The sequence below is a fragment of the Lissotriton vulgaris genome, chromosome 4_1 (genome assembly GCF_964263255.1).
Source record: "Lissotriton vulgaris chromosome 4_1, aLisVul1.2, whole genome shotgun sequence".
Classification (NCBI taxonomy): Eukaryota; Metazoa; Chordata; class Amphibia; order Caudata; family Salamandridae; genus Lissotriton; species Lissotriton vulgaris.
The window spans coordinates 1,182,094,921-1,182,383,278 of record NC_141691.1 but is presented as its reverse complement, the minus strand read 5'-3'; positions in this window follow the sequence as shown (position 1 = coordinate 1,182,383,278).

Sequence of the window (288,358 nt, the reverse complement as noted above, 5' to 3'; positions counted from 1 at the left end):
CCTCAGCAAGAAGTTGTACAGTTTCAGTCTGAAGATGTTGTCGCATCGAGAAATCGGAGCTTACGAATGTTCTGATCGATTGTCTTCAGCAAGTCTCTATGCCAAATCCAGGAGTCTCGTTTGGGCGAGTCTTGGTCTTGCTGCAACGCGAAATCGAGTTCTAAAACCTGTTCGGGAAATTGAGTATTTGGCAGAAAAGGAACCAAACAGTACCGACATTTTGAAGACCAACATGTTGGATACATATTATCCAAATCGAAGCAGTCACCTTGAGAATGTTTGTCTATATGAGGTTCTCCAAAATTATATATTCAAGAGGAACATCAAAGAAGATATTGAGAAAGGAGTGTATGCTGTAATTGGAAGTGAGGGATGCCTGGTCAAGCAAAGAAAATGCCAATTAGTAAACCATCGAAAATTAAGTGGCGAATCTCCAGAAAAAAAGGAGTTTTTCTATTTAGCACTTTTGCAACTTTTCAAGCCTTGGCGTGCAGAAGAGGAACTGCTTGGAGATTTCCTCTGTTACGAAGACTCTTTCAATGCAGCCAAGGAGTCCATAGAATGTCCTGCTTTTTCTAAATATCAAGAAATGCTAACTTTGGAAATTGAGCAGGAAGCAACGATTGCAGCCGAGATTGCCAGAGACAGTTCTCAGGACAGTCAGAGTTCTGTTTCATTGAGTCAAGATCCACTTGGAGGACCTATTATCGAAAATGAAGCTGCCACTGCTATGAATGAAGTAGAAAGAGCCATGGCACATGCTCAGGAGGATTCAGTTAACTTACAAGACTTGGAAAAACAACTCAACGTTGAGCAGAGGAAAATATATGATGAAGTTACCAAGGAAATTGAGCACGGATTAAGTCATGAGAAGAAAGAGTGCTCGTGTACGTCGTTGAAGCCTGTCCGACTGTACGTGAGTGGAGAAGCGGGAACTGGAAAAAGTTTCCTCATTAAAGCAATCTCTTGTTATTTGCAGGAAAGGACTGAGTCATCGCTGTCTTGTGTTGTCACCGCTCCTACTGGACTGGCAGCACATAATATTAAAGGTATTACTTTGCATCGTCTACTGATGCTGCCGGTGGAGCATGACAACAAATTACAATACAACAAGTTATCTGGAGATGCTTGCTGTGAAGTTTCAAGAGTTTTGAGGAAAATGAAACTACTTATCATTGACGAAGTAAGCATGGTTTCCAATGTCATGCTTGCCTTTGTGCATTTGAGAATGCAAGAAGTACTTAAAACTGAATATGATGTCTTATTTGGTGGGAAACACATTATTGTTTTCGGAGATCTTCTACAGCTGACACCAGTAAAAGGTCAACCTGTGTTCAAAATACTCACGCATGAAGATACCAGGAAGTGCCTAGGGAGCATTGGCAACGTCAATATATGGTTAAACTTCAATTATGCAGAACTGCATCAAAATATGCGTCAGGCAAAGGATGAAGATTACAAGAATATTCTACAAGATATTAGAATTGGAAAAGTGACCGAGCATGGGAAAGAAGCTTTAAATGCACGGTTACTGTCAAATTTGTATCCCAAACAAGAGATTGTGCCTGAGAATATTTTTCAGAAAATTACTGAGAAGAAATCCGGGATATGTCTCATGCCAACTCTTGCAGAATGTGCCATCTTCAACAACAAAATGTTGAATTTAGAAAAGGAAGACATTGTGAAACTGGAAGCTATCGACAAATTAGAGCATATGGGATCAACAATTATTTTGTCAGATAATTTGAAATCAAAATTGGATTCATTAGAGAAGACTATATCTAAGACAGCGGGTTTTGAAAAGACTCTGAATGTGTGTTTAAATTGCCGAATCATTTTGAGACGGAATTTACATGTAGAAAGAGGTCTGGTAAATGGATCAATGGGTAATGTTGTTGATTTTGAGAAATACAGAAATAGAGATGGAATAGAATTTTTAAGAATTAAATTTGATGGCATTGAGGAAGTACAGCAAATTGGTCGTTGTTCTGCTAGGTTTTTGCTTGTTAAAGATTTATATGTTCGCCGTAAACAGTTTCCTGTTTGCTTGGCATATGCGGTGACAATCCATAAATCGCAAGGTTTAAGTGTAGACTGTGCATTGGTGAATATTGGCAGTTCTGTGTTCAAGGAGGGTATGGCATATGTGGCATTGTCACGAGTTAGAACTTTATCGGGATTGTACTTGATTGACTGTGATGTCACAAACATTTGTGCGGATCTAGATTGTGTTAAGGAATACAATAGGTTAAGAAGAGAGTATGCGCCACATTTGCCTCAATATCCTTTGTTTGAGAAACGTGTGGTAGGCCGGAAACGTAGAAATAGCAGTAATAGTAGGGAGGTTGTTGCAAAAAGACTAAAAGTCAATGAACCGAAAGTTGTTAGCAGAAAGAAAGTGGATACTGTTGAAGAAATTGTTGGTTTTCAATTTGAAAACAGTTCTGGTGTCAACTGCTATGCAAATGTCGTTGTTAATGTTCTCTTTTCACTAGAGAGTTTAAAACAACAGATTGTGTTCAATTCAGAACAAATTTTATGCTGCTTGTTGAATTCTGTGTTAGAGAAATGTAGCACTGATCGAACAAAAGTAGAAAGTGTGTCTGAAGTTCGTTATCTGTTAGATGAATGTTCAGGTCAAACAGACTTCTCTGAAAATAATCAGCAAGATTGTCAGGAGTTTTTAATGTATATGCTTGATATATTGCAAGATGAGGGTGTAGATGTAGATCACCTGTTTGGGCTTTCTTATCAATGGCAGCATGACTGCGAGAACTGTATGGTATCAAGTACTACTAGTGTAGACTCAGAAAGATTTATATATTTAACTTTGCCAGACAGTAAATCAGTGTCCTTTAATAAGCTAGTAAATGCAGCGGATCACAACATGGAGTGTAGCCAATGTAAATGTGATATGATGTCAACATTATTTATACGTAGATATGGCCAGTATGTCATTTTAATGATGCAACGATGTAGGCCTGATGGATCAAAATTGTCAACTTTAATAAAAAATTTTGTGGCTTCTCAGCTGTCAATATCAGGGAGGACTTTTGTTACTGTAGCAATTATCTATCACGATGGTCCATCAACAACATCAGGACATTATACAGCTTACTTAAAGTCTGGAAACGGCTGGTCATTCTGTAATGATTCTGTTGTAACTTTCAAAAAAAAATTGCCGTTTGACCTTAAAAATTCTTACCTGGTGTTTTTAAAACCAAAATTTTAAGTAGAGGGAATGTAAGTCTGCAATGCTGTCTCGATTAAAAATCCAACTATATAAACCTGATGCAAGTAAGTCTGCTTCATAGTAAGCAGTATCAGTGTCATAGGAAAAGGAGAACATAAGTGACAAAGAAGAGTAAGATATTAGTAGTCCAGGATTGTGAAAATAATCTCAAATATTTTATTTTTGAAAGTTGCGAAAATAGAAAATGTCGGGATTTGATTGGAAGAATTACAAGACTTGCGAATCGCGGCAACATGATTTGGCCTAGTGGAAACATGTGATATAATGAGAGAAGTTTTTTTTCTATGTAACATATTTCACGTATCGATGGAGGTTTTCTTTCAGAAAGTGGCGGGCTGAAAATATTTAAAGCACAACAGAGTGGATGCTGTTTATAGGAGATCGTTTGACGTCATTGAAAGTAAGTTAATTTTAAGAAGTTTTGAAATCAGATTTCTTAGGTTGTATGGGTTTTTTAAACACAGTCATTTTGATTGTGTTTTTTTTCCCCGCTGTTACATGATGAATACCTTCAAGTCACTCATTTAAGTGAAATTTGATACATTCTGAGAACAGCAAAAATAAACCATTTAACATGTATAATTAATGTTATGCTTTTTGTCCTTATGATATACATTTAGAAATGTGTGGTACATATGGGTAAGCTGAGTTCTGTAAATATCAATTTTAATGCTTAGAGTGCTGTACTTCTGGGTAGTGTTTTTTTTTTTAAAAAAAAAGAGGCCTCACCTCAAAGAAAGCTCTTGAAAGCACACATCTTATTTGCATCCTAAAACAATCATTTACAATGTTAGACACAATTTTATTATGGCTTTACATCTTTTTTGCGCTGCTATTGCATCACTATTGTGAGACATTAGCAGTGCAAGAAAAACATCATGTTTCAAAATAGGCCTCAGTTCAGCAATATCAAGATACAGTTTCTTTCGAATATATATCTTTAGGATTGTGTAGGGAATGTAGAGAAGCAGAGACTTCTGTAAATGTCAAAGTTGTTGAAAAACTGTTTTTTTTTTAACCTTTTCCCTTGTCTTTTCTAATTTTTAAATACATGTTTTAATATTTTTTGAAATGTTTGTTCTTTGTTTTACAGATTGAAAGTATGAAAAAATATTTAAAAAAGGTAACAAGAATTATAAGGTAAATGTTTTCCACTCTTTTTACCCGCAATGCACTGCTGATGATGTCATTGACACTATCTCTCATTTACTCTCTCTAGCTGTCTTTCTTTTTACATTATTCTCTGTTTACTTCCCTTATACTAACTCTTCTTTTTTTTAAAAAAATATTTTTTTAGTTCGCTTAAAGTTCGCGAACCGGTCAGCGAACTTGAAGCGAACCAAAAGAAATAGAGCTTGCCAGAGTGATAAACATTCTAGCAATTTTGTTTGAAAGGGGAGGTAGTTCTGAAAAGAACTGTTTTTTTTTGTTTTTGTTGTTTTATATTTTTTTTTATTTTTTGAACATTTTTTTATTTTTTTGTATTTTTAGAACTGTTTTATGTTTTTTTTGTGTTTTTTACGGAGGGGAGACAACAAAAAACAGGCTTTCAAAACGGCTCAACTGGAGCAAAAAAAAAAAATTACTTTTTGGGTGCATTAGGGCATTTATGATTTTCAAATGCAATGTTCATGAGGTTGACACTCATGTTGCCATATGACAGCATAGCACCACAGTAAATACAAGATAACTTCATGTGCTGGAAGTTAGGTTGGATGTTTGGCACAGTCTCTTGTGCCTCTCTTCCCGTCAAAGACAATGTGGATGTAGATCTTGCCACAGGAGTTGCTGTCGGATTGTCTTCAAGATCCCTTAATTCAGCCCGGCTGTAGTTCATGGGATGCCACCTGCTCATGTGACGGTGCATTGTATAGTTCCCCATACTGTACTTCTTTTCTGTGCCTCTCGACAATCTGTAGTCACAGATGAGGCAGGTGGCATATTTTGCATTCACTTTTTTTGTTCCAGGAGGGATGGAGAAAAACTGCCAGATGAAACTGGTTTTTCGTTTAGAAACCCTGGGCAACTCATCAACAAATTGATGTTCCTCTCTCTCCTCTTCTTCTTCTTCCTCATCTTCCTCCTCTCTGTTAGTCATAATTTGACTAGGTGGTCCTCTCTTCTTATGAGGAGGTGGAGGTGGTGGTGGGGGTGCACCAGGTGCAGCAACAATGGAAGCCATTGTGGATCTTCAGATAAATGGTCTTTCTCTCACCAAGATGAAAGTCAGAGTGAGGAAATAAGGAGGGGTTTACATGATTTGGGAAAAACAAAAGTTCTGAGCCAATGAAAAGTGTTATTTTTAGGTCACATGACCTAGTTATACATCATTTGGAAACCAAAAGTGAAATGAACCAATGAGAAGTTTGATAAACAAGTCACATGACCTGTTCCGCTTACGTTACGCGGCGCGCGCCGCGTCCCAGATCGCTTCCGGTTCGCGGTCCGGAGCACTTCCGGGAGCGCTAACGCGGCGCGTCATTAGACGCATTACGCGATAACGTGATACGTCGCGCTTCCGCGACGCGTCACTGTTCCGCTAACGTAACGTTGACCGGTTCGCGGACTAGATCGCGGCATCAAGATGAGCTAACGGAAAGCTTCCCGGTTCGCGAACTAGAAGCGAAGAAAAAAAATATTAAAAAAAAATTATCAATAAATATCTAAATATATTTTGGGATTTAAAGAATAATACATTTCACAGCTACAGATGTTAGCTTTTAAAAAACCAATGAAATTCACTGAAAAAACCATAGGTTATAGACCATATATAGTTAGAAATTTGCATTTAAAAAACCATTAAAATTCAATGAAAAAACCATAGGTTATAGACCATATATAGTTAGGAATTCGCATTTACAAAACCTTATTTTACTCGCACAAAACCATTGAAATTCCATATATAGTTAGTTGCACTAACTATATATCGCGCACCCGCAATCCACTGCTGATGATGTCACATATTACATCATTCATGACATGGTCAGTGACATCACTGATGACATCACTGATGACATCTCAAATGACATCACTGATGACATCTCAAATGACATCACTGATGACATCTCATTTGACATTACTGATCACATCACTGATGATATCATTCATGTGATAATACGATGAACCTCTTCAGACTCTAATATAACCTTAGATACAATCAGTGTAAACAGACACTCACAGACTGTCACTCATCCACGGAGTTACTCACACACCTAGTCAGTCATGCAAAGAATCAATCACACCTCCATTTCCTCAACTATACAGTTATACAAACTTTACTTATTCAAACATATACTAACACATATTTTCTCTCTTATACAATCCCTGATACAAGTTCACAATGATCCATACAGCCACTCACACATTCACTGGCTCTTATACACAGTTATTTATATATGTCAACTCTCACATGTACTGTGTTTTACATATGTACTTACTTTGACATGTAGCACTGAGATATCCATTCACTCACCAATACACTCATGCACACAGTCAACCGCCCATACAGCTGTTTCCACATGCACTTTTGAAACCATACATCTAGTGAATCAACTGCTCACACATCTATGCACAGAGTCATACACCTCCCAGCCACCCACACACACACTCAGTCTCCCATACAAATACTTGGGCAACCAATCAATAACCCATATAGTTACTCATATAGCTACTTATCAACACATGCAGCAGTTTACAGAACAACAGACATAATAATGCACAAATTAAGACAGTTTAGTCACTAACCCATGCACTCAGTGAGACATATTTAATCACTCACTCATACAGTCAGTCATGCACCTACTAAATCCTTCATCCAAACACTTATACATCCACTCATTCTTCAATATGTAAGACATATTTACACTTTACAGAAACATACAGTCACTGGATGTTGTCATCAGTGATGTCATCAGTGATGTCACTGACCATGTCATGAATGATGTAATATGTGACATCATCAGCAGTGGATTGCGGGTGCGCGATATATAGTTAGTGCAACTAACTATATATGGAATTTCAATGGTTTTGTGCGAGTAAAATAAGGTTTTGTAAATGCGAATTCCTAACTATATATGGTCTATAACCTATGGTTTTTTCATTGAATTTCAATGGTTTTTTAAATGCAAATTTCTAACTATATATGGTCTATAACCTATGGTTTTTTCAGTGAATATATATATATATATATATATATATATATATATATATATATATATATATATATATATATATATATATATATATATATATATATATATATATATATATATATTACCTACTGGCGATAGCCAGTAGGTATATATAGTTAGGATTTTTTCCCTATGGGATTTCTGAAAATTCTATGTCTAATAACTTTGGCGTTTGTGGACGGAATTGGCTGAAATTTTCAGGAAAATGGCACATTTTGTTTCTGAGCAGCCCCTGAAAATTTGGGGGGGGTTCTTCAAGGGGGGGCCGAGAAAAAAGGGGGGTCCCAAAACACGTTTTTCCCATTCATTTTTCCATAGGGCGGTTGGACTCACTTTTAGCCCGAACGGCTGAATGGATTTGCACGAAACTTGGCAAAATTGTAGGGACTGTTAGCCCGATGTGCCTTTGCTAGGTCTCAATATATGTGCTTCAGTGAATTTTGAGAAATTAACGTTTTAAACAAGATATATATCTGTAACAGCGCTCCGGGCAGCGCTCCGGTTCGCGTACTTTTCGCGTATCGGAACTTTGCGATGCGAAGCTGATTGGCTCTCTGGTGTCTGTCAACATTCTAAACAGTCCGGAGCGGCCGCCATCTTGTCTCTCGGTAGGATCGAGAGACAAGAGGAGGCCAAAACAAAGGGGGAAATAAAGGAAAGGGGGCAAGGTAGACCCCTTCTGACCCCCTAGGATTGATGAGGGGGATATTATAGAGCCACGCGGGGCAAAATTTTTTTTTTTTTAAAATTCCGATTTTTTCGCCGTAGAGACGCGTCCCGGTACGCGAACCGGGCAGCTAACCGGGCAGCTAACCGGACAGCTAACCGGCAGCGTAACGGGAGTCTGAGGAGTAGCTGATTGGCTGTCAACATTGTAAACAGTCCGGAGCGGCCGCCATCTTGTCTCTCGGTAGGATCGAGAGACAAGAGGAGGCCAAAACAAAGGGGGAAATAAAGGAAAGGGGGCAAGGTAGACCCCTTCTGACCCCCTAGGATTGATGAGGGGGATATTATAGAGCCACGCGGGGCAAAAATTTTTTTTTAAAAAAATTCCGATTTTTTCGCCGTAGAGACGCGTCCCGGTACGCGAACCGGGCAGCTAACCGGGCAGCTAACCGGGCAGCTAACCGGCAGCGTAACGGGAGTCTGAGGAGTAGCTGATTGGCTGTCAACATTGTAAACAGTCCGGAGCGGCCGCCATCTTGTCTCTCGGTAGGATCGAGAGACAAGAGGAGGCCAAAACAAAGGGGGAAATGAAGGAAAGGGGGCAAGGTAGACCCCTTCTGACCCCCTAGGATTGATGAGGGGGATATTATAGAGCCACGCGGGGCAAAAAATTTTTTTTTAAAAAATTCCGATTTTTTCGCCGTAGAGACGCGTCCCGGTACGCGAACCGGGCAGCTAACCGGGCAGCTAACCGGGCAGCTAACCGGCAGCGTAACGGGAGTCTGAGGAGTAGCTGATTGGCTGTCAACATTGTAAACAGTCCGGAGCGGCCGCCATCTTGTCTCTCGGTAGGATCGAGATACAAGAGGAGGCCAAAACAAAGGGGGAAATGAAGGAAAGGGGGCAAGGTAGACCCCTTCTGACCCCCTAGGATTGATGAGGGGGATATTATAGAGCCACGCGGGGCAAAAAAAAAATTTAAAAAAAATTCAGATTTTTTCGCCGTAGAGACGCGTCCCGGTACGCGAACCGGGCAGCTAACCGGGCAGCTAACCGGGCAGCTAACCGGCAGCGTAACGGGAGTCTGAGGAGTAGCTGATTGGCTGTTAACATTGTAAACAGTCTGGAGATCGAGAGACAAGAGGTGGAAAAAAAAAAGGTGTAAATGAAGGAAAGGGGTAAGGTGAACCCCTAGGATTGATGAGGGGGCTATTAAAGTTGCCCGCGGGGCAAAAGAAAAAAATATTGCGATTTTTCGCGGTAGAGGTGCTTTCCGGTACGTTAACCGGGCAGCTAACTGGCAGCGTAATGGGAGTCCGACATATTGTGTTTTTGGAACGTTTGTGATATGTGCACGTGTGGATTTTGTCTAATTAAGGTAAAAAAAATATATATATATCTTTAAGCGTGCTCTGGCGCGCTTACGTTACGGGTTTGGTTTGCGCTGCAGAGATGATACGTCACGGTTATGCGATGCATCATGAGGCGTCTCACGGGCTACGTGATACGTCACGTAATAAAGAATATATTTTACAGCTATAGATATTAGCTTTTAAAAAACCAATGAAATTCACTGAAAAAACCATAGGTTATAGACCATATATAGTTAGGAATTTGCATTTACAAAACCTTGAAAATTCACTGAAAAAACCATAGGTTATAGACCATATATAGTTAGGGATTAGCATTTACAAAACCTTATTTTACTCGCACAAAACCATTGAAATTCCATATATAGTTAGTTGCACTAACTATATATCGCGCACCCGCAATCCATTGCTAATGATGTCACATATTACATCATTCATGACATGGTCAGTGACATCACTGATGACATCACTGATGACATCTCAAATGACATCACTGATGACATCACTGATGACATCTCAAATGACTTCACTGATGACATCACTGATGACAACACCCAGTGACTGTATGTTTCTGTAAAGTTAAAATATGTCTTACATATTGAAGAATGAGTGGATGTATAAGTGTCTGGATGAAGGATTTAGTAGGTGCATGACTGACTGTATGAGTGAGTGATTAAATGTGTCTCACTGAGTGCATGGGTTAGTGACTAAACTGTCTTAATTTGGCAATCATTATATATGTTGTTCTGTAAACTGCTGCATGTTTAAATCAGTAGCTATATGAGTAACTATATGGGTTATTGAATGGTTGCCCAAGTATTTGTATGGGAGACTGAGTATGTGTGTGGGTGGCTGGGAGGTGTATGACTCTGTGCATAGATGTGTGAGCAGTTGATTAACTAAATGTATGGGTTCAAAAGTGCATGTGGAAACAGCTGTTTGGGCGGTCGACTGACTGCATGAGTGTATTGGTGAGTGAATGGATATCTCAGTGCTACATGTCAAAGTAAGTACATATGTAAAACACAGTCCATGTGAGAGTTGACATATATAAATAACTGAACATAAGAGCTAGTGAATGTGAGAGTGGCTGTATCGATCATTGTGAACTTGTATCAGGGATTGTATAAGAGAGTAAATATGTGTTAGTATATGTTTGAATAAGTAAGGTGTGTATAACTGTATAGTTGAGGAAATGGAGGTGTGATTAATCTTTTGCATGACTGAGTAGGTGTGTGAGTAACTCCATGGATAAGTGACAGTCTGTGAGTGTCTGTTTATACTGATTGTATCTAAGGTTATATTAGAGTCTGAAGATGTTCATTGTATTATCACATAAATGATATCATCAGTGATGTGATCAGTAATGTCAAATGAGATGTCAGTGATGTCATCAGTGATGTCATTTGAGATGTCATCAGTGATGTCATCAGTGATGTCACTGACCATGTCATGAATGATGTAATATGTGACATCATTAGCAATGGATTGCGGGTGCGCGATATATAGTTAGTGCAACTAACTATATATGGAATTTCAATGGTTTTGTGCGAGTAAAATAAGGTTTTGTAAATGCTAATCCCTAACTATATATGGTCTATAACCTATGGTTTTTTCAGTGAATATATATATATATATATATATATATATATATATATATATATATATATATATATATATATATATATATATATATATATATATATATATGTATTACCTACTGGCGGTCGCCAGTAGGTATATATAGTTAGGATTTTTTCCCTATGGCATTTCTGAAAATTCTATGTCTAATAACTTTGGCGTTTGTGGACGGAATCGGCTGAAATTTTCAGGAAAATGGCACATTTTGTTTCTGAGCAGCTCCTGGAAATTTGGGGGGGGTCGTCAAGGGGGGGCTGAGAAAAAAGGGGGGTCCCAAAACGCGTTTTTCCCATGTTAATTTCCATAGGGCGGTTGGACTCACTTTTAGCCCGAACGGCTGAATGGATTTTCACGAAACTTGGCAAAATTGTAGGGACTGTTAGCCCGATGTGCCTTTGCTAGGTCTCAATATATGTGCTCCAGTAGTTTTTGAGAAATTAACGTTCAAAACAAGATATATATCTGTAACAGCGCTCCGGGCAGCGATCCGGTCCGCTTACTTTTCGCGAAACGGAACTTTGCGCGCAGAAAGCTGATTGGCTCTCCGGTGTCTGTCAACATTCTAAACAGTCTGGAGCGGCCGCCATCTTGTCTCTCGGTAGGATCGAGAGAGAAGAAGAGGTGAAAAACGAAGGGGGAATTTAATGAAAGGGGGCAAGGTATACCCCTCTTGACCCCCTAGGATTGTTGTTGGGGTTATTAAAGGGTCCCGTGGGGAAAATAAAAAAAAAAAGATTTTTCACGGTAGAAGCGCTTCACGGGCCGCGAACTGGGCCGCAAACTGGTAGCGAAACGGGAATTCGCCATTTTGTGCTTCGTTTTAATTGTTTAGAGACAAAAATTATCGCCGCACATTGGCCACAATGCATGAATATCGCTGAAAAGTCAGCGATATTCATGCATTATCCAGCAAATGCTCTTAGCCATGTTATCCACCTTCCATTGGATAACAGAAAGCTGATTGGCTCTCCGGTGTCTGTCAACATTCTAAACAGTCCGGAGCGGCCGCCATCTTATCTCTCGGTAGGATCGAGGGAGAAGAAGAGGTGAAAAACGAAGGGGGAATTTATTGAAAGGGGGCAAGGTATACCCCTCTTGACCCCCTAGGAATGTTGTTGGGGTTATTAAAGGGTCCCGTGGGGAAAATAAAAAAAAAATGATTTTTCACGGTAGAAGCGCTTCACGGGCCGCGAACTGGGCCGCAAACTGGTGGCGAAACGGGAATTCGCCATTTTGTGCTTCGTTTTAATTGTTTAGAGACAAAAATTATCGCCGCACATCGGCCACAATGCATGAATATCGCTGAAAAGTCAGCGATATTCATGCATTATCCAGCAAATGCTCTTAGCCATGTTATCCACCTTCCATTGGATAACATGGCTAAAAACTGCTCTGTGCGTGAGCTTTTTTTTTTTTTTTTGCTGCGTCACGTTTGTTAACGTTCGATTCGATGGAAATCAGGAAGTGTTGACCACCATTTTGTCACTGCGAGTAAATATTTTGTTATAAATGAATCCTTATTGATAAACATTGTCTGCGCCATCTTGCGTTTTTGTCCAATGCCACAATTTTGTCGTGCACGGCAGCCATTTTAGATGCCTTGACCAGGGCCACTCTCTGCACGCCGCCGATCCTCAGCATGGCTCCCCACCCTCGCAAGCATCTCCCCCACGCACTGGTCACCCCCGCTCTTTCTCTCATGCATGGGCCATATACTTCCCCCCATCTGCGCTGCTCTTCTCTGAGAATCACACCCTGTGGCCGCCCGACACCTCCCTTTCACCCTATTCACTACCGCACCCTCTGACACTCCTCTTCCTCTGTGTCCGATTGTCCAGGCCGGACCTAGGCTATCACCTAGCCCTGCGGATGTAGTTTATGGCCCCAGCTGTAGAGTATCCAGACATGCCAACCCTCCCGATTCAGGCGTGAGACTACTGATTTCAGTGCTAGTCTTTCGCTTCCCGATTCCTGCAAGCAAAAACCCGGGGGCATATTACCAAAGACTAGCGATAATTTTTGTCTCTAACTTGTTTAGAGACAAAAATTATCGCCGCACATCGGCGAATTTTATCGCACATAAACCTCGCTATTAGCAAGGTTTATCGCAAATACGATAAAAAACGGCCGCAATGCATGAATATCGTTGAAAAGTCAGCGATATTCATGCATTATCCAGCAAATGCTCTTAGCCATGTTATCCACTTCCCATTGGATAACATGGCTAAAACTGCTCAGGGCAGGTGTTAGGTTTTGGAGATATTCGCGCTTAGCGCGAATATCTCCAAAAGTTGGTAATAGGAGATAGCGATGGTTAGGGACTGTTTCCAGTCGCTAAAATCTTGGCACGCCCACTTTGCATGTCATTAGTGATAAATATCACTGATATGCAAAGCGGGGCCCAAGATGGTCGCTATCTCCTTTTAGCTGTCACTAACTGGTGTTAGCGACAGCTTGGTAATAGGGAGATAATTTTATCTCTTTTTTTTTTGGCTTTTAAAGCCAAAAAAGCGGAAATAACCCCCCTTGATAATATGCCCCATGATTTCTCGGGGGTTTCAGCTGACAGGGTTTGGTATTGTGTTACGTGCTAATTCTTCCAGGAAACGTCAGAGGGTCGATGCAGGGGTTCTAGAAGGGGTGATAAACCATTTAAGCCTCATGAACAAGCGCATGGTCTTTTAAAGATTTATGAAGTACTCGGGGCGGCGGTGTGTGTGTGTGCCCTCTTTCAGGAGCGGGCGGGGGGGGCACTGCCAGCAACTTGCCAGGCCAGGCAGTGTTCAACACGTGCATCACCCTTTCTCTGCCTGCTATTGCGCTCCATGCTTCGGAAAGGTAAGAAAAAGAACGTGCATTTGAGTTTGAAATGTCCGATCTTGTAGCAGTACACTTGCAAAGCCCACACATGACAATAATCCGATTCAAGGCCCCATTCACCCGATTTTTTAAACATATATAGCACTCCAACAAAGTTAGATTTTAAAACTTTATTAACATTTAACTATAATGAACGGAACAAAAACTGTAAAAACATTTAAACATTTTTCAACCAAAAAAGCAACAATGGTCAGAAGCTGTCTTTTGTGCGAATAGTCCCAAGGCAGCACAACGTGCAGAGTTCTGGACGGCACCCAGGTCATGTCGCCTGGGTGCCGCACTGGTTTTGGTATCCTACAATGCTGCTCCGAAAATTGGCGTGGGGCGTCCCGGGTGGTGCGGGGGGAGGCCTCGTCAGTAGCGGTCTGTTGTGCGAATAGTCCCAAGGCAGCAGAACGCGCTGAGATGTTGATGGCACCCAGGTGATGTCCAGTAAACTGCCGCACTGGTTTTGGTATCCTACAATGCTGCTCCGAAAATTTGCGTGCGGCGGCCCGGGGGGGGGGGGGGGCGCGTGGGGGAGGCGGCGTGAACGGGCCTCCCCAGGTGGCGGCCATCCAGCTGAGTTGCGCCCGCTCTTGCGGCTACAGCGTCTCGCTCACCATGTTGTTGAGTTGCTCCCACTCTTGCAGTGCAGCGATAGGCGCCTGCCACATGACTCTTAAAATGGCGGACGGCTCTTCGGTTTTGGGCCTGGTCCACTGAAATGGCCCTGGGACACCTTGGAACTCGGACGCTTGCCTGCTAGGGCTTGGGCTCCATTCTCGAAAAGCGTCCCCTCAGCCGTGAAGATTCTACAAAAGTCTTGGGGGCCCCCGACTCCCGCAGGCTTTCGGTGGGGAGCGGATGCCATGATTGCTCGCGGAATGACCACGACGGAGCCACGAGATGGTGGTGCTCTCATGCTGACGCCAGCTTCAGTCTGAATGATCCAGAAACAAGGTGGGGCTTTCATCGTTTGGGAAAAAAAAATGTTCTAAACCAATGAAAAGTGTTATTTTTAGGTCATATGACCAAGCCTTCCATCTTTAGGAAACCAAAAGTAAAATGATCCAATGAAAAGTTTTATAAACAAGTCACATGACCTGTTATGCGGCATAGGGCTACAAAAAGCGTAGAAAATCCGTTGGCACGTGAGGCGGCGTCAGTAGCGGACCGATGTGCGAATAGGCCGAAGGCAGCACAACGCGCTGAGATCCGGATGGCACCGAGGTGGTGTCAAGCAAATTGCCGCACTGGTGTGGCCATCCTACAATGCTGCGCCGAAAGACGGCGTGTCCAGCTGAGTTCCGGTCAGTCTTGCGGTACAGTGAGTCGAACGTGCCGAGATCCGGATGGCATTGAGGTGGTGTCCAGCAAATTGCCGCACTGGTGTGGCCATCCTACAATGCTGCGCGAAAGACGGCGGGTTCAGCTGAGTTCCGGTCACTCTTCCGGCACAGTGACTCGAACGCGCCGAGATCCGGATGGCACCGAGGTGGTGTCCAGCAAGTTGCCGCACTGGTGTGGCCATCCTACAATGCTGTGCCGAAAGTCGGCGTGGGGTGCCCCGTTGGCTTATGAGGTGATGTCAGTAGTGGACCGATGTGTGAATAGGTCGGAACCAGCACAAGGCGCCAAGATCCGAATGGCAAGTCCTGGATGTTGAGTGCCTCAGTTGAGATTTCTGAGCAGTGTTTGTAAGACTGTCTGAAGCTTATGTGCACCTGCTGCAGCTTCACTATTGCCCTGGTGTGGCCAAAGGTCGCACATGACATAGGCGGCCGGCTCCCGAGGTCCGGCGGAACTTTTTTCCTTTTCCTTTCTGCTTCTTTTCCTACAATCCGTTTCATCTGAAGACACGACCAGGTCCCTGAATGTGTGCAGGGGGACGCTATTGATTGAATGAAAATGGCGGCTTGACACAAAGCTGACTCAAGCGTTGCTGTTGATGCTATACAGACAAAAATTGGTTTTCAGTTTGTACATTCTTCAGGATTTTTTTTTCTATCCAAGTCTGATTGACAGTTTGTAGAAAAATGGCTTCAGATTTTCCACATACTACTCTTCAACATTCTTCCTAAATGTAACAATGTGAAACTCACTAGGCTGTTTCTGTTTCCTTTCAAAATGCTGCCAACAATATTTTCTGAATGGAAGACACCATCTTGTAGCATAAAGGGCCGAAAGGGGTTCTGGTCTGGCCGATGGTTGGTGGAGACATTTTGACTATATCTTGGACCTGCCCGGCCTCGCACAAAATGGCGCCGGTATAAATGGGACTCGTAACTCCTTGCCCGCAAATGTATATCTAGAAAATGTTATTGTAAGTGGCCCTGTCGTATTTTAATTACAAAATGTACGTCCACCGATTCCGCAACTGTTAGACACCTTTGTTCTTGCAACCTAATGGCCCGCTCGTTACGTTCCTCTACAGTGTAAATGTCTCCTCATCATATACGATTTCAGTTTGCTCCGTGGCCGGGCCACGTGGTTATAGGCCCGTATTTGTATACTGATATTTTCACAATAAAGGTTTTTAAAACAAAACACGGTAGTAGTATTTACATTGGTAAAGTTTTTACTTTAAGTCACTGTTTTCGAATCAGTAAAAGGCAAGTGAAATAAAGCAGTCCAATTACATGACGGATAAAAGGTATAATATGTAGGAACGCAGTAAAGATAAATGGTCAAGGGCAGTTGTGTTTTTCATTTCTGCAACATAAAGTGATCGATAAGAATCTGATAATCAGGCGTATCGGCGACTAAGACAGCAGGCCGAGTCTCTTTTACTCAACGGCTCCGTCATGGAACGAAGAAACGCCCTTTTTCTCGAAAAAGGAATATATTTTACTTGCAGGACAGTTGTAAATTTTCCGGGAAAGTACATTAGCCTGGAATATTATAACATATATGTTTTAAAAAAAATAATGTTCGAAAACAATAAAAAGCGTAATTTTTAGGTCATATGACCAAGCTTTTCATCATTAAAATAACAAAAGCAAAATGAACCAATGAAAAGTTTTATTAACAAGTCACATGACCTGTTATGCTTACGTTACGCGCTGCGCGCCGCGCCTCGGATCACTTCCGGGTGTGCTAACGCGGCGTGTCATATAACGCATTACGCGACAACGTAGGTCAAGAATATAGTCAAAATGTCTCCACCAACCAGCGTTCGGAACACAACCCCTTTCAGCAGTCCAAAAAGTTCTGTTAAATGACAACAGAGGGGACAGGCAAGAAGAACCATCAGTCAAAGAGGGGAGGGCAAGTTCTTCTCTTCCGGGTCATGTTGGGGCGCTACCGGAACTGATCGAATTGGTAGTCTAAAGTGTTTCTGGATGTTTCAGACTAAAGCTGGCGTCAGCATGAGAGCACTACCATCTCGTAGCTCCGTCGTGGCCATTCCACGAGCAATCATGGCAGCCGCTCCCCACCAGAAGCCTGCTGGAGTCGGAGGCCCCCAAGACTTTTGTAGAATCTTCACGGCTGAGGGGACGCTTTCGAGAATGGGACCCAAGCCCTATCAGGGAAGCGTCCGAGTTCAAAGGTGTCCCAGGGCCATTTTAGTGGACCAGGTCCAAAACCGAAGAGCCGGCCGCCATTTTGAGAGTCCTGTGGCAGCCGCCTATCGCTGCACCGCAAGAGCGGGAGCAACTCAACTACATGATGAGCGAGACGCTGTAGTCGCAAGAGCGGGCGGTAAACAGCAGAATGGCGGAAGAGGCACAGTGTAGCAAAAGCGGGCGGAATGGCAACTGAAACGGTAAAGGGGCGCCCCACTACAGCGTGTCTTCAGGTCAAACGGATTGTGGGACAAGGTCCAGAATTGAAGAGTCATCAAAAGGCAAAAAGTTCCGCCGGACCCCGGGAGCCGGCCGCTTATGTCGGGGGCGATCTCAGGCTACACCAGTGCTATAAGACTTGGGGAGGGTGTCGGAGCCAAGCGTCTTCTCCGAGTCCATGGCCATCACACCGCCCCTCAGGGGCCTCCGTCAAGCTGTTTAGGAAGGTAACATATCACATTGTTTTCTAATGCAGTCAGGTCCACAAACGACACTCACTTACTTTGAGAATAGTGAAGCTGCAGTAGGTGGAAATAAGCTTCAGACAGTGTTACAAGCACTGCTCAGAACTCTTAACTATGGCACCCAACATCCAGAACTTATGCCATTTGAGAATGGCAGTGACATTGAAGCAATTCAGGGACCAAAACCATTAACGTACTTTCACGTATGAAAAACTTACTTGGGGAGGGGGCAGGAGCGAAGCGCCCCCTCCCAGTCCGCGCCACCACACCGTATGTTGAAAATCTGAAGCCATCGTTCTACAAAGTCAACCAACCTTGGATTGAAAAATCTAGAAAAATGTACAAACTGAAAACCAGTTTTGGTCTGCATAGCATCAGTAGCAACGCTTGCTATCAGAGTGCATGAGTTTCATGCTCGATCGATTGAGCTAGCCGGATCGGGCAATAAAAAGTATAAAATAGTTATGTAAATAGTTATTTAATAAAATGTTTTACCCTGTTTCTTTGCTGGTGTGTTGTCCATATTTTTAATATTTGCATAGGGTTTGTCGTTATTTTGGGCGGGGTGGGTGACGGAGTCGAGCTGTCTTGCAGCCCTCATGGTGTGGAGCTCAGTTCATCTCACTATTTTCGTATTTCTCATGAAGGGTTGTTCCTAATATTTCTATTTTAGCGAGGTCAAAAAGAGATCCAATTAGTGGCCTACTGATTTTGCTCGATTACTTTTATTTTTTTACACGATTTTTCACTATCTGCAAAGACTAAACAGAGTATTGCGACTTTGTGCTTGTTTGTAAATAGAGAATGATCGAAAGAGAACCAATTCTAAAACAGTAAATGCTTGGATAACAATCAATCAAATGGAGGGACAAGCAGGCACGACGGATTACAACGGGGGCAAAGGCCTGCGTTAACTACCGTTCACTATCTGCAAAGAGAGAGTACTACTAAGAGAAAAGAGGGGAGGGGGGGGGCAGCGTTCAAAGCACATCAGCGTGCATAAATACGAAAATGTTTTTATCTATCACGTACTTGACATTTTAAAGCTTTTCATATTTGCTATTAAAAAACCAATGAAATTCACAGAAAAAACCATAGGTTATAGTGGATATATAGTTAGGAATTTGCATTTACAAAACCTTGAAAATTCAATGAAAAAACCATTGGTTTTAGGCCATATATAGTTAGGGATTTGCATTTACAAAACCTTTTTTTACTCGCATAAAACCATTGAAATTCCATATATAGTTATAAGCGCTAACTATATATCGCGCACCCGCAATCCACTGCTGATGATGTCACATATTACATCATTCATGACATGGTTAGTGACATCACTGATGACATCACTGATGACATCTCAAATGACATCTCTGATGACATCACTGAAAACATCTCATTTGACATGACTGATAACATCACTGATGATATCATTCATGTGATAATACCATGAACCTCTTCAGACTCTAATATAACCTTAGATACAATCAGTGTAAACAGACAGTCACAGACTGTCACTCATCCATGGAGTTACTCACACACCTAGTCAGTTATGCCAAAAATCAATCACACCTCCATTTTCTCAACTATACAGTTATACACACCTTACTTATTCAAACATATACTAACACATATTTACTTTACTCTCTTATACAATCCCTGATACAAGTTCACAATGATCCATACAGCCACTCACACATTCACTGGCTCTTATGCACAGTTATTTATATATGTCAACTCTCACATGTACTGTGTTTTACATATGTACTTACTTTGACATGTAGCACTGAGATATCCATTCATTCACCAATACACTCATGCACACAGTCAACCGCCCATACAGCTGTTTCCACATGCACTTTTGAACACATACATCTAGTGAATCAACTGCTCACACATCTATGCACAGAGTCATACACCTCCCAGCCACCCACACACACACTCAGTCTCCCATACAAATACTTGGGCAACCAATCAATAACCCATATAGTTACTCATATAGCTACTGATCAACACATGCAGCAGTTTACAGAACAACAGACATAATGATGCACAAATTAAGACAGTTTAGTCACTAACCCATGCACTCAGTAAGACACATTTAATCACTCACTCATACAGTCAGACATGCACCTACTAAATCCTTCATCCAGACACTTATACATCCACTCATTCTTCAATATGTAAGACATATTTTTACTTTACAGAAACATACAGTCACTGGATGTTGTCATCAGTGATGTCATCAGTGATGTCACTAACCATGTCATGAATGATGTAATATGTGACATCATCAGCAGTGGATTGCGGGTGCGCGATATATAGTTAGCGCTTATAACTATATATGGAATTTCAATGGTTTTATGCGAGTAAAAAAAGGTTTTGTAAATGCAAATCCCTAACTATATATGGCCTAAAACCAATGGTTTTTTCATTGAATTTTCAAGGTTTTGTAAATGCAAATTCCTAACTATATATCCACTATAACCTATGGTTTTTTCTGTGAATATATATATATATATATTCACTGAAAAAACCATAGGTTATAGACCATATATAGTTAGGAATTCGCATTTACAAAACCTTATTTTACTCACACAAAACCATTGAAATTCCATATATAGTTAGTTGCACTAACTATATATCGCGCACCCGCAATCCACTGCTGATGATGTCACATATTACATCATTCATGACATGGTCAGTGACATCACTGATGACATCACTGATGACATCTCAAATGACATCACTGATGACATCTCAAATGACATCACTGATGACATCACTGATGACATCTCATTTGACATTACTGATCACATCACTGATGATATCATTCATGTGATAATACGATGAACCTCTTCAGACTCTAATATAACCTTAGATACAATCAGTGTAAACAGACACTCACAGACTGTCACTCATCCATGGGGTTACTCACACACCTAGTCAGTCATGCAAAGAATCAATCACACCTCCATTTCCTCAACTATACAGTTATACAAACTTTACTTATTCAAACATATACTAACACATATTTACTCTCTTATACAATCCCTGATACAAGTTCACAATGATCCATACAGCCACTCACACATTCACTGGCTCTTATGCACAGTTATTTATATATGTCAACTCTCACATGTACTGTGTTTTACATATGTACTTACTTTGACATGTAGCACAGAGATATCCATTCACTCACCAATACACTCATGCACACAGTCAACCGCCCATACAGCTGTTTCCACATGCACTTTTGAAACCATACATCTAGTGAATCAACTGCTCACACATCTATGCACAGAGTCATACACCTCCCAGCCACCCACACACACACTCAGTCTCCCATACAAATACTTGGGCAACCAATCAATAACCCATATAGTTACTCATATAGCTACTTATCAACACATGCAACAGTTTACAGAACAACAGACATAATGATGCACAAATTAAGACAGTTTAGTCACTAACCCATGCACTCAGTGAGACACATTTAATCACTCACTCATACAGTCAGTCATGCACCTACTAAATCCTTCATCCAGACACTTATACATCCACTCATTCTTCAATATGTAAGACATATTTTAACTTTACAGAAACATACAGTCACTGGATGTTGTCATCAGTGATGTCATCAGTGATGTCATTTGAGATGTCATCAGTGATGTCACTGACCATGTCATGAATGATGTAATATGTGACATCATCAGCAGTGGATTGCGGGTGCGCGATATATAGTTAGTGCAACTAACTATATATGGAATTTCAATGGTTTTGTGTGAGTAAAATAAGGTTTTGTAAATGCGAATTCCTAACTATATATGGTCTATAACCTATGGTTTTTTCAGTGAATTTTCAAGGTTTTGTAAATGCTAATTCCTAACTATATATGGTCTATAACCTATGGTTTTTTCAGTGAATTTTCAAGGTTTTGTAAATGCTAATTCCTAACTATATATGGTCTATAACCTATGGTTTTTTCAGTGAATATATATATATATATACATACATATATAAACATATATCATCTGTATATCTATATAAATACAAACATAAATGCATGCATACATATACTTATATGCATACAGATGCATGTTATTTACATGAAAGTTGAAAAAACACTAATAAAAGCAAAGCTAAAAAGCCACCTCATTACAAACAGAATGGCTTTAACTTAAACAAGGGCAAGATCTATTGCATTTTCAATGCTTGTTTACTTTGGTTCCATCAAGAAGGCATTCAGATGTGTCACACATTTGCCATAAATTCTGAATGTTAGCACTCTAGTTGCACATTAGATCACTGTAGTAAAGCTACTGCTCACCAGGTACGTCTGCTGCTAGTATTCAAAGTGCATGTTTCAGTCTGCATGTCAGAATTTTTTTAATGAAATAGAAGAGGATTTGAGAAGTCACTCAAAATGATCCCTAATTTTTCTTTCTGAAGCACTAATCATACTTTCTATGGCAAAATTAACCCCCTCATGTTGTTCCTTTTTAAATTGAGTGTTTTCAGACTTACCACTTCATTCCAATCAAGATGGCTTCTGGTGTGCCATACTTTTGTCATAAGTAAGACTGTTAGCGCTCTAGTTGTTCTTTATAACACTCTGGGACATTCTGTCATTGGGCTATACTTGGGGTACATCTGGGTGATATTTGGGCTACATTTAGGCTCTTTTGTCTCTGGTGGCCATCTTGGGAGACTGTATGTCAGAATTTTTTAATGAAATTGAAGAGGGTTTGAGAAGTCACTCAAAATGTGCCCTAATTATTCTTTCTGCAGCACTAATCATAATTCATATGGCAAAATATACCCCCTCATTTTGTTCCTTTTTAAATTAAATGTTTTAAGAGTTACCACTTTATTCCAATCAAGATGGCTTCAGGTGTGCCATACCTTTGTAATAAGTAGGACTGTTAGCGCTGTAGTTGTTCTTTAGAACACTCTGGGACATTCTGTCATTGGGCTATACTTGGGCTACATCTGGGTGATATTTGGGCTTCATTTGGGCTCTTTTGTCTCTGGTGGTCATTTTGGGAGACTGCATGTCAGAATGTTTTAATGAAATAGAAGAGGATTTGAAAAGTCACTCAAAATGTGCCCTAATTTTTCTTTCTGCAGCACTAATAATACCTTCTATGGCAAAATATACCCCCTCATTTTGTTCCTTTTTAAATTAAATGTTTTAAGAGTTACCACTTTATTCCCATCACGATGGCTCCAGGTGTGCTATACCTTTGTAATAAGTAGGACTGTTAGCGCTCTAGTTGTTCTTTAGAACACTCTGGGACATTCTGTCATTGGGCTATACTTGGGCTACATCTGGGTGATATTTGGGCTACATTTGGGCTCTTTTGTCTCTGGTGGCCATTTTGGGAGACTGCATGTCAGAATGTTTTAATGAAATAGAAAAGGATTTGAGAAGTCACTCAAAATGTGCCCTAATTTTTCATTCTGCAGCACTAATCATACTTTCTATGGCAAAATATACCCCCTCATGTTGTTTCTTTTTAAATTAAATGTTTTAAGAGTTACCACTTTATTCCAATCAAGATGGCTTCAGGTGTGCCATACCTTTGTAATAAGTAGGACTGTTAGCGCTCTAGTTGTTCTTTAGAACACTCTGGGACATTCTGTCATTGGGCTATACTTGGGCTACATCTGGGTGATATTTGGGCTACATTTGGGCTCTTTTGTCTCTGGTGGCCATTTTGGGAGACTGCATGTCAGAATGTTTTAATGAAATAGAAAAGGATTTGAGAAGTCACTCAAAATGTGCCCTAATTTTTCATTCTGCAGCACTAATCATACTTTCTATGGCAAAATATACCCCCTCATGTTGTTTCTTTTTAAATTAAATGTTTTAAGAGTTACCACTTTATTCCAATCAAGATGGCTTCAGGTGTGCCATACCTTTGTAATAAGTAGGACTGTTAGCGCTCTAGTTGTTCTTTAGAACACTCTAGGAGGCTGCAGTAGAACACAAAGGAATCAACTGACAGTCTCTGTCCTTGTTGGATGTACATGTTTTACTGAGAATGTCAGACTTCATTTTCACATGACTGAGAAAGATAATGTGAATTGACAGAAAATATGCTTTCAGTTTAGCTTATAGATCCCCTTCCAAACCACTGTGGGAAAATCATGAGATATTAGTTTTCTTTCAAACAATATTCATGATATCACAGCAGAAGGTTTTTTCACATGGTAAAATCACCTTAGAACCCACCACAATTCCTAAAACGAGTATGGTACCATCAACAAATGATTTATAATGTAACTAAAGTCCTAAAACCCTCTATTAACTACAATGCTTTTTAATGAGGTGCTATCATGTATATTGGTCCCAAGATGGCTGCCAACACTTCTTGGATGAAGTGCTGACAGCCAATCAGATCAGATGTGTGGTTAGGCTCCGCCCAGATATATATCTTTTTTTGAACCTAAATTACTCAAAATCCACTGGAGCACATATATTAAGACCTAGCAAAGGCACATCGGGCTAACAGTCCCTACAATTTTGCCAAGTTTCGTGCAAATCCATTCAGCCGTTCGAGCTAAAAGTGAGGCTAACCGCACTATGGAAATTAACATGGGAAAAACGTGTTTTGGGACCCCCCTTTTTTCTCGGCCCCCCCTTGATGAAACCCCCCCAAATTGTCATGGGCTGCTCAGAAACAAAATGTTCCATTTTCCTGAAAATTTCAGCCAATTCCGTCCACAAACGCCAAAGTTATTAGACATAGAATTTTCAAAAATCCCATAGAGAAAAAATCCTAACTATATATACCTACTGGCGACCGCCAGTAGGTAATATATATATATATATATATATATATATATATATATATATATATATATATTACCTACTGGCGGTCGCCAGTAGGTAGTTATAGTTAGGATTTTTTTCAATGTAAATCTCAAAAATCTATTTGGAATAACTTTGGCACCGGTTGACGAATCTGCCTGAAAATTTCCTGAAAATGGCCTCGTCGAGCTCCGGGGGGATACGTCAAGCGGGGGCCGAGATAAAAGGGGGGTCCCAAAACGCGTTTTCCCCATGTTAATTTCCATAGGGCGGTCGATTTCACTTTTAGCTCGAACGGCTGAATGGATATACACCAAACTTGGCAAAATTGTAGGGACTGGTAGCCCGATGTGCCTTTGCTATGTCTCAAGATATGTGCTCCAGTGCATTTTGAGTAATTTAGGTTCCAAAAAATATATATATCTATAGGCGCTCTCCGGTGCGCGCACCGGAGAGCGCTCCAGGCGCGACACGCGACTTGCGCGCAGAAAGCTGATTGGCTCTTGGGTGTCTGTAAACATTCTAAACAGTCTGGAGCGGTCGCCATCTTGTGTCTCGGTAAAATCGAGACCAAGGGGTTTGAAAAAAAAAGGGGCAAATGACCATAAGGGGGAAGAGTAGACCCCCTCTGACCCCCTAGGTTTGATGTGGGGGCTAAAATAGGGTCCTGCGGGGCATTAAAAAAAATTTTTTTTTCGATTTGCGTGGGGGAAGCGCATAGTACGCGCACCGGGGAGCGAAGCACGGGGAAAATCCAGGACCATATTTATGAAGGCCTTGCCCTGCCAGTTTTGCGCCGCCTGTGCGTCACTTTTTGTGACGCACCAGCGGTGTAAAAAAATGCGCCTTGTTACGCTATATTTAAAAAGTGACGCATCTATCTAGATGCGTCACTTTTTAAATATAGTGCAACGAGGCACATTTTTTTACACTGCTGGTGCGATGCGTCACTTTTCTGTGCGCACTCCTTATGACATTCCAGATGTGTCATATTTAATGTATGACGAATCATGCTGCAAGGAGTTACAGATACGTCAGTATTTCTGACATATCTGTAAACATAAAAGTGACGCGAGGCAGGCGCAAGATTTTGACGCAACAGCATCCTAAAAGTGACGCAGTGAAATCTCATAGATTTCAGTACGTCGTTATTACCAAGCTTTTTGCGGGGGAATGCCCCCTCTGCATACATTATACCTGACGCAGATATAATGTGGCGCAGAGTTTTAAAAAGTGACCCATGTACCTAGATGCGTCACTTTTTAAAAATAGCGCAACGAGGTGCATTTTTTTACACCGCTGGTGCGATGCGTCACTTTTCTGTGCGCACTCCTTACGACATTCTAGATGTGACATATTTAATGTAAGACGAATCATGTCGCAAGGAGTTACAGATGCGTCAGTATTTTTGAACTAAAAGTAAACATAAAAGTGAGGCATTGCTGGAGTGCGTCACAAAAGTGACGCAACTCCAGTAATGCGTCCTTTCACAAGGGGAAAGCACCATCGCACCAGCGGTGAAAAAAAATGCGCCTCATTGCGCTATATTTAAAAAGTGACGCATCTAGGTAGATTATCTACGTCTATGAGATTTCACTGCGTCACTTTTAGGATGCTGTTGCGTCAAAATCTTGCGCCTGCTTCACAGCAGGTGTTAGATTGACGCAAGACCTTTCACATGGTGCTTTTTCCATGTGAAAGGACACATTACTGGAGTTGTGTCACTTTTGTGACGCACTCCAGCAATGCGTTACTTTTGTGTTTACAGATACATCAGAAATACTGACATATCTGTAACTCCTTGCGACATGATTCCTCATACATTAAATATGACATATCTGGAATGTCATAAGGAGTGCGCACAGAAAAGTGACGCATCGCACCAGTGGTGTAAAAAAATGTGCCTCGTTGCGCTATATTTAAAAAGTGACGCATCTAGGTAGATGGGTCACTTTTTAAAATCCTGCCCCACATTATATCTGCGTCAGGTATAATGCATGCAGAGGGGGTGTTCCCCCGCAAAAAGCTTTGTAATAGCGACGCAGTGAAATCTTTGAGATTTCACTGCGTCACTTTTAGGATGCTGTTGCGTCAAAATCTTGCGCCTGCTTCACAGCAGACCTTTCACATGGTGCTTTTTCCATGTGAAAGGACACATTACTGGAGTTGCGTCACTTTTGTGACGCACTCCAGCAATGCGTTACTTTTGTGTTTACAGATACGTCAGAAATACTGACATATCTGTAACTCCTTGCGACATGAATCCTCATACATTAAATATGACATATCTGGAATGTCATAAGGAGTGCGCACAGAAAAGTGACGCATCCCACCAGTGGTGTAAAAAAATGCGCCTCGTTGCGCTATATTTAAAAAGTGACGCATCTAGGTAGATGGGTCACTTTTTAAAATCCTGCGCCACATTATATCTGCATCAGGTATAATGCATGCAGAGGGGGTGTTCCCCCGCAAAAAGCTTTGTAATAGCGACGCAGTGAAATCTTTGAGATTTCACTGCGTCACTTTTAGGATGCTGTTGCGTCAAAATCTTGCGCCTGCTTCACAGCAGACCTTTCACATGGTGCTTTTTCCATGTGAAAGGACACATTACTGGAGTTGCGTCACTTTTGTGACGCACTCCAGCAATGCGTTACTTTTGTGTTTACAGATACGTCAGAAATACTGACATATCTGTAACTCCTTGCGAATTGATTAGTCATAAATTAAATATGACATATCTGGAATGTCATAAGGAGTGCGCCCAGAAAAGTGACGCATCGCTGTTTTCACGTAGCGATGCGTCACTTTTCAGAAATGAGGCCTCCAGTTTATTCACTGTGTCACCTCTACGACCCTTTCTTGCGTCAATACGTCCCTTTTGCATACATTACACCTGACATAGGAATAATGTGGCACAGGGGTTAACAAAGTGATGTATTTACTGCAAAAAGCTTTGTAATAGCGACGCAGTGAAATCTTTGAGATTTCACTGCGTCACTTTTAGGATGCTGTTGCGTCAAAATCTTGCGCCTGCTTCACAGCAGACCTTTCACATGGTGCTTTTTCCATGTGAAAGGACACATTACTGGAGTTGCGTCACTTTTGTGACGCACTCCAGCAATGCGTTACTTTTGTGTTTACAGATACGTCAGAAATACTGACATATCTGTAACTCCTTGCGAATTGATTAGTCATAAATTAAATATGACATATCTGGAATGTCATAAGGAGTGCGTCCAGAAAAGTGACGCATCGCTGTTTTCACGTAGCGATGCGTCACTTTTCAGAAATGAGGCCTCCAGTTTATTCACTGTGTCACCTCTACGACCCTTTCTTGCGTCAATACGTCCCTTTTGCATACATCACACCTGACGTAGGAATAATGTGGCACAGGGGTTTACAAAGTGATGTATTTACCAAGAAACACCACTTTGTAAATATGAATAAATAAGGTGCATTTTTTATTGGAATGTTGTGTCACAAAAAGTGATGCTTTGGTGGCGTTAAAGTGACGCATGGCTTCATAAATGAGGCCTTCTACCTTCAACTCCAGCAATGCATCTTTTCTTACCCTTCCACACCCCTCCTTTTCAACATTTTCTTTGAATATCAACATTCCCCATATTCACTCTTCTTCTCATAACTTTCTTTTCTAACACTCACCTTCTTTCAGTCCTCCTACTTCACTTCTTTTTTCCTCTCATACCTTTCTGTTCTTTCTTACTCATTCTCCTTTCAATTATCAATGCACTATATTTCACTTACTCTTCATTTTTTTAAGAATATAGCTCTTTGATGAGAATTGGAGGTAGTTCTGAAAAGAACTTTTGGTTTTCTTCTTTTAACTGAACAGGAACAAAAACAGGGAATGGAAACTGCTCAACAGGAGCAAAAAGAACAAAAAAAATTAGGGGTGGAAAGGGCAGCAATGGTTTTCTAATGCTCGAACCATGAGCTGGACACTTTGTTCTCCAAAGGTAAGCAGTTGATTGCAGTATCTGCATCTGAGGACACCATGGTTAAAAGCAGGTTGAATGTTTGGCACCTGCTCCTGCGATTGCCCTCTCCCAGAAGAAGTTGCTCCTCCGGTTGATGTAGAGGCCCTATCACTGGGAACCTCTTGTGCCAGAGCCCTGACACTTTCCCGGGAATAATTCTGGGGGTGCCTCCTCTCCACATGCCGGATCATCGTGAAGTTCCCAAATGAGTATTTTTTTTTGGGGTCACCCCGTGACAGGACCTGTTTGCAGATCCTGCACTCCACTTTTGGAGCATTCACCTTCTTCTGGTCAGCTGGAATCTTAAAAAATTTCCATATAAAATGTTCCTTCACCTTTGGGGTAGGAGGCTCCTCATTGATGAAATCAGGTTCATCCTCACTGCTGGATTCTCTGGCAGCCATGGTAAATCAAGAAAGATCCAGGAGCAAAAAACAGGTCTTTCAGTCACAAAAGTGAAAGAAGAAGTGAAGGAAATGGGTGGGGATTTCATTCTTTGTAAAAAAAACTGTTAGCAACCAATGAAAAGTGTTATTTTAGGGTCACATGACCCGACGCGTTTACGCTGCGCGCTCCGGAGCACTTCCGGGTGCATTTACGCAGCGCGATCGTAGGCGCTTCCGGGGCGCAAACGTGGCGCGATCGTAGGCGCTTCTGGGTGCTTTTACGCGGCGCGAACGTAGGCGCTTCCGAGGGCACTTACATTGCGCGCCGAAGTGACGTCATCAAACTTTTACAGAAATGCATAATCATTTTCCTTATAAAAAAAACTGATTTTATTTGTATGGTACAAAATGTTTTGCATTATTATTAACTTTTCATTCATATTTTTTTTCACGAACGACAGTAGCGCTTTGGGTGCGCTTTCAGGTGAGCTCACCGGAAAGCTTACTGGAGAGCTTAGCTGAAAGCTTCCTGGAGCGCGCACCCAGAGCGCAAAAGAAAAAAATTATATTAAAAAAAAAAAAAATGAATACTTACAAAAAAACAGCAAATTGTAAAAAAAAAAAGGTTAGAAACTCGATATAGAAAGGAATTAGCATTTAAAAAACCTATGAAATTCACTGAAAAAACCATAGGTTTCACACCAGTTATAGTTAGGAATTAGCATTTAAAAAACCTATCAAATTCACAGAAAAAACCATAGGTTTCACACCAGTTATAGTTAGCTGGAAATTTTACTGACATAAAACCATTGAAATTCCCACGTTATAGTTAGTTGGACTCACTATAACTTGCACGTGTAATGCACTGCTGATGACATCACATATTACATCACTCATGACATGGTCAGTGACATCACTCATGACATCACTGATGACAGAGAGACTAACCTACTTTCACTCGCTAATATATGTATTCACTAAGATACACTTAATAAGGCAGATATCCAATCATTTTTTTTAAAAAAAACATCCATTAAGACAATAATTTAAACAAATATTCTTCCATCGACCTTAACATACATATATAAAACATATTTATTTATCTGAAAGACACACATTCACTGGATGGTGTCATCAGTGCATTACACGTGCAAGTTATAGTGAGTCCAACTAACTATAACGTGGGAATTTCAATGGTTTTATGTCAGTAAAATTTCCAGCTAACTATAACTGGTGTGAAACCTATGGTTTTTTCAGTGAATTTGATAGGTTTTTTAAATGCTAATTCCTAACTATAACTGGTGTGAAACCTACGGTTTTTTCAGTGAATATATATATATATATATTTTTTTTTCACGGAAAACACCATGGGTTCCAGGGGCATTAGAGTTAGCTGGGAATTTCAAAAACCAAAACCATTGAAATTCCCCCGTTATAGTTAGCTCAGCTAACTATAACTCGCGCGCCCGCAATGCACTGCTGATGATGTCACATATTACATCACTCATGACATGGTCAGTGACATCACTCATGACATCACTGATGACATCTCAAATTACATCACTGATGACATCATCCAGTGAATGTGTGTTTTTCCAAAAATTAAATATGTTTTATGTATGAACATCTCAAGGTCGATGGAAGAATAAATGGGTATATAAGTGTCTAAATGGATGATTTTTTTGAAAAATTGATTGTATAACTGACTGATTAAGTGTATCTTAGTGAATACATGGGTTAGCAAGTACTGTTTAAAAATGTACATATCTGTATCAGTCTCTCACTTTGTGTATAATTGGCTGCATGGGTTGGTGAGTAGCTATGTGAATGTCTATATGGGTTATTAGTTGTTTTTTTGAGTATCAGTATAGTGTCTGAGCGTCTGTATGGTTCGGTGGGGGTATTACTTAGTGCATAGAAGCATGAATCAGTGACTCACTGTTTGTATGTGTGGAAGACAGCATGTGTGCAGGACTGTATGAGTGGATGAGTGTGTGTATGGGTGTGTTCGTGAGGAACGCTGAAACCTGATATCGGCTGCGCTCTGTGAGGAAGTTTTGACTGACCTTGTTCGTATCCCGTGAGGAGGAACATTAACCTAGTGTGCACGGGTAAGGCGAAGGCACAATCAGGGCTGCGAGCGTCACAGGGACTCCGTCTCCCAGGAGCCCCTGTCTGACCCACCATCACCAGCTGGTCCGCTCTCCCTGTCTGCCTGCCCCGCCCCCGACCACGAAGGATTAAAGCCTGCTTCTGTGTCTAATCATCCGAGGAATGCTGAAACCTGATATCAGCTGCGCTCTGTTAGGAAGTTTTGACTGACCTTGTTCGTATCCCGTGAGGAGGAACATTAACCTTGTTTGAAGTCCTAGTGTGCACGGGTAAGGCGAGGGCACAATCAGGGCTGCGAGTGTCACAGGGACTCCGTCTCCCAGGAGCCCCTGTCTGACCCACCATCACCAGCTGGTCCGCTCTCCCTGTCTGCCTGCCCCGCCCCCGACCACTCCTTCCCTTTCCCCTCCCATATAGTAAGCAGTCTATACCGCTGAGCGTCCCGGGAGAAACCCGGGACAAGGGCGGGACCGTCTACGGCCATCCGAGGCTGAAGTAGGCTGGGCTGGGCCCTGTCCCTTTGGGTTTTGTTTTTAGTTATTAGCCTCTGGTCTTTTTCTTTCCTTAGTTAGCGTTTAATATTTCTGTCTTGTACTATATTCGTCCTTTTTTGTCGGAATTTTGTTTGTTTTAATTATGACGGCAAAAAAACTTCGCTCAGGTCGAGTATTAGTGGGGAGGACAGGTTCCAAAACAAAATCTAACCCCCTGCAGAACAAAATTAACTCTACTTTGCAACTGAAAGGTCAATGTCAATTGTTTAATTTATGGGAAAGGGGAAAAGAGAAAATGACATTAGATGTTGTAAATCCCATCGATTTAAAGGGCGTAGATTCTGAGGTAGCAACTCCCTCTTCTAAAGACATTAATAATTTGTCTGATATCCCATTATCGCTACATCTTGGGAATACCTTACATGATGGGGCCTCTGGCGCTAATGATTTAAAATCCTCTAACAACTTGTTTATAAAATCACCTGAAGTAACAGAAAATAATTTATTTTTTCCAAATGTAGAGGAACTAAAAGTTTCCCCTGGCCTTTCTCTGTCTAAGTCCCCAATCTTGGAGGGTGACTTTACTTTACCTGATATTGACCTACGGGTGCAAAAGAGGTATTCAAAGTCAGTTCAAGCCAAAGCCATGGTTACGACAATCGATAATGAAGTCCACAATATCCCTAGGCTCCATCTCTACAGTAGTACCCCTTCCAATAAGTCAGATCTCTCTGTACCCCAACTAAACCTTTCTTCCAACCATGACACTAATTTGAATAACTTTTTTCCTAGTTCGCCGACTGGTAATGATAATTTATTTTCTGAAACCATGTCTTCTTTGGAATATTTGTTATCTTCCATTCTCAGTTTATTGGAGAAATTTGTTGGAGGCTCTCATTGTGTCTTAGATACGGTTACCCAAATCCTTAGGGTTCTATTACATAAAAAAGGGGGGTCCATTCTTGAGTCACACCCTGAGTCGGACAATTTATCATTGAATCGAAATAAAGACAATACGTCCCCCAAGGAAATGGAAAAATTAGATCCACCCCAAAAGGATATGAACCCCGCATCTGATGGGTGGATTGGAAATAATCTGGCAAGTATCCCGTATGATCGCTGCATCCCTAATGTAGCTTCTGCTGGAAGCAATTGTATTGCCATCCTGGATGATGTGATAGAACCCATGTTAGATTCTGTTATAACTCAAAATACAGATACGCCCCCTGTATTTCCTATATTCTCTTCACACTTAAAAATGAGAAAACAGACACCCATTGAACCCCCAACAAATGATGCCAAGGTAGCCCCTATAAAGCAAAAAAAAGAATAGAATAAAAAAAAGGAAACCTATTCGTAGATTCTATAAAAAAAGACAGAAGAAACTCTATTTTGAAATTAATCTAGAGTCTCCTTTAGAAAAATCTCGCCAGAAAGAGCCATCGTCTAATTCTTCTAATTCTTTAAATGACTTACCTGGGGTATCTCAAGGGGAGCAGGTGATTGCTACTATTCCCTCCAAAGGTCCCTTGAGAAATATTGATCCGGTTGAACAAATATTTCCCGAAAATGTTTCACCTTTAATTCTTAATCCTTTTGCTATGCCTTTTCAAGACCTTCGTGCAATTGAGCCCGTCCCTTGTTCATCCACCCAGGTGAAGGAAAGTGTTGAGACTGTCTTTTTGGATTTTGTTCCCCTTTTTGATTCCGATCTTATTTTAAATAGATCGGCACTTATTAAGTGTTCCCAAGGTATTGAAAGTCTAAAATTAACTCAAAACTCTGACTTGGACTTGGTAACACTTATGATCTCTGCTATGGGGACAACAGCCAGAGTCAAGTTTCACTCTAAATTGGTTTTAAATCACATCCTTAACTGGGCAGAGGAACTACAAATTAGAGGGATAGATGTTGCCCCCTTCTTTAATATGGAACAGAGTAATAAATTGTCCACTAACTTGTTTTCCATCCATGAAGTTAAGTCTTCTTCTTCAGACTGGTCCTCAACAAAGACTAAGGATTTAAAAATTCATGTAGCAAATAATGAACGCCAAGTATTGTATAAAAATCTTCCTCCTCCTTAACTAGTTTTAATTAATGATTTATTTAAATGGAGTTGGTTGCCAGGTGTCCTCTCAAGCAAATCCTCTTCCTCCCTTAAATCTGATTTACATTTTTATAATGATTTGAAGATTATTTCTTGGAACATTGCGGGTTTAAAGAATAATCCTGAGAAAATGTTATGTTTAAAATCTTTTTCAGCAGATATTATTTGCCTCCAAGAGACTTGGGTGGACAGTAAACTTTTGATGAAAAAAGACTACTTCGTTTTAGATGGTAGCACACTGCCCTCCAGGAGAGGCCATGCAAAGGGCGGATTAGCATGTTTACTCTCCAATAAAATTAATTGGAACTTCTCCCACTTCCTAGACCCGAATAAATTGTTCCAGGCAATAACTTTGAAAAATTTGGTTATAGATTGTTCTAATAAATCGTTGGTTTTGATAAATACCTATATTCCCCCTGATACCTGCTTCATTGTTGGCCTAATGTCGCTATTTTCTTTTATATCTAAACTTATGGATGATCCTTCTCCTCCGTATGTATTGTTACTAGATGATTTTAACCGTAAAATTTCTAATTGTGGTCTTGATTTATTTAGGAATAAGTTTAGGGAAGAATCTCTCCATATTCCTCAAGCGTTATTTCCGCTGAATATTAGGTCCAACAAAAGAGGGAAATTATTTTTGGATGGTCTTTCTAAAGTGGATTGTATAGTATTAAATGGTAGACTTCCATCTGACACCCCTGCCGCTTTTACTCATAAATCAAAAAATGGAGATTCGATTATTGATTATGTGGCGGCTGTTACTTCCTTTTTTCCATTTATGAAGGATATACTGGTTGTCGACTCTATATTGAGTGATCACAAAGTACTTTCTCTTACAGTCGATCTTAAACCTCCCCTGTCGGATCCTTGGCATATTGATTCTGACTTGGTGAGCTTTCGAGCTAAGTCAGGGAAATGCTATTGGAACTGTGGGGCTATTAAGAATTTACTGAGCTTTTTGGTATCTACTGTAGAGAATTTGTCCCAATGGGATGGGAGGGAACTTCTGGGGTTTTCAGAATTCCTGGCTCTAGTAACTTTAACTGCTAGGAAAGTTTATCCTATTAAAAAACCTTTAGTCTTCCCCAAACCTCTTCGACAAGTAAACGTTGAAATAAATAAATTGATAAGGGGGCAATACTTACAATTCAATAAAGATCGGTACCATAAATTGGTCTTATTAAAAAGAAGGAGATCGACGATGAGGGCTAGATTAAAAAGAGATAAGGAGGATTCTTTATGGATTAAACTCCGGGAATCCTCTTATAAGGGACATGCCAGGACATTTTGGTCTCTAATTGCCGAATGTTGTGGCTCTAGATCCCGCCCCACGTCTATCTATCCCTATCGAAGAGCAGACTTGGGTCCAATATATCAAGCAATTGTACAGTACTAACGGTTTGCTTCAGGGTATTGATCCCTTGTATGAGGACTTTCTCCCTTGTGATCCACCGTCCGAAAAGGACATCGAATTAGCGATTAGGGGCATGTGCTCTTCAGGCGCAATGGGTCCAGATGAGATTCCGATTTCCGCTCTAAAGCAGCATTGTGAACTCTGGAGTAAAATTCTTTATCCAGTGTTCAAGTTTTGTTTTTTTACCAGTACTGTTCCTACATCTTGGAAAGGAAGTATACTGGTTCCTCTGTTTAAAAAGGGAGCTAGAGATCTCCCTCAGAACTATCGCCAAATTGCACTCTTAGACGCCATTGGCAAGGTTTTTGCTACATGTCTCCTTAATTTAATTAATGATTGGGTATCTCTGACTAACATCTTGCCTTATGAACAAACCGGCTTCAGGAAGAGGCATGGCACCCTTGACAATTTGACTGCACTCCAAGTTTTAACAGAGAAATATGTGAAGGTCCGTGGAGGGTGTATTTATGGCGCCTTCATCGATTTCTCCACAGCCTTTGATAAAGTGGATAGATCGGTCCTGTGGAGAAAGTTATTCGACTTGGGGATGCCTCCTTCTCTCATCAGATTGGTCCGTGCTCTGCATACGGATACCTGGTGTAGAGTATTACTGGGGGGGGGGAAAGAGGTCTGTCTAAAATTATTGCCTGTTAGCTCCTTTGCTGTTCTCTTTATATGTCGTGGACCTACCCCAGGCTCTGTCTGCAAGTAGTGGTATTGCTCCGAATTTGGGGGGTTCGCCAATTATATGTCTTATGTATGCAGATGACATTTTAATTCTTGATTTAACACCTAAAGGTTTGAATAATCGACTGCATGCATTGCATACATATGCAGGAAACAATCACTTGATAATAAACATCGCAAAAAGTAAAGTGATGTGTCTATCGGGCAGGAAAAATCCCAAATATGTGAACTTTCTTTGGACTGTGGGGGGCCAAAAATTGGAAACAGTCAAATCTTATACTTTCCTTGGCAAAATTGTTATGAGCAATTTAAGTGAAAAAGCTCATATAGCTAATAACATCCGGAAAACTGTTGTCCAAGGAAAGAGCTTGGTGTCCTTATATAAGGCCACAGGCAGAAGACATCTTTCGATATTGTTGGAGGTATTCAGAGCAAAAATACCCGCCTCCCTATTATATGGAATGGAATTAATTGATATTAAATGTTGGAGTTTTTTAAACTCCACTGAAGGTAAAATTCTATGTAGCCTCCTTTCTGTCAATTCAGCTAGTTCTACTGCTGCTCTTAGACAGGAACTTGGTTAACGCAGCAGCTGGGTGCAAGGTTTAGCTGGGTGCGTCCGTTGGGCTTTTAGCCTGGCTAAGGGTGAACCAGGCTCGTTACGATATCTTATAAAACTAACGTCACATACTATATCACTCATGACATGGTCAGGGACATCACTCATGATATCACTAATGACATCTCAAATGACATAACTGATGACATCACTGATGACATCATCCTTGTGATAGACAGGCAGACCTCCTCTCACCCTAATATAACCTTTGATACACACACTCAAAAATAGAAACTAACATTTTCAAAACAATGGACACACCAATACCAGTTAAAACACACCTATTCAGTAATTCCAAGATCTACACACACATCCACTCATTCAGCAACAGTCCTATAATACAGTCACTCATACATGTACTCATTCATCATATGTAGTCATAAACCTATAAATCCTGCTACACACCGCCACTCATCCATGGAGTTACTCATACACATAGTCACACATGTAAATCAAGTATCAAACATCCATTTACCTGCATATACAGTTATACACACACCACCACACTTACTTCTACAGAAACTTACACATAATTACTCTCTTAAACAATCAATTATAGAAACACATATTTATTTATACAGAAACTCTTCCAATCCCTTACTCTCACATATTCTCACTTATATACACCAAAACCCACATATACTACTTTAAAACATATGTAGTTACTCATAAAGACACTATTGAGACTGTCATTCACTTAGGTACACACCCATACACACACTCATCCACTCATACAGTCCTGCACACATGCTGTCTTCCACACATACAAACAGCGAGTCACTGATTCATGCTACCATTCACTAAGTAATGCCCCCCACCGAACCATACAGACACTCAGACACTATACTGATACTCAAAAAACCAACTAATAACCCATATAGACACTCACATAGCTACTCACCAACCCATGCAGCCACGTATACACAAAGTGAGAGACTGATACAGATATGTACATTTTTAAACATTACTTGTTAACCCATGTATTCACTAAGATACACTTAATCAGTCAGTTATACAATCAATTTTACAAAACAAATCTCCATTTAGACACTTATATACCCATCTATTTTTACATCGACCTTCAATCAATCAATCAATCAAAGCATTTATTTAGCGCACTACTCACCCGGAGGGTCTCAAGGCGCTAGGGGAGGGGGGTTCGCTACTGCTCGAACAGCCAGGTCTCGAGCTGCTTGAGATATACATATATAAAACATATTTAATTTTCAGAAAAACACACATTCACTGGATGATGTCATCAGTGATGTTATCAGTGATGTCATTTGAGATATCATCAGTGATGTCATGAGTAATGTCACTGACCATGTCATGAGTGATGTAATATGTGACGTCATCAGCAGTTCATTGCGGGCACGCAAGTTATAGTTAGCTGAACTAACTATAATGGGGGAATTTCACTGGTTTTGTATGAGTGAAATGTCCAACTAACTATAACGCCCCTGAAACCTATGATTATCTCAGTGAATTTCTAAGGTTTTTTAAATGCTAATTTCTAACTATAATGTGACTGAAACCTATTGCTATTCAGTGAATATATATATATATATATATATATATATATATATATATATATATATATATATATATATATATATATATATATATATATATATATTACCTACTGGCGGTCGCCAGTAGGTATATATAGTTAGGATTTTTTCTCTATGGGATTTTTGAAAATTCTTTGTCTAATAACTTTGGCGTTTGTGGACGGAATTGGCTGAAATTTTCAGGAAAATGGAACATTTTGTTTCTGAGCAGCCCCTGACAATTTGGGGGGGTTTCATCAAGGGGGGGCAGAGAAAAAAGGGGGATCCCAAAACGCGTTTTTCCCATGTTAATTTCCATAGGGCGGTTGGCCTCACTTTTAGCTCGAACGGCTGAATGGATTTGCACGAAACTTGGCAAAATTGTAGGGACTGTTAGCCCGATGTGCCTTTGCTAGGTCTCAATATATGTGCTCCAGTGGATTTTGAGTAATTTAGGTTCAAAAAAAGATATATATCTGGGCGGAGCCTAACCACACATCTGATCTGATTGGCTGTCAGCACTTCATCCAAGAAGTGTTGGCAGCCATCTTGGGACCAATATACATGATAGCACCTCATTAAAAAGCATTGTAGTTAATAGAGGGTTTTATGACTTTAGTTACCTTATAAATCATTTGTTGATGGTACCATACTCGTTTTAGGAATTGTGGTGGGTTCTAAGGTGATTTTACCATGTGAAAAAACCTTCTGCTGTGATATCATGAATATTGTTTGAAAGAAAACTAATATCTCATGATTTTCCCACAGTGGTTTGGAAGGGGATCTATAAGCTAAACTGAAAGCATATTTTCTGTAAATTCACATTATCTTTCTCAGTCATGTGAAAATGAAGTCTGACATTCTCAGTAAAACATGTACATCCAACAAGGACAGAGACTGTCAGTTGATTCCTTTGTGTTCTACTGCAGCCTCCTAGAGTGTTCTAAAGAACAACTAGAGCACTAACAGTCCTACTTATTACAAAGGTATGGCACACCTGAAGCCATCTTGATTGGAATAAAGTGGTAACTCTTAAAACATTTAATTTAAAAAGAAACAACATGAGGGGGTGTATTTTGCCATAGAAAGTATGATTAGTGCTGCAGAATGAAAAATTAGGGCACATTTTGAGTGACTTCTCAAATCCTTTTCTATTTCATTAAAACATTCTGACATGCAGTCTCCCAAAATGGCCACCAGAGACAAAAGAGCCCAAATGTAGCCCAAATATCACCCAGATGTAGCCCAAGTATAGCCCAATGACAGAATGTCCCAGAGTGTTCTAAAGAACAACTAGAGCGCTAACAGTCCTACTTATTACAAAGGTATGGCACACCTGAAGCCATCTTGATTGGAATAAAGTGGTAACTCTTAAAACATTTAATTTAAAAAGAAAGAACATGAGGGGGTATATTTTGCCATAGAAAGTATGATTAGTGCTGCAGAATGAAAAATTAGGGCACATTTTGAGAGACTTCACAAATCCTTTTCTATTTCATTAAAACATTCTGACATGCAGTCTCCCAAAATGGCCACCAGAGACAAAAGAGCCCAAATGTAGCCCAAATATCACCCAGATGTAGCCCAAGTATAGCCCAATGACAGAATGTCCCAGAGTGTTCTAAAGAACAACTAGAGCGCTAACAGTCCTACTTATTACAAAGGTATAGCACACCTGGAGCCATCGTGATGGGAATAAAGTGGTAACTCTTAAAACATTTAATTTAAAAAGGAACAAAATGAGGGGGTATATTATGCAATAGAAGGTATTATTAGTGCTGCAGAAAGAAAAATTAGGGCACATTTTGAGTGACTTTTCAAATCCTCTTCTATTTCATAAAAAAATTCTGACATGCAGTCTCCCAAAATGGCCACCAGAGACAAAAAAGCCCAAATGTAGCCCAAATATCACCCAGATGTAGCCCAAGTATAGCCCAATGACAGAATGTCCCAGAGTGTTCTAAAGAACAACTAGAGCGCTAACAGTCCTACTTATTACAAAGGTATGGCACACCTGAAGCCATCTTGATTGGAATAAAGTGGTAACTCTTAAAACATTTAATTTAAAAAGGAACAAAATGAGGGGGTATATTTTGCCATATGATTTATGATTAGTGCTGCAGAAAGAAAAATTAGGGCACATTTTGAGTGACTTCTCAAACCCTCTTCAATTTCATTAAAAAATTCTGACATACAGTCTCCCAAGATGGCCACCAGAGACAAAAGAGCCTAAATGTAGCCCAAATATCACCCAGATGTACCCCAAGTATAGCCCAATGACAGAATGTCCCAGAGTGTTCTAAAGAACAACTAGAGCGCTAACAGTCTTACTTATGACAAAAGTATGGCACACCAGAAGTCATCTTGATTGGAATGAAGTGGTAAGTCTGAAAACACTCAATTTAAAAAGGAACAACATGAGGGGGTTAATTTTGCCATAGAAAGTATGATTAGTGCTTCAGAAAGAAAAATTAGGGATCATTTTGAGTGACTTCTCAAATCCTCTTCTATTTCATTAAAAAAATTCTGACATGCAGACTGAAACATGCACTTTGAATACCAGCAGCAGACGTCCCTGGTGAGCAGTAGCTTTACTACAGTGATCTAATGTGCAACTAGAGTGCTAACATTCAGAATTTATGGCAAATGTGTGACACATCTGAATGCCTTCTTGATGGAACCAAAGTAAACAAGCTTTGAAAATGCAATAGATCTCGCCCTCGTTTAAGTTAAAGCCATTCTGTTTGTAATGAGGTGGCTTTTTAGCTTTGCTTTTATAAGTGTTTTTTCAACTTTCATGTAAATAACATGCATCTGTATGCATATAAGTATATGTATGCATGCATTTATGTTTGTATTTATATAGATATACAGATGATATATGTTTATATATGTATGTATATATATATATTCACTGAAAAAACCATAGGCTATAGACCATATATAGTTAGGAATTAGCATTTACAAAACCTTGAAAATTCACTGAAAAAACCATAGGTTATAGACCATATATAGTTAGGAATTAGCATTTACAAAACCTTGAAAATTCACTGAAAAAACCATAGGTTATAGACCATATATAGTTAGGAATTCGCATTTACAAAACCTTATTTTACTCACACAAAACCATTGAAATTCCATATATAGTTAGTTGCACTAACTATATATCGCGCACCCGCAATCCACTGCTGATGATGTCACATATTACATCATTCATGACATGGTCAGTGACATCACTGATGACATCACTGATGACATCTCAAATGACATCACTGATGACATCACTGATGACAACATCCAGTGACTGTATGTTTCTGTAAAGTTAAAATATGTCTTACATATTGAAGAATGAGTGGATGTATAAGTGTCTGGATGAAGGATTTAGTAGGTGCATGACTGACTGTATGAGTGAGTGATTATGTGTCTCACTGAGTGCATGGGTTAGTGACTAAACTGTCTTAATTTGTGCATCATTATGTCTGTTGTTCTGTAAACTGTTGCATTTGTTGATAAGTAGCTATATGAGTAACTATATGGGTTATTGATTGGTTGCCCAAGTATTTGTATGGGAGACTGAGTGTGTGTGTGGGTGGCTGGGAGGTGTATGACTCTGTGCATAGATGTGTGAGCAGTTGATTCACTAGATGTATGGTTTCAAAAGTGCATGTGGAAACAGCTGTATGGGCGGTTGACTGTGTGCATGAGTGTATTGGTGAGTGAATGGATATCTCAGTGCTACATGTCAAAGTAAGTACATATGTAAAACACAGTACATGTGAGAGTTGACATATATAAATAACTGTGCATAAGAGCCAGTGAATGTGTGAGTGGCTGTATGGATCATTGTGAACTTGTATCAGGGATTGTATAAGAGAGTAAATATGTGTTAGTATATGTTTGAATAAGTAAAGTTTGTATAACTGTATAGTTGAGGAAATGGAGGTGTGATTGATTCTTTGCATGACTGACTAGGTGTGTGAGTAACTCCATGGATGAGTGACAGTCTGTGAGTGTCTGTTTACACTGATTGTATCTAAGGTTATATTAGAGTCTGAAGAGGTTCATCGTATTATCACATGAATGATATCATCAGTGATGTGATCAGTAATGTCAAATGAGATGTCATCAGTGCTGTCATCAGTGATGTCATCTGAGATGTCATCAGTGATGTCATTTGAGATGTCATCAGTGATGTCATCAGTGATGTCACTGACCATGTCATGAATGATGTAATATGTGACATCATCAGCAGTGGATTGCGGGTGCGCGATATATAGTTAGTGCAACTAACTATATATGGAATTTCAATGGTTTTGTGTGAGTAAAATAAGGTTTTGTAAATGCGAATTCCTAACTATATATGGTCTATAACCTATGGTTTTTTCAGTGAATATATATATATATATATATATATATATATATATATATATATATATATATATATATATATATATATATATATATATATTCACAGAAAAAACCATAGGTTATAGTCCATATATAGTTAGGAATTTGCATTTACAAAACCTTGAAAATTCAATGAAAAAACCATTGGTTATAGAACATATATAGTTAGGAATTTGCATTTACAAAACCTTATTTTACTCGCATAAAACCATTGAAATTCCATATATAGTTAGATGCGCTAACTATATATCGCGCACCCGCAATCCACTGCTGATGATGTCACATATTACATCATTCATGACATGGTCAGTGACATCACTGATGACATCACTGATAACAACTCAAATGACATCACTGATGACATCTCAAATGACATCACTGATGACATCACTGATGACAACTCAAATGACATCACTGACAACATCACAGATGACATCATTCATGTGTTAATACGATGAACCTCTACAGACTCTGATATATCCTTAGATACACTCAGTGAAAACAGACACTCACAGATTGTCACTCATCCATGGAGTTACTCATACACCTAGACAGTCATGCAAAGAATCAATCACACCTCCAATTCCTCAACTATACAGTTATACACACCTTACTTATTGAAACATATTCTAACACATATTTACTCTCTTATATAATCCCTAATAAAAGTTCACAATGATCCATACAGCCACTCACACATTCACTGGCTCTAATGCACAGTTATTTATATATGTTAACTCTCACATGTACTGTGTTTTACATATGTACTTACTTTGACATGTAGCACTGAGATATCCATTCACTCACCAATACACTCATGCACACAGTCAACCGCCCATACAGCTGTTTCCACATGCACTTTTGAAACCATACATCTAGTGAATCAACTGCTCACACATCTATGCACAGAGTCACACACCTCCCAGCCACTCACACATATACTCAGTCTCCCATACAAATACTTGAGCAACCAATCAATAACCCATATAGTTATTCATATAGCTACTGATCAACACATGCAGCAGTTTACAGAACAACAGATATAATGATGCACAAATTAATACAGTTTAATCACTAACCCATGCACTCAGTGAGACACATTTAATCACTCCCTCATACAATCAGTCATGCACCTACTAAATCCTTCATCCAGACATTTATACATCCACTCATTCTTCAATATGTAAGACATATTTTAACTTTACAGAAACATACAGTCACTGGATGTTGTGATCAGTGATGTCATCAGTGATGTCACTGACCATGTCATGAATGATGTAATATGTGACATCATCAGCAGTGGATTGCGGGTGCGCGATATATAGTTAGCGCATCTAACTATATATGGAATTTCAATGGTTTTATGCGAGTAAAATAAGGTTTTGTAAATGCAAATTCCTAACTATATATGTTCTATAACCAATGGTTTTTTCATTGAATTTTCAAGGTTTTGTAAATGCAAATTCCTAACTATATATGGACTATAACCTATGGTTTTTTCTGTGAATTTCAATGGTTTTTTAATAGCAAATATCAAAAGCTGTCAAATGTCAAGTACGTGATAGGTAAAAACGTTTTCGTGTTTATGCACGCTGATGTGCTTTGAACGCTGCCCCCCCCCTCCCCTCTTTTCTCTTAGTAGTACTCTCTCTTTGCAGATAGTGAACGGTAGTTAACGCAGACCTTTACCCCCGTTGTAATCCGTCGTACCTGCTTGTCTCTCCATTTGATTGATTGTTATCCAAGCATTTACTGTTTTAAAATTGGTTCTCTTTGGATCATTCTCTATTTACAAACAAGCACAAAGTCGCAATACTCTGTTTAGTCTTTGCAGATAGTGAAAAATCGTGTAAAAAAATAAAAGTAATCGAGCAAAATCAGTAGACCACTAATTCGATCTCTTTTTGACCTCGATAAAATACAAACATTAGGAACAACCCTTCATGAGAAATACGAAAATAGTGAAATGAACTGAGCTCCACACCATGAGGGCTGCAAGACAGCTCGACTCCGCCACCCACCCCGCCCAAAATAACGACAAACCCTATGCAAATATTATAAATATAGACAACACACCAGCAAAGAAACAGGGTAAAACATTTTATTAAATAACTATTTACATAACTATTTTATACTTTTTATTGCCCGATCCGGCTAGCTCAATCGATCGAGCATGAAACTCATGCACTGATAGCAAGCGTTGAGAGTTTGTAGAACGATGGCTTCAGATTTTCCACATACGGTGTAGTGGCGCGAACTGGGAGGGGGCGTTTGGATCCTGCCCCTTCCCCAAATAAGATTTTCATACGTGAATGTTCGTTCATGCTTTTTGTCCCTGAGTTGCTTCGATGTCACTGCCTTACACAAATGGCATAAGTCCTGGATGTTGAGTGCCATACTTCAGAGTTCTAAGCAGCGCTTGTAACACTGTTTAAACCTTATTTGAACCTGCTGCAGCTTCACTATTCAAAGTAAGTAGGGTCCGTTTGTGGACCTGACTGCATTGGAAAACAATGTGATACGGTGCCTCCCTAAACCGCTTGACGGAGGCCCCCGAGGGGCGGTGAGATGGCGCGGACTGAGAGGGGGCGCTTGGCTCCTGCCCCCTCCCCAAGTCGTGTTGCCCTGATGTGGCCTGAGATTGCCCCCGACATAGGCGGCCGGCTCCCGGGGTCCGGCGGAATTTTTTCCCTTTTGATGACTCTTCCATTCTGGACCTTGTCCCACAATCCGTTTGACCTGAAGACACGCTGTAGTGGGGCGCCCCTTTACCGTTTTAGTTGCCATTCCGCCCGCTTTTGGTACTCTGTGCCTCTTCCGCCATTCAGCTGTTTACCGCCCGCTCTTGCGACTACAGCGTCTCGCTCACCATGTAGTTGAGTTGCTCCCGCTCTTAAGATTTAACCAAACTTTTTGGACTGCTGAAAGCGGTTGTATTCCGACCGCTGGTTGGTGGAGACATTTTGACTATATTCTGGACCTGCGTTGTCGCGTAATGCGTCATATGACGCGCCGCGTTAGCGCACCCGGAAGTGCTCCGGTGCGCAAGGCGCAGCTTCCCGGAAACGATCCAGAGCGCGCCGCGCAGCGCGTAACGTAAGCATAACAGGTCATGTGACTTGTTAATAAAACTTTTCATTGGTTCATTTTACTTTTGTTTTCCTAATGATGTAAGACTAGGTCATGTGACCTAAAAATAACACTTTTCATTGGATTAAAACATTTTTTTTCCCAAACGATGAAAGCCCCACCTTGTTTCTGGATGTTTCAGACTGAAGCTGGTGTCACCATGAGAGCACCACCATCTCGTAGCTCCGTCGTGGCCATTCCGCAAGCAATCATGGCAGCCGCTCCCCACCGGAAGCCTGCGGGAGTCGAGGGCCCCCAAGACTTTTGTACAATCTTCAAGGCTGAGGGGACGCTTTCGAGAATGGAACCCAAGCCCTGGCAGACAAGCGTCCGAGTTCCAAGGTGTCCCAGGGCCATTTTACTGGACCAGGCCCAAATCCGAAGAGCCGGCCGCCATTTTAAGAGTCCTGTGGCAGCCGCCTATCGCTGCACCGCAAGAGTGGGAGCAACTCAACTACATGGTGAGCGAGACGCTGTAGCCGTAAGAGCGGGCGGTAAACAGCTGAATGGCGGAAAAGGCACAGTGTAGCAAAAGCGGGCGGAATGGCGACTGAAACGATAAGGGGCGCCCCACTACAGCAGACGAGCCTCCGCCATGTGCTTCAAAACTGCATACGTATCTCGTGATATCAAGGTTGGGCAACCAGTACACAACAAGCAGTTACGAGTCCCATTTACACCGGCGCCATTTTGGGCGCGGCCGGGCAGGTCCAGGATCTAGTCAAACATAACAAATGAGGCTGACGTCTCTGAAGCAGTTGACGAACAGCAGGACATAGCAAATAAACATGAAGTCTCTAAAGCTGTTAACTCACTGCAAGACAAAACAAGTGAACCTGAAACCTCTGGAATAATTGTCGCTCAAAAGAACAACACACAAAACTCTGTAGAGCCTGAAGAAAGAAAAACAGAAGGGCACTGTAGTTTCAGACACACTTAACACTAATGACTTAACAAAGATATCGTCTGTCTATGAAGCAGTTATCATGTTCACAGAATTGACAAAGAAGTGTGCAGACACCAATGCTATTAAGAAACACAAGGAAATCCCTAACGCATCAGCATTCTCGGAAGAGGTTGACACAGATAACATCTTAAGGAACAAAGAAAGACAAAATAAGGATGAGGAAGTTATCACTTTAGTTTTTTCATCAGCTAGCGACAGCAAGAAACATATTGTAATGGAGATTAGAGAGGCTACAGATGGATACATAAATTATCAAAAGAAATGGCTACTCCCCCCTTTAGCAGATTAGCTAAATCTTTGCGTAATTTGGGCATAAAAGTTATATTGTTGTTGTTGTTGTTGTTATCGTTATAGTTTCCGGAGAAGTATAATTCACCAATAGTTTTCTTTGTAGATGTTTTTCCATTAACAATCCCAGTTCCATCACCCGCCAAGGATATCACCACTGTTCCCCATGTCATAAAACCTTAGGATGTTCAATAAATGAAACAGCTAATATGGGTTTACTTACAGGGGACATCTTTTGTTCTGTTTTGTAAAGTAAAACTATTGTGAACGCAAGTATTATACATAGTAAGTGTTTAATATAGCATTTGTCAGTCATTGGTTAAGCAGCTAGGACCTGTTCACTCTTGACACCCCAGGTGCTGTGTATGTTGCACTATAGTGCTGCATCGGGAATACGGACAACCCTATTGATGTTGATTTTTCATTATTGATTATTGTAAAGAAATGGCGACTCCCCCCTTTAGCAGATTAGCTAAATGTTTGCGTAATTTAGGCATAAAAGTTATATTATTGTTGTTGTTGTTGTTATCGTTATAGTTCTGGTTAATTTCAAAAAATGTTTAAATATATTTACAGTTTTTGTTGCGTTCGTTATATTTAAAAGTTAATAAAGTTTTATAATCCTACTTTGTTGGAGTGCTATATATTTTTAAAAAATCGGGTGAATGGGGCCTTGAATCGGGTTATTGTCATGTGTGGGCTTTGCAAGTGTACTGCTACAGGATCGGACATTTCAAACTCAAATGCACGTTCTTTTTCTTACCTTTCCGAAGCATGGAGCGCAATAGCAGGCAGAGAAAGGGTGATGCACGTGTTGAACACTACCTGGCCTGGCAAGTTGCTGGCAGTGCCCCCCCGCCCGCTCCTGAAAGAGGGCACACACACACCGCCACCCCGAGTACTTCACAAATCTTTAAAAGACCATGCGCTTGTTCATGAGGCTTAAATGGTTTATCACCCCTTCTAGAACCCCTGCATCGACCCTCTGACGTTTCCTGGAAGAATTAGCACGTAACACAATACCAAGCCCTGTCAGCTGAAACCCCCGAGGAATCGTGGGGCCTATTATCAAGGGGGTTTATTTCCGCTTTTTTGGCTTTAAAAGCCAAAAAAAAGGAGATAAAATTATCTCCCTATTACCAAGCTGTCGCTAACACCAGTTAGTGACAGCTAAAGGAGATAGCGACCATCTTGGACCCCGCTTTGCATGTCAGTGATATTTATCACTAATGACATGCAAAGTGGGCGTGCCAAGATGTTAGCGACTGGAAACAGTCCCTAACCATCGTTATCTCCTATTACCAACTTTTGGAGATATTCGTGCTAAGCGCGAATATCTCCAAAAGCTAACACCTGCCCTGAGCAGTTTTTAGCCATGTTATCCAATGGAAGGTGGATAACATGGCTAAGAGCATTTGCTGGATAATGCATGAATATCGCTGACTTTTCAGCGATATTCATGCATTGCGGCCGTTTTTTATCGCATTTGCGATAAACCTTGCTAATAGCAAGGTTTATCTGCGATAAAATTCGCCGATGTGCGGCGATAATTTTTGTCTCTAAACAAGTTAGAGACAAAAATTATCGCTAGTTGTTGGTAATATGCCCCCGGATTTTTCCTTGCAGGAATCGGGAGGCGGAAGACTAGCACTGAAATCAGTAGTCTCACGCCTCAATCGGGAGGGTTGGCATGTCTGGATTCTCTACAGCTGGGGCCATAAACTACATCCGCAGGGCTAGGTGATAGCCTGGGTCCGGCCTGGACAATCGGACACAGAGGAAGAGGAGTGTCAGAGGGTGCGGTAGTGAATAGGGTGAAAGGGAGGTGTCGGGCGAGCACAGAGTGTGATTCTCAGGGAAGAGCAGCGCAGATGGGGGGAAGTATATGGCCGATGCATGAGAGAGAGAGCGGGGGTGACCAGTGCGTGGGGGAGATGCTTGCGAGGGTGGGGAGCCGTGCTGAGAATCGACGGCGTGCAGAGAGTGGGTCTGGTCAAGGCATCTAAAATGGCTGCCGTGCACGACAAAATTGTGGCATTGGACAAAAAGGCAAGATGGCGCAGACAATGTTTATCAATAAGGATTCATTTATAACAAAATATTTACTCGCAGTGACAAAATGGTGGTCAACACTTCCTGATTTCCATCGAATCGAACGTTAACAGACGTCACGCAGCAAAAAAAAAAAAAAAGCTCACGCACAGCCGCTGGAAGACATGTATCAACATATATGAGCCTCCTCAGCCACCCTCAGAAAACATAAGGGGTCAGGATACGTCTCCCGCACCCCCTTATACCTAGTATTTTAATTAAAACGAAACACAAAATGGCGAATTCCCGTTTTGCTACCAGTTTGCGGCCCAGTTCGCGGCCCGGGAAGCGCTTCTACCGTGAAAAATATATATTTTTTTATTTTCCCCACGAGACCCTTTAATAACCCCAACATCATTCCTAGGGGGTCAAGAGAGGTATACCTTGCCCCCTTTCATTAAATTCCCCCTTCGTTTTTCACCTCTTCTTCTCTCTCGATCCTACCGAGAGATAAGATGGCGGCCGCTCCGGACTGTTTAGAATGTTGACAGACACCGGAGAGCCAATCAGCTTTCTGCGCGCAAAGTTCCGTTTCGCGAAAAGTAAGCGAACCGGAGCGCAGCCCGGAGCGCAGTTACAGATATATATCTTGTTTTGAACGTTAATTTCTCAAAAACTACTGGAGCGCATATATTGAGACCTAGCAAAGGCACATCGGGCTAACAGTCCCTACAATTTTGCCAAGTTTCGTGCAAATCCATTCAGCCGTTCGAGCTAAAAGTGAGTCCAACCGCCCTATGGAAATTAACATGGGAAAAACGCGTTTTGGGACCCCCTTTTTTTCTCGGCCCCCCCTCGACAAAACCCCCCCAAATTTTCAAGGGCTGCTCAGAAACAAAATGTGCCATTTTCCTGAAAATTTCAGCCGATTCCGTCCACAAACGCCAAAGTTATTAGACATAGAATTTTCAAAAGTTCCATAGAGAATTAATCCTAACTATATATACCTACTGGCGATAGCCAGTAGGTAATATATATATATATATATATATATATATATATATATATATATATATATATATATATATATATATATATATATATATATATATATATATATATATATATATATATATATATATATATATATATATATATATATATATATATATATATATTTGATAGAAAAACAGACATTTGAGGTGAGCAGATCTAGAATGTTGCTGGTGTTGAGAGTGCTCTAACTGGATCTGCTTTCCACCTAAACTTGAAAACTACCCAGAGTTCTCTCCTTTTTTTGCATAATTTATGCGTCACTCTAAGCCTGAAAGGGTTTTGTTTTGACTTATACTGGGTCCTCCCTTGTGTCTGGACAAAGCTATACCTCTCTGAAGAGCTCTAATTAGAGCAAAACACTGTGTCAGGGGTTGCTTTTACTCATTTCAGGTTGGCTTGCGTTGGTATTTTACCAATTCAAAAGTGTAATACTGTTCCTGGAGTGATAAATGGCTTTTGTCATTTTACAGCGTGGCAAGGACAGCACTGTGCTAGTCCTATGCTTAAATACTTTGCTGTAGAAATGGGAAAAGACTGTGCCCTTTTCTATCTCGGTGTGGATGGCACTTTGCTAATCCTATGCTTAAAGAATTTGATAGAAAAACAGACATTTGAGGTGAGCAGTTCTAGAGTGTCACTGGTGTTGAGAGTGCTCTAACAGGAGCTGCTTTCCACCTAAACTTGATAACTACCCAGAGTTCTCTCCTTCTTTTTTTGCATATATATATATATATATATTCACTGAAAAAATCATAGGTTATAGACCATATATAGTTAGGAATTAGCATTTACAAAACCTTGAAAATTCACTGAAAAAACCATGGGTTATAGACCATATATAGTTAGGAATTAGCATTTACAAAACCTTATTTTACTCACACAAAACCATTGAAATTTCATATATAGTTAGTTGCACTAACTATATATCGCGCACCCGCAATGCACTGCTGATCGTGTCACATATTACATCATTCATGACATGATCAGTGACATCACTGATGACATCACTGATGACATCACTGATGACATCTCAAATGACATCACTGATGACATCACTGATGACAACATCCAGTGACTGTATGTTTCTGAAAAGTCAAAATATGTCTTACATATTGAAGAATGAGTGGATGTATAAGTGTCTGGATGAAGGATTTAGTAGGTGCATGACTGACTGTATGAGTGAGTGATTAAATGTGTCTCACTGAGTGCATGGGCTAGTGACTAAACTGTCTTAATTTGTGCATCATTATATCTGTTGTTCTGTAAACTGCTGCATGTGTTGATCAGTAGCTTTATGATTAAGTATATGGGTTATTGATTGGTTGCCCAAGTATTTGTATGGGAGACTGAGTGTGTGTGTGGGTGGCTGGGAGGTGTATGACTCTGTGCATAGATGTGTGAGCAGTTGATTCACTAGATGTATGGGTTCAAAAGTGCATGTGGAAACAGCTGTATGGGCGGTTGACTGTGTGCATGAGTGTATTGGTGAGTGAATGGATATCTCAGTGCTACATGTCAAAGTAAGTACATATGTAAAACACAGTACATGTGAGAGTTGACATATATAAATAACTGTGCATAAGAGCCAGTGAATTTGTGAGTGGCTGTATGGATCATTGTGAACTTGTATCAGGGATTGTATAAGAGAGTAAGTATGTGTTAGTATATGTTTGAATAAGTAAGGTGTGTATAACTGTATAGTTGAGGAAATGGAAGTGTGATTGATTCTTTGCATGACTGACTAGGTGTGTGAGTAACTCCATGGATGAGTGACAGTCTGTGAGTGTCTATTTACTCTGAGTGTATGTAAGATTATATTAGAGTCTGAAGAGGTTCACCGTATTATCAAATGAAAGATGTCATCAGTGATGTGATCAGTAATGTCAAATGAGATGTGATCAGTGATGTCATCAGTGATGTCATTTGAGATGTCATCAGTGATGTCATCAGTGATGTCATCAGTGATGTCACTGATCATGTCATGAATGATGTAATATGTGACATTATCAGCAGTGGATTGCGGGTGCGCGATATATAGTTAGTGCAACTAACTATATATGAAATTTCAATGGTTTTGTGTGAGTAAAATAAGGTTTTGTAAATGCTAATTCCTAACTATATATGGTCTATAACCCATGGTTTTTTCAGTGAATTTTCAAGGTTTTGTAAATGCTAATTCCTAACTATATATGGTCTATAACCTATGGTTTTTTCAGTGAATTTCAATGGTTTTTTATTAGCAAATATCAAAAGCTTTAAAATGTCAAGTACGTGGTAGGTCAAAACATTTTCGTGTTTTAAAGATGGCTCTGGGCAACCGTGGAACTCGGACGCTTGACTGCTAGGGCATGGGCCCCATTCCCAAAAGAGTCCCCTCAGCCTTGAAGATTCTACAACAGTCACCGGGACCCCCAACTCCCGTAGACTTCCGGTGGGGAGCGACTGCCATGATTTCTCGCGGAATGGCCACGACGTAGCCACGAGATGGTAGTGCTCTCATGCTGACGCCAGCTTCAGTCTGAAACATCCAGAAACACTGTAGACTACCAATTCGATCAGTTCCGGTGGAGCCCCAACGTGACCCAGTAGAGAAGAACTTGCCCTCCCCTCTTTGACTGATGGTTCTTGTTGCCTGTCCCTTCTGTTGTCATTTAACAAAACTTTTTGGACTGCTGAAAGGGGTTGTGTTCCGACCGCTGGTTGGTGGAGACATTTTGACTATATTCTGGACCTGTGTTGTCGCGTAATGCGTCATATGACGCGCCGCGTTAGCGCACCCGGAAGTGCTCTGGTGCGCGAGGCGCAGCTTCCTGGAAGCGATCCAGGGCGCGGCGCGCAGCGCGTAACGTAAGCATAACAGGTCATGTGACTTGTTAATAAAACTTTTCATTGGTTCATTTTACTTTTGTTTTTCTAATGATGGAAGGCTTGGTCATATGACCTAAAAATAACACTTTTCATTGCTTTCGAACATTTTTTTTTCCCAAATGATGAAAGCCCCACCTTTTTTTCTTCTCACTCTGACTTGTAAAGCAAAGGACCCAGATGCATTTACAGTTTATCACTAACAATGTTCCAGGCTAATGTATTTGCCCGGGAAATTTACAACTGTCTTGCAAGTAAAATATTCCTATTTCGAGAAAAAGGGCGTTTCTTCATCCCATGAGGGAGCCGTTGAACAAGCTCGGCCTGCTGTCTTACTCGCTGATAGGCCTGAATATCAGATTCTTATCGATCACTTTATGTTGCAGAAGTGGAAAACACAACAGCCCTTGACCATTTATCTTTACTGCGTTCCTGCGTATTATACCTTTTAACCGTCATGTAATCGGGCTGCTTTATTTCACTTGCCTTTTACTGATTCGAAAACAGTGGCTATTATTTAAAACTTTACCAATCTAGGTACCACTACCATGTTTTGTTTTAAAAACCTTTATTGTGAAAATGTCAGTATACAAATACGGGCCTATAACCACGTGGGCCGGCCACGGAGCAAACTGGAATCGTATATGATGAGGGGACATTTACACTGTAGAAGAACGTAACGGGCGGGCCATTAGGTTGCAAGAACTAAGGTGTCTAACAGTTGCGGAATCGGTGGACGTACATTTTATAATTAAAGTACGACAGAGCCAGTTACAATAAAATTATCTAGATATACATTTGCGGGCAAGAACCATGGGTGACGTTAATTCGAACTTTCAATAGTACAGTAATCAATAACACATCAGAACTTAATATCAATAGGGATGTCCAAATGTTCAATCAGTACTCGTCCCCGCCCGCCATGTGCTTCAAAACTGCATACGTATCTCGTGATATCATGGTTGGGCAACCAGTACACAACAAGGAGTTACGAGTCCCATTTATACCGGCGCCATTTTGGGCGAGGCCGGGCAGGTCCAGGATATAGTCAAAATGTCTCCACCAACCAGCGGTCGGACCAGAACCCCTTTCGGCAGTCCAAAAAGGTTCTGTTAAATGACAACAGAAGAGATAGGCAACAAGAACAATCAGTCAAAAGAGGGGACGCTTTCGGGAATGGGGCCCATGCCCTAGCAGGCAAGCGTCCGAGTTCCAAGGTGTCCCAGGGCCATTTTAGTGGACCAGGCCCAAATCCAATGAGCCGGCCGCCATTTTGAGAGTCCTGCTGCAGCCGCCTATCGCTGAACCGCAAGAGTGGGCGCAATTCAGCTGGATGGTGGGCGAGACGCTGTAGCCGCAAGAGCGGGCGCAACTCAGCTGGATGGCGGGTGAGGCACTGTGCCGCAAGAGCGGGCGGAACTCAGCTGGATGGCGGGTGAGGCACTGTGCCGCAAGAGCGGGCGGAACTCAGCTGGACGGCGAGTGAAACGCTAAGAGGTGCCCCACTGCAGATGAGGTGCCTCCACCTGGGGAGGCGGGAGAGGCCCGTTTGCGCCGCCTCCCCCCCACCCCCCCGGGCACCCCACGCCGTCTTTCGGCGCAGCAATGTAGGATGGCCACACCAGTGCAACTTGCTGGACACCACCTCGGTGCCATCCGGATCTCAGCGCGTTGTGTTGCCTTCGGCTGCACAACGCGGGCAGGCGGAACTCAACTGGAGGGCGAGTGAAACGGTAAGGGGCGCCGCACTGCAGATGAGGTGCCTCCACCTGGGGAGGCGGGAGAGGCCCGTTCGCGCCGCCTCCCCCCCCCCCCCCAGGCACCCCACGCCGTCTTTCGGCGCAGCATTGTAGGGTGGCCACACCAGTGCAACTTGCTGGACACCACCTCGGTGCCATCCGGATCTCGGCGCGTTGTGCTGCCTTCGGCCTATTCGCACATCGGTCCGCTACTGACGCCGCCTCACAGGCCAACGGATTTTGTAGGCTTTTTATAGCCCACAGCCGCATAACAGGTCATGTGACTTGTTTGTAAAACTTTTCATTGGTTCATTTTACTTTTGGTTTCCTAATGATGGAAGGCTTGGTCATATGACCTAAAAATTACACTTTTCATTGGATTGAAACCTTTTTTTTTCCCAAATGATGAAAGCCCCACCTTTTTTTTCTCACTCGGCAGTCCAAAAAGGTTCCGTTAGATGACAACAGAGGGGACAGGCAACAAGAACCATCAGTCAAAAGAGGGGAGGGCAAGTTCTTCCCTACCGGGTCACATTGGGGCTCCACCGGAAGTCATCGAATTGATAATCTACAGTGTTTCTGGATGTTTCCGACTGAAGCTGGCGTCAGCATGAGAGCACCACCATCTCGTAGCTCCATCGTGGCCATTCCGCAAGCAATCATGGCAGCCGCTCCCCACCGGAAGCCTGCGAGAGTCGGGGGCCCCGATGACTTTTGTAGAATCTTCAAGGCTGAGGGGACGCTTTCGAGAATGGGGCCCAAGCCCTAGCAGGCAAATGTCCGAGTTCAAATGTGTCCCAGGGCCATTTTAGTGGACCAGGCCCAAATCCGAAGAGCCGGCCGCCATTTTGAGAGTCCTGTGGCAGCCGCCTATCGCTGCACCGCAAGAGTGGGCGGAACTCAGCTGAACGGCGAGGGAAACGCTAAAGGGCGCCCCACTGCAGCAGAGGAGCCTCCACCTGGGGAGGCGGGGGAGGCCCGTTCGCGCCGCCTCCCCCCCCCGGGGCGCCCCACGCCGTTTTTCGGCGCAGCATTGTAGGATGGCCAGACCAGTGCGGCAACTTACTGGACACCACCTCGGTGCCGTCCGGATCTCGGCGCGTTGTGCTGCCTTCGGCCTATTCGCACAACGGACTGCTACTGACGCCACCTCACAGGCCGACGGATTTTGCCGACTAAAAGACAGACCAAAGCAGCCCATTGTTGCTTTGAGATGGATGTTGCAGCAGGCTGCCATGTAAATAGTTGTTTAAAATGTTTTTTTTAACGAGTTTACTTTGTTGGAGCGTTGTATATATTTATAAGTTATTAAAGTGTTATAATCCTACTACTTTGTTGGAGTGCTATATATTTTTAATGTGACACATAATTGTGAAGACTTTGATGTACAAAAAGGCATCCCTGGAATCTTCCGCTTCAGGCTCGGTCCCACACACCCTTACAGTGAGAATCCCCTCCCCAATCACAATACAGGATCGTTATCAGATAGTAGGAACGCGTGTGGTGTGACGGATCTCATGGGGTGGGGGCCTTGATCTACTGTAACTCCTTTGAAGAGGGGTGATTCTTTACAGTTGGGGCCATAAACTAACTACATCCGCAGGGCTAGGTGATAGCCTGGGACCAGCCTGGACAATCAGACACAGAGGAAGAGGAGTGTCAGAGGGTGCGGTACTGAATAGGGTGAAAGGGAGGTGTCGGGCGGGCACAGGGTGTGATTCTCAGGGAAGAGCAGCGCAGATGGGGGAGGTTTATGGCCCATGCATGAGAGAGAGAGCGGGGGTGACCAGTGCGTGGGGGAGATGCTTGCGAGGGTGGGGAGCCATGCTGAGGATCGGCGGCGTGCAGAGAGTGGGTCTGGTCAAGGCATCTAAAATAGCTGCCGTGCACGACAAAAGTGTGGCATTGGAAAAAAGGCAAGATGGCGCAGACAATGTGTATCAATACGGATTAATTTATAACAATTATTTTTAACAATATATTTACTCGCAGTGACAAAATGGCGGTCAACACTTCCTGATTTCCTTCAAATCGAACGTTAACAGATGTCACGCAGCAAAAAAAAAAAAAACGCTCACACGCAGCCGCTGGAAGACATGTATCAACATATATGAGCATCCTCAGCCACCCTCAGAAAACATAGGGGGTCAGGATACGTCTCCCGTACCCCCTTATACCCATTTCTCACATTGTTTTTCCTCCATCTTGTAATTTAATTAAAACGAAACACAAAATGGCGAATTCCTGTTTCGCGACCCGGTTCACGAACCGGGAAGCGCTTTTACCGCGAAAAATCAATTTTTTTTATTTACCCCACGGGACCCTTTAATAACCCCAACATAATTCCTAGGGGGTCAAGAGGGGTCGACCTTGCCCCCTTTCATTAAATTCCCCCTTCGTTTTTCTCCTCCTCTTGTCTCTCGATCCTACCGAGAGACAAGATGGCGGCCGTTCCGGACTGTTTAGAATGTTGACAGACACCGGAGAGCCAATCAGCTTTGCTTCGCAAAGTTCCGTAACGCGAAAAGTACGCGAACCGGAGCGCTACCCGGGACGCTGTCACAGATATATCTGTTTTTTAAAACGTTAATTTCTCAAAATCCACTGGAGCACATATATTGAGACCCAGCAAAGGCACATCGGGCTAACAGTCCCTACAATTTTGCCAAGTTTCGTTCAAATCCATTCAGCCGTTCGAGCTAAAAGTGAGGCCAAACGCCCTATGGAAAAATGAATGGGTAAAACGCGTTTTGGGACCCTACTTTTTTCTCGGCCCCCCTTGACGAAACCCCCCCAAATGTTCAGGGGCTGCTCAGAAACAAAATGTGCCATTTTCCAGAAAATTTCAGCCGATTCCGTCCACAAACGCCAAAGTTATTAGACATAGAATTTTCAAAAGTCCCATAGAGAAAAAATCCTTACTATATTTACCTACTGGCTATCGCCAGTAGGTAATATATATATATATTCACTGAAAAAACCATAGGTTTCACACCAGTTATAGTTAGGAATTTGAATTTAAAAAACCTATTAAATTCACATAAAAAACCATAGGTTTCACACCAGTTATAGTTAGCTGGAAATTTTACTGACATAAAACCATTGAAATTCCCATGTTATAGTTAGTTGGGCTCACTATAACTTGCGCGTGCAATCCACTGCTGATGACGTCACATATTACATCACTCATGACATGGTCAGTGACATCACTCATGACATCACTGATGATACCATTCTTGTGACTTAGTGACAGATCTCCTTTCACTGTAATTTTACCCATTTCAGTTACAACAACCAATTCAGTAATTCCACCATCTATATACACATCCACTTATTCACCAACATTTCTCTGTAGTCACTCATACATATACTCACCCATCATATGAAGTGATACACCTATACATCCTGTTACACACCGACAGTCATCCAAAAGTTACTCACACACATACTCACACATGCAAATAAACTATTGATCATCCATTTATTTGCATATAGAGCAATACACACACTACCACCTTACTTCTAATGAAAATTACAAATATTTATTCTATTAAACAATCACTTTTCGAAACACATACTTATTTAAACAGGAACTCTTACAATCTCTTACTCTCACATATACTCACTGATATGCATCAATATTCACATATTCTGTATTAAAACATATGTAGTTACTGTTAAAAACACTAGTGAGACAGTCATTTACTCACTAACATACACTTATCCACACTATTCAACCATGCAGTCATGCACATATGCAGTCTTTAAAATACATACAAAAAAAGAGTCAGTGTAGTAAGTAATTCCCACACTAAACAAAACAGTCACTCATACTGATACTAAAAAACATCTAATAACCCATACACACACACATGTAGTTACTCACCAACCCATGCAGCCACTTATACACAAAGTGAAACACTGATACATATTTTTTAATTTTTCAACATTACTCCCTAATATATGTATTCACTAAAATACACTTTATAAGCCAGTTAACCAATCATTTTTAAAAAAAAAAAAACATCCTTTAAGACACTTTTTTAAAAATGTATTGTTCCATCGACCTTTACAAATACATATGTAAAACATATTTATTTTTCATAAAGTCACACATTCACTGGATGGTGTCATCAGTGATGTCATGAGTGATGTCACTGACCATGTCATGAGTGATGTAATATGTGACGTCATCAGCAGTGCATTGCACGCGCAAGTTATAGTGAGTCCAACTAACTATAACATGGGAATTTCAATGGTTTTATGTCAGTAAAATTTCCAGCTAACTATAACTGGTGTGAAACCTATGGTTTTTTATGTGAATTTAATAGGTTTTTTAAATGCAAATTCCTAACTATAACTGGTGTGAAAACTATGGTTTTTTCAGTGAATTTCATAGGTTTTTTAAATGCTAATTCCTAACTATAACTGGTGTTAAACCTATGGTTTTTCCGTGAATTTCAAAGGTTTTTTAAATGCTAATTCCTAACTATAAATCTCAGTTTATAAGTAAGACTGTTAGTGCACTAGTTGTTCTCTGGGACATTCTGTTATTGAGCTATATTTTGACTTTTTTTGGCTGTTTTTTTGGCTACATTGTTTTTGTTTTTTGTCTCTGGTGGCCATCTTTGGGCTACATTGGGCTACATTGGACTACATTGGGCTACATTTTGGCTCTAATATATATATAGCCCAATGTAGCCCAATATATATTTTTCAAAGTTCATTTTCGTAAAAACGACGTGAGCATATATCTTGAGACATAGCAAAGACACATCGGGCTACCAGTCCCTACAATTTTGCCTATTTTTTAAAAAAATATATATAAATATATTATTATTATTATTTATTTTTTTGCCTTGGTGCGCTCCCGGAGCGCGCCCCGGGGTGCGCCCCAGAAAGCGTAATTAATTGAAGCGCCCCGGGGAGCGCACCGGGGAGCGTCCCGTAAGCGCCGTTATCGTTTTCCTAAACATGATAGTGACGTATCGCGTAGCCGCGTCTGCGTGAAACGCACGCGTAAGCGCACCCGGAAGCACTCGTGCGAATACGATCGCGCAATGTAAACTTCCGATGCGCTTACGCAACGCGACCCGGGGCGCTCCCCCGGGCACGCCCTGGGGCGCGTAGCGTAAGCACGTCGGGTCATGTGACCTGAAAATAACACTTTACATTGGTTCATAACAGTTTTGGTTTCATAATGATGAAGCCCCTGGTCATGTGACCTGAAAATAACACTTTTCATTGGATCTAACTTTTTTTTTTCCTTCTGATGAAAGACCCCACCTTTTTCCTTTCTTCTGACTTTGTCCTTTGACTGAGGAAGACCTGCTTGTATCTCTCTGTACAATTTTCATCTTCATAATGGCTTCAGTAGCAGCAGCAGCTGGTGCATCTGCACCACCACCACAACAACCAAAAGGACCACCACAAGTGTTCATTGGTGGTCAAGAAGAGGAGGAAGAGGAGGAGGAGGAGGAGGAGGAAGAAAGGAAAAGAACATTTCTCCAAGAACACAATACCCCATACCAGCCTAGACCACACATTATTTGGGAGTTTTTTTCTCTTCCACAGGGGATGAAAAAGGTAAATGCAGCCAAGGTGACTTGCCTAATCTGTGGCATGGAACTTTCCAGAGGGAACCCTCTTAAAAAATATTCCTTTGGAAATCACACAATGATCCGCCACATGCAGCGCAAGCATCCTATAAACTATTCTGCTGCAGAAATGAAGGAACTGGCCAGTAACCCTTCCCCATCAACAAGAACCAGCTCAAAAAGAAAGCAACCCACTCCCTCAACACCAGAAGAAAATGAAACGATGCGTTGCGTTCAGCCACGATTTGCAGATTTCAGAATCACATGCAAATATTGTGGGAAGACCATCTCCTACGGACAGAGCGTAAAGCTCATCGTCCTTGCTGGGGACAACCACAAATGCCCCAATCGACCCTAATTATTTCTTTTCTTTTTTTTCGCTCCAGTTGAGCCATTTCCAATTCCCTGTATTTTCGTTTCTCCCCATGAAAAATACAAAAAAAATATAAAAGTGTTCTGAAAAGCCAAAAAAAGTTCAAAATGTTCACAAAACATAAAAAAAAATATAAAACAACAAAAAGAAGAAAAAAACAGTTCTTTTCAGAACTACCTCCAATTTCTAATAAAAGGCTACTTCTTTTTAAAAACTGTCATTCTTTTTTCCCCATGGTAAGCTTTCCGGTACGCTCCCCGGTGCGCATACCGGGCGCTGCCCCCTCGCAAATCAAAAAAAAAAATATATAATCTTTTGCCCCGCAGGGCCCTTTTTTGGCACAAACATCAAACCTAGGGGGTCAGGGGGGGTCTATCCCTGCCCCCTTATTGTCATTTCCCCCTATGTTTTAGCCACCTCTTGTGTCTCGATTTTACCGAGACACAAGATGGCGGCCGCTCCGGACTGTTTCGAATGTTTACAGACACCCGAGAGCCAATCAGCTTTCCATGCGCAAGTCGCTTAGCACGCCCGCTGAGCTCCCCGGGGAGCGTACCGGAGCGCTGCCATAGATATATATAGTTTTTTTTAACCTAAATTACTCAAAATCAACTGGAGCACATATCTTGAGACATAGCAAAGGCACATCGGGCTACCAGTCCCTACAATTTTGCCAAATTTGTTCGAAATCCATTCAGCCGTTCGGGCTAAAAGTGAAATCGACCGCCCTATGGAAATTAACATGGGGAAAACGTGTTTTGTGACCCTCCATTTATCTCGGTCCCCGCTTGACGAATCCCCCCCAAACTTTCAGGGAAGGAGTGGGCCATTTTCTTGGAGAAATTCGCGAAGATTCGTCCACCGGCGCCAAAGTTATTCCCAATAGAATGTTCCGGATTTCCTATGGAAAGTATATCCTAACTAAAACTACCTACTGGCGACCACCAGTAGGTAATATATATATATATATATTCACTGAAAAAACCATGGGTTTCACACTCGTTATAGTTAAGAATTAGCATTTAAAAAACCTTTGAAATTCACTGAAAAAACCATAGGTTTCACACCAGTTATAGTTAGCTGAACATTTTACTCATACAAAACCATTGAAATTCCCACGTTATAGTTAGTTGGACTCACTATAACTCACACGCCCGCAATCCACTGCTGATGATGTCACATATTACATCATTCATGACATGGTCAGTGACATCACTGATGACATCTCAAATGACATCACTGATGACATCACTGATGACATCATCCATGTGATAATACGATGCACCACCTCACACTCTTTGATACACCCAGTGTTAAATACAAACTACCATTCCTGAAATTATTGACACACCAATACCAGTAACTACATACGCACTCACTGATTTCTAGGTCTACACACACATCCACTCATTTACCCATACAATCACTCATACATACGGTCACTCATCAATACATATACTAACATACTTACTCTCTTTTACAATCAGTGATACAGTGATACACGTACACATTGAACCATACAGTCACTTACGCAATCACAGGCTCTCATGTATAGTCATTTATATATGGCAACTCTCACGTGCACTGTGTTTTACATATGTTTTACATAAGTACCTACTTGGACATGGAGCACTGAGATAGCCATTCACTCACCAACACATCCATGCAGACAGTCAACCCCCATACAGCTCTTTCCACAAGCACTCTTGAACCCATATACCAAGTGAATCAACTGCTCACATATATATGCACAGAGTCACACACCTCCCAGCCACCCACACACACACTCACCCTCACATACAAATACATGAACAACCAATCAATAACCCATATAGCCACTCATATAGCTACTGATCAACACATGCAGCAGCTTACACAACAACAGACATACTGATGCACATATTCAGACAGTTTAGTCACTAACCAATGCATTCAGTAAGACACATTTAATCACTCACTCATACAGTCAGTCACGCACCTACTAAATCCTTCAGCCAGACACTCATACATCCACTCATTCTTCAATATGTAAATTATTAAATTTAACTTAATTGTATTTTAACTTTTCAGAAACAAACAGACACTGGATGATGTCATCAGTGATGTCATCAGTGATGTCATTTGAGATGTCATCAGTGATGTCATCAGTGATGTCACTGACCATATCATGAATGATGTAATATGTGACTTCATCAGCAGTGGATTGCGGGCACGCAAGTTATAGTGAGTTCAACTAACTCTAACGTGGGAATTTCAATGGTTTTGTATGAGTAAAATGTTCAGCTAACTATAACTGGTGTGAAACCTATGGTTTTTTCAGTGAATTTCAAAGGTTTTTTAAATTCTAATTCCTAACTATAACGAGTGTGAAACCTATGGTTTTTTCAGTGAATTTCAAAGGTTTTTTAAATGCTAATTCCTAACTATACCGATTGTGAAACCTATGGCTTTTTTAGTGAATTTCAAATGTTTTTTTTAAAAAATTCCTAACTATAACGTTTATGAATCTTATGGTTTTTTTCAGTGAATTTCATAGTTTTTTTAAAAGCTAATTCCTTTGTATATCGACTTTGTAACCTACGATGTATTTTTTATTAGCTGCTTTTTACAACAATTAATTTTATTTAAAAAAAAAATATTTGTGCAATGTATATATTTTTTTTTTACATTTTATCCTGGTGCACTCAGGGTGCGCGCACCGGTAAGCTCTCCCGAGAGCGCACCAAGAGCGCTATTTCTGCATTCGTAAACAAAAATATGTATGAAATGTAAATAATAATGTAAGACATTTAGTACCATACTTATTAAAGCAGTATTTTTGATTTACAAAATTAAAATGATTTTACATTTCTGTAAAGCTATCAAAACGTCACTCAAGCGCGCCGCGTAAGCGCCACCGGAAGCGCCTTTGTTCGCGCCGCGTAAGCGCCCCCGGAAGCGCTCCGAAGCGCGTAGCGTAAGCGCGTCAAGTCATGTGACCTTAAAATAACTCTTTTCATTGGTTGCTAACAGTTTTTTTTACAAAGAATGAAATCCGCACCCATTTCCTTCACTACTTCTTTCACTTTTGTGACTGCAAGACTTGTCTTTTTGCTCTTGGATCATTGTTGGATTACCATGGCTGCCAGAACATCCAGCAGCAAAGATGACACCGAGAGATTTATTGATGAAGAGGTTCCTCAGCCCCGGGTAAAAGAACACTTCATATGGAAGTTTTTTTCCATTCCAGATGATAAAAAAAGTAAATGCTCCAAAGGTGGAGTGCCGAATATGTCACACTGTCCTCTCACGGGGTGACCCCACCAAAAAAATTCATTTGGTAACTCCACCATGATTCGCCATGTCGAGAGGAGGCACCCCCAGAACTATGCCCGGGAGAGTGTCAGAGCTCTGGCACAAGAGGCTCCCAGGGATGGTGCCTCTACTTCAACCGGATGACCAACTACATCGGTAAGGGGGCGACCAGAAGATCTGATCCCCAATATTCAGCCTGCTTTTAATGAAGCCGTAATTAAATGCAGAAAATGTGATCAGCTACTTTGTTATGGGGAACAAAGTGTTATGCTCATGGTTCGAGCATATGACAACCACCGCTGTCAACCCCACTCCTAATTTTGATTATTTGTTTTTGCTCCTGTTGAGCAGTTTCCCATTCCCTGTTTTTGTTGAAAAAAAAGAAAAAAGAAGAAAAAAAAAGTTCTTTTCAGAACTACCTCCAATTCTCATCAAAGAGCTGTATTCTTAAAACAATGAAAAAGAGTAACTGAAGTGGAGTGCAGTGAGAGAAGAGAGGAAAATTAGTGAGAAAGCAAAGAAAGGGACAAGAGGGGAAGGGAAGTGAAGTAGGGGGACTAAAAGAAGGTGAGTGTGGGGAACGAGAGTTAGGAGAAGGAGAGTGAACATGGGGAATGTGGATAAGTGATGAAAATGTAGTAAAAGAACGGTGGTGTGGAAGGGTAAGAAAAGAGCAGTGATATTTAGGAAAGAGTGGAGATACAGACTGGATAAAGACAATTGAGTGTGAGACAAGGTGAGTAAGGCAGTGAAGAAACAGAGAAAGTTAAAGAAAAAGTAAGAGTAGAAGACTGGAGGCCTCATTTATGAGGCCATGCGTCACTTTTACGCTGCAGGTGCGTCACTTTTTGTGACACACCAGTGGTGTAAAAAATGCACCTTGTTGAGTCATATTTACAAAGTGACACATCTAGGTATATGCGTCACTTTGTAAAACCCTGCGCCACATTATACCTGCGCCCGGTGTAATGTATGCAAAGGGGGCATATTGACGCAAGAAAGGGTCGTAGAAGTGACGCAGTGAAATCTATGAGATTTCACTGCGTCACTTTTACGACACTGTTGCGTCAAAATCTTGTGCCTGCCTCACAGCAGGCGTAAGGCTGACGCATGCCCTTTCACATGGGGCTGGCCCCATGTGAAAGGATGCATTGCTAGAGTTGCGTCCCTTTTGTGACACACTCCAGCAATGCATCACTTTTGTGCTTACAGATACATCAGAAATACTGACGTATCTGTAGCTCCTTTGCGACATAATAATGCGTCATACATTAAATATGACGCATGACTAGAAGACTGAAGGCCTCATTTATGAGGCCATGCTTCACTTTTACACCACAGGTGCGTCACTTTTTGTGATGCACCAGTGGTGTAAAAAATGCACCTTGTTGAGTCATACTTACAAGGTGACGCATCTAGGTAAATGCGTCACTTTGTAAAGGCCTGCGCCACATTATACCTGCGACAGGTGTAATGTATGCAAACGGGGCGTATTGACGCAAGAAAGGGTCGTAGAAGTGACGCAGTGAAATCAATGAGATTTCACTGCATCATTTTTAGGACACCGTTGCGTCAAAATCTTGCGCCTGCCTCATAGCAGGCGTTACACTGACGCAAGCCCTTTCACATGGGGCTGGCCCCATGTGAAAGGATGCATTGCTGGAGTTGTGTCACTTTTGTGACACACTCCAGCAATGCGTCAATTTTGAGCTTACAGATTCGTCAGAAATACTGACGTATTTGTAACTCCTTGTGACATAATGCGTCATACATTAAATATGACGCATGAGTAGAAAACTGAAGGCCCCTTTTATGAGGCCATGCGTCACTTTTACGCCACCGGTGCGTCACTTTTTGTAATGCACCAGTGGTGTAAAAAATGCACCTTGTTGAGTCATATTTACAAAGTGACGCATCTAGGTAAATGCGTCACTTTGTAAACCCCTGCACCACATTATACCTGCGCCAGGTGTAATGTATGCAAAGGGGGCATATTAACGCAAGAAAGGGTCGTAGAAGTGACGCAGTGAAATCTATGAGATTTCACTGCGTCACTTTTACGGCGCTGTTGCGTCTTAATCTTGCGCCTGCCTCACAGCAGGCGTAAGACTGACGCAGGCCCTTTTACATGGGACTAGCCCCATGTGAAAGGATGCATTGCTGGAGTTGCATCATTTTTGTGACACACTCCAGCAATGCATCACTTTCCTCTAAACACTCTACTTTATTTTCTTACTCTATTTTTTTACACTGTTTTTCCCCATGGTGCGCGTACTGGGGAGCGTACCGGGGAGCGCCGCCAGCGCTTACCCCGCGAAAATTTTATAAAAAAAAAAAATTTTTTGTCCTTCAAGGTCCTTCTAGGCCCCCCTCAGAAAACCTAGGGGGTCAGGGGGTGTCTACCCTGCCCCCTTTTAATCATTTCCCACTTTTTATTTTCACCTCAGGTGTCTCGATTCTACCGAGACACAAGATGGCAGACTCTCCGGACTGTTTAGAATGTTGACAGACACCCGACAGCCAATCAGCTTTCCGCTGGCGCGTACCGGAGAGCGCACCCGGGGCGCTACGGGAGTGCACGAGTGGAAAGCTGATTGGCTGTCGGGTGTCTGTCAACATTCTTAACAGTCCGGAGAGTCCGCCATCTTGTGTCTCGGGAAAATCGGGACACCTGAGGTGAAAAAAAGGGGGAAATGTGTAAAAGGGGGCAGAGTAGACACCCTCTGACCCCCTAGGTTTTTTGTGGATGGCCGAGAAGGATCCTGAAGGGTAAAAAAACTATTTTGTTTTCGCTATTTTCGCGGGGTAAGCGCTGGGTGCGTTCCCAGGTGCGCTCTCCGGTATGCGCACCCTGAGCGTACCACAGGAAAAAACAGTGAACAAAAATAATTTAGAGTCCCTAGAGGTAAGTTAGCTCTGAAAAGAGTTGTTGTGTTATGTGGGTGTTTTTTGTACCTACAAGTAGGTACCAATGCAGAGTCTCAAACTCAAGAGGAAGTCTTTATTCCCCTCATCTGTAAAATGTACACCATCTCTCCTATAGATGCCTTGCATGTTGTAACGCAAGTTGTTGTGGTATATGGACCCCATACCATAGGCTCTGAGGAACGCAGAAACAGATTTATTCACATGTTTCCTTGCTTTCTCAATCTGTGGACAAAATTGGTTGGACCAGTTCCAATTTTGCCGTTGGCATATATTAGAAAATACCATGGTAGTTTTTGGAAAAAGTGACATCAATTGCTCAAATATGTCCTTTAAAAGCATTTCCAGACCTTCCCCGGTCAAAGTGCCTAGGTCATTTCCTCCACAGTGCACAATTATAAGGTCAGGGTGTGGAAGATGCTTAAAAGATTTTACCAATGGAATCAATTGGTGACTTCTTAATCCTCTCTGTCCAATCCAGACAATGTCCATATTTGGCAAATCAAGGTTGTAAATACCTCTGTTGCTTGCAACTTTTTCACTCCAGAAGACATAGCTATGACCCACAAACCAGACTTTTGTCATTTTGAAGGTAGATGTGCTTGTATTCAGATGAGTTGTGGAAATGAAATGGCAGTTTGAAAGTAGGAGTTATGAAAAAAAGTGGTTAAGATTTAGTGCACTTGAAAAATCAGAAATGATTGGTGGGTTCTTAAAAATCTCCACTGAAAATTAGGGTGCATGCTTTTAAAAAAAAAAAAAGTCATTTCAATGGTTGAGAAAAAGTAATTTAAAGAAACATTGCAGTTGATTAGCTAGTACATTGAGAGGTCAAACAACCTTGCTGGATTATTTTGCAACATAGTATGATGAACTTCTGAACTGTGTGCTGGATTAGGAGGGAGTTACCATGGTAACAGGGTGAATGAGCAGTTGGGGGATGGGTGAATGTTATGTGAGTTTCAAAGTGTTCAAATGTACAACCAATTAAAATGTGCAGTTTGGTTTCGAATTTGTGTGGGAAGAATCTTGATAGGTTATGTTCAAGTATATGGGTCTGTATTGAGAAAGAATCTCTGCCATTATTCTGAGGCTCCAGTGAATGAAGCATTATTCAGAGATTCAGCTTAAGAATATCTGTTGTGTGTGACTGACACTGTTCTACATTTTTCAAAGCATTTTTAAAGGTGAGTAAAGATTTTTTTAGAAAAGATAGAGTGCTGTATGCACTATGGGGAAGATTAGGAAGCATATTGTGCTTCTTTATTCTTGCATTTTGTGTCACGTATTTTTGTAATGTTGTCTAAAAATAGAATGGTGCATATTGTAAATGTATTTAGAAAATGAGTTAGGTTTCTGCTTTGTTTTTGTAGTGGTCATTTAAATAAGCTGCGCTTTGCATCAAAAACGATTTAGTATGGAAAATATTTTCTGGAAAAAAGTCTGCTTTTTAAATTTTGGTGAAGCATCATACTGACTTTCTGTTTGAGATAAGAGAAAACATTTTCACTTTTTTCAATAATATCACCTGTGCTTTGTAACAGTTTGCCTCAATTAGCTTAAAGAGTATTTTTTGCTTGTGTCTCACTTTATTATGTGCCTGTGTGTTATCTGATATATGATTCATTTATTGAAGATATACTGCTGTATGCAGTATAGGGAAGATAAAGAAGCATATTGTTGTTATTTATTCTTGCATTGTGTGTTATGTTTTTTTGTAATGCTGTTTACAAATTGTTTGGTGCATATTGGAAATCTATTTTGAAAATGAGTTAGGTTTCTGCTTTGCTTTGTAGTGGTCATTTAAAAGGGCTGTGCTTTGTGTGAAAAACAATTTACTATAGAAAATGCACGTACGCCGTGACTGCCCGTTCTATAATCACTGAGAGTGTTCCTTCATGAGCCTTTCATTTGGAGCTACATGCCGTAATGGAGGAGGTGAGAGTGAAACTCTGCTTAACCCGAAATTGATCCGCACCTTTATTAGCGTTTTGAGCTTTTTATTCCTTTTTGTGTAACGCTATCACAAACACACGCTTTAGAGAGAAGCTTTAGAAATCCTACGCACAGAATCGGTCCGCACTTTTGTTACTTAGTGATTCAAGTCTTTCATCCATTTTTGTGTAACGTGATCACCAACACACATTTTAAAGGGCAGCGTAAGCACTCCCTAGTTACATTTCTGGGTACAGATTCACTTTTTTAAGAGCGGTCCTGCCTGTTCTTTTGACATGCCGATACCGCCCACTTTTGCCGTTGAAGTGCTCATGCCGATTTTTACAACCTGCCGGTTTTATTCATGATCCTGCCGTATTCACTGGGGCGCCACGCATACATGCCTTGCGCTTATAACCCTCTGTTATAGCTAATTCAGAAGCACTATGCTATGTCGATTTTTTGGATTCATATCCCCGCCCCCAACACAGGATCAATGTGATAACAGCACGATAATGTATTTTAGCTTGAGCATGATAATGTATTTTAGCTTCAGCCCATCGCTCTGACCCGCCCAATATCCCTTTCTTTTTAGATTTCTTTGACTTGATTTATTCTTATGGACAACAGGAGATTCATACCCCTTTGGTCCTAACATTAGTGAGTATTTCACCACTTAGTTTGTCCCTATTCCGGGGAGAACACGCTTGGGCATGTATAACAATTACATGTCTCTCTTTTTTAGTAATCCAGGAGCCCCATGCGAGCCCTACCATGACCTGAAGGCACACCGTCTCTTCTTCTTTCACGTAGGTTTCAATTACAGCACCTACTAATTATGATCACCATTTAGATAAACTCCAGATACCCATTCTTGTTTGTCCTTTTACTAGGTGCTCTTTTTGTCCTGATGAAGACCCCGCTGTGAGGCCACCACTCACCCTCCTCATCACTGGGGTCGAAATGTAGACCGTCCCACTAATTTTCACATGCTCATAGTACTAAATGTCATAAGTTGTATGGTACCCATGAGTAATGTATATACATGAATATTTGACTGCTATTAGGCTGTGAAGGTCTATTTGTACATAGTGTGTATTGTATATTGTGTCACAAACACCTTTACCCAGTCCCCCACTAGCCAATTCACTTTCACTACTCCATTACCCCGTCCTTTTACTTACACCCATGAGCACTACCAATAGGTTCTTCATAACCCATTAACTAATGCTTTGAATATTAATTGCATATAGTGTTTTGAAGTACTAGGAAAGTAAATTCCCTTTCGAAAACACTTTCTCAAAATCTTTGGTGATCATTCTTCCTTTTTGTGTTTTAATTTGTATAAATGTTTTCAGAATGTTTAGCTACTCCGACCAACTAGTATAACGTACTGCTCTATTGACCCAGGCCGACTAATTTTTACTCAGGCATAACCCCGTAAAAACTCAATGCTCTCAGTGCAAGCAACCGCTTGCGAGTGTTCCTCTTGTGCATGTTTGTATCTTGGGTGCCCCATGATGAATACAGGGGACACTCTCTCTTACACTGAAGAATATATAAAGAGTCAAATTGTAAGGGACTCAGGGTCTGCATTCTTATCATCTAGTGTTCCTACAATTGATTTCTCACTAAATGAAAACATTAAAAAATTGTAGCGCCTTGAAAAGAAATTGATTCGCACCAGACTTCATGGACACCCGCTAACTAAATACCTCCAGGAAAACATCATACCAACTGGCCTTCAAGTGCGCAACGAACCGGTGATCTTCGATGACAATCCGAAATTCAAAGAAGGGTTCAGTTTTGTGGCTAATAATTGCTCATGCCACTGGATGGTGTTGGGTGTGGGGACAGCTTTGGAACAAGTTGAAAAACTAATTAAAGGAATAAGTGACCTCAGTCAAGAAATTAGCGGGCACTCCGCCATTGCCAACGCCAAGGAGACCTTGGAACACCTTGCAAAAATACTTAAGGATGTTGATGTAGAGACACAGGCCAAAAAATGTGACAAATTGGCTAAGGACATCCGCTATTATGATAAGAAGAAAACGTATCCCTACCTACAAGAAGACTATTATAAGCAGGATCAACAGGGATGTTTTTTCAACAGAGGAAGAACGGGGGAGGATCATGGAACAGACAACCACGTTGCGGGTCGAACCAACAGAATTGGGACACAGGACACCAACAACATCAGGGGCAGAACCCCAAGCAAGTCAGATTCCAGCCCGAGAACCACGGGGAGATCAACGCCAGGAGGAGAACATATCGATGGTAACCCAAAAAAACCCTATCATCAACTCATCATCCCACACACTCTCCCCTGAAGAAACCAGTATCCTAAAGAAAGGCCTTTATTTTGTGCCAACATCCAATGTGAACCGTTTCAACATAAAGGCAGAGCTCCATAGGTTTTTTTGAAAGATCCATTTAAGACATTTCTCCAACCATTCCCTACCGATATCTTCAACGTCATACACAGGGATGCGTCTGCCATCTACTTGTATGCCTCCAGCACACTCTGTATCCCTCAGGAGCCTGACATACGAAAGCGTCGTGCTATGTGACGTTATGAAAATGTGTGAAAAGAAGCCATATGTCAAATACAATATCACACAAGGCGAACTGCAAGCACTTCACAATTTGAAGATGAACAAATCAATTGTCTTCAAACGGACAAAGGGGGGGCGATTTTGATGCAGAACGTAGAAGACTATAAGACCGAGATCTACTTACAGCTGAGAGATGGGATCAGCTATACTCACATTAATGTGGACCCTACCAAAGATGTCCGCAAGACCATTAAAGATATCACTGAGGATGGTAAAGAATTGGGTTTCTTGTCGCAAAAAGAATATGACTTCCTTAACGTGAACCAACCCCTCACACCTACCATCCACACCCTACATAAGGTGCATAAGGACCCACTGAAACCACCAGGATGGCCCATTATATCAGGCTGTGGATCGCTTCTGGAACCGGTCTGTAAATATGTGGGTTTCTTTCTAAAGCCTTTAGCTGAATCAACCAGAACATATTAACGAGACACCATGTAAGTGGTCAATCTAATAGACAACATGAACTTTGAAGAGGCCAAACAACTACTGGTGACAATGGATATCGTCTCTCTCTATACGAGCATTCTGCAAAACCCAGCATTGGAATCCATGACTACAGCCGTTGATAGAAGACCCAAACCTACCAACGTCCCTACTGAATTTATAATTGATCTATTGGAAGTGGCCATGACCAAAAACTTTTTCATCTTTCAAAATGAATTCTTTATACAGAGCAAAGATGTAGCAATGGGAGCTGCATTTGCCCCAGATCTGGCGATCCTCTTTATGGACAATTTTGAAACAACTAATATACTATCCACAGATAACCCATTCAGGAAAAACATCACTGAATGGCGTAGATATATCGACGACGTCTTAATGATTTGGACTGGTGAAGAAACTGAACTCAAAGAGTTTTTCACTTGGCTTAACACCCGCTCGACGGATATCAAGTTTACCATGCAATACGACAAACACAAAATTGATTTTCTGGACATCAGCAACAAAACCAAGGACAATCACCTTTATACAACTCTTTACAGAAAGCCAGCCGAACGAAACACCCTATTATGATATACCAGCCACCACACAAGAGGACTTAGAGCCAATCTCCCATTCGGCCAGTTTCTCCGGATCAGGAGAAACTGCTCTCTAAAGGAAGATTTCTTTAAAGAATCAGACAACTTGATTAACCGCCTCATGGAAAGAGGATAAGCGAAGCGACTGGTAAAAAGGGCACGAAAGCGAGCATGGTATTACGATAGAGATGCCCTACTCACTCCCAAATAATGGACTGATCAATTGGACAGAATGATATGCGTCACATCGTATTGCACTAGGAGCAATGAGATCAAGCGTATAATAAATGGACACTGGGGGTTGATCTCGGACACCATAGAAATAAAAGATACATTAAGGAACAAGTGGTCCGCTCATTACTGGATGTACCACCCAACCAGACTATCCAAAGCATGTGAACTTACCCGAAATAGTAGGACACTACAGATGTACCAACTGTAAAGCCTGTCCTATGTGCATAGAGACCAAGACTTTTGAACACAACACACTTACAATGACCCTGAAAGATCACACGAACTGTAACAGTACAAATGTAATTTATGTCATCCAATGCCCGTGCAACAAACTATATGTGGGCCAAACCCGACAAAAGATCAAGACAAGAATACTACAACATTGCAGTAGGATTCGATGCAAGACAGCTGGAGCCCCACTGGTGGAACATTTTGGCACTGCCCTACATACTCCTGAATCTATGAAATGGTTGGTACTAGAAAAAGTATCTCTTGGCCAACGTGGAGGAGACCTTTGTCAAATTCCCAAAACAAGAGAATGCAAATGGATGCATAGACTTGATACTGTGGCTAATGGCTTAAATGAACAGGATGCGACATATGCACAGATGGCTGGCCTACATACAGAATAGACTACTAGATGCTTTTTTTCACTTGACTTATAACATATAGAGCAGATACACTGGCTCTCCTAACTCTTAGCTACCAATCCCACATGATATGACTTTATCCAACTGGTTGTCCCACAATATGTCATTAATCTTTTCCTACTTCCCCATGGTTAACATCATATTACATCCAGAATTGTTAGCAACAACATCCTTTAGCCATTTTTTCATGATGAAGTAAGATGTGTAAATGGTATCATCTCATGATGTGTCTTAACAACACTTCTGTCTCCATACTTTTATCTCGACTGTCCACAATTTTGCGTTTGCCTGCAGAATTTTTATTGTATTGTAATGTGCGAGGCCATTCACACACACCCGATTACGCATTACAACCAATGCGATGTTTTTTGCCAATGAATTTTGTTTTCTATGCACCGGATTGCGATACATCTTTGAAGTATTTTGTTTTAGAACTATGTTAACTGCTAACTTACACGGTGGAATATTCTGCAACTGTTTAATGATAATGCCCAATGCTGATGTATGTTGAGTGCCACTCCTATGCCACTTTAAGTCCTGAGCCATGCCTACTATTCACCCATTGGTGACTGTCACTGTGAGCCCCCTGGAAGCACTAAGCTGCTCCACCACCAGTGCACGTACGCCGTTACTGCCCGTTCTATAATCACCAAGAGTGTTCCTTCATGAGCCTTTCATTTGGAGCTACATGCCGTAAGGAAGGAGGTGAGAGTGAAACTCTGCTTAACCCGAAATCGGTCCACACCTTTATTAGCATTTTGAGCTTTTTATTCACTTTTGTGTAACGCGATCACAAACACGCGCTTTAGAGGGCAGCTTTAGTACTCCCTAGTTACATTTCCGGGTACAGATTCACTTTTTTAAGAGCGGTCCCGCCTGTTCTTTTGACATGCTGATACCGCCCACTTTTACCAATGAAGCGCTCATGCCGATTTTTACAACCTGCCAGTTTCATTAACAATCCTGTCGTATTCACTGGGGGACCACGCATACATGCCTCGCGCTTATAACCCTCTGTTATAGCTAATTCAGAAGCATTATGCTATATCGATTTTTTGGATTCATATCCCTGCCTCCCCCACCACATGATCACTGTGATAACTGCACGATAATGTATTTTAGCTTGAGCATGATAATGTATTTTTTAGCTTCAGCCCATCGCTCTGACCCGCCCGATATCCCTTTCTTTTTAGATTTCTTTGACTTGATTTATTCTTATGGACAACGGGAGATTAATTCCCCTTTGGTCCTAACATCAGTGAGTATTTCAGCACTTGGTTTGTCCCTATTCCGGGGAAAATGCGCTCGGCATGTATAACAATTACATGTCTCTCTTTTTTAGTAATCAGGAGCCCCATGAGAGCCCTACCATGACCTGAAAGCACACCGTCTCTTCTTCTTTCAAGTAGGTTTCAATTACAGCGCCTACTAATTATGATCACCATTTAGATTAGCTCCAGATACCCATTCCTGTTTGTCCTTTTACTAGGTGCTCTTTTTGCCCTGATGAAGACCCCACTGTGAGGCCACCAATCACCCTCCTCGTCACTGGAGTTGAAACGTAGACCGTCCTACTGATTTTCACATGCTCATAGTACTAAATGTCATAAGTTGTATGGTACCCATGAGTAACGTATATACATGAACTATTTGACCGCTATTAGGCTGTAAAGGTCTATTTGTACATAGTGGGTATTGGATATTGTGTCACAAACACCTTTACCCTGTCCCCCACTTGCCAATTCACTTTCACTACTCCATTACCTCGTCCTTTTTCTTACACCCATGAGCACTACCAATAAGTTCTTTATGACCCATGAACTAAAGCCTTGAATATTAATTGCATATAGTGTTTTGAAGTACTAGGAAATTAAATTCCCTTTCGAAAATGCTTTCTCGAAATCTTTGGTGATCATTCTTCCTTTTTGTGTTTTAATTTGTATAAATTTTTTCAGAATGTTTAGCTACTCCGACCAATTAGTATAACGTACTTCCCTAACTAGGTGAGCTAGGCTAAGCAATACTTGCTTTCAACAAACAACCCTGGAGTTTACAGTGACTAGATATGCGATGCCTGGTGCCATCCTGCAACAGCCTTGATCATTCAGCATTAAATAACTCCTATTCGAAAGTAACTTGGAAACTGGGTGAATCACTGCATATGGGGAGCCTTTCAAGTAATAAGATAAGTTCACTATTGAAGCATTACACGCTCCTTGAAGCGAGACCTCCTTACACACTAAAGATCCTCTTAAAGCCTTCTTACAGTCTGTTCCACTTGGGAAAACTTCAGTGCCCTTACTTCTATACCTATATCTGTATTGTAACTCCCAGGTTTCATGTATGTACCCTTCACCCTAGGCATCATACCTGCCTGTTTTGATGTATCCAAGGCAGTATTGGAACTGGAATCTCGTGCTCGGCAGTGTGATATATCCATTAATTAACCATTCTGTAGACGGTGACTCTGCTACTGTGAAAGGAAACTTCTAAAATTTTTCAATGAACTGCATGGTGTTTTGTGTATCCCTGCATGCCATGGTCAATTGTCTGTCGGTCAGAACATAATCCGAACAGAGATTTTACCGGTTAATGTACCACCATAGCACATGGACAGAATGCATTGATTGTGCCGTCAGGCTTAAAAGCATCATGGGAGAGCAATTGAGATTGCCTGTGTTATAAAATAGACAAATCTTTTTCCATTATGTCAATTGCTGAGGACGCAATGTTGCCAGTGAATAAATATGTGAGGAAAGTGTGGTCATTCCATCGTTTACCACATCTACTGCTTATTCTATCAATCTAAAGTAATCTCTCAACAGCATCTTGTTGGGAGACTTTCCATAGTTCATTGTAGATGGCAGATGGGAAACGTTTTTTATGCTGTTTCTTTGGACCTAAAAGAAATCCCTAAGATCCATGTTATCTGATAGAAGGGACAAGTGTCGCTACACCTGTAAAAGTGTTGATGTTTTTAGCCACAGTAGGCACAACGTCCCACCAATATGAGGATTAACTACCCCTGGGTTATCTTTGTGTACGAAGCATGGGTCGGGCCCATTGATACTAAACCCTCCGGTGGTACCTTTGAATCTTGACTGGCACCTATTTTTGTTGATAAGCCAAACCAACCAACCCTTCCAATTTGAAGCTGATGAATTGTAGGTAACATTCTGCATCATTTCACCCAGCATCGCTTCACTTATTAGTGTGTCATTTAATATACCTTCAATAGGTGTAGGCAAGGGAAAGCATGGTGTTTTATTCTTTTTTAAAAATTGTATTTATTATGTATATGGAATCATCCCCAGAGGGATCTCACGGCGCCCGGAAATGCAGACAACCATATACAACATCAATACACTAAAATAGCCATGTTTTTAGTATTTTCTTAAAAGCCATAAATGTAGGACAGATCCGCAGGTCTTCAGGTAATGCGTTCCAATATTTAGGAGCAACATGCGAGAAAGCCCGTCCACCCATCCTGACCTTTTTGATTCTAGGTATTTGGAGAAGCTTATGGCCACTGGATCTTAACTGACGGGATGGAGTGTGCCATATTAATTTTTTCCATAGATATTCTGGTCCTAGCCCAACCAAAGTTTTGAAAACCAGACACTGGACTTTAAAAACTGCTCTTTTCCTCATTGGTAGCCAGTGCAGCTCATTCAATAATGGGGCAGAGGGGGTGTGCGTGCAGGTTTATTGAGAGTTAGGCGGGCCACCGTGTTTTGCACGACTTGAAGTTTGGAAAATAGATCTTCCCTCTTCCCTACCAATAGGACATTTCCATAGTCAAGCCTGCTAACTAAAAGTGCCTGTAGCAGGACCTTTCTGGTGGAGAGAGGAATCCAGGGAAAGATCTTCTTTAGCATGCGGATTAGTCCAAAACATTTACCAAATAAAGTTTTCAACTGCTCCTCCATGGATAGTTTAGAGTCGATTAGCACACCCAAATTTTTTACCCAATTTTTGGGACGGGGAGCTTCTCAAAGTTCCTCCGGCCACCAATCCTTAGTGCATACCTGCTCGGCTTTGCTGAACAGTAGGATCTCAGTTTAATTTGAGTTCAATTGCAGGACGTTCTTTTTCATCCATACTGCAATTTTGGACATGCATGACTTGAATCTGTCTCTAGTTCCTCCTATGTCCTTCTCTATCGGGACAATAATCTGCGTGTCGTCTGCGTATGAGATGGTATGAAACCTGTAAGATCTAATAATGGAAGCCAAAGATGACACATAGATATTGAACAGTGTGGGACTTAACACAGAGCCCTGAGGAACTCCCTTATCCACAATTGTGGTCCCGGACACAAAGGTGTCCAGTTGAACACATTGAGATCTTTCCGAGAGAAAGCTCTGTACCCAATTTTCAGGTCTCTCGTTTTTGCAAACCTGTAGCAGGTAGCCTGTTGCACTGTTCTGATCAGGAACATTATCTGTAATGATTTGAGGCAAGCTCTAAATAAAGCCTCAGATCCCTGAACTTGCCATTATTTTGTCCCCTAGATGGACCCTGCATCTGTTGTGTCCCTCCAATAGTCAAAACCCTGTAGAGACAGTTGAGAGATAAAAGGTGCTGAATATATCAACTTGGTGTTTGTCAGCATCATTTTCTTTGCATTTGCATTACTTTATACCAATTTATAGTAGTGTGACATTGGGTCTGATGTATTGAACCCTGTAAAGTATACAAGTTTCTGTGTTAATGTGGCAGAACTATCTTTCTGTGGTGTTGGGCAATGTTCCCATTGATGGTAAGTGTTACTAGTGCGTGGGATACTCGTTTTGTGCAAAAAGTGATGACCATAATGATAGTAACAATACATACTGTCGAAGTCAGGTGTATCTTCATACAATATCTTGTAAGAAAATGCAGCAGATTGTTCTAGATCTGGGAGCATAGTGTTTACAATCTCAATGTGGAGTGGAGTGGTGTGGCTCACTGGTTAGAGGCGGCAGACCCGTAAGCAGAGGACGACCCGGGACCAGGGTTCGATTCCAGATGCGGCAGGGTCGTGGACCATGGTCAGCGGGCTCGATAATTCTCGCCTCGGTGCCTACTCCAGTCAGGGACCACACTCTGCAACTCGGGGCATTAGCTTGCCTCATCTTCACAACGGCCCCCCCAGACCGCCGGGGATGCTTGGTCTCACCTTAGGGATACCCATTAGGGACCATCTCTCAGGGTGAGCCAGGACGGGTTTCCCAGCGGTCGAAGTGCGGAGATACTCCTCCGGGTGTCGATTCCTAGCACTATATAAACCCACAATTAAATTAAATGTCCCAATCATCAGAGTGTGTACTGGGGTGATGAAATCATTTAATGAAATTTTAAATACATTTGGAATTTTCAAATGTTCAGTAGGACCATATACTTAATTTGAATCCTTATGCCAAACTATACAATCCGGTGCTGGAACTACTGTAATGTTCACTAGGGACAAGTCTCTTTGTTCACGGTGTGATGACTTATGTGGTTACAGGACCAAGTTCACAGATTGCATTGCAGAGCATTGTGGGAGGTAATGTCAATTCAGTAGAAGGAAAAAGACAATTACTATACCAATCCAAACTAACAGCAAAAGGATCCCTAATGCAAACTAAAGATGTAACCAAGGGTAGACTAAGTAGGTCTTTTTCAGCCAGAGATAGAATTGTCAAACTTTTCTTTTTTGGAAATGTGTGACTTTTGCTCAGGTTCACTTGGATCTGAAGAAAAGTAATCGAAGTTGATGAAGTAGCCAGACACAGTTTGATCTATATTTCGCAGCTCTGATGCCTAAATAGAACTGGCAGATGCTGCTTGTGACGGCATATCGATGTAAATTTCATGATTGGGCAGTATTACAATTTGTGTTTCAGTTGTATTTGGATGTTGTTCAGAATTAACAGGTGTAATTTGTACTCCGTTATTTGCTACCCTGGCATCCCGCACAGAGGTGTCTTGAAACGTTAATAATCTTTCCATCTGAACTTCCTGGATAGTATAGTAGTGAGAGGAAATCTGCAGCTACCCAGGATTCCAGGCAGCCTACTGTTGAGAAACGGCCACATAATGTGGTTTGATCAGATCAATAGACACAGATCTTTTTTGCTGGCAAGAGGCCGAAGAAGTATTGTTTTTGCCGGTAAGAGGCAGAAGAAGTATTGTTCTTGGTCTTTGAACCACCAGGACACAGGTACTGGTGTTCTGTAAGATGGCCCAAAATCCTTCTTGTCCATGATCTTTTCTATGACCAGATCTCCAATCTTCGGGATCCAGACAGGTCTTGCCAGTACTTGTTTCACTTCTACAGTGCCAGTGCATTTTACTTGGATGGTGCTTTGTAATGCCCGGAATTCGTTGAGTTCCTGTAAAACAGCCAACCGATCATTCAATTCAAATTACTTCCACTGTGCTGGCACAACCAAGATCAGGTACCCATATTCTTGTCAAAAACAGGATCTCATAGGGGGTATGTCCTCCCAAAGACTTTCTTGCCATATTGTTTAGTGCCCTCTGGACCCCATAAAGGTGATTGACCCAACTACTGCCCGTAACTAATACCCTTACTGTTAAGGATTGCTTTAGGTGCTGGATTTTCTTTTCCACCATCGACACCTAGCTGATCCTCTCCCTCACCAACGACCCCACCACCGCCAGAGCCAACCTACACGAAGGGATGAAAGAGGTAGCCGAATGGATGAAGAACAGCCGCCTGAAACTGAACTCTGATAAGATGGAAGTCCTAATGTTGGGATCCTCACCCTCCGCCTGGGACGACTCCTGGTGGCCCCCCGCCCTAGGCAGCGCACCCAAACCAACGGACCACGCACGCAACCTGGGCTTCATCCTGGACTCCTCCCTCTCCATGACCAGACAAATCAACGCCGTCTCCTCATCGTGCTTCAATACCCTACGCATGCTACGCAAGATTTTCCGGTGGATCCCCACCGAGACCAGGAAGACGGTCACCCAGGCACTCGTCACCAGCCGACTGGACTACGGCAACTCCCTCTACGACGGAACCACCGCCAAACTCCAGAAGAGACTCCAGCGGATCCAGAACGCCTCAGCTCGACTCATCCTGGACATCCCCCGCCACAGCCACATCTCCGGACACCTGAGAGACCTGCACTGGCTCCCGGTCAACAAGCGAATCACCTTCCGTCTCCTCACCCACGCACACAAAGCCCTGCACAACCAAGGCCCAGGATACCTCAACAGCCGCCTCAACTTCTACGCTCCCAAACGCCAGCTTCGATCGACCAGCCACGCCCTCGCCGCCGTCCCCCGCATCCGAAGAGCCACCACAGGGGGAAGGTCCTTCTCCTACCTCACCGCCAAGACCTGGAACTCCCTCCCGACCCACATCCCCCTGACCCAGGACCACCTCGCCTTCAGGAAGCAGCTCAAGACCTGGCTGTTCGAGCAGTAGCGGACCCCCTCTCCCCCAGCGCCTTGAGACCCTCCGGGTGAGTAGTGCGCTATACAAATGCTTTGATTGATTGATTGATTGATTTTCCCTCTGGATGGTAGGGAGAGGAGTACTGCAAGGTCACACCCATACTTTCCATGACTTCCTTGGAAGCCCAGGAGCTAAACGCAGGGCCATGGTCAGAATGTAATGTGACAATTTTGTATGTCCTGATGAAGACTTGAAAATCCTTTATAACAGTTTGAGCATCAGCCCAGCCCTGAGGCCAAACCTATAGAAATCTAAAACATGTATCTACTGCCACCAAGATGTATTTGTAAGCCCTAAATTTAAGGGACGGCAGTGATCCAAATAGACACATGGAAGAGGCCTGTCTGAAATTAGTAATGGTGTTTGTGGTGGATGTGCTACGGTGGAACCCTTCATCTGCTGACAGATGTCGCACTGTAAGACATAAGCCTTTGTTTGTTTAGAAAAATTTGGCCACCAGTATTGCCACTTCAGTAATGAAATGTTGGCAGTGACTTCTGCATGTGCTGAGCCAACACCCTTGTGTGCAGCTAGAATTAAACCTAATCAGTGATCCATATTTGGTATAACTCTATCCCCCACTCCTGTAATTTGGCATACAGTGTATTTTGCACATCTAATTTATAGCAATATTTGAGTGGAAAGCCAATTGGAATAGCAGAGACATTCTTTGAGGCATTGACAGCTATCAATATGTCTGCGTCTATCCTTGTGCTCTTTCTCTCACTACAGCAGTGTGTTCTGCGGTCAGTATTTTTTCTATGGCCACAAATCGCATTTCAGCATTTGTGTATAAATGTGACAAGTATGCAATTGGGACTGTCTCAACAAGTGATGTTTGTATACCCTGATAAACCCGGGACTACCCGGATGAACAAGTTAGTGGTATTCACACGTGTGTGCAAATGTTTTGATGCCATCATTTCAGCCTGAACTGAACGGAGAGTATCTGTATGTTGCTGCGTTCACTGATGTGCTGTAAAACTAGGTCTGATTAAGTCATAGAAAGGTTTAACTCTTTCTGCATAATCTAGAATGTATGTTCTGACAAAATTTTTAAATCCTAAAAAGGATTGGAAACCTTTGAGATTCTTTGGAGGTTGGAGCAGTGCACACGTTTCTAAAAAGTTGGCTGCCAGGCTATTGCCTTCACTTGACAGCTCATATCCCAAGAATAGGACACTGATTTAATTTGTAGCCAATATTAGCGAATCCCACAATTATTTTGTTCACCCTGCTCAAGTGTTCAAGAAATTCATCATCCATCAGATAGATGTCATCTACATAGGACACTGCCTCCTTGTTGCATTGTTGCAATAATTCTGACACTCTTGCCGAAAATAACCCTGGACTGTTTTAAACCCCTGCGGCAAATGAAGGAAGTGACACTGAGTGCTGAGGACAGAAAATGCTGTCAAATATCCGCTTTCTGGAGCTATATTTTGGCAGAAGAATCAATTTGAGATATCTAATGTTGTTTTGCATTTCTTCCACACAATCATATTATTTAATGTTGCACTATGGGCATTTTGGACTGCAAATGTTTGTATACATATGTTTAAATGCAGGTATTCTAAAACTAGACGATATGTGTTGTCAGGTTTCATTACTGGAAACAAAGGATTGTTCATCAGGGAGGTGAAAGTTTCAATCACACCTTGGTATTCAAGTTGTTCAAAGATTTCTTTTGCCTGTCCTTTTGCATACTTTATAATAGGGTACAGTCTCCCTGGATTTGGAGTAGATTTTAATGGGATTTTGTGGTGAGTAGACTCTACATCCCACCCTACATAGTTGCAGTTTAATGCAGGAGTCAGCGCTAGAGCCCACTCCTGTGCATTTGAATGTTTTATAAATTCTGAAATGAGGTCGGAGAAAGCAGGCAAAATCACGCTCTACCCCTTTGGGCATTCCATCACAAACTCAGGCAGCCAATTTTTTTCTGCCAGCAGTATGTCATATCCATATGTCAAGTTCTCCCAAAAGAGACCTTTAACCTTTCCAGAGATGTCCCCCTCTATTTAGAGTTTAATTTTGTGTATTAGATATAGTACACTATCTCTTGTATTCGGTGTTTTTCACTGTGATGTGTTCATTCAAAACTGCTGTCACCAGAAAATCCATCAGGTTCCGGCGAGCTATTGTTACTTCTGCCATGCTGTCGAGCATCACCAGAGCCCCTTCTCCGTTCAGAAACGTAGTCCTCAATAACCTGGGCTTGTCTCATTTTTAAGCCAGCTACTTCCTTCCTTTTGAATTGAGGTTTTGATTTAGGTTGATCTTCTTCTTTGATAATATAATCTGAATTTCAATGTGTTTCCCTTTTTGTCTTTGGTCGATCTTGCTTTTGTTCTGATCGCCAATCCCTCTCCGGGTTTTTTGATGAACTCTGAACGGAGCAAAAGGAACGTGTATCAGTGTCCTGATACCTGTCAGGTTTCCTAATGCTATCACAATTCCTTTTCAGAGGACTTCCGCTTGGGAGACCCACCCCTTGAATGTGAATTATTTTCTGTATTGTTGGTTTTAGATTGTTTGTTCTCCCATTTCTTTTTAGAAGGAGAGGATGCATGCTTCGAGTTGTCCGGGTCAGGACTATTCAACATTTGTGGCTTCTCTGCTTCGGTTTCCAATTTATCTCTACCTAATGCAGCCTAGGTTTCTTTGGTCATTTTTGGTAATTCTCACTCCTTATTTATATGTGCTATTTTCCTTAGGTGGCTGTATATGACCACTGCTGCTGCCTTCCCCTTTATGTTGCTCAACAAGATTGCAGAGACTTGGGCAAAATTACTCAACAGTTTCATTCCCAAATCCAGGGCAGGTTCTGCCCCGTACTCATTCTGTATTAGTTTCTATACCTCTGAAACGACTGCTATGGATGGGTTTCATGTATTCTGATGTATACAGCAGCAAAAATTGTTCCACAAGTGGTACACTCGGCAATCGACTGAACCATTCCCACGGGCAAGCAAATGGTTAGCATTCTATGTTTTTCCTGCGGAGGGGAATACGGCTTCCAGCTGTACATTTTTTTGTGTGATCCAGAAAGGAATTTGGTCCAGTTTGGAAGGAATTGTCCCTATTACTGATTTCAGTGTTTGTGGGTTAATTGTAATTGTGGTCTGATGTGGACCGGCTAGAGCATTTCCTGCAGGTTGCACTAGTAATGTTCACATGACAAACTGGACAATGTGTCTGTATAGCCGGACTATGTATTTATACATTGTATGGACTTTATACACTGATAGTGCATCTATATCTGGATGTGCAGTGTATGTCACTAAAACCGGCCAGGTAACTCCTTCTATGCTGAGCGGACCGAGTCTTACAACAAATGTTGTGTGTGGCAGGGCGTCTATAAAGCAGTTCCTGTGTTGCTGATAAGTTAACGGAACTTCAATGTTTTTTGTATCAAATGTATTCTTCCAGTGACACAACTACAATGTATGTTTGGAACAATTTAGTCTGTCGATATGCAGGTGGGAACTGAACCCAAGAATAGAATACCTCTGATGTGAACATCTTGTGTGCCTCAATCATGAAGGCAACACAGCCACCTGTTGCGTGTATGCAGCGCTCCAACAGATTTATAGTTATTGCATGTCTGAAGTCCTCTGTGATGTTAGGATCATTGCAAAATCGTCTTTCTCTAAGCCTGAACCACCACTCGATGACTTAGTCATTCTCAAGAGAAGAGAAGAAAAGATTTTAGTGACTAAGGGGCATATTAACAAGGGCTTTAGCTCCTCTTTTTTGGCTTTAAAAGCCAAAGAAGCAGAGATAAAAATATCACCCTATCAACTACAGGGTGCTAACATGCAAAATCGCATGTTAGCACCGTTTTTCACTACGCTTCCCTCTGCATCTCTAATGAGATGCAAAGTGGGCGTTCCAGAGCAAAATAATTGGAGAAATGATGCTAAGTGACGTTTCTCCTATTATCAAGCTTCACGCTAACCCTGTTAGAGACAAAAAAAGCAACGCTAACCACGGTTAACGCTGCTTTTTTACGTCTGCTAATTTTCAGACTTAGCCATGTAATCCAATGGGAGGTGGATTACATGGCTAAATCCACCATGGGCTATCAACAAGGATATCCCTATCCTTGTAGTTTTATCACTGCATTACCAGCGATAACCTCCCAAAATGCCGCTATCGCTGGATTTTGTATCGCCTAGGTGGTTAGCGTTGTTAATAACACGATAACCAGGCGATATTATCCAGCGATAACGGGCGTTAAAAAAATTTATGCTAAGCACCCTTAGCGTTAATTTTCCCTGTTTCTTGTTAATATGCCCCTAAGTGTTTTGAACAACGTGGGGAACCTTTTATCCTTACAAGCTTGTTAAACCTTCAGCCAATACACAGGATATGTTTACTCAGCTGAGGTGGATTTCCCTCTCCACTTCAGACATCTCTGAAAGGTGTGAGTGGGGCTTTCTGAGAAAGCACAACTGAACTACTCAGATTTTCATTGTTAATATAAGAACCAAACCAAAGTGGGCGGTGCCATGTTGTGTAGTTACTAGGAATCCCCAGGACATGTTTATTTTGGATGACCTAAACGAAGGTCTTGGTGTCCCAACCGCTTCTGGACACCCACACAGGATATGTCAGCCCCTGGACCAGCTAGCTCTACAGTGCCACTATCACCCCATGTATTTCACAGTGGTGTAGGTAGTTTCTGGCAGCCACTGAATATGATACCCCTGATTCCTTAGGGATAATGGAAAACAGTACAGTACTTTTCGCTCTGTCACTTATGCTCACTTATTCTCAGAAAATACACAGGATGGTGATTAGGACATTTCAAGAAGTATTTATTGGTCAAGAGTCAGTCTTGTGTAAAATATATTTGCTGTGACAATCAGGAGACAGAAGCATGTGAAAGAGTTTGCTAGTACCAATATAGTAAATAATAGATCCATTCGTTCCATAGTGCTAAAAAGGTGAACATAAACAGTTCAGATAAGAACAGTAGCACTTGCATAGTCCTTGCATAGTCCTAACATGCATGCCATAAGTAATTTGCCTAAATATACCTAGTCTAAATCTGTAGGTGTAGCATGTATCTGCATGTAGCTATATATAGATATGTGTGTAGCCAAGAAAGTCCTAGGGAAGAACCAGCTCCCTCACCTGATGGTTGAGAATGAAGGACCCCGTCTCGGCTTCGAAGATGACATCCCGCAAGGGATGTCAGAATACTGCGTGTCAAAGATTCAGCATGCAGGACCCTGTGTCACGTTGGAAGGAATTCTCCTCTGATTTGTAGGGGGAAACAATAGCCTTATATACTAAAGTGGCCACTCCAGGGTTATTTCTAGAATCAATATGTTTTTAAAACAATTATAAATGTTTGAAAAACAATCATACATTTTTCCCAAACAAATACGACCATGCACAGTGGGCTGTTGGCCAAGGAAGAAAAAAGTGGTGACCTTTGTACAGAATAATTATGCCATGCCTGAGGACATGTTTAGTTCAAGTTCAATTTCAAGTTCAATTTATTTATGATTTTGGAACTCGAATGAGATCCACATAAAAAGGACACAAAATAAGACATACATTTTCGAACAATAAAATATGAATTACTAAGACACGTAATCTTGTAAAACGTCAGATGAAATCACTTGATAATAGTCAAAAACACCCGAGTGGTATTTTAATACAAATCTAAAAAACATTTAAAAAAGTTAAAAATCCTGAGGCAGAACATTTCATTTGGTGGATTATAAATGGTGTCTATAAATGCGGTGGCTGACAAAATGGATAGTTGTAGGCAGATTGGCCTCATCCACTTACGTCGATACAATAAAAGACCCGGACAAATGAAGAGCACATGGGTAACATCCTGGATAGAATTATTGCACAGATTACAGATGGGGGAGGAACCATACCATTTGGACAATACATTATTCAGTGGAAGAGAACCCTGCCTCAATAAAAACCAAAAAGGGCGCACTCCGTGGGGGAGGTTCCAAGTAATATAAGATTGTACTTTATTTATCGGACAAGAGTCAATAGCTGGATGGATGCCTCTCTTTGAAATACGGGCCTCCCTGTCCATAGTAAAACTTAATTTCCAGGAGGCCTGTTTCAAAGTGGCCTTTAGCTGATATGATGATAAAGTAAAAAGTACAGATTTGTCCAATTGAAGGAAGTCAACCGCAGTTCTAAAGTTTTTTACAATTAATGATTGCTCATTTAAGGTTCCTAATAATTCTTTCCGAATAAAAGATCTTAATGTACCTGGTTCACCCTTTACAAGGCTTGTAACCCATCGTACTATCCCTGCAAGACCCTGTACCCAACTACTGCGCAGACGAAATTCCAACCTAAGAGCAGCAACAGAACAGGCAGAATTAACTGAGGCAAGATTCCGCAAGATTTTACCTTCTGCTATATTTAAAAAGCCCCATTTTCCTAAGTCGAGTAGTTCAATGGCATACAACAGGGAAGCTGGGATTTTTGCAAGGAAAACCTCTAGTAGAAATGCAAAGTGTCTTCTGCCTGTGGATCTGTAAAGGGAGATTAAGCTTTTACCTTGGGACATTGCTTTCTGAATATTGTTTCCTATGTGAGCCTTGTCACTCGAATTTCCACACACTGTTTTTCCTAGGAAGACATATGATTTTAGCACTTCCAATTTTTGTCCACCTACAGACCAAGAATAATTCCCATACTTTATCTTTTTTCCTCCCAACATGCACATTACTTTACTTTTAGACACATTTATCTTTAAGTGATGGGCCTCTGCATATTTATATAATACCTGCAGACGACTATTTAAGCCCCTCAGTGTTAAATCCAATATTAATATGTCGTCGGCATATAGCAAGCAGACTATCGATTTTCCACCCAATAAAGGGGCGATACCTTCACTTAAAGATTAGGCATAGGGGAGGTCAGAGATATATAAGGAAAATAATAGAGGGGCTAATAAACAACCTTGTTTTAAGCCGTTTGTTGTAGGAATAACTTGGGATAGACCTCTTTCCCCTCCCATCAAAACTCTACACCAAGAGTCAGTATGGAGAGCCCGAACTAACTCCAGAAGGGTGGCCGGCATGCCGAGGTCTGATAGTTTTCTCCACTGCAAAGGATGATCTACTTTGTCTAATGCTGTGGAGAAATCTATGAAGGCTGCATACACTTTCCCTCTTCTGACTTTAACATATTTTTCAGTTATTACTTGCAATGCCGTTAGATTATCCATGGTACCATCCCTTCGCCTAAATCTAGTCAGTTCGAAGAGGAGAATTTCACCCAAGTCCACCCAGTCATTGATTTGCGACAGAAGGCATTTGGCGAAGACTTTACCCACGGCATCCAAGAGTGCAATTTGTCTGTAGTTGTGTGGAGCATCGCGGTCTCCCTTCTTGAAGAGGGGGACTAATATACTCCCTTTCCAAGATGGGAGAACGGTTTTATTTGCAAAGCAAAATCTGAACACCGGGAAGAGGATTTTACTCCACATTGCACTGTTTTGTTTTAAAACTGAAATAGGGAGCTCATCAGGGCCCATCGCCCCAGAGGAGTGCAAACCCTTGATGGCCAATTCAATATCTTTTTCAGAAGGTGGTCCATATGGTGAGAGGTCTACATCAACTCCATTATAATCAATTACAGATCCGTTACTTGCATAAAGGTTCTGGATATAGCCAACCCATATATGCTCCTCAATGGACACTGGAAGTGGTCTTGATCTAACTCCACAGCCTTCCCCAATGAGAGACCAGAATGTTCTTATTTGACCTTTCAATGCAGCTTCCCTCAGTTTAATCCTTATACTATCCTCCCTCTCTTTTCTCATCTTAACCTTCACCCTAGTCCTCCTTCTCTTTAGTAGCAAAATTCTACGATATCTTTCGATGGAGTAGGTCAAATACAGTTCCCTAATTAATTTGTTTATTTCAATATTAAGTAGACGTAGAGATTTTGGAGTTACTTTAACATTACATTTTTGGTTCGTTTGTTTTGCAATTGCAATCATTGTAGTCATAAAGTCGGCAAACCATGATATTTCAAAGTCGTTCCAGTTAACCAAGTTGTCCACGGCGGCCTCTAAAATACTTTCCAAACCCCTAATAGCCCTGATAGCTCAGTGGCATCTTCCTGATTTCTTACCAAAGCCAACCGCTACACTGTTTAATGTCCAAGGATCAGTCAGAATTGGGTTTAAATTTACAGTGAGAGTTAGCACATTTCATGATCGCTATGGAGTGTATTAGAGACCTTACGATCTTTCAGAAGGAAGAAGGAGGTACTTCCCACTATCACATAGTCTAGGATGGATTCACTATTATTTGATTTACAGGTAATGTTCGCCGGTGTATCTGAGGGTAACCTTCCATTTGCTATAATGCCGTCAACTTTTGTCAATTCTTCAAGAAGCAATTTCCCTCTCGTATTTGTCCTAATGTTTTGTGGAAAAAGCGCTTGAGGAATCTGCAAGGATTCTTCTTTTTCCTTATTTCTAAATATATCTAAATAAAGGTTGGAGATTTTACAGTTAAGATCCCCTAACAAAATTATATGAGCGGAAGGTTCAGCTTCAGTGGATTTCTTTATGTATAAAAAGACTTTCTTTAAAAGTGCATTGTGGCAGGCGTCTGGGGGAATGTAAGCATTTATCAGGATCAGTGGTTTACATTCTTCAGCGTTGTCAAAGTTAAACAATGTTATTGCCTGAAAAAGGTTGCTAGGGTCTAAGTAATAAACATAATTCCATTTTATCTTATTAGACAACCGACAAGCCACCCCGCCCCTTGCATGTTCTCTCCTGGATGGTATAGCTCTGCCATCTAGCGTAAAATAATCTTTACCTCGTAATAATTTCTCTGTACACCAAGTCTCTTGGAGACAGATCACGTTTGCACCTAGTGTGTGTAGAAAATGCAGATTTTCCCTACTATTCTTTATTCCTGCAGCAATCCACGATACCATTTTTAGTTCATTGCTAAAAGAATGGGTGCGGGGGAGATTATTATTGGATCTGCTCGACAGGACGCCAGGTAACCAATTCCAATGTAGGCTCTCCTCTATGGGATTCCGTTGAGAGGAGAGAATGATAGGGTCTAAAATTTTCACTTGTCTTCCGTTTTTAGAGATACAGATTTTTAAGTCCTCGGTGTCAAGAGGACGGTCTCTACTGCCTGAGTCTGCCTGAATTATCGGGGGCTTATTACCGAGAACTCTATTTCGTGGTTTCTCCAAGAAAGGGATGACGTTGATCACCCTACTTTGTAGGCTTTCTGACTATTGAAGTATAAGATGTACAATAATTTTGCAATTGAACCTTACCCTCGTTATATACCCAACTTCTGTTTTGAAGATGGAGACTAAACTTATATCACTACTTTGGATAAGTTTCAAACTTTCGATCTCCAGAAGACATTTGAGGTGCGAAGACCTATTCAATATAAGATCCATATCAAACAGAGGCAAGAAGTCTAAATGGAATGTATCTATAATTTCCCTTTCACGGACATCATTATGGATCTTAAGTTCACTTTTGCTTTCTTCCGTTTCAGGAAACGGCATAGCCAAGGGATTGAGTGCTGAAGTAGCTATGCAAGCAGGCATCTGCTGTACCGCAATTTTAACACTTGGTAACCCCTCTGTTCCGAAATTATAGGGAGCTGACAGGGGGTGTGTAGTATTTGGAGGGTAGGCATTGCAAGTCAACAATGGCCCTATCACCTGCTCTTTGGGCTCTAGGATCACTTGGTCCACTTCTACATACTGGTTCATATCTTGTGATACATTGTATGATGGCCCCTGGGAAGAATCCTTTCCTATAGAGGTCTCTACATATTCTTTAAAACAAATTTTTCTTTGCCTCTTTTTTGCAAATCTTCGTATCTTTTTCCCTCTGTTCTTTTTAAGTTTCCCATTTTTTCCCTTTTTTCCCACACCTGATGAATCCAAAGACCCTCTTTCTCATCATTTGACTGGGTCTTAAAAATAGGAAATAGCTCCTTATCTACCCTTTTTCCTAAGTCCACCGCAATTTTTACTTCTTGAGCACACTCATGAACGCAATCAACTGCTATTGCGTTTGATGAGAAATCAAGGATCTTCTCGATCGTAACGACTGTATTCTTTTGCTCAAAGGATTGGGATTTGCCATCATGGTCAATTAGGATTAAATCACGTTAGCATTCTCAATCTGAGGACATGTTTATTTTCGTCAGGTACATGGATTATGATAGAATACCAAAAGCCTGGTGTTGAAGAGACAGGAGCAAGCTTGAAGGTAAAAGGTCACCAGTTAGGAATCATTATTGTTGTGTGGATGGAACAATGTAGGTAGAAAGGGGTCTACATCACAGGACAGGCCTAAGGGACATGGCAACACATATAACACAGTGCCTCAGACATTGCTCAAAACTTTTGGTTAAACCAAGTTTTCCTAAACAACCTACCATGGTATCCCTTCCTACATGCATTGACCCAGGGTAGTGCCTCACAATTGTTGCCAACAAACTATTGGGCATTACTGGTCTTCTATCTACTGAAACCCAAATGCCATCATCTTGTTTCAAACATCCAGCTCTAGTCCAACCCTGCTGCTACTCCTCAGTAACCTCCTCTTGTAATCTCTTCACTTAATCCCATGTAACAGGAATTGGCATCAAATGTTTGAACTTGGTTTCATCTGCTCCCTCATTTGTGTATTTGCCATTAAAAGTGCAGACATTCATAGTGCGAGTACAGTGTGACGTTATCTGCATAATGATTTTCAACAGTAACATAATTGTTTCCTTTACAGTACGCAGAACATTCTGACAATAGTGATCTGGTCAGGCATTTGTAAAGCCTATAACAGTTTCCACATATTTTCCCCATTATGGATAGGGGCCCTGATGAAGTCAAGAATCCCCTTTGTTGAGTAATTCTTTATTCAAATTTATAAACAAGTTCATAAAAGATGCATGACTACAAAGTGTGGCCCTGATTTTTTGAGTACTGGTCTAGTCCCATTGGTGCTCGTGGCTCTGGTTGTCTTGATTCTCCTAATTCTCAACAGTCAGGTCCTAATACCCCAGTGCCTAGCCTTCCTTCTCCACTTGGAAATTCAGTTCTTGGCCCCTTGGCTCTGACCTCTCTGGTCCTACTAGCTCTCATGCTGGTCCTGCCTATTCTAATCATTTAACTCCACCTAATCCTCCCTATCTGGCTCCTGGTCTTAATGGCCCTAGTCTGCCTACTCCTGATATGACAAGTTCTCTGGTCCCCACTGCATGTCTGATACTCTTGGCTGTGGGCCTCCTGCTTGTTGTCATCTTGGACTAGCTTGTCCACTTCATCCTCATCCTCATCCTCCTTGTTCAGACCCTCGTCTTATAGCCATTCTTAGCCACCCAGCGTGGTCCTCTTGCTCTCGTTATCTGGGCCTTCCTTGTCTTGATCCACCTTTTCCTCCTAATCCTTGTCCTGCTTGTCTCAGCGTGCCAGTTCCTGATACTGTGGACCTCTGTGAATTGAGCATCCTTTTCCCCTTGGTTGTGGTCCTACTAGACCTCATTGCACCTGGTCCTCTTAGCTCTGGTCCTGCTGCCTCTGGTTGCCTGGTCATTCCCCTCTTAATTCTGTAGGTCCTGTTCTCCTAGTCTTCCTCACTGTCAGTCGGGTTTGACAAGAAATGTTTTTTCTATTCTTGGTCCTCATATCCCACAATCTCTCTCTGGTTTTGTGCCAACTAAACTTGATCCTTTTGTTTATGGTCCTCCTTGTTTAGGTATTTGTATGCCTAATACTCTTGGTTCTGGTCTTTCTGGATATCCTGGTCTTTTCAGGCTCCCTTCCTTAGCTCTTCCTTTTCTTTCCTGATTCTCTTGACCCTCGTCCATTCTCATCCTTCTCTCCCTGCTTAACTGATTTCCAGTAGATTCATTTCTGTTCCTGCTTGTCCCCTCGGTCTTCCTGGCCTCTTGTGTCTTGGCCCTCTTAGGCCTTACAATATTATATCTTGTCTTCCAGCTTTGGACCATCCTTGTCCTCCTGGCCCTGTGCCCTGTTCTAATGGTTCTTCTGACAATGCACCCAATGGTCTAGGCCCTCTGGGTCCTGGTTCTCTTTGTGTCCTTCTGAACCTTGTCATGTTGGTGCTGGTTCTCCTAGACATCCAGGTCTTATTTATTTATTTATTTATTTATTTAGCTGTTTTATAGCGCGCTCAGATACTGCCAGAGTGTCCTGGCGCGGGAATAGAAAAACAAGCAGGTGACCAAAAGAAAGAAGGATGAAGTTCAAGTTTGTTTTTATTTCCAGAATTTTAAATAAGCTAATAAGCAGTTCTGAAGAGATATGTTTTTAGTGCCTTTTTAAATGATACAAAATTTTCAATCAATCTCAGGGAGTGGGGGAGAGTATTCCAAGTCTTCGCCGCGGTGACAGCAAGCGACTGGCCTCCCGAACGTACTCGCTGAAATCGGGGCACTCTTAAAAAGTTGCAGTCAGCTGAGCGTAACGCCCGAGTAGGGACATAACGGTTGAATCTTTTCCTCAGATAATTAAGAAGAAACCAAGTTTCAACAAGCACCCTCTATGGAGTCTGAAATTAGTTATGTTTCTGCATTACACATTGGTTATTTCACCACCTTTTCATCAGTTTTAGACACAAGTTCATGAGAAGTAAATGGGCTTCAAAGTATGGATCCAAAACTGTACGTAGTGTCTTCAAAAATCTTTATTTTAAACACATTAAAAAGTTCTCCAGCTCTGCACTGCCGACACGTGTTTCGCCCACACAGGGGCTTTTTCAAGGCAATTTCATTCAGGATGGACAGGTCAGATTGTCAAGAAGGTCAGACCGATGTGTCGTGGCATGAGTCGTACAAAAATGTTAGGAATCCTATTCATTTAAGGCGTTGGCGATTGCGACGTCCAAGATATAAGTTTAAACATGGAAAATTGATAGATAGGCGAAAGTTACTTAGTGGAGATCAGTTCTGATTTTCACGTAGTGTAGTAATTTTGAAGACCTTAGTAAGTCTGTTGGAAGGTATATACGGGAGCCCGATCTCCACTGCCCTAGGGACGTGCTGAGCAGTGGAGATCGGGCTCCCGTATATACCTTCCAACAGACTTACTAAGGTCTTCAAAATTACTACACTAAGTGAAAATCAGAACTGATCTCCACTAAGTAACTTTCGCCTATTTATCAATTTTCCATGTTTAAACTTATATCTTGGACGTCGCAATCGCCAACGCCTTAAATGAATAGGATTCCTAACATTTTTGTACGACTCATGCCACGACACATCGGTCTGACCTTCTTGACAATCTGACCTGTCCATCCTGAATGAAATTGCCTTGAAAAAGCCCCTGTGTGGGCGAAACACGTGTCGGCAGTGCAGAGCTGGAGAACTTTTTAATGTGTTTAAAATAAAGATTTTTGAAGACACTACGTACAGTTTTGGATCCATACTTTGAAGCCCATTTACTTCTCATGAACTTGTGTCTAAAACTGATGAAAAGGTGGTGAAATAACCAATGTGTAATGCAGAAACATAACTAATTTCAGACTCCATAGAGGGTGCTTGTTGAAACTTGGTTTCTTCTTAATTATTGACAAAGGCATTAAGTTGCTTTGTATCACACCCCTGGTGGTGGGTGTTTCACCAGGTTCGCAGTGCACCTCTACCCCTAAAAAATTTTACACGTAAACTTGATCACTGAAAATAGTCGGTAACAGAAGGTGCGGACGCTTTCTCTTTCTGAGAAACGCTACCACCAACATTGTTGTATTACTTTTCCTCAGATAGGAAGGGCCAAGATCATGAACTGCTTTAAAAGCTATGGTAAGAATTTTGAAAGTTATCCTCTGCGCTACTGGCAGCCAGTGTAGTTCCTTCATGTGAATCCGAAAACTTTCTCTACACGGCACATTGCACAGCAAGCGAGCAGTCGCATTCTGGATAATCGGAAGTCTAGTCCCCTTAGTCTTCTTGGCTCCAGCTGCTCTGTTACTCCTATTTTCTTCACCTTGGTCTTGCTATCTCAGGTACTGGTATTTCCGCTCCACCTGTTACTCCAGGTCATGGTCCTACAGTCATGGCCCCCCTAGCACCTCTAGGCCTGTTCATTGTACTATTGATGCTTATTCTTCAAATCTTCCTTGCTCTGATCCTGGTCGTCCTGGCTCTGGTCTTCCTAGTATTCTTGGTACTTATTCTGGCCCAGTCCTATAGGCCTGGATCTTGTCTTCTTGGACCTGGTCCTGATCCTCTTACCCTGGTCTTCCTGATGATTGCCTTCAAGCTGCTACATACACTTACCATCTTCGACCTGGTCCTCCTGGGCCTGACCATCCTGACCAAGCCTGTTGCTCACCCTGCTGGCCCTGTGGACTTAGCCTCCAGGCTGTGGTCATCCCGGTCCTGATGTTCCTTGTCCTGATCCTTCTTTCCCTGGTTCTCCTGTTGCTGGTACTCAAGATCCTGGTCCTCTTTGCCCTGATATTCCTAGTTCCCTTAGTCCTTTGTTTCCTGGTCCTCCATAAACTTTCCCTTCTGACTCTGGCTGCCTTGTCCGTGGATTCTTCTACCTGGAACTCCTGTTTATCATACTTCTTGTCTTTATTGACATTCTAGGCCCATTGTCTCTGATCCTCTTACTCCGGTTCCTTGAAGTTTCGGTTCTGTAGGACTCAGATCCCCTGGTCCTGACCCACTTGCTATCTTAGTCTTGTTCACCTTGGTCCTGTATGTTCTGGTCCTTCTTGTTCTATTGTACTATTGTACTTCTTATCATAAACTTTGCCTTTTGGTCATCCTGCTCCTCCTGATTCCTCCAGTATCAGCCAATTTGACCCTGTTACATGTTGATCCTCTTTGTCCTCGTCACCTTGTCCTGGTTCTTGTCCATCAACTTCATAGCCCTGGTACTGCAGGTCCTGATCCATCTTGCTTCTAGTGTTATGGTGCTCTTAGTCTTTGTCCTCCTGGTTTGGGTTGTTGTCCATGTAGCCCTACTGGTACTGCAGCCATTGATTCAGGTCCTCCTGATCCAGATTCTCCTTGGTCGTGTCCTCCTGAGCCTAGTCATTTTTGTTCTGGCCCTCTTGCCCACCACTGTCTATTCCATTTGGTCTTCCAGATGTTGGTTGTCTACATACCTCAGATCTTCTTCATCATGGTTTAGATACTTGTATTGATTGCTCTGCCCCACTTGGTAATCCAAACCATTTGCCTCAGCTCCTGATTGTCAGGACTCTCTTAGCTCTGATTCCGGTTCTTGTGGTCATGATCCTAGTTAGTCCTCTTGCTATGGTCTTCTGGGTGACCTTGGTACTGCTCCCCAGTCATCCTAATACCTGTCCTACTTATCATAACATTCTGGACATTGCGCTTCAGGTCCTGTTCATGTTAGCCCCCTATCATTTGATCCTTTTCCTCATGACCTTGTGCTCTTGGGCCTTGGCCACATGGCTCTGCAATAATGTGTCCTGTCGCAGGGCATCTTAGCTTTTTCCAGTTATGATATTCCTTGACATATGGTTCATGCTAGAATAAGAACTTCCTGGCCCTGTACTTACAGGTCTTGGTTTGACTGGTCACCATTCCCACATACTCCTGTCCTTTGCTTCATTGGTCTCCTGTTTCACAGAATCCCAGGGGAAACACCCATCACAACGCAACTATTACAACGACCTACCATTACAACCAAACTATTACTGTAATGGGATCACATGGTTAGGTATGCTTTGTTATGCTCTGAATACAATTTATAAACATGGCACTGTTGATTGTCAGCATTAGCACTTGTCAAAAGTTACTCATGGCACTGAATGCTCAGGTATGCTCTGAAAAATATTTAAAATGGCACTGTAAAATATCAGCATTTGCACTTGTCAAAGTTAATCATGGCACTAAGTAGAATTGTACTTGTCAATGCTTGTTTTAGTAGCAATGCCCGTTTTCTTCCTTTCCAGAAGGTTTTGCTTGGCACTCGCTGCACGTGCCTAAACTGTCGTGTTCCGCACGTGAATGAAGAGTCAACGCTCAGCCAAAGCTATAAAAGCCCCGTTCCTGCTCACAGAGAAGCTTCGCTTCTTGACTCTGCGTCTATGCGAGCGATCCTGTTCTCCGGCTCAGAAACCTCCTGCCTCCCTCGCACTTACAGCATTCGTTCAGCCTTCCTCTTGGATACCTGCAACCCGGACCTGCCTCCTTCTCCCCGGACCCCTCTCCTTACCTGCATTTTGTCGCTCATCACCGGCGATTCCAGCTTGGCTCCAGCTCCCGATTTCCGATGCCGGTGAGGTTTTCTTTCCGTGCCACTTCCGTGACGACATTCCAGTTCCTGTTATAAGAAGTAAGACAGTGTATTCGTTACTAAGCAACAACAAGAGAGGGTAATAAAAATCGGTAACAGCAAACGATAACCAACAAACATTGGCAAAGACAATAGTGATATTATCTGAAAAAGACAGTGTTTTAAAAGCGGACTTTTGCTTATTCAGTTTGGGATCACTCTGAAGCGAACCTTGTTAATATCTCTTGAAGATTGCTCATAATATTTTGTAAACTATTTGATAATTCCTGATATTGTTGAATTCTAGAATCAATGCTGAATAGGACACAGAATTCATGAGTCTTAGAGTAATACATAAGTACAAGAGAGTAGGCTAGGTTGTTTTTCTGCTTCTCTTTTTCAGAATCCAATTAAGGATCATCAAAAGCAATTGTAAGGTAGGACGAGTTAAATTGTGTGGAGTTAAACTCGTTATTAATCACTAACCAGTTTTCTTTGCTACGCAATCGCTCTTGGATAACATATTGAATTTTACTCCTTTTATCATTTTATGACAGTAAGCTGAACCAAGGTCACTTAATAATTGCAGAGGTGTTTGAATGGGCTTACAAGAACTTGGTGTGTACTGTTGATACATTTGAGATATGTTTTGAGAATTATATAATTGGGTTCACGTGATTCATGTACATGTTTGTTTATGCAGACGCAGTGTCTTGATATTTCATGAGTCAATACAAGAAGTCCAGATCACCTCAATAGAGAAACTGCATCTGATATCTCCAAGAGAAGAGATCTAGTGTTGTTTATTTTTGTTTCTCTCACTCCACTTCCCCTTTCCCTTGTGGGTAAATCAGCTAGATCAAGTGTAATTTCCTTGGTCTGCTGGTAGATTCATGAAGGAGTTGGGAGCTAGCATCATCAAGAAGGAAACAACAGGAGCCTTGTGAGCTGATGCTTGACAATTACAATGCTACATCCATTACAACGCATGCTATTACAACGCATGCCATTACATCCCAGATGCTATTACAACGCATACCATTACAACGTAAGTATGGGTAAACATTTTAGTTAATTAATATTAATTATTTTATTTTAATTAATTAAATCAATATTAATTATTTTATTTTTATATTTAAATTAATATTTAAAATTATTATTAATTATAAAAAATATTAATTACAATTATTTTAATTTAGTAATTTTAACTCCCTACACTATCCAACACTTACCCTACTATTACACCCCCTTGGAGTTAGAATAGTAATTTTAACCCCTACAGTATCCAACACTTACCCTACTATTACACCCCCCAGGAGTTAGAATAGTAATTTTAACCCCTACACTATCCAACACTTACCCTACTATTACACCCCCTGGAGTTAGAATAGTAATTTTAACCCCTACACTATCCAACACTTACCCTACTATTACATCCCCCTGGAGTTAGAATAGTAATTTTAACCCCTACACTATCCAACACTTACCCTACAATTACACCCCCCCTGGAGTTAGAATAGTAATTTTAACCCGTACACTATCCAACACTTACCCTACTATTACCCCCCTGGAGTTAGAATAGTAATTTTAACCCCTACACTATCCAACACGTACCCTACTATTACACCCTCCTGGAGTTAGAACAGTAATTTTAATCCCTACACTATCCAACACTTACCCTACTATTACACCCCCCTGGAGTTAGAATTGTAATTTTAACCCCTTAATTAATATTAAGATAATGAATACAAATTAATAACTTATTAAAACAAATTGTTTATATTTAATTAATATAAATAAAATTAAATACTTACACATACTTATGTTGTATTGGTATGTGTTGTAATAGCATCTGGGATGTAATGGCATGCGTTGTAATAGCATGCGTTGTAATGGATGTAGCATTGTAATAGTTTTGTTGCAATGGTAGGTCGTTGTGATTGTATGCGTTGTAACGTCATACATCCGAATCCCAGTCATTTTTCTCACCCTAATTCTCGTCCATCGGTCATCCTGGTTGCATTCCCCTGGTTTATCTAGTCCCTTCATTTGCCTGTTCCTAATCCTTCCTATCCTGGTCACCTTTGTCCATGTAGTCATGTTCTTGGTTCTGGTACTACTTTTTCTGGCCTTCATGTATCAGGTCTTATGATACAAGTTCCCTTAGCCTTGGTTTCCCTAGCCCTCCTACTCCCCAGCCCCCCTACTCCATTCAACACCTACTAGTCCTACAGGTCTCCTAGTTTATCTATTCTACCTTGTTCTTGTCTGTGAGAAGTTGGCCCGATATGCAGCGTTCGCTATTCTAGCGACCGCTATGTATCGTTCCAAACGACCCTTATGGTGATTGGTTGTAAGTCAACCTACAGACCAGCTATCCTAGTAGCGTGGATACGAGCAGTCTAAGGCTAAAGACTCGAGAGGGCGTGTTAAGCCAGCTGTTATACCATCACATACCCCTTGAACACCAAGTGAAAGGACACCACACAAGTGTTATGAAAATAAACAGTATATTTATTAAGAATCACAACAGCCCTGTACTCTTTATGAGGACAGGGTACTAAGCACAAATCAAATCTCTTAGGAAAATACTTCAAGTGCACAATTAAACAAGTGTCCGAGGACACGGAAAGTTTAGTGGTCTCGGGCGGACCCGATAAGGCAAGTCGGAAGGGAGGGACTCGGGACCCTAGAGTAAAGAGGCTATGCAGGCACCGAAATGCCGAAGTTACCTAGCCACGAGGGCTTCGGCTGCACAAGTCTTACAGGCGTCGGGGGTCTTCGCTGACGAGCCAGGAGCCGGAAGAAAAAGGAGTTGCTGGCCGGCGACCAGTGATGAATAGTTCGTAGAGATCCAAGCCTGGATCAGAGGTCGATGATACCTGAAAGCAGAGGGGACCAAGTTCGTACTACTAGCCAGTAGTCAGAGGGTGCCAGGAGGGCACCGGTTGGCCGTCACCTCGACCAGGTGAGTGGGCGACGCTAGGCTCTGCAGTCTCACGGACCAGGAGGCGTTCTCGGCGACCAGGATGGAGGTGCGAGCTGTCCCACGAAGAATGATGCTGTCGGCGTCGCTGGGCCCAGGATTGGGGCAACAAGCCTTGGCAGATCTCGGGCCACGTGGTGGGCCTAAGATGGCGTCTTTGGATGGACCAGGTGGGTCCGGGGTGCTCCTCTCGAAAAAGGGAGCAAGGGCCGGGCTGGAGCAACCAGACCAGCAGTGTTGGTTGTCGGATGTCGTCAAGGAAGGGCACAAGCCAGCGGCTGGTGACCAGACAACGTGCTTGAGCAGCGAGCAGAAGGGCCCCACGCAGATCGTGGAGATGCTGGGAGACTGCACTTCGGTGCTGGAGCTACTCAGGGTCGGGGCTTCTCGGACCCCAGAGCACTCACCAGAGAATTGCTTCGATGGTCGTGCTGGTTAAGAAAAACGTGCAGGTTTTGATGATGGCCGGTCCCTCGAGGTCTCGTCGCACCCACAGATCACAGCTGAGCTGATGACGTGGGTAGAGGTCGGAGGTGCCAGGGAAGCCGGTTCTCGTCGAGCTGGGCCGTCGGATCCTTGAGGAAGGACTTGCAGCAAACCCGCAGAGTTCTTAGATGGTGCCCGCTGATGCAGGGTGACTACTCCTTAGTCACAAGGGAGAAATCTTGAGAAGAGTCTCGAATGTCCTTTCGTAGAAAGTAGTTCTTGATTCAAAGATGATCTAATTTGGAAGGGTCCCCGCTCCGGCCTTTATTCTAAAGAAAGGGGTGGGTACATGACTAGGTCCTGCCCTAAGGGTGGGACCAGCAAGGGGGGTAGTTACACCCCTCTCCCCTGCCGGACTTTCCCCAGGCCAGGGCTGGCGCCCCTGGAACTGGTTCTGACCCGCAGGTGCGTAGTGAGCACCGGGGTGCCACTCCGCAGTCACCTTCTCGCAAAAGCCCTACCTACCCAGAATACACAAACCCTGTCTGGGACGGTGCGAACACCGCCCTCGACAGGAAACCCTTTGTCCAAGCGCTCCTCGCTGGAAGGACTCCCAGCAGCAGGAGGTCAGACTCGTGTCTGTGGTGGCAGCATCCATTTTGTGGAGCTGAGGCTTTAGTTAACTTTAACCGGGGTTCACAGTTACGTACATGTCGTGTCCCTCTAGAAGGGCGGAATGCTAACCTCGTCGCCAGAATTGGTGAGAGGGCAGCATCCCGATTCGTATGACACCTTACTCGACATGCCTTGATAATGCGACACCGAAGTTACCGATGTGGTACGCGTTATCATGGAGCAGCCATTGGGTCTTGATTCCGCAAGCTGCAACCGGGCTCGGCTCGGGCCAGAACCTAGTTCACACGAGCCCACGCACTCTGCCTTCAGGATTGTCAAGGCCTGCCATAGGAGTGACTGATAGGAACTCGGGTGTCCATTGTATGGTTAGATATAGAGCTACTATACCTAAAGCAAAGGGTGATTACACGACTTTGCCCCAGCTGTCATGCAGCCAGTTGTGTCAAATTTAGGAGGCCAGCCAGGGGTGGCATAATACATGCTGCAGCCCCTGGCGGCCCTGGGTACACCTATGCCCTGAGTTACAGGGTCTGATAAGGTGGCCCAGTACCAATTGGTAAATGCACCTAGGGTACATATCGTAATTTAGAAAGAGAACAGCCAGGCTGTGGGTCTGATTGGCAGGCCCACAGCCAGAGAAAGTCGTAAACCAGTGAAACAAAAGCAAAAAATCTGGGTGATCATAGGATTGCAGACCCTACTCTCCTACATGACCCCCCCCCAAACGTCGGAACAATAAGCTAACCTTGACCAGGTGAGTCTTCTTGTTCTAAGTGGAAATATCTGGAGAGCCCATCGGCATTGCCATGATCAGTACCAGGTCTATGTTCCACTGTAAAGTCCATCCCCTGTAGGGAAATGGACCACCTAAGCAGTTTGGGGTTTTCACCCTTCATCTGATTTAGCCATAAGAGGGGCTTATGGTCGGTCTGAATCTTGAAGTGAGTGCCAAACAAGTATGGCCTCAGCTTCTTCAGGGCCCAAACCACAGCAAAGGCCTCCCTCTCAATAGCTGACCAATTCTTCTCTCTAGGGGTCAGCCTTCTGCTTATAAAAGCAATGGGCTGGTCTTGACCATCAAAATTCAGTTGAGAAAGAACAGCTCCCACACCCAACTCAGAAGCATCTGTTTGGACAATGAATGGTTTGGAGTAGTCCGGACTCTTAAGGATAGGCGCCGTGCACATGGCCTGCTTTAGGTCATCGAATGCTTTTTGACAGCTCGCTGTCCACTGAACCTTTTTTGGCATTTTCTTGCTTGTCAGTTCGTTTAATGGTGTCACGATGGAACCATAGTTCCTGACAAACTTCCGGTAGTATCCAGTCAGGCCCAAGAAAGCTCGAACCTGAGTCTGGGTGGTTGGAGGAGCCCAGTCCCTGATTGACTGTATTTTGCTCTCCAGTGGCTGAACCTGGCCTCCACCTACAAGGTGGCCCAGGTATACAACCTGTGTCTGCCCTATCTGGCACTTGGTGGCCTTGATAGTGAGGCCTGCTGCTTGCAGAGCCTCTAACGCTTTCCGCAGGTGGACCAGGTGATCCTCCCAGGTGGAGCTAAAGACAGCAATATCGTCTAGATACGCCGCACAGAAGTCATCCAGCCCAGTAAGGACTTGATTCACCAACCTTTGGAAGGTGGCAGGTGCATTTTTCAGACCAAAGGGCATCACCACGAACTGATAATGCCCACCAGGGGTAGAAAATGCGGTCTTAGGCTTGGCGTCCTCAGCTAACCTGATTTGCCAATACCCAGCTGTCAGGTCAAACGTACTTAGGTAGTTGGCCGAAGCCAATCTATCGATAAGCTCGTCTGCCCTTGGTATTGGGTGGGCATCAGTCTTAGTGACTGCATTGAGACCCCTGTAGTCTACGCAGAACCTCATCTCTTTCTTACCGCCCTGGGTGTGAGGTTTCGGCACTAGAACTACGGGACTAGCCCAAGGGCTATCCGAGGGTTCAATGACTCCCAGCTCCAACATTTTCTGCACTTCACTCTTGATGCAGTCTCTAACGTGATCAGGCTGCCGGTAGATTTTACTCTTGACGGACAAGCTGTCACCAGTGTCAACCTCATGGGTGCACCAATCGGTCTGACTGGGTGTTAGAGAGAACATATGTCTGAAAGACTGAAGAACCTGTTTACAGTCTTTCTGTTGATGTTCGGAGAGGCTGCCACAAAAGACAACACCATCGACCGATCCATCGTCAGGATTCTGAGTGAGCAGGTCGGGGAGAGGGTCACTCTCCTCTTCCTGTCCCTCATCTAGGGCCATGAGCAAACTCATGTCCTTCCTGTCGACATATGCCTTGAGCCTGTTGACATGAAGCACCCTGTGGGGGCTCCGGGGAGTTCCCAGGTCGACCAGGTAGGTGACCTCTCCCTTTTTCTCCAGGATGGTGTAGGGCCCGGACCATTTGTCCTTGAGTGCTGCTGGGGCCACTGGCTCCAACACCCACACCTTCTGTCCGGGCTGGTAAACAGTCAAGACAGCCTTTTGGTCATGCCAAGCTTTTTGGAGTTCTTGGCTGGCCTTAAGGTTTTCAGATGCCTTCTCCATGTATTCAGCCATCCGCGAGCGGAGGCCAAGCACATAGTCCACTATGTTGGCTGCAGGCTTTTTGAGAGGTCTCTCCCATCCTTCCTTCACCAAACACAGGGGTCCTCTCACAGGATGTCCGTACAAAAGTTCAAATGGGCTGTAGCCAACCCCCTTCTGTGGGACTTCTCTGTAAGCGAATAAAAGGCAGGGGATCAGGACGTCCCATCTACGCCGAAGCTTTTCAGGTAGTCCATGAATCATCCCTTTTAGGGTCCTGTTGAATCTCTCAACAAGCCCATTGCATTGTGGATGATAGGGTGTAGTGAACTTGTAGTTGACACCACATTCCTTCCACATAGCAGTTAAGTAGCTCGACATAAAGTTTGCACCTCTGTCGGAGACGACCTCCTTAGGGAAGCCCACTCTGGAGAATACTCCAACTAGGGCTCTTGCCACAACAGGCGCTGTAGTGGTCCTAAGGGGAATAGCTTCAGGATACCTGGTGGCATGATCCACTACCACCAGTATAAATTTGTGCCCTGATGCTGTTGGTGGTTCCATGGGACCGACGATGTCGATCCCCACCCGTTCAAAGGGCACCCCCACCACTGGCATTGGTATATGGGGGGCCTTTGTCGTGCCACCTGACTTACCACTGGCTTGGCAAGTGACACAGGAGCGGCAAAACTCCTTGGTATCTTCGTTCATATGAGGCCAGTGAAAGTGTGAGACAAGCCTGTCCCACGTCTTTGTCTGGCCTAAGTGACCTGCTAAGGGAATCTCGTGGGCCAAGGTAAGTAGGAAACCTCGCTGAGACAAGGGTACAACCAGCCTCCTGGTCATGCCAGGCTTGGGGTCTCTTGACTCAGTGTACAGGAGTCCATCTTCCCAGTATACCTTGTGGGTACCTGTGGCGTTCCCAGCAGCCTCAGCAGCAGCCTGCTGTCTGAGGGGTTCAAGAGAAGGGCAGTCTAACTGGTCCTTCCCCAGGTCTTCCCTTGAGGGTCCCCCTGAACCCAAGAATTCAACTTGATCAAGTTCGAACTCTCTAGGCTCAGTTTCCCTCAATTCCTGTAGGTCAGCCTCCTCTGAGACTTGATCCACGACCTGGGGCAAGGGGGAAGGCGCAGCCTTAACCCTACCGCTCCTTTTCTTGGGAGGTGTCTGGTCCGTTGTTCCAGGATCCAGCACCTGTTCAGTGGGGCATTTCCTGACCTGTGACCTGGTCACAGCGAACACATGTGCTGGCAAGCCTAACATTTCCATGTGAGTCCGGTGCTCCACTTCTGACCATTGTGATGACTCCAAATCATTGCCCAACAAACAATCCACTGGGAGGTCTGAACTAACTACAACCTTCTTTTGGCCAGTTACCCCTCCCCAGGAGAAAGCTACAATTGCCATACTGTGATTGGTAGTGACATTGCTTGCATTGGTCACCAGGAATTCTGTACCTGGCATGATCTGTCCAGGGTCCACAAAGTTAGGTGTCACCATGGTGACACTGGCACAAGTGTCCCTATAGGCCTGAGCCATTTTTCCGTTTATGAAAGGTGTCTGTCTGTATTTGCCCAAAGTATTGGGGCTTACGTCAGGGGACATATCATATCCCCTGTACTGACAAGGACAGCCTGAGTGAGTGTACCAACTAAGTTGTCACGCCCCTCAGAACCCAGGGTTAACCCTACTAAACCCTTGGGAGGTGCACTACCACTGCTGGCTGTACTAGGGGGCACAGGTGCCTTAGGGGCTGCAGTGGCAGGAGTCTGCCCTCCTTTCTTGGTGCACTCACTAAACCAGTGAGATTTACTTTTGCAGTATTGGCACCATCTTTTAGATTGGCCTTCTTTCTTCTTTTGGGGAGCCTGACCCCCACCCTCTTTGGGTTGTTGGGGACCTGTCGAAGACTTCTGGTCATTTTGTTCCCCCTTAGAATCTTTACCCTTCTGGTCTGCTTTCTTCTGACCACCTTGATTCTGGCCCTGGTTCTGTTTAACTCTTGTTCGAACCCATCTGGCTGCCTTCTTTCCCAATTCTTGGGGAGAGGTCAGATCCGAGTCGACAAGATGCTGATGCAACAACTGGTTCTGACAATTGTTTAAAATTTGTTCTCTCATCATCAAATTATACAATCCTTCGTAATCAGTAACCTTACTGCCCAGCAACCAGCCCTCAAAAGCCTTAGTGGCACAATCGACAAAGTCAGACCAATCTTGAGACTGCGTTTTCTGGGTATCCCGGAACAGCACCCTGTACTGCTCCGTGGTTAGGCCAAACCCTTCAACCAGTGTACTCTTCAAGACGTGGTAATTATTAGCATCCTCTACCCTTGTGGTGAGGAGCTTGTCTCTACCTTTACCTTCAAAGGAGAGCCACAAGATAGCTGCCCACTGACTCTGGGGAACACCCTGCACAGTGCAGGCTCTCTCCAAAGCAGTAATCCATTTGTGGATGTCGTCCCCTTGTTTAAAGGGGGGCACTATCTTACCAAGGTGTTTTGTATCAAAACTCCTTTCCCTATTGCTAGGTACAATGCTGCCACCAGTGGGGACTGCCCCACCTAACTGTTGCTCTCTAGCAAAGGCAAGCCTCTCTTTGGCTAGGGCAAGTTCTTCCCTTTCAATCCTCAGATTAGCTGCCCTTTCTTTAGCTTCGTACACTCTCCTCTGAGGGGACGTCATCCCTCTTTGAGAAGAGTTGTGAGAGCCATTGGTTTGAAGGGATCTGCCAGAATCTCTTGACAGAGATCTGGCTCGTCCATTCCCAATGTTAAGCTGACCTGATAGCGGCCCCGGGGGTCCCCCAGTACCACTGTCATGTTTGCTTAAGTTGGACCTGCTTAGTCTGACGACTTCTACCTGTCCCTTATCTGCCTCATCCCCAGAGGGATCCTCATTCTCATCATCCTCTACATCTTCAGTCTCAGTTGAGAGGTGGATGAGGTCAGGATCGTCTCTGGTTCCCTCGAGGGGAGGCATGTCTCCTTCTGGATTAGAAGAGCTAAGACGGGTCTCAGCTTTTCTGGCATCATAAGTCTCCAAGAGACCAATCAGAAAGGACGTTGTGGGGTTAGACCCCTGCTTGATCTTCCTGGAGTGACACACCTGTCTTAACTCCTTGAAGCTCAGCACAGTATATCTTGAAGGGATGACTTGTGGAGGGTCAACTGACACAAGGGGAGACTCAGAGTTTCCTCCTTTGTCCGACATACTGTTTCTAGTGTGGTGTAAGTGATGCACCTACCTACACTATGTGTTTACCTACTGATCCCTTGCTAAGAGTTGCAGCCAAGGTGTGCTAAGCCTTGAGGAGCTACAACAGCTGGTTCAGTAGAACTCAGAGTATTCTAAGCTTCAGTTATATGTACTAGCAGTACTTATGTGATCTTTCAACAAGATATTCTTAGGATACGTGTGGTAAAACAACAGCAAGCTCAAATCCCAACCGCTGCTCACCAATGTGAGAAGTTGGCCCGATATGCAGCGTTCGCTATTCTAGCGACCGCTATGTATCGTTCCAAACGACCCTTATGGTGATTGGTTGTAAGTCAACCTACAGACCAGCTATCCTAGTAGCGTGGATACGAGCAGTCTAAGGCTAAAGACTCGAGAGGGCGTGTTAAGCCAGCTGTTATACCATCACATACCCCTTGAACACCAAGTGAAAGGACACCACACAAGTGTTATGAAAATAAACAGTATATTTATTAAGAATCACAACAGCCCTGTACTCTTTATGAGGACAGGGTACTAAGCACAAACCAAATCTCTTAGGAAAATACTTCAAGTGCACAATTAAACAAGTGTCCGAGGACACGGAAAGTTTAGTGGTCTCGGGCGGACCCGATAAGGCAAGTCGGAAGCGAGGGACTCAGGACCCTAGAGTAAAGAGGCTATGCAGGCACCGAAATGCCGAAGTTACCTAGCCACGAGGGCTGCGGCTGCACAAGTCTTACAGGCGTCGGGGGTCTTCGCTGACGAGCCAGGAGCCGGAAGAAAAAGGAGTTGCTGGCCGGCGACCAGTGATGAATAGTTCGTAGAGATCCAAGCCTGGATCAGAGGTCGATGATACCTGAAAGCAGAGGGGACCAAGTTCGTACTACTAGCCAGTAGTCAGAGGGTGCCAGGAGGGCACCGGTTGGCCGTCACCTCGACCAGGTGAGTGGGCGACGCTAGGCTCTGCAGTCTCACGGACCAGGAGGCGTTCTCGGCGACCAGGATGGAGGTGCGAGCTGTCCCACGAAGAATGATGCTGTCGGCGTCGCTGGGCCCAGGATTGGGGCAACAAGCCTTGGCAGATCTCGGGCCACGTGGTGGGCCTAAGATGGCGTCTTTGGATGGACCAGGTGGGTCCGGGGTGCTCCTCTCGAAAAAGGGAGCAAGGGCCGGGCTGGAGCAACCAGACCAGCAGTGTTGGTTATCGGATGTCGTCAAGGAAGGGCACAAGCCAGCGGCTAGTGACCAGACAACGTGCTTGAGCAGCGAGCAGAAGGGCCCCACGCAGATCGTGGAGATGCTGGGAGACTGCACTTCGGTGCTGGAGCTACTCAGGGTCGGGGCTTCTCGGACCCCAGAGCACTCACCAGAGAATTGCTTCGATGGTCGTGCTGGTTAAGAAAAACGTGCAGGTTTTGATGAAGGCCGGTCCCTCGAGGTCTCGTCGCACCCACAGATCACAGCTGAGCTGATGACGTGGGTAGAGGTCGGAGGTGCCAGGGAAGCCGGTTCTCGTCGAGCTGGGCCGTCGGATCCTTGAGGAAGGACTTGCAGCAAACCCGCAGAGTTCTTAGATGGTGCCCGCTGATGCAGGGTGACTACTCCTTAGTCACAAGGGAGAAATCTTGAGAAGAGTCTCGAATGTCCTTTCGTAGAAAGTAGTTCTTGATTCAAAGATGATCTAATTTGGAAGGGTCCCCGCTCCGGCCTTTATTCTAAAGAAAGGGGTGGGTACATGACTAGGTCCTGCCCTAAGGGTGGGACCAGGAAGGGGGGTAGTTACACCCCTCTCCCCTGCCGGACTTTCCCCAGGCCAGGGCTGGCGCCCCTGGAACTGGTTCTGACCGGCAGGTGCGTAGTGAGCACCGGGGTGCCACTCCGCAGTCACCTTCTCGCAAAAGCCCTACCTACCCAGAATACACAAACCCTGTCTGGGACGGTGCGAACACCGCCCTCGACAGGAAACCCTTTGTCCAAGCGCTCCTCGCTGGAAGGACTCCCAGCAGCAGGAGGTCAGACTCGTGTCTGTGGTGGCAGCATCCATTTTGTGGAGCTGAGGCTTTAGTTAACTTTAACCGGGGTTCACAGTTACGTACATGTCGTGTCCCTCTAGAAGGGCGGAATGCTAACCTCGTCGCCAGAATTGGTGAGAGGGCAGCATCCCGATTCGTATGACACCTTACTCGACATGCCTTGATAATGCGACACCGAAGTTACCGATGTGGTACGCGTTATCATGGAGCAGCCATTGGGTCTTGATTCCGCAAGCTGCAACTGGGCTCGGCTCGGGCCAGAACCTAGTTCACACGAGCCCACGCACTCTGCCTTCAGGATTGTCAAGGCCTGCCATAGGAGTGACTGATAGGAACTCGGGTGTCCATTGTATGGTTAGATATAGAGCTACTATACCTAAAGCAAAGGGTGATTACACGACTTTGCCCCAGCTGTCATGCAGCCAGTTGTGTCAAATTTAGGAGGCCAGCCAGGGGTGGCATAATACATGCTGCAGCCCCTGGCGGCCCTGGGTACACCTATGCCCTGAGTTACAGGGTCTGATAAGGTGGCCCAGTACCAATTGGTAAATGCACCTAGGGTACATATCGTAATTTAGAAAGAGAACAGCCAGGCTGTGGGTCTGATTGGCAGGCCCACAGCCAGAGAAAGTCGTAAACCAGTGAAACAAAAGCAAAAAATCTGGGTGATCATAGGATTGCAGACCCTACTCTCCTACATTGTCCATCTGACCATGGGACCTTATATTATTGTCCTCCTGGTAATGGTCCTATTGGGTCTGGTCTTCCTCATCCCTCTGGCACTGGAATTCCTAGTTTATATGTAGTGGGTCAACGTGGGTCATGTAGTTCTTGTAACTGTGGTTTAGTAACCTCCTGAGTCTAACACTCCTGGACCTTTTTATCCTGGTTTCACTGGATCTAGACTTTCTAATCCTTTATAACCCCCTGGTCATTCTAACCCAGGTCTCCAGGTCTTGCTAGCTTTTGTCTTTTCTGATTGCAGTCTACCTGGTCCAGATCATTTGCTTCTGGCTGCCTGGTCCTCCTTAATCTGATATCTTTGATCTTGTCCTCCTATCTCTAGTACTTCACTCCATTCGTCTCCTGGTACTGGTCTTCTATGTTCTGTCTACTTGGGTCTGCTTGTCCTTCTGGTTGGTGCACATAGGCCCTCATAGTCTCCCTTTCCTTTTTGTTCCAGTGCCTTCTATTCCTTCCTCCTTTCATATCTCTGGTCCTTCTGTTCCTTTAATTCCTTGTCCTCTAGGTCCAGATCCCCCTGTTCCACATTCTTCTGACCCATCTGATTCTTCTTACCCTGGTCCTGGTGCCCCTAGGGCTGTTTCTCATTGTCCGGTTCCTCCTCGTCCACTTGCTCTGGGTCCCCTTGGGTATTGGTAACCCTGGTCCTCATTGATTACATCTCACAGATCCTGGTTCTTTTTGTTCTGGTCCTTGTGGCTCTGGTCATTCTAGCCCTCGTCGTGTTGCAAATCTGGCCCTTCTCCTGTTTTTCATTGTCCCCCTCTTACTGCTTCCTTCCCCAGCACCACATCACAATACCTTAAATCAGGCATAGCAACCAAAGCTGTCACCCTTTTAGTAAGAGCCCAGCCCTAAAAAATCAACAAAGGAGCATTGTGAACATTAATGAAACAATGCATTCGCATCAGTGAAACAATCATTTATGTAACATACTCACTACTTGTTGACAGCCAAATATTCCCTGAATGAAGTGCAAAATATCTGAGTGGCATATCCTGAAGCTTCTGTTTGATTTCTACGTCTATTTGAATGTTAAAATAACAAAAAAAATTGAAGTTTTTTTCATCTGTAAACTGCTTAGCTTAATTTACACACTCACCTTTTTACAAACTATCATCCATTTGTATATGCACTTAGTTTCAAATGCTCCACACGTGTTGCATCCCCATTACAAGGTGGCTACCACACTTTGATTGCCTAGAGTCCATTTTTCTTTATTTGTTAAAAATAAAGCGGATCACAGAGTTCAATTGACGTATATATAGGGTAAAGTTTAAACACCGTCGGTACGATAGATCAATTAAGGCACAATAGGACAAGCAAATGGTGACAATTTCATATTTGACATAAATTGACCTCTTTCCATAGGTTCACCATCGTTACGGTCCAGCGGTTCCCTCCCAGAACCCCCCCATCCCCACCTACCAACACTTTCCATGGGCCCATTTGGTATGCATACATGGAGTGTGTCTAGGTGCGTGTATGGATGTAGCTCATTTCCCTAACCCACTCCCGTCGATACAATACCCCGCTCCTGTTGCAAGGGGTGATCTTGCTGCTGTGTCGCGAGAAAAGTGCAGAAGGGGCCCCATACATCTTTCCGTCTGGAAGAAGGTGGAATAGTGTCAGTATACAGATGGCTCTTCATGGAACGGGTCGCAAGGCTTTGAATCCAGCCAGCCATTGTCTGCACCCTCTTATTACCCCAATAAATCACGACCTCTCTTTTGGCTAGGAGCAGGGAGATAGCTATGAACCTGCGCACTTTTATGGGGATCTGGACCACATGTCCCAGGAGGGCTATCTCGGGTTAAGGCACCATAGGAATCTGTATCATTTTACGTAAAAGATCGTGTACTGCCACCCAGAAAGTGTGGACTCGTGGGCCTGTCCACGCGAGATGTGAGAAATCAGCCTGTGGGGCATGTGAACGCTGACAACATTGTGGTCTGGTGGGGTCTATTCTGTGCAATCGGGCTGGCGTAATATAAATTATGCGTAAAAAAATCCGTTTATTTCTGCTATTGAGAGACACTGTTCTAGTAACTTTGCAGCAAGCCATCCATTGTTCATCAGTGATTGGGTTGCCTAGGTCCAGTTCCCATGCGCTACGCAGTCAATCATCATCCACTGGGATCAGGTCAGAACACACCCTATACAGGTGGGATATGATATGGAACCCCTTGCTGCTATTGATTACCAATGTGAGGGGGGAAATGAAGGAGGCTCTAGTGGGTAGGCGGGCAGTCGGGCTCGCAGGGCCGAGCGGAAGCAGGCAAGAATAAATCGGTCCATGAACGTGGCATCCGAAAAGGTAGACATATCCTCCGGATCAAAAATGTGGCCAGCCGGATAGAGGTCACCCATCATGGCTATGTTTATTTAATGCAGGTCCTTTGTACCAGTTTTTCGCTAGTTATAGGTAGGAAAGCGGCATTAAGAAGCAGAAGAGAGGAGTAGTACAATGATTGTGTGTGAGTGATATGGCTCAGCTTAAGCCATGCCCAACTAGTGGTGGAGACTGGCTGTATGTCTTTGGGGTCTCTAGGGATACCAGTGGGTAGGACAGTGTCTGGTGTGTTAGGCAGAACAAAGCCAGATTCTGGGCGTAAGTACGTAATCCTTGCGTCTAGATGGTACCATGTCTGTGCAAAACTACACTGTGCAGTCAGAAAGTACAACTGAAGATCCGGGACCCCGTAACCTCCTCGGTCACAGGGGAGTGTAATCACCTGCCATTTTACTCTGGATGTCCTGTCGCCCCAGACTAGTCTAATCAGGTACGATCTCAGAGTAGCGAAGAATTTGTTGGAGAGTGGGATTGGTATATTATGAAATAAATATAAAAACTTTGGAAGTACAATCATCTTTACCAGTGCAAATCGCCCCGCTATGGAAAGGGGAAGTATAAGCCAAGAGTGAATTTGCGCTTCCAATTTGGATATGGCCACTCCTTAATTCCAACGTATAATGTGGTCAGTGTCAAGATGGATATGAATTACCAAGTATTTTACCGAGTCCTCACAACATTCCAAAGGGAATTCCGGGACCTATCTGGGTGTGCTAGCAAAGAGGGGAAATATGACTGATTTATGCCAGTTTATCCTCAGCCCCGAGAAGGTGCCAAATCGGAGGATCTCTCTGAGGAGAGGGTCCAAGTTAGTTTGGGGATCCCGGACGTATAGGATAGTGTCATTGGCGTATAAGGAAACCAATAGCAGACTGGGGAGTGATCAGAAAACGACCTGGGCAATGTCTGTATCCTGTAGAACCATCTAGACATTTCAGGGGAGGCCAGCCAATAATCAAGCCATGTCCAAGTGTCCCTTACGCTGGTGTAATGTGTATACGTGGTGAGGACCGGATCGCGGACTCGTCCCAAGTCCAGTAATGTAAGGTGATCGCACAAAGAGTGCAGGGCTCTGCATGCCCTTGGTTTAGGGTCTGGGGCTGTGGATGTGCTGTCAGAGATCGGGCTGAGTGTGACTTTAAAGTCGCCCACCGAAGAGAAGAGGTGTGGAACCTGGTTGCAGCAATTAAGAGTGGAGGGCATGAAAGAAATCAGGGGAGTCGATGTTGGGACCATAGACACACCCCATCACAATCTTGTGGTTGAAAAGTTTGCCCTCCACAATCACAAATTTACTGGCATCATCAGATATGAATGAGTGGCATTTGAAGGGAAGTCTTTTATGAATGAGAATGGCTGTGCCCATAGCATAATTACTGTAATTGGCGTACTAACAGTGTGGACCTCACTTGGATGCAAAACGGGAACGGTCACCAGGGGGGAGATGCGTCTCCTGGAGAAAGGCAATGTCCACCCTGTGGCGGGTCAGGTAATGTAACACCTGCCTCCTTTTACGGGTGTCGTTTAAACCCCGAACATTCCATGTGGTTAAAGTCATACTTGAGGGGCCGGAGTTGTGACCTAAGTGTGTCATGACGGCGTGTCTCTTACAATAATAATAATAATAAAGGGGCTTATAAAGCGCTTGGTGACGCCGTCCCGGCGTGTCCCCGCGCTGAGGAGATGGAGACAGAGAGAGGCAGAGACAGATCTACAGAGTGAACAAATGTGTTTTTAACAGCTTCCTGAAAATAGTTTCTGTCCTGGCCAGTCTAATTGCTATGGGAAGGGCATTCCATTGATTGGCTGCTAACACTCGGAAGGAGCGTCCTTCCATTCTGGCCCTCTTTATACGAGGTACTTTCAAAAGACCCATGCCCAAGGAGCGGAGTGCTCTATTGGGCATATAAGGGATGGCTAGGTCCTTCAGATAATCAGGGGCTTTCTGAGTGATTATCCTATAGCAGATAAGAAGAGCTTTAAATAGGATTCTTTTCTTTATAGGAAGCCAGTGAAGGGCCAGTAGAGTGGGTTTGGATGCCGTTCTTTTAGGAAGTCTGAGAACTAATCGTGCTGCCGTGTTTTGTAACACCTGGAGTCGCCTTATGTTTTTCTCAGTTGTTCCTAGTAGCAGTACGTTCGCATAATCTATGCGGGAGGTGACTAACGCTTGGGTCATAGTACGCCTAGCCTCCAAGGGCAGAAGGTCCAGCGTGCGATTTAAGGTCTTCATTATCCCAAAGCATTTCCCTGCTACTTTGTTGATATGGCTCTCAAAAGAGAGTTTGGGATCCACCCAAACCCCCAGATTTTTTGCTTCCCTACCAGGGATAGGTGTAGGGCCAAGGCACGAAGGCCACCAGTCCTGAGTCCAACTGGTATCCTTTCCCCCTATCACTAACACCTCAGTTTTCGAGCCGTTGAGCTTCAGGCAGTGTTGGTTCATCCAGCCAGCAAGCTCCTGCATACATGCTTTAAAATTGGCCGCTGCTAGAGTGGGTGTCTGTGATAGGGAGATGAGCAGCTGAGTATCATCGGCATAGGATACTAATTCTATGCCGTATGATTGAACCACATCTGCCAGGGGAGCCATGTACAGGTTGAACAGGGTGGGGCTCAGGGCAGAGCCCTGAGGCACCCCCTGTTCTAAGGCTATGCTGTCAGAAAGACACATGCCTCTCTGCACCTGAAAGCTGCGTTCAGATAGGAAGGCTTTAAGCCAGCCCAATGCCGCCTTGGTGACCCCAGCACTGCTCAGACACTGTAGCAGGATGGAATGAGCCACAGTGTCGAACGCAGCGCTGAGGTCCAGCATAATGAGAGCCATTGTGTGACCTTCATCCGCTCCAATCCGCAGAGTTTCGGTCGCTCGCAAGAGGGCAGTCTCGGTCGAGTAGTTCTTCCGAAAGCCAGATTGGGAGCTATGCAGTGCTTTATTAGCTTCTAAGTGATCCATAAGCTGAGTATTGACTATTTTTTCGGTCACTTTAGCAAGAAAAGGTAGGAGGGAAATCGGCCTTAGGTTCTCTAAAAGGTCCTTGCTTACATTAGTTTTCTTTTTTATTGGCAGCACTATCGCCTGCTTCCAGTCACCCGGAAGAGAGGCCGAGGAAAACGATAGTTGGATAATGTGTCGAAAATATGGCTCCAGTATTTCTAAACTAGCAGTCAGAACTTTAGGAGGGGCCGGATCTCGAGGGGAGCCTGATTTGACACTTTTACATACATTTACCAGTACCTCAGGAGGCGGAACCATGAAGCAATATAAACCTGACTCCGTGGGACTGACCTCTATGTCTACCCTGAGATCATGGCTGACGGTCAGGTTTCCAGAGAAATTTGCATAGATATCCGAGATCTTTCCAGAAAAATAGCTCGCAATATTGTTGCAAATTTCCACTGAGTCGCTGGAGGAACTATTATCATTCGAGAGTACAGAGATCTCCTTAAAGATTTTGAAGAGCTCCTTAGAAGAGTTCTCTGCTTCATCAAACCGATTTTTGTAGTGGGCGGCTTTGGAGTTACGAATTTTTTTATAATACTCCCTTTGCGTATTTTTATATTGTTCCTTGATCCTTGGGCAGAAATTAACGCGCCATTCACGTTCCAGCTTTTTACAGGCAGATTTGAGCGTTTGAAGTTCAGGCGTATACCATGAAGTAGTTTTCCTCGTATTTTTGGAGTTACTCCCAAGACGAATAGGAGCAGTTCTATCGAGGGCTCCTAAAATGCGTGTCTGTAGATGACTATACGCAGTTTCACAGTCCGTGCCTCCGATCGGGCCTCCTATTGTAAGAAGTTCATTAAAGGTGGTCTGCGAGAAGGATTTCCATTTCCGCCGCGGGTAACGCAGCTCAGAGTCTTTCTTCGCGTCATCCTCGGATGACTGAATACGAAAAGGAATGACGAAATGATCGGACCAAGGGACCGGAATGGGGAAGGAAGATTGTACTCTACAGTGATCTCCAAAGATGGGATCCAGGAGGTGACGGATAACCCAGGTTTGTACCCTGCATAAGCATCTGCGATGAAAGATAACTTAAACTCAGTGCAAAGCTTAAACTCTAATTCCCTTCCCGCCATCCCCCACCCAGCCTTCCTGCCCATTCGTAGAGGCAATCCCCATTTTCCAGTTACATTGCATGATACCCATAAATCTTGAAACATATGTAAATCCAGTCTAGTGGGGTACATGTTGTCTCAAGCAAAATGATCTGAGGTGTACACCAAGGGTGGGGACCTATACTTTTCACAGACCAGCAATCAATGACAGAATTTGATATCTTATTTTCCGACAAAACCCAATAACAATTATGAACCAACAAAGTAGCGGCAGTACTTGTAAAGCGAACAATCAACCATGTCCTAAGCTTAAGTACAGGTCTGCGCTGATATCTGACCCACTATGAGGGGGGAGGAGGTTTGCGTCTCGGAGTTGCGCTTATTATTAAGCTTATGTGTGTGGCAGAATTCTTGCACCTCCGTAGGGTTTTCAAATATCCGGGAACGGCCAATAACTTCCACCCGTAGTCTTGCAGAGTAAAGCATTCCATATTTTAGAACCCCATTTTTGAGTGTAGCCTTGGCTCCCTGGAATTTTCTTCTAGCGTCTTGCACCATAGCGGTGAGGTCAGGGTATAGTGAGAGTTTGGAGCCATGCCATGCGAGGTCGTCCTTTTTACGGGCCAGCCGCAGTGCAGGGTCTCTATCTCTGAAGTTCATTATCCTGGCTATAATGGGTCTGGGAGGGAGGACTGGGTTGGGTCTCGGCCCTAGCAACCTGTGTGCGCGTTCTACCACAAAGCCTGAGGTGAATGCCTCTTTGTCAAAAAGGTCAGGCAGGAGGGTTCCCACTAGAGTGTCCATGCGTCCAGTGGACGTGGATTCCGGAACGCCCACAAGGCGGATGTTGTTGCGTCGACTCCTTGCTTCTAAATCTTCGTTTTTATTGCAACGTCCTCTAGTATGCGCTCCATACGATCTACCCTTTTCAGGGTCTGAGACATTCTGTCCTCCAAGTCTGATGTTCGGGACTCCATTACGTCCAGTTGCCTATCATGCACCTGGATCTTTGCCCCTAGGTCTGCCATGTGCTTGTCCAGGGTATCAAAGTGAATGTCTAAGGACTTGAATCCCGCCCTCATTTCTAGCAGTAAGGGTCCCAGCTGACTGGTGTCTTCCGTCGGTGCCTGTGGTGTCTGCCCTCCAGTCGCTAGGTAGGTCTCGATTGGCGTCCATATGTTTTTCAAAGGGGAGTTGGCGTTGTTTCAGAGTCTTGTGGCCCATGCCGTGCAAGTGTTGGAGGGCTTTAGGAGAGGTGTTAGGTGAGGTGATTCAGTGGAGCACCCTCAGCGGAGGTTTAGCCGTCTGTGAGGACACTTCTGCAGCAATTGTAAGCATAGCTCCAGCCAGGTCAGGCCGCCCGCCAGTCGCCTCCCGTAACGGCATAGCACATGTAAAAATAACACACAACTGTGGGTCTATGTGTGTAGGAGAGGTGTTCTGACCCTTGTTGGCCCTCCAGCGTGTTTCAGAATCGTTCCCTAATTGATGCCAATGCAGTGTCTTCGATAAGACCCAAAGCTAATATGTGTCGCAGGGACTCAGCGGGGTCTTCATGATGGTGGGGAGGCCTTCAGTGGCACCGGCAAGTCGGGCGTTCCGGGGCCGCAGCAGGGGGAATGTAGTCTGGTGGCTCCTCCATTATTAAAAAGCTCGAGGAGAGGTGGGGGAAGGAGGGCCCAGCATGCTCCCGGCTCCAGCCACAACAGCCTCCAGGACTCAGGAGCACTAGTGCCCTTGTCTGCTAGGCTTTGCAATTCCGGACCAGCCAGCGCCCGTGAAAGCCGATATGGAGGCCCCCCTCACCGGGATATGCGGCGGCCGCGGGAGTGGATCTCGTGCCGGTGGTCCGATTACGCTGCGGCGCAGCCAGACACTGCCCGCCGCTCAGGGCTCAGCTCTGGCTATCCCGACCCTCCGCTTCACTCACCACACCATTCAGCAGCCGGGGTCGATCACCTTTCTTCTTTGCTGCCGGTGATCGAGGATGGCAGTCCCCGTCATACCGCTATCTTGTGTAGCATGCTCCCGCGCCACCGCACAGCTTCAGGGATATTTTCGCCTCCAGGGTCGGATGTCTGACCCCAGTCCGCCCAGGTTTTCACCAAGATTGGGCCGCATTAATGACCGGGAAGTGTCCGAATGGATTACGTGGTCCAGGAGAGTTTCAACCCAGCGCGGCCATTCCAGTCGTCAGCTAAGCCACGCCCCCTGCTCAGACCACTTCTTAACCTGTATATCCAATGGAAGTTTGATGTTCAGGTTAAGACCCTATTGGCGTTAATGCCTGAATATTGCTGGATTTCCAGCCATATTCATGCATTAAGCCACTATCGCCGGATATTTTATCGCATTGGAGATAAACATTGCTAATAGCACGTTATCTCTGCGATAAAATCCGGCAATGCATGGCAATATAAAAATTATCCCTAAGCTTATTTAGCGATAAATATCGCTAGTTGTTGATAATATGCCCCTTAGACCTTAGAGACGCTTCATAGATCTAGCTTTCCAACTTTTTCAGTAGACACACTCTCTTCCTCCTCTTGCCGTCCCTCTGATATGGGCCAAAATCTCTCTAAACTTGAATATTGAACTTCTTCAAATTGAGTCACCAGATGTCTAAGGGTGGTCTTCCAGAGCCAGTAAAGGGCCCCCTATTAATATCTATAACATCTACATCCTAAGTGTGGGTTACAATTGTTCCTCTCCTATTCTGTCTGTCCTCGACAGTCACCTAGAGTCTTTTCTGTATAAACCAAAGATTATCATCGGTGGTGATTTCAACACCACCTTCAAGCCGTTGAACTACATCTTGCTAGTAAGCATAGTGGAGGACTCGGCCCTGGGTATACAGGGATTAAATACCACCCCTTATAAACTTGCCCTGCAGTGACCATGCAATTGGCTCTGTTCAGTATTGCACGTAGGGTTCAGCATGTAATGGCTGGACAGATTCCGATCAGACTAGGGCTTACGTGTTCACCAGGGGCCTAACCAAAAGTAGTATTGACTGCATATTGATATATCTCAACTTATGGGAATTTTTGGTGAAATTCTGTGCCAGAGAGTGATCAAAATCCTCTCCATCTAAAACTTAAGGAAGGGCTGTATGAGATTCTGGATCAGTTCAGACTACCCAGGGATGTAACCGTTAGTAATTCCAGGAGCACCCTCAAGGGCCCAAAAAATAGTTTTCATCCCCCACAGAGCTTGCTTCTATTTACAGTCTATATGATATTATTCTTTCTCCATATGAGGATGTTGACATAGCTGACATTCCCATTACTACCAATCATGAACCCTTTTTCTCATCCGTAAGCCATTTTTTGGGGTGGAAGTTAGTGCTGGCTAACATAAGAGAGCCACCTCTGAATCTGTCTCCTGAGTCTCTAAAGACTGTAGATGGGATAAACCATGTCTAATGACTGCTATCAGATCTTCGTGCCTCCAGCAGATTCGTGAGGCAACTTACTTGTATAAAATGGTGTTAGAGGCCACTAAGAAGAGTTGGGATGAGAACATTTGGCAGAATCTGTTAGAAGCTTCCAAAAGCAAGGATGTTTCCTCATTTTGGCATATAATTGCCCATTGTAGTTTAGAAGCTTGAACTCCTTCTGCCCATCATTTTCAGCCACAGAACTGGGTCAAACATTTTAGTAATAATTATTCTACACTCTCCCTAACTCAGTTTCCTTCTAGCCCTGCCTTGCACCTGCAGGATATCGCAGATTCATCAATGCTTGATACTGTACTTTCCCCTAGGGGAAACTTAGGAAGGGAATTTGTCTCTAAATCAGGGAACTCACCGGATTAGACCTTATTCCAGGCAACCTCTATCATTCTGAGACCAAGATCTTAGCCCCTTATATCAAATTCCATCAGGTGAGGCACCGCTCTCCCTGATTCATGTAGAGGAGAAGTGATTTTTCCAATTTTTAAAAAGGTGCCAGATCTGACCCAAGTAAATACAGACCTATCAACCTTATTGACATCTTGCAGAAGGTTGTTTTGCCATCAGGTCTTGGCTAAACTCCAGGCGTGGGCCATTCAACTTTGATGTCCTCTCGCCATTCCAGGCCGGGTTTATGTCTAAGGTAAAAACTGTTCCTGCCTTACAAGGCACCCAAAGCAGAAATCAATACCATGGAGTGCGTGTGATGGCATGGGATGGGCTTAGGAGGCGCGCCGGCCTCTCCATTCTATATGCCCTGTCAGTTCCTTTCGTCAATAACTACACTCTCTCCCTGTTACAAGATAAAAGTGTGACTAGGCACGCCATGAAAGGGGGGTGAGAGCCTTTTCAGATCTATATCCTGCTGACCACTTCCTCTACCCGTTTGGGGAGACTGTTTCCCCCGCCCCCACATTCTAGGACTCACTATTATATTATTAAATAGGGCTGCCTGCCGGGTGTGTGCTACAATGCGCTTTTCATGTCCTGTCCCACCTCCAACCCTCCCAGCGCTGGAACCCATATGCGTCTGGTGCATCACTGCGTAAACTGATCATGCTCCTAAATAATCAAATGAAAAGTTTCTCCCCAAAACTCCTCTCGAAAGCTCAGCAGGCCTGGAACTCAGACCTAGACTCTCTTTTATCGGATGGGCAATGGACTTTTTGTTGCAGAATATTATAAATGCTGTCCTCGAGCTATCGGTTGAGTCTTATACGTTTCAAATATGTACATCGTTTGTATCGTACACCAGTACTAAAATTTAAAATTGGATCGTCCTCTGATTTTCATTGTTTGCGATGCCATGAACCTCAGACCATATTGCTCCATCTAGCATGGAGTTGCCCTAAAATCACAGACTTCTATGGCCAGGTTCGCCACTACACTTCAGGAAATCACTTGTATATTCCCTCCCCTTTCTACCCCACAGTGTGCCAACTTGGCTACATAAAAGACATACCCAATACATACCGCCGTCTCACAGCTATGTTACTCCTATTAGCAAAACGCAGGGTTGCTATGCACGGGCAGAAGGCCATCTCCGTCTATCTACGCATGGGTTATATGACACATCTTACTGTTAAGAGCAACATTTCACAAGCTGGTATTTCGTGCCATCACGATCCAGCCCTTAAGTTATTTGGGAACCCTTCAGTACTTCTCTCCATCCAGCGAAATTCAGATTCACCGGGACATACGGGGGCATCGCCATCAACTGGAATCACTAACTCTGTATAGAAACATACTCAATGTTGTGCCATTCCTCTCCTCTCTTCTATCTTTGTAGGTTGTGTGCCTGACCATATTTTTTTGCTATTCTGCTCTCCCTCTGGAATGTTACAAGCAATAATTGTAGTACTGCTGGGGGGCTACAATAGGTGATAGGTGTAATATGTAAATGGTTGCGGATACCTTCTTCAACTGTATTCTCAAACCGTATTGCTAATGATGTTGTGGTGTATCTTTAAAATTTCAATAAATAAAATGTAAAAAAGGTAGGAATTGTAAACAAAATATTTAGATTCTCGTTGATACTTTGGAAGTATACTGGATTTTAAAGGACCATCATTATGTTGCCTTCATTGATATAAGAGGAATGTATGAAGTTGTAACGTGTACATTTACAATGCATGCACTTACAACGGAGTTTTTACATCGCAACATCCACTACAAAGCATTCTATTACATCGCATGAAACAACATCGCATATTAAAAACCTACCTTTAGAACTCAATCCATTACATTGCATACTACCTTTACAATGCATACCATTACAACGCATACCATTACATTGCATCTAAGGTAAGTATTGGATAGTATAGGGGTAAAAATTACTATCCTAACTCCAGGGGGTGCAACAGTAGGGTAAGTGTTGGATAGTGTAGGGGTACTATGCGTTGTAATGGTATGCATTGTAATACCTGCCTTGTTGTGACATGCGAGCATGGAGTTGCCCTAAAATCACAGACTTCTATGGCGAGGTTCGCCACTACACTACAGGAAATCACTTGTTCATTCCCTCCCCTCTCAACCCCATAATGTGCCTACTTGGCTACATAAAAGACATGCCCAATACTTACCGCCGTCTCAAAGCTATGGTACTCCTATTAGCAAAACGCAGGGTTGTTATGCACGGGGCAGAAGGCCAGCTCCGACTATCTACGCATGGGTTAATAACACATCTTACTGCTAAGAGCAACTTTTCACAAACTGGTATTTTGTGCCATCACGATCCAGCCCTTAAGATATTTGGGAACCCTTCAGTACTTCTCTCAATCCAGGTAATACAGATTCACCGGGACATACGTGGGCATCGCCATCAATTGGAATCACTAACTCTGTATAGAAGCATACTCAATGTTGTGTCATTCTTCTCTACTCTTCTATCTGTTTCGGTTGTGTGCTGGCCATAGTTTCTGATATTCTGCTCTCCCTCTGGACTGTTACAGGAAGAATAATTGTAATACTGCCGGGAGTCTACAATAGGTGTAATATGTAAATGGTAACTGATGCCTTTTTCAACTGTATTCTCAAACAGTATTGCTAATGATGTTATAGTGTGTTTGTATCTTTAAAATTTCAATAAATAAACTGTAAAAAACGTAGGAACTTTAAAGGACCATCATTATGTTGCCTTCATTGATATGAGAGGAATGTATGAAGTTGCAACGTGTACATTTACAATGCGTGCACTTACAACGCAGTTCTTACATCGCAACATCCACTACAACGCATTCCATTACATCGCATGAAACTACATAGCATATTAAACATCTACCTTTAGAACGCATTCCATTACATCGCATACTTCCTTTACAATGCATACCATTACATTGCATCTAAGGTAAGTATTGGATAGTATAGGGGTAAAAATTACTATTGCAACTCCAGGGGGTGCAACAGTAGGGTAAGTGTTGGATAGTGTAGAGGTAAAAATTACTATTCTAACTCCAGAGGGTGCAACAGTAGGGTAAGTGTTGGATTGTGTAGGGGTTAAAATTACTATTCTAACTTCAGGTGGGTGCAACAATAGGGTAAATGTTAGATAGTGTAGGGGTAATATGCGTTGTAATGGTATCCATTGTAATACCTGCATTGTTGTGACATGCGATGTAGTGTCATGCGTTGTAATGGTATAGGTTGTAATGCCTGCGTTGTAGTGACATGCGTTGTAAAGGATGTTGTGATGTAATGACTGCGTTGTAAGTGTAGTGCAATGTAATGACTACGTTGTAAAGGTTTTTTCCCTATGAGAGCAGCAGTTGATCTGGTCCCCAGAGCTAGTTGCTGTGACACTCCCAGGTCAATGAGGAATCCTCTTAACATGGTGGGGATCTTGAAGAGGTTACACAGGAACTACTTTGCTATTTGGGTAGGGACTGGCCACTAAAGGAGAAGATTATGGTCACACAAGAGGTTGGTCAAGATTGCGTACTGACAACAACGCTGTTTTCCCTCTACATCAATGGCATGTTTAATTACCTCCACAATCATAGTGCTAACACTTCTAAACTTGGTGGTATACCCTTCCCTTGCCTGCTATTTGCCGATGTTCTCTGGAACACCCATGGGGAGCCAGAAATTTCTAAACAATTTCAAGGAGTTCTTTGATAATAGGGGAATTGAAATTAAGGCAAAGAAAACTAAATTCATGGCTCTAAGGCTGCATAGGACCTTTTGCAGTAACTTAACACTGGGGTCTGAGGTACTTGAGAAAGTAAAACCATTCGGTTACCTTGGTATAAGGTTCAGCAGTTTATGACATGGACATCCCATATTGAGAAATCTAGTGTTATACTATTACACAAATCAGCTGCCTTCGAAAGGATGGACTGGGATTCCTCACAGAGAGCAGTCTCTCCAGTTCTGGTGAATTATACAGTTGTCATCCAGTCAGCTGTACTGTGCGGGCTGAGGTTTAAGGTACAGTTTCTTTGGATACTCTCTCATTTAGAGAAAATCATTTCATAAGATCCGTCTTATCCATTTCCCCAATCCCCAACATTCGTCTCTATGTTTTAGGATCTGGCTTTAAAGCTGTTGGTGTCCTAGCCACTTTGAAACCTCTGGTATACTGGGATAGACTATGGTCATGCCCTGAGCTTGAGTCGTATAGGCAAGGGTTTTGTGAACTCATCTTTTTTGATTATGACACAATTGTTCCTTGGGTAGCTCACATAAAAAAATTGGCTCCTAAAGCTGGATTTGGAAGTACTGTGGACCAATTCCTCTGTCATCAACTCCTCAAACAGGGTCTTGTGAAGAAAACATTTTGGGGGCACATGAAAAGTGTGTGCACACGGAAAGCTGATAGTGATAGCCTGACTGCGAGGTTTTTGTCTCTAAAACTCCCTCCTCAGTTTGAACCCTATCTTAATGAGGTTGTTCTGCAGCAAGCGAAGATGCTTTTTATCAAATTCAGGTTTGGCACGCTAGTGGGAAACAGTTACACACATAGATGGAACATGACGAGCCTCAAGGCAAGTGACAAGCGATCATGTTTACTTGTCTGGGCAGGGTAGAGACCATAGAACATATATCACTGTGCTTTCCACTGCATTCTGCAGCACTGGAACAGTGGCTGAAACCCTAGTGTCAGAGTCTGGGGCCTGTTGTTTTTTACTTGGCTTTCTAATCTTGAGCTCTGACACGAGTGGACCAACTGTCTTCTGTGTACCCAGATTTCTACTGGCAACAGCCATGATCAGCAAGTGACTTGGCCTTCCACTTTAATGCTAGAGTTGTACATCATAGTTATCTTGGCAGTGGGAGGGTTCAGGATGCAACTAGGTTTATTGCCTGAGTAACAGAGCACTTGCACTTTATCTATTATTTATGCCCGCCGCACTGTCCATGATTTGCATCCACATCATTGCTGCAGTGTGAGGCCATTGTCGCAATCTGCCAGCTTATGCTTTGTGTATGTATATATATTTTAGCCAATTGATACATTAATGTTATCCTTCACAGTAATATGTTTTTAATTAATTTATTTGTATATTTCCTTTACTGTCAACTGTTTACAGGTCTGATACTGCACTTAGCTTAAGCTGCTATGCTACGTATATTATGATACGCATGAACCTTACTTTTAGGCATGGTGGACCAATGCGAGTTCTGTCTATGGTTGGTGCACGTGGATTATCTTTTGTACAATCAGAGCGACAGTGGAATATGTTTTTGTAATATTTTTATGCTATTTATTGTATTTTTTGTTAAATTAATCTATCATATTTTTGATTGATTTATTGAGTTACTTTAATGGCCCACAGATGAATAAAGTATTGTAATACTATCACCACATTTTTATCGAATTTCCTATAAAAATTTGAGTCAATTATGAACATCTCACCTCTTCGGCTAGCAACTACTTTCCCTACCTTTTCCTCATACTACAATTGATACTTTGCGTGCATTACGTGCAGCTTTTAGTGTACACCTGGATCCACCAGAGTAGTATTCTTAAAATTCAAATTTGTCTGGCTATACTTGAATTAACAGTCTTTTTTTCAGTTCCTTTTCTATTTTGCTAAATTTCCCTTCAATAAATATTGTTATTTTTTTCTATGTTCTTTTATGTACTGTATTTTCATTTATCTGATTTAGCTTCTATTTTTTTAAACGTTTTTGTAAATATGCACAGCCTTGGAAAAGCCCATTACCTGCAAGCCAAAGAATAGGCTAAACATGTGTTGGCTGGTTTTCTTATGCCATTGTCATTCTTTGATGAATCAGCTGCAAAATTGAATCATGTAATGCTAATACAATCAATGGTTATTGATTGAACTCTAAACTTGTCTTTACTGAAGTAAGTCAGTAAATTTGAAAAACAGCCATTCTTGAGTCTGATTCCCCTTTTGCCTCGCATAATAATTATATACAAATGGGATTAGTGGTTCTTAGAACAACTAGGTAACTCAGGTACCATCAAAATCATAGGCATTATTAGGTTACCAAAGCTCCAGAAAGATTACCCCTCCTTTCTTCTCACCTCAAAAAGATAGCTGCTGATGAGAGATAAGACGTTGAACTGATAGAAGGAGGTGGCCATGAGGAAGAGGAGGATATCTGTACCATGTGAAGCAGCCTTGTAACTCTCACTCATACTGCACGGTGATCACTCAAAGGAACTTCAGAAAGGCACAAGGGACTGATGGATACAGTCATTCAAAAGCACCCGAGCAGCCTACCTGTGCCCTATTGGTCACTAGTGGAGGTATCACAAACAAAACTGTCACTACAACCAAATAACAAGGCTAAGATCAGCAAGAAATTTCCCATGAGAATATTTATTTATACAATGGGAAGGTGGCAGAAATGTTACCTCTTGACCTCCTCTCTTTTCCATTCTTGGAAGGAAAGGGATTTCTGGAACTTGCAGAGAGCCTACATCCAAAATAAAAGGATCAAAGCAGGACCTTTTTTCCCACTGGTGCTCTGCCATCTCTGCAAATAAAATGCTGGATTTGGTTGCCAAAGAAATGAAGCCCATCCACAGCAGATTAGACAAGTGGGCATGTTATCAAAGAACAGGTTATGTGTGCATCACTGCACACTGGCTGTCTTTCAAGGGAGTGAAGCAAGGCCAATTATCACTGCGGAAGGTACATTTTAAGGCATTCAGCAGCATGCAGCAATGACGGTGTACTTCATGGAGAAATCAAATGCAGTTGCCAACATCTTGAAATAATTTAATACCAAAGTCTGCAAATTACTTCAACCCAGAGGTCTAATCATTGGATTTGCTGCCACTGTTAATGGTCAAAATATATCAATCTAATTGTGCAAGACTTACCAAAAAAAGAAGGGATCAAGAACATGCTGGTCAACTGTCATGATATTTACACATATTTAAAATCATTTGTTTAACGCCTGGCAGCAGTTGAGGATCACTTAGCGTACTAAAAGAGTCCTTGTAAAAGCCCTAATACGGGAGGTGCCAACATGTCGGAACTCCACCTAATACATGCTGCAAAGCCTGATTGATAGTACAGATTTATCAATAATTACAGATGACAAAGAAGATGATGGAGGTAAAAAAATGGGGGTTAACATCCAAATACTACTGCCTTGTGAAATTTTGACATAAGAAGTCATCAAGGAGGAAAGTACCATGTCCCAAGAGATACCAATGTTGCACCTACTACAAAAGGTGAAGGAAATGTTTGGCACTGTCAATGAAAAAGCAGCTGCTTTGGTCATAATCGTATTCCTTCCAATGAACACAAATGAAAGACTGCAAAAAAAGACTGTGTCCTCCCAAGAGTAACCTGTGCCATAATAATGGATCTAGGGTACAGAAAACACTGGTCGCATTCATTCCTTTCTCGCCATTGAATGATTCATTGTAAAAGAATTGGATCATTATTGTATCGGGTGATCTAAAGGATGAGTGATTGCAAATTCAAGCCCATGGCAAAACTGAAGTGCAACCTTTATCCTCCAGAGAGCTGTGCTGTTGAAACTGAGTCATCCACGAGCATGGCACAACTACAGCAGAAACAGAAAACACAATCACAGTCATTTCCAACATCTGCAATAAGTAAGTTTCATATTGCAAGACTTAAATCATGTGCACATGAGTAGGCAACAGAGAAACAATAAGTGTCAATACAAATGGTAATTGAGAAGATGATCTTACTACCTGAATGACTCAATAGTGCATTGTCTGCCTCATTGAATTATTGACATGGGAAGACGGAACAGTGGACATGACTCAGCAGGCTGGCAGTAAAGTAGATAAGCATGTCCACTAGCCAGAGTTTCTTTGGAACATGGGTTCAGTGCAGATGTGGCAGTTGTTGTGATCAGGAGGACCAGTCTCTCTCCTCATAATTTGGAGAGACTGATTGTGATAAAAATTTAGAAAAGATGTCATACCCAATTATTATAAGAGTCTAGAAGAATCACTGTGTATGAGGGCTGCAAGAAATTGTGTTTCTGGTTAAGAGGAGCAACACCCTGCGGAAGCAGAAACCACAATCCTTGCCAGGTGAATTCACAAGCAAACCCTAAATTAACCTGTGCACAACCCCCTGGTGGCTTGGCACAGAGCAGTCAGGGTGAACTTAGAGGCAATGAGTAAAGTATTAGTGCAACTGCAAACAGTAACACAGTAAAAAACACACTACAACAGGATCCCACACGAGATTGAGGAAAATAGATTATTCTTTAATAGAAAAAAACAAGACCAAAGATTTGCAGGTTTAAAGTAAAGGAAAATAGTGTAAAAAAAAAAAACGAAGCACAAACTGTGGATGTCTGGTCTCACTGGACGGTACAAAGTCATAGGTTCAAGCTGATGGCGCTGGAGTGTGGGCCTGATACAGTGACCTAGTTAGATCCACTGAATTAGTGTACCTTAAGTCCTGGTTGCAGAGTATTACGAAGTCCCATGCCGAGTATGTGTCATGCAGCCCAGGCAATGCATTGGTTCTGAGGTGCTGCAGAGCTGCGATGCGAGGTGCTGCATCATCATCGAGGACCCCATTGATGAGAGCTTGCACTGCTAAGTTCAGTGTTGAGGGTGCATTGCCCAGTCAAGCAAATGTGTTCGTTCTGAAGAGCTGTGTGACCCTGCATCATCATTGAGGTTTCTGTCAATCAGGGATTTGTGATGCGAGTGCCTGCATCATGAAAGCTTTGCAAGGCACCGTTTCTGATGCAGGAGGCAAGGTCAATGCAGAATTCTTGCATTGGGTGAATATTCACAGTAGAGGCAATGTCTCAGTTCTGCTAAGGGATGCACTTCAAGGCAGAGGAGATGTGTCAGTTCTAGTGGATCAAAACAAATGTGGGTGCGACCCGCACACGTATTTTCTCAAAGTTCATCAAGTGTAATCGCTTAGAGCGCTGTCTTGGTAAGTGCTATGTCCTGAAGCACTATGGGAAATGTAGTATTAGGTGTGCTGATATGGTTTATCAATCCCAAGACCCAGCCCCCATTGGGATGATAAAAATCATCGTAATTCAGAAAGTAGTCAATCTTACTCAATTTTCATCTTCGTTCAACATTTTTATTATCCATTTAGTTCAAGTAGATAAAACGCGGTAACTCTGATGTACAAATGCGTGTATAATGCCGAAGCCTTTGATACAGCTTGTCGGATTCCCATGTTTCATAATGCTGTGTTTAACCCAATGCATTTTGGCCCTTCGGCCTTCGTCAGGGTTATCTCTGCGATAAAGAATAAACATTGTATCAAGAATTGTTTTAAATAAACATATTCAATTAATGAACTTAACTGTGTAAACATTAAATGCCCTCTCTAAATAAACTGATTCCTCATTACATTTAAAACACCAAACTTAAATACGAATTTTAACTCAACCCCTTAAAACCATTTTGGAATGAAAAAATCATCATTCTTTGTTAATCCCTCGTTAGACACAACACATGGGCTACATAGTATCCTGTTCCTACCTTCCAAATTCAACCTTGAATATCATTTGTGTTGCGCTCCTATTAGACGAGTTCTTACATGAATTTCACCCCACTACAGCCTATATCCCCGATGTCAAACCCCTTGTTGTCACGTGTTAGTCTACTATACGTATTTCTAAACATAAACAAAATACTTATATGTGCAATATAAAACAGTTTTTAAAAAAAGACATAATTTAAACCAAGATTTCCAAAAAAACAGTTCAAGATGCCGCTCATTCAATTTGGATTAGTTAATGTCCTTTTAAATAGTATTCGAATCCGTTTTAGTCCTCGGTGCTGGGTCGGTTTTGGACATCGAGAATAGAAAACAAATGTGGGTTCGAACCGCACACGTACTTTCTCAAAGTTCATCAAGTGTAATCGTTTAGGGTGCTGTCCTGGTAAGTGCTATGTTCTGAAGCACTATGGGAAATGTAGTATTAGGTGTGCTGATATGGTATATCAGTCCCAAGACGCAGCCACCATTGGGATGATAAAAATTATTGAAATTCAGAAAGTAGTCAATCTTACTCCATTTTCATCTTTGTTCAAAATTTTTATTATCCATTTAGTTCAAGTGGATAAAATGCGGTAACTCCGATGTACAAATGCGTGTATAATGCCGAAGCCTTTGATACAGCATGTCTGATTCCCATGTTTCATAATGCTGTGTTTAACCCAATGCATTTTGGCCCTTCGGCCTTCATCAGGGGTATCTCTGAGATAAAGAATAAACATTGTATCAAGAATTGTTTTGAATAAACATATTCAATTAATTAATTACTTTAACTACACACACAGGGGCACACAGGTGCCATTCAGAAGCATCAGGAAATTTAAACGTAAGCAAATCAACACATGGTGATAAGAGCTCTCCCTGACAATGAGCATATAAAGAATTCAGAAAAGCCTGAGTGTTGTAAATAGGTGAATTATTAAACTATTTCTGCCACTGTTCCCCTCCATTCCGGCTCTCCAATTTCATGTTCTTAGTATGCTATATAGATGTTAAGCAAGATATAACAAAGATAAAGCTGTATGAAAAAGGATGCCATTTGAAAAGTATTCAAACAATGGTATTCATTTGTAGATGTATACAGAGCTGTGACTTTAATTACCTAAGAACGTAATTATATTAATCCACGTAATTAAGGTATGCCCTAATGTAATGACACACCATTTTCTGACTTTCTGATTTTCTAATGTTAAGTGCATGGCACAATAATCAACAGAGTACTCATTTAAAAGAGTATTTAATGCAAAGTGCCATTAAAGATAACATTTCATGAAATAAACCACCGCCACTTCGAAATTTCTTCCAAAACCTATTTCAATCAGTGGTTTATAGAGCACGCTACTCACCCGTGAGGGTCTCAAGGCGCTGGGGATTGGGAAGCAGCTCCGGGTCAGTCAAAGAGCCAGGTCTTGAGGTCCTTCCTGAACGTGTGGAGGGTTGGGGAGCATCTGATGTTGACCGGGAGCTCGTTCCGGGATTTGGCTGCCATGTAGAATAAGGCTCTCCCACTGGTTCTGTTTCTGCAGATGCAGGGGACCTCTGCCAGGGCGAGGTCAGCAGAGCAGAGGTTCCTCTTGGGTGCGTGGAAACAAACTCGGTCGTTGAAGTATTTAGGTCCAATGATGTTGAGTGATTTGTAGGCGGGGGTGAGGAGTTTGAAGGTGATCATCTTCTTGAATGGGAGTCAGTGGAGGCTTCTAAGGTGTTGGGTCATATGTTCATGGCGTGGTGTCCCTAGAATGAGCCTGGCTGTGGATGGTTTGGAGTTTGTGTAGAAGAGTTATGTTGATTCCGGCATAGAGGGCGTTGCCATAGTCTAGTCTGCTGGTTAAGAGAACATGGGTGATGGTCTTTCTGCAGTCGGGTGGGATCCATTTGAAAATCTTGCAGAGGATGCAGAGGCAGTTGAGGCTGGTGGTAGCAACAGCGTTGATCTGGTGGTTCATGGAGAGGGAGGAGTCAAGGATTATGCAGAGGTTCCGAGCATGATCTGTCGGGGTGGGTGGGCATGCAATTTATTTTTTATAGTAACTTTATTATTCCCCTCTCACACCTTCACCTTACTCATCATCTAACTCTTGATCTTACGCTCATTAATAAACTCTCAAATAACTCGAAGTAATGAATGCCCTTGCACTGGACGTCTTCTTGAAGCTTTGGATAAAATGGTAAATTTTTATTTCATTTTCAGTGACAGTCCTTCGAGGAACTTAGAAATGATCACTTTGAATTTTTATTCTAATTGTTTCCTTATTTGACACAGCCTTGAGAAAGACCCAGGCTTAACAACCCCAAGTGGTGAAACATGTGTTGGCTGTTCTCCTGCTCCATTGAACATTGAAATAACTGCCTTTTTAATAATTAATGGAGCCATATAGGAATGGAAGTGATCATGAGTGATTATTAAAATGGGAAGAACACTCCTACAATACCTTGAATGTGTTATTAAAATATTACTGAGCTAAAGACTATATATATATTGCAAAAGAAATATTAGGGGTGGGAGGAGCTCGCAGAGTTATACTGCGTGGAATTCCACAGATTTGCATCAAAACTCTGTGGAATACCACAGAGTTCCACAAGCGGGTGTAGTTTCTCTACTCGTGCATGCCCCTCCCCCTACTTATATGTCTGCATCATGCTCTTTCTTCCCCTAAGCCCTGGTTTCCCTGGTACTCACATTTGGCTGACCAGCTTCCGTATGGAGGTGGTTTCCTGGCTGCTCACATCCATGTTTTTTCCCGCAGTGCCTACAGCTTGCAGGAGTCGAACAACTGTGTGCCCCCCACCGGAACTCAAAGCGGACATGGAGACGGAGGAATGCTGGAAGGGAGCAAGAGTCCGGGAGACACTTCGAGCATGCCGGGATAATGAGTACAGTTGCCGCTCAGATGGGTGACGTCCCAGGAAGTATTTGCTGGAGCGCTCCAGACACAGACGTATTGGCAGAGACTGATGCAAGCTTCTCTGCTGCTGTAAACCTTACACCCCCAGTTTTTGGCCAAAGCCAGAGGGGCTTCTGCCGACAGCAGTAGGGTGGAGTGACTGGTTTCTTCTCGGGGAGGCTGGCTGGAACAGCCGCTGTCCCCCACCTATCCCTCAGCCTTCTGACTCACAGGAGCCCTAAGCCCTTCCTAATCTGAGCCTTTGCCACCTCTACATGGGTTCCTAATTGTAGTTTCTGAGCCGGAGTTTCCTGCCTATATGTGCTGAGAAGACTGAAGGGTTGCTGAGCACCTGATTCAATTGGAAGGTTGTAAGTAGACATTGACAGCAGAGGTATGACCTGCCCTTTTGTGTTTGTATTTATTTTCCCAAAATGGCTTTATGCATTTGAGTAATTTGTATTGGTGTGCAAATGTTAGATGTAATTAAGCAGGCAGGGTCTCTTTTTTATCAGTTGTCCCCTTTTATTTTATTTTGCCCCGTTATGTGATTCACTGCCGCATGAATTGGCAGAGGCAGCTGGAGAGAGAGTTTTCCTACGTCTGGTCTAGGATCAATGTCTGGCGTGGAGATGGTTATCTCTGAACTAGCGGAATGTGTTCGAACAACGATTGACAGAGGGCCGAAGTCAATTTAGTACTTTTGCAGCAGCTGTACCTGTGATTGCCCGAGTCGGGCTGGAGCCACATCAGCCGCATGTCATTGTGCCTACTAAATTAGTGATGGGTGTCATTAAAACTCAGCTACGCAGCAGAGCTTTTGCTGAAGTCCGCGCATCAAGCAGAGCGCGGAGTAACAAAAACTCAGCCGACTCCCCGGGCAAAGTGGAGTTTACCACCCACAGTTAAGAAATATATGGTGCATTATATTTCGGCAGAACAATTTATTAGACTAAATATGTATAGTGCAACATTAATTGAGCCAACCTGGTGGGGCAACATGTATCTCTGGACAGCTAATAGCTTTTCATAATAATTCTAAGGCCCTGTGCTTACCCTAATCATTCCTGAGTACTTCCTTGAGTCTATACTGAGTCCCACACTACACACTTGAGAAAGCATGGAAAATGTACTCCTTCTTCCTGGCCCCCTGCAATGGAAAGTTCTAATTTCTTGAGGAATAAAAAGAGTTAGCATTAGCTACAATGTTCCAATTATAGTGTAACCCATTTTTTTTCTCAGTTTAAGAAATTTTTATTGAGTATTTAAAGATAACAATAGTACATATGTCATGAATGTACAGAAGATATGTAAATGATACGTGCAAATAAGGAATACATAAAATATGCAGTAAAAACTAATTAGGGTGATGAGAAGGATAAAAATGAAGAAGAGAAAAGGAAGTAGGTAAAAGGTAAAAAAAGCAGAAAGGGAGCAAGAAAGAAAGAAGAGAGGAAAGAGAATGAAAAGAAAAGAAAGAGGAAGAAAAAGAAAAAAGAAAAGGAGAAAAATGTATGTGGGATTAAATAGGAAGCATTCAAGAGGGAGAATTAGAAGAAAGATAGGATGTAAAAGGAAGCCAAAGAAGATCAGATTTAATTTTTAGGGGAATAGAAGAAGATGCAGCAATAGAGATCCTGTGTTCATCACATACAAAATTCCACCAAGTATGAACAGTAATCTTGGAATTATCTTTCCAACACGATAGAATGACTTTGAATGCAATAGAGATGAACAGGTCTAACAGTCTGGCAGAAGACCATAAAATATCAACATCATCGGATAAAGAACCTAGAAAAACATTCTGTAAGGATAACGGAGCGGAACAAGAGAATATATGCATACAAGTCTTCCAAACTTCAAGAGAAAACACAGGGACATGCATATAATAAGTGTTTAAGTGTTCCAGTCTCTTTAGAACATGACCAACAAAGTGTAGATGAAGTTTGGGAAAACTTATGAACAGTAATAGGTGTGATAACGACTCTATGATACATAAAAAAACAAAGATTGAGTAATTCGAGCAGCAATAGATGTCTTGAACAGTTTAGACCAGACACGATCCCACAACAAAACAGGGAAATTAGTATCTAGGTCATTTTCCCAAGCAATCTCAACAGAAGATTTGGGACGATCACCAACATTCGAAGTCAAAATTGTATACACATGAGCAGCTTTGGGTTGATGGCTGGAGAATAAAGGATAGAGAGGGGAGGTAGGGATAAAAGAGGGAAAGGTAGCTGGAGGTGAAAGGGAGGATAAATGAGATAGAATGGCAGACGTAATAATATTGTATTCATTAATAGAAGAAGAGGGCAAGTCAAATAGGGTTTGCAATTCCAAAAAGGGAATCAGAGAGCCATCAACAAAAAACTGAGAAACAAACACAATATTCTTCTCCTTCCAGTGTTTGAAGTAAAATGATTTACCTTTGTAACGAAGGAATTTGTTATACCATACAACAGATGCTAAAAAACATTGCAAAGGGGAAAGGTGAAAGGAGAATACATTGGATATCACAGTTTGGGAAAGCTTTAAAATAGGGAATTTAGTCAGAAAAGAACAATTTGACATAAAAACAGTATGCTGGAAGGAAAAATCCTTCAAGAGAGAGCGTTCAAGAGGAACCCAGGCAGGTATAGGAGTGTCTTGAAAATCATAAGCCAACGAAAAAGCTTGTCTAATCAGGAAGGCTAAATGATAGGTCTTAAAGTTAGGAAAACGAATTCCACGTTCCGATTTGGGGCGCATCAGCTTAAGCAGGGCTATACGAGGATGTTTATTATTCCATAAGAATTTGGAGCAAAGAGAATTTATACGGATGAAATAGGAAAGGGGAATTTTAAATGGAAGCATAGAGACAGTATATAAGACATGAGGAGCAATCATAATTTTAATCGTGTCTAAACGACCCCACCATGAGAGAAATAGGGGAGACCAACTTTGAAGAAGGGATTGGAGTTTCTGTGTAAGAGAAGCAAATGTAATTTTGAGGGTTTCTTTCAGGGAAAGTGCAAACCAAATACCTAGGGATTTAATTTTGGTGGGACACCACGCAAAGTCAGTATTATTAAACATGTATTGATAAGATAACGCATTGAGGGGTAACACTTCAGTTTTGGAAAGGTTCAACTTATAACCTGATATAAAGGAATACAAACGGACCTCCTCCAAAAAAAGGGGAAGAGAGGATTCCAGGTTTGACATATAAACTAATACATCATCTGCATAAGCTGACAATTTAATCTCATTAGAGGACAAATTAAACCCAGAGATCTTGGGATTAGAACAAATTCTTTCTAGGAAAGGTTCGAGACACAAAATAAATAATAAGGGGGATAAGGGGCATCCTTGTCTAGTACCTCTTGATAGGGAAAAAAAATTTGAAAATTGATTGTTAACAAAAATGCTAGCAAGTGGTGAGGAATAAAGGAGTTTGACCATTGAGATAAAAGAGGGACCAAATCCAAACCATTGTAAGGTATGAAACAGAAATTTCCAGTTGATGTGGTCAAACGCCTTTTCCGCGTCTAAGGAAAGGGCTGCCAGAGCAATTAAAAAATGTTTACTGTTGGAAATGACATTGGAGAACATGCGGGCGTTATCAGCAGCAAGTCTACCTTTTACAAATCCAACCTGATCAGTTTTAATTAAACAAGGGATAAGGGAGTCAAGACGTAAATCCAGAATTTTTGCAAAAATTTTGCAATCATAATTGATTAAAGAAATAGGGTGATCATTTTTACATTGGGAGTGATCCTTGTCAGGTTTGGGAATGATAATATTTAATGCATCCAAAAAGGATCCAGAGGCCTTTGCATCCAAAACAAACGAGTTAAAAAGTTGCAAGAGTTTAGGAGCAAAAACAGTATGGAAAGAGGAATATAATTCTACGGGAAGGCCATCAGGACCAGGTGCCTTGGATTTCTTAAGCGAATTAATGGCCTAAGTTACTTCCTGGAGAGTGATTTCTTTTTCCAAGAGAGCAAACTCGTCTGGAATGGACGGGGGGGATGGAAGACCAGCAAAAAAGGACGTTAAATTAACATTGGAGGGATGCGTATCATCAGTGTATAAAGCTTGATAATAATTATGAAAAACTTCAGCAACATCCTCATCCGCATAAGCTAATTTGTTTAGAGAATCATTAAAAATTGGACCAATATTTTTACGTTCTGACTTTACTTTCAAACAGTTTGCTAGCATTTTCCCCGCTTTATTTTGGCCACCATGAAACTTGGACTTAATTTTAAGCAGAGTGTTACAGGCTTCATTCGTAATAATCTTATTCAAGTCTGTTTTGGCAGAAATTAAATCTTGAAGGGAGGAGGGAGATTTAGAAGAAAAATATATATGTTCCATGGATTTGATTTTTTGAAGTTGCTCCTCATATTTTTTCCTATTGAGTTTCTTTTTGTTAGCAACATAGGAAATAGTAAATGCCCTGAAGGCAGCCTTAAAAGCATCCCAGTTGTTCGGAATGGAGGTGTCAGAGGGGATATTAAAGGGAAAGAACTCTTCAAAAAACTCCACACTTTTCTTCATAAAAATAGGGTCAGAAAGGAGGAAGGAGTTAAATTTCCAACGACTAAATTTGGAAGAGGTAAGGGAGAGGTCAAGTGAAGTAAAAACAGGGGCATGGTCGGAAATAAAGTTGGAGCCAATTTCAGAATTTTGGATTGAGGGGAGTAACGATTTACTAATCATAATATAGTCAATCCTAGAACATGTATGATGAACATTAGAAAAAAAGGTATATTCCAACACATCAGGATTACATAATTTCCATGAGTCAAATAAAGGACGCGAGGCAATGGCCGATTGAAAACTCTTATGGGACTTATCTGGTTGAAATTTACTGGAAGAGAGTCTATCAGAAAAAGGGTCTAACCATTGGTTAAAATCACCGGCGACAATAAAGTCAGGGGAATCAATGGATGAAATCAAAGTTTTAATGTTGCTCCAGAACCCAGGGTCAGGACGTGTCGGACCGTAGATATTTAGCAACACCAGAGTCTTGTTATGGATAGTCACCTTAGCCATTGCCCAGCGTCCTTCATCATCATTTTGAGTAGAGATAATCTGTACATTTAAAGCTTTATGAAATAGAATAGCAACCCCCCCTTTTTTATGAACAGCATGAGAAAACACAACTTGGCCCACCCACTGTCTCTTCAGTTCTAAAGATTCTACATCAGAACAGTGCGTTTCTTGAAGGAAAGCAACCTGTGAAGTAAGTTTAGATAAATGAGAGAATACCTTTTGATGCTTGACAGGATGACCAAGACCTCGCACGTTCTATGAAACAAATTTACACACCATGGGGGGAGAAGGAGATGGGCGACTCGTGAATGGAACATATGGTAAGGAAACATCTACGGAAAGGGGAATAACAGATACAAAAAACATAAGAGGAGGGAATTCCCAGAAAACTCTCTGCAGAAAAGCATGGCTGACAACGATTCAAAAAGGATGTCATGAAAGAAAACAATTGAAGAAGAGACCGCATAGGAACAGAGAAACATAGAACAAAGAAGAAGAAGAAAAAAAGAAGGAAGAAAAGGCAAACTAAGAAAAGAGAGAAACAAATAAACAGAGCAAGGCAAAGAAGCCTGGTCTGAGAAGCGAAAAGCAAGAAAAACATCTGGAGCAAGGACAAGCCACATAGGGGACAAACCCCACGAGCTACCGAAAGAAAAGGACATAAATAGTGATAAAGAAAATAGTGTGAGAGCGAAAACAGTAGAATATAAATGAAAACTAGAGAGGAGAGTCAAGGATAGGCCACAGAAGGAGGAAAGTAACCACCATGAAAAGAGAAAACACTATATAGAAGGAGAACATGAAACATAACAATTAGTAATATTCAGATAGCAGTGTTCATCGTTGAGGGAGAGATGCTCTGCAAATAATCATGCAGTTTCTGAGGATCATCAAAGGAGCTGGTGCGACCATTATGGGCGATCTTGCAAAAGCACGGATGTAGAATGCCATAATTTATGTTGAGTTGACGCATGAGGGGTCGAAGATTCAAGAATTCTTTTCTTTGGGCATTAGTCGCAGTTGAAAGGTCCTGAGAGATAAAAATGTTATGCCCTGACCACTGGAGTCGTCGATTCAGTCTGGCAGCTTTCAGAACAGACATTAATTCTGTGATTTCTAGAAAGAGTAAGATAATGCCACAAGGTTTGGTAGAATTAGAGTTTAGACGACCAAGACAGTGAGCCCTTTGAATGTTGAGAGGGTGTGACGCAGGTTGGAGATCCAAAAGATCCTGTAGAAATTTTTGCATGAAAGACACCATATCAGGACCTTCCAAATTTTCTGGAATACCATAAACGCGTAGGTTGTTTCTTCGATTACGATTTTCCAAATCCTCGGTGTGTAGCTTGAGTTTATGGATTTCTTGCGCCAGTAGTGTCAGTCAGTCAGTCAAAAATTTACTTTATTTGGTTTGTCACAACCATAAAGCATACATGTACAAAAATTCAGTTTAAATAACAACATGTTAAAAGTTCATATAGTTAAAATATGTTTTTGCATTCATTAATTAAATACTTCCTCCCAGGCCTTATCTGTGGTCCGTTTCTATTTTTTTGGAGCAAAGTCTCTACAAAGTTCATGAATTTTACCCAGCGGCATATTAGGATGTTTGAACCTGCACCCATCCAGCTGGTCACAGCTTGCCTGCAGGTACAGATCTGTAGCATATTAAAAATAGGTTTCAGTAATTTTTTCCTTTTTTCTATGGTAGATTCACATGTGCACAGGAGGTGACACAAGGTCTCACTGTGGTAGTCACATAGCCTACATCTTTGTCCCTGATGCGTGTCTTTCCATGACGGGATCAAGTCTTTGGAGCAGTGGTCGCCCATTCTGAGGGCCATAAATTTTGTTTTTAAAGATAGCCGGAAGTGCGCTATGAGGTAGGCTTGAGGTTTTAATTGTTTGCATGAATTTAAAATGGTCCATGCATGGCGCCGCTTGGCCAAAGTCTTTTTATCTTCTACCAAAGATAAGGCTTTTGCATTTAGTTTGCAAATCTTTTTAAAAGATGATTCTTCCGGTGGTTTCTTCCAGATCTCCTCTATTTTGAGGGTTTCTAGTGATGCTCGCAGATCATTGCCCCATGAATTGGATTCCTGTCGGTCATATTGTTTTTTAATTTCTTGCCAACATAAGTTGTTTAAAGAGCCCATTTCCGCCGATCTTAGTTTCCAGCACCATTTCACTAGGGCAGCTTTCCGTTGATATATTTGATTTTGTAAACCAAATTCCAGTCTTATTTGAGCCGGGGCTGATCCTTTACATAGATGCTCCAGTAGTGGAATTTTAGTAGAAGCATCCTGGATGTCACTAACCCTCTGCTCCAGGTTTAAAACTTTGCCCTCCATAACGACCCAGGGGTCTTCAATTAGTTTGAGCCTCTCATTAGTAGCAACCATGAACGGTTGAAGGCCGCAAACCTCCTTGAGGATGGAATCCAAAACAAGATTTGAGGAAGATTTAATGGGGGAGTGCGGATCATTCTTGGGCCTTTTTTGTTTAGCACCAGTTTGAGAAAGTTTTGAGTCATTGGCCATGATGAAATAGTGAGGTGGGGGTAGAGAAGCAGTACAAGCACAGCACAAAGTAAAACTTGATAGTATTAGCAGCAGGCTCTCCCTCAGAATGCCGCAAATAGGAAGGGCAACGGCTGTAAGAGACAGGCTGAGTGGTGGAAGTTGAGGAACGATGGAACACAGCAGATATGAGAAGTTGGCACAGAGCTATGAGGAGACTTGACCAGGAAATCGCCTCATGATTTTAAAAACGAAGAAGTCATCTCCACAGCATGAAATAGTATGGGGCACTTTGGGAAGTGCAGTGAGCAGTAGAGCCAACACACCCAGAATGAAGATCACACTGCAAGCATGAGAGAGGAGGGACAGAGTATTCAAAATTCGGCAAGCTCAAAATGGCGGCATCCTCTCCTGACCTGACATAACATTGTGAGGCGCAAATAGCAAGTAAAAGTCACGAAATTGGCAAAAACAACATGAGAGCGCCAAAGGAGAAGGACGAGTGACCATGAGCCATGATTTATCAGAATAACCAGCCGGGGAGACAAAGCGGTAAGAAAGTACCGCGAAACGGGCTCAGCGGCCAAAATGGCGGCCGCCCGCTTCACGGGAGAAGGAGAAAATACCGCTAAATAGACGAGTCTCAACACGGGCTGAATTTCTCCGGTAACCGCATCTGCAGGATCACGGAGCCTTCCGCTGACCTTGTAGCCTTTACAGGGGTTCAGGAAACGGAGAAAAGTGCTCTCACGGCATCCGCGATACAGTCCGGTACGGAGCTCATGGGAAAGGCGTCCTTCCTAGCCGGCGAGCAAGCCACGCCCCATAGTGTAACCCATTTGATCATGCAGTAAAGCTCAGAATTGATTGGTGGGATTAAGTATGGACTTCTTATAAATTCAAAGGCAAGCTGATACAAATCAATTGCAGAAACATTGTATAAAAATGCAGAATCACTAGACAATAGTTGAAAATGAAAGAAAGCAAATGAGAAATTAAGTTATCACTATGCAAAGAATAAGAAATAAGGTCTGGAGAGTAGAACGAAAGTTTAGATCCTCTTGTCTATACATTACATTGTCTGATATGATCTATTAAACCCTATTCTAATTGGTAATCAGGGAAACCCTAATAAACCAAGGAAGTAAAAAATGTTGTCAGCATAGCAGAACTGATTTAGAGGTTTTTAAATAAAGTATATTGTATAGCATGAAGCCACACAGCAGAGATGTTGCAAAGAGGTATGTAGCTTTAGAGCATGAGTACTCACAAACATTTTATCAGGGGCCAAAATGTTTGGAGGGTGGTGTGACGAGGGCCTTACTAATGCCGGCAGGGGGGTGTTTGGGGGAAGGGTGGACTTATGGTGGCTAGAGGGGAAAGCAAATCATGTACATGTAGTGGCTATATTGAATTGCACTAAATGGAACCAGCAAACCTAGGATCAATCTTGACTTTCCCGCTTGACCAAATTGTGTCATCCTAGGAAATAGTTTTATTTCATTTTGCCTCCTTTTTCTTCATTCTCATATATAAGAGGACCTCGAAATACATAACTTCAGTATGTTTGCTGTGAAATAAGCTTTCCTGTGTTTGATTTTATAAACTAGAATGTTGCTCATGTATAATTATAACCTAGGCCACCCAAAGGGTGCACATAGCAACTGACTTGCCTCTTAGTTCACTGTGGGCATTGTTGTCAGGGTGAGGTGGGAATCATACATTTTTCTAAATTCATGTTTGAAAACTATCACCTTTAAAATAATACTTCTCAACACACTGATAATATGTGATTTACTAATTACCTAATGTGAAACCATCCTGCATGTTAATAAAATACTCTGCAGTTTAAAGAATTTATCATATTTCTGTATATTGGATCCAAAGCAAGCACTCTTTTTAAAGTTAATTAGTACAAAATCCAAACCTTAAGGCCTTTTGTCAACTTTGACATGGCAAGCATTTCAGTACATGTTTAAATACATGATTGCAGACTCATATTTAGTTACATTATAGATGTAGAGCACTATTTAAAAGAATGCTTTTTCAGTTATAATATATAGAGATTATTCTTCAAAGGAATACATTAACATAAATAAATACAATGTTATTCACACCACACAGATGTAGATATATGTGAGAACTGCAACTCATTATTACTGTCAAGGAAACCTTAATATACAGTCTCATATAAATGTTGAGATTACACAGTAGGTTCACTTTCTATAACTGTACACTACATTACACTAATAATGTTATATCACACAAGTACATAAGGCCATACATATTCATATATGCGGCCTAATTAAACATGAAAGGGTGGAGTCAAAACGATGCTGCTCCAAGCTCCAAGAGTGGAACTAATATTTTAATCCTTGACTATAAAGCAAATGGTTTAATAAGGTATGAAACATCAGGGCTTGTGCTAGGTTCAGGTTTGTCTATGAGCAGTTTGGATCATATATAGTAGGCTTTGGTATGTGACTAATGGAAGGTAGAGATGGAGCAGTATAATGGAACCCATGAGAAGAAGATACTCGGGCAGAAATTGTGGGAGAAATGTGCCACGTATCAATTACAAGATGGCTGAAAGGGACAGAATGAGGAACTAGTAGGTATGGGTGGGCACTGAGTAACATACCTTTTCTTCTCCTCATTACTTTCAATGAGAGAGGTAGGGACAGAAGCATAGGAAGGTGAATAATCTTAAAAAAATCGGTATCTGGGCTTGGCAGTTAAAAAGGAATACCTTAACAAATACAGCAGTTATCATTGAGAACAGAACGTGAATTATTACTCATCCCAGCTGCTGCATGATCCCCCTCCACAGGATAGTCCTTGCCATGCTCAACAAACTGGAATGCTTAAGGTTCCACACACAAGTTAAAAACAAATTTGAAATTATTGCAGTCAAAGTATCACTTTGAAAGGTATACTTGACATTTTAAGAATTAAGTAGTCAATAATTCAAAGCTTTAACAAATGTTTAATAGTAGAGGAAATGGCTGGGAAAGGTTCGGGAAAAATAATAATTACAGAAGAGGAAGGGAATAAGGAGTAGAAATGTAAAAAAGAAGTAAGGGAGAGGTTTCAGCCACAGTAGCAAAATAGAGGGAAAAGAAAGCTACAGAGAAAAGCTAGCCAGATGTTGAAAATATAGGAAACATAAAAGAAAACAATGAGGTATTGATGGGTTAAGGGACAATAAAGTAGGTAACGGAAAGTTGGGAAAAATAGAAAATGTAGTCAACTATAACGCATATTAGGTTAAATTTGCTAGAAGTAAGAAATAATAAACACAATATACCAGCAGGAACAGCTGGTGGGGCGGCTGTGGCATCCCCTGGTCCTGCCCCCCCTGGGACTGCGGTGGTCCTATATATAAAGACCATGAATAAATAAACTCAGCGGTGGTCGTCACTGTGTAGTCAGAGTTAAATCAGACTTTTCATAAAAATATTTTTTTTTTAGTTTTTCTAACAAGTTTGTCGAGAAGTTCATCCACCTCAACATAATCCTGGAAAGTTTTGGGATAATCCATCAAGTAGGTGTTGAGAAAAGTACGGGGTGCAAATTCTATGTGGAAAATGATATAACAATACAGAAAAAAATACTGAACAGAAATACAGCAAATTTGTCAGAAAGCTAGATCTTTATCTCAAAAGCGTGTGTTTTGTTATATGGTATGATTCAGTTCTGCAGTTTTAGAGAAATGAAGGATAAAAATGAATAGATATATATATTGCCAAACTTCTGTAGGAGCCCTGCAGGAAAAAATGACAAAAAATGAATTCTGATTGGTCAAGCCATTGAGAGTCCAGCAGGAATTATCAATGTGATTGGTGGCTACAACATAAAGAAAAATGTTACAAAAATCGGGGACTCCGTCTGTGATTCCTGATTTTTTTTAAAAAGCAAATAGAAGGAGGCAGGGTGGGGATACCCTGATGACCTAACTCTTGTGTGAGGGTACCAGAGGGACCTCCCACCCCAGGGGACAAAATAAAAAAAGAAATTGGGGGATTTTTCACAGTCTGGGGACCTGCCATGCGTCATCTGCTACTTGGTGTGAGATACCCTGGAGTGGCTTTGCCTGCTGCACACCACTTCCCCAGTGCTGCCTACACTGCTCTAGGCACCTGCTAATGCAGCTGCCTGGGAACAACCAGAAACAAAACATTAAAAATAAAAGCCCAAGAAAGAGGTGGATGAAGGTGGATAGGACTAAGAAGCAGGGAAACATGGGAAGCATCTAGGAAATTGCAGGTTGTAGTAAACATAGTGGCAGCATGTTTGTGCAACATAGCCATTTTGTGCTATGCTTTGAAGGTGAAATGTGTCTGTGGTGTAATTTTGAGAGTCTTCAAATATGAATTACACATAATTGCATAACTATGCATAATTTCACATCATTTTGTGCAATTTTTTGTAATTTCCTAAATGAAAATTAAGCCACTTTACACACCCCTAAATACAATGAGGTCTGAATTGAATAATTTCAGTTAAGGTCACCTGCCCTGTCCTCCACATAAGTGTTTTGATTAGCCAAAAATAGTCAGGCTCTGTTAGACCTGGCATCTATGTTTTGCATTGACCTCCTGTGCTTTTACTGTGTGCCGGGCTGATGAAGGGTAATACCCAGAAACTGGTCCCAGGAGGCTTGTTTCCAGTCCAAGGAGGACCTGGCTTGAGAGTTCGGTCTGGACTGTTCCCATGAGGCACAGGGTGAAGACTAATTTGCATATGGCTGGGTCTAAACGAGGGTGGCATGGGGAGCAAAAGAATGCTGGATTCAACCCAGATCTCTTGACTGGGGGTGAATGTATGATTTATTCAACATTCCGTCCATCATTTATTTGCGTAGCACATTTCGCACGTGGGATGGGTATGCCCAGATGTGGGTCCCTTGCTCACTGTACCACTGAATTCAAGCAAGCCTGGCTGATGAAGAGTAATACCCAGAAACCTGTCCCAGGATGCTTGTTACCGGTCCAGGGAGGACCTGGCTTGGCAGTTCGGTCTGGACTGTCCCCATGAGGCACAGGGTCAAGACTAATTTGCATATGGCTGGGTCTAAACGAGGGTGGCATGGGGAGCAAAAGAATTATGGATTCAACCCAGATCTCTTGACTGGGGATGAATGTATGATTTATTCAGCATTCTGTCCATCATTTGTTTGCGTATCACTTTACTGTGTGCTGGAGTTAATTTTTGCTGGTCTAGTTGCTTTGGCTAATATGCCAATGCTGTTCAGTGCCAATGAGCAAGTGTTCACCCTGTAAATTGTTGTTATGGATTAGTATTTCCATAATTGGCTGATTTGGCTTCCTGATAAGTCCCTAGTACAGTGCACCGTGTGCGCCCAGGGCCGGTAAACCAAGTGCTGCTAGTGGGCTTGCATCATTGATTGTGCCACCCATCCAAGCAGCCTTGAAAATTGATCTCGGGTCTGCCATTACAGAGCCTTTGTTCAGTCTGGTACTGCCATGTCGACCTGGCAAGTGCACCCACTTGCAAGGACATAACCTTCCCTTTTCTTACATGTGAGTCACCCCTAAGGTTGGCCCAAAGTATCCCTTTGGGCAGGGGCAGTGTATTTGAATGGTCGGACCTTCCCTGATGTGGGTGGCATGTCCTGATAGTGAAATACAGCCAATTATGTTTTTCAGTATTGAAATGCTATGTGTCCCATAGGATAGAATGGGAGAATATTTATAACATCCTATAAATATAGCTTTCCATTGGAACAAGATAGGAAGTTGAAGTTTAGTATACTTGAATTCAGAATCTAAAGATGCATTCTTTAGTAAGAATGATTGTTATATTCTGTGTTTAAAAATACCACTTTTAGAAAGTGGGTATTTCCTTGCTTAGCCATGCTGTGTGCCTCTTCTAGGTCTGTGTATTGACTGTCTAGCTTTGGCGTGACAGAGGCTGGGAATGTGCATTTTGTTCAGACATCCAATTGGGCTGGAGATGTCCTTCACACCTGAATAGGCCTGGACTATCTTGGACAATGCTGTCTCCAAATCATGCCAGGAAGCTGCACCAGATAAGACAGAACTAGTTTTGGCTGGTCAAAAAGCTTCAAAGGAATTTGTGCTATAACAAGTGGGGCCCAGACCCCAGGCTTTAGATTACTTCTGAAATTCAAGAGGAACCTTTTGCCAAGAAGAAGAGCAGAAGAAACTGAAGAAGTACTGCCCCTTTGCTGTGTTCTGTCTGGGTTTGGCCTGCATGACTCTTTCTACCAAGGAAAGGACAAGGACTTTGCTGTGTGCTGTGTCCCCTGCTTGAGGAAGATCTCCAAGGACTTGAAGTAGAGCTTGCCTCCATTTTTGAAGTGTCAGGGATACAAAGACTTCACCCCCCAGTCCCCTGAACTTCCTTGCTGGGAGTTCTGACCTGCCAAGAGGTGCCCGTGTCAGTTCTGGGTCTCTGGGAGCTGGAAAAGTAACGCAACAACGAGAAGCACATGTTTCTAATGCATCATCAAAGAAACTGATGCAGCGCCTGCCCACGGCAGGAGAAATCTCAGTAAGCCGCATTGAGTGCACCAATCTATGGAGCAAGATCATTGAACCTATTCCAACGCAGGCCCTGCTGTGGGACAGCGGCTGGAGAAAAAAACAATGCAGCGATGTTGCCAAAGCCGCATCCCCGACCCTCACGCATTGCACCGGGGCATCAATTCTACATCAACTCTATGGCAGTAGTAAGAAACTGACTCATCACTTCCTCGCACAGAAAGAAACCAATGCTTCAGCTCCCCTTCAGTAAGGAACCAACGCATCCCCTCCCCTGCGTGGCAGTAAGGAACAGTCAAATCATCTCTTCTGGAGTAAGGAACTAACGCATCACCTTCCCTGTGTAAAGGAACCGACGTATCACCTGCCCTGCAGCTGTTTTTGTATGTGATTTTGATGCATCCAAGGTACTTGTGTTGAAAGTGATGCATCTATAGTTTGCTATGGACAGATTTAAAAATTCATATTTTGATACCTGTTTTGTTGATTTGTCTTGATTTGTGCTTGTTTGTTTTAGATAACGTTTTCTTATTTTTCTAAACTGGTGTGGGGTCCATTTATAGTGTTTTCACTGTATTACTGTATGTGTGCACAAATGCTTTACACACTGCCTCTGAGATAAGCCTGTCTGCTTATACCTAGCTACCAAGGGGTGAGCTGCGGTTATTTTAGAAGTGTACCCCCTTGCCCTGACTAGGAAGGAGTGTCCCTACTGAACAATGGTGCAAACCATTGCCAAGTAGAGACACAGATTTCTAACAGGCTCCATTTAGGAGTTACATGCTGCAGAGGTGCCAACATTACTGGGACAAGGATAATCAGGTTTGTTCAGTAATTACACCCCACACCATGCAATTGGGACACATTTTCCCTGTAATGTTGAATAACAATGACGACCAATGTTACTGTGTCCTTTTTTTCATGTGGATTTCCCATTCTATGGACAATTTTGCTCTTGTCATTAACAACCTGCTTTGAGCAGTGAGCAGATTGTGCACAGGTGACTATGTAGGTTTGATGTGGGTGGGCCAGGGGTCAGGGCAGACTGTGGGATGACAGGGCATAACGTTTCATGGTCCCTCTATGTCATAGGAAGGGGTGGGATGGAATCTTGCTGAACTTGTGCCTACATGCCCTGTATGAGCCACATCTGACTTTTCTCGGCAGCTTGTCAAGCTGGCAACATCTGACCTAGAGTTGCTACAGTGTAAACACTCTTCCCAAGTCAAGAGATCTGGGATAAATCAATAATTTTTCTGCTCACCATGCATCGCCAGTTTAGACACAGCCATATGCAAATCGGTCTTAAACCTGCTCCTCTTGAGAACAGTCCAGCCTGAACTGCCAGGCCAGGTCCTCCATGGACTGGAAACAAGCATCCTGGGACCAGTTTCAGGGAATCACCACTCATCACCCAGGCTAACTTGAATTAAGCGGCACAGCAAGCAAGTTAGCCATGTTTGGGCATACCCTTGGCCACTTATGGTGAACATAGCAAACATAAAATGATGATTGATGGAGTGCTGAAACATTTCAAACACTCACCTCCAGTCAAGGGATCTGGGTTAAATCCATTGTCCTTTTGTTCAACATGCCACCCCAGTTGTACCCAGCCGTTTGTAAATCATTCGTGACCGGCACAAGTCGGATTGGAATGCGGTCTTATCAAGCAGGAAATTGGGAGAAAATATGCTGTGATTAAAACTTGGTATACATTGTGGCAGAATCGATCCAATTTACTAAATGACGCCTTGTGGCATGCCCAGGACGACCCAAACTCAAATGTTGGCAAATTTTTGAAAATGGCATTGAACGACACCGAGACGATGGATCTATGGGCAAAAACCCCTTCCTTCCAAGACTTCCGTAGATTAACAAATAAGGCGGCAAAACTACAATCACTACTGGAAGATTAAGGTACCTTAGCAAAAAGATCCCACGCCTGGATGGTTCTGCAATCTTATACATCACTCCGACCAGCGGAATATCTCTGCGTTACATACTCACCCCACTTGAAACGCAAGCTAATGGCAACTAGATTTGGGGTATTACCAAGCCTGGCTGAACAACCATCATGGAAGCATACCGGCGTCAAATCATGCAGCCTTTGTGGCGTAGCAAGGCAAGATATTATCCATATAATATGTATCTGCCCTTGCCTAAAAATTAAACACGTTGCTCTACTGAAAAAGGCTTTTAATAATAGAGGTATTCGAACTTGTAGATCTGCAATCATTAGAGGACTTGGCACTACAGACCCGCAGCTGACTTGTAAAATGATGAAATTCCTATTGTTTTATGAGAAAAATAATGTTGCACTACAAGATCAATAATGTTTATTAATCTAAAGGAACATAATAACAATAATGTTCAGAACTTTATTGCAATTTTATAAAAATGTTTAAAATGTTTTATATGCCATTTAGTAGCAAAAACCATAATTTGACAATAATATGATGCAGTAGAATTTTAAACAAATTCTTTTAAAGTGCCTCATGATATGTACACCGCTATTGGTTTTTAGGTCTAAAATAATTAATACTTTTTAAAATACTTTTTTATGCAGTTCATATGGATACCATATTTGTACAGTCTTGACCCTGCAATCTAGTCCAGCCTGCCATGGCGGGTCCTCCCTGGACTGGAAACAAACATCCTGGGACTGGATTTTGGGTATCACCCCTTATCAGCCAGGATGGCTTGAATCAAGTGGCATAGTGAGCAAGGTACCAACTTCTGGCATACTATTGCCCACTTAGGGTGATCGTAGCATGCATGTAACCTAGATATGTCACTGGGGGTTTATGTATGACAATGTTGAGCATTCTGTCCATCATTGTTTTGTGTTGCTATAAATGCCTTAAGTGAGAAGGATATTCCCAGACGTGGTTCCGGTGCTCACTGTGTCACTTGATTCAAGCTAGCCCTGCTGATGAGGGGTGAGACACTGAAACTGATCCCAGCATTCAGGGTCAAAGTTGATTTGCATATGACAATGTTCTACATTCCGCTCATCATCTTTTTGTGATGGTAGAGTTGTTACACTCTGTAAATATGGGTGCAGGCACACCAGACCACTTATGTTCAGCCTAAGAGGTATTCTACTGAGATAGAAAGGTTGATTGGTAATTGCCCTTTTTTGCTTTATGATTTGCAGCACACCCTACCTCTGTTATAGCACAGCTGATAAAAGAATGTGTGGTTCCAGAGGGGTAATGATCAAAGAGGGGGAGAAGGAAAATCCGTGACCCCACCAAGTTCCTTGGCTTTAGTTACTTTTAATCAAGAAGAGGGGGAGGGGGGATCACTTGTCCTGTGTAACCTGGGTACAGTTCTAACTAGAATGACCCTTGTTTAAAAGACCCTCATACACGTGCAATCATGGTGGTATGGGCGGTGTATCTTGATTCTCCGCCTTCGTTTACACGTCTGTGCAGAATCACGGGGTCAGTTGGTATGCACCCTCCGCCCGGAGGAGAACACCCTAGGTTAAAACAGTAGTGATCAGTGATTTTGGTGAGGTGACAGTGCTCTACTTAAAAGCAATCCAAATTTCCCGAAAGAACAGTTTTTATTAGTCGGGGTTGAATTGACAATGGAGGATTCAGTTGAATACGTGTAAGGAGAATTATCAGGATTCATACATATTCATTCCTCCTGTGTGAAAAAGACGGTCGACATGTTTCAGCCTATGTCGCCCACAGGGGTCGGTACGGCTTTCTTCAGGACCAAGTGAGTTCGGTGAAAGAGGTGGCTAAGGCCTACTCTCTATTGTCGGTCGAAATATAGACCTATAAATAAAAAAGATAGTGTTGCTAGGGTGTGGGTCATGACATTTAATTCATAAAAGGAAGATAATGTGGTATATTTGTACAAGTTAGAACTACCCTGTCAGACTCCCTGACTGTAGTGGACGAAACCACCTACTCAGTACTGGCAAGACAAATTTGAGTGAGAAATTTTAATGGCATTACGTTTGTATGGTAGGTGCCGAATTTGACATGCTCCTCCCCTTCAGTACATCGATACATGAATGAATTGGCAAAAGAATATTTCTGTGAAAGAGTTCCCTGCATATGTTCCAGGCATGCGGTGCAGTTTATGAATAGAGAACTTTTGTTAAAAAATGCAGTTATATATTACCTTTAAAGGCTAGAACAATCCCCTTGAGAAACATACCTTACATTGGTTTTTAAGTGACTTCCCTCGGGTACCCGGAGGCTCGGAGGAGGGGCTCCTACAGAAATGAAAAAGTTAAAGTTATGGTGCCCAGCGTTTACTTAACTCTATCTAGCGGTTCGAGCCTTCGTCCTGGACACGCCATACCTTATGGCTCCACTCGAAATCCTGCAGCTTGTGCTGTCTCTGCCTCTCGCGGTCCCGGATGCGGCTGTTGCCTGCAGTACCGGGTTAAATGGCTGAGTTCCGCATAGAGGTGGAAGAAAGACTTAAGAAAGTTGTTAAAAAAGCGGAATAGATTTAGACATTCAAACGAGGTTTTTCACAAGTTTGTTTTTAGTTTGGACTAAAAATTACGTTTGCGATTTGCAGGTAGAAAAAGATTGGTAATTTTAATCATGACGCTGACAAAAAGACTTGCGGGTTAGAGTCTGTGTTATGTGTATTAGGGCTCTGGTTCTAGTCTTATGATTAAAGAATATTGGTATTAAGGGTATGGTAAAGGAAGGGGAAATATTCTAGGTTCGCATTTCGGGCACTGGGATTAACTCTCCATTCACGATACCGAGGTGTTATTCATGTGGTTCTCGGTATTTCCTGAAAGAAAACCATAGAGGCATAAGTCATTTGTAGAGGCTTAGCCATGGGACACCATCGTTCAGTCCCCGTTGATCTGTCCTCAAACGGTGGACCCACCTCTGTTCTTTTTCGAACAGGATGCGTTCAGCGTTATGGTCTTTGGTGGTCAGTGTTTCTAAGATGACCCATTTTAGGTCTTCCACAGTGTGTCCTTTCTCCAGATAATGGTTGGCCATCTTAGTAGTTGCCTTCTGACATTTGACATTGCTTCTGTGTTCACAGATTCTCTGCCGTATTTTCCTGCATGTCATACCGATGTACTGCATGTTGCAGGGGCACGTGATCATATAGATCACGTGGCTGGAATTGCAATTCGTGTGGGATTTCAAGTACCATTTCAGATCCGGTAACAGTTGTATCGCTCTTGTGGGCATCGTTAGGGGACATACTGAGCAATTCCCACATGGAAAGTGTCCTTGGACAGGTGGTAGGTCCCAGAGACGTGTTTGTCTGGCTCTCTGTTCCAATCGTGGTCTAGTATGCACTAGGATGTCTTTTAAGTTCTGTGTTCGTTTATTAGAGAACCTTGGTTTTGGCCATGAAAGATCTGCTGAGGTGAGGATTCGCCAGTGTTTGTTAATTATTTTCTTGACCTGATTAGAAATCGGGCTGTACGTTGTGACACAGGTCATAAGGTCTTCTTCTTGGATTCTCGGATTGGTCTCTAGGAGGCTCTCACGGTTCTGGTTTCGTGCTCTTTTTTTGCACTTTTTTATCACTCTTTGTGGGTAATCTCTTGCTGACAGTTTTTTGCAAAGATCATTGGCTTGGAGCTGGTATTCCTCTGTTTTGCTGCAGTTCCTACGTAAACGTAAGAACTGGCTGAATGGGAGATTCTCCCTCAGGGGTCGTGGGTGATGGCTATTGAATGACAGCAAGCTGTTCTTGGCCGTTGGTTTAAAAAAGGTCTTTGTTTGTAACGTGCCATTGTCCACGTAGATGGTGATGTCCAGGAAGTCTAGACTCTCTCTGCTCGAAGTGTATGTAAACTTCAGCCATTGATCTTGTTCATTCAGCCATTTGTGAAAATGTGCCAAGCTGTCAGTACTGCCTTCCCAGATAAGGAGAACGTCATCTATGTAACGCTTCCAGAAACGTATCTGTGTCTGGAAGGGATTACATACATTGTTGACGAATGACCTCTCAAAATCGCTGACGTACAATCCGGCCACGCTCGGGGCGAATGTACTTCCCATCGAGGTTCCGTGTCGTTGTTTGTACATGGTCGTATCAAAAAGAAAGTAGTTTTCTGTTAACGCCAGTCTGCAACACTCCAAGATAAAGTGCCTCGGTGTCTTGTAATTCCAATCCATATTGAACAGGATGTTCTCCAAGGTGTCCAGAGTTTTTCCTTGTGGGAGACTTGTGTATAGACTTTCCACGTCCAATCCTACCAGGATCATGGAAGTCTCACAGAAAGTTACAGAGGTAAGATGGTTGAGTAGGTCTCTCGTGTCTTTGAGGTATGTGGGAGTCTTCTGAGTTAAAGGTTTTAAGTATTCATCCACAAACTGGGATAGGGGTTCCAGTACTGACCCGATACCGGACACTATGGGGCGTCCTGGAGGAGGGCTCCTTGTTTTGTGTGTCTTCGGTAGAGAATAAAAATATGGTATTCTCGGGGTATCAGTATGCAAAAACTCCGCTTCTTTTCTAGAGAGCCAGTCATGTGCTTCAGCTTCCTCAATCATCAGAGTTATGGTTTGTTGCAGTCTGGGTGTGGGATCCTCAGTTATTATTTCATAAAAGGTGGTATCAGATAGCAATTCCAAACATTGTTCTTGGTATCTCTTTTTTGTAAGTAGGACAATTCCTCCACCCTTGTCCGCCGGTTTGATTACCAGATCATTGTCATTTTTTAGTTCTTGAAGAGCAAGTTGTTCTCTCTTTGTGATGTTTTGAAATGGTTTTTTCGTCAGAGTTGTCAGATCATCAAGATCATGCATAACTGCTTGTTCAAAAGTCTGTATTTCTATCGGTACCTGTGAGTTCATGGGACAGTATCTTGACTTTTTTCTAAGCGTGGTGTCTCCATCATTGGTAGCTGCTCCTTTCTCTCCAAAAAAGGCTTTCAGTTTCAATTTCCGACAGAATTCGGATATTTCACATTTAGTCTTGAAAATGTCTAGGTTCGGTGTGGGTACGAACCCGAGGCCTTTGTTGAGTACCTTCACTTGATCTTGAGTGAGTGTCTTTTCTGTTAGGTTTACAATCAGATTGCTGTGCTCGGCCCCGCTTTGGCTTTGGTGACGCTCCTGGTCTGTACTTGGCGTGGTTGGTCGGACCAGGTCACTCCTCTGCCTCTTTGTCTCTGTGGGGCACGGCCTCCTCCTAAAAAAGGACGCTGGTTGAAGTTCGGTCCTAATTGTTGTTGCTGTTGGTGGTTTATTGGTGGGCCTTGGAAGAAGGGAGGTATCCAATTTTGAAATTGTGGATTGAATGGTTGAAAGGGCATGGGTGGGCCCACCCATGCCCTTTCAACCATTCAATCCACAATTTCAAAATTGGATACCTCCCTTCTTCCAAGGCCCACCAATAAACCACCAACAGCAACAACAATTAGGACCGAACTTCAACCAGCGTCCTTTTTTAGGAGGAGGCCGTGCCCCACAGAGACAAAGAGGCAGAGGAGTGACCTGGTCCGACCAACCACGCCAAGTACAGACCAGGAGCGTCACCAAAGCCAAAGCGGGGCCGAGCACAGCAATCTGATTGTAAACCTAACAGAAAAGACACTCACTCAAGATCAAGTGAAGGTACTCAACAAAGGCCTCGGGTTCGTACCCACACCGAACCTAGACATTTTCAAGACTAAATGTGAAATATCCGAATTCTGTCGGAAATTGAAACTGAAAGCCTTTTTTGGAGAGAAAGGAGCAGCTACCAATGATGGAGACACCACGCTTAGAAAAAAGTCAAGATACTGTCCCATGAACTCACAGGTACCGATAGAAATACAGACTTTTGAACAAGCAGTTATGCATGATCTTGATGATCTGACAACTCTGACGAAAAAACCATTTCAAAACATCACAAAGAGAGAACAACTTGCTCTTCAAGAACTAAAAAATGACAATGATCTGGTAATCAAACCGGCGGACAAGGGTGGAGGAATTGTCCTACTTACAAAAAAGAGATACCAAGAACAATGTTTGGAATTGCTATCTGATACCACCTTTTATGAAATAATAACTGAGGATCCCACACCCAGACAAACAAAGACCTTTTTTAAACCAACGGCCAAGAACAGCTTGCTGTCATTCAATAGCCATCACCCACGACCCCTGAGGGAGAATCTCCCATTCAGCCAGTCCTTACGTTTACGTAGGAACTGCAGCAAAACAGAGGAATACCAGCTCCAAGCCAATGATCTTTGCAAAAAACTGTCAGCAAGAGATTACCCACAAAGAGTGATAAAAAAGTGCAAAAAAAGAGCACGAAACCAGAACCGTGAGAGCCTCCTAGAGACCAATCCGAGAATCCAAGAAGAAGACCTTATGACCTGTGTCACAACGTACAGCCCGATTTCTAATCAGGTCAAGAAAATAATTAACAAACACTGGCGAATCCTCACCTCAGCAGATCTTTCATGGCCAAAACCAAGGTTCTCTAATAAACGAACACAGAACTTAAAAGACATCCTAGTGCATACTAGACCACGATTGGAACAGAGAGCCAGACAAACACGTCTCTGGGACCTACCACCTGTCCAAGGACACTTTCCATGTGGGAATTGCTCAGTATGTCCCCTAACGATGCCCACAAGAGCGATACAACTGTTACCGGATCTGAAATGGTACTTGAAATCCCACACGAATTGCAATTCCAGCCACGTGATCTATATGATCACGTGCCCCTGCAACATGCAGTACATCGGTATGACATGCAGGAAAATACGGCAGAGAATCTGTGAACACAGAAGCAATGTCAAATGTCAGAAGGCAACTACTAAGATGGCCAACCATTATCTGGAGAAAGGACACACTGTGGAAGACCTAAAATGGGTCATCTTAGAAACACTGACCACCAAAGACCATAACGCTGAACGCATCCTGTTCGAAAAAGAACAGAGGTGGGTCCACCGTTTGAGGACAGATCAACGGGGACTGAACGATGGTGTCCCATGGCTAAGCCTCTACAAATGACTTATGCCTCTATGGTTTTCTTTCAGGAAATACCGAGAACCACATGAATAACACCTCGGTATCGTGAATGGAGAGTTAATCCCAGTGCCCGAAATGCGAACCTAGAATATTTCCCCTTCCTTTGCCATACCCTTAATACCAATATTCTTTAATCATAAGACTAGAACCAGAGCCCTAATACACATAACACAGACTCTAACCCGCAAGTCTTTTTGTCAGCGTCATGATTAAAATTACCAATCTTTTTCTACCTGCAAATCGCAAACGTAATTTTTAGTCCAAACTAAAAACAAACTTGTGAAAAACCTCGTTTGAATGTCTAAATCTATTCCGCTTTTTTAACAACTTTCTTAAGTCTTTCTTCCACCTCTATGCGGAACTCAGCCATTTAACCCGGTACTGCAGGCAACAGCCGCATCCGGGACCGCGAGAGGCAGAGACAGCACAAGCTGCAGGATTTCGAGTGGAGCCATAAGGTATGGCGTGTCCAGGACGAAGGCTCGAACCGCTAGATAGAGTTAAGTAAACGCTGGGCACCATAACTTTAACTTTTTCATTTCTGTAGGAGCCCCTCCTCCGAGCCTCCGGGTACCCGAGGGAAGTCACTTAAAAACCAATGTAAGGTATGTTTCTCAAGGGGATTGTTCTAGCCTTTAAAGGTAATATATAACTGCATTTTTTAACAAAAGTTCTCTATTCATAAACTGCACCGCATGCCTGGAACATATGCAGGGAACTCTTTCACAGAAATATTCTTTTGCCAATTCATTCATGTATCGATGTACTGAAGGGGAGGAGCATGTCAAATTCGGCACCTACCATACAAACGTAATGCCATTAAAATTTCTCACTCAAATTTGTCTTGCCAGTACTGAGTAGGTGGTTTCGTCCACTACAGTCAGGGAGTCTGACAGGGTAGTTCTAACTTGTACAAATATACCACATTATCTTCCTTTTATGAATTAAATGTTATGACCCACACCCTAGCAACACTATCTTTTTTATTTATAGGTCTATATTTCGACCGACAATAGAGAGTAGGCCTTAGCCACCTCTTTCACCGAACTCACTTGGTCCTGAAGAAAGCCGTACCGACCCCTGTGGGCGACATAGGCTGAAACATGTCGACCGTCTTTTTCACACAGGAGGAATGAATATGTATGAATCCTGATAATTCTCCTTACACGTATTCAACTGAATCCTCCATTGTCAATTCAACCCCGACTAATAAAAACTGTTCTTTCGGGAAATTTGGATTGCTTTTAAGTAGAGCACTGTCACCTCACCAAAATCACTGATCACTACTGTTTTAACCTAGGGTGTTCTCCTCCGGGCGGAGGGTGCATACCAACTGACCCCGTGATTCTGCACAGACGTGTAAACGAAGGCGGAGAATCAAGATACACCGCCCATACCACCATGATTGCACGTGTATGAGGGTCTTTTAAACAAGGGTCATTCTAGTTAGAACTGTACCCAGTTCCAGAGGGGTGGCAAGCTCATCATGGCCAGATATCCAGTCTCCAAGTAACCACATTAAGGATCCTCAATGTAATCCTGAGTATACACTGTGAAATGTTAGGCTTCGTGGAATGTACTGTGTCTTGGCCAAACCACAAAATGTACTTGTTTTTCTGAAGATATATGCACTCTTCCCTCTCACTCATTGTGAGCGCATAAAAATCTCCTCTTTACAGGCCCTCAGCTATTGCTAACAACAGATCTCATCAATGGGGTCAGTTAGGCAGTGGCACAGGTCTCTGGTCTTGGCAGGCACCATATTATGGGTAATGAGTCCCAAAGCAGCACTCAGACAATTGAATCTTGGATTCAACTTGAGTGGATAAGGCAAGTTCTCAGCACACAAAGAATTCAGCCTCCTTCTCTCCTGCAGATCGGAATAACAATCCTTTTCCTTTGGCCTTCAAGTCTGGCTCAAATTGTGGGCGTAGCTTTAACTTTCCAATCCCTGGTGCAATCATTGCACTGGCTGGGTACAGAGCCTCTGCTGAAATATATAGCCGACAAATTGTAGCAACATGCTACACAAATGAAAGTTAAATAAGCTCCTTCATTATGCGACCAAATGCTTTGCATCTTTCAGGCAAATGATTTCTCCAACTGACATTTCTCACATTATAACTACAATATTCCATGTTCTACTGATGTCATTACTTCCATCACATCATCTCTACACATCTGCCCACTTTTGAACACAATTAAAAACCCTTATATACATCACATTCAAAAAGTTAAATCATTGCATTGTTGCATTTTAAACTGTGAAATTTACCATATAGACAGTGTGGAAAAAAGCAGGTATGTAATCCAGTTTAATTCATCTATTACAAAGAAAATGCCCTAACTTCATGGGGCGCTTAATTAATCTTTTTGATCTTCTAGTCAATTCATCAGTGGAAGGCACAGGAATGGAATTTAAATTAATTCCACAATCTTCTTTTCCCAGGTTTTCATTACCACCCCTTGTCTAGTCTACCCCTCTGTTATTTCAATGTTCACACCACTTTCTTGGTGCTCTTTTGTCACAATATCTTCTTCCAGATTGTGTGTCCTACCATTTTATTTCTCTGGCATTTCTCATCTTCATTGTTCAGAACACACAGCTACTCTTTTTAAATTCCAAACTATACCATCTTGTAATCTGACTGCAATATTTAACACTTGTTTAATGCATTTAGGATAAAAAGTAAGAACTAACTCCATTGGGAACTATGCCTGGTTTCTTAATTCTAACCCACTGTCCAACCTTTAACTTGTTGTGTTTAACCCCGTTTCTTGCCATAGTATTTTCTGTATTCTTGTTTGGTTATTATATTTTCTTTCCCAAGGATCAGGTCACAGTTGTAGGAGTGGGTAACCATCCCTGGTTAAAATTTGATATAGGTTTTGTTCCTTTCATTAATTAAAAGTGGGAAAACGTTGTGCATGCCAATTCTGTTGATCTATATGACCACAGAGTTTTATACACTAGTTTACCCAACATGAATTCTTTACCACTGAAAACCGAAAGGCTCCCTTGACAACTCTATTAAAGTGTTCTACCATTCCAGTTCCACTTTTACTGCAAAAAGGATATTGTCCTGTGGCAAACCCCACATAAAAAAAATATTCCTTAGCTTTATCTGAGACAAATTGTACTCCATGGTCACTCAGTAAAATGTTGGGTATCCCTTCAATGTGGAAAACCTTGTCTATGAACCCCAGTATTTAATCTGTTTTTATTTTGATAACAATGTTGATGCAAGGACAACAGGAAAATACATCCCTAAATGCTACAATATATTTTTGAGTAATCCAAATTGGCGCCATAATGTCACTGCCACTTTTTTCCCAAGAAACGGCTGGGCACTTGAATGTATTTCTCATAGGAGAGCTCAACATATTCAGAGATTAATCAGCTGACATTCATATATGGCATTCTCTGACTTCCCTTTCTACCACATTACCAATAACTGGCAACCAATGTAAACTTGTCATTGCTGACTTCATTTTTATTATACCTAGGTGCCCCTCGTGGCTCACAGAAATATATTTCTTTTCTTTGAAGCAGAAGGAGGAATTATCTTTTCCCTCTAAGAATCCTTTCAGAATTGTGAGTTCACTACATACCTTACAGAATGCCCTGAGTACTCGCATTTCCCTTTTATTGGGCCATCCCTCCTTCACAAAGTCAATATTTTTTTTTATTCTTGACCTTTCACACTCTCTGCTTGTCATTTCTCTTAATTAGTGTGTCCCTGTTTCAACCACCCTCACAATCCTTTCACTTTCAAATAAATTCTCCTGAATTTCTTAGTGGCCGTCCTAGAAACAAAATCTGCTGCTGCATTTTTCTTTCTGGGTAAATAATCAACTTTGCACAAGAATTCCAACAAGCGCACAGATAACTGAGCTAACCTAGATGATAACATTGACATTCAAGTGATGGTCAAAATCATTTCTAATGGTTTATGGTCACATCTAACAATCACCTCTTTTCCTCATATAAACGAGTGAAAATGTTCAAAAGCCAATATGCAGGCTAGTTCTTCTCTCTTTATCACTGCATAGTTGTCATCTGAAGGTGATAATGCGTGTGAAAGAAACACAATAATGAATTCAACTACTGCACTATTTCTTTGGGAAAAAACTGACCCCAGCCCTTTGCTACTGGCATCAGTAGCCACTGTGCTAGTACACTGGGGATCAAAACCTTGAAGAGCAGGTGCAGAACAAATTGCTTCATTGATATTATCAAATTGTCAACTTAAATTCACCGTACCACAGAAACTCTGCACTTGCTTTTTAGAATTCCAATAGCAGCAAGAATGACCTCAAGTCCTCTCTAATATAGGTAAAAAGCCTAGGTATAAAGCCTCTTTGATAACTAGTAACCCATGTATCTTAGGTTTGACTCCTCATCCGCTGATCTCATGACCTAAGTTATATGTTTATTAGCAAATATATATTTTGCATATTCAACTGTAAGCCCTTGAATTTCTAGAACTTCTATTACCTTTTCGAGGTATTTGTCATTGTCCTCTTTGACTCTTCCTGTAAAAAGTATGTCCTCTTCAAAAAATAAAACCTCTTTCATTTTTTCCAAACAGATTAAACATAAGTCATTGGAACACTGCTTTTGCAGACGCTAAGCCAATAGGCATTCTTTTAAACTGGAAGCCCCCTACTTGAGTAACAAATGCTGTGTATTTCTTGCTCTCTTTATGAAGAGGTATTTGATGATAGGTGGCAGATATATCCAGGGTGTAAAATAAATCCATACCATTTGTCACAGTCAGCATTTTACTGATCCTGGGTAAAATAAACTGATCTACAGCAATGTTATCATTTAGATCATATAAGTTAATGCACAGTCTAACTTTACCATGGGCTTTGTCGCAACCACTAAGGGAGCTAACCACTAACAACTCCGCTGCTTCTACTGCCATTATAATTCTAGCATCACCTAATTGTGTTAACTCCTCATTGACTTCATCCCTAAATGCCATTGGCACATTCCTTGATTTGTGGGCTTTGGGAATACCTTTGTTGTTGAGAATGATTTTATGCTAAAAATGTTTTAACCATTCAATTTTTCCATTGAACACATTGGAACATTTCATCAACATTGCCTTTCCCATTACTTCTCTTTCATCCACAATTAAAACCTGTTCTTTACTAATGGGGTCTAATATTAAATGTAAATTATTTTGATCCAACCACCCGAGGACAGATGAACACTTCCTTTGTGCATATAATGTTCCACAAGCCTTCGTATTCTTGAATCTGAAATCAATCTCATGTATCCTATCAGGTCAATAGTCTCACCCATGCAGCGTTGTGGTGCAATATCAGAGTTCTCCATAAATAGAAAAATCCTAATTTCTTTTCAAAGTTATTCTTCAATATTTTTTTGTTCACAATTGTGTGCGGTAAACTTACATCTTCTTCAATATATACATATGCAACACTACATTTACCAGGATTCATAGCAAACCAACGCCCAGTGGGGCAGGACTGAGAACTTCAAATATCACCTGCTGACAATCATGCATGTTTCCTCATTCCCCCAGAAGCGCCAAGCCGGTGAACAAGGAATAGTCTTCTGAAACGCGTATGGCAAGAAGGGCGCAAGACTACGCTGTAAGGACTTGTGACAAACTGCTGCTTCCTCCAAAATAAACAAGGTGAAAACACAGTGTTGCGTGAGGTGTCTTCAATTGTGAGCATCTTTGTATGTGGAATGTGTTGTGACCTGCTCTGGTCATGAAGACAACCCCACTGCCTGACGCAGTTCCATGTGCCTCCATCGCAGGTACAATAATGGAGCAACGTACCTGTTTGGTGCGGCGGTACTAAGCAGCAGGCTGGACGAGACCGAAACAGCAACCCGGTGGGAGTTTTTATGTGGAGGGAAACACAAAACGGCATCCACTAAGGAACTACAAATACCAGGATTCATAGCAAACCAACGCCCAGTGGAGCGGGACTGAAAACTTCAAATATCACCTGCTGACAATCATGCATGTTTCCTCATTCCCCCAGAAGCTCCAAGCCGGTGACCTAAGAATAGTCTTCTGAAATACGTATGTCAAGAAGGGCGCAAGATTATGCTTTGAGGACTCATGACAAACTGCTGCTGCCTCCCAAATAAACAAGGTGAAAACACAGCGTTGTGTGAGGTGTCTTCAATTGTGAGCATCTTTCATGGAACACACACTCCACTATTCAGAATTAATACAATACTAGCTTACTCTATTCCTTTCAGTTATGCAGTTTAACATGACTAATAATGTGCGACCATATCCGGTTGTTACTGGCGACATTTACTTAAATATTGTTGAAAATGATTACCATTAAAAGTAATAACATTAATAACTTAAAATTGCTAGCTATAAGGTGTTTGCAAATCACCCCTTTCACCTCGTGTTCTCCACATTGAATGCTTGGGATTGACAGTTACGCTTTAAGATGTGTGAATTACTGAGTGTACTCCGCACAGCTGTCTTAAAATTATCAGTTTTGCTTTACGGTGTGCAATTCACAGAGTGTTTTCTGCACCAAAGGCTCAAGATGAGCTGATCACCACACTGTACAATGCTACTCACTGTGCCCCTGTTGCTCTCGCTACTTTCAATATGGTGGTCAGTGTCTTTCAAAGCACAGCATGTGCGTGCACTGCTTTTCCTCGCCTCAACACGAGACAATGCAGCTGCGCACAGGAAACATTGTGCGCCAAAGAAAAATGCCCTGTTACAGTACTAAAACTCGTACAAATTTCCTGTGTGCTCTCGTCTCCAAAACACCTCAATGTATAAGATGCCTGAGGAGCAAGCACCTCCCTATAGCTAAAGGCAGCAGTTTCTGGTGGGGGCATGCAGAATGCATGTACACATTGCGCCATCACGCTTACTAGGCGCGCAGCTTCCCTACAACTCCCCTTGTAGATCCCTTGCTGATCACAGGTAGGAGGCACTGATACAAAATGGTTTCTCAATGTGACACCAGCCTTGACAATCTCTTCAGGCACATATTAGAAAGATGATTGTTTAAAGCTCCTCATCAAAATCAAAGCGGTTCACCAGGAAACACTGGCTAGACACATGTTGATTCATAAATAAGGCTTACACCAACTCGTTGCCAGTTTTGTGTGGTAACTTGCTACACAAATGGAAGGTAAATAAGTTCCTTTATTATGTAACCAAGTGCTTCCCATCTTCCATGCAATTGATTTCTCCAACTGCCATTTCTCACATTCTAACTTCATCATTCCTTGTTCTATTAAAGTAATTACTGCCATCATATCACCTTTACACAGATTTTCCTGAATCACTGGCAAAGCCCCTTTTTCCATACTAGATCCACAGAACAAATCCCTACAAATCCCTTCACAACATCAGACCCAAATACCTCAATGAGAGAGTCTCCTTCCACGTACCCAAAAGGAACCTCTGCTCCGCCGACCTCACCCTGGCAGTGACCCCACGTATCCGCAGAAACAGAGCAGGCGGAAGAGCCTTCTCCTACTTCTCAGCCAAGGCCTGGAACAATCTCCCTGTCAACATCAGATGCTCCCCCACTCTGCAGCCCTTCAGGAAGAGCCTCAAGACCTGGCTCTTTGACTGAACCGGAGCTGCACCCACCCCCCCAGCACCTTGAGACCCTCGCTTGTGAGTAGCACACTTTACAAAACCCTGATGGATTGATTGATTGATTGATAGAACAGGTGAATCAACTGAATTTTTAAACAGTTCCAGTGAATCTTGTCCTTTGGCACTTAGCATTCCCTTATGTTTTCACAGTTCGGGCTCCATGGTGATGCCAGATATAAAAAGAGTAACCAGTAATCTTGGATTATAGTGAAATAATCATTCAACTGATCTGATACCTTTTACTCTGCATCAATCACCCTAAATCAATGCTGAACACTAGGGAGAAACCTGCACTCAGCACATCTTTGATCAATTGTGAAGGTCATTTGTCCTTGCAAGCCAAAGGCTGGCACAGCCAAAATGACCTGATCCAGTATCATGAGCGCAAATCATAATTCCCTGCACCTTTAAAAATTATTAATTGAAACCAGACAAACACAACATCCTCACAATAAAGACCTGTACAAGGAGAAGGAGAGATGGGTGGAGCAGCACAGGAACCCTCAGGTATAGAGTGGCAACTGCTAAATCAGCCTAAAATGTATCATGGCAACCCAACTCCTTCAGCCTTAGAATAAACTGGGGGAACCCCTTCAGGGGGAACTCCAGACCCTCGTGTACTGCACAAGCATGCCATGCACACATTTCTCATATACTGGGGGAATGTGGTCTTCTCTGAGTAGTGGAATACATGGATTAAATTGAAATGGCCAACTGGAAGCTCTCAGCGGGTAAAACTGGCTCAGAACCACAAGTATTAATAAACTTTCCAGCCATTAGTTAGTTGATTGGTAGAAGGGTGACAGGGATGTCAGTGAGCCATTTTACAAGGAGCACCATGATGGGGATTATCACATGTACAGAAGAGATGAGCATTCTGCTAATTAAATATTAACTTAAAATCCATGTATACCACCTATCAATGGACTCAAGAAGTGGGTCTACTTTACAAAAATCATATCATGAGTTAAAAAAAATCATGATATCAGAATCTGTACATCAGATTTTTACAGCACCAGTGACTTTCATCTATAAAATAAGCATTATTCCAAGTGTAAATCTGTGTGGGTACGTAAAATTATGAATCTACGGCCTCACTGTCATTTGCATATATTGGATGGCAGTAATTAAATATTTACTAAGGCTTATAGTTACATAATGGCTTCAGAACAATTGGAAGAAGCAAAGAGAATTGCTGTACGGTTTTGTCACAGATAGAAAGTTAATTCAAATGCATAACAACCAGTTTGCCATCTTGTTCTTATGCACATCAACACTCTTGTGGGTACATGCTCTGAAATTGGCCTGCATTGGTGGCATGGTAATTTTGTGATAGAGTAATATGGTATGATATGTGAAGGTATTTCCCAAGTATGGGTGTTTTCAGTGAGCACTTAAATAGGTTGAAGGACATAAGGGGCCAGATGTAGGTAATGAAGATTTCCTGATTCTAAAATACCGAATTTTATTATTCGGTATTTTAGAATCGGTAAATGGGATGTAGGTATTTATTCAGTAAGTATTACCGAATCGGTACTATTCGGTATTTACCGAATCGGTAAATAAATACTGATTCGGTAAAATAGGGAAACATTCAAGGGTGGCAGGGTGTCACATTGACACCCTGTTGCACCCCTGAATAATGCTTGTGTGCACATGTGGCACACATACATGCCCTAAGGGCATGTATGTCTGCCACATGGCACTGTTGAAAATGCACAGATTTGCATTTTGAAAGGTATTCGGTATTTCCCACCAACTAATTCTTAGAGCACATAAGCACTCTTAAAAGTGCTTCCTATATGCCATTTACCGATGTGGTAAATACCGAATCAGTAAATAATGATTCAGTATATACCGAATCGGTAAATACTGATTCGGTATTTACCGAATCATCCTCTACATCTGAAATGGCTCAATACCGGTCTGTAAGCCTGAAATTTACCGAATTTCGTGTTTACCAACCGGTAATGGTCCACCTACATCGGGCCCAAAGTCTCTATGGAACCGGGTGGAGCGTTCCATAGTTTAGTTGCATAAGCAATGGTCGATACATTTATTCAGTTTGCGAGTGTGTGATTTAGTTATGTGAAATCCCCACAAAACGGTGAAAGGCTGCAAAAGATATTTAGGGGAATGGCCTTGAGGCAGTTTTATCAGTGCTTCTTATCTCGATGATAAACCATCTGTGGGAGCTAAGGACCAGTGTGGCAATCTCACATTTTTGGGAATTGAAGAATATAATACCGCCTGCATTTATGCGTGCCAGGTTTTTCTTAGGAAGTTCAGTGGGAAAGGCATTAATGTTGTCAAACCAGGAGACGGAAAAGGGTTACTTTAGTCTCCTAGCCAGTTTGCTAGTACCCTCGGGGTCGCTGAGTGTGTAAGGCTCTGTCCTGCTGGTGGTAGTTTTACTTTCACAGTGCCCCTCCTTCCATACACCAACTCCAAGAACACACAGCTGAAGTCACAGTTCATTTTCTAGTGGGCATTAGGGATTTGAGGTTGGAGGGAGGGCATGTCCAGGGAGTTCCCATACATTTCTGTCTTTGCCGCTTAGGCACAGAGATGTGTGTGGGGGGGGGCATAATCTGGGATGGGGAGAGCGGTATAAATCTTGGTGCCCTCTATACTACCTGCTTGCCTATGAATTACCAGCCTGTCAGGTGGCGCATTAGACATTTCTGGCAAAAGTGTTCGCAACAACTCTGACTATTGCTGCTTTTACTGGTTCCTGCTTTAGTTTGAAATGTGCTCCAATGGAACTGTATGACACATTTTATGTTTAGAGGAGACTTTTCAAACAATTTTAAGTCTTTTTGTGAACTTGCCCGTTAGATAAAATAAGTTTCACCAGATTCCAGTGTTTCTTTTTTATTTGTCTGATAATAACGGCTGCAGTTCTTGGTTCGGCAGGCTGTGGTGGTGAGAGGAACTCTTTAGTTTGACATTTCTATTAGCCGTTCTTTATGCATTTTATACTATCCATAAAAGAAACCATAATGGAGTGCAGAACTGTTAGAAGGGTTCTGTTTCGAATACCTTCGGGGGTATTGTCACATCAGTCAAGCTATCACTGAGACCTTTCAAATCCGCATAAACAGTGCTCTTTTTGTCAAACTCTGAATCTCCTTTGTCATTGTGTCTCCCAGGGCATTAACTTTAATGGCATGCCGTAAACAAGCCTTTTATTTTTTTGTGCAGCGAGGCTCTCTTTTGCGGGCCTTGCTTTCTAATTCGTTACATGTCTCCGGTTGCTGATGTTATACACAAGCATGGTGTGTTTGCTCACTGTGATCCCAGCATCACACAGCTTTACAATCCACTCCAATTCAGGCACATCTCAAACTCTCTCAACTGAGCCGATATTTTACTACCATCCTGGCTTGGAGATTTTGCAGCTTGAAGCTAAACATTTCTTTGGCATTAATCACAGCTCTGTCTTCCTTCTTGCTTTTGCTTAGCCCTTTCTCCAAGTAATGCTAAATAGTCTTTAACATTTCTATTTCATGATAGATTTGTAGGCTGGCGTAAAAAGAGCGAAAAGAACTCCTTGCACAAAAACAATTTCAACTTGTTATTTTGTCTGTTAATTGCGCCCATTTTTTACATCATCGCAAAAATGGATTACAAGCATTGGCAAAGCCAATAATTTTAGTCTCTAATAGGGATAGCTGATGGCTTTGCCAATGCATTATTGCATTGTCATTAACTAATACCAAAATGGCTGCCAGTGTATCCCAGCAAAAGGAACAATTGATGGACAGAATGCAGAATAATGAGATACATCCACCCCTGTACAGAGATCTGGGCCTAAATCCAACCGGTCCTAGGATGCTTGTTTCCGGTCCAAAGAGGACCTAGTTTGGCAGTTCGGCTGGACTATTCCCATGAGGCACAGGGTCACAACTGATTTTCATATGGCCAGGTCTAAACTGGGGTGGCATTGTGAGCAAAAGAATGATGGATTTAACCCAGATCTCTTGACTGGGCGTGAATGTTTTGATTTGTTCTGCATTCCGTCCATCAATTGGGTGTCTTTTGCTTTCTAACCCTAGGGGCGCCGGGTATGCCCAGACGTGGGCCCTGGGCTCACTGTGCCACTGGGATCAAGCTATCCTGGCTGATGAGGGGTGAAACCCCGAAACCGGTCCTAGGATGCATTTTTCCGGTCCAGGGAGGCCCTGGCTTGGCTATTCACAGTGCTTAATTTGTGCCGGAGCTTTCTGGTGCTTAGCTCCGGCACCTTTTAAGCAGTCTACACTGCCAACTTACATCACTGCAGTGTCTGCACGCCATCTGCAAAAGTAAATGGAATATGATTGCCGGCTTATTGCATTGTTGTTCACACGTTGTTACTGTTTCATTGTCCTTCCGTGACGAAGAAGGGTGTTGCTGATAGTGCAATGCTGCTGAGAGTGCAGCGAAACCGATGATAAATCTGTATCAATTATGAAAATAAACTTGCTTTCCGTTTCAGTGTCTGCCGATGGGCGGGCCACTAATTGGGCTGCATTTGGTTGAGGGTAGAGGGTTTAGGCAGTCAGCGCGTGCCGTGCATACGTTTTTTCCTTTCACGTATGGTGGACCATGGCCCCGCACACACACACAGTAATGGAAGAGTAGCACGTTAGCAGAACGTCGAGGCGGGTGATTTAATGCAGCTGCGCAGCAGGCCTCTTAATTAAGGCTGGCAGGGCCACCAGCATTACCCGATCACAGTAAGTAATAAAGAACCCAATGCTGCTTTTTTTTGCTCATGGTGATGCCCGGTTACCTGAACTGAGTCAGAGGTTGAGAGATACCACAGACCCCAGTACAGGGTCCCTGACTACAGACCATGTGATACAGTCACAAGATTTTGATGGGGAGATTAGGGCCCCCAGTGGCTCACTCTGTCCATGACGATGAGGGATATATTGTGGGTGCGAGTGCAGGGGGCGGGGAGGGGCAGAGCAATTGCAGAGCGTCAGTGAATGTAATGGTTTCTTTCCTCCGAGCGCGCTCTCTCTCTCTTACTGCACCTCTATTTGAGTCTTCCTTTGGACTCTCCTTTCCTCTGCAGTGCCCCTTTTATCACACCTTCTGTCTACCACCAGACCCCTTCATTATTCATCCGGGCCTTTCCTCGGAGTCCTCACTCACATACTCTCCACTTGGCCCCTCTTGGGAGGTTTTCCTCTTGCTCATTTTGTATTCCTTATTGACCTCATAATCGATGCCCATTAAGGGTCTCCCTCGTTTAGTATGCCCGTGTGGAACTTCCTCTAGGGCCTGCTCTGTTCTATCCCTCCTCTCCAGCTGTTCAGGGATGGTGTGCACCGTCCGGGGCACAGGGAGGGGTCAGAGCTTCGGAGAGAAAGGGACTGTCACTGAGACAACACCTCGTGCCCAGCCTAGCCTCCAACCCGAGTGCAGGAACATACCCCCCTACTCGACCACTGTGGGGCTCTGCTCCTGCCCTGTCCGTGCACAAGGTTAAGGCACAGGGACAGGTGCACATGTCACTAAGCATTCCTGAGTGTGCCTGCTTGACAGGGTCTAAAGCAGGGCTGCTCATGGCTGGACCCTGCCAGGCATAGAGGACAGCCATTCATTATGTAAATGAGTCCCATTTCGAAAGATTATATGCAAATATGTGCATCACTGGACAGTTTTAAAAGTTGCAATGCCCAGGCTGGGATGGTGAGGCGTGCGGTTTGTGCTATTTTAAAACCTTTCCAAAAGGTTTGCACGTGAGAGCCTGACTTCACTGCAGTAATGTAGGAGGTGATTTGGCTGCTCCAAATAACACCAGTATAACGTTGAATCTGTAGGGCTTAACGTTTTCTTAAGAGCCGGTTGCGAATGTTGGGGTTCGACAAACACCAAGGCAGCCTTGTTTTAATTCCACTAAATGCCTGTTTCTGCCCCTGTTTATTAATCCCCTCGCTCTTTAAGGTTCTTTTTCATTTCTACTTCCTCCCTTGGCCTCTGCTTTACTAGCTTTCTCTTTCGTTCCAATTTCTGCCTTTCTCAGTCATGTTCAGGGACAAAGTCTGATGAAAAACAAGCCAGAGGAGCTTGCACTGGAGGCAAAGGCCAAGGAGAGACATAAGGAAGCAGGTTGAAATACCTCATTTTTAGCAGCACCCATTGAATTCTACCATATCTGGATATGCCTGAATAAAAGTGTAATGTAGTCCGTGTCTACTGTTGTAAAGTGCTCCTCTGTCTATCCACGATATGGTTCACACCAAATAAAACTGCAAAAAATAAATAAAATACGGATTCCTCTTGTCACCTCTGCACTAATTGTATGTCTTCTTGGATTAAGGATAAAGAGTTAACCTTTGATGACAGAAATAAATACACATCTAATTATAATTGGTGAACTGCTGAGTGTGAAAGTGGAGAATCTGGGGTCAATCCTGGCTTTCATGCTTGACCAAATGTTGTGATAATAGGCAAATATTTGATTTCTGGATGTGCGCTGCACAAAGCCTCTCTTGTTTTTGACTTATTAGCATTATTAGCTTATTTTGCTCCATCAGTCCTTATCTAGGTCACATTACGAGGTACATATCACTGGACCCAAAGGTAAAAGTGGGTCGAGCCAATGGAGGATGTGGGTGGAGCCAGGAAAGGGGGTGGTGGCCTACTATGAAAACATTTGAGCACCAACACTTCTTTTTTTACAAATTAAGCACTGGCTGTTTGGGCTCAACTGTTCCAATGAGGCACAGGGTCAAGACTGATTTGCATATGACCAGGTCAAAACTGGGGTGGCATGGTGAGCAAAAGAATGATGAATTTAACCCAGATCTCTTGACTGGGGATGAATGTTTTGATTTGTTCTGCATTCCGTCCATCAATGTGTGTCCTTTGCCAGTGTATCACAGGGCAGAGGAGCATGTCATGATGCATGAGCATGCATACAGATACAGAACCAGTGAGGGAGCGGGGTTTTCTATATAAGAATTTTTGGGTATATTAATCAAATAACCCCTGCTACTAGTGGTATGGAACTGTGTTCATTGACAAAGAAAAAAGATGGGGCGAGCATCTACATACCAATCTATTACAAGATTTCAGTGCAATCAATAAAGAGAATAGGTGTGAGTTTACAAGTTGTATTTTTAAAATTCTCAAGTATCTCAATTTTATTTAGTAAGAATTAATCTTATAGTCATTAGCCTAAGAAATGAACATAGTCCAATAATTGATGCTTCAGTATAAGATGACATAATGTATTAGTCAAAAATGTAGTAGTTATAGTCATATTACAACAAACATGTTCCATAAAGGCATTCCCTAATCTAGATTTAGGTGGAAATAATATGGGATTAAAGTATCAGTTCAGATACCGATTAAAGGGGCTCATTATGAAGGCGGACGGACTGCAATACATGCAGCGGTTCCGCACACCAAATCAGTATGCGACCGCCACCATGGCGGTCACATTTAGCATTTTAACATTGCAGCGGGTGCAACTGACAGCATCACCCACCGCCATATTAAAATAGCATGTTGTGCATTTCACTGCACTACGTGGCAGGCACCATGGTGCCTGCCACTTGATGCAGTGAAATGTAGGGGTGTAACATGGGTACCCCCAGTGCATCCACACCTCCCCCCACCACAACAGGCCCCCGAAACTAATCCTCACCAGCCTTTCAATGGTGGTTTACCTGCCGCAGAAAGGCTTGCTGGATACAGCATCATGATTTGGCGGATGGTTCCTACTAGGCACTGCCACCATTTCATGGATGCAGACCGCTCCGCCAGGCAATCGCAACGATTGTCTGTGGTGGTTCTGCAGCGGATGGTCTATGCATCTGCAGAGGTCGGAATGCAATTCCCACCTCCATCATAATGTGGCTGGGGAAAATCGCAGTCTGATTGCAGAAGGACTGCCACTGCATGGCTGGCATGGGCGGTCCTTCCACAATCGTAATCTGCCCCAAAGTGTTCTGATGAGACAATAATTGCACAAGCATAAATCCTTTGCATATTAGACTGGAAAATTTCCTAGTCAGCAGACATAAAGGAAATAGGCTAAATAAAGGAAATGGGGTAAATAAACACTCATGAGGAGATGTCTGATAAACTAAGAGATGAGGCTCTAGTCAAGGTGCCAGGAAAGGAATCCAGAGCCTACTCTAGGAACACACACTAATATAAACACACAATATTCTATGTTACAACATTATTTTCTTTCTTTTCTCTTGGCTCTCCAATAGAAGTTCAGCAAACTTCTGAGAATAAGTAAAGTCTCAATTTTCTCATAGGGGCACAACAGGCTTTCAGATATTAAGCCTCAAAAAGTTACATTTGCTAACATTTTGCAGTCAAGACAGTTCTTACTATGAATCCTACTTCCAGTTGTCCCCTCGCATCCAGGTTAGAACTTACTATCGATTGTCTAATACATAACAAATGCCTATTCACTAGCTAGCGGAAGACGTCTAGAAAAATACAAAATTTGTAAGAAAACATTGTTTGCAAACAACTATTTATTGTGAAAAACAGGCCTTTCTGACATGGAGAGTTAGGCTAACCTAAAGCAGCACTTATTTATTTCCAGCCCTTTAACATTTTAGTATGATTACTGTTAGAAATGTAGGGCCTCATTTATGAAAACTGTTGCATTGCTGCACCAAAACAGCAATGCAACAGTTTTCACTGCGTTCTCCTTATGACACGATGGATACGTTGTATTTAATGTATGGTGCGCCACGTCGCAAGGAGTTACAGATAAGTGAGTATTACTGACGTATGTAGGCTCAAAAGTGATGCATTGCTGGGGTGTGTCTGAAAACAGACGCAACTCAAGCAATGTGTCCCCTTTCACATGGGGCAAGCACCTGTGAGGCAGGCGTAAGGTGTTCACGCAGTGACGTCATTGAAGTGCCGCAGTGAAATCAGATAGATTTCACTGCGCCACTTCTACGAGGTTTTTTATACGGGAGAACACCCACCCGGCATACTTTATACATGACGCAGGTATAATGAATCACGGAACAGTAATGAAGGTGAACTCAATTGTCCATCACGACCACGATACTTGATAGCACTACTACAAAAGACTCCAACCGTGGAAACAACAGTCAATGGAACGTCGGATTCAGTGGCCATGTTGAAATATCATAATGTAGTCATATGTTCACCGTCTAGATCGATCCTATTGTTATAAAAGCTAAAACAGAATCACAAAGGTTAAGCAGATCACCAGGTAAAAGTTGAATATCAGCACACCTATTAGATCCAATGGTACCTGCATTAAATATGATACCTGCTTTAAATATGATTACAAAGTCGCTAGAGTATGCCATTCAACAAATGAATTTAAACCATTTTGAACTGTATTGCAGGTCCATATTAATTTGTTTTCTTTTTAAGTCAACAAACGATCCACATTAGTGTTCCTCCTATTGTTTTTTACAACATCCAAAACAAACCATTGCATTTGTGTAGGCATATGAGACATCTGTTGGTAATGTTCTACCAAAGGTGCATTCAACAATTTGTGTTGGTGAATATTATGTTGTAAAAGTATATTACTTAAGTATACTATTGTGTCCTGATACCTTAACAAGAGACTTTGACTTATACTGATGATTATATAGCCAAAATTGCTGGAGGTCCCTCGTTGTTGGGTCCCCAGACCAGCAACTCAGGTCTAAATACACAGTAAAGTATAGTGCAAAACAATCTGGAAAGACTTCATAAAAAACTCATTAGGAGAGAACTGCCTGCAAAATTCTTGACCGATTGCCTTAATAATACCATCATCCCTATTGGGCTTCAAGTATGTAATATTCCGGTTATCTTTGTGGAAGACGAAGACTATAAGGTCGGCTTTAGTTTTGTCTCCAACAAATGCTCTTGGAGTTGGATGGTCCTAAGCATAGAAACAGCGTTAAAACACATTCAGGAGCTAAAACTTGAAATCGCTGAACTAGAGAAACAAGTCTGTGAAGACCCTGTAGCAACAAATACAGAGGATTTCTTAAAGAAATTAGATACGGTGATAACCGACTTCCAGAGGAATAACATCTGAAAGAAAACTGAGAAATTACAAAAAGACATTAAGAACTATCATAGGGAACGTACTTACCCATTCCTGAAAAAAGATTTTTTCCAACAGACTAATAGCCAATCGAATTGGGCGCCCAAACACACCACTTTTTCCGACACAGGTTCCTCTAGTTCTGAGGATAGCAATCACTGAGGTGGAAATCCAAATTATAGACCAATACGAGGACACAACCCTTCTAGTGCCTCATCTTCTTCTTCCCCTTTTTTATCAAGGGGCCAACAACCTCCGAGAGGGCGAGCTCGGAACCCCAGGAGAGGCTGGAATCGCAACCAGTATACCCCGGGGTTCCGACAGACTCGCAACAATTATTACTAGTGGTAGATACTTTGCCTGAGGTCATTTTGACTAATACTGGTAATTTGAATATGGAGGTGGTTCCAATCTTCAATTTATCTGCATATGAATTGAGCAGAAAGGAAATTGAGATACTTAGCCATGGACTATCTTTTGTCCCTACCAACAGAAATGATGCTTTCACCACAATGGTGGAAATGTATAAATTCTTCAGAACTGTAAGTTTAAAACATTTCTTCTCTAAGGCACCATTGAATACCCCGAATACTAACATTACTGGGCTTAGATGTCCATCAACCTTTTTTCCAGCTACCAGTTTAATGCCCAAAGAAATCATTACGTTTGAAAATGTGATCCTCACGGAAATTGAACAAATGTTTCAAGAGAGAAAATACACTGAGTTCAACTTCTCAAAAGAAGAGCAAAGCACACTAAAATCCCTTTCCAACTGCAACGATTTAATCATCAAACCGGCGGATAAAGGGGGAGGGATAATTGTACAAAACAAGACTGACTATGACCAAGAAGCACTGAGACAACTAGGTAATCCCACACACTACAAAAAACATTTGGCCGATCCCACCGCCAGAATTCAAAAGTCAATTTTAAGACTAACAACTATGGGTTTGGAAGGGCTATGGATAAGCAAAAAGGAATTTGATTATATGAATAAAAAGGACTACAGTATACCGGATTTATACACACTGCCGAAAATTCATAAGTGCAGCCAAAAACCCCCAGGAAGGCCCATAGTGGCAGGATGTCAGTCAGTGTTACAACCACTAGCTGAATATGTGGATTACTTTCTGAAACCGTTTGTCCCTAAGACTAGATCGTATACACAAGACATCAGAGTTGTGATCTGTAATTTGGAAGGGAAGGAATATAATTCGAATGTGAATATTTTGGCAACAATGGACATTGAAAGCCTGTATTCAAATATTCCACAAGATCAAGCTTTAATGGTTATAGAAGAGGTCCTGGACCATCGGATTCGTCCACACCAAGTCCCAACCAAGTTTATTCTAGATTGTGCACGGATAGCCCTTGAAGAGAACTTTTTCTTTGTTTAACACTGACTTTTATGGTCAAGTGAAGGGGGTGGCAATGGGCGCAATTTTTGCGCCCGACATAGCCAATCGTTTTGTGGCTGCGTTCAAAGAAAAGGTGATCTATAACAACAACCCTTATATTGCCAACCTTAACCAATATTTAAGATACATAGATGACATGTGTATTGTATGGGAGGGCTCACAAGTTGAACTTAACAATTTCCATCTTTGGCTTAATGCGCAGAATCAACACCTACAATTCACATTGGAAAGTAATACAGATTCCATCAGTTTTTTAGATTTAACAATAAAGAATGATGAGGGGTATCTGTCCATGAGTCTATACACCAAACCAACGGCCAGAAATACTCTGCTAAAATATAATAGCCATCATCCTCGGAATGTACGGGATAATCTCCCTTTCGGTCAATTTTTAAGGATAAGACGCAATAGCACCAAAAGGGAAGACTATTTCAGGGAGGCTAAGCTGTTGTCTACAAAATTGGTTATGAGGTCGTATCCATATCGGCTGGTAAAGAAAGCTATGAAAAGGGCAAGGTACTATGATAGTCAGGCATTGGTGCACAAAGAGGAGAACATACATGATGTGATTGAGGTTACACAACCCATAACATGTGTAACTACCTTTGGTACAGAGTCCAACGCTATCACCAAGATAATAAGAAACAACTGGCACCTTATTAAAATGGTCGAACCACATCTAAGTTTACCCTGGTTCGCCTTCAAAAGGGCGAGAAACCTTAGTGACTATCTGGTAAGGGCTTATAATGAACCAGTACCCATGACAATACAAAATATCTGAGGTCTTCCCCTGGTGGTAGGACATTTCCCTTGTGACAATTGTACTGCTTGTGCCACCACTGTCACGACTAAGGGTTGTAATGTCAATGGAAAAGAATTTGTTTTTCGCCATCATTCCAATTGCCTAAAATAAATGTAATATATTGCATCATACAGTGTCCATGTTCCTTATCATACATTGGAAAAACAACCCAGGTAGTGAAAAACTGTATTGTACAGCACCAGTCGCGTATTTGTTGTAATGTGTTGAATGCACCTTTGGTAGAACATTACCAACAGATGTCTCATATGCCTACACAAATGCAATGGTTTGTTTTGGATGTTGTAAAAAACAATAGGAGGAACACTAATGTGGATCGTTTGTTGACTCAAAAAGAAAACAAATTAATATGGACCTGCAATACAGTTCAAAATGGTTTACACTCATTCGTTGAATGGCATACTCTAGCGACTTTGTAATCATATTTAAAGCAGGTATCATATTTAATGCAGGTACCATTGGATCTAATAGGTGTGCTGATATTCAACTTTAACCTGGTGATCTGCTTAACCTTTGAGATTCTGATTTAGCTTTTATAACAATAGGATCGATCTAGACGGTGAACATATGACTACATTATGATATTTCAACATGGCCACCGAATCCGACTTTCCATTGACTGTTGTTTCCACGGTTGGAGTCTTTTGTAGTAGTGCTATCAAGTATCGTGGTCGTGATGGACAATTGAGTTCACCTTCATTACTGTTCCTTGATTTATTTTTTGATCCTTCCATTAACTCGTAATTCTTTTGCATGCGTCTACCCGCTGTATGAAATATAATATGTATGCCAGACCTTATTCTAAAGTTATCTAGCTGATTAGAGCGAGACATAGCAAGTAACTATATAGAGAGTGCCACTCTCACTCCATATATTTAGTCTATTACAAGATGGCCGTGAATATTTGCAGCCTTATGACGTCATCTTCTACAAGGAGGTCCCACTCTCTAATCTAAACTAGACGAACGGTTCCGCACTCGTACTCGGGGAGTTGAGGATCAGGGATTGAATGGCACAGATCTGGCAGTTTCCAAATAAGTAAGTTAGTTACGCTACATTTGGTAGCTTCAGAATCGCTGTTGGACTCTGTGAGTCTATTGATTTTAGATTAAGACTCTGCTTATATTGCAGGTGATGAGAGACTGATTTGAAATGCGAAGTAAGTAATTAGACATGTGTGGTGGTGCCGAATAGGCTCTAACTTTGTTAATGGTTTGCATATAGATAAGTAGTTAGACTAAGAAGTTTTTTCATCTTGTTTTTCAGTTGGGAAGTGACAATAGATTAAGACTATGTGAGTATTTTCTAGTCCTATATAGGACCTCTGCTAACAGCATACAGAGGACATAAGCCTATAAACTTAACTTTTAAATATGTTCTTTCCAGAACTTGGGCAGATTGATATTTCTCGATAAGAAGTACACCCCCTTAGTAATTCTCACACCTACATGTAAGCGTCACGCTGTTTTTAAGTGTCGTTTTTAGTGTAGTTTTGTCAGAGTGTTGTCTTGAATACACTGACGGACGGTGGCATGCCTTTGATGTGGCACTACATGTGGTTTTGGTAGCACATTTTTTCACTGAGGATTTGGTTTCATTATTTATTTTCTTTATGCGTGAACAAACGATACCTTCTTCTATAGGAATAAAGTAGAATTTTATGTTTTTTATAATAAATGTATATGTGTGCAACGTCATCGTCCTGATGCTGGTCCTACGGATCGACTAGACCAACAAGGGACCGAAGCGTCGACATCTAGCACCGTTTTGCGTATTTTTTCATCTGTGAGATGATGTACTAGATGAAACAGAATGGTTGATTTTCATCTGTAATGGTGTTTCAATTATCCATTATTAGAGCAAAAGGTGTTTTTGCACTGCTGTTAATAAGAATCTAAATTATCAGCTTGGTGGTAGTTGCCAAAAAACATAAAAAGAAATTGAAAGAAAAACTTGGATACAAATACAAATAAATACAATGGTTTGATACTCTGGAGTATTTTGCTTAAATTCATATATTCCTGTCCTACATGCTCATTAATGATCACGTTTGTGACGTAATTCTAAAATAACAAGACAGTAGAAATTATTCCTTTAGGGACAATTGTATTTTGTTATTGATCATACCCAGTCCTTTGGGGATAATTGGGTGGCTCTATGGTATAGAGCAGGTATAATGAAGCGCAGAGCTTTACAAGGTACGCACCTACTCAGATGCTTCACTTTGTAAATAGGGCGCAATATGGTGCATTATTTACACCACTGGTGAATCACAAAAAGTGACACAATGGCAGCACAACAGTGTTGCAAGGCATCATAAATAAGGCCAAAAGTCTCTAGTTGGCAGAGCTATAAACCCTGTCTAAGTAGGGACCACAATCGTAGTCAGGGCAAGTCAGTTACACACAATAAATGAACCTGACCTCACCCTCTGGTAACTTGAAAGAGAGCAGGCAGAATTAACTTCAGAGGCACTTCAAAGAGTAACACATGGAACACAGCACTAAAGGATTACACACCAGGTTAGAAAAATAGAATATTATTTCATAAATAATCAAGACCAAAATAAAAAAATTCCAGTAATTGGAAGTCTATAAATTATTTTTTTTAATTAAATGAAAAATAGCGATTATAAGCAATAAGTGCCTAAGGAGGTTATCTGGTTGCGCTGGACAGGGGTAAAGTCAAGAGTTCACACCGACTGTGATAGAGCGTGGGCCAGATACAAGAGCCAACCAAAACTGGCAGAACAAAGTACCTCGATCCTTGTCACAACCACTAGATGCTAGGTGCATCTGAGAGATGTGTTGGTGCTGGTCCTGCAGTCAAGGTGCTGCATCAATTTTCTTTTTTTGTGTCGTAATTCTTTATTTAGAAATTAAAGATATATAATATAAATAAATAGGGAATATTATGGAAGAAAAGAAAGGAGGGAAAGGGAAGGGAGGGGAGGGGTAAGATAAAATACCAAAGCTAATAATGGACAAGAAGGGTATTGAACATAATAAGCTAAGGAGTCCTGAAAGATCCTAACTCTGATTTGTTATAATCACGAAAATTAATTAGGTATAATAAATTATGGAACAAACAAATGTATTCGAAGCCACTGAGTTCTTATACAAATAAAATGTGTGATATGATATATATTGGGAGTGATGAAAGATAATAAAAGGTTAATAAATAAAATCAACAAATAGATCGATAGATAAATAAATAAATAAATAGTTGATTGGGAAATAGATGAGAAAAAGGGTGGTTAAATAAATGAAAGAATGAATAAATAGAGGAGTGAAAAAAGAGGAAATGAAAGTGAAAGACGAAGTTAAAGACAGAGTCGTAATCAAAGTCATCTCCCTATCCAGTTAGAAGAGCTAAGAGGTGAAAGAGCAGAAGGAAAAAAAACATGAGGGGAAAGGAGAATAGGGAGAAAGAGAAAGGGAAAGGAAATCAAATAAAATAAATGCGTCAAAAATAAAATGGTGAAATAAAAACGGGGAAAGATAGCAGATAAGGTGATAAGATATTCAAGAATCTCAGAGAAATTAAGCCCACACTTGTAGGAATATTTCTTCTTGATCCTATATTTTATATATTATATGGTCATGTGATGCCGTCTGAATCACCACTACCATCCCATCCTCCATAGACATAGGGTTAGGTGATTGCTGCAATCATAAGATACAGATTTTGGCTGTAGAGAGTGCAGTATGTAAAAGGGGACACTGATGACAAAGGATAACAGAGGATCTCCAAATATCATGCAATCAAATATTAGAAGGGGTAAGAGTAAGTCAAAGGGGAATAGTGTCCTTAGGTGTATTTCCTCATTTCCTATTAGTGTACACATATATAAAAATATTGTACAGAGGGTAATTCACACATTATGTAAGTAAGGTCACAGTTAGTTCCAGAACATCTCCAACATTTAGAGTGCGGTAGTAGTCCCACTCATTGTAATTTTAATGGTGTTCAGTACTAGTCATGTAAAGTTTTAAAAAGACAAAATTTCAGGCGTTCCTTACAGGTGTTTTTATCCAGGGCTTGCAGTATGTTCGACCAGATATCCGTGTCTATGGTAGTAGACACAGGTCACCCCCCACACCATACGGCTCCTCGTAACCGAGTCTCTGACCTCTGCTCCGCCGCTGCCAAGGGCTCGCCCCTGGTATCCGTGTTTTTGTTGTTCCCGTGTTTTTGTGTCTCCCGTGTTTTTGTGGTTCCTTTCTACCCTTGTATTGCTTTGTATTGTATTTTTAGGCACTCTCTGCAGCCCACTGTGCCCCCCCCGCTCCCCGCTTTCCGCCGCTGGTCCCCCGCTGCCCCGCCCCCTTTCCCTTCTGGTTCCCCTACCCTCACCCATTTGCCGCCCGCTCCCGCCTCCCAGCTGCTCCTCCCTCCCTACATGGCCTCATATGTAGGACGCGCGGCATAGGTGAGTGTGACCTGACCCCAGGTCACCCCCCACGCTGCACGGCTCCTCGTAACCGAGTCTCTGACCTCTGCTCCGCCGCTGTCAAGGACTCGCCCCTGGTATCCGGTATCCGTGTATTTGTGGTTCCTGTGTTTTTATGGATCCTTTCTACCCTTGTATTGCTTTGTATTGTATTTTTAGGTGCTCCTTGCAGCCCTCTGTGCCCCCCTGCTCCCCACTTCCCACCGCTGGTCCCCCGCAGCCCCACCTCCTCTCCCTTCTGGTTCCCCTGCCCTCGCCCATTGGCCTCCAAGCTGCTCCTCCCTCCCACTTCACCTCATATGGAGGACATGCGGTGGCCGCGGACGCGCCGCTGGCGAGTCAAAGGGGCGCCAAAGGCATGCCCGTATGCGCCCATCCGTGCCTGGACCAGTGCCCAGAGCCCCTGGACGCCACGCTCCCGCCACGCCATAACTCACTAGGACTCCAGCACCCTCCGTGCACTCAACACCGGACGAGCCCACCCCTGCTACCGGGCCACCCCGAAGCGCACACAAGGACCCTTTTCCTGCCGGAACTGCAGATTCACCAGCATCCAGCCCACCAGACCACCAGCCAAAGAAACCAACCACCTCCGCGGCATCCTCCTCAACACCCGCTCTGCTAGCAAGCATGCCATCGAACTCTAAGACCTCATAGACTCCACCGCCCCTGACATCGCCTTCCTGACGGAGACAAGGCTGACCGCCACCTCAGAACCAGACATCGCCATAGCCATCCCACAGGGCTACAAGATCTCCCGCAGAGACCGCACCAACGGAGTGGGAGGTGGAATCGCCATCATCCACAAAGACTCCTTCAGAATCTCGACTAACACCGACGACACCCTCACCATCGCCCAGCACATGCACTTCCAGATCCACATCGACCCCAACACGACGCTCAGAGGAACACTTGTCTACAGACCTCCTGGACCCCGACCACAGTTCAGTGACACCATCGCCGACCTCATCAGCACCCACGCCCTCGCCTCAATGGACTACATCCTCCTCGGGGACTTGAACTTCCACCTGGAGAACAACAACGACGCCAACTCCACCGCCCTGATCGCCAACCTCGCCAACCTCGGACTCAAACAGCTCGTGACGACACCCACCCACGCCGCTGGACACACACTTGACCCCATCTTCTCTGCATGCCCCCACGTCTCCTTCAGCCACACCACTGAACCCCACTGGACCGACTACATATGCGTCCACTTCACTTTCAGGAAACCCACCGCACACCACCGCACCCAACAGCTGCCGCGCCGCTGCTGGGGCAAGGTCACCAAGGACCAACTGACTACCACCCTCGCATTGAGACCACCCACCGACCCCATATGCGAAATACCTCTGATAATGACCTATATTGCTTTTTGACTAAGAGTAAATCTTAAACAATCTTTATACAGAGGAGGACGTCAGAGAGAAAAGCTAACACTTGAAGGTATTATCAAAACATATTTTTTATTTATTTTTTATATATACTTTATATCGTTTATAGAAATTTTTTATGCATCTGCATATTTCATTTTGTCAGTTAACATATTATACAGAAAATCACCACAGTATGAAAGACATTTGGTGTGAACAGAGAAACTACAAAAGTAAAACAATTTGACTTAAGAGAAAATGCCCCTAACAATATATTCAATCCTGACATTCTCACATACACACTTTCATACCATACATACCATCATAGTTATTAAAAAACATTCCTAACAAACATTGGAAAACAAACTAGACACAATGAGACCCAAAAGGTGTACTTGGTAGATTGCAACAAGAACCTAGATGAGGTGATTCTACCAGTTTAGAAATTGGTCTGTGTAGATTTGACCAAACTATATCCAGATTTGTGGATGCTGGGCCGACGTACGTTTCGGTGACAATGTCACCTTCCTCAGGGCCAAGGAAAACACATAACAAGATAACATATATTCTCCACACAGGTTAAAACAACAGGGGCATTGCACAGTAAATTTCTGTTCTGAAAATAAAGAAAACATGTGTAAATTTACAAATACTATTTATGTAAAATTTTTGCATTCTTTGACATCCTATTTAGTGCATCTTTGGCATTAAATTATTATTTACTAAGTTATAGGCACCATCTGCTCAGTATAGGCACAGAAAACCTTATTAAAAATAGAATCTAAGAAAGGTGAAATTTAGAAAGTGCAGCAGAAAGGAGTTTTAGTATAAAGGAGACAAAGGAGATTTGAACGGTATAAGAGAGCCAGTGGTAATTTCAGATTGACACCCAGCGTGCTAATATTGTTCTTCTGGTGAGCAGTGTATAATTTCCCAGGTTGGAGAAAATGATTTGGTGTTGTTACCTATAGAGTGGGGCTATGTATGGTCAAATGCTTGTAGCTGTTGAGTCTGGGTAAGACATAATCTATAAGAGACGTTGAGAATTTGATGAGTAGAGGTAAACTAAGGGGCCAAACCTCTAGGTGTTAGATGTTTTTGCGACGTGTTACCTTTGCGGCGCAGGATGCGTCAGACAAAAAGAGATCCACGGCTATTTGGCAGAGATTTGAATCAAGGGCGATCAGAAATGAGTGCAGGCGCTATTGGTCCCAATGTATAAAAAAAGGGGATGGTATCTTTATTGTTATTAGGGCATTTCATAAAGAATGTGCATGCACTTATTGGGCACAAAAAGATATTTTGTTTGAAAGCACCTGAGTATTTTCTTTCCTGAAGTTGAAAGTCTAGCACCAATCAGCCATTACATCTGTGATAGAATAATATGCTTTCATTAGAGAGCTTGTATTTAAATCTGTAGTAATTATAGAGGCAAAAATATAGAGTAAATGAGCATGTGTTTATTAGGGGCGGTTTAGCGCTGTAATGGGGACATGGTATTAACAGTTGCGAAGGTAATTGTTGGCAAAAGAGGCACACCCAGGGCATAGGTGCGAAGGTATAATAGAATTCTGTTATAAAAAGGAAATATCAACGTCTCCTTGCCTGTATGCCCACGTGTGGCACAGTATTTACTTAATATGTTGTTTGCGGAGGTTTTTTTTATGAGGGTTTGTATATGCGCTTTAAAGAATAGAAATGCTCAGAATTATGGCGGTTTGACATTGCGCTTTAATACATTGGGGTGCTAGGAGTGATGGCGGTCGACTAATTACTGGGTGTTGCAGGAATTGAGTATTAGCATGGACTGCATCGTTTACGACCGTAGTCGGACAGTTCTCTACGCAGCCGCCGGCATAAAACACACATTACGAACATGTGCCGAGGCACAGACAAATGCTCCGAGAGGTCACCCGGGGGGGCCCCGGGGACACACACGCAGCGCGGTTAAGCTGCAGGTCAAACGAGGGGGAAAGAATGCATACTATGGAGCGCTGGGGGTTATTACATTACGCAGCTAAAGTTTTGCCTGTTTTAGTGCGGGCGGGCGGTAAAGCTGCACGCATTAGGCTTGCAGGTAAAGCGAGGGGGAACAAAACGCATATTATGGAGCGCTAGAGATTTTTACATAACGCAGCTGAGGTCTTACCTGTTTTAGTGCGGGCTGGTGCCGTATCTGGGGGTTCTGAGGTCTGTCTTGCCAGAGAGAGAAACGATTGTGGTGCTCAATTTAAATGTTTCCCGAGTGTAAAGGCTATTGCTTGCAGCTGGGTGCAAGTTGACAGAAACGATGGACTAGTGAGAGAGCCTCAAGGGAGAAACAAAGAAGAGGGACTTAATAGTGGAGAGTTAAGGGAGCCATATTGGAGAAGGTTCCTATAGTTAGTGTTTTTGCTAAGCTTGGAGCAATATTAGGGACAATGAGGGTTAACGATGATGGTAGGAATTTTTTAAAACACCAAAACATTTTTGAAAAAGAACATGATGCTTATAGATAAGCATAAATTGGAGACTTAATGGTGACCAGTTAGGGGGACTATGTTGGAATGCGTTCCAATAACTAGTCTATTGCTGAAAAGGAGCAGAAAATTGGACAATGCAAGTTAGCAAATCTGGTCTAACATAAAAGGAGAAATTTTCATAACAGCAAAAATGGGATAGCTCATTAGGCTTTGTGGAGATTCATAGTTTCCTAGCTTTAAAGTGATTTTTAGGGCACTCCTCAATGGCTAAATATATGTGTGGACATAATAAGTTGGCTCTATGTCTGAGATGACGATGGATTTTATACTGTAACTATCCAGGAGATTTCTTCGTTGTGGCCATGACGGACAGTATCCAAATGATGTATCCAGAAAGTTTTGCGCTTCTTGCGAACCTGTGTGGATTCTTTGCCTGGGACATATGGCCAAAAAAAAGGACATCTAAAAGAAATGACGAACTGCAGAACTGCAAATATCATATATCTCATTAAATGCCCGTGTGAGATAGGGTACATAGGAGAGACATCTAGAGAATTCCGTACAAGATTCTCCGAGCACAAATCTGCCATAAGAACTCAAAAAACAAATGCACCCATGGTACCTCATTTCCTCCAATATGGCCACACAGAGAAAGACATGAGATGGCAAATTCTGGAACGTGTCTTTGTACCGCCAGGCAAAGAATCCACACAGGTTCGCAAGAAGCGCGAAACTTTCTGGATACATCATTTGGATACTGTCCGTCATGGCCACAACGAAGAAATCTCCTGGATAGTTACAGTATAAAATCCATCGTCATCTCAGACATAGAGCCAACTTATTATGTCCACACATATATTTAGCCATTGAGGAGTGCCCTAAAAATCACTTTAAAGCTAGGAAACTATGAATCTCCACAAAGCCTAATGAGCTATCCCATTTTTGCTGTTATGAAAATTTCTCCTTTTATGTTAGACCAGATTTGCTAACTTGCATTGTCCAATTTTTCTGCTCCTTTTCAGCAACAGACTAGTTATTGGAACGCATTCCAACATAGTCCCCCTAACTGGTCACCATTAAGTCTCCAATTTATGCTTATCTATAAGCATCATGTTCTTTTTCAAAAAATTTTTTGTGTTTTAAAAAATTCCTACCATCATCGTTAACCCTCATTGTCCCTAATATTGCTCCAAGCTTAGCAAAAACACTAACTATAGGAGCCTTCTCCAATATGGCTCCCGTAACTCTCCACTATTAAGTCCCTCTTCTTTGTTTCTCCCTTGAGGCTCTCTCACTAGTCCATCGTTTCTGTCAACTTGCACCCAGCTGCAAGCAATAGCCTTTACACTCGGGAAACATTTAAATAGATCACCACAATCGTTACTCTCTCTGGCAAGACAGACCTCAGAACCCCCAGATACGGCACCAGCCCGCACTAAAACAGGTAAGACCTCAGCTGCGTTATGTAAAAATCTCTAGCGCTCCATATTATGCGTTTTGTTCCCCCTCGCTTTACCTGCAAGCCTAATGCGTGCAGCTTTACCGCCCGCCCGCACTAAAACAGGCAAAACTTTAGCTGCGTAATGTAATAACCCCCAGCGCTCCATAGTATGCGTTCTTTCCCCCTCGTTTGACCTGCAGCTTAACCGCGCTGTGTGTGTGTCCCCGGGGCCCCCCCGGGTGACCTCTCGGAGCATTTGTCTGTGCCTCGGCACGCGTTCATAATGTGTGTTTTATGCCGGCGGCTGCGTAGAGAACTGTCCGACTACGGTCGTAAACGATGCAGTCCATGCTAATACTCAATTCCTGCAACACCCAGTAATTAGTCGACCGCCATCACTCCTAGCACCCCAATGTATTAAAGCGCAATGTCAAACCGCCATAATTCCGAGCATTTCTATTCTTTAAAGCGCATATACAAACCCTCATAAAAAAAAACTCCGCAAACAACATATTAAGTAAATACTGTGCCACACGTGGGCATACAGGCAAGGGGACGTTGATATTTCCTTTTTATAACAGAATTCTATTATACCTTCGCACCTATGCCCTGGGTGTGCCTCTTTTGCCAACAATTACCTTCGCAACTGTTAATACCATGTCCCCAGTACAGCGCTAAACCGCCCCTAATAAACACATGCTCATTTACTCTATATTTTTGCCTCTATAATTACTACAGATTTAAATACAAGCTCTCTAATGAAAGCATATTATTCTATCACAGATGTAATGGCTGATTGGTGCTAGACTTTCAACTTCAGGAAAGAAAATACTCAGGTGCTTTCAAACAAAATATCTTTTTGTGCCCAATAAGTGCATGCACATTCTTTATGAAATGCCCTAATAACAATAAAGATACCATCCCCTTTTTTTATACATTAGGACTAATAGTGCCTGCACTCATTTCTGATCGCCCTTGATTCAAATCTCTGCCAAATAGCCGTGGATCTCTTTTTGTCCGACGCGTCCTGCGCCGCAAAGGTAACACGTCGCAAAAACATCTAACACCTAGAGGTTTGGCCCCTTAGTTTACCTCTACTCATCAAATTCTCAACGTCTCTTATAGATTATGTCTTACCCAGACTCAACAGCTACAAGCATTTGACCATACAGAGCCCCACTCTATAGGTAACAACACCAAAACCTTTTCTCCAACCTGGGAAATTATACACTGCTCACCAGAAGAACAATATTAGCACGCTGGGTGTCAATCTGAAATTACCACTGGCTCTCTTATACCGTTCAAATCTCCTTTGTCTCCTTTATACTAAAACTCCTTTCTGCTGCACTTTCTAAATTTCACCTTTCTTAGATTCTATTTTTAATAAGGTTTTCTGTGCCTACACTGAGCAGATGGTGCCTATAACTTAGTAAATAATAATTTAATGCCAAAGATGCACTAAATAGGATGTCAAAGAATGCAAACATTTTACATAAATAGTATATGTAAATTTACACATGTTTTCTTTATTTTCAGAACAGAAATTTACTGTGCAATGCCCCTGTTGTTTTAACCTGTGTGGAGAATATATGTTATCTTGTTATGTGTTTTCCTTGGCCCTGAGGAAGGTGACATTGTCACCGAAACGTACGTCGGCCCAGCATCCACAAATCTGGATATAGTTTGGTCAAATCTACACAGACCAATTTCTAAACTGGTAGAATCACCTCATCTAGGTTCTTGTTGCAATCTACCAAGTACACCTTTTGGGTCTCTCTGTCTCATTGTGTCTAGTTTGTTTTCCAATGTTTGTTAGGAATGTTTTTTAATAACTATGATGGTATGTATGGTATGAAAGTGTGTATGTGAGAATGTCAAGATTGAATATATTGTTAGGGGCATTTTCTCTTAAGTCAAATTGTTTCACTTTTGTAGTTTCTCTGTTCACACCAAATGTCTTTTATACTGTGGTGAACTTCTGTATAATATGTTAACTGACAAAATGAAATTTGCAGATGCATAAAAAATTTTCTATAAACGATATAAAGTATATATAAAAAATAAATAAAAAATATGTTTTGATAATACCTTCAAGTGTTAGCTTTTCTCTCTGTCATCCTCCTCTGTATAAAGATTGTTTAAGATTTACTCTTAGTCAAAAAGCAATATAGGTCATTATCAGAGGTATTTCGCATATGTTGTCTGCTTTTGTCTCCCCCCTCTGGACCTAAAAGTACTTGGGAGAACTCTCTTTCTTTGCACCACCCACCGACCCCACCAACCCAGACACCGCTGCAACCCACCTCACACATTGGATCAATGACTGCGCCAACACCCTCGCTCCTCTCAAGACCTCCACAACCAACCACACCAACAAGAAAGCTGCCTGGCTCAGCGAAGACCTCCGGATCTCCAAGCACACCTGTCGGAAGCTGGAGAAGAAATGGCTCCACGACCGAACGCCAGACAGCCACACAGCCCTCAAGAGTGCCACCCGCAGACACAACCAACTCATCAGGACCGCCAAGAGGACCGCCTACAAGGACCACCTAGACAACAACGCACACAACTCCAAGGAGCTCTTCAGCATCATGAAGGAACTCTCCAACCCCAGCTCCAACACCAATGACATCCCACCATCACAAGACCTGTGCGACTCCCTGGCTACCTTCTTTCACCGCAAGATCACCAACATCCACGACAGCTTCAACTCTGACCACCACGCACCCACCACCGAGTCCACCACCCCTGCGACTACCACCCGCAACAGTCGCCTGACCACCTGGTCCAGCATTAGCGACGAAGACAATATCAAAACCATAAACTCCATCCACTCCGGATCCCCATCAGACCCCTGCCTTCACCACGTCTTCAACAAAGCCAGCACAACCATCGCACCCCACCTCCGCAAAACTATCAACTGCTTCTTCGAGACAGCCACCTTCCCGGAAAGCTGGAAGCATGCGGAGATCAACGCCCTTCTGAAGAAGCCCAAGGTGGACCCCAAGGACCTCAAGACCTTTTGGCCCATCTCCCTGCTCCCATTCCAGGCAAAAGTGACTGAGAAGAATGGCAACAAACAGCTAACCCGTTACCTCGAAGACAACAATATCCTGGACCCTTCCCAATCCGGCTTTCGCAGCAACCACAGCACAGAGACCATCCTCATTGCCGCCACTGATGACATCAGGATCCTGATGGACAAAGGAGAAACAGCTGCCCTCATCCTCCTGGACCTATCAGCAGCCTTTGACACTGTCTGCCAACGTACCCTATCAGCACGCCTCCATGACGCCGGTATTCAAGAGAAGGCCGTGCCTTGGACCACATCCTTCCTCTCCGGCAGAACCCAGAGCGTCCGCCTCCCACCCTTTTGCTCAAAAGCCACCAAGATCATCTGCGGCGTCCCACAGGGATCCTCCCTCAGCCTGACGCTGTTCAATATCTACATGGCACCTCTTGCCCATGTTGCACGACAACATAACCTCAACATCATCTCCTACGCCGACGACACCCAGCTGATCATATCCCTCACCGAAGAACGCCACACCGCCAAAGCCAACCTCCACACAGGAATGAGGGCCGTAGCTGACTGGATGAAGAACAGCAGACTGAAGCTGAACTCAGACAAGACAGAAGTCTTCATTCTCGGACCCGCCCCATCAGCCTGGGACGACTCCTGTTGGCCCACATCACAAGGCATAGCCCCGGAACCCACGGACCACGCACGCAATTTGGGGGTCATCCTCGACTCCACCCTCTCCATGACCAGGCAAGTCATCGCCATCTCCACATCCTGCTTCAACACCCTTCGTATGCTCCGCAGAATCTTCAAATGGATCCCTATCGTCACTAGAAAAACCGTCACCCAGGCCCTCATCACCAGCAGACTCGACTACGGGAACGCCCTCTACTCAGGAACAACAAACAAGCCCCTGAGACGACTACAACAAATCCAGAATGCCTCAGCCCGACTGATCCTCGACGTCCCCCGCCACAGCCACATCACACCCCACCTGAGAGGCCTGCACTGGCTCACCGTCAACAAGAGGATCACCTTCAAACTCCTCGTCCACGCACACAAAGCACTACACAACAACGGACCTACTTACCTCCACAACTGACTCAGCTTCCACACCCTCACCCGAAGCCTCCGATCAGCCAACCTCGCCCTCGCCACAGTCCCTCGTATCCGGAAAACCACAGCCAGCGGAAGATCCTTCTCCTACCTCGCCGCCAAGACCTGGAACACTCTCCCAACCAGCCTACGACAGACTCAGGACCTGCTGGCCTTCAGAAGACTCCTCAAGACCTGGCGCTTCGAACAGTAGCGCCCCCCGCCCCCAGCGCCTTGAGACCCTCACGGGTATGTAGCGTGCTTTAGAAATGCAATGATTGATTGATATAGTATGTAGGCGTTCCTGCCATTTCTCATAGAGTATTTAACAACAAGGGGTGGTGATGGACAGAGGTTCTGAATTAAGCAGAATACTCTCACCCAGTCAAGAGATCAGGGCTAGATCCAACACCGTTTTTTTAGCTCACTGCACCATCCCAGCTCAGAACCTGGCTATATGCAAATTAGTCTGTTCCTGTCCCAGTGCATGATGGGAACAGGGCAAACCAAACTACCAAGCCAATTCTTACACTGGGAAGGAAACAAGCTTCCGGGGACCGGTTTCTGGCATTTCAGCCGTCGTCGGCCCGGCTTGCTTGAATCCTGACGGTGCAATGAGCAAGGGACTCACAACTGTCCCATCTGGACTACGCGAATGCTATCTACCTAGGTCTTCCCAACTACCTAGTTAAGCGACTCCAGATAGTACAGAACCATGCCTCAAGGCTAATCCTGAACCAACTAAGGCGTCAAGCAGCTACCCCCCTCCTAAGGAAACTACACTGGCTCCCAGTAACCCAGCGCTGTGCCTTTAAGACTGGTTGCATAATTTTCAAGTCCCTCTACTGTAAAAGCCCCTCATTCATTAACCAACTGATTTCTAGATATACCTCTTCTCGCAACCTACGCTCACTCCACCTGAGCCTCCTGCAGACGCCCTCCTTCAAACTTAAGCGCCCAGGAGGCCGTAGGTTCGCTACCCTTGCCTCCTGCTTGTGGAATTCCCTCCCCCTGGAGATCCGGAATTGTCACGATCTCTTCTCTTTCCGGAAAGCCTTGAAGACCTGGCTCTTTAGACAAGCATTTCAATAAACGCATCCCTCCTCTATGTTCATGTTACTGCTGATCACTGCGCCAAGAAACCAATCGGTGATAGTGCGCTTTAGAAATATTTTAATAACATAACATAATAACATAACATCTGAGTATACCCTTCCACGCTTATGGTGGACAAAATATTTAACAACAAGGGGTGGTGATGGACAGAGTTTCTGAATTAAGCAGAATATTGTCACCCAGTCAAGAGATCAGGGCTAGATCCAACACCGTTTTTTAGCTCACTGCACCATCCCAGCTCAGAACTTGGCTATATGCAAATTAGTCTGTTCCTGTCCCAGTGCATGATGGGAACAGGGCAAACCAAACTACCAAGCCAATTCTTACACTGGGAAGGAAACAAGCTTCCGGGGACCGGTTTCTGGCATTTCAGCCGTCGTCGGCCCGGCTTGCTTGAATCCTGATGGTGCAATGAGCAAGGGACTCACATCTGAGTATACCCTTCCACGCTTATGGTGGACAAAATATTTAACAACAAGGGGTGGTGATGGACAGAGTTTCTGAATTAAGCAGAATACTCTCACTCAGTCAAGAGATCAGGGCTAGATCCAACACCGTTTTTTAGCTCACTGCACCATCCCAGCTCAGAACCTGGCTATGTGCAAATTAGTCTGTTCCTGTCCCAGTGCATGATGGGAACAGGGCAAACCAAACTACCAAGCCAATTCTTACACTGGGAAGGAAACAAGCTTCCGGGGACCGGTTTATGGCATTTCAGCCGTCGTCGGCCCGGCTTGCTTGAATCCTGATGGTGCAATGAGCAAGGGACTCACATCTGAGTATACCCTTCCACGCTTATGGTGCACAAAATATTTAACAACAAGGGGGGGGTGATGGACAGAGTTTCTGAATTAAGCAGAATACTCTCACCCAGTCAAGAGATCAGGGCTAGATCCAACACCGTTTTTTAGCTCACTGCACCATCCCAGCTCAGAACCTGGCTATATGCAAATTAGTCTGTTCCTGTCCCAGTGCATGATGGGAACAGGGCAAACCAAACTACCAAGCCAATTCTTACACTGGGAAGGAAACAAGCTTCCGGGGACCGGTTTCTGGCATTTCAGCCGTCGTCGGCCCGGCTTGCTTGAATCCTGATGGTGCAATGAGCAAGGGACTCACATCTGAGTATACCCTTCAGCCGGAAGTCAGCTGCGCGCCGCATCTACGTGTTCAGCATTGTTTACTCCCGCAATGCGTGATCGCGGGCCCTTATGACCTATTCACGCTGTCAAACTCTTGTTGTGCAAGAAAAACAACTCGGCGGACTCAGAATCATGGTAAGTCAACGCCGCGCACGAGATATTGTATTCTTCAGGTGCGACCAAGCAAAATAATTCTCAGCTTGCGAATTTGCAGATTTTGGGGCAAATTCGCGCGGTTCGCGAAATTGCCAAAAATCTGCAAATTCGCCCGTAAAACGGATTTTACGCCCACGCTTAGTGCACACCACCTCCTAGGGATAGTCCATCGTTTGCACTCTAAAGCTCCAATATTGGGGAATGAAAGTATTAGAATTAATGGTCTAGCGTTTTATTGGACTAATTGGAGTTCAAGAGGTATCCAGAAATTGGAAAAGATCATAATAGATGGTGAATTGAAATCCTTTGATCTTCTTCTTGAAGAATGTGACCTTCCCTTGCATCAGGCTCCAAAACAACTCTTTAACCTGTGCAAATGCGGCCTGCTGTTCTGATGTCTGAAGAAGATGGCCGCAAAGAAAGGTGGCCGTAGTGCCTCAGCGAAAAAAGTCGCCAGTGCCACTGCCAGTAAGAAGGAGCAGAAGAAGTAAGTGGTACCACCTACCAAGGAGACTGGTGTGCCCACCGACATCTTTTTTGGGAGAAAAAAAACTACGCCTGCAGCAGCAGCGGTATCCGCCGGGGACCAAGCTGGAAGCAGCACCTCCTCTTCATTGGGCTCAGTGCCACCACGCCAAGTTAGGTCCAAGACCATGAGTGCTGCTGCGGCAGCCACTTTGGTTTTTCAATCACCATCGACCAATGATGTTGGCTCATCACAAGAAAGTACCATCCCATCAACTCCGGGTGTAACTCAGCTGATGAGTGTTCAACAACCACAGCCGCAACAACAACCACAGGTGCAACTAGTACAAGTGCAAGTACATGGGCAAGGAGAGGTGCAAGGAGAGGCGCAAAGAGAGGCGCAGGGAGAGGCGCATTGAGAGGTGCATGGAGAGGCGCAAGGAGAGGAGCATGGAGACGAGCATGGAGAGGTGCAACTAGAGGTTCATGGAGCGGCGCAACTGCCTACAACGCTTGTTCCTCCAGAAGTAGGGGCACATCAGGAAATTGATATTCAAGCATTATCATCCGAGGAAGCCACTCCTCCTGAGGATGATCCATTGTCTTCCAGATCCCCAGCAAGAAAAAGGTCAAGGAGGGCTACTACTACTACAAGTTCTTCTTCAAGCCCCCTTCATTCTGATGACCTTGATCCTGATTGGAACCCACAAATGCAGTCTGAGATTGAGGCACACCATGAGCCGACAAAGGTAGCTAAGCCTAAAAGGAACGTTCCAGCAAGGCTTCGACTTATGTGTGATGACGACGAACAAGAAGTGGTGTCTGCTGATGAACAGTCTGATGACGACCCAGTCATCACAGTCGTCACTCCACCCCCAGCGGGCATGCAGCAGACAGACATTTTCACCCTATCCCGAATGTCTGCTGATCGGGATGTGGGCGGGGTGGCACTGGTACCACCACCAACGCAGTTAACTACAACACCAAATCGACCTGCAGCTTCCATCTTTTTTAGTCAGAAAGGCTGCCAGGGACCTCCATCCAGCTCGACCTCAAGTAGTGGTGCTGTAAGTGAACAACAGAAACGACTTCAGCCACGCCCATCCTCCACTTCATCTGGCATTGAAAGTCAAAGTAGCACCTCCACCACCAGGAGACATTTCCAGTCCCCAGTTTGGGACTTCTTTACAGTTAGCGAAAAGGCAGAAAACTTGGTCGTTTGTTTGATTTGTAAAGTATTGGTTAGTCGGGGTAAGCTTGGTACGAACTATGGTACCGGAGGCCAGAGCGGTTCTCTCAAAAAACACCACCCTATCCAGTGGTATACGCACCTACGTAAGATCGAGGAAGTCCAAAGTAGAACCGATCCAAATATATCCATTCACATTGCATCTGATGCTGACGAGGGGTTGATTGTGCAGGGGGTAAGTCAAGAACTGAGCAACATTTTTTCTGGTACACCCAGTACCCCTGGCATCAGCACTGCAGTGGTAGCGCCCACACCCACTACCCCTGGAACATGTATGAGGCACACCAAGAGTCTGGGACAGACACCAATGCAAAAAAGTCCATCAATGAGCCTAACTGGTTTGAAGTCTGCATCATCATCATCATCATCATCACGTAAAATGGTCCAGCCCACCATTTGAAGCATGCTTTTGTTGGAGGCGCCATTTGAACGCAACCACCCAACGGTACGTCTGTATAACGCAAAGCTGGCTAAAATCCTAGCGCTGGACCTTCTCCCTTTTTCTTTCGTGGAAGGGGTGGGGTTTCTAGAATTTGTGGCAACAATCTGCCCTAAATGGAAGGTTCCTATCCAGTCCTATTTTGCCAGAGTTGCAGTTCCAGCACTACATCAAGATGTGCTGGAGGTGATTGGGGCAGCTTTGCAGAAGAGTGCTGTTCACACTATCCACTTGACAACATACATGTGGACCAGTTGCCAAGCCCTTGATTACATGTGCATCACTGCACACTGGGTCTCTTTTTCAGGGGTTAGAGACAAGTCAAGTGCAGGTGTTGACCCGGACACACTTTTTCAAACTACTCGGAAAAATGCAACATTAGCCATGTTTGCCATGGAGAAAACTCATACTTCAGCTTACCTTTGGAGGAGTTTGATAGGAAGGTCCCTGAATGGCTGCATCCAAGAAATCGCATAGTTGGTTATGTTTCCACGGATAATGGCAGAATTATAGTTAAGGCCATGCAGCAAGGTGACTATTTCAGAGTGCCTTGTTTGGTGCACAGTATTAACATTGTGGTGCAAGATTTCTTGAAAAATGAAAACATAGTCAGCAAGTTAGTGACCACCTGCAAAAGAGTCTGCACACATTTCAGCCATTCTTTAATGGCCAGAAGCAGCTGAGGGGCATTCAACATGAACGTAGTCTGCCAGTCAAAGGACTCATCCAGGATGTGGCAACACGTTGGAACTCAATCTTTTACGTGCTTGAGCGTCTATCTGAGCAGTGCATGGTAATCAATGAGTATGTCTTTCAACTGGGTTCTACTATGAAAGACATGAGGCTAGAGTTGGAGGAATGGAAGCTAGTTGAAAGCCTGACAGACATGCTTTGTCCTTTTGAGGTCTTCACTCATGAAGTCATCAGGGAGGACTGTTCTTTGGGCAAAGCTATCCCATTGTTGGTCATGCTAGAGCACCAACTGAAGGTGGTGTCTTCAACATTCAGAGATGATGGTAAAAAGCAAGACGCAGATCAGTTGGCGGAGAGGTTATTAAGCTGCCTAGTTGACAATGAAAGGCTTAAAAACATACATACAGAACACTATTACATTTGTGCCACTATTCTGGATCCACAGTACAAAAAGGCAGTGGCCAGCAAAGCATTCATTCCTTTTGATGAAGCAGATGTTTCAAAGTACAAACATTGGCTAGCTGTGTCAGCCACTCGGTTCAAAAAAGATCGGCAGAAAATTCAAGGAGCCGGCAGAAGTCCAACTGAATCAGCAGCCATCCGGCGTCAAGTTCCACTTCTGAATCTGTGAGCGAAGGGAGTCACTTTCCCTTGCAGCCGTTAACGACACCAGCAGCAACCGTATCATCATCCTCACCTGCACCAGGCCCAGCCATAATATTGTCGGAAGCGGATTTTTTAACTCATCAAGGGTTTGCTCGTTCCAGTGCTGCAAAGGCCACAGATGGTACGCAAAGTGGAGCAACCGTGGAGAACCTTGAGTAGATGGTGCAGGCCTATCTGGATGACCCAACAGAGGTCCTTGTTAATAAGAACCCATTGCTGTAATGGTACAGGAAAATGCCTCTATGGCCACTGATCACCAACCTGGCTATACATTATTTGTCTTGCCCACTCGCAAGTGTGTCTTCTGAATGTGTTTTCAGTGCTGCTGGTGCCATTGTAACTTCAAAAAGGACCCGCCTCTCGCCCAAAAATGTGGAGAGGTTAACACTGATCAAGATGAATCAGCACTTCATACGACCGGATTACAAAGTACGTGAATGCACGCAGGAAGAAGAGGACACCGACTTAGGTGACGGAAGTTCTTCTTTGTTAGCTAACCTACTCCCGTCTCAATTCATAAAGTTTGAGGACAAGCTCTACTTCACTGACCCACAGGGGCCTGAAAATGACTTCCTTTTTTTCATCCTTATTCAATTCTTTTTCCTGTGTGTCTTTCCTTGTTCTGCAACCTTTACCACAACAAAACTCTAATCACCTAATCACAACAAGTCCATCAGCAGCACTGTCTTCATCTTATATTCCTTATTGATTTGAAGGTGCCGCAGTCTGCATTCCTGAGGTTCACAAGTTCACAACTCAATCATGCTCCTCTATATTCCTCCTCCAGACTCCCCCTATCCATTTCCCTCAAGGCAGATGGATGGATTACGACGAGTCCCCTCAAGTGCAACTGAAATTATTGACTGACTACATGCTTGCTGATTGCTGACAGAGTTACTTCTGATATTGACAGGAAAGGCTGCCCAGTGGGCCCTCACTTTCCAAAGAAGATGCAGATAGAAAGTAGAACAGGTAATGAATTATTGAGAAGATGGCATGCAGTGGACAGCAATGGCTGTCTGGCTCTGATGAAACCAATTGCTGTTTGTTTTTTGTGCATGAAATGATGAATCATATGTCTTGTCTTAGTTATTACTTAATCTTTTACACAGTAATTGTGACTCATGTCAACTACTCAGTTTTTTTTTACCTTGTTTAATTCAAATTGTACTTCAAATTCAGGGGCCACTATGTTGCATTTCACAATATGCAAAATGTCCTTGGAGCGGACTCACTTGCCAATATACCATGATGATTGATTAAATAATATATCTTTTTCTTTACAGTCACTCACTGCCAGCCTCGGTTTACGGAAGAACTATGGCCAATTCGTGAGTGGCAAACAGGTAAACCAGTCTACAACAACTACATGTCTGTGTATTCGTGATATGTATTGGTCGAGGGCGAGGCAGTATACTGTTGTTGTTTTGCCAGGCAGAGTCGACTCCAGACAGCAGTTCATGTAAAATTGGGGCTATGTGGCTTGCTGCATACAATTAGATATGCTTTGTCTGTCTGACAAAGAGCCTAGGTATGCTATATCAGGTTGCTTCACTCAGTGGTGCCTGCCTTGACCGTCTGCATGGCACTGCCTCAAGCTTGGGCTAAACATCCGTTATGTTTGCAAAATCTGCTGTTTTTTGGTATTTTGCTAATCTCACGAAATTATCGAAAAATCGCAAATTCTTGAGCCCATACTTGCTGCAGGGCGATGCAGACGGTCAAGCAGGCACCACTGAGTGAAGCATCCTCCTGATGTAGCATACCTAGGCTCTTTGACACAGACAGACAAAGCATATCTAGGGTTTAGGGTCCAGTGCGATTTACTAGGGTTTTTGGGTTTAAGTTGGTATGGTTCCCTCTGAGTTTAAGGCTCAGGGCCCGATGCAGGCTCGTTCATAATGATGTTGGCAAGGTTTTAGGGGGGTTTGGTGTTCTTTGGTCCAGAATTGGCAGAATTTTGCACTTTTTGGGTGTTTTGCGGGCACGTGTGTTTGGGTGAAAACTAATTGAAAACTAGTCGTAGACCTTCTTCTTCTTCTTCTTCAAAGAGCGCAGTGGTTCGATTTTGTTTTGCCTTGCTGAGATTCTTCGGAATCGCTGAAACAAGTGTCCAGGTAAGTTTCAAGAGGATCAAAGTAGTGGAAGTGCTGAAAACAGCAATGTTTTGTGAACAGTGCAATTTGCCATGTTTTAAATAGACCAGTATTGCATGTTTTTGGGGGGCTGTTTGGGGGTGTTGTATATTTGTGGGGGTGGGTCGGGGTGGCTGGGAGCACTGCTGGGATAGTCTAATTTTGATTGCGAGTGGTTTGAAGAAAATCCATGGTGGAAAAGGGGAGTTTGGGCCTAGTTGCAGACAGCGTTTTGGCACAATTTAAACTGAGGCCTAGCAGTATTGCGTGTTTTTGGGGGGCTATTTGGGGGTGTTCTAGATTTGTGGGGGGTCTGAGAGCACTGCTGAGATAGCATAATTTTGATTGCAAGTGATTTGTAGAAAATCCATGGTGGGAAAGGGGAGTTAGGGCCTAGCTGCAGAGCGCATTGGGACCGATGTTGACTGGTTGGCTGAAAATTTTCTAAGTATGAGTTTTTGCATCTTTGCTTTTGGGGGTGTTCTGCTTTTTTGAGGGTGGCTGCAGGTGTCTGGGGGCATAGCTGGCAAGGTCTAATATCGGAATCAAGTGGTTTGGACAAAATCCATGGTGAAAATGTTTTTCACTTTCAGACTTTTCGCTTACTTTTGTGTTTTCGTGGGGCTGTTTGGGGGGTTCCTGGTGTTTGGGGGGGGGGGTTGGGGGGACTTGGAGCAATGCTGGGCATGCCTAATTTTGGTTGCAAGTGGTTTGGAGAAAATCTATGTTGGAAAAGGGGAGTTAGGGCCTAGTTGCAGAGCGCATTTGGACTGAATTGAAGGTAGGCCCTTTTTTGGTTTTTGCCTGTTTGGGGGTGTTCTGCTTTTTTACGGGTGGCTGCAGGGGTCTGGGTGCATAGCTCGGAAAGTATAATATCGGAATCAAGTGGTTTGGACAAAATCCATGGTGAAAAAGTTTTTCACTTTTCAGACTTTTCACTCACTTTTGTGTTTTCGGGGGCTGTTTGGGGGGTTTCTGGTGTTTGGGGGGGGGGTTGGGGGGTCTTGGAGCAATTCTGGGCATGCCTAATTTTGGTTGCAAGTGGTTTGGAGAAAATCCATGGTGGAAAATGGGGGATTTGTCCTAGTTGCAGAAAGCGTTTGGCACTATTTTCAACTTAGTGCTTGTTAGGGTTAGCAGTATTGCATCTGTTTCAGGCTGTTCTAGATTTTTGCGACTAGGTTCTGGGGTCTTAGAGCACTCGTGAAAATGTCTAATTCTGGTTGCAATTTGTTTGAAGAAAATCCATAGTGGGAAAGGGGGGTTTTGGGCATACTCTCTGAGTGCGTTTTGGCACGATATGAAATTAGGCCTCTACGAGGTAGGCAGGTAGCAGTATTCTGCATGTTTTTGGGATGGTAATGTGGGATGTTCTAGATTTTGGGGAGTGATGCTGTCACCTCTGTAACTGAAAGTGTTATTTTTGCACTACACAGCGTACCTTATATTGTTTTTAATCTGTGGTGTTTTTTATCACTTACTGTTGTGTTTTTCCATCAAAAATTACAGGCAGGCATTTACCCTGTGCCATCGAACGATGTACTCAGGCTTACCATTAGCGATCCGCAATTCCACATCAGGCAGGTAGTGGCCAGTGTGTCTGGTCACCAAGATTGATCGACGGAGCATCCGATGGAATGAAGGAGTACCGCGAATAAGAGGATTGGCTGGATGCATCAACTTCACAAATTCTACGGGACAACTACAAAAAACAGTAACAGTATCCAAAATTCTCCTTGTCTTTTAAATGATATTTTTGTGAACTTGAACTTACTTCTACGAGTGTGACTCTGGGCATTTGTTTGATATCTGCTTCAAATTCATCCCTCCAGCTATTTGATACGTCTTTGCTATGTTTAACACTAATTTAATGTTCGAAGTGTTTATTCTCTCTGAGGGCAGAGAGGCAAGTGAAATTGCGTAATGACTGCAGAACTGTACTGTCAACTTGTTTCTTTGTAGTTACTAGTAAGTTGCAGTAAGTAATAGTACTACTTTTCAGTAACCTAACCATCCATTTAGCAAACAACTTCATGCATGCAGTAGTGCACTTCCTTTATGTCCCTAAGATTTATCAATATCTTCAAATCCTAAGATTTGTTTCTCTTCATTTATTGTTTGTCCATGCTGTGTTTTTTTTCCTCTCTACCAAACTTTCCCAAAAAAAACCATTCCCATCCAATTTGCAAACCCTAACCCTCTTCCCCCAGGCTGTGTGGTGTTTCATTGAGGTGTGACTGACAACAACAATAAATTCCACACACTTGCTGGGGAGGATAAAGTCAAAGCAACCAAAATCATTCCAATCAGAAGTTCATGTGCGCCATCGTGGATTGATGATCATCAAGAACATCCTCCTCCTACACGACATGAAGAATCAAATGCTTAATGCTTACGTTATGATGATGTGTCCTTTGCATTAATTTCTTATAGCAGTCAAACTTCACGCAACTACTACTTATATTTACATTAATTTAGCACTGCTTAGGCTACAATTTATGGGACTGTTCTCTACCCTAATATCTATTGTACTGTTTCTCATGCTACGCTCAGGCCACTCAATGTTTCATTTCCTTTTTTTTTCATATGCTGCTACTGCCAGTGTGTACCACTACTGCTACAAGCACAACAATTATATTGCATCCATCGAGGATTCAAGTCAACAACCAACCTTAATCAACATTTGCAATGCAGGCAGCCCTGTGGTTACCCCTATTCTCAAACACGAATCACAGGTAAGATAAGCATTTTGGAGAGGTAGAACAATGGGCTAGGACTGGGAGGAGAGCAGAGACTGACAGGACTACAAGTAAAGTACAGAAGTAGGGCTACTGAATTCACTAACTCGGTTACTTGCATTTTGGTACATTTCAGGACTAGATGTTTCATTCATGCTGGTAAGTTTGAAGAAACCAAACGTCCAGTAACCACCGCCAACCCCCACTCAAAATAATATGAACGCGTATACTGTGTTTTGGTATAAAAAATATAATTATTAAGAAATATATATTATTGATGTTGTCGTCACAAAAATAAAATAAATTACCCCAACTCACCCCCCCTCACTCACCAAACCAATGTATAAAAATCCAAAAGTCCCCTTTCCCAAAAAGCCAATTCCCACCCCACAACAGTCTTTAAAAAAGGGGCAAGGGACAGTCACTTCCTCCGGTGGCGTAGTGTGGACAGCTGGTGCTGCACATTCCGCAGCTCTTTGCGGAGGTCCCGGAGCTGGCGCTGATGTTTTTCACCCAACAGCTCCAGGTATTCCACTCTTTTACGGAGCCGGCGCTGACGTACCATCCAGGATCTGGGGGGGGGGGGGGGCAGCTGATTTTGTTGCTGCTGTGCGGTGGCGGCGGTAGGTTGTCGGGCCACGGCTCCATTTGGCTGGAGGCTTCTGGCTGGTGGACCCGGGGGCACTGGAGGAGGATGTAGTGGTTGCTGTCTCCTCCTGCTCCCGAGCCCACAGTCGCCGATACTCGGCACAAATAGCCTCCAGCTTACGGGCCCTGGCCCGGACAGCCATCTCCTTGCGGGTGAGCTTTTTTGGAGTAGCATCTATGAAGAAAGAAAGAAAAATACTGTAGCCAATAGTCTTTAACATAAAGTTAAAATAATTCAATGGAAAGTTGACTCTCAGTAACACCAGCAAGTAGCAAACACAGTATAACATTTTGGCATGCATCTTTCCGCCATCTTTGTAAGCCTGTGACATTACTGGGAGTTTCAGGAATTCCACTAGTAGCACTATGGGTGGACTCACTACTACATACATAGTCAGTGAGTACTAAAAAATGTCCTTTTTTACTTTTTTCTCTTGTTTTGCAAAAGAAATTACTAGTAAGTGAACTTGTGGTAGCCATAATAATGCAATAATGGCAGCTCACTCAGCTTGCACCCAAGAAATACAGACACAAGCCATGATGACCCAGACTCGCAGTACTTTAAGCAGTATATGCAGGTGGGGATAGGAAGGTCTTACTTTTCTGTAGGGTTGGCACTGCCACTGGCCATACTTCATCCACTCAGCGTCTGCTCTACTACATCACACACCTCTGCTATCGATGAGGAAAAAGAAGATAACATCCAGGCTTCCAAAGTACGTCTATGATTCTTGTTAATATCTCAAATGTACCAAAATTTATTTTTGTCAACAACCAACTAACACCCTTTTCATTATATTTTGGTATCCATCGTCTTCTTATCTTAACTTGCATAAAAAAAAAACATTCTTTACAGTCATAAATATTAACCGCTTCGCCGCGGCGGCTTTTCCCGCTGTGCGCGGCATTTTTAAAAATCGCGCGTTACGTGACAAAGCCAGCTCGTCATCCGCGCAGGTAACGCCCATGACGAGCTGGCTTTGTCATCCGCGTCGAAGGGGTTAAGACTCGCTCGTCCTTTATTTCACCCTTCTTTCAATTTTGATTCTTCACATCCCTAAACTACATCTGATATGACTTGGCTTCACAATAAAAATTTGCCAGCTGAGTTGAAGTGAAATAGAGGGTGCCATTGCTTACCCGAGAAGTACCACCGCTAATGCAATTACAAGTCAAGGTTGACTGTCTTCTCGGTGATAGCCCAAAAAGTAGTTCTAAATTAGTAACTGTTCTTAACAGTACAGTGTACTTATACTAGTGTACTGTGTACTGCTGTACATACATCATGCACTCCTTTGCGAGCCTACTCAAATTTTTTTTTATAAGTAAGGAGAATAATAACTTACCACCGTCCGCCGCCGCTGAGTCTTCCCCCCCAGCTCCTCCTGTTGGCGTCGCCGCATCCAGCCCTAGAGTGGACCCCTCCGCACTGCTGGCCCTGGCACTGGTGGTCATCTGTGCTGAATCAGATGTTGTGACATCTAGGAAAAACATGTCATATTTTCAGATGCCATACCCAACCCCCTATTTTGTCTCATAATGGAAGAAAATGTTACATAACACATTTTTTATTACTGGGATTGAAAAAAAGTAACGGTTTTGGGAAGGGTGTTAACCTTTTATATCCTTATTCCATTAAATGCGACACTTCTTATGACAACTGATGAATGCTTGCTTAACGTGCACCATTTTTCTAATTACAGAACGAAGATTCCATTGCCCTTCTGCCAACAGGACGATTCACCAACTACTAGCAAGTCCTCACCAGCAGTACTTTAGGTACTTTAAAGAAGGTGGGGGCTCCCGCACAGTTTTTCTAATAATTTCATGTGTCTGTTAACTATTATTAAGTTCGAGTAATACTAATTTCTTTCATGGGAATGTTGTTTAAACTTTAACGTCATCTTCATCCATCACCATTGCTCGCTCCGAATACTACGCTATTAAAAATAAAGAAATCATGTTTTCATTTCTTAATTGAAAATAAAACTTTAAAACTAACAAACACTGTGTGGTTTTTGTTCACGAGTGAGTGAGCGGAAGGGTTTGAACTACTGCACTTGGCAGTCATGTTTCAGTGACTCAGATAGGCTGGGACTCGCGGTAGTCTTCTTCTGTTCTTCTGGGTCGTAAAATCATTGGTCAAACACATTAGATAGTCGGTCAGGGGATTGGGGGTTCAACTTCTGTTCGGACTGAGGTATGTCGAAAGTCGAACTGCACCTATCATCAACAATGTCCTATTTCTCTTGTCCATACTTCTTTATGTACAGAATAGTCCCTGAAACACTAGCGGTATGGAATGTGCTCCTCTCAACAAAAAAAAGGCAACTGCTACCTTTTACTTGGTGTAAACAATGAAATTTTGTTGTTGGAAATTGTCAAAGCACTTACCTTAGGAAGACTGGACTAGACAGCAAGGGCAACCCAGAAGACTGCACTCAGTGCCTAGAGCTATTGCTGGATCAGAGTTTTGTTTAACACCGTTTGCCGACTGGGCAAGCTTAGCTACCTACACAGACCGACTCATAATCATAAATAGTAGTAGGACAGAGAGTGATGGTAGAGGCAGGATAAGAATGTAGAAAGTAGTCTAGATTAGAAGAAGATCAAAGACTATTTTGTAAAACATAGCATTAGGAAACAGTTTGTAATGAATAGGAGCTGTAAAAGTTAGGGAAGTATAAGTATTAATATAACAATAGAACAACTTACTGGGGCCAGGAGAAGAGCCAGCAAGGGACGGATCCTGTCCACCTTCTTCCACAGGAGTCTCAGTCGCCATGCCCCTGGGAGGTGCTGATGATCATGAAATAAAGAAACACAACATGGATGATTGTTTTTTTAAAATATTTGATTTCTTTCAACACAATCTAAAATTATCTCGGGGAAACAAATGAACAATAATTGCATCTGATCTGGTCAACTAGGAGGATAGTAGTACGGTATTGCAGGATTTGCAGACCGTCTAATAGGAAAGTTATGTAATTCACTAACTACACCAACAACAAAAAATGTTCTACTACGACTGCCATCACTCAGCAGCACAAGACGTCGCATGACAGACACAGTCCATCATCATGATTACAGACCACTAACAAATGTCCTATAACAAGTAATAAATAATATACTCAACGTATCAATCCACCACTATCTCTTCAAAGTGGCAGCAGCAGGATTACAAAGAAGGACTTGTTTCTACTGTCTCTAGCATTACGCAGTAATGCTCTCAAATGAGCAAAAAGTTGCAAACAAGTAAGCATAGGAGCAACGCCAATAACCAGGCGAGGACCTGCAATGACAGAAGCTATTTAAACATTAATTTACCTGCAATGTAATCAAATCAGCAGCATTCGTACTCTTCAGCAAAAAAAATAGATTAGCAATATAACAGAGCAGAAGAAAATAAAGTAGTTATTAAATAGCTACTCACCAAGGCCAGGGATCTCAAATCCTAGCAGGTGGAGCATGTCCTGCTCCTGGTCGAGGATGTCAGACCACCGGTGCGTCGCTTGCTGGTAGGTGCGCCAGACCCCAGACTCCCTATGTATGGCCCGGCACACGTTCTCCCACAGCTGGCTAAAATCCCAGAGGCCATAACCGGAAGCAATCCTCTGACCTGCTGCCACTGCCTTAGAGAGGTGTCGCTGAACATAAAACGTCAAGGCGGAAACCTCCATCACAGAGAACATCTCCCTGGCCTGGACTTGCTCCCCCCTCAAATGCCCGCAAGTGAGCCGTCTACGGGGTAATGGGCCCTTCCCCTTGCCCTTGTCCGCTCCCTTTGCCATGGTCCTGGGCACAAGAAGTAAAGAATAGGTGTGAAAATGAAATAAAATAAGAGAGAGAGCTAAACAAATAAAGTAGGTAATAAAGTAACAAAAAGTTGAAAAAAACACAAAATATAGATGTAGGAAAATAGAGAGATAGATAATAAGCCAAAAAGTGCAAAAACAACTTCAAACAAACAAAGGATGGCAAAGATTGAAGCTGGATAGAAAAAGCATGCCCAAAACCATAGCAATGAATGAAAAACAAGATGGCCGCGCCCATAGAGGACCGCGTGGGTAAGTTTGCGCGATATTTCCCCTACGAGCAGGCAAAAACGCCTGCAAACCCGTAAGCGCACCACGCGCACAATGTGAGCATGCAGAAATCCCCCGGAACCGGAAATACGCAACAATAACAAGATGACCGCGCCCATGTAAGACCGCATGGGTAAGTTCGCGGTCGATGTACTGCAAGCGGCCAGCGAATGCGCAAAAAAACGCGAACACGCAAAAAAAGAAATCCGCAAATTCGCACAAATTCGCAAATTTTTGCAGATCGCAAATTCAATTTCGCGCGAATTTGCGGACCACGAATTCGCAAATTTCATCCATACTTAGTATGCACGTTGCCATGTTTGATATATAGCATGAAGTACAGGATGTGAAGGGGAAGTTTGAGGCTTACAAGTACTGAATAAGAAGTTAAAGCCATCATCACATTCAAGTATTAAGCATTCTGTTGTGACCCATTGTGGAGGATCATTCACACCTCGGAGTAGATAGGCCAGTTGTGAAAGATGTAAGGCTAAGGAGTAGTATTCTAGAGATGGTAAGCCGAAACCACCATGGGCATGACAAGCAATTCATTTAGCAGCAGCTAGACGAGGACACATAGTTCCCCAAACAAAGGCCCGTATACGGGAATCTAGATGACGAAGTGTGATAAAAGGTACAAGTGGAAGCACTACTTGTGTATAAATAAAGCCACGTTTAGAGACTATTCTTACCACCTGTATTCTCCCCCACATGGAAAAGCCCAAGAGTGACCATTTGGCAAAGTCTGTTTCCATTTGTACTATAAGAGGTGAGCGGTTATCTGAAACCATCTCCACTAGGCCAAGATTAATCAGAATCCCAAAGTATTTTAATTGGGATGATTTCCAGCAGAAGGGAAATCGATCAATTGAAGATTTTGTGGTACCCAAAGAAAGGAAGGGCTTCACTTTTGTCCAAATGCATCTTATATCCAGAAATGGCTACCAAATCACTAATAATCTCAAGTAGGGTTAGTAGAGAATGAGAGGCATCCTTAAGAGTAAGAAGAATATTATCGGTGTATAGGTATAGTTTGGACACTCCTCCCATTAAAGGTATACCCTGAATCTGCGATGATTGTCAAATAAGTTAAGTGAGGAGTTCCATCGGTAATAGTAATCAAAGGGGGGATAGCGGGCAGCCTTGGCGAGTACCTCTCCGAATTTGAAAGGGTTCAGAAATAAAACCTCCACTGTTGACCTCTGCTATAGGATTGTCATATAGTAAGCAGACCTTGGAAATAAACTGGTCTCCTAAGCCAAAGCTTTGGAAGCCAGCGTAAAGATAGACCCAATCAATATGGTCAAACGCCTTCTCTGCATCCAGAGAAAGAACAACCACAGCTTGAGTCATAAAGTATGGGCTAGTATACAGAGATGATTTCTAGTGGAGCAACCTGGGACAAAGCCAACCTGTTAATCGTGTCTAACAGAAGGGATAACTTTGCGGAGTCGTGATGCTAGAATACTTGCCAGAATTTTAATATCACTGTTTATTATGGAAATAGGGCAATAGCTACCACAAGCTAGCACATCTCTGCCCGGTATAGGGATAACTGCAATTAATGCTCTATTAGAAATAGGTCCAAAAGAGGATTTTTGAACAGATTCATTAAAAGCAGAATGAAGAGTATTGATTATTTCTTTTCCAGACCATTTGTAGTATTCCACAGGGAAACCATCTTCACCTGGGGATTGATGGTAGGGTAATTTAGAGATGGCTGTAGCAACTTCTTCCTTGGTAATGTCACTGTCCAGTAAATGTCTACCTTCATCTGTGAGACTTGCAAGATCATTTTTTTTTTAATATGAAATTATTTGATCTTCAGTTGCTGGATTTTCAGGAGTGTAGATTTCTTTATAAAAGGATGCGAAAGTATGAACTATATCTTGCAGTTTAGTAAGAATAAGTAAGAATTTAGTAAGAATGTCACCTGATTCTGATTGAATTGCGGATATAGCCATGGAGGCTTCACGTTGCTTCAGCTGCACCACAAGTAAGTAGCCCGCTTGCTCTCCTTGTTCATAATGTGTATCTGCTAGATTTTGAAGGGCATACTCCTCTTTGGAAGTATATAAGTTATGAAGTGCCATTATGAAGTGCCATTTTAGCTAATTCCAGGCTTTTGCGGTTGGTTACAGTAGGACAAGAGGTATATAAATGAGTAAGAGAATTCATTTGAATCTCAAGTTCAGTACTACGCAAAGATGCTGCCTTATTAACTGAGACTGCATCCCTCATTTATTTGTCCGCAGATGGTTGCTTTTGCCGCAGCCCAGACAGTTCTAGAGGAAGTAACTGAAGATTTGTTATTAGTTAAGTATTCAGAGAGATGGGAACGTAATTGGATTTTACGCTGAGGTGAACAGTATCTTTGTATGTTCATATGCCACGGTTTTCTACCCGGGAGAGTTAAACCTACTTCCATAGCAAGGAGAAAAGGAGAATGATCAGAAATGGTGGCTTCTAAAATACGGGATTCATTAATAATTGCAACTACTGAATGGGAAATAAGGAAATAATCTATCCTAGATTGTGTACCATGAACAGAGGTAAAAAAAGGCATATTCTTGGTCTGATGGATGACAAGGGCACCAATGATATACCACGCCATATTCCGATGTTATATTGCCCAATAAAGCTCTGTCACCAACATTGCATTTGTCTAACAGGCTTGTTCTATATAAAATCGTGTCCCGGACAAAATTCCAGTCACCACGAATGATGTAACTGTATGCTCTGTTCTCCACAACAAGACAATTTAAATTAAGAAAAAAGGAGCATTTGGCACCTGTTGGGGCATACATTGAATCAACGCAAAAGATCTTTCCACCGATTTTTAACTTTGCAAAGGCATATTTTCCCTCTGGATCAGTACAGGTTTTGATATTTGTGATTGGTAGAGCTTTATGTAAAAGGATGGCAACACCACACTTCCATGGTTAGTTCTCCTCAGACGGGGTTTGGACTATCAAGCGGCAATGAAAAATTTTTTCCACCCAGACACACTGTCATATAGATGACTCCAGATCATCGAGATGAGTCTCCTCTTTTTTTAGTAAGAGACTACTTTTTTCCTTTAATAAAGTGTGTAAGACCATTGACATTACATGAAATTATGCGTAACAGATGAGAGTAAGAGGATGTATTAACAGCCATTTATGCATTGGAAATGTGAAAATATAAGGAATAAGGAATGTTAAGTTGTGAGAAAAGTATAAAGAAGGTGTAAAGAAGAGAATAAAATATAGAAAATATAGGAATAGGGGTTAAACCAGTATTTGGAAGAGTATCAAAGGAGAGAGATGTAGATAACGGATAGGAGAGTAGATTGTATAGTTAGAAGGAGAAAGAAGGGGGAAAGATAAAGAAGAGGAGTAATACCAGGGTAGAGAGAGATGAAAATGATAGATTAGTCTATTAAAAGATTCAATGAAATTAAAGCATTATGTAGGGATTACCTATATGCTATGTAAAAGAGTAATTGGGAAGAAAGAGGAGCAAAGGTCAGAAAAAGCTAATGAAAAAACAAGGAAAAAGTGGAAGATGTGCTGTGCGAAAGAAACACAACACTAGCGGAAAGGGACTGTTTACAGCAGGTCTAAATGTTCGGGTAGTTCGGGGCAGAGGAGCCCCATCTGGCGACAAAATCAATAGTGAGGAATACATGAATGCAATAATAATAACCAATTGTCGAACAATAAGGTAGAATTTGGAGTTATAGTTGACGGAATAAGGGAAGAGATTTACATCTTAAGAGTATCATGCCAAGATGGGGTGAAAGAAATAAAAGAGAGAAGGGGAAGAGAGAGAAGAAGTGATGAAGAAGAGAGAGGACAATGCAATTTGATGTTGTGAAATATATGTACAATCAAATAAACTGTTGCTAACATAATAATAATTAAATATCAAATGATAATGTATGTAACGAATCCCAAGAGCAAGTATAATAGAAATATATATCATCATCTTTAATTATCAAAACAATTAAATATTAGAACAGTTAATATATTGTCATATGTTTAGGATAACTAAGAGAGTAGAAGAGGAAGATGTATAAAAGATGGATTAAGAGAAGTAAGAATATAGTAATATTTATGATTCATGACAAATGTGTAACATGTTAATAACAAATGAGTGAGAATGTATGCATACAATAAAGTATCTTAGTTCTTTATCATATGAGGCCTAACAGTACATACCGAAAAAATTCTAAGGACAAAGAAATGTTAAGATGTCTATATATATTGAGAAATAGTAGGGTGAGCAAAAGGAATAGGGTAAAAGAGGGAAATAATAATCAGGGTTTATCACTGGTTCATGTTTAGAGAAGGAGTGGGAGTAGAGGGGTAAATAAAGGAGAGAAGACCTAATAATGACAAATAATATATGACAAATGTATATAACAAATAAGCAGATTTTTGAGTACTCATCTGATTATCTTCCCCCGGAATCATCAACGGTGTGAACTCCCATCTGTTGATTAATGTAGAAAAGTCAATCATACAGTCCTAGGTCAAGATACACCCTCCTCAAATGAAGAGGATTTAATAGGAGAGCGTGATTTATCCCTATCTCTTTCTTGAGTAAGGGCAGCTACTGCTTAAGAGGCCTGTGCTCAATCTCCCAGGGAACATATGGATCAATATGAGTCTTACTCTCTACTCTGGGAATGACTTGGATTACGTCAAGTGTCATCCGGAGATATCGTAGATTTTAATGGTAGGAGTTGGGATCGGACTTCTGGCAAAGAGTCTGCACATTCCATGTTTTGAGGGGAGAGATTATCCAGAAAATGTCAAAGATCGACTGGATTAAAGAAGTCTTTGGAAATCCCATCCTTGTTGATTTGTAAGCTTGCAGGCTTGAAAAGGCCATACTTGACATCAAGCTGAAGAAGACAGGGTCTAAGAGAGAGAAAAGCTTTACAGCAGTCATTAGTTTCTTTCGAAAAATCTGCAGCCATTCTGATTTTATGACCTTGGAATAAATAAGGACCTTGAATACGAGCCGCTATGTTCAGTTGATGGGCTTGGTCATGATGCAGGAAGCAGGCGATGAGTGTGCAGAGTTGTGTGTTTTTGCCCATATTGGGTGGTCCAAAACAATGGGCTCTCCGTATCTCTAACGGTGGTTCAAAAGTGAGACCTGTAAGTTTTGGTGAGGCTTATCTGACAAATGATTTGGCATTCAACCCTTCTATTTTTTCCGAAAAGCCAAAAAAATATTGTTATTGCAATGGTTCCTGTCTTCCATTTCAACTATTTTACTCCTAAGAAAAAGAAGTTCTTGGTCATTGTCTGGTATAGCATCAAGTTGGTTCTCCACTGTTTTCATTTGTGCCGATAGACCATCCATCTGATTTTGGAATCCAGCAATATCCATGCAAATAGAATTGGTTTCAGTTGTAAGAGGAGATATGGAAGTTTCCATATCCTCCAATCATCGGCTTACAGAAAAAATTCCTTGGATAATCCGTTCCATATTGAAATCTGAAGATGATGGTGTCATAGGATTAGGATGGTTTGATTTCAAGGTAGCGGTATTCCTCGCATCTGATGTTGGACGGCCTTCGCTTGAAGCTTCTGAGAAAAGAGACTATTTTGAAGGTTTCCCATTTCTCTTATCAGAAGGTATCTTCACTTCCTAGTGTCAGTTCTTTGATCTAGAACTCTGAGGACCGTTTCTTCTTTTCAAAATACTTCACTCAGAATGAAAGATTAAGTTGTATGCCAAGAAAAGTTACAGAAGAATAGTAGACATTAATTTATAATAATTTGGAAAGTTAGTTTAAGGCTACACTTCTTTCTCAGCTTTATATTTTAAGGATTTCTTGTGGGGTCTTTTAAATCATCTGATATGCTAGGCATAAATGGTAAATCAAAACCTAAAAGAATTAGTTGGGCGATAGGCAGGCAGAATAGAAAGTAGTATGTTAGCTGCTAGTATATGAATCAGACTGTCCCAGTCAAGAACACAGCAGAATGCATTTCTCAGAAATCCTAGTTGGTAATAAGCTGTATATATAGAGGATAATTAACATTTATTGATCTCAATAATTATAATTGTTTTGAATCAGGATCAGTGCAATGTAAATCCAATATTTATCTGCAATAGAACAGGATTAGTCTCCGAATCTCAGGCAGATCTCCTTAAGTGTTTACGCTAAATAATGTAGAGTCATTACTGTATGAGGTTTTGTATTGCTACACCGTAGTTAACTGAAGTATTCATACAGATAAATATATAGTTTCTATCTTAGACAGCTCTCCTCCTATTTCCCAAAATAGCAAGAAAATAGTTGTAATATTCAGGTAATTGCTCAGTAATATAATATTATAGTGTAGCTCCAGCACGCCTTGCCACATAAAAATTTAGAACTCAGCATACTATTATGTTGTTTAAATTGTAACAGTATCAAAGGGACAGGCGGAGGCACCATTCTGGTGTACATTGCAGTATCTGTGTAGTAAATATCATCATTTAGGAACAAATTATTTTACAGTGGACCTAAGCATGAATGCTATACATTAGATACATGTCATAAAATGTGTCTGTATCAACCAATTATATTTTGATATATTTTTATTAAGTCTTTTTTTAAATATATATGCGCAATAAATACAAAAATAATTAACAATTTACTTTCCATACATTCGTCCATAGGTGTCACACAATGAAGCTGACAATCGAAATTCAGTTTCTTTGCATCAGAATATTCAAATAAATAACCATTCAATTGTTCAGATTCTCGATATACACAAATGTCAAATCATAAGGTATAGTTTTTGGCATGGCTAGGAAATTCGTTCCATTGCAGTATCTGCGACAGTGTAGCCGGTAGCACGCTAAATCTCTTCAGAGTTGACAGAAATAAACAAGCATTTGCAATGCAATCGATCTCGCCTTAATGACCTTATAAGTATTTAGCTATGCAGCACATTAGTCTGTGTGCTGAAACATCTACTGTTCTTTAACATGGAGGGAAAGTAGGCACCAAACTGCATGATACTCCAGGTATGGGAATACATGGAGAGAAATATTGCCTTCCGGCGGGAAATGGTATAGACCAAAGCGCTGTTTTTTTATATAAAATCAGAGCCTTCTGTGGTCATATCACTGAAAATGCAAGATTTGAAAAAATTAATACTGTCTACTGGTGCTTGTGGAAGATAATTTCTATGGACTGGAATCTAGAGAATGCTAAAGTGATTTTGGTATTTTACTGACCTGTGCTGGTCGTTTTCCATCAAGAAAGTTAAATAAAGGCAGTTGCCAGCAAAAAAAAAAAAAAGAAAGTCCCTCATTAGAAGGCAATTCTGGTATTATACTGAACTCTGCTGGTTATTTTCTATAAATGCAAAAACAACAGTTGATGGACAGAATGCAGAACAATGTCATACATTCACCCCAGTACAGAAATCTGGCCCGAAATCCATCGTTTTTTTGCTCACCACACCACCCCAGTTCAGACATGGCCATATGCAAATCAGCATTGACCCTGTGCCTCATGGGAACAGTCCAGCCCGAACTGCCAAGCCATGTCTTCCCTGGACCAGAATCAAGCATCCTAGGATCGGTTTCTGGCTACCAGCCGTCTTCAGCCAGGATAGCTTGACTCTAGTGGCGTGGAGAGCACGGGACTCACATCTTAGCATACCCGTCCAACTCGTGGTGACAAATTCAAAAACAAAAGTTGATGGACAGAATGCAAAACAAGGTCATATATTCACCCCAGTACATAGATCTGGGCCTAAATCCATCTTTTTTTGCTCACCACACCACCCCAGTTCAGACATGGCCATATGCAATTCAGCCTTGACCCTGTGCCTCATGGAAACAGTCCAGAGCGAATTGCCAAGCCATGTCTTCCCTGGACCGGAATCAAACATCCTAGGACCGGTTTCAGGCTATCAGCCATCTTCAGCCAGGATAGCTTGACTCCAGTGGCGTGGAGAGCACGGGACTCACATCTGAGCAATACCCGTCCCACTCGGAGTGACAAATGCAAAAACAACAGTTGATGGACAGAATGCAGAACAATGTCATATATTCACTCCAGTACAGAGATCTGGGTGTAAATCCATCGTTTTTTTGCTCACCACACCACCCCAGTTCAGGCATGGCCATTAGGTGTGGGCGGAAAATCCGTTTCGCTCGCGGATTTTGCGGATTTTCGGGAAATTCGCAATCCGCGAGATTCGCGAATCTCCCGCAAAATCCGCAAATCCGCGAGCAGCGGATTTTGCTCGCACTGCTCGCACTGTTCGCGTGAGTTCGCGGCTTCCCAGTACAACTTTGCGCCCCGCGAATAAGTGCAAAATTGCAGAAATACGATCTAATCAAAACTGAAACTACTTACCAGGTTCAAAAGTTCAGGCTCATCATTAGTAGCCATTTCCTGTAGTGCTTGCTGAGGGGCCCCTCCAGAGTTCAGTTGCCAGTTGCAACTATTATGTGACCCTGCTCTGAACCTCAGAATAGTTACATATATGCCACAAAGGTCCTGAATTACAGCTAAGGGAGACAAGCAGGAGCCAGGCTGGCAGTTCAAATCCATTAATCAGCCCCTAATTCATTATTGTCAGTTGGGGCAGGGCAGGTGTTGTAACTAATTTTGCAACAATGAAAGCACTTAGCAAGTGCAAAAGTTCACTAATCAGGAAGCACTAAGGAAGCAGGTGCCAGCTAAAAAAATATTCTGTGACACATTAATCAGCCCCAAATTAATTCAGGTCACTTGAGGCAGGGAAGGTGTGCTTGCGTTGCCACAATAATGTACACTGACTGGACAACCAGAGGGTGCTGTGATGAAACAGAGGGTGGCATGGGTGGGCCAGAGGGTGGCATGAGTAGTCAGAGAGTGGCAGTGGTGACAGAGAGTGGCAGTGATGAAGAAGAGTGTCCCAAACAGGCTGGACACGTAGAAACAACAAGTTCGCGAAACTTGCGACCCGACAGGTAAGTTCGCAATTTGCGACATTGTACAAAACCCTCGCGAACTGGCAGAAACCCGCGCAAACACAAAAAAAAAAAAAATCCGCAAATTCGCGAGAATTCGCGGATTTTGCGGATTGCGAGTTCGCAAATCCGCAAAATTCGCGAACGCGAGATTCGCAAAATTCGCCCATGCTTAATGGCCATATGCAAATCAACCTTGACCCTGAGCCTCGTGGGAACAGTCCAGCCCGAACTGCCAAGCCATGTCTTCCCTGGACCGGAATCAAGCATCCTAGGACCAGTTTCTGGCTAACAGTCGTCTTCAGCCAGGATAGCTTGACTCCAGTGGCGTGGAGAGCACGGGACTCACATCTGAGCATACCCGTCCCACTGGGGGTGACGAATGCAAAAACAACAGTTGATGCACAGAATGCAGAACAATGTCATGCATTCACCCCAGTACAGAGATCTGGGCCTAAATCCATTGTTTTTTTGCTCACAACACCACCACTGTTCAGTCATGGCCATATGCAAATCAACCTTGACCCTGTGCCTCATGGGAACAGTTCAGCCCAAACTGCTAAGCCATGTCTTCCCTGGACCGGAATCAAGCATCCTAGGACTGGTTTCAGCCAGGATAGCTTGACTCCAGCGGCATAGTGAGCAAGGGACCCACGTCTGGGCATACCCTTCCCACAAAGGCTGAACAGCAAAACACACAAGACGATGGATGGAATGTTGCACAATGGCAAAACATTCACCCCTGTCACAGATCTGGGTTTAATCCATTGTATTTTGCTTACCAAGCCACCCCAGTTCAGACAGGGCCATATGCAAATCAGTCTTGACCCTGTGCCTCATGGGAACAGTCCAGACCGAACTGTCAAGCCATGTCTTCCCTGGACCGGAATCATGCATCCTAGGACCAGTCTCTGGCTATCAGCCTTCTTCAGCCAGGATAGCTCGACTCCAGTGGCGTAGTGAGCAAGGGACCCATGTCTGGGCATACCCTTCCCAAATAGGGTGAACAGCAAAACACACAGTACGATGGACGGAATGTTGTACAATGGCAAAACATTCACCCCCAGTCACAGATCTGGGTTTAATCCATCATTATTTTGGTCACCAAGTCACCCCAGTTCAGACATGAATTACACACAGATCTGTGACTGGGGGTGAATGTTTTGCCATTGTGCAACATTCCGTCCATTATCTTGTGTTTCTTTGTTGTTGTTATTTTCTATAAAGCAGTTAATAGAGGCTGTTGCATCCCTAAGCGGAAGCAGGCAAGATCTAAGGCTGATCTCCAGAGCCCCCAAAGTACATACACATATAAGTATATAATAAGTATATACTAAAGTATATACAAGAGGTCTCGAATGCTCAATCTAAAAATAAGACAGAACTGCATGGAGTTAAGAATGCGTCGTCTCTCTGTTGGTAGAGAAAAGAAAGAAGAATTCGCCTCAGGGTTGCTAAAAATGTCCACCTTGACCAGCGCCAGTAATTTTTGTGAGGCACTTCACTTCAGCAGAACTGTTCCCACACTTTACAAGGCTGTACTCTTCATGTCGTATCTGTTCTTTCAGTGCTTGGGGAGTACTCTTGACAGGAGCCGCTATACATTACGGAAGACATCGCATTATGACCCCTGGGCACCTCCGTAATGTAAACAGACAATTTCAAGCTGTTAGCAAGCCCAGGAAAAGCATTTGCTGCCAGCCAGGGCTCATCATGGCACAGAGTTTCAAGCGGCCATCTTGTCACACGGCCAGCCACGCCCGCATCAATTTTCTTCACGCAGAGGTGGCCATGCACCGGTTCTGAGAACATTGTACTTAACTCTGAGTATTGGTTCCATAGGCAATGCTTTGGGTTTCTCCTGCCAGTCGAGTGGATGCATCTATCTTCCTACACCAGTGGCCGAGATGCCAGGGTTCAGATGCCTTGGTTCTTTAAGGCAATGCTCTGGTTCCAAATGTGATGCATCAATTTGAGTGGGTGTGTGAGTGAGTGCATGAGTCTCTGAGGGCGTGTATGAGTCTCTGAGTAGGTCTGTGAGTGAGTGTGTAAGCCTGAGTGGGTTTGTGAGTGGGTGTGTGAGTCTCTGAGTGGGTCTGTGAGTTGGTGCATGAGTGTTTGAAAGGGTCCGTGTGTGGGTTCTGGAGTCTCTGAGTAGGTCTGTAAATGGAAGCATGAGTGTCTAAGTGGATCTGTGAGTGGGTGCATTAATGTCTGAGTAGGTGTGTGAGTGAGTACATGAGTCTCTGAGTTGGTCTGTGAGTGAGTATATAAGTCTCTGAGTGGGTCTATGAGTGGGTGCATATGTCTGAGTGGCTCTGTGTGTGTGTGAGTGAGTCTCTTCTCTGAATGGGTCGGGGAGTGGGCATGTGAGTGTCTAAGTGGGTCTGTGAGTGGGTTCATGAGTGTGTGAGGATACAAGCACTCTCTGTTTTGCTTTCTTCTGCTATGTTGTTTTTATGCCCTCTGTTTTACCTTTCCTGCTCTTGTTTTTGCCCTCTGTTCCCCTCTTCTGCTCTGGTTTGCCTTTCCTGCTCATTTTTCTAGCCTCAATTTTGCCTATTATCCTTATTTTTCTACCCTCTGTTTTGCCTTTCCTGTTGGTTCTTCTGCAGTCTGTTTGTATTTTCTGCTCTTTTTGTGCCCTCTGACTTTTCTACTTGTTTTTCTGCCCTCTTCTTTTCATCCCTTGCGACCCAGCTTTACTTAAATGGGGGAAGGGGGCCATTGGTACCGTTGTCATGTAGAACTTAAATGTATGCTAAAAAACTTAGGAAACCCTAAATATTTTTCTTACCCTAAGCTGTGCTGAATATACTTGGGATGATTTACTTGAATTTCTTCGAGAGGCAAATTCCAATATAAAAAATATTGTATATAAGACACCTGGAGAATTGTACTCCTTGGATCCTGTTAATGTATGCAGGTATTTCAATCATAGATTTGAAGCTATGATGTAGTTTATCTGCAATCAAAAAAATCCTCCTCTTGGAGACGTTGTGGAATTCTTTTGGAGTAAGGAGTATCAAGCAAGCGGTGCTCCTCATACACATATGCTGTTATGGATCAAGGACGCCTCCAAATTTGGAACAGATTCGGATGATACTGTTTTTTGAAGACTATGCCACATGTGCTGTACCCAAAATCACAGAAGAAAACATCTTAAGACAACAAGCCTTACTATTCCAAAGCCATCGATGCGGAAAATACTGTCGACGAAAGTACAAATCTAAGGATAAGTTCTATACTAAATTTCGTTTTGCATTTCCACGTCTTGTAATATCCAAAGGAAGAGTGAACAGTTTTATGTCAGCTATGCGACATACCATCACAAGAAAGTCTCTCAAAAATACTCACAACTTAAGATGAAGCAAAGAATCAAAGTACGTAAATGACTACAATCCAGTTATTCTTTCTGTGTGGCATGCTAACATGGATATTCAGTGCGTTGCGGACAATTCCATTGCTGTTGCTCGATATGTAACATCCTACATTACAAAATCAGATAAGACAGAATTGAAAGAAATGTAGGAAGAGATTTCTCACAAGACTCTAAGTAAGAAATTATACAGTTTATAGTAAGACATTATACAGTTATCATCTGCAAGTCTATACTCCAAATCTAGAAGAATAATTTGGGTGAGTCTAGGTCTTCCAGCAATGTGAAATCGGGTACTGAAATCTTTACAAGAAATTAAATATTTAGCAGAAAAAGATCCAGAAAGTACAGATATTTTGAAAACGAATATTACCCAAACAGAAGTCATCATCTTGAGAACTTCTGTCTCTATGAAGTGCTGCAAAACTTCACTTTTAAACGGAATACTACAGAGAACATCAATGATGGAAAATATGGAGTGTGGTTCCGAAGGATCTTTGGTGAAACAAACGAAAGGAAGTTTGATTAATCACAGGAAGCAGAGTTGCGACACTGCTGATAAAATGGAATGGCCGGCACTCAGCCTATTGAAATCTTTTTTAGATGACCGTGTACAAAGGGTCAAGTTATGCGACTTTCTCTCACCAGCAAAACCGGTGCAGTGTGGGGTTTCTCAGGGGTCTTCCCTGAGCCCCACGCTTTTTAACATTTATGTAACACCGCTTCCCAGACTTGTAAGATCTTTTGGGCTGGAAGTTTTATCCTATGCCGATGATACCCAGATCATGGTCTCCCTTTCACATTCTGCCGGCATCACAGCCCGGAATTTCAAAAACTGTATGGAAGCAGTTGCTGGCTGGATGGTGAGAAATTTCCTCAAACTAAACGGGGAAAAAACAGAGGTGTTGATCTTCGGAGTCAAGGAGGAAATATGGTCAACTGATTGGTGGACTCCCGCTCTTGGGGTCTGTCCTAAGCCCTCCCAGTCCGCTCGAAATCTGGGTGTCATTTTTTACAACCAACTCTCTTTCGACAAACAGGTCAGCAGGACGATCTCCACCTGTTGCGGAGCCCTTAGAACCCTGAGGAAGTTGGTGCACTGTCTTTCCCCAGAGGCCCAGAAAACTGTTACTGTAGCACTAATGGTACAGAACGGGAATATCGTTGCAAAAATATCGACTTACCTAAATATCGCTGCAAAAATATCTACAGGAAGAAATATCGATGACAAAAATATAGTCTGACCAGAATATCGACAGACAGGTAAGTAATATCGATAACATTAATATAGTTGTAATAAATATCGTTTACAAAAACATAGTTTACAAAAATATTGTTTTTTAAATAATTATAAGTAATGTAGTGTTTTTAATGATTATTTGTAGTCAAAGTAGTATTTTTTGTAGTATTTTATTAGTTAATAATGTATTTTATGTTGAATTTAGTATTAATAGTTCCGTAGCGGGTTGTGGGTTTATAGGGGAGTAGGGTGGGAAGTAATTTAAATATAATAAAATATTAGATTAATTAATGTTTTAAATGAATATAAATAGTGTAATACATATTAGTTAATTAATTTCAATTAGTTAATTGATTAATAATTATGTAATTAATTATGTTAATTTTGTTAATTAATTTTAGGTGTGTGTACTGGAATTTTTTAGTGAAAATGTAGTAAATTAATTACATTTTAATTGATTAATTATTTAATTAATGATTAAATAAATAAAAATAAATATTTGTTATTTTATAAATGAATAAATACATTTAGTAATGTTTACCACTACGCTATCCAACGCTTTCCCTACTGTTGCACCCCCTGGAGTGGGAATAGTAATTTTTACCCCTACGCTATCCAATGCTTTCCCTACTGTTGCACCCTCTGGAGTGGGAATATTAATTTTTACCCCTACGCTATCCAACGCTTTCCCTACTGTTGCACCCTCTGGAGTGGGAATAGTAATTTTTACTCCTACGCTATCCAACGCTTTCCCTACTGTTGCACCCCCTGGAGTGGGAATAGTAATTTTTACCCCTACGCTATCCAACGCTTTCCCTACTGTTGCACCCTCTGGAGTGGGAATAGTAATTTTTACCCCTACGCTATCCAACGCTTTCCCTACTGTTGCACCCTCTGGAGTGGGAATAGTAATTTTTACCCCTACGCTATCCAACGCTTTCCCTACTGTTGCACCCTCTGGAGTGGGAATAGTAATTTTTACACCTACGCTATCCAAAGCTTTCCCCACTGTTGCACCCTCTGGAGTGGGAATAGTAATTTTTACTCCTACGCTATCCAACGCTTTCCCTACTGTTGCACCCCCTGGAGTGGGAATAGTAATTTTTACACCTACGCTATCCAACGCTTTCCCTACTGTTGCACCCTCTGGAGTGGGAATAGTAATTTTTACACCTACGCTATCAAATGTTTTAACTAATAATATATTGTATATTTTAATTATATGTATGTATTATTGTTCTTATATAAAGTAATGTGTTAAATATATGTATATGTACACATTTATTAAGTTTATAATGAAAAAGTGTAGTTAATTTGTTTTAAATATGTAAAAAATAAAAGTAATGTAATGTATTTTGTTAATAGTACTTATATTTATTTATTATTTAATGTAATATTAATTAATTTAAAAAGTCGATATTTTTACATCTATAATAATTACAACGATATTTTTGAGTAGATATTTATGTACTTACCTGTTTAAGTATAGGGTGTCGATATTTTTGTAAACAATATTTTTACAACTATATTTATGTCAGCTATATTTTTGTAATCGATATTTTAACACCCTACCAGCACTAATCTCCTCTAGGTTAGACTACTGTAATGCACTGTACTTGGGTATCAATAAACAGCAGGTACAATGCCTGCAATTGGTACAAAATGCAGCTGCTCGGTTTTTTATTGACGCCCCCAGACTTTCATCAGCAACCTCCATCGGGAGGGACTTCCTTGGCTCCCTATGCAGGCCAGGATAGAGTTCAAGGCTCTCTGTCTTACTCACCGTGCCCTGCATGCCGGTGGATTGGAAGATATCAAATCCTTGCTAACACTCTATATCCCTGGTAGGGCCCTTCAATCTGCCAACAAAAATCTTCTTGTGATCCCCAGAATCTACAAATCTAGATGGGGCGGGAGGTCCTTCCACTCTCTTGTCCCCAAGATCTGGAATACCCTTCCGGCAGATATCAAAGGTCAGTCGGCTTACTCTCTCTTCCGAAAGGCCCTGAAAACATGGTTCCTCAGGGAGACTTATCTGCAATTCCTTCTCTTCTGCTCACAGCCTATACCATCTTTAGCGCCTTGACGCCTATGGGCAAAGTCGCACTGTATAAATCCCTTTTCAATTCAATTCAATTCAATTGTACTATTTAGCTCTTTTGCAACTGTTCAAACCACGGCGTTCATAATTAGAAATACTTGGAGAATTTCAGAGCTATGAAGATACCTTCAATGCTTGGAATCTACCATAGAATGCACTGCTTTTGCAAATTATGTGAAAATATTGAACGATGAAATTGATCAAGAAGCTACAATTGCAGCTGAGATTGCTTGAGACAGTTCTCAAGACAGTCAAAGTTCTGCTGCGCTGAGTCAAGATCCACTAGGACAACCAATTGTTGAAAATGAAGTAGCAATCGCCATGAATGAGGTGGAAACAGCAATGCATCAAGCTCAAGAAGATGTAACAGATTGACCATGGATTTCTTCATGAAAAGAAAGAATGCACATGCACATCATTTCAACCTATTCGAATGTATGTGAGTGGAGAAGCTGGAACATGAAACAGTTTCTTAGTTAAAGTAATCACCAGTTATCTACAGAAAACAACTCACATTTGTCTTGTGTTGTAACTGCTCCAACTGGGTTGGCAGCACACAACATTAAAGGCATTACATTACATTGTTTACTAATGCTACCTGTGGAGCGTGAAAACAAATTGGAATATCACAAGCTATCTAAGCTTGCTGTGAAGTTTCAAGAGTGCTGAAGAAAATGAAACTTCTGATTATTGAAGAGGTAAGCATGGTTTCAAACTTAATGCTTGCTTTTGTGCATTTAAGAATGCAGCAAATTGTTAAAACAGAGTATGACGAGTTATTTGGAGGAAAACATGTCATAGTTTTCGGAGATCTATTGCAACTAACTCCCATAAAAGGACAACCAGCATTAAAAACACTTGCGCATGAAGACACCGGAAAGTCTCTGGGTAGTGTTGGAAACGTTAACATTTGGTCATATTTTGAATACAAAGAACTCATTACAAATATGCGACAGGCAAATGATGTTGATTATGGAAGTATTCTTCAAGATATAAGAATTGGAGTAGTCACAGAACATGGCAAACAAGCTTTTCAGAGTTGGTTACTTTCCAATTTGTTTCCAAATGAAAATATAGTTCCTGAGAAAGTATACATGAAAATTGCAGAAAACAAATCTGTAATCTGCTTAATGCCAACACTGTATGAGTGTTCTATATTCAACTAACAACTTTTGAAGTTGGAAAATGAAGAAATATTAAAAATGGAAGCCATCGATAAAATAGAGCATGAAGAAATCACTATTATTTTGACAGAAAAATTGAAGAATACATTGGATTCTTTAGAAAAATCGATATCGAAAACTGCTAGTTTAGAAAAGAATCTATATGCATGTAGAAACTGTCGGGTAATTTTAAGGCGTAATTTGGATATAGAAAAAGGGTTAGTTAATGGAGCAATGGGCAAAGTTGTGGATTTTGTTAATTATTTTAATAGAGATGGTATTGAATTTTTAAAGATTAAATCTGATCAGATTGAAGAAGTGAAACAGATTGGTCGTTGTTCAGTTCGTTTTTTTGCTTGTTAAAGATTTATATGTATATAGAAAACAGCTTCCAGTTTCTCTGACATATGCAGTGACTATTCATAAATCTCAAGGTTTAAGTGTAGACAGTGAACATTGGAAGTACTGTATTTAAAGAGGGTATGGCATATGTTGCTTTGTCGAGAGTCAGAAATGTATCTGGTTTGTTTTTGATTGATTTTAATGACACTGAGGTTACTGCAGATGCAAAGTGTGTAAAATAGTATAATAGGTTAAGAAGAACGTATGCTCCCAATTAAGGTCAATATCCTGTATTTGAAAAGCTTGTAGTAGGTCGAAAAAGAAGGTATGAGAATATCTTTGGTGATGGTATAGAGAAGGAAAAAAACAAGATAATGTTGTCATTGCAAGCAAAAAGAAAAAGGACACTGTTGAAGAGATTGTTGGTTATCAGTTTGAAAATAGTTCAGGTGTCAACTGCTATGCTAATGTAGTGGTCAATGTTGTTGTTTTTTCTTGAAGGTTTGCAACAGCAAATTATGGAGAATTGAGAGCAAAGACTTGGTTCCTTGTTGCATTCCATTTATGAAAAATTGAGAACTGATACAAGTAAAATACAAAGCGTTTGTGATGTTCGTAATCTTTTGGATGTATGTTCTGGTTCTACACAATTTACGAGGAATACCTAACAAGATGCTCAGGAATTTCTAATGTATATGCTTAACGTATTAGAAAATGAAGGCATAGACATTGAAAATAGTTTTAGCCTTTGTTATAAATGGGAACATAAATTGTTAAAATTGTATGTATACATGTAGCACTAACATAGACACTGAAAGATTTCTATATTTGAAATTACCGTACTGCAAATCAGTGTCTGTCAATAAATTAGTTAAAGCAGAAAATCAAAACATGGAGTGTAGCCAATGCAAATCATAAATGTTATCAACATTATTCATACAAAGATATGGACAATATATAATTTTAATGTTGCAATGTTGTACAACTAATGGGAGAAAATTGTACACTTTAATAAAACATTTTGTAGCAACTCAACTATCAATATCAGGAAGGACTTTTGTCGACTTAGCAATAATTTTCCATAAGGGTCCTTCCACAACATCTGGAAATTATACTGCCTATATAAATTGAGAAAAAGGCTGGACACTTTGTAATAATGCTCAGTTAGTTTTAAAACAATGTTTGCCTAGCAAATTACCATATTCCTACCTAATATTTTTAAAGCCAAAGTTTTAGGAAGATAATTCAGCCTCTGAGGAATTTATTATTATGATTTAATAGGATCACTATTTTACAATTTAAATAAAAAGGATTGCAATTAAACCATTTGGCCTCAAGGAAAGGTATATGTTTGAAATACAGACTTTTTCTTTCATATTGTCTTGGCATATAGTTTTAAGCGACATCATTTACAGTGTTTATAAATTTATGTTATAAGATTTTCTTAGCAGTAAGAATTTTATATATGTGTGATTTGTATTATATGGTATTTTATTGAGGATGGATTCTTTTTTTTTTTAAACAATCTCATTGATTGTTTTTTATTGCCCGCTGTTATGTGATGAGTACCAAATCACTGTTTCTAGTGAAATTTAATATATTCTGAGAACAGCAAAAACAGGCAAAGAAAATAGTTTGTCAAATGTTAAAATTATGCTGTGCTGTTAAAAATATAGTATTATATGTTATAACTATTTTTTAATTTCTTTTACAGATCCTAATTCTAAAATATGCAATTTACCACAATTTAGATTATAAAAACAACTGAATTAAATGTGTTGCGTTTTTTAGGTGTATTACTGTTGAGGTAAGTTTAAGTAAGTATTAAAATGCACAATGTCATGTGTTTGCACACAGTTGAAAAAAGGGGAGATGGATGGAATAGATATGTGCCAGAGAATTCCATTGCAGGCAGGTATCAAATAGGACACAGATTCACAGCACCTGTCTGCAACACACATGGTATGGTATTCAATAGAGAGATATGGTGGACTAGCATGGCCCGGGGAATTTCAAGATTAAAAGAGACAAAATTCCTTAACTTAAAACAAACACATCACTGAGTGTCTTTGCACATGTCACATCAGGCCACATCCCTTCCCTTCAGTAATCTATGAACATGTCCTATAAGTTTGAGAAAACGTAAGTACTTATAAATGTATCTTTTCCTCTGTTTGCAGTACTGAAATTGTTCTACTTATTAATCATATAATATGATTTGGCCTAGTCTTTAACCCAAATATAAATTATTTTCTTTATATACTATGCATATACATCATACTTATACCGCAAGACACTGTTTCATATTTACAAAGAGAGGAAAAGGCAGTCTGTGTACCTTTTCTCCTCCATGTAAATACAACCTTATTATACATACCACTTTACGTTGAAAGGGCGTTCTATGGGTGTTGCTGGGCATGTTTCCACAGAACACCTATAGAACAAGACACATCTTCAGATTCATCTGAAATCGTAAATCTGAACATATTTGTGAATGCTGCAGCGTCCTCCAATTGGTGTAGCATGGCACAAACAGGAAAATTATTTTTATTTCGCCTCATTTTTTCTCTTTGAATGTATGCTAGAACATACAGTATACATTGAAGGAGAAAAGTGCCTTCACAAATAGTTTTTGTGCAGAAGGGTGTGTCTTTCTGCACAAAAACAAACTCCACATGACACAGATATCCCTTCACCATGGTGCAAGGGTGCCTGTGTCACAACATGGCTGCAGTTTAAGCAGCAGTGCGGAGGGAAGCACAGAATTGCAGCATATTTATGTACATATGTTACATCTCTGTGTTTCAGAAGTACCACAGCACGCTGCAGCTAAAGACTTTACAGTGTCATGCTGCAGCGCTTCCTTATAGTTCTGCACCTATACATTCACCATACACCACAAATGCATTCTTTCAGTCAAATTATCCACTAGACATGCATTCATGTAAGCTTTCACACACTAGCATACACATTTAGCTCTTTTTTTAACCAAAGTAGTGAGTTCTGAAAATAACTTTTTTTTCTTTTAGTAGTTTCATGGGTTGTTGTTCAAATTTTTGAACGATTATTTGTTTTTAAAAAAAACATTTAAACAGGAAGAAAAAGTCAAAAGGACGACCAAAACCAAAACCTTTGAGGGGAAAAAACCCTAAAACCTAGCATTGATGGTTATCGATGGCGCGACAAGCAAGGTCCATGGACTGCTCCCCGTAACAAATAAAACAATTGCATTGCACGCAAGGCATTTTCACTTTCCCAAATTGGGGACGTTTCTCCGGTGCCGATGTTGATGGTGATGCCCCAGAGGTGCTAGGTATTGCCGGTGGTGCAGGAGCATTTCCACGCAGTCTTCTGCATTCCTAGTATGCACAGTTTACAGGATGCAGAGCTTGCAGGTGTTTCCTCATGCTAACAGTGCCAAATGAATATTTCTTGTTTGGATATCATCTGGAGAGCTATGCTTTGCAAATCGTGCACGTTACCTTTGTGGCATTTACTTTTTTTTGCCCCTCCGAGAAAGTGAAACATTTCCAAACAATGGAGGTAAAGCTTTCAGGAGGGGGAGGTTCTGGAAGAAATTCTTCTGCCCCAGAATAATCAGACTTAGAAGATTCTACCACTGATGTAGCCATTTTTGTCTACAAAAACCAAATTGAGGTAGCCAATGAAAAAAATGTAATGGCTTTCCCAAGACAGGTCTTCTCTCAAGGAAGGTCTAAGAAGAGTGATTGAAATGGGTGGGGTTCTTCAATAGTTATAATCGGAAGTGTTATGAAACAATCCAATCTCTTTTTTCTGGTCATATGGGATCCGCATAGGGTGTGCACATGCAGCTTGCACCCAGCGCGACTTCGCGGAATTGCATTTAAAAGAATTTAAATTTATTAAAAGTAAAAGAATATTATTTTTATGATTAGCTCTGATAATGTATTGGCTTAATATTATATTAAATATATATATATATATATATTAAACATTAAAACAATTCGCTGGAGTTGCGCACCCACCACGTCCAATATGCATATGATGTCACGCGCAACCGCACGACCGTCGTGTAGCATAATTCGTATATGTGGCGTATGCGCCACAAGTCGCTTACCAGTCACATAGCAATCACGTAGGAAAATTCCTACCCGTCGCACTCCCTACACGGATCCTACAAAACAATCCTAAAATGGCGGCTATGTTCCATTCAGTGATTGAGAAAAGTGCGCTTTGGATGCATGACTCCACAAAACAAATTGAAAAAAAATTATGAAAATAATATAAATATATTTAAAAGAATATAAAATAATAAAAAAATATATGTATTTTAATTTTTTTAAAAAAAATATTTTTTATTAAATATGTGTATGTAATTTAAAAAATAAGTTATCTAAAAAATAGATTTAAAAAATTTAGTAAAAGAATATGAAAAAAATAGCAATAAATACATTTAGAAATTGTCATTGAAAAACCTTTGAAATTCACAAAAATAAAAAATATTTGAGACCTGTTATAGTTAGGAATTAGCATTTAAAAAACCTTAGAAATTCACTGAAAAAACATAGGTTTTAGGGGTGTTATAGTTAGCTGGACATTACACTCGTACAAAACCATTGAAATTCCTCCATTATAGTTAGTTGTACTAACTATAACTTGCGCGCCCGCAATCCACTGCTGATGAAGTCACATATTACATCATTCATTACATGGTCAGTGACATCACTGATGACATCACTAAAGACATCATCCACGTGACAATGAGATACACCTCATCATAGACAGAACAATATTAAATATACTTATGCACCTATATCAACATTGCACAGCAGCACATATCCTACTCACTTATGCAGTCATCCTACTCATTTATGCAAACAATTGATTCTACATACATTTACTCAGCTACACACTTCTACAAACATAAATTTATTTATTGCTATAGAAAGTAACTCAAATTTTGTGTGCTGTATAATCACTATTATAAGTATACAGTTTTCCATACAGTTATTCAGACAACCACTGATTCTTATATATACTTATTTATAGACACCAACTGTCACATACAGTGCCTTTTATATTTCAACATTGTTGGACGTGTATCATTGAGAAACATATTTACTCATCAACACACCCATAAAGAGATTCACTTACTCTAACAACTATTTCCACATGCAGTCTTAACATCGTGTACCTACAAAAAACAACTATTTACATATCTTTGGACAGTCACACAACTCGCTCAACCACACACACATTTACTCTCCCATACAAATACTCACTTAACTAATTAAAAACTAATATAGAGTTTCACATAGGTAATAACCAACTGATAGAGTAGTTTACACAACTAGAGACAACGTGATAAAGATATTCACACAGTTTAATCATTATCCCGTATGTTTAGTGAGACACGAGACACTTTCAATTAGGCACTTACACAGACAATCACAGTGCTACTAAATTCTTCATCCTCACATTTATACATCCACTCAGTTTTCAATACAGATTTCTATATATATATAATACTTATTTAAATATCAAACCAAACCACATTCACTGGATGATGTCATCAGTGATGTCATCAGTGATGTTATTTGAGATGTCATCAATGATGTCATCAGTGATGTCGCTGACCATGTCATGAATGATGTAATATGTGACATCATCATCAGTGGATTGCGGGCGCGCGAGATATAGGAATTTCAATGGTTTTGTATGAGTGAAATGTCCAGCTAAGTGTGTTTTTCACATAAAGGCACTGACAACATGTAAGTCTCTTATACCAACCCATCACATAGGTCCTGACGAAAGCGAGTATTATAAAAAGGCCTGGCTGAAACTAGTTGACCACACTGGATATTGGAGACCATAAGTCCCTCCATCCATGTCCCAAAGCCTTTTTTTTAACTCTGCCTAGGGCCCATTAATAAATTAACCTTTTGGGACCTCTAGGACAGCATTTTAACCTCACTCAAAACACCTCCATCACACACTCACTTAACAAAACCTGCTCCGCTGTAATCAGGCGTCGTAGCCAGAAACCGGTCCTCGGAAACTTGTTTCCGGTCCAGAGAAGACATGGCTTGGCAGTTCGGGCTGGACTGTTCCCATGAGGCACAGGGTCAGACTGATTTGCATATAGCCATGTCTGAACTGGGGTGGCAGAGTGGGCTAAAGAACGGTGATGGATTAAACCCAGATCTTTTGACTGGGTGTGAGTGTTTGATTGATTCAGATGCTCCGTCCATCACCACCCCCTTTTGTTGCACACCTGAGGCATACTCAGTGCCTCCGGTGGGGCCCGCTGATGAAGCATGCCACCAAAACTAGGTTGGTGGGTGGGGGCTTTCATAAAAACCAAATGGCTTCCTTTCCCCAAACACATACAACATATACACTACCAAGGTAGCTAGCTCCTCTTGCTTACTGCTAGTTCACTGCTACCACGTGTTTTGAACAAAAAACAAGACAAATCGAGCAATTCCACAAGAAATCTGCAGATCCCAAATGTCATCAAGAAAGTACATTTATAATACACATATATTAAAAATTAACAAAAGGTATTGTCTTTATTTAGATCCTACTATCATTGTTACTCCTCTCCCTTCCGTTTGTTAAGTATTATTATATTTCCTACCTTTTTTCATCATTGTCACTGTTTTAGGTTATTGTTTTTGTTTTAGTCACCATACATTTATGATTGTATTTCTCATAAAATATAATACTTTCACCTTTTTTGTCATATTTTGCATCTAGATATTAATTCTTTCATTAAATACTGTGTAAACTAATATTATTCCAGGGGCCTGGCCACTGATTGCGGTTCTACTAGACCTCCTCTGAACAATCTACCACATCATTTAACATAATAAAAAATAACATTATAAAAAGCAGAGCAATGTTATACTTAGTAAACATATTTTAAAAGATTACAGTAAAATATTTTTAATAAATGTTACTAAAATGTTACACTAATAAAAATTAATTTTACAAAAATAATAGAAATTCACTAAAAAACAATTGATGTAGGGACATTTTAATTAGGCAATAGAATTAAAAAACATGTAAATTGACCATGACCATGCCATGAATGATCTAATATGTGATATAATCAGCAGTGAATTGCGGGTGCGCGAAATATAGTTAGTACAACTAACTATATAGGAGCAATTTTTATGGTTTTGTGTGAGTGAAATGTCCAGCTAACTATAACACCCCTAAAACTTATAGTTTTTACTGAATTTCAAAGGTTTTTTAAAAGCTAATTCCTAACTATACAAGGCCTGTAACCTATGGTTTTTTCAGTGAATTTGCAAGGTTTTTTAAATGCTAATTCCTAACTATATAAGGCCTGAAACCTATGGTTTTTTCAGTGAATTTGCAAGGTTTTTTAAATGCTAATTCCTAACTACATAAGGCCTGAAGCCTATTGTTTTTAAATTGAATTTGCAAGGTTTTTTAAATGCTAATTCCTAACTATGTAATGCATGAAACTCATGGTTTTTTCATTGAATTTCGATGGTTTTTTAAATGACAATTTTTAAATGTATTTTATTTTTTTATACTGATTTACTACATTTTTGCAGGCAGGTGTTCAGAGGGCACGTCCCCTTTTTACAACACTCTGCAGCGCAACCCCTGGCGCGTTTGCAGAGGAGGAACTAATTCCCCTTGCATACTGGGGGGCCCTGGGGGGCAACTAGCCCACCAGGATCCTCCAGTATAAGCCAGGGGGCTGCATTGCAGAGAAGTGTAATGAGGCTACACCCTTTTTTTACACCTCTCTGCAGCTCAACCCCTGGCGTGTTTGCAGAATAGGAACAGCGGCAGTCCCCCGGGAAGTGTGGGGGGATTGTGGACCCCCCACACTTCTTTTTCACTATGCTCCTGCGATTTGGCCCCCCCGAGGGGAATTTTTTTTTAAAAACAGGCCAGGTTTTTTTAATAAAAATTGTGGGCCTTTTTTGTCCTTGTGGGACCACCTGGGCAGGCCTAGGGGGTCAGGGTGTATCTACCCTGCCCTACTTTTTGTGTTCTTCACGTTTGTTTTTCTGCTTTCTTGTGCCTCGGTCTATCGAGCACAAGATGGATGCCAACACTTCCTGGTTAGAAGTGTTGACAGCCAATGAGCATGCAGCTTTCTCGGGAAGGCATGCTGATTGGCTGCCACTGTCTGTCAACACTCCAAACCAGGAAGTGTTGGCAGCCATCTTGTGCCTCGGTAGAACCAAGGCACAAGAAAGCAGTGAAACAAAGGTGCAAAACATGCAGAGGGAGCAGGGTAGAAGCACACTGACCCCCTAGGCCTGATCAGGTGGTCCCACAAGGACCCCCCAGGCCCGCAATTTTTAAATTTTTTTTTAAATCGCAGGATATATGCACTGTATGAGCACGTACACACACGGTACGTGTATGGTACGTGTACGGTGCATGTATCCCACGATTTAAAAAAAAAACAAAATATTTTTTTGGGGCCTGGGGGGTCCTTGGGGGACCCCCTGTAGGCCTAGGGGGTCAGGGTGCTTCTACCCTTCCCCCTTTTTGAGTTCTGAACGTTTGTTTTTCTGCTTTCCTGTGCCTCAGTCTACCGATGCACAAGATGGCTGCCAACACTTTCTGGTTTGGAGTGTTGACAGACAGTTGAAAGCCAATTAGCATTCAGCTCGTGCTCGGAAAGGTACAGAGTGCAGTAAGCTTACAGTAAACTTACAGTAAGCTGCTATAGATATATAATTTTTTTCTCTTTTGATTTTCTCAGGAACTACTGGAGGGATTTACATCATTTAAAGAAAAGGCCCTACTGCGTACCAGTCCCTACCATTTTGCCAAGTTTGGTGTAATTCCGTTCAGCAGTTAGGGCTATAGCCGTGACGAATCGTCCTATAGAAATTAACATGGGGAAAACACGTTTTGGGACCCCCTTTATTCTCAGCCCCCACTTCACGAATCCCCCCCAAACTTTCAGGGAAGCAGCGGAGCGGAGCGGGCCATCTTCTTTGAGAAAGTCGCGGAGATTCATTAACCGGCGCCAAAGTTATTCCCAATAGAATGTTGCGGATTTACTATGGAAACTAGGTCCTAACTATATATACCTACTGGCGACCGCCAGTAGGTTATATATATATATAAATATATATATAAATATATAAATTTATATAAATAAATATATATATATGCTGGAAGAATTTGGACTTGGTCCCTTTTCAGTGTTTATGAAGCTACGTTTTTTAAATCTGTAATGAGCCCACTGGTGCAGAAGCAACTGGCATTTGACAAAGAGTCATGGGACTCGAAACGCGTTATGCCTTAAATACTCTTTTTTAAATAAAATGCAACCTGAAGAGAAGTGCTGGTGTGGCCTGGATTGCGTCGCAGTAGCAGTGCGTAAGCTTTGATGGATTTATAGAAGTGCCTGACACACTTCAGTACCGGGCCCACGATCCGTGAGGGAGAGGTGCTCTCATGTCGGAATCTTTTGACAGAAGCGTGGAGCTTGTTTAAAGAGTGCCCCCCGGCTGCGTGAATTACAGGAGACGAAATGGATGGAAGAGGCCACATGTGAGGCCCACCTCGATTTAGGGGAATGGAATTTTGCAGCAGCTAGGGTATGCAGAGGAACATTCTGAAGCACGGCAACTTCTACGTTCCAGGAAGGATGAAAGCTGCATCAGTGGTTGTGAAGCTGTACCTGCACACTGTGGACGAGATTTGGAACTTTCCCTGTAAATGCGTGATTCGCACTCGGCACACGCTGTGAGAAGTAAGGTTTTACCAATATCGACACTGAAATCCAGGTAAAGGACATGGGGGACAAGCAAGAAGCACTCTGGGAACTGTAGTCCCATATAATTGGAGGAGAGACCCATGAAACATTACAGCAAGGGGAACCCTTTAAAAAACGAACTATTTGGGATTTACTTTAAATTAAGGATACTATTGGTACTTACCCTTGCAGTTGGGATGAAATATAACTGTTTAAAACATTGAAGAGTGGTGATTGAACTGTCCCTTTAATGCTGGAAGAATTTGGACTTGGTCCCTTTTCAGTGTTTATGAAGCTACGTTTTTTAAATCTGTAACAAGCCCACTGGTGCAGAAGCAACTGGCATTTGACAAAGAGTCATGGGACTCGAAACGCGTTATGCCTGAAATACTCGTTTTTAAATAAAATGCAACCTGAAGAGAAGTGCTGGTGTGGCCTGGATTGCGTCGCAGTAGCAGCGCGTAAGCTTTGATGGATTTATAGAAGTGCCTGACACACTTCAGTACCGGGCCCACGATCCGTGAGGGAGAGGTGCTCTCATGTCGAATCTTTTGACAGAAGCGTGGAGCTTGTTTAAAGAGTGCCCCCCGGCTGCGAGAATTACAGGAGACCAAATGGATGGAAGAGGCCACATGTGAGGCCCACCTCGATTTAGGGGAATGGAATTTTGCAGCAGCTAGGGTATGCAGAGGAACATTCTGAAGCACGGCAACTTCTACGTTCCAGGAAGGATGAAAGCTGCATCAGTGGTTGTGAAGCTGTACCTGCACACTGTGGACGAGATTTGGAACTTTCCCTGTAAATGAGTGATTTGCACTCGGCACGCGCTGTGAGAAGTAAGGTTTTACCAATATCGACACTGAAATCCAGGTAAAGGACATGGGGGACAAGCAAGGAGCACTCTGGGAACTGTAGTCCCATATAATTGGAGGAGAGACCCATGAAACATTACAGCAAGGGGAACCCTTTAAAAAACGAACTATTTGGGATTTACTTTAAATTAAGGATACTATTGGTACTTACCCTTGCAGTTGGGATGAAATATAACTGTTTAAAACATTGAAGAGTGGTGATTGAACTGTCCCTTTAATGCTGGAAGAATTTGGACTTGGTCCCTTTTCAGTTTTTATGAAGCTACGTTTTTTAAATCTGTAACGAGCCCACTGGTGCAAAAGCAACTGGCATTTGACAAAGAGTCATGGGACTCGAAACGCGTTATGCCTGAAATACTCATTTTGAAATAAAATGCAACCTGAAGAGAAGTGCTGGTGTGGCCTGGATTGCGTCGCAGTAGCAGCGCGTAAGCTTTGATGGATATATATATATATATATATATATATATATATATATATTACCTACTGGCGGTCGCCAGTAGGTATATATAGTTAGGATTTTTTCTCTATGGGATTTTTGAAAATTCTATGTCTAATAACTTTGGCGTTTGTGGACGGAATTGGCTGAAATTCTCAGGAAAATGGAACATATTGTTTCTGAGCAGCCCCTGACAATTTGGGGGGGTTTCATCAAGGGGGGGCCGAGAAAAAATGGGGGTCCCAAAACGCGTTTTTCCCATGTTAATTTCCATAGGGCGGTTGGCCTCACTTTTAGCTCGAACGGCTGAATGGATTTGCACGAAACTTGGCAAAATTGTAGGGACTGTTAGCCCGATGTGCCTTTGCTAGGTCTCAATATATGTGCTCCAGTGGATTTTGAGTAATTTAGGTTCAAAAAAAGATAAATATCTGGGCGGAGCCTAACCACACATCTGATCTGATTGGCTGTCAGCACTTCATCCAAGAAGTGTTGGCAGCCATCTTGGGACCAATATACATGATAGCACCTCATTAAAAAGCATTGTAGTTAATAGAGGGTTTTAGGACTTTAGTTACATTATAAATCATTTGTTGATGGTACCATACTCGTTTTAGGAATTGTGGTGGGTTCTAAGGTGATTTTACCATGTGAAAAAACCTTCTGCTGTGATATCATGAATATTGTTTGAAAGAAAACTAATATCTCATGATTTTCCCACAGTGGTTTGGAAGGGGATCTATAAGCTAAACTGAAAGCATATTTTCTGTAAATTCACATTATCTTTCTCAGTCATGTGAAAATGAAGTCTGACATTCTCAGTAAAACATGTACATCCAACAAGGACAGAGACTGTCAGTTGATTCCTTTGTGTTCTACTGCAGCCTCCTAGAGTGTTCTAAAGAACAACTAGAGCGCTAACAGTCCTACTTATTACAAAGGTATGGCACACCTGAAGCCATCTTGATTGGAATAAAGTGGTAACTCTTAAAACATTTAATTTAAAAAGAAACAACATGAGGGGGTATATTTTGCCATAGAAAGTATGATTAGTGCTGCAGAATGAAAAATTAGGGCACATTTTGAGTGACTTCTCAAATCCTTTTCTATTTCATTAAAACATTCTGACATGCAGTCTCCCAAAATGGCCACCAGAGACAAAAGAGCCCAAATGTAGCCCAAATATCACCCAGATGTAGCCCAAGTATAGCCCAATGACAGAATGTCCCAGAGTGTTCTAAAGAACAACTAGAGCGCTAACAGTCCCTCTTATTACAAAGGTATGGCACACCTGAAGCCATCTTGATTGGAATAAAGTGGTAACTCTTAAAACATTTAATTTAAAAAGAAACAACATGAGGGGGTATATTTTGCCATAGAAAGTATGATTAGTGCTGCAGAATGAAAAATTAGGGCACATTTTGAGTGACTTCTCAAATCCTTTTCTATTTCATTAAAACATTCTGACATGCACTCTCCCAAAATGGCCACCAGAGACAAAAGAGCCCAAATGTAGCCCAAATATCACCCAGATGTAGCCCAAGTATAGCCCAATGACAGAAAGTCCCATAGTGTTCTAAAGAACAACTAGAGCGCTAACAGTCCTACTTATTACAAAGGTATAGCACACCTGGAGCCATCGTGATGGGAATAAAGTGGTAACTCTTAAAACATTTAATTTAAAAAGGAACAACATGAGGGGGTATATTATGCAATAGAAGGTATTATTAGTGCTGCAGAAACAAAAATTAGGGCACATTTTGAGGGACTTTTCAAATCCTCTTCTATTTCATTAAAAAAATTCTGACATGCAGTCTCCCAAAATGGCCACCAGAGACAAAAGAGCCCAAATGTAGCCCAAATATCACCCAGATGTAGCCCAAGAATAGCCCAATGACAGAATGTCCCAGAGTGTTCTAAAGAACAACTAGAGAGCTAACAGTCCTACTTATTACAAAGGTATGGCACACCTGAAGCCATCTTGAATGGAATAAAGTGGTAACTCTTAAAACATTTAATTTAAAAAGGAACAAAATGAGGGGGTATATTTTGCCATATGAATTATGATTAGTGCTGCAGAAAGAAAAATTAGGGCACATTTTGAGTGACTTCTCAAACCCTCTTCAATTTCATTAAAAAATTCTGACATACAGTCTCCCAAGATGGCCACCAGAGACAAAAGAGCCTAAATGTAGCCCAAATATCACCCAGATGTACCCCAAGTATAGCCCAATGACAGAATGTCCCAGAGTGTTCTAAAGAACAACTAGAGCGCTAACAGTCTTACTTATGACAAAAGTATGGCACACCAGAAGCCATCTTGATTGGAATGAAGTGGTAAGTCTGAAAACACTCAATTCAAAAAGGAACAACATGAGGGGGTTAATTTTGCCATAGAAAGTATGATTAGTGCTTCAGAAAGAAAAATTAGGGATCATTTTGAGTGACTTCTCAAATCCTCTTCTATTTCATTAAAAAAATTCTGACATGCAGACTGAAACATGCACTTTGAATACCAGCAGCAGACGTCCCTGGTGAGCAGTAGCTTTACTACAGTGATCTAATGTGCAACTAGAGTGCTAACATTCAGAATTTATGGCAAATGTGTGACACATCTGAATGCCTTCTTGATGGAACCAAAGTAAACAAGCATTGAAAATGCAATAGATCTCGCCCTCGTTTAAGTTAAAGCCATTCTGTTTGTAATGAGGTGGCTTTTTAGCTTTGCTTTTATTAGTGTTTTTTCAACTTTCATGTAAATAACATGCATCTGTATGCATATAAGTATATGTATGCATGCATTTATGTTTGTATTTATATAGATATACAGATGATATATGTTTATATATGTATGTATATATATATATATTCACTGAAAAAACCATAGGTTATAGACCATATATAGTTAGGAATTAGCATTTACAAAACCTTGAAAATTCACTGAAAAAACCATAGGTTATAGACCATAGACAGTTAGGAATTAGCATTTACAAAACCTTGAAAATTCACAGAAAAAACCATAGGTATAGACCATATATAGTTAGGAATTCGCATTTACAAAACCTTATTTTACTCACACAAAACCATTGAAATTCCATATATAGTTAGTTGCACTAACTATATATCGCGCACCCGCAATCCACTGCTGATGATGTCACATATTACATCATTCATGACATGGTCAGTGACATCACTGATGACATCACTGATGACATCTCAACTGACATCACTGATGACATCACTGATGACAACATCCAGTGACTGTATGTTTCTGTAAAGTTAAAATATGTCTTACATATTGAAGAATGAGTGGATGTATAAGTGTCTGGATGAAGGATTTAGTAGGTGCATGACTGACTGTATGAGTAAGTGATTAAATGTGTCTCACTGAGTGCATGGGTTAGTGACTAAACTGTCTTAATTTGTGCATCATTATGTCTGTTGTTCTGTAAACTGTTGCATGTGTTGATAAGTAGCTATATGAGTAACTATATGGGTTATTGATTGGTTGCCCAAGTATTTGTATGGGAGACTGAGTGTGTGTGTGGGTGGCTGGGAGGTGTATGACTCTGTGCATAGATGTGTGAGCAGTTGATTCACTAGATGTATGGTTTCAAAAGTGCATGTGGAAACAGCTGTATGGGCGGTTGACTGTGTGCATGAGTGTATTGGTGAGTGAATGGATATCTCAGTGCTACATGTCAAAGTAAGTACATATGTAAAACACACTCCATGTGAGAGTTGACATATATAAATAACTGTGCATAAGAGCCAGTGAATGTGTGAGTGGCTGTATGGATCATTGTGAACTTGTATCAGGGATTGTATAAGAGAGTAAATATGTGTTAGTATATGTTTGAATAAGTAAAGTTTGTATAACTGTATAGTTGAGGAAATGGAGGTGTGATTGATTCTTTGCATGACTGACTAGGTGTGTGAGTAACTCCATGGATGAGTGACAGTCTGTGAGTGTCTGTTTACACTGATTGTATCTAAGGTTATATTAGAGTCTGAAGAGGTTCATCGTATTATCACATGAATGATATCATCAGTGATGTGATCAGTAATGTCAAATGAGATGTCATCAGTGATGTCATCGGTGATGTCATTTGAGATGTCATCAGTGATGTCATCAGTGATGTCACTGACCATGTCATGAATGATGTAATATGTGACATCATCAGCAGTGGATTGCGGGTGCGCGATATATAGTTAGTGCAACTAACTATATATGGAATTTCAATGGTTTTGTGTGAGTAAAATAAGGTTTTGTAAATGCGAATTCCTAACTATATATGGTCTATAACCTATGGTTTTTTCAGTGAATATATATATATATATATATATATATATATATATATATATATATATATATATATATATATATATATATATATATATTCACTGAAAAAACCATAGGTTATAGACCATATATAGTTAGGGATTAGCATTTAAAAAACCTTATTTTATTTGCACAAAACCATTGAAATTCCATATATAGTTAGTTGCACTAACTATATATCGCGGACCCGCAATCCACTGTTAATGATGTCACATATTACATCATTCATAACATGGTCAGTGACATCACTGATGACATCACTGATGACATCTCAAATGACATCACTGATGACATCACTGATGACAACACCCAGTGACTGTATGTTTCTGTAAAGTTAAAATATGTTTTACATATTGAAGAATGAGTGGATGTATAAGTGTCTGGATGAAGGATTTAGTAGGTGCATGACTGACTGTATGAGAGAATGATTAAATGTGTCTCACTGAGTGCATGGGTTAGTGATTAAAGTGTCTTAATTTGGCAATCATTATTTATGTTCTTCTGTAAACTGCTGCATGTTTAAATCAGTAGCTATATCAGTAACTATATGGGTTATTGAATGGTTGCCCAAGTATTTGTATGGGAGACTGAGTATGTGTGTGGGTGGCTGGGAGGTGTATAACTCTGTGCATAGATGTGTGAGCAGTTGATTCCCTAGGCGTATGGGTTCAAAAGTGCATGTAGAAACAGCTGTATGGACAGTTGACTGTGTGCATGAGTATATTGGTGAGTGAATGGATATCTCAGTTCTACATGTCAAAGTAAGTACATATGTAAAACACACTCCATGTGAGAGTTGACATATATAAATAACTGATCATAAGAGCCAGTGAATGTGAGAGTGGCTGTATGAATCATTGTGAACTTGTATCAAGGATTGTATAAGAGAGTAAATATGTGTTAGTATATGTTTGAATAAGTAAGGTGTGTATAACTGTATAGTTGAGGAAATGGAGGTGTGATTGATTCTTTGCATGACTGACTAGGTGTGTGAGTAACTCCATGGATGTGTGACAGTCTGTGAGTGCCTGTTTACACTGAGTGTATCTAAGGTTATATTAGAGTCTGAAGATGTATTATCACATAAATGATATCATCAGTGATGTAATCAGTAATGTCAAATGAGATGTCAGTGATGTCATCAGTGATGTCATTTGAGATGTCATCAGTGATGTCATTTGAGATGTCATCAGTGATGTCATCAGTGATGTCACTGACCATGTCATGAATGATGTAATATGTGACATCATTAGCAGTGGATTGCGGGTCCGCGATATATAGTTAGTGCAACTAACTATATATGGAATTTCAATGGTTTTGTGCAAATAAAATAAGGTTTTTTAAATGCTAATCCCTAACTATATATGGTCTATAACCTATGGTTTTTTCAGTGAATTTTCAAGGTTTTGTAAATGCAAATTCCTAACTATATATGGTCTATAACCTATGGTTTTTTCTGTGAATTTCATTGGTTTTTTAAAAGCTAATATCTATAGCTGTAAAATATATTCTTTATTAGGTGACGTATCACGTAGCCCGTGAGACGCCTCATGATGCATCGCATAACCGTGACGTATCGTCTCTGCAGCGCAAACCAAACCCAAAACGTAATCGCGCCAGAACACGCTTAAAGATATATATATATTTTTTTAACCTTAATTAGACAAAATCCACACGTGCACATATCACAAACGTTCAAAAAACACAATATGTCGGACTCCCGTTACGCTGCCGGTTAGCTGCCCGGTTAACGTACCAGGAAGCACCTTTACCGCGAAAAATCGCAATTTTTTTTTTCACCCCCCAGGGAACTTTAATAGCCCCCTCATCAATCCTAGGGGTTCAGGAGGGGTCTGCCTTACCCCTTCCATTCATTTACACCTTTTTTTTTTCCACCTCTTGTCTCTCGATCCCACAGAGAGACAAGATGGCGGCCGCTCCAGACTGTTTACAATGATAACAGCCAATCAGCTTCTCCTCAGACTCCCGTTACACTGCCGGTTAGCTTCCCGGTTAGCTGCCCGGTTAGCTGCCCGGTTCGCGTACCAAGACGCGTCTCTACGGCGAAAAAATCGGATTTTTTTATTTTTTATTTTTTGGCCCCGCGTGGCTTTATAATATCCCCCTCATCAATCCTAGGGGGTCAGAAGGGGTGTACCTTGCCCTCTTTCCTTCATTTCCCCCTTTGTTTTGGCCTCCTCTTGTCTCTCGATCCTACCGAGAGACAAGATGGCGGCCGCTCCGGACTGTTTACAATGTTGACAGCCAATCAGCTACTCCTCAGACTCCCGTTACACTGCCGGTTAGCTGCCCGGTTAGCTGCCCGGTTAGCTGCCCGGTTCGCGTACCAAGACGCGTCTCTACGGCGAAAAAATCGGAATTTTTTTTTTTTTTGGGCCCGGCGTGGCTCTATAATATCCCCCTCCTCAATCCTAGGGGGTCAGAAGGGGTCTACCTTGCCCCCTTTCCTTCACTTCCCCCTTTGTTTTGGCCTCCTCTTGTCTCTCGATCCTACCGAGAGACAAGATTGCGGCCGCTCCGGACTGTTTAGAATGTTGACAGACACCGGAGAGCCAATCAGCTTCGCTTCGCAAAGTTCCGATACGCGAAAAGTTCGCTAACCGGAGCGCTGCCCGGAGCGCTGTTACAGATATATATCTTGTTTTAAACGTTAATTTCTCAAAATTCACTGAAGCACATATATTGAGACCTAGCAAAGGCACATCGGGCTAACAGTCCCTACAATTTTGCCAAGTTTCGTGGAAATCCATTCAGCCGTTCGGGCTAAAAGTGAGGCCAACCGCCCTATACAAATTAACATAGGAAAAACGCGTTTTGGGACCCCCCTTTTTTCTCGGCCCCCCCTTGACGAACCCCCCCCAAATTTACAGGAGCTGCTCAGAAACAAAATGTGCCATTTTCCTGAAAATTTCAGCCAATTCCGTCCACAAACGCCAAAGTTATTAGGCATAGAATTTTCAAAAGTTCCATAGAGAAAAAATCCTAGCTATATATACCTACTGGCTATCGCCAGTAGGTAATATATATGTATATATATATATATATATATATATATATATATATATATATATATACTAGCAGCCGTCCCGACGTTGTCCGGGTATGAATTGCTCCTAGCCAGTAGTATATTGTTTTGCAGGATTTCGTTCAGATAGCATTTCTTATCTGTGACAGGCCTGTGAAACGCTCCGATTCACAGTACACTGCTGATGCCCTTAAGAGTGCTTGTTCAGTAGTGTGTGAACTCGAGTTTCCCTACTTTATTTTTCCTTGCAATATTATATAGCGCGAACTCGACAACATAGCATAAGCACAATTTACCTTACAGAAAACACATTCATTTGTGGTAGGCACGAGGAGAGAAAGTGATTTGCCTGGAATCACAGGATGTTGAGCTGATGTCGAGATTCGAACGTAGCTCCCCAACTCTAAAGTTTGCAGTTCTAGAACTTGTGGCGGGAGGTGTGTCTAAAAGTGTATGTCGGTGCTGGCCATCAATGAGAGAGACCTGTGCATTTAATAGAAAGTAAAAATTTAAAAAAAATGGAGATAACAATACCACTTACCTACAACCTATTCAGTAATTCCACCATCTACATACCATGCACTCATTCATCAACAGTTCTATATAGTCACTTATGCATGTGCATGTTCAAATATCCCTATACCCTATGTAATACCATGCGTTATAACGGTATGCGGAGTGATTTGTAAATGCCTTATTTTACTTCCGCCTTGCCGTCGCCAGCTGACACTGACGAAGGCAAGTGCTAAAACGCGTCTGTTTTACTTGATTTGTGCGCAATAAACCGAACTTGGATTATACTACTGCGAGTGCTGATTTTTTGCTGGTTTGTAACCTGCGGAGCTCGAATATATTAAGTGGCACGCCACCGTTTATATCAGCACCCACTCGGCTGAGTGCGGTCTCCATGCGGCGACTTTGGAGCTGAGAAACTGAGGAGAGGGAGAACGCACCGCCAGGAGAAGTCGGCAGCACCGGAACCAGTCCCGAGAAGCTCGGATCGGAAACTGTAATCCGTGCGACCAAGACGGACTGTGTGAGGTAGGAGACACCCGACTTACTCTTTACCCACTGGCATGAGTGAAGTAGGATGCGCAACTGATTCCTAAACAACTACATTAATATATCAAATGTTCAGTGACACAGCAAGCCGGGAGGTGGCAAGTGGCATTTTTAAAGGGCGACCGGGGCCGCAGGCACGGAACGCAATGCAGACAACTGACACAGCACAATCCACGCTCAGAAGCAAATACCAGCAGCTTGAAAGACTTTATGAGCGCGAAACGAGAAAGTGGTGGGAGGCCACCTCGCTGCAGCACTATGTGGAGGTAAAGAGGGTCACACGCGGCCTCCGTATTTATACAATCCCGGCCTACGAAAATCCTGACCCTGAATTACTCAGTCAGTGAGCTGAATTTACAGCACACTCTTCAGAAGGCATGCTGAATCTCCTCATAAAATGTGCATGGAAAGATAGGGAGAAGGCACTACAGGATATCGAAGCGCTGGAGAAGGAGATTGTGGAATTGACGGACCAGGGGCAACTGGACACAGAGAAGGAGTCCAAGGAAAAGAGGCTAACTAGTTATGAAAAAAAGATCCAACTGAGAAAACAGCAAAAGTTTGAACGCGACGCTCGCGATTACGAGCAAGGAAGGATACTAACATTTGCACGCAAATACGACGCACCACGCCGGGACCTGAGGGCGAGACGACAAAAGCCTCAGGTATCACGAGATACCTCAGAGTCCGAAGTTACAAGCGCGGAACCATCTGAAGAGGAGACACCGAATAGAAGTCAACAGAGAGAGCAAACATGCGAGCCGCCTTCTTTTCGCGAGGAATGCGACCTAATCTGCCAGAACTGGCTGAGAGATGGGAAGATACGCCCTCCGGAACAATCCACAAGTGCAAGCGGAGACACATCACGAGACGTGGAGGCGCAGAGAGAGGCACCAGAAAACAGAGGAACCGGCAGGCCAGGACCAAGAGGAACTAATGGAGAATTTGAATATAATCAACCTCTCACAAAGAACCCTCACAATAGATGAAGAAAAAGTTCTCAAATTGGGACTTACTTTCTGTCCAACAGGCCGTTACGAATATGCTCAGACCCGAATAGACTTGTTTCTATTCATCCGGAAACTGAAGCTCTGGAAATATTTTAAACAGAAGGCGCTTAAAGAAAAGGCACACGGTTCACCTATGGAGGCTGGCGCAGCCCAACTAGATCCTACAGAGATGAGCATAAGTGACCTCGAAAGTTTGGCTGTACTCGAGGATCTACTCGAAGAAAGTGGAAGCCAAACTGCACCACCAGTGGATGTAATAGGGAGGGGTACATCTATAGGTATAACCCAAATTGGTGAATTTAGCGCTTTCATGCCAACCTCTCGCTTTCTCCCCCAAACAACGATGGATGCAGTGGACGTTTTTTCAGAAGCGGTTAGTCAAGATCTACAGAAGTTATCCAAACTTGAAGAATCTCATAAGGGTAACATCAAGTGGAATGCCTTGTTCCAACAAAGAGAAGCCATAACTAACCTGGAACAGGACGACTCAATCGTGATAAAGCCTTCGGATAAAGGCGGGAACGTTGTTATACAGAGTAGTGATAACTACTGTAAAGAAGCCCTGTGTCAATTACAGGACCGTAACAACCATATGCCTACGACGGAACATGAATATCAGGAAAGCATTCGGAACTATCACTCCCTTATTGAACACTGGTATAGGAAGGGAATACTAGGAAGGGAGGAATACCTATTCTTGCAGAATAAACAGCCGAGACTACCTAGTTTTTATCAACTACCGAAAATACATAAGGACGCCACTCAACCACCAGGGAGACCAATCGTATCATCCATCGGAGGATTAACTGAAAAGATGTTGAAGTTCATTGACTCATTTCAGGCCCCATGGGTATCTCAGTTAAGCTCTTATACGAAGGACACCAAAGACTTCCTCAGGCAAATACAAGATGTGGAGTGGGAAGACGACCTGGTGATGATAACTATGGATATCTCTAGTCTCTACACGAGTATTAGACATCACAATGGGATTGCAGCAGTTAAGACTTTCTTGAACCTACGACCCGCCCACTACCTGGAACATAGCAGAATGATTTTAGACTTTATATCTTTCTGTTTAAACAATAACATCTTTATCTTTCAGAACCAACGATATAGACAGGTCAGGGGGACTGCGATGGGCACCTGCGAACCTATTCGTAGGCTGGTGGGAGAAGCAGGTGCCCTGGGCAGATGATAAAACCCCATGGGTCGATAGGGTGATATGCTGGAGAAGGTACATCGACGACCTCTTCCTCATTTGGAGAGGGTCCGAATTCTCAGCACAGGAATACATCAAGGTTCTCAATCAAAACAATCATAACCTACAATTTACCTATAACATGAGCAAGGAAGAGGTCAGCTTTCTAGACTTAAGGGTTTTCGTTGATTTAGGCACCATCCAGACCGCCCTCTATAGAAAGGAGACGGCAGGGAACTCTGTCCTACACGGACGTAGCAGCCATCCGACCTCCCTAGTTAAAAGTATCCCCTATGGGGAACTGTTGAGGATAAAGCGCAACAGTTCCCTTGAGAGAGATTTTACAGAGGCCGCACAAAGAAGCGTGAAACGCTTCAAATCTCGCGGCTACTCCAGAACCGCTCTCCAACAAGCTGAAGAGAAAGCTAAAACAGTTGAGAGGCAAACCCTACTGTTGGATAAAAAGATTGGCACAACTAAAGGTGGAAGTGGCATCATTAGACTTATAACAAACTATTCGGTGATAGCGAATAAAGTCAGAGCCATCATGTCAAAAAATTGGGGGATTCTCAAATCAGATGCCACAATTGGCAAGGATTTGCAAAAACACCCAATGATAACTTTCAGGAGAATAAGATAATTGAAAGACAGACTAGTCACAAGCCATCTATCCAAGGAGAAGTCCAAAGGGGAATGCACGCCATGCATGGCTCATATCGTTGTGAGAAATGCAAGGCATACAGCAACAGTCAGAGGGTCCTCACCTATCAGGTGCCACATAAGGATTCCAAAATTAAGATTAATAAGTTCATCACCTGTTCTACCACATTTGTGGTGTACTGTCTGAAGTGCCCCTGCGGACTTATGTACGTGGGGAGTACCACAAAGGCAGTCAAGCTGAGAATCCTAGAGCATCAACGGGCCATCGCCAATAAGGATGAGAGCTATCCGATGGCCCGACATTTCTCTAGTCACCACAACAGCGTTAGGACTCTACTTAGCTTCTTCAGCTTGGACTGTGTCCCTCAAGATATAAGGGGTGGAGACCTGAAACTGAGACTTAGACATTTGGAGTTACGATATATTATCAATCTCCAAACGAAGTCACCAGGTGGACTCAATGCAGGGGAAGAATTACTATCACACCTATAGTAAATTCAAATGGAAACGTATGAATTGAACTGTGTCAATGTCTGAGAATTCATTCATCTACTTAAATGCTTTAAGAAATTGAGTTGGCATACAGTTTTGATCCTCTATGATGAATTAATGTTGGGATTTAATTTAATAGTGTTATGTAGGGGTCTGGTTAATTATGATTTACAGTTTCACTAATATGGCCATTCAGGCCTTAATCACTGATCTATTCATCAGAGGTTTCATTGGCTAGAATTTTTCAAAACTTCTTACCAATGTAGTATATTGATTGACTGTGCAATGTGATCGATGCTGATTTAATGAAACAAGGTTTCAATTCTAAACTAAATGAATTAGCCCATCCAGGGCTCAATGCCAACATTAGACAACCTAGTTTTAAAAAATTCCAATGAATAGGATTGTATGATTTTTTCAGCATTATGAGCATTGCCATGAATTCGGTTTTCTTTCGTTATTTGCGTTATTTCACCATTCAAAGATGGCGCTCATGATTTGTAATAATTGTCCGCTTTTACTTTCAATTGTAAATTTCTTATTTTACTTCCGCCTTGCCGTCGCCAGCTGACACTGACAAAGGCAAGTGCTGAAACGCGTCTGTTTTACTTGATTTGTGTGCAATAAACCGAACTTGGTTTATACTACTGCGAGTGCTGATTTTTTGCTGGTTTGTAACCTGCGGAGCTCGAATATATTAAGCGGCACGCCGCCGTTTATGTATATATATACTAGCAGCCCGTCCCGACGTTGTCTGGGTATGAATTGCTCCTGGCCAGTAGTATATTGTTTTGTAGGATTCGTCAAGATAGCATTTCCTATCTGTGACAGGCCTGTGAAACGCTCCGATTCACAGTACACTGCTGATGCACTTAAGAGTGCGTGCTCAGTAGTGTGTGAACTCGAGGTTCCCTACTTTATTTTTCCTTGCAATATTATATAGCGCGAACTCGACAACATGGCATGAGCACAATTTACATTACAGAAAACACATTCATTTGTGGTAGGCACGGGGAGAGAAAGTGATTTGCCTGGAATCACAGGATGTTGAGCTGATGTCGAGATTCGAACGTAGCTCCCCAACTATAAAGTTCGCAGTTCTAGAACTTGTGGCGGGAGGTGTGTCTAAAAGGGTATGTCGGTGCTGGCCATCAATGAAAGAGACCTGTGCATTTAATAGAAAGTAAAAATTTTAAAAAAATGGAGATAACAATACCACTTACCTACAACCTATTCAGTAATTCCACCATCTACATACCATGCACTCATTCACCAACAGTTCTATAGAGTCACTTATACATGTGCATGTAAAAATATCCCTATACCCTATGTAATACCATGCATTATAACGGTATGCGGAGTGATTTGTAAATGCCTTATTTTACTTCCGCCTTGCCGTCGCCAGCTGACACTGACGAAGGCAAGTGCTAAAACGCGTCTGTTTTACTTGATTTGTGAGCAATAAACCTAACTTGGTTTATACTACTGCGAGTGCTGATTTTTTGCTGGTTTGTAACCTGCGGAGCTCGAATATATTAAGCGGCACGCCACCGTTTATATCAGCACCCACTCGGCTGAGTGCGGTCTCCATGCGGCGACTTTGGAGCTGAGAAACTGAGGAGAGGGAGAACGCACCGCCAGGAGAAGTCGGCAGCACCGGAACCAGTCCCGAGAAGCTCGGATCGGAAACTGTAATCCGTGCGACCAAGACGGACTGTGTGAGGTAGGAGACACCCGACTTACTCTTTACCCATGCGGAAAGAAAGTTGCGGAATAATGGGTGTTTACCCTCCCCCGGTAAGTACATTGGTGGCACAGCAGCTCACATCTCCAGCAACATACTCATATTTTTTCACCACCCATTTAAAAAATGCACAGGTCTCTCTCATTGATGGCCAGCACCGACATACACTTTTAGACTAAGGACTTCCTCCATTATGTTGATGGGAGCCCATGGGAATCAGATTATCTAATGGTGACCTTAGATATAGCCAGCTTGTATACAAGCATTTCACATGAACAAGGCTTGGATGTAATCAATCAGGTGTTGCAACAAACACCGGCAGAACATAGGGAGCACAGTGAAATGCTCACTGACTTTCTCCATTTCTGCTTGTTTAACAACGTTTTCATTTTTCAGGACCAGATCTACCGACAAAAATGGAGGACGGCGATGGGAGCTTGCTTCGCCCCCAGCTACGCAAATCTTTTCGTTGGCTGGTGGGAGAAGCGGGCGGCCTGGTCTGACTCCTGTGACCATTGGGTCAACAAGACAATAATTTGGAGGCGGTACATTGAAGACCTCTTTCTGGTCTGGAAAGGGAGTAGACAGTCAGTTGAAGATTATATCAAACATCTCAACAGCAACAACCTTAATTTGAAATTCTCAGGTGAAATCAGTAACAATGAGGTGAATTACCTAGATGTAAGAGTATTCATAACCGATAGCAAGTTACAGACGACTCTTTTCAGGAAACCCACAGCGGGCAACTCAGTGCTTAATGCACGCAGCAGTCACCCCACAAGCCTTAAGAACAGTATCCCGTATGGGGAACTTTTTACCGCATCAAACGCAACAGCTCCCGTCCTGAAGACTATAATGAAGCACAGCGAGCCAGCCTCGATAGATTCAGGGCACAAGGCTATAAAGATAGGGTGCTGAGCGAAGCTTGGAAGAAAGTTGAGGTCAAAAGCAGAACTTATTTGATTAAAGAAACTCCTAAAATAGATACAAATAAAGGTACCAATAATCTGAGGCTCATTACAAATTTTTCCAACGCAGCTAAGAGCCTTAAAAAGATTATGTACTCTAATTGGAGTATTTTGAAATCTGACCCTGTCATTGGACGTGACATCCCTGCCCAACCTTCTATAACATTTCATAAAACCAAGTCACTTAAAGATCACTTGGTACAGAGCCATTTGCCCCCTGCTGCCAGAGGCATACAAGGTATAGGTGGGTTCTATCCTTGCAATAGGTGCAAGGCATGTGCGGGTAGCAGGAAAGTTGTTAGCTATTCTGTACCAAGGAAACACGACCCAGTTGCCATCAAGAAATTTATGAATTATCTGACACCTTTTGTGGTCTACTAACTTACTTGCCCGTGCGGACTTAAATATATAGGGAGTAATATACACCCTGCCAAAATCCGCATTTTAGAACATCAGAGGGCAATTCAAAACAACAACAGCAATTATCCAGTAGCCCGTCATTTTCACATTCACCACAAAAGTGACCGTAAACTCTTGAGTTACTTCTGCCTTGACCATGTGCCTCAAGATCCCACAGGGGGAGATAGAGCTAAATGCTTAAGGAGACTAGAGTCCCGATATATTATCCCGATATTTCCTTAAAGAATAAGAGAGGCGTCTGTGTGGATGTTTTGCACTGTGAGCTCCAGTCCCGCTACACTGACCCGCCCTACAGAGTCTGAGGCTCATTCACTGGAGCACTTTTGTGTGGATTAAACTGTTCAACGAGCCCGGCCTGCCTAGCCACCTCAATCATCAATTACAGAGACTGCAGAGACGGTCAAGATGAAAATCTAAAGGTGAGCAGGCATGGGAGGCGAGATGGATTTTTCCGCTTGCTGGTGAAAAGTACAAGATTAAAGCTACATAAAAAAATATGCAATACAGAAAAGCTTTTAAAAACAAACTGCATTTATAAACTGTCTTCATTCACGACGCAAGAGCAGTCAGTATGCAAACATGAACTAATAAAGTTTGGGCACGCTGCTGTCTGACTGAAGAAAAAAACGGACTCACCTGTTTGTATTTTGCACTCTGGAAGACGACTTAAACCGCAGTGCTAACCTATGCGGCCAGTCAAAGGCAGAGACTTTTACCCGTGATCAAGCCTCGCAGGAGGAGAAACGCGTTGGGTGTGCTTTACCTGTGCAATTTTCAACATGGAATAAAAGCCTTTTTCCTGAGTTTCACCGGGAGTCAGTGTGCCTTTCCTTAAAGAATAAGAGAGGAGTCTGTGTGGATGTTTTGCGCGGTGAGCTCCAGTCCCGCTACACTGACCCGCCCTACAGAGTCTGAGGCTCATTCACTGGAGCACTTTTCTGTGGATTAAACTGTTCAACGAGCCCGGCCTGCCTAGCCACCTCAATGATCAATTACAGAGGCTGCAGAGACGGTCGAGATAAAAATCTAAAGGTGAGCAGGCATGGGAGGCGAGATGGATTTTACCGCTTGCTGGTGAAAAGTACAAGATTAAAGCTACATGAAAAAATATGCAATACAGAAAAGCTTTTAAAAACGAATAGCATTTATAAACTGTCTTCATTCACGACGCAAGAGCAGTCAGTATGCAAACATGAACTAATAAAGTTTTGGCACGCTGCTGTCTGACTGAAGAAAAAAACGGACTCACCTGTTTGTATTTTGCACTCTGGAAGACGACTTAAACCGCAGTGCTAACCTATGCGGCCAGTCAAAGGCAGAGACTTTAACCCGTGATCAAGCCTCGCAGGAGGAGAAACGCGTTGGGTGTGCTTTACCTGTGCAATTTTCAACATGGAATAAAAGCCTTTTTCCTGAGTTTCACCGGGAGTCAGTGTGCCTTTCCTTAAAGAATAAGAGAGGCGTCTGTGTGGATGTTTTGCGCGGTGAGCTCCAGTCCCTCTACACTGACCCGCCCTACAGAGTCAGAGGCTCATTCCCTGGAGCACTTTTGTGTGGATTAAACTGTTCAACGAGCCCGGCCTGCCTAGCCACCTCAATGATCAATTACAGAGACTGCAGAGAGGGTCGAGATAAAAATCTAAAGGTGAGCAGGCATGGAAGGCGAGATTGATTTTTCCGCTTGCTGGTGAAAAGTACAAGATTAAAGCTACATGAAAAAATATGCAATACAGAAAAACTTTTAAAAACAAATTGCATTTATAAACTGTCTTTATTTACGAGGCAAGAGCAGTCAGTATGCAAACATAAACTAATAAAGTTTTGGCACGAGGAGGAGCTACGCGGGCATCCAAGATGGTCGCGTGAGCAGAGAGCTCCCGAGACCCGCACCGTCCTTCTTTATCTATCCTTCACCAATCCTGGTCATTTTGACGGGCTTTTGCAGCGCCATCATCGCTGATGCTACTGATCCTTCTCTGGTCAAAATCGGACCCTGGGGACCATTTATCTGGACTTTGCAACTTTCTGGCCTGCCCGCGGGCGCGACCGGGGACTCGGCTGCCCATTTTGGCCGACCTGTAATTGAACAACAACGGCTGCCTGGCATCTGGCCCGCCGGAGGTGTATTGCTTTCACTTTCGGTTTCCTTTTCTTTGTTCCTGTCTCCTCCTACCCTGCCTTGCCTGCGGCCCTCTCAGCCTGCACTATCCTCCGTTGGACTGGCAAGGAGGCTGCGACACCTCTGTCTCAGTGGCGCATCGGATTTCCGAGACTCTTCTACCTTCTCGTCACCTCCCCTGGCTATCTGACCGACACTGAATGCGAGATGGCGACGAAAGTGGAGGCTGAAAAACGCCGGAAGGCGGCAACCCGGGGGGGATCGATCCAGTCAAACATGATCGAACGCTACACCCAGCCGAGGGGCTCCCCCGGGACCGTATGTATGGGTGCTGAAGGACTTCCAACAGACACATCGTCTACTTCGGAAGTATCGCTCCAAGACCTAATGGCTGCCATTACTGGACTCAAGGCCGATATGAGTCAACAATTTGAAGCCGTGGTGACCAAAATAGACACGGTGGCGGTGGATGTGACTCTGATTCGGGCCGACTTGGCCAAAACAAACGAGCGGGTGAAGGCACTGGATCTCAAGACATCTAGCCTGGTGACCGACATGGCCGAGGCACAGTCCGAAATTGGCAATCTGCGTACATCGCACGACTTACTGCTTAAGCGGATGGAGGACTATGATAACAGGGCCAGGCGGAACAACATACGCCTTGTCGGAGTCCCGGAAGGTGATGGTGCTGTAGCGACCGATCTCTTGGTCGAGGAACTTATAGTCGCCCAATTGGCTCCGGCGGGACTTAGCAAGTTCTTTGCCGTGGAGCGCGCTTATCGTTTTCCTGGAGGTCGAGTGAAGCCTGGGAACCCGCCGAGGCCTATCATCGCCAGGCTTTTTCACTACCGTGACAGGGATGCTATCCTCCAGGCCGCCCGTAAACATGGTCCCCTGAAGTATGACAATAACTCTGTCTCCATCTATCCCGATTTCACTCCTCAAGTGCAGCGACAAAGATCTGGTTTTCTTGGAGTGAAGCGTCGTCTACGGGACCGGGGACTCAAATATGCCATGCTGTTTCCGGCGAAGCTCCGGATCGAATATCGGGAGCGTGCCTATTTCTTTGATCAACCTGAACGTGTAGCCGACTGGCTGGACTCGTTGCCGGCAGATGACTTTGGGAGCGGAGGCCCTGGTGGTGCGGAAGGTGGTGCAGCGGCCCAGGAGTAACAGATGCCCCAGAGGTTCCGATTGAGACTATGAAACGTTTTGTGTACATTGACTTATTCCCTAATGACTCTGCCCGTGGCGGTGCGGTAACGGGTGATTTCTCCCTTCCTCCTCGGGGGGTTCTTTGTGTAGAAGTATGGGGCGACAGGCACACTGCAGTTGGGGGTGGCTTCTTAGTCAGCAGGGGTGCAGGGTGGGGGGTGTTGTAACGGGTTTGGGCCTTGGGGTTGGTGTTTGGGGACTTGGTTCTGTTTTGTTTAATTTGTTTTGTTTTGTGTTTCATGGTACTTCACATCTTGCAATAACTTTTCAAAGTGGGCTCTACTGGGGGGTGGGTGTGGAATGTATTCGTTGCAATGGGGGGGGGTGAAATGCGGATTCTTTCCTGGAACGTGAATGGTTTGGGTGACCGGATTAAGCGGGGCATTGTACTGCAATTCTTGAGGCGCCACGCCCCTGATGTTGTGTTTCTTCAGGAGACCCACTTGATTGGCAATGCTTGCAAGGCCTTAGACCGCCGGGGATATCGACTTGTTGCACATGCGGGTTTCACTTCGGGTTCCCGGGGTGTGGGTATTATGGTGAGGTCTTCCCTTGCTCTTGCTATTGACGATGTTATCCTTGATGAACGTGGGCGGTATGCTGCTGTTTCGGGGAGGTGGGAGGGTAAGCAGGTCGTGTTTGTTGTTGTCTATATCCCCCCGGGACTGCAGGCTACCACTTATGCTGATTTAGGCAGGACTCTCCTTGGGCTTCCAGACGGCTTGCTGGTCCTGGGCGGGGACTTCAATTCTGTTATGTCCGGCGACTGCGACAGGCTACCCCCTAGAGTATTGCCACAGTCCCAGATGTGGCTCAGTGAAATGGTTGACACTTTTGGTTTGGTTGATGTCTGGCGCTCACTACACCCCACACTCCACCAATACACTTTTCACTCTGGTGCGCACGGCAGCCTCTCCCGCATTGACTATTTTCTTATGTTAGCCTCCACCTTGTCCCCTGTCCGTGAGATTCGACATCTCCCCCGGGGTATCTCGGACCATTCCCCCCTACTAGTTACGATTTCTGTGGGCGGTCTTGCTGGTAACAGAGTTCCCCCGGTTCCTCCTTGGCATTTTCGAAACCCCCGGCTCCGCTCAGACTTGATTAAGGCAATAGATTGCTATTTCGCTGAGAATATGGGCTCTGTCACTTCCCCCACTGTTCTTTGGGAGGCCTTTAAGACGGTTATTCGGGGTTCTGCCCTGTCACTCATTGCCACCGAGCGTAGGGTCAAGAGGGAGGCTGTTGTGGCTCTTGAAACTGAAATCACTGCGCTTGAGAGCGAGCTGGGTGGGAATGACACGCCTGCACTGTTGCATGAATTGGAATTGAAGCAAGTAGACTATAAAGCCTGTGTCACGGATGCTGCTAAATTGATGCGGTCTAATCAACTAGGCCGACTGTACGATGTGGGTGACAAAGCTAGTAAGCTTCTTGCGTGGTTGGATAAGAGTGAGCGTGCGAGTCGTGTTGTTCCCTCCATTGTTCGGGATTCTGGTGTGATTGTCTCTGATCCGGGTGAGATTGTTGAGTGCTTCGTTGACCACTTCCGTACGGTTTATACGCCTGTTAGCGACCGAGATGAGGCCGACTCCAGGCTACTCCTACGTGACATTGCTCTGCCGACTGTCTCTGATGCAGACTGCCTTGCTCTAGAGGCCCCCTTTACTGTCGATGAGATTGCCCTTGCAATCCGTTCCCTTCGCTCGGGTAAGGCAATGGGTCCTAATGGTCTCCCCATTGAACTCTACAAGCTTTGCCCCGACAAGATGGCCGCCCACCTGCGTCACATGTTTCTCGAGGCGGTTGAGGCTGGATGCCTCCCCCTTGAGCAGCGCCTCGCTACTATAGTGGTCATTTATAAGGATGGCAAACCTCGTGACCGGTGTGCCTCGTACCGCCCCATTTCCCTCCTTAATGCGGAACCCAAAATCCTTGCTAAGGTGCTGGCCAATCGGATGCTCGCTGTGATTTGTGACCTGATCCACCCGGATCAATCCGGCTTCATCCCCCACAGAAACACTGCTCTTAATTTGCGTAGGCTCCATAGTGTCCTCGCGAGAGCTTCTATTCTCGCCGAGCCAGCAGTAGTCGCTTCCCTTGATGCCACGATGGCATTTGACACTATTGAATGGCCCTACCTATGGGCAGCCCTCGCTAAATTTGGCTTTGGCCCCAATTTTATCGCTTGGGTCAAGCTTCTCTATGAGCAGCCGCTAGCCCAGGTTGCGGTTAATGGTCGGTGCTCGGACCCCTTCCCCTTGGGCCGTGGCACACGTCAAGGCTGTCCGCTTTCTCCGCTTTTGTTCGCTCTGGCACTCGAACCTCTAGCCGCGTGGCTCCGGTGGGAACCCTCGATCAAAGGGATCCGATGGTCCCCTGACCTTGAGGATCGTGTCTCCTTGTACGCGGATGACATCCTCCTCTATCTCACTTCCCCACAGAAGTCGCTCAATGTTCTTTTCGACGTCCTCACGTCCTTCGGTAAAAACTCGGGACTTGTCATTAATTGGACCAAGTCCTGTGTCTATGCCATAGCTGGTACCCTGCCGCCTCTCCCCCGCAGATTTCCCATCCTGGTAGCGACGGACGGTTTTAAGTATCTTGGGATCCATGTATCCATGATTTCTTCGGTCCGCTATGAGCGTAACTTGTATGCCCCACTCCGTAGACTAAAGCAGGATGTTCGGCGTTGGCGCGATCTGCCTTTATCCCCATTGGGCCGGGCGGCGCTCTTTAAAATGATGTCGCTCCCTCGATTCCTCTACGCCCTGCAAAATTTCTTCGACCCTGTTCCGGCTCGCTACTTCCATGAAGTCGAGAGTTTACAGCTGCAACTCATCTGGGATGGCCGTGCCCGCATTGCCTTGTCCAAGCTAACGCTTTCCTGGTACGACGGAGGTATTGCGCTGCCGGACATTAGGCGATATTACTGGGCCTCACACCTGAGTGCCATCAACCATGCGACGTACGCTCCGGAGCCCGCTCCTGCCTTTGCTTTGGATAAATTGCTGCTGCCCGGTGGCAACTTCAATAGGGCGCTATACTCTAAGGCCCCCTTCCGACTTCTTACGGGCCCGACGAAATGTGCGGTGCGGGCATGGCGAGACGCTACGGTGGCCACGGGCTGGGGCGGTAGACTGACACGTATGACGCCACTGTATGATTCGGAACGTCTGGGCAACCTGTGGAAGACGAAAGGATTTGAGAAATGGGACATGATTGGGATTAGCACTGTGGGGGACCTGTGGACACGTGGCACAGTTAAGTCCTTTGAATCGCTGAAGCTAGAATACCGGCTCGATGATAGGGAGCACTTCCGGTACATGCAGGTGAGACATGCCTTGTCTTCTGTCTTCCCCCCCGGTACGGATATTCCGCAGTCCTCCCCTTTGGAGGATCGGGTTCTAGATGGCCACGTCCCAGACAGTACCATCTCCTTAATATATAAGAAGCTCATTAATAATAGAACTGACCAGCTCGAGAAGCTCCGGGCTGCCTGGACGGCCGACGGACTTGAATTGGACGACGAGGACTGGCAGTCTGCCGTGTCCTCCCCTAAGGAGGTGGCTATTCCCGCAAGACTTCGCTTTGTCCAATTGAAAATCCTCCATCGCGTGTATCTTACTGGAATGCGTCTGGTGCGAATGGGTCTGGTTTCGGATGGTCGATGCAAGCGTGGGTGTGGGATGGATGGTACCTTTCTCCACGTTCTCTGGGAATGTCCGGTGATTGTAGCGTACTGGTCTAGGGTGCATGATGTGATGAGCCGTGTCACGGGGGTCCCATTGATCCCGGAGGCGCGCCGTTGTCTCTTGAATGTATGGGAACCGTCTGACTGCACTGCTGCCCAGACACTTTGGGTCACCCTTGGCAATATGATCGCGAAGAGGGATATTGCGCAGCTTTGGGGCTCCCCTAGACCGCCAGTGTTAAGTGCCTGGAAGGAGAACATGGACTGGTCCATGTTCCGCGAGAAGACGGTATATGAGGCCCGGGGGCGTCCGGGGAAGTGGTCCAGAGTTTGGGCTCCCTGGAATGCTTATCGTGGGGATATCTGTTCTCCTCCACTTGACTACGAGGTCCCTCTTCCCTCCTCTCCTTGATTTACGTTCCTTTCCTATTCTCACCACATGCCTCTATTGCGCGCGCCACCCCCCCCTCGTCATCGTCGTTTCTCCTACATTCATTCCCCCCCCCCCACCTCCAGCAACCCATGCCACTATGATACCATGTGTTTGTTTGTTCGTGTTCACTTCGACAAAAACATAAAATTAAACCTTTCTTATCCTATTTGTCTGATGTTACGCTCTTGCCGATAATGTTGATTTTAGAGATTGCTCCAGCAACGTGCTGCCTCATATTACACTTTTCGCTCAGCCTGTTTTTTGTCATAGCGGCCGGCCCCGCGGGGTTGTAGGCAGACGCTGTGTACTGTGCATTTGTAAATAAAGGTTTTAAAAAAAAAAAAAATAAAAAAAAAAATAAAGTTTTGGCACGCTGCTATCTGACTGAAGAAAAAAATGGACTCACCTGTTTGTATTTTGCACTCTGGAAGACGACTTAAACCGCAGTGCTAACCTATGCGGCAAGTCAAAGGCAGAGACTTTTACCCGTGATCAAGCCTCGCAGGAGGAGAAACGCGTTGGGTGTGCTTTACCTGTGCAATTTTCAACATGGAATAAAAGCCTTTTTCGTGAGTTTCACCGGGAGTCAGTGTGCCTTTCCTTAAAGAATAAGAGAGGCATCTGTGTGGATGTTTTGCGCGGAGAGCTCCAATCCCGCTACACTGACCCGCCCTACAGAGTCTGAGGCTCATTCACCGGAGCACTTTTGTGTGGATTAAACTGTTCAACGAGCCCGGCCTGCCTAGCCACCTCAATGATCAATTACAGAGACTGCAGAGACGGTCAAGATGAAAATCTAAAGGTGAGCAGGCATGGGAGGCGAGATTGATTTTTCCGCTTGTTGGTGAAAAGTACAAGATTAAAGCTACATGAAAAAATATGCAATACAGAAAAGCTTTTAAAAACGAATTGCATTTATAAACTGTCTTCATTCACGACGCAAGAGCAGTCAGTATGCAAACATGAACTAATAAAGTTTTGGCACACTGCTGTCTGACTGAAGAAAAAAACGGACTCACCTGTTTGTATTTTGCACTCTGGAAGACGACTTAAACCGCAGTGCTAACCTATGCGGCCAGTCAAAGGCAGAGACTTTTACCCGTGATCAAGCCTCGCAGGAGGAGAAACGCGTTGGGTGTGCTTTACCTGTGCAATTTTCAACATGGAATAAAAGCCTTTTTCCTGAGTTTCACCGGGAGTCAGTGTGCCTTTCCTTAAAGAATAAGAGAGGCGTCTGTGTGGATATATATATATATCAATATATATATTCATTGAAAAAACCATAGGTTTCACACATGGTATAGTTAGGAATTAGCATTTAAAAAACCATGCAAATTCATTGAAAAAACTCTAGTTTTCGCACGTTATAGTTAGCTGAACATTTCTCTCATACAAAACCTTTGAAATTCCGCCATTATAGTTAGCTCAGCTAACTATAACTTGCGCGTCCGCAATGCACTGCTGATGATGTCACATATAACATCACTCATGACATGGTCAGTGACATCACTCATGACATCACTGCTGACATCTCAAATGACATCACTGATGACATCACTAATGACACCATCCACTGAATGTATGTCTTTCTGAAAAATACATATTTTTATATATGCATATCTAAAGGTCGATGAAAGAATAAATGGGTAAGTGTCTGAATGGAAGTTTTCTTTGTAAATTTCATTGTATAACTGACTTATTAATTGTATCTTAGTGAATACATGTATTAGCGAGTAATGTTTAAATATGTAAATATCTGTATCAGTGTCTCACTTTGTGTATAAATGGATGCATTGGTTGGTGAGTAGCTACACAACTGTCTATATGGGTTATTAGTTGTTTTTTTGAGTATCAGAATAACTGTGTGAATGGTTTGGTGGCGGGTATTACTAAGAGCACAAATGCATGAATGACTGACTCACTGTTTGTATGTGTTTTGAAGACAGCATGTGTGCAGGACTGCCCGGGTGGATGAATGTGTGTATGTATGGGTGTGCTAGAGAGTGAATGACTGCCTCAATAGTGTCTTTATGAGTAAGTACATATGTTTTAAACATGTGTGAGTATTGATGTATATAAGTAAGGACATATGACAGTGACAGATTCAAAAAAGTTCCTGTATAAATAAGTATGTGTTTCTATCACTGATTGTTTAGGAGAGTAAGTATGTGTACGTTTCTGTAAAAGTAAGTGTAGTGGTGTGTGTATAGCTGTATATGCAAACAAAAGGAATGTTTGATAATTTATTTGCATGTGTGAGTATGTGTGTGAGTAACGGTATGGATGAGTGTCGGTGTGTAACAGTATTTATAAGTATATGAGTACATATGATGAGTGAGTACATGTATAAGTGACTATATAGAACTGTTGGTGAATGAGTGCATGGGTATGTAGATGGGGGAATTACTGAATAGGTTGTTGGTAAGTGGTATTGTTACCTCCATTTTTTTTTAAATGTTTGCTTTCTATTTCTAAAGATGTGTATCAAAGGTTATATTACGCCAAAAAGAGATCTGCCATTCTTTCACAAGGATGATGTCATCAGTGATGTCATCAGTGATGTCATTTGAGATGTCATCAGTGATGTCATGAGTGATGTCACTGACCATGTCATGAGTGATGTTATATGTGATGTCATCAGCAGTGCATTGCGGGTGCACAAATTATAGTTAGCTGAGCTAACTATAACGGAGGAATTTCAAAGGTTTTGTATGAGAAAAATGTTCAGCTAACTATAACGTGTGAAAACTAGGGTTTTTTCAATTAATGTGCATGTTTTTTTAAATGCTATTTTCTAACTATAATGTTTGTGAAACCTATGTTTTTTTCAGTGAATTTCAAAGGTTTTGTAAATGATAAGTTAAAAATGTATTAATTATTATGTTTCTCTTTTTACACTAATTTCTTCTATTTTTCATATAAATATTTATATGTATTTAATTTTTTAGAATATATTTCATATTCTTATTATAAAATAATAACAACACTAAATTGCAACGTAATTTTTGGATTAATTATTGCTTCACTTCTGTTGCAAGTATAACACAACTCCAGCAATGCTCTGGGGCCCTATGCTCACAAAGCTGTATCAATCCTTACACCTGCTTCAAGCATGTGCAAGGTTTTGACGCAGCATAACCTCAAAAGTGACTGAATGAAATGTTATACATTTCACTCAGTCACTTTTAGGAGGCGTTGCTGCACCCCCTTGTGCACAGGAAAGCCTTTTCTGGTGCACAGCTTTACAATGTAATGCACCCTCCAGATGCGTCACATTGTTAATAGCACACACCATGGCACATCTTTTGCACCACCACTGTGTCACAAAAGTGATGCAACGGCTGTGTAAAAGAGGAACAAGGGGATTGTAAATCCGCCCCTAACACATACAAATTCACCCAGGCAGTTTTACCAGCAGCGCAAATTGAAGCATAGACTTCTAACATATTTATGTACATATGTTACATTCAAGTGCTTCGGACATACTACAGTATACTATAGGTAAACATCTTATAGATTTATGCTGTAGCACTTCCTTATAGTTCTGCACTTTTCACATTTTCCATACACTAGTAATGTATTCATTCATTCATTTATGAACTACACATTCATTCTGACAAACTTTTACACACTAACATAGAAATATAGTTCTTTCTTTGACCAGTGAAGGTAGTTCTAAAAAGAACTGTTTTTTTTTGTTTTGTATCTTTTTTGTGTTTTGTCAACAAATTCCAAGCGGAACAAAAGAATGAAAAATAGAACAACTAATGTCGAGGACAGCAATGATCCTGTATCCTGCGGTTTATAAGGTCGATAGACTGTTCCCCAAAACACAAAAGTTTATCGCAATAAATGCAAAGAAATGTAACTTTAGAAAAGTAAGAATCAATATGTGGGTGTGAACTGTTTGCTGGAAATGCTGCCGCAGTTGATGTGCTTAGTGTAGCAGCAGGTGGGGTCTCGTGCAACCTCCGTCTTTCAGCTCGAGCAAAGTTCTTGGGGTGCAAGTTCTTCACGTGTTGCACCATATTTGCTGTGCCAAAAGAGTATTTTTTACATGGATCACTCCTTGAAAGAGTTGTTTGGCAAATTTTACAGGTTACTTTTGCAGCATTAACCTTTTTTTGACCTTCTGGAAAAGTGAAAAACTTCCAAATTAGAGCTTCTTTCCTCTTCTTTGGAGGATCTTCACAAATGAAATCTCCCTCTGAAGAACTGCTGGAAGATGACTCCATTGCTCTTATTATGGTGATCTTCCTTCTATTTGAAAAGATTCTCACAACAAATGCTTCTTCTTAGAAAGTCAAAGTTGAATAATTATAATGAGACGGAGCTTTCAACAGTCGCAATAGGAAAAGTTACAAACCAATCAAATCTCTACTTTTAAAAACACATGGCTTTGCGTACACTTATGATGCGCTTGCGCAGCTCTTTCAATACGAGTATGCATGATCTTCTACCGCGATTTGTGTAATTCTCTTTAAAAGTAATATAGGATTATTAAAAGTATTAAAAAAATCATAGTTATCCCAAATGTCTACCCTTAGTATCTACATTAAATACATAAATAAATGTTTTAAACCAAGTAGAAACATTGCCCCCTTTCACGTACAGAAAGCCGGACATGACGTCACACCGAAGCTTTAATGCGACGCGTAACGTCAAAGCATATTCGTACTGGATGCGCGGGTACACGCTGAGTATGATAAGCATTACAAGCTATGGTGCGATCACCCTCTCAGTGACAAATCAGAGCTCAGGGCGCGCTAAGGAGAATGATTAGAAATGCTGACTCATTGCAGATACGATTCTGGGCCTGCCTCTGCGTACATTATAACACCACCCCCATCTCTCACTGTTGTTAATTGTTAGTGCACACACTCATACTTGCACATGCACGGTGCACGCCCGCCCACACTACACACATGCCACCACCAAGCATGCTTGCTATCATTTAGCCTAGAAACCAATACATTAGCCATTGTGATCTCCCCTAGGGCCATTATTCTTATAGACCGCGAAAACCCTACCAATGACGGCCATGGGCTTGGTTTGGTCAGCCCTGTGGTTCCCATATAATGCGGGCACTGACGTGAGCACGCTCTCTTTTGCCTGCCTCTGCTTGGATAAAACACAGAGTGTCGAAAACACCCCAGACTCAGCAAAACCACAACCTTTCAAGACACGACAAAAGACAACAGAATCAAAGGTAAGAGAAGACGTCACAACATCAGCCTCCACTGTAAATTTTATATGCATAATACAATTTTTTATCTTTCATATGGCTTTCCTAACCCTCAATGGTTTTAAATTGTACTTACATATTTGAAATATTTCTTTATAAGTCACGAGGTCCTATACATCTCTAATCCTAAAAATTGTGCGTGCATACATTTCTGTGTCGTATTTCTGTACTGCACCACGTGCTTAGGTCTCTATTATTATTAATTATGCATCCATGATAGTATTTTTTTTTCTGCATCACAATACCATCCCAGGCCTTTATTAACTTATTGATCTTCCTTTGTTTCTGGAGCTGCAACAGTCTTAACTACGGAATATTAAGAACTCACATTAAAATTCACTTTTGATAGTAGTTACACAACTCTCAATGACTAATCAAAATCTCCTTTTGTTTCCTTCACCAAACATAGTTCAGAAGCAACTACGGACTAGCGAGCAACAGCAATGGTATTCTCTGTAACTTATTGAATATACTTTGACGTATAGAAGCAGTGGGGTGCCAGGTCACGAGGGGAGCCAAACTTAATCCCCTGACAGATGCTTCAAAGCACCTCCGGGGGCGGAACCGAAAAATACTTCAGACTATTTTCCGCATTACTCACCCCCGTACCTTCCTCACAGCTTAGTCCAGTTTCAATGGTATTAGAAAAGGTTGCATAAATATCCCTGACCTTTCCTGCAAAGTATTCAGCTACTCTGTTACACTCTGCCACCGAATCATTCCCTGGACTCTCCTGTTGCATATCTCACTAGCCGGTTCCCTCCTGCCTTCAAAAGAACACAGTGAGCAGTCTCAGAGTGTTAGTGCCTCCATAGAGTGCCAGCATGGTCCCGCAGTGGGTGGACGTAAATTTAACAGTTCATGTCTCCCAGAGTGTGTGTGGGTGCGCCTTGTTTGCACATGGGCTGTGGCCCCGTGCCCTGTCCGGCTGCGGACGGGCACAGACTGGCTTAACTTTGGCGCAACTTCGGCGCGCCTCCGTCGCGCCCGCTGCATGAGTCCGCTGCGCGGACGCTGTCCCACACACATATATAGGAGGTAGGGCGAAGGGAGGGGCAGCTAGAGCGCTGACCTGACTGCTATGTGCCCAGAAGTGCTGGGCTCCTCCTCACCCTCCGCATCAAACTCCCAGAATGGACACAGCGGACCGGGGCAGGAGTACAGTAGGTGAGTGACCCCCCGAACTTTTTAGTAAGCCCAGAAGTAGAGTGCACGCAATTTTAAAAACAAATACAAGCTCTAGTGCAATGTTGATCGTATTAATCTGCCAGCAGTACTCGCTCACACTATGTTTTAAAAATAGCAGTACCATCGCTATTACATAAAAAAAATGCTCTGTATCAGCGGCCACAGTGCAATACTTGCAGCACACAAGCGGATAGAGTCTGCCACTGCCACCGGCTTACTCCTCTCGACAACGTGGCTGCGTTCCTTTTGACTTTTTATCGAGATTGTGTACAGCGCAGCTAGAGCGCTGACCTGACTGCTATGTGCCCAGAAGTGCTGGGCTCCTCCTCACCCTCCGCATCAAATGCCCAGAATGGACGCTGCGGACCGGGGCGGGAGTACAGTAGGTGAGTGACCCCCGGAACTTTTTAGTCAGCCCAGAAGTAGAGTACACGCAATTTTAAAGACAAGCTCAAGTGCATTGTAGATCGTAGGAATCTGCCAGCAGTACTCGCTCACACTATGTTTTAAAAATAGCAGTACAATGGCTATTACATTAAAAAAAGCTTTGAATCAGCACCCACAGTGCAATACTTGCAGTACACAAGCGAATAGAGTCTGCCACTGCCACCGGCTTACTCATCTCCACCAGCGTACCAGTGTACAGCAGCTTCTCTGTAAAATGTATAAATACCTCAGAGCAGAGACAACAGATAGGTCACAACAGTCTGACAAACAGATTATCAACCTTATTACGCCACTTTTGAGTCACTTTTAACATAGGTAAAGTGATGCAAAGAGCTAGTAAATCTACATCTGGTTCAACAAAAAATCTCGCCTCCAGACTCTGTGACACAGTTTTAATGGTTTCTCTCTCTCTTGCTCTCTGTGACATCATTTCTCTATCTCTCTTAAACTTGGACACTGCTGTCTGCTTGGACCTCTGGAAGATCAACCCACCTGAAGTTGTCCATCCCAGTGCCTGCAGTGTTTGGCCGCAAGCTTTATACAACGGTAAGCACACAGGCCTACATCTACAAATCCATCATAGGAATGCATTAGAAATAGGTCGCCATAACGGGCGTCAGTAATGCAGTAGGCACTTCCATATAGACCCCACTTGAAAGCTGCACTATAACAGAACTGGAATGTACGAGTCACTTTGCACACATAAAACTGTAGAGTTACCACAACTTGTAATGATTCAGCTCATTTACTCATTTACTCACATCTACATAATTCTAAACTCGAATTTTCTTTTTTCTTTTGCAGATTACCAATCGGACACCTTTTGGAATCCATTTCACAATTTCTTTATAGCATTGTTTAACTTATTTTTCCAGTTCTAATGTAGTTGTAATTGAGTTTCGTCTATATTTATTGTTTAAAAAAAGTTAATTAAAAAAACCTACATACTTCTATTATTTTATTTTGTGGAGGAGGGGTATGACGGTATGCCTAAACTTGCATGACCCCTGGGGCCTCGTACACTTTCCTCTGTTAAAATTCCAGCAGATGCCCTTTTTGCCTGTATTGCCACTCGATCTCGAGTGATGCTCATTACTTGAACCTGCCCGAAAGGGCGCCCCAGATGAATGGCGGGAAAACTCTCCCCCGCTTCCCCCCACCAATGGTGCCTTTAACATGCCTGATTTCTCCATCTTTTGCCAAGAAATGGAGTCATAACAATCCCACGTCAGAGATGTGTCGAACTCCTTGGCCTTCCGAAAAACATTATCATAACAAAACCACTGATTGCCCTCATATGACTGAGAATATTCCATAATACGTGTCTGGTACACGGGTAACTCGGCCAGCATTTCAGGCCTTCGTTCCCCCATAATTGAAGTGAAAATGCCAAATGCTCTGCCCCAATTACCTATGTTCTCATCGACCTTAAAAGCGGCCATCTTGGCGCGCCAAACACTCGGGTGCAGAAACTCCTTTTGACCCTTCACATGCTCGATCTCATAATGATCAGTTAGCAAAGAAAACATGTTCACATATTTCTCAGCCCATATCCTCTCTTTAATTTCAATCGGAATATGCTGAGCCACTTTCTCCATTCTCGAGGGTACAGACCCCTCCCCCGCAATCGGCAATCGCTGCTTACCTGAACTAGAGGCTGTAACCGTAGTCGCTGCCGAACTCGTGCCCGCCGCGGTTTCACCCCCTGGAGCCTGCGGGGGAACAAAAGGACATGGTGCCTTTGCGGCCTCTCTTGACTGCCGCAACTGCCTCATTACTGCCCTGGCGTCATCCGCCGTGGTGCCTTCGCTATCTTTCCCCAACCACGCTGCCAGCTGTGCAGCCAACTCGGGAGGCATATCCTCCCCGTTCACAGGGGTGACTACAACAGGGATTGGTTGCCCCTCCTTCGGGACCGGGATCGGGGCTTCAGTCGGTGTATCGGGGAGCGCCGGCGGCGCCTCGGGAACCGGGGTCTCTCCCCCGGTCGCCCCCCTCTTGGACCTTCTACCTCTCCCGCTAGGGACTACTCCCGGCAATGCTGGTCCGACGACTCGCTTTGGGCCTCCTACACCGTTCATTGCCGCCATCTGTTTCTTCATCTCGGCCATGTCTTTCACAAGCATGCGGAGCATCTGATCGGTACCGACCCGCTTTCCGGCCTTCTTGCCCGGCATTCTCGAACGATGATTCTCTGAAAGAACAAAGACAAAATTACAACGCTCAAAATTGGCTCTTCGTTCCGTCTCGAGCTCACGTGCAGCGGGGAGGTGCAGCTTCAGAGCACAGGAACAAGAGGATGCTACTTTGGCTTGTCGCTCCTTTTATCCATCTTTGGGCGGGCGTAAACCCGCCTCCGCCCGCCTCCGGGGGCGTGGCTGGCGGCTTCAGTGTCTAGGACCACCCACTCTAGGGCGGGAAAAGGCCCGCCCCGGCTACGCCGCTTCGGGCATACCAGCCGGGACTCGCCTCCCGCCCAAGATGGCTTCCCGGGGGGATCGGGGTACTCCACCATACGTTCGGGGGGACCGATTGGTCGCCCCTTTCCACATGTTATTCAAAAATCGATTTTTGGGTGCAATTGATTGGTATTTGCATTTGGCCCTTTTTTATGATTGCCTTGTGCAGCTGATGCATCACTTTAAACATGGGTAATAAGTGACGCACTGGTGGCGCAAGACCTTCATAAATAAGGCCCTGACTTTGTTTGCTGATATTGAGTGGTTGTACATAGGTTCTGCGCAGTGTTTCTTACATGTTATTCAAAAATCGATTTTTGGGTGCAATTGATTGGTATTTTCATTTGGCCCTTTTTTATGATTGCCTTGTGCAGCTGATGCATCACTTTAAACATGGGTAATAAGTGACGCACTGGTGGCGCAAGGCCTTTATAAATAAAGCCCTGAGTTGCTATTGTATAAACTTAAATATGTTGCAATTTATTGTTTATATTGTTTGCTTTTTAACATTACTTTGTTGTTTGCTAATAGTGGTCTTTCATGTGTTTTTTTAACAGAACAACAGATTCAAATCAACTTCTGAAAAGCAAGCACAAATGCCTTCAAGGCAAAGAATTATCAAAAATACCATACGGAAAAGGAGAACATCAACAACAGAGTTTATGGAATCCTCTTCAACAACTACTTCAAAAAACACCAGAAAAGCTTCTGGTAAGCCAATTAAGTCTTTTCTTCGCAACATATGTCGTAGAAAAAAAAATGATATTGCTAATGTGAATATACAGAAAAAGTCAACAAATCTAAAAAGGAAGGAGAGGCCCACAAAAAATGTCTCCATTGGAGCAGGAGAGAAGAGAATGGATAGCAATAGAAGGGTAAATCTTTTTAGGGACATTCGTAGGCGAATGTTTCGCAATAGGGTAGTATTAAATTTGCTAAAAAATGATAAGAAAAGTAAACTGAGAGCTGCTTTTTACAAGAAAAAGAAAAGTGTAGAAAAGATTGTTGATCAGGCTTTTGAAGTTAAGAAAAAAATATTTATTTTAATAATCAATAGAATTAGGATACTTAATAAGGCCATTGATGTTTTCAAATCGAACAGTAGATGGAAAAGAATTATTAATCGGAGTAATTTTTGTGAAGTATTTTCTGGTGAATGGATGCATAGTTCAAGTTCTGAGCCTTTTTTCAATGAGGAGAGTTACTTTCAGGAAAATGATTTGGTGCATGCAGTTGACACCAGTGGTCGAGCATATGAGGTGAAAGATGGTTGTGTGATGGAAAAAGAGAAACTTGTATCTAGAGATGCAGAAGAGGTGTTAGCTGATGAAGTTTTAGGGAGACGTACTAAGGGTCCAGTGTACACATGGAAATGCAGTAGTATTTGTAGTGTGCGACAGGAATCAATCGATTTGCTTCCAAATTTCTTACGTACATATAGTAAGAAAAGTCTCAAACAAAAAATGAAGATCCTGCAAGAGTTAGATCCTTGCAGAGTGAGAGAAAGCACAGGTTTGCATGGGCATTCACTAGCTTGTCTTTCTAGAAAAGTTTGTCGGAGTGTTTTTCATCATTTTAGGATGTTAGCAGTGCATCATAATAACGTGAGGAAATTAGTGAGAAAGTTGTATTATGCAAAAAGTCCCGCACTTAAGCTTAAACAGTTAAACAGTGCTCTTTTGCATGGATCTGAAGTGGATGTGAAGACTATTTGTGAAGAAATTGAGTTTTGTTATTTTGGGAACAAAGAGGACAGTGTAGAAATAGATATAGTAATGGATGGTAATGCAGAAGATAATGGACAGATTTCAAGTATTGAAAAGTTTGATGAGGAAATTATCAAGTTTAAGGTGAAATCAAGTGAAAGGCCTAATTTAACTTGTGTGTGTTGTCGACGGACTCATTATAAGATTCAGACTAGGTTAGTTGATTTATATGCAAAAAGTGAATTGGAAAATAATAGTGAATGGAAGGATTTTGTAAGTTCTTTGTTGGTGGAGAATTCTTTTGATTTGAGTTTGGATCAGCGTATTTGTAATTATTGTTTAAATAAATTAAATGAAAATAAAATGCCTGCTAGAGCAGTTTATAATAATCTTCAGTTGATAGATATTCCTTCTGAATTGATGGATCTAAATACTTATGAATCTATTTTGATTCAATGTGTCCATCCTTTTCAGGCTATTGTACGCATGGAGCCTAAGACAGGGAAATTGCCTCCATCAGATTTACTGAGAGGATTAAAGGGAAGAGTTGTTTATTTGCCTCTAGATGTAAAGAAAAATATTGATACAATTGGTGTAGAAAGAGTAGAAGAAGATCCTTTAGTTATTCTAGTTAATGGGGTTCCAACAAAGAGTAAGAAAATCTGGCAAGATTTAGTGGATGTTAAAAAAGTCAAAAAGGCAACGTTGTATTTGGTCAAAAACAATGAGTACTACAAAGATGTAAGTGTTGGAGCAGAGGAAACAGCTATAGAAGAAGATAGTGATTCTTCAGTTGGTCAAATTGAAAAAGTTGATGTGTCTAGAACTGAAGAAATATATGAACATTATACTGTTCATCCTTTGCATTCAAAAGAAGTAATGGGAAATGCAATTGACTTGTTTCAAATGAAAGCAGCAAAAGGAAGTCCCATTAGTGTATGGGAAGAAAGTTTGGAAGCTCGTTGTTTTCCACAATTATTTCCAACAGGTTGTGGTGGACGATATGATGATCGACCAGTTCAAATTCCTGCAGCTGAATACCGGACTCTAAGATTATATGCTGAAGATCCAAGGTTTCGTCAATGCATTCCATATTTATTTCATCTACTGTTTGAAAGTGATTTGTCTGGGCTTTCTTATGCAGTTAATCATATATTAAAAAGTGGAGCTCATTTTCAAAATGTTTGTGCAAGGGACTTTATGGAGAAAGTTAATCTGCAAGACAGTATTTTGGAATCTCAGCTAATCAATCTCATGGCATGTCAACGTGGAACCAACGAGTATTGGTTTCGTCGTCATGGAGAATTGAAATGTATGCTAAGAAACTTAGGAACTCCTACATGGTTCCTCACTCTTAGCTGTGCTGAGTATGCATGGGACGATTTACTTCAATTTCTACGGAAGGCAAATGAAAACATACGAAATATAGAATTGAAAACACCAGGAGAACTGTGTTCTTTAGATCCAGTGAATGTTTGCAGATATTTTAATCATAGATTTGAAGCTATGATGTCTTTTATTACCAACAAAAAAAATCCTCCCCTTGGAGAGGTTTTGGATTTCTTTTGGAGGAAGGAATATCAAGCGAGAGGTGCTCCTCATATACATATGTTGTTGTGGATTAAAGATGCACCCAAATTTGGATCAGATTCAGATGAAACAGTGATGAGTTTCATTGAAGAGTATTCAACATGTGCTGTTCCAAAATCTACTGAAGAAAACAATTTAAGGCAACAAGTTTTACGTTTTCAATCTCATCGTTGTGGAAAGTACTGTCGTCAAAAATTTAAAAACAAGGAAAAGTACTACACGAAATGTCGTTTTGCATTTCCTCGACCAGTGATTTCTAAGGGAAGAGTAAATAATTTAATGTCATCTCTACGACATACTGTGACGAGGAAATCTCCCAAAAATACATACAATTTGAAAAGAAATGAAGAATCTAAGTACATCAACGATTACAACCCAGTGATTTTGTCCATGTGGAATGCTAACATGGATATTCAGTTCGTTGCTGACAACTCTATTGCTGTGGCTCGATATGTGACATCTTACATCACAAAAAAAGAAAAGACAGAACTGAAGGAAATGTGGGAGGACATTTGACATGAAAAGAGTCTAAGCAAGAAATTGTACAGTTTCAGTCTGAAGATGTTGTCTCATCGAGAAATTGGAGCATATGAATGTTCTGATCGGTTATCATCAGCAAGTCTCTATGCCAAATCAAGAACAATCATTTGGGTGAGTCTTGGTCTTGCTGCAACACGAAACCGAGTTTTGAAATCTGTACAAGAAATTGAATATTTGGCGGAGAAAGAACCAAACAGTACAGATATTTTGAAGACAAATATGCTGGATACATACTATCCAAATAGAAGTACTCACCTTGAGAACACTTGTTTGTATGAAGTTCTTCAAAACTACAGTTATAAGAGGAACATCACAGAAGATATCAATAATGGAAAATATGCACTCATTGGCTATGAAGGATGTCTAGTGAAGCAGAAAAAAGGCCATTTGATTAATCATCGAAAATTGAGTTGTGAAGTTCCAGACAAAAGAGAATTTTACTATTTAGCTCTTTTGCAACTCTTTAAGCCATGGCGTACAGAAGAGGAACTACTTGGAGATTTTCTCTGTTATGAAGACTCTTTTAATGCAACTAAGGATACCATAGAATGTCCTATTTTTCTAAATTATCTGCAAATGTTGAATGAAGAAATGGAGCAAGAAACCACAATTGCTGAAGAGATAGCTAGAAACAGTTCTCAAGATAGTCAGAGTTCTACTTCATTGAGCCAGGATCCACTAGGAGGACCAATTATCCAAAATGAAGCTGCCACTGCCATGGATGAGGTGGAAAGAGCTATGGAACAAGCTCAAGAGGATGGAGTTAACTTAGAAGATTTGGTAAAGCAACTAAACATTGAGCAGAAAAAGATATATGATGAAGTCACAGAGCAGATTGAACATGGATTCAGACATGAGAAAAAAGAGTGCTCATGTATATCATTTGACCCTGTCCGACTGTACGTAAGTGGAGAAGCGGGGACAGGAAAAAGTTTTCTAATTAAAGCCATTGCAAGTTATCTGCAGAAAAGGACTGATTCACCACTGTCTTGTGTTGTAACTGCTCCAACTGGTCTGGCAGCACATAACATTAAAGGGATTACTCTACATCGTTTATTGATGCTGCCAGTTGAACATGATAATAAATTGCATTACAACAAGTTATCTGGAGATGCGTGTTCTGAAGTTTCAAGAGTCTTGAAGAAAATGAAACTTCTTATCATTGATGAAGTAAGCATGGTCTCAAATCTAATGCTTGCTTTTGTGCATTTGAGAATGCAAGAAATTCTTAAAACAGAGTATGATGTGTTATTTGGAGGAAAACACATTATTGTTTTTGGAGATCTATTGCAGTTGACTCCAGTAAAAGGACAACCAGTGTTTAAAATGCTCACACATGAAGATACCAGGAAGTCCCTTGGAAGCATTGGAAACGTTAATATATGGCTAAATTTTAAATATGCTGAACTGCTTCAAAATATGCGACAGGCCAAGGATGAAGATTATAAAAATATTCTACAAGATGTAAGAATTGGAAAAGTGACTGAGCTTGGGAAAAAAGCTTTGCATAGTCGATTAATTTCAAATTTGTATCCAAATGAAAACATTCTTCCAGAGAATATTTTTAAAAAAATGACTGAGAAGAAATCTGGGATATGTTTGATGCCAACTCTGCAAGAATGTTCCATCTTCAACAACAAAATGTTAGAGTTAGAAAATGAAGAGATTGTGAAACTGGAAGCAATAGATAAAATAGAGCATATGGGTGCAACAATTGTTTTGTCTGAAAATTTGAAAACTAAATTGGATTCATTGGAGAAAAGTATTTCAAAAACAGCTGGTTTTGAAAAGACTCTGAATGTGTGTTTAAATTGTCGTATCATTTTGAGAAGGAATTTAAATGTTGAAAGAGGTCTGGTAAATGGAGCAATGGGTTATGTTGTTGATGCAGAAATAGAGATGGAATTGAATTTTTAAAAATAAATTTGATGGCATTGAACAAGTACAACAAATAAGTCGTGGTTCTGCTTGATTTTTACTTGTAAAAGACTTATATGTTCGCCGAAAACAGTTTCCTGTTTGTTTGGCGTATGCGGTGACAATTCATAAATCTCAAGGTTTAAGTGTAGATGGTGCTTTGGTGAACATTGGAAGATCTGTGTTTAAAGAGGGTATGGCATATGTGGCATTATCACGAGTCAGAACTTTATCAGGATTGTACTTGATTGCGTGTGATGAGACAAAGATTTCTGCAGATCTAGATTGTGTTAAAGAATACAATAGATTAAGAAGAGAGTATGCTCCACATTTGCCTCAATATCCTCTGTTTGAAAAACGTGTGGTAGGCCGAAAAACAAGAAATGAGGATAATTGTAGTGAGGTAGTTGCAAAAAGACAAAAAGTAGAGAAAACTGTAATTGAAAACAGGAAGAAAAAGAATTGTGGAGAAAATGTTGTTGGATTTCAGTTTGAAAATAGTTCTGGTGTCAACTGCTATGCGAATGTAGTGATTAATGTTGTTTTTTTTCTTAAAAGTTTACAAGAACAGATTGTTGAAAATCGGGATCAAAGATTGTGTGGTTTATTGAATTCTGTGTTTGAGAAATGTAGCAGTGTTACAGCACAAATAGAAAGTGTAACAGAAATTCGAAAATTTTTAGATATGTGTTCTGGTCAAGATAAATTTTCACAGAACATTCAGCAGGATTGTCAGGAATTTTTATTGTATATGTTTGGTGTTTTGGAAGATGACGGTGTAGATGTAGATAATCTTTTCAGCCTTTCTTATCAATGGCAGCATGACTGCCACAATTGTAGTTCATCAAGTACTACTAGAATAGACACTGAAAGATTTATATATTTGACTTTACCAGACTGTAAATCAGTGTCATTTAAAATTCTAGTTAAAGCAGCAGATCATAATATGGTGTGTACCCAATGTAACTATCCAATGGTATCCACATTATTTATACAAAGTTATGGTCAGTATATCATTTTAGTTTTCCAACGATGTAGACCTGATGGAACTAAATTGACAACTTCTATCAAAAATTTTGTAGCTTCTCAGTTATCAATTTCAGGAAGAACCTTTACAACTGAAGCTATTATTTATCATGATGGATCTTCGACAACCTCAGGACATTATACATGCTACTTAAAATCTGAAAATGGATGGAGTTACTGCAATGATTCTCATTTAACTTATAAACAACGTTTGCCTTATGACTCTACAAATTCTTATCTAGTGTTTTTAAAACCAAAGTTTTAGTAAAGGGAATTGGCCTTTGAAGACGGGAATAGATAATAAAAGTTAGTTAGTTAGTTAGTTAATCTAATATTTTAAATTATTTATCTCATGTAGATACTTTAAGTGGATCTCAAAGTAAAAAATACTGATATATCTGACACAAATTGGCCGTGAGGAAAGTGTAAGATATGATGTTCTTAGATCTTTTTTCATAGGAAGTCGATGAAATGGAAGTTATAGAGCACAGCAGACTTTTTTTCCACCAAAAGGACCTTCACTATCTTCTATTTGGCCTCACGGAAAAGTAAGTGAATCAAAGATTAGTGTACATATATGAGATGTATGTTTGAATGGGTTTTTTAAACACAATCTTTTAGATTGTGTTTTTTTTTCCCCGCTGTTATATGATGAAGACTTTGAACTCACTAATTTAAGTGAAATTCAATATATTCTGAGAACAGCAAAAATAAATAATGTAACATATTGTAGAAGTTATTGTGTAGTTTGCATTGTGTAATTTATATTGTGTTCACATTGTCTTACACTCATTTTCTTTTTCATCCTTATTTACCTCTCTTTACTAATTTACACTCTTTTTTCATCGCTGTTTCTTTAGTGCACTTCATTCACAACTTCTCAATCTAATAGGAACTGTCTGCATTTCCTCTGTTCCTTCCACCACTTTTTATCTTTTTCATATTCTCTCAGTACCACTGCTTTAGTTTCCTAACCCTCTCTTTCTTTTTCTCCATTTTTTTTTCTTTCGCACTCATTGTACTGTAGTTCACTTAGTTCTTCCTTTTGTCTTTCTGTGTACTTACTCTCTCACTCCTGTTTTATCCATCGTTCTATACTAACTTCATTCCTTTCATCCCTTCACTCTGTGACTTCACTTCACTCACTCTCAATCATCTTCTATTCCTCTTTTTTATTTATAGTTTCTCAATCAGACTTCTCTCCTTTTCACTCATTTTTCTTTTACTTTCTTATCTTTACTGATTTTGTTTTGATATCTTACATTCTTTTAGTATCTTATTTATCTTTAGGAATTTGTTCTCTTTCTATTTCTTTTTCCTTTTTTTTCTCTTTCTACATTACTTTCTTTCTGTTTTTGTATCCTTCACTATTGCTTCATTTCTTAGTAAACTTTTGTAGATTTTTAAACCTCATGAACTGTTTCTTCTATTTTATTATATATTTTTAAGTAATTATAACGTGTTTTTCTTTTATCTTTCACAGATACAAGTTTGCAATGATTATATGGTAAGTGTGTTTACAAAATCTTTTTTGTTATCACCTTTGGTTTTATTTTCACTATTTTTCTCTCACCCTACCTCACCCCTGTTTCCTTACTTTGCTTCCCTCACTTATTCTTTTCTTCCATGTTTACTTCCTACCACATTCAACTTCTTTCAGTACCTCTGTCTATGCACACTCCTTCACTTACCTTTTTTACTGGTTCACTTAGTCCCTTTGTGACACTCCTTCTTTTACTCTCTCTCTTCTTTCGCTCTATTATTCCCCATGTCTTACCCTTATTCACTTACATGTACCCTGTTTCACCCCTCTTTACTTATATTCACTGCTATTTACTTTCCCTCCGTCACTACTATTCCTTTCCTCTGATTCCGTCACTACCTGTCATTCCCATACTTAACTGTCCTTCCTTTTACTTTCATCATCCATTTACATTCTCCCAGAACCTCTGCTTTAGTCTTCTTCCTATTTCTTCTCTTCTTTTGCTCCCTTATTCATTTTTCTTTTCTCAGTTACTTCCTCTTACACTTTTTATCTGTCTTACTATCTATTACACAGTCCCTCTGTGTTCCTCCCTTTAGCTCTCTTTCTCTTAACACCACTCTCTCTGTCCCCATTCCTTATGGTCACTCCTTCATTAATTTTTTTTTCTTTTTTTTTGTTGGTGCGCTGACGGTACGCGCACCGAAGCGTTCATCGGTGCGCGCACCGGGAGCGCTCCAGAGTCAAATATAAAAAAAAGTAAAATACTCTTTTAAAATAAAAATAGTATCTTAATATACATTATAGTGTTCATTTTTAGAATGCTAAAGACATTTGTGAAAAAATAAGCTTAGAAATTCACTAAAAAGTACATAGGTATGAAGCCCTACAAAAAGTTAAAAATTAGCATAAAAAAACCTATGAAATTCACTGAAAAAACCATAGGTTTCACACCAGTTATAGTTAGGAATTAGCATTTAAAAAACCTATGAAATTCACTGAAAAAACCATAGGTTTCACACCGGTTATAGTTAGGAATTAGCATTTAAAAAACCTATTAAATTCACTGAAAAAACCATAGGTTTCACATTAGTTATAGTTAGCTGGAAATTTTACTGATATAAAACCATTGAAATTCCCACGTTATAGTTAGTCGGACTCACTATAACTTGCGCGTGCAATGCACTGCTGATGACATCACATATTACATCACTCATGACATGGTCAGTGACATCACTCATGACATCACTGATGACACCATCCTTGTAACACAGTGACAGACCTCCTTTCACTGTAAAGTAACCTTTGAAACACATATTCAAAAATAGAAACTAACATTAACAAAAAAGTGGATATACCCATACCAGTTACAACAACCAATTCAGTAATTTCACCATCTATATACAAATTCACACATTCACCAACAGTTTTATGTATTCACTCATACATATACTCACTCATCATATGTAGTGATACCCCTATTCATTCTGTTACACACCGACAGTCATCAAAAACTTAATCATACATATACTCACACATGCAAATAAACTAATAAACATCCATTTATTTGCATATACAACTATACACACATTAGCACATTACTTCTAAGGAAACTTACACATACTTACTCTCTTAAACAATCACTTATAGAAACACATACTTATTTAAACAGGAACTCTTTCAATCTCTCACTCTCACATATACTTACTTATATACATCAATTCTCATATATACAAGATTAAAACATATGTAGTTACTCATAAAGACACTAGTGAGAGAGGCATTCACTCTCTAACACACACATATACACACTCATCCACCCATACAATCCTACATAAATGCTGTCTTCAAAACACATACAAACAGTGAGTCAGTCATTGATGCATCTATGTGCTAAGTAACAGCCCCACCAAACCATACAGACACTCATACTGATACTAAAAAAACATCTAATAACCCATATACACACACATGTAGCTACTCACCAACCCATGCAGCCACTTATACACAAAGTAAAACACTGATACATATATTTAAATATTTAAACATTACTCGCTAATATATGTATTCACTAAGATACACTTAATAAGCCAGTTAACCAATCAATTTTTTTTAAAAAAACATCCATTTAGACACTTATTTAAACATTTATTCTTCCATCGACCTTAACATATACATATATAAAATATATTTATTTTTCAGAAAGACACACATTCACTGGACGATGTCATCAGTGATGTCATGAGTGATGTCATCAGTGATGTCATGAGTGATGTCACTGACCATGTCATGAGTGATGTAATATGTGATGTCATCAGCAGTGCATTGCACGCGCAAGTTATAGTGAGTCCGACTAACTATAACGTGGGAATTTCAATGGTTTTATATCAGTAAAATTTCCAGCTAACTATAACTGGTGTGAAACCTATGGTTTTTTCAGTGAATTTAATAGGTTTTTTAAATGCTAATTCCTAACTATAACCGGTGTGAAACCTATGGTTTTTTCAGTGAATATATATATATATATATATATTCACTGAAAAAACCATAGGTTTTGCACACGGTATAGTTAGGAATTAGCAGTGCATTGCGGACGCGCAAGTTATAGTTAGCTGAACTAACTATAACAGTGGAATTTCAATGGTTTTGTATGAGAGAAATGTCCAGCTAACCATATCATGGGTGAAACCTATGGTTTTTTCAGTGACTTTCTAAGGATATTTAAATTCTAATTCCTAACAATAACGTGTGAAACCTATGGTTTTTTCAGTGAATTTCAAAGGTTTTGTAAATGATCATTTTGAAATATACTAATTATTATATTTCTTTCTTTTTATAGTAATTTCCTAAATTTTTATTATAAATACTTATATTTATTTTATTTTTAAAGTTACATTTCATATTTTTAATCTAAAATAATAACAAAAGTAAATTCAATAAGAATGCAGTGCTAGTGAAACTGCCTCGGTGAATTTGTAAGTGTTTGTTAGAGGCAGATTTACAACACCCTTGTGCCTCTTTTACACCACTGTTGCATCACTTTTCTGATAAAGCAGTGGTGCAAAAGATGCACCACGATATGTGCTATTTAGAATGTGACTTATCTGGGAGGTACGTCACATTGTGAATCCCTTTACCAGAAGGACACATTTCTACATGGGGGGGGGTGTTCCTGCGCAGAAACACCACCTAAAAGTGGTTGACTACAATCAACAAGATTTCACTTTGTCACTTTTGGGCTCATCCTGTGTCAAAACCCTGCACTACCTTGAAGCAGGTATAAGGATTGACACAGCAGTCTGAGCGTAGGGCCCTAGACCATTGCTGGAGATACGTTGCACTTCCATGCACTTCCAACACAACTCAAACAATGCACCACCTTTACAGCACAGATACATTACATATATGTGCCATTTTTATCCCATGGTACACCGCATTGTAAATATGGTGCATCCATGATGATGGTGTCACGGAGCATATAAACTGACATATTCCTGGGGATATGCCAATTATTGTATATGTGCCCATTAGTGTTTTAATGTAGTGATAGGATTACTACATAACAATGAATGAGTCACAACAAAACTAAAACAACATTGACACAGTGTTTGCTGGAAGAGTAATGATACAAACTAGTAAATTGAATGTATAAAACGCAAATTTGCAAGTACGTAGAAGAGTGCATACATCGTCTATAAGGTTTTTCAAACAGTCTATGCCCTAAGGCCTATTTTAATGCATGAGTACTTAGATAGTGAGTGGATGATTACAAGACTGCAAGGAAAGAACGTGATTGAATTTATAACAGCCTCAGTTGTACCACAGTATACAGATAAACACATTCTGCTGAATGGCTCACTACAATATTGGAACAGTAATTTGAGAATGTTTGCTGGACGTATTAGGATACACATTAAGGAATTGAACGTATAAAACATAAGTTTGCTAGTGCATAGAACAGTGCATCCACAGTACATAGAGGTTTGAAACAGCCTATGCACTAAGTCCTCTTTTAATCCATGACTATCTAGATACTGACTGGATCATTACACTTCTGCAAAGAAAGTTCCTCACTAAATTTATTACAGCTTCAGTTTTACCACTGTACAATCAAAAAGAACATACTGCTAAGTGGCTCACTACAATACTAAAATAGCAGTGGCAGGGTGTTTGGTGGAAGTCTAAGGATGCAGACTGGGGAATTGAAGGCATAAAACACAAGTTTGCACCTGCATACAAGACAGCATGTATACTCCTTACGGATTTTAAAGAAATCGATACCCTCAAAACCACTTTGCATATGTTAAATCAATACAAACATTTAAAGAATATATAACTGAATCTATAACTGTTTCACTTTTAGTACAATAAATACATTAGTAGATAGTGCTCAAACCTTTATTATTTTTCAACAATAAATGTATTCTTGTAACATCTCATAATTTAACAGACATCCCCATGCAACTTCATCAGATATGTCATTCAGATCAATTTCTTCGTCAGCAGGTTCTGATTTAATGTGTTCTAAAATTTCAACATAATTTAAAACTTCAACAAAATCTGCATCAAAGCTTTTGTCTTCAAAATTACAATTCATGTCTGCAGCACTAATTTCCCCTTCTTCACTCTCATTGCCTGTGATAGATACGATTAGTTCTTCAATTACACTCAAGGCAATATCCAAAATCTCCTGAGTATGAGGCTGTTCTCTTTCCATAATTTTTCTTTTATGTTCTTGCTCCTTGTATAAAAATATAAACAGTTAATTTTATCACTTTTCCTAATATATAATACAAAACTACCATTTTCACCTATTTTGGTCTACAAAAAATACTATATAAATACCATTATCTAATAACATTCCATTAGTAGAGTTTTAGTCATTTGCAAAATTATACAACTATAATTACTTATAAGGATATCCCATTCTTAGCTTTTCTTAAATTTTGAAAGCAGTCACTCCTTATGACTATAGGAAAAGACTAAGGCTGTTATAGTAAAATACACTACTAAAAAATGTAGAATACGTCTATTCAACTTATCCTTTCCAAAACAGTAAATGTGTTTTACTGTAATGGAAAAGATACTATTCATTGTCCTGAACAACACTGTGTATCTGTGTATATTTAGGCATCATTATCACACTACTTTTTAAATACTTCATGTGTATACTCTATCTATATTCCTCATCTATAACCTAGTCTAACCCTACTGATTACCTACTCCTTCCAATTTCGAACTAGCCTCTCCTCTAGTATTTATCTGCAACCTTGTAGCTTACGGTTCTTTATTTTTCTCACTGCTTTTACCCTATAATTACGTAACATTCATTAACCTAAGCCTCTCAATTTATTGTCTAATTTTCATATTATTAATTTCCTTGTGTTCTTCCACTAACTTTTCTTTATGCAGTTGCTAGTTATCTATTCTGTCAATCCTTGAATATCTTATGTTTTTCACTAATGTTCCTTTTTCATTCAAAAGTCTTTCTAGTAGTATTCCTTACTCAATGTGTTCTTTTCTATTAAGACCTTGCTTAACACAAATGTTATTGTTTCTTATTTTAAGTTAGAGAAAATACATCGACTGAGTACATTCAATATTGTCTATAGTGTCAGGTAACTTTACTTACTCACTAACTTTTCAAACAACGTTCTTTAATTCTCACAGAAATATTTCCACTTTCTCTTCAGGAATATCTAAGGAGCAATTGAAAACGGGTTTGAACTCCGGGACGTCTTCGGTGAAGTGCGCACTCGTTAGTGAGCACGCGCCTTACCAAGGATTCCCCACAATTCTGTGGTAAATGACTAGATCGCAAACGCATCTTTCAGCCGTGGCCCGTGCTGGGAGTTGCGATGAGGCAGGCAGGGGGAGCGGGGGGTGGCAGAGTGAGGGGTGATAAACAACCGAATCTGGATGATTGTAGGTAAGTAAACAATTACATTAATAAAATGAATTTCGGGCCATATTATCAACAAAACGCGATATCAACAAAAGGCGACACATTATCCCCGCATTTATTACCAGGAAAGTGGCGATAAAGCGGTGATTATCCATATCATTTTGTTGATAATATGACCTGAAATGCATGTTAATGGCTTCGTGGTGACAATCACGCATGGTTAGAAGGTCGTACATACATGTTTAGGCTCTATTTGTTTTTAAAAGAAAAATCACAGCGTAGGCATACAGAAGTATGTAAAAGTATGAGCACGAGTTGCATGCTGATTGGCTGTCAATACTCCAAACCAGGAAGTGTTGCAAGCCATCTTATTTGTCACTGCAGCCGAGTCACAAGGAAAGGGGGCAGGTTAGAAACATTCTAAACCTATCAATCAATCAATTAATCAATCAATCACTGCATTTCTAAAGCGTGCTACATACCCATGAGGTTCTCAAGACGCTGTGGGGGGGGGGGGGGGCGCTGCTACTGATCGAAGAGCCAGGTCTTGAGAAGTCTTCTGAAGGCCAGCAGGTCGTGAGTCTGTCGTACGCTGGTAGAGAGAGCGTTCGAGTGTTCCTCAGGGAGTGGTAGATTTATTGTACGCGTACCAACCATGTATGGACGACCTACAGCTGTAATGTTGAAAGTTGTCACGTAAGCGTATGTGAGCAAGAAAAAAAATTATTTTAGATATTTATGAAGTATATTTGTTTATGTGTTGTGTGGCTCTAAAAAGAGCCGTTGTGTTTATTGCGAGATTTTAGTACCTACAAGTAAGTACCGATGCAGAGTCTTAAGTTTATGAGGAAGACTGTGTTCCCCTCATCTGTAAAATGTACACCATCTCTCCTATAGATGCCATGCATACTGAAACGCAGATTGTTGTTGTAAATGGACCCCATTCGATAGTCTTGGAGAAAGGCAGAAACAGATTTATTCACATGTTTCCTAGCTTTTTCAAACTGTGGACAATAGTGGTTGGACCGCTTCCATTTCTGCCTTTGGCATATACTAGAATATACAAAGACAGTTTTGGGGAACAGTGTCATCAATTGTGCAAAGGTGTCCTTCATGAGCATTTCCAGAGCTACCCCAGTCAAAGTGCCTAGGTCATTACCACCACAGTGCACAATTATGAGGTCAAGGTGTTGGAGATGCATAAAGGATTTCACCAATGGCATCAGTTGGTACAACTTTATTTCTCTCTGTCCAATCCATTTAATGTCTACATTTGGCAAACCTAGGTTCATGTGAATTCTTTTCTGTTGTGCGTCCCTTTGACTCCAGAAAATATAGCTGTGTCCCACAATCCACACTGTAAGCATTTTGAAGAGAGATCTGGTTGCACTCTGAAGGTCTCTGTAAATGAAATGGTAGTTTGTAAAAAAAGATTTTTCTAAAATGGTGGACAACATGTAGTTTTCGAAAAAATAAAAGAAATGATTGGTTGTTTGACAACTCTTTACAGAAAACTAGGTTCCATCTTTCTGTTTTTTAAATGCCTTATTTTTATTGGTTAAGAAAAAGTGATAGAAAAGAACGTTACATAAGATAAGCTGGTATATTCTCCAGTGAAGCATGCTTGGTGTTTCAATTTGCAAGAATGTATGATGAACTTTTCACCTGTGTGCTGAGTTAGGTGTTCCCTGAAGTGTTTCCATGGTAACTGGCAGATTGTGGAATGGGGAAGGGTTGAAAGTTCTATTAGTTGGAAAGGTTTGGAATGTTAAACCAATAGAAATGTGTGTTTTCTTTTGAATTAATGTATACAGGATTTTAATTGGGTATTTATATGTATGTATGCATAAAATGAGAGGGAAAATGTTTAATTTGACGGTTGTGCTGCAAACACTGAACTCCAGAGATTTTGTAGAAGAATATCCACTGTGTAAGTGGTATTCCTGTTAATCTAGAATTCAATTTGAAAGGTGAGTTGAAAAGTTGTACGGGAGTGCGTGTGTGCAGTGTATCTTTGTACATTAACGAATTATGGGGTAAATTATCAAGACTCGGCAATACAATTATCGCCACTTTATTGGCAGCAAACTGCCAATAAAGTGTTTAGAATGTTATCACCTGTCTTGGTAATATGCTCCTATATTCGTCCGTTGTACGTTTTATAGTAGTAAATGTGTTTTGCTATAATGCATGCTGTTATGTTTTTTTCTTTAATCTCATTTTCTGCCTCTCTGTACATTAAGGGATTACGGGACATGTTATCAATAAAGGACGATACATCCCCGCTTTTATCGACAAGAAACTGCCTGTAAAGCCGTCATAATGCTCTCGATAATATATCCTTGTGAATTCCCATAGAAGCTCAGGTTATGGTGTTAACCTGGGCTTCTATGGCAATTCACAAGGGTATATTATCGAGACCATTATCGCCGCTTTAGTGGCAGTTTCCTTCTGGTAAAAGCGGCGATAATGTATCGTCCTTTACTGATAATATGGCACTGAAAGTCATATTATTAAAGACCAGTGTTAAAATTATCTAGTTTTATGTGCAGGAAGCTGCCGATAGAACGACTTAAATGGGCTTGATAATAGGTTCATGTAAATTGCTATAGAAGCCCAAGTTCCGGTGTTAACCTGGGCTGGTATGGGAACTCTCAAGGGCATATTATCAAGCTCATTATCGTCACTTTATTGGCATTTTCCTGCCGATAAAAACAACGATAATCTATTGCCTTTTGTTGATTATATGTCCCGAAATTCATTTTATTAATTTAATTGTTTACTTACCTGCAATGATCCAGGGAGCATATTACCAAGGAGGACGATAGGCAATTATCGCCGATTTAGCGTCCGTTTTTGGCCGCTATGCGGCGATAATTCTATTGCCCTATTAGCAACCTGTCACTAACTGATGTTAGCAACAGCTTTTAGGCGATAGCGAGCAGTTTGGGGCCCGTTTTGCATGTCAGCGATGTTTATCGCTAATGACATGCAAGGTGGGCGTGCCCAACCAGTTACCGACTGAAAGGAGTCGCTAAGGTCGCTATCGCCTATTAGCAAGGCAGGCATAGCGTTGGAAATATTCGCGCTAACCGCGAATATCTTAAAATACTAACACCTGCCCAGACCAGTTCTTAGCCATGGTATCCAATGGGAGGTGGATAACATGGCTAAGACCATTTCGTCTCTAATGCGTGAATATCGCTGTATTCTCAGCGATATTCACGCATTTCGCCGCTATTGCTGGATATTTTAGCACAATGGAGAAAAACATTGCTAATGGCATGTTTTCTCCACTAATATTTCCAGCAATAGGCGCGATAAAAAAATCGTCACTAACCCTATTTATTGATAAATATCGCTACTTGTTGGCAATATGCCCCCAGATTCCGTTGTTTATCACTCCTCACCCTGCCCCTCCTCCACCCCGCCTGCCTGCCCCATAGCAACTCCCTCCATGGACAGCAGCTGTTTCTTTATTCCGTTATATTGTACTGTCTATTAAGGGTGGGCGTAAAATCCGGTTCGCGGGCGAATTTGCGGATTTTCCGCGATTTCGCGATCCGCGAATCTCGCAAAATCGCGGTAAAATCCGCGAATTGGCGGGGACGAATTTTCAGCCAAGCAAGGGTTACAGCAGCAGGTTCAAAAGTTGAACCTAAATTCTTTGTAACCTTTTACAAAAGGGTTACAAACATTAACTTTAACTTGGACACCTGCTGCTAATTGCTTCCTGGCGCCTCGTTGCCTACTCGCAACGAGGCACCTGTCCAAGGAATTAAACCTCATCAGGAAGCACTTACAGATATAAAAAACAGGAAAAAGGGAGAGGATGGCAAATACACCCATTTTGAGTTGTCAGGAGGGGTTAAACTAAAAGAGACCTTTACAGCACAATTTTCATATGCATTTTGCTAAAAATAAAAAGCTGTATGTTCTGTAGGGGCAACTCAGGAATCTGGCCCTTCAGAGATACGGCCCCTCTTTCTTTCTCTCGTTCTCTCTCTCCCTCTCTTTCCCTATCTATCTATCTATCTATCTATCTATCTATCTATCTATCTATCTATCTATCTATCTATCTATCTATCTATCTATCTATCTATCTATATATCTATCTCTCTCTCCCTCTCCCATAAACGACTGCATGGGTAACTTCGCTATGCAAGCGGCTCGCGAAGACGCAAAAATCCCAGCAAACACGCAAAAAACTCGGCGAACATGCAAAAAACCCTGCATACACGCAAAAAAACGAAAATCCGCAAATTCGCACAAATTCGCGAATTTTGCGGATCGCGAATTCGCAAATCCGCAAATTCACGGATCGCGAATACGCAAAATTCGCCCATGCTTACTGTCTATTTATACTCTCATTTTTTATTACATTTTCCTTGTTTCATACTCCTTGTTCTTTTGTTGTAACTCCTTTTATTTTTATAGTCCGAGGTTTGTCCTCATACTCCTCCCTCTGTTCTTGTAAGTAATATAATAGAATATTTGATATATTTTTTTTAATGTTATATATTTTTTTTATTATAGGTTGTGTATATCAATACTAAAAATACTGCATCATGCCAACGAAGTACCAAAAGAGGAAGCAACGAAAGAAAAGTGTGTATTTGAAGAGAACTCACCAAGAAGATTTACATGAAGAGAGATGTCTTAACAAATAGAAAGAAAGTCCTGGTAAGAGCAGGATCACTTTTTTGAGAAAAATATTAAGCACTTAGAGTAGTGTTCAGAAACAAAAACATGTCTTTAGTGTATCAGCAACGAAAAAAAACTACTAGTAAAGAAAACATTATTGGAAAATCAAGTGCAGACACAACTGTGTATATTACAAGGAGGAAAAATCAATTCATAGAAATTAGGAAAAAATGTTTTATAGTAGATTAGTATCAAATTTAATGAAAGAAATTAAGGTATATAAGAAAAAAAAGTATTTTATAAGAAGAAGAAAGCTATAGAACATGTAGTTGAGAAAGCTTTGGAATTGAAAAGAAAACAGTTTATTTTAGTAATCAATAGAATTAAATCACTAGATAAACCAATCCATTTAATGAAGGGCAAAAATAGGTGGAGAAGACTAATTAACAGAAATAATTTTTTGTGAGTTTTTTGGGTGAATGGAAACATAGTTCAAGTTCTGAGCCTTTTTTTAATGAAGAAAGTTATCTTCAGAGTAATGATTTGTTGCATGCAGTTGACACTACTGGTCGTGCGTATGAGGTTAGAAATGGTTGTCCTATTCAGAAAGAGATAATTGTTCCTATAAATGCAGAAGAGGTGTTAGCGGGTGAAGTTTTAGGGAGACGTCCTAAAGCTCCAGTGTACACTTGGAACTGTAGTAGTATTTGCAGTGTGCGGCAAGAATCTATTCATTTTTTACTCAATTTCTTACGTAATTATACCAAGAAAAGTGTTAAACAAAAGATTAAGATGTTACAAGGACTAGACCCTTGCAGAGGGAGAGAAAATATTGGTTTGCAAGGTCATTCTCTGCCTTGTCTTTCTAAAAAAGTATGTTGAAGTGTTTTCCACCATTTCAGGATGTTACCAGTTCATCATACTCAGATGAGGAAATTAGTCAGAACATTGATTTATGCAAAAAGTCCAGCACTAAAGTTAAAAAAGATGAACAGTGCTCTTTTGCGTGGATCTGTATCAGATGTAACAAATGTTTGTGAGGAAATTGAGATTAGTTACTTTGGTCCTCAGGAAGACAGTGGAGAAAGTGAGAGATTAATAGAAGAAAATGTGGAAGAGAATGTAGACAGTGCAGTGTAGAAAATTTTGAGCAAGAAATTATACAGTTGAAGGGGATTTGAGGTGAAAGGCCAAATTATTCTTGTATCTGTTCTCGACGAATTCATTATAAAAATCAGACCAGGACTGTTGATCTTTATTTAAAAAGTGAAAAGGAAAATAATAATGAGTGGAAGGATTTTGCAACTTATTTGTTGGTAGAGAATTGTTTTGATTTGGGTTCTGATCAGCGTATTTGTAAAGATTGTTATAACAAATTAGATGAGAACAAAATGCCTGCTAGAGCTGTACATAATAATCTTGAGTTGGTAAATATTCCTTCGGAACTGATGGATTTAAATACCTATGAGTCTATTCTTATTCAATGTGTGCATCCATTTCAGGCTATGGAGCCTAAGACTGGAAAATTGCCTCCTTCTGAATTACAGAGAGGATTAAAGGGAAGAGTTGTATATTTGCCTCTAGATTTAAAGAAAAATATTGAAATTATTGCTGTAGAAAATGTAGAGGATGAACCGGTAGTTATTCTTGTTAAGAGTAAGAAAATCTGGCAAGAATTAGTGGATGTTAGGAAAGTGAAAAAGGCAACGTTGTATCTGGTAAAAAATAATCAATATTACAAAAATGTATATGTGCGAGAAGAAGAAATAACTGTACCAGAAGATAGTGACTTGCCATCTGGGCAAATTGAAAAAGTGGATGTGTCCAAAACTGTAGAAATCTACGAACATTACAGTGTTCATCCACTGCATTCCAAAGAAATGATGGGGAATGCTATAGAGTTATTTCAAATGAAAGAAGCAAAAGGAAGTCCCATTAGTGTATGGAACAAAAGCTTGGGAGCTCGTTGTTTCCCTCAGTTGTTTCCTACAGGAGAAGGAGGACGATATGATGAATGACCTGTGCAGATTCCTGCATCTGAATACCGGACATCAAGAATATATGCAGAAGATGCAAGATTTCGACAATGTATTCCATATTTGTTTCATCTTTTAATTGAGAGTGATTTGTCTGGACTTTCTTATGCAGTAAACCATATATTGAAAACAGGTGTACATCTGCAAAATGTTTTGGCAAAGGAATTTATGGATAAATTACAACAGAAAGATAATGTTTTGAAAACTCAGCTGATTAATCTGATGGCATGTCAGCTTGGTACTAATGAGTACTGGTACCATCGTCATGGAGAACTTAAATGCATGCTAAGGAACCTAGGAACTCCTACATGGTACCTTACTCTAAGCTGAATATGCTTGGGATGATTTACTTCAATTTCTATGACAGGTAAATCCAAATATACCAAATAGCGAATACAAGACACCTGGAGAATTGTGCTCTTTGGATCCTGTTAATGTATGCAGGTATTTCAATCATAGAATGCAGGCTATGATGTCTTTTATCACCAATAAAAACATCTTCCTCTTGGAGAGGTTCTGGATTTCTTTTGGAGAAAGGAGTATCAAACATGAGCTGCTCCTCACATACATATGCTATTATGGATCAAAGATGCTCCAAAATTTGCAACAGACTCAGATGATACTGTGTTGTCTTTTATTGAAGAATATGCTACATGTGATATACCCAAAAGTGCACAAGATAACAACTTAAGACAACAAGTCTTACGATTCAAAAGCCATCATTGTGGGAAAACTGTTGTTGAAAGTGCAAATCCAAGGACAAATTCTACAGCAAATGCCGTTTTGCATTTCCTCGACCTGTAATATCGAAAGGAAGAGTGAACAGTTTTATGTCATCTCTGCGACATAATATCACAACAAAGTTTCCAAAAAATACCTACAACTTAAGAAGAAATGAAGAGTCAAAATACATAAATGACTATAACTCAGTCATTTTGTCTATGTGGAATGCTAATATGGATATTCAATATGTCTCAGACAATTCCATTGCTGTTGCTCGATATGTGACACTGTACATAACAAAGTCAGAAAAGACCGAGTTGAAGGAAATGTGGGAAGATATTTATGATGAGAAGAGTCTAAGTAAGAAATTATACAGTTACAGTTTGAAGATGTTATCTCATCGAGAAATTGGAGCGTATGAATGCTCGGATCACTTATCATCTGCAAGTCTGTACTCTAAATCCAGAAGAATCATTTGGGTGAGTCTAGGTCTTGCTGCAACATGAAACCGAGTTCTTAAATCTGTACAAGAAATTGAATATTTAGCTGAAAAAGAGCCAGAAAGTACTCATATTGTGAAAACAAATATGTTGGATACATATTATCCAAATAGAAGTCATCATCTTAACCTCTTACGTGCTGCGCCTATACCAACGGCCGACGGCACCACTACCTCGGGAGTGCTGCCGTCTGCCGTTGGACGTTCCAGCTGCACCTGCGCAATGGAACGTTCAGCACTAGAGCTGGACGTTACAAAGCAGCTAAGGTGTTAAGAACATTTGTCTCTATGAAGTGCTGCAAAACTATATTTTTTAACGGAATATTTCTGAAAACATTCATAATGGTATATATGCCCTTATTGGTACTGGAGGATGTCTGGTGAAACAAACAAAAGGACATTTGATCAATCGTCGTAAACTGAATTGCGAAACACCTGACAAAAGGGAATTTTACTATTTAGCTCTTTTGCAACTTTTCAAACCATGGCGTTCAAAATTGCAATTACTTGGAGATTTTGAGAGCTATGAAGATTCCTTCCATGCAACTAAAGATACTATAGAATGTCCTGTTTTTGCTAATTATGTCAAAATGTTGAATGACAAAATTGAGCAAGAAGCTACAATTACAGCTAAGATTGCTAGAGACAGTTCTCAAGACAGTCAAACTTCTGCTCCATTGAGTCAGGATCCATTAGGAAAACCAATTGTTCTAAATGAAGCAGCAACTGCTATGGAAGAGGTGGAAACAATAATGTATCAAGGTCAAGAATATCTAACAAACTTAGGAAACTTGGAAGAACAATTAAATCTTGAGCAGAAAGAAATATATGAACAAGAGAGAGAACAGATTGACCATGGATTTCTTCATGAGAAGAAAGAGTGCTCTTGCTCATCATTTGAACCTATCCGTATGTATGTGGGTGGACAAGCTGAAACAGGAACAAGTTTTTTAATTAAAGTAATCAGCAGTTTTCAACAGAAAAGAACTGAGTCGCATTTGTCTTGTGTTGTCGCTGCTCCAACTGGATTAGCAGCTCACAATATTAAAGGAATTACCTTACATTGTTTATTAATGCTACCAGTAGAGCATGACAACAAATTACAATACCACAAGCTATCTGGAGAAGTTTCTTGTGAAGTTTCAAGTGTGTTGAGGAAAATTAAGCTTCTCATTATTGATGAGGTAAGCATGGTCTCAAACTTAATGCTTACCTTTGTGCATTTAAGAATGCAGCACATTTTTAAAACAGAGTATGACGTATTATTCGGAGGAAAACACATCATAGTTTTTGGAGATCTTCTACAACTTACTCCTGTAAAAGGACAGCCAGTGTTTAAAACACTGGTACACAAAAATACTAGAAAGTCTTTGGGGAGTATTGGCAATGTAAACATTTAGTCATATTTTCAGTATAAGGAACTTACTACAAATATGCGACAAGCAAATTATGTTGAATATGGAACAATTCTTCAAGATATAAGAATTGGAAAATTAACCGAACATGGCAAACAAGCTTTACAGACACGATTACTTTCCAATTTGTTTCCAAATGCAAATATTGTCCCAGAGAAAATATACATGAGAATTACAGAAAACA